We start from the raw sequence: 288,358 nt of genomic DNA, 5'->3' as shown, positions 1-288,358 counted from the left end.
GGTGTCAGGGTGTTTTTTTAACTCCATTTCGTTACATTCTTTATCAGAGGATCAAGAGGTCACAAATTTATACGCAACAATTCTGGGAAATTCTTTAGGACCTGTAATGTCCGTTCATTTGTTTTTGTATTTTTCTGTTTAGATGTGTATTCACACACTAGTTTGTTCAGAGCAGTTTGCTATTCAACCTGGATATGGAATACTTAATGCTCTGAACAAATTAGAACTCGGGTGGATCCTGTGCTCTGTATGTTATATTCCTGTTTGGTATTCTGGAGTCTATTCAGACTCATCCGGCTCTAGTCTAGTGTTTCATGTATTATATTTCCATGGTGCAGTGTGTCCGCTGGCCAGTAGCCTATTTGGCTTTATTATTAATGGCTACTCCTTTTGTGGATTGGGGTGTCCAGTTTGTGTGTTCTGTGTCCCAGTGTGAACAGTGTCTAATGTTTCCTTATCAATTTGCCTGTTTATATTCTGCCTGTTAGTATTTGTATCCTGTTTGGTATATCTGGTTGTCTAGTAGTTTTCCGTTTCTGGCCTGTGATCGACTATGTATATTATGTGTTTTTACGCCACTGCACTTTAGCACAGGAAGGGACGGGCGCCCAGTTGTCAATCCATTGTTTAGGATGGATGGGCAAGTAGGCAGGGAGAGTCTTTTTAGGGTCAGTTAGGGCTCACTCTCCCTGTCCCCTAGTCAGTCATGACAGAATAACCAGCCAACCCACTTGCTCTGGTGCCACTTTCCATGTTCCTGATTCCATTTTCAAGTGGACCAGATGCAAGGGCCTCTTCGGCCTGTCTGCTGCAGTATGGCATTCCTCCGTTCCTGAGCCAAGCTTCTGCGTCCAGGTGGCAATCGTGGAGCCACCTGGGCGCCCAGGTATTTTTTGTAAAAAAAAATTCTGGTAGGTTTTTATGCTTGCTTTGTGTATTTTATAGGGTCTGGTGGCCCCTCTTTAAAGGGGGGCGGGGGTACTGTATGTCTGTTCATTTTGTTTTTGTATTTTTCTGTTTAGGTGCGTATTCACACACTAGTTTGTTCAGAGCAATTTGCTATTCCACCTGAATAGGGAGTAGTTCATACTCTGAACGAATGAGGACTCGGGTGGGGTTCTCCTGCATTCTAGTGCTGGTTATTCAGTGCAATACTATGATGTCTGTTAGTTGAATGCCACTATGTCTCTTTGTGCAATATTCTGACTATGTCTGCTTGAGCATTTACCTTGTATTTATCTTGTCATTTTATCTAGGTTTTTAGCCATGGTTATATAGCATGCTCCTTGTATTTTAGTCTGTTACATTAATCGGTTTTAGGATTGTTTGTTTATTCTGCTCTGTCTGTGTTCACACTGTGTCGAGTCTTGCTTGTACTCCCTTATTTACCTGGATATGAAACTGGTAGCCAAAACCATGGCTACAAGGTTGGGGACCTGTTGTCTAGGCTAGTGGGTCTCTCTTAAAGGAAAACTGTCAGATATTTTCTCCCGCACTATCCACAGGTACTGAATGGATAGTGCGGGAGACATTGATTCCTATGAGGCCTACCTTGCCTGGATCTGCCCAGCCATTTGCCCGCAACTGTAGTTTAACTATATGACGTCAGCACCGCTTATGAATATTCATCCCCCCTCCCTCCGGTTCTCCCTTTCTTCGCCACTCCTAACTGAAGGGAGGGGGTATGAATATTCATAAGCGGCGCTGATGTCAGTGCCAGTTAAGCTGCAGAAGCCACGCCCTTGCCAGTTACCGACAGATTTCCACATATAATAAAACTAAAATTTCGGTCGAACGGCTGGGCGGATCCGGGCAAGCTAGGGCTCATTGGAATCACCGTCTCCCGCACTATCCATCAGTTCCCGTGGATAGTGTGGGAGAAAATATATGACAGTTTTCCTTTAAGTGATATTTGTTAAGTGGCGCACTTACATAAAGTCTTGACTGTCCTGCACTGAGTCTGGCATCATTTTCAGTCAGATAAATTAGAGCCCTAAAAATGTTTGATGGCAGCCCTGTCCACAAGGCTATGTTAAAAAAAACATAAGGGGCCTGCAACCACCCTCCTCCCACATATCATGGGTGCAGATGGGACTGGGGCATCTACTGGGGGCACAGAGAGAAATCTGTCTGTCACCTCTCTGAGTAGGATGACCTTCTCTGCACCAAACAACAGCAAGTAAATAAGTACCTTCTGGTCACATGATTTACAGGTCTTGTAAGAGGTGTGAGTGTGGTGTGTCTGAGTGTGCATCTCTATTTTGTTGTTACATTATGTCTTATCATACAATCCCCTCCAGAGCTGCGCTCACTATTCTGCTGTTACATCATCCCTTATCTTCTAGTCCCTCCAAAGCTACCCTCAGTATTCTGCTGTTAAATCACATCTTATACTCCAATCCCCTCCAGAGCTGCCCTCAATATTCTGCTGTTAAATCACATTTTATACTTTAATCCCCTCCAGAGCTGCACTCAATATTCTGCTGGTGGGGTCACTGTGTACATTACATTACTTATCCTGTACTGATATTTTCCATGCCTACTACTAATCTATAATAGTAGGTCTCTCAGGGGGGGCCCCCACTGTATAGCCACTGTTTCTATGGTGCAACTGGTGATGTTCGCTGACAAAGCCCTAGAATTTTTATCTGATTCTCAGTCGTATCTTTAAAATGTGATACAGGAACTAGGTAGGTATGGTTTCTTTTTTTAGGGTACAAAATTTACCAGCAGGAAATTTAAACACTTGAAACTGGGAAAGAAACAGCCACGCATGGTGAAATGTCATATCACTTACCTGTGCATCCAGATTGGTGGTACCCCCCAACTCTCTTTACTACTGAAATTATCCCCACTATTTTATAAGATCACAGCTTATCTCCAGAGATGGCATTATCTGCCCCTCTTTTTCCTAGGGAGGTGTCATTTTATTAAGATGCTCAGCTTTTCTTATCTCCTGTATCTAGTGCAAGCATGCATTTTATTTACATTTATATGACAGGCAAAGCGCCACTGCATCTCTCTCTAGATGGAACACATGCTTTTGCTAACATCAGGGCTATAACCTCTCCTGTTTGTTCTGACATGTCATAGACTGGATTCCTGAAACTTCCTATTGTTCTAAAGTAAACCTGAATAGATATCTGAGGGCTCCATGGAGATAGGTGTATCAAATTTGTGATACAGTGGTAGCCTGGAAGGACATGAGGAAAGCATTGAAACTGCCTATTTTTGTTGTCTAGGAGACGACCCCCCCCCCCCCTTTGGGACCACAGTGATTTTCCTCAAGGTCGAGAGAACAAGTTTTCCTTGAGTGGAAAGACAAGGGCATGCATGTCGCAGGCCAACTGATTCATTTTGATAACAAACTGTAGTTGACGCCATTGGATGTTTTGTTTAACTTCTCCCTGATTTCCTTAATTTTTTCTCCAGGCCTTGCAGGTGCTTAATTTTTGCAGATTGCGTGACCCGTCCAGCAAGCCATCTCCTAATGCCGTGATCTTCAGGTTCCTTAGAGATGTGTCTCCAGAAGGGCCTTCCACATTTAGCCATTCTTAGTTGCTGTATGCTGTTTTATGTAGGGCGAAGAGGGTGCTCATGAGGCATTCGGTAAATCCCTGCATGCTGACCATTTTAGATATCATAACTGATCTCAACTTTTTTATGAGGGTGGACAGACAGGATGCAATTCGAGCACAGTGCAGACAGATTTTTGACTAAGTGGAAACAAAGGGACTCACTACACATTACAGCAAATTGATATCAACACACACCTGGCATCTCACTTTAGATTTGAAGGGTACTCTGAGGCTCTTAAAACTTACTGGATGATCAGTTGGGCCATGCTCGCAGGCGCCTATTTTACAATTTAAGCTGCTGGGATGGTCTCATGCGATGCCCCTCTAGATAACCTTAAAGGGGTACTCCGCCCTTGACATCTTATCCCCTTTCCAAAGCATAGGGGATAAGATGTCTGATCTTGGGGGTCCCGCCCCTGGAACCCCCTGTGATCTCTGCTGCGGCACCCCAGTCATCCAGTGCACGGAGCGAACTTTGTTTCGAGCCTGATGACTAATGATGCAGCGGTGGAGGCTTGAGACGTCTTGGCCACACACCCCTCGTGTCGTCACGCCCTCTCCTATAGACTTGCATTGAGGGGGCATGGTGTGATGTCACGAGGGGGCATGACAGTGATGTCACAAGCCTCCGGTGCCACAGCCGGCATTCTAAACGAATGCCAGGTGCTGCAGGGAGATCGCAGGGGTTCCCAGCGGCAGGATCCCTGTGATCACCCATTTTATCCCCCTATGCTTTTGATAGGGGATAAGATGTCTAGGGGCGGAGTAACCTTTAAGCATCTGATTTCCTATTAGTACTTTTCTTAAGACTAGTTTCGTACCCTACCTTCCACCCAGCCTTCTCTTTGCATCCTTCCTTTTATCCCCCTCTTTCTTTCAGCACTATCTATGATAAAGGTCATTGACGACCGAAATATGTCAGATCTAACAGTGTTGTCTTGACTGTGATTTTGTATGGTCGGAAAAAAAGATTACGTTTTAAGGAACTCCGTTTCTAAATAAATAAAAATAGTTTTTAAACAATGTTGACGGAAGAATACAAATATTATGGCTCTTAATATGCAGGGATAAAAAAAATAAAAAAAATTGGCTGCAACCACAAGGGGCTTTCATATGTTTGATATTGGATACTGTTGTGTGTTGGAATCATTGCTTAGCATTAGAGGCTGCAGACAGCTGATGACATAATTGGATCTCCATGCTTCTCGTAAAATCTAGCATTGTCTCCTTCACTAGGAAGGAAGGCCTAATGCTACATACAGTATTTATCATACAGTTTATGTCAAAGAAGGGTTATGGACACTGATTGTCCATTCCTTGGAGAAATTTGATCAGAAGGAGACAACTTCTTGTAAATAAAAATATGTTTTCATAAACTATAGTTGTCACTCTTTGATAAAAAAAAAGATTTAGACAGAATAAAACTGATAGGCAGAATAAAATGCATGACAGTGGTTGTGATAAATGAATTAGACACACCTGACTAAACATGTCAGACACTTCCTTTCTTTGTCTAGGTCATATTTGCTGCTAGGCTCTGGATGTACAGTGCCTATTGCACACATTGCACGGGCAGCACCAGGGTACATGCAGACACACCTATGACGAGAAAAAGTGTCAGAGCTATGTGACCAATTCATCTTTGATCTTTTGCTTGTGGGGTATATAGCATTTTAGGGAATCAGTGTACACTTTAAATCTCTTGACTTGTTGCTCCAATAAACAAACAGGAAGAAAGGAGCAGTCAAAGAAGAGAGTGGGAAGGTTTACAGTATGTGTTAAACATATAGAAGTATGTCCCCTTTAGGCTCCTCTGTCCCTCTCAAGACCCCTTTGCCCCCTCCAGAACTCTGTCTGTCTGCTCCAGATACCTCTGTTCCCCCAGACTCTTTTGTCCCCTCAAGAACCCTCAGTCACCCTCCAGGCAGACTGACCCCCCCCCCCCCCACCCCCAGACCCCTCTGTCTCTCTGACTTTTCCAGGTCCTTTGTCTTACTTTTCTGTACCCCCCTCCACAATGTCAGAGGATTCACAACACCAGTAATTGGGGTTAATTTTGCATGGAATTTCATGGGGAAATTAAGCCAAAGTTCCATTGATATATGGGCTTTTCCAGGCAGAAATTACAGAATCCCCTTAAATCCAATCAGAATATCCATAGTGTACATTGGCCCTAAAAGTAGGACTGGTGTAGTATTTTGTGAAATTTCAAATGTATTTATTGTTAATGAATAAAATTAATTATATGCAGGCCAGTACACCACCACCCCACCCCCTCCACACACACACACACACAAACTGACCATATACAGGTAGGTACCAGCTATACAGAGACTCTGTATACCATATGGGTAATTACTAGGGATGCACCGATATATCGGCGGCTGATACATATCGGCCGAAAATAGCTATTTCGGCAAAATGCCGAAACAACAAAAAATGTGCCGATAATGACCACCTCCCCTGCCCGCCCACAGCACAAGTTACAAACACTGCCAGTGGCAGAGGCACTCGTGGGCGGTGCAGGGGGGGCCGGCCGCACCGGGTGCAACATCTGGGGGGGGTTGTGCTCTCCGGGATAGGATTAGGAATACTTCTTTTTATGTGCCCGGGCCGGCTCCCGTGTGTGGCTGCAGGCGGGGGCCGGCCAGAGCATATAAAAGCTAATACTGTATACTAAAAACCAGGGGGCCTCCAGCTGTTGTGAAACTACAACTCCCAGCATGCCCGGACCGGCAAAGTCTGTCTGGGCATGCTGGGAGTTGTAGTTTCACAACAGCTGGAGGCCCCCTGGTTTTTAGTACACAGTATTAGTTTTTATATGCTCTGGTCGGCCCCCGCCTGCAGCCACACACGGGAGCCGGCCCGGGCACATAAAAAGAAGTATTCCTAATCCTATCCCGGACATCCCTGTGTCCCGAAAAATCTTTTCGGGACATAAGGATGTCCGGCGGTCACTCACCATTCCCCGGCATCCTCCCGCGATCCTCCTTCGGTCCTTCGCTTCTCCGCCTCTATGGTCGTACGCACGGGACGTCACTGACGTCCCGTGCGTACAACCATAGAGACGCAGGAGGACCGCAGGATCGTCGCGGGAGAACGCACGCCGGCCGGGGCCTGGTAAGTGACCGCGTCATCTTCTTCAGTGTTCCGGTCACCACTCCCGGCACCTACTGCTATGGTCCATAGGCCATAGCAGTAGATGTGACCCCGGGCCGGAGGAGTGGTGACCGGATCACTGTGGGGGCAGCAGTACAGACACTGTATATGGCTGGAAGCTGTATGTCTGTGGGGTGGGGGGAAGCTGCCTACTATTGTGGGGGAGCTGCCTAATATTGTTGGGGGGCAGCTGCCTACAAATGTGGGGGGGGAGCTGCCTAATATTGTTGGGGGGAGCTGCCTGATATTGTGGGGGGGGGAGCTGCCTGATATTGTGGGGGGGGAGCTGCCTAATATTGTGGGGGGGGGGGAGCTGCCTAATATTGTGGGGGGGGGAGCTGCCTAATATTGTTGGGGGGAGCTGCCTGATATTGTGGGGGGGGGGAGCTGCCTAATATTGTGGGGGGAGCTGCCTAATATTGTTGGGGGGGAGCTGCCTAATATTGTTGGGGGGGAGCTGCCTAATATTGTTGGGGGGGAGCTGCCTAATATTGTGGGGGGGGGGGAGCTGCCTAATATTGTTGGGGGGGAGCTGCCTAATATTGTTGGGGGGGAGCTGCCTAATATTGTTGGGGGGAGCTGCCTAATATTGTTGGGGGAGCTGCCTAATATTGTTGGGGGGAGCTGCCTGATATTGTGGGGGGGAGCTGCCTAATATTGGGGGGGGGGCTGCCTACAAATGTGGGGGGAGCTGCCTAATATTGTGGGGGAACTGCCTACTATTGTGGGGGAACTGCTGACCTAATGTGGGGGGAGCTGCCTACAAATGTGGGGGGAGCTGCCTAATATTGTTGGGGGAGCTGCCTAATATTGTGTGGGAACTGCCTACTATTGTTGGGGGGAGCTGCCTACTATTGTGGGGGAAATGCTGACCTAATGTGGGGGAGCTGCCTACTATTGTGAGGAACCTGCCTACTATTGTGGGGGAACTTCTGACCTAATGTGGGGGGAGCTGCCTAAAAATGTGGGGGGAGCTGCCTAATATTGTTGGGGGGAGCTGCCTAATATTGTGTGGGAACTGCCTACTATTGTGGGGAACCTGCCTACTATTGTTGGGGGGAGCTGCCTACTATTGTGGGGAACCTGCCTACTATTGTGGGGGAAATGCTGACCTAATTTGGGAACCTGCCTATTGTTGTGGGGGAGCTGCCTACTATTGTGGGGGAGCTGCCTACTATTGTGGGGGAGCTGCCTACTATTGTGGGGGAGCTGCCTACTAATGTGGGGGAACTCCCAACCTAATGTGGGGGAGCTGGCAATCTAATGTGGGGGAATCTAATCTAATCTAATGAGCGGAGCGCTGCATTTTAGAAGTCATTTTCGGTATCGGTTTCGGCCGGACATTTTTTTTTATTTCGGTTTTGTTTCGGTTCTGAAATTTCCATTTCGGTGCACCTCTAGTAATTACGGTAACATCCAGTAATCTACAGGTGATATCTTTTCTGATCTGAGTTGTTCACTTTCCTTTCCATCTGGACAAGACCATCATGAAGACTACTCATCTTGGCAGAATCTGTCAGACGTACATTTTAGGCTATTTGATCCAGCATCATTCTTCCCTCTATACAAACTTATAGTAACGTAAAAAGTAAGGTTATACATAAACCAATGATTTATCACCTATCCGATCAAACTGTTGAAACAAAAAAGAAAGGTGCCATAAAACATACATACAAATTTCCCAAACTTCCCATGGACCTTTACACTGCCCCATATACAAGTAAGGCCCCTCATACAGTCCCTATATTAGTAGTAAGGCCCCTCATATAGCTCCAATATAGTAGTATGTGCCCTCTTACAGCCCCCATATAACCTAGAAAAAAATTAAACACAGGAAACAAATATGTGGCAAATATATATATATATATATATATATATATCTTTATTGTACATACATAAATATGGTAAAAACAAGTAAAACATCACACACAAATCCTGGACAAAAAAAACGCGTCGGAGGACTGGTTGATTTTGGAGCTTAACTTTTGACAGTTGCATGTTTTTGGGGGGTTATAGCCAATGATGTAAGTATCTGTTGCAATATCTGTCTTTTTTTTTTATAACGCTTGTATTTCTTACTTTCTGCCCTACCACCATTTGATGCATCTTATGCATACAGAGTTTGATATAAAGATATATGTTTGCACCAGCACCAATTTCTCAGTTTGTTTTGTTTATTTTTAATGTACTGATGTATGAACAATAAAGAGATATTTATTTTCCACATATTTATATCTGGTGGATTTTTGTAGGTTTATAATATTATAGTGTTTCTCCACTGGATCATATATTTTTCTTAAAGTGCAAATCCCAATTTTTTTTTACAATCTTGCAGTTTATAACATGATAGTTATGTGTGTCCTAGCGGGCGTCCCTGAGCCTTTACATTTGGGTCTTGTGCTAGGTAACAGTTACTCAGCAGGCCAGTGCAAGGCTCCAAAAGAGATTGTGCATATAACATTTGTCAAGACCGGGCAAAAAGGCCTCTCAGAACAAGTAATTAGAGAAAGTTTATTATTATTTTTTTTAATGAAACACATTGACACCATTGTGCTATAATGTGAAACAAAAATAAAGAAACAGAAACAGCCGCACCTCCATCATTTATATTTTGATCTACTTGCTTCTCAGCAAAATTTAAAAAACTAATAGGTTGCTAGTATACATTTTGATCAAAAAGTACAAGCCCACTCGCCACATGAAGGCCACCTAGTCAGAGTGGGTTCCTAACCTAATACTGGCATAGCGCCGGACTGCCTTGTGACACCAAGCTCACAGGGGGAATGACCCAGTGGCCAGGCAGCCGCACTGCTGCCTGACCAAGCCCCCGGCTCTGGGCCACACCACCCCACAGACAAAGCATCACAGCAACAATGGCCACCACTGAGCACGACACCAGTGTGAACACCTACCATGTGCTCCCTACCAGAGGGCTGGGAGAATGGTAGGAGGAAACCCATACGCAGTCTTCTGCTAATTAAAAATGCCTGGGCCAAATGGGTGGAGTGGCCCGGAGCCGGGGGCTTGGTTGGGCAGCACTGGGGCTGCCTGGCTTCTGGGTTGTTCCCCCTGTGGGCTTGGTTTTGTGGAGGCAGTGGTAGCCACCCGGCGCTTTGCCAGTGTCAGGTTAGGGACCCACTCTTACGAGGTGGCCTTGACGTGGCGAGTGGGCTTGTACTTTTTGATCAAAATGTATACAAACAACCTGTTAGTTTTTTAAATTATGATAAGAAGCAAGTAGATCAAAATACAAATGGTGGATGTGCGGCTATGTTTCTGTTTCTCTATTTTAGTTTCACTATTGTGCTATAGATGGTACAACTATAAAACAAAATATTGGGATTTGTGCTTTAGGCCTTGATATAGGAGTGACTTGTGTTGGTAGATATAGCCCCCTTATAGTAATAAGGGTCCTCATATGGCACCAATATAGTAGTAAAGACCCTCACACTGCCTCATATGGTAGTAAAGGCCTTTCCTGTCCCCATATAGTAGTAAGGGTCCTCCCTATATAATAGTAAGGGCCCTCATACAGCCCTCTGCCCCCAAATGTGGCAACATGAAAAAAAAAAGGAAAAAAAAAACAAACAAACTATACTCACCTATCCTGAGAGAGGCCTAGTTGTGACGTGGAGCTAAACAGGAAACAACTGCTGAGCTCCGCCCACTCCTGTCACATAATCATCATCAGCACAGGTCTTTCAGCCACAATCTTTTCTCCTGCGGAGCTCTGTCCCCACCCCCACATGTACTTATCAGATGATTGTGACATCATCATTTATCCTACACCTCCAGAATCTACAGAGCAGGACCTAGACAGCATTAACTGCTGTTGTGTATGAAGATCTCTGCTCGTCAGTGTAGGAGGTCAGGCACAGCATGGGAGGGATTTCGCTACTGGCAGCAAAGAGTGTAGTCACAAGGGGGCCCTGGTTAAGGCTATGTTATGCTACTGCCACTAATTACTTACTTTGGTCGAGCAGCCAGCTTTTCCATCTAAAAATTATGGAGGCCACTGTATATGGACAGGGCTGTGTCTTTCCAAATCATGTACAATCTACTAAATTTACCAACGGTCCAGTCAAGTCACAAAAACATTTGAAAGATAATCAAGAGAAATCAGAGATGAATGTCAAGGACCATAGCAAAGGGTGTGAATACCTTTTTGTTCTTTCTTTACAAACATTTTTGAAATTCTGTTTTCCTATTGTCAGTACAAAATAATCTGGGAAGCCTTGTTTTTTTTTTCTTTTTTTCTTTTTTAGCACAAGGCTGCCAAATAACAAAATTATAACTGCAGTCATTTGTTAGATGCATGTCATCGTGAAATGTTTCAGATCATCATACTACTTGAAATATTAAACACAGATACCTTAAGTACCCAAAAAATACAGTTTTTACATGATGGTTTCCTTTATTGAACAAAAATGCTGTTCAGCCCTGCCTGATCCTATATGGAAAAAATAACTGCCCTTTTAGCTACCAAATCCAGTTAACCAACAGAGCATTTGTGGCAATGTGAAGCAGCACTTGATATTATGCTTTAAAGAAATTCATATACAGATGAGACACAGCTATAGAAATCTACCTGTCTGCCATGCCAATTTTGTACTTTACTTTACAAATATTGATTATATTGCACTTGTGCTTCATGACCAACTATGAAGGAGAGTTATCATTCTTTTCAAACGTGTGGCTTTAAGATGACAAATTTTTTGGAACTTACTTTTGCTTACATGCGACCTATTTATCAAATAGTCAGACGACCTTGATAAATAAATCACACGTAAGCAAAACCCGGGAAACCCGCATACAAAAGCATTTTTTAAAGCAGAAAAGTTTTCCCTTATGTTAATAGCCAAAGTTCTTTATCTACCCTTTATTACCAGTAGCGTTGTTAGAGAGTGACAGGGAGGAGGGGTGTTCCACTTCAGGTGACACCCTGCCTGGCACTAAATAGCTGCACTCCAACTATCCGGCAACAACTGTGCTGGGGGAGAGAATCCTGGAAGGGGTGGGTGAGTATTTAAACTAGGTGAGTGGGGGGAGGATAATAAAGCAAAGAAAGCAGACAGTGGGATGGATAGGTTAGAGAAGGGTCAGGACATAATGGTGGGTGGAGAGGAGTCCTGTGGGGGGGAGGTTAAGAGCAGTGGATAAGGAGATCCATGGGTTACAAACCAGCCGTAAAAATAAATGTAGCCCGAAAAATTGTAATCCCAATAATTAAAAAAATTCCATTAGCCCCAATAACTCAATAACTACAATAAGCCCCATTAACTCAAAAAATACTGTTAGCCCCAAAAACTTAAATAACAACGTTAGACCCAATAACGCAAAAAATCCCATTAGCCCCAATAACTTAAATAATAACGTTAGACCCAATAACTCAAAAAATCCCATTAGCCCCAATAACTTAAATAATGACGTTAGACCCAATAACTCAAAAAATCCCATTAGCCCCAATAACTTAAATAGTACAATTAGCCCTTATAACTCAATTAATAACATTAACCCCAATAACTCTGAAAATCCCATTAGTGAGACTATATGTGTAAAACTTAATGGAAATGTAAAGTGTATGTTCACAAATGCCAGAAGCCTAGCAAATAAAATTGGAGAGCTTGAGGCCTTGATACTGGAGGAACATATTGATATAGTTGGGGTCACTGAGACATGGCTGGACTCCTCGCATGACTGGGCTGTCAATCTGCAGGGGTTTACATTGTTTCGCAAGGATAGAATGAACAGAAAAGGTGGTGGAGTCTGTCTGTATGTAAGAAGTGGTATGAAAGTCAGTGTGAACGATGCCATAGTGTGTGATGATTCTGAGGATGTGGAATCACTGTGGGTAGAATTACAAAAGGAGGGAAATACTGAAAAAATAATATTTGGTGTAATCTACAGACCCCCTAATATCACTGAAGAGATAGAAGGTCAGCTGTATAAACAAATAGAGAGGGCCGCCCGGGCAGGTACAGTGGTAATAATGGGAGATTTTAACTATCCAGATATAGATTGGGGCCGGGGGCTGGCTAAAACTACAAAGGGGCGACAATTCCTAAATTTATTGCAGGATAATTTTATGGGCCAGTTTGTGGAGGACCAAACAAGAAGTGATGCCTTGTTGGATCTGATCATTTCCAACAACGCAGAGCTGGTTGGTAATGTAACTGTGCGGGAAAACCTTGGTAATAGCGACCACAATATAGTTACTTTTGACTTAAAATGTAGAAAACAAAGACAGGCGGGGAAGGCAAAAACATATAACTTTAAAAAGGCAAACTTCCCTGGGCTGAGAGCTGCACTACAGGACATAGACTGGGGGGAGGAGTTCTCAAATACTGATACAGAAGGTAAATGGGATATCTTTATACTCTAAATAACTATACAGCTAAATATATACCAAAGGGGAACAAATATAAACGATTAAAACTAAATCCTACATGGCTGACAAATGATGTTAAAAGAGCAATAAACAACAAAAAAATAGCCTTCAAAAAATTCAAATCTGATGGGTCAGATATAACATTTAAACAGTACAAAGAGCTTAATAAAATCTGTAAAAATGTAATAAAAACAGCAAAAATTCAAAATGAGAGACAGGTGGCCGAAGAAAGCAAAACTAATCCTAAATATTTTTTTTTTAGATATATAAATACAAAAAAAAAGGACAGAGCATGTAGGACCCCTAATAATGATAATGGGGAGGTTGTCACGAGCGATCAAGAGAAGGCGGAGCTACTGAATGGGTTCTTTAGTTCTGTATACACTATGGAAAAAGGAGCTGACATTGGCCAGGTCAGTGCTGGTAACACATCATGTAATGTACTGAACTGGCTTAATGTAGAGATGGTACAAGGTAAGTTAAGTAAAGTAAATCTCCAGGGCCGGATGGACTACACCCAAGAGTTCTTAGAGAGGTAAGTTCAGTAATATCTGTACCCTTGTTCATGATATTTAGAAATTCTCTGGTGTCTGGTATTGTGCCAAGGGACTGGCGCAAGGCAAATGTGGTGCCAATCTTCAAGAAGGGCTCTAGGTCTTCGCCAGGCAATTATAGACCGGTAAGTCTAACGTGCATTGTGGGTAAATTGTTTGAAGGACTTATAAGGGATTACATACAGGAATACATAGGGGATAATTGTATTATAAGTGATAGCCAGCATGGGTTTACTAAGGATAGAAGTTGTCAAACCAATCTAATTTGCTTTTATGAAGAGGTGAGTAGAAGCCTTGACAGAGGAATGGCTGTGGATATAGGGGGACATGTATCATTGCATTTAGACCATTTTTCACGTCTACAAATTTTGCGCAATTGCGCTTTTTTTTGCATAGAGCTGCGTTTTTTTTGGTGGACAGTTTTCTAAAGTTGTCACCAGTTTGATCTACCGTACACCACCTAATCCAGTGGACTGGTATTTATCAATTGCGCAAAAAAAAGTAGATGTTTTTTTTTGCGCAATTGCGCTTTTTTGCAAGAAAAGTAGTCTAAACCTAAGAGTGCTAGCAAGGACTCGTAGAAAATGGCAGACGGTGGAAGATGCAGGTGGGGGATGCAGGAGCTGTCTCTCAGCACTGCAGTACTACAACTACTCCCATCATGGGACAGAATCTGTCCCATAATGGGAGTAGTTGTAGTACCGGAGCGCTGAGAGACGCACATCCCCTGTCTGCGGGACTCTATTGTGACTGTTAGGGCTACTACTCCCATCATGGACAGACTCTGTCCATGATGGGAGTTGTAGTCCTGGGGCTGAAGGACAGATCGCAGCAGGTCATTCTCCAGAGACCCGCTGCGATCTGCATTTATTAACTTAAAAAGCCGGCGGTATATGCGGCTCCACTGCGCTGCCGCCGGCTCCCGTATGCAGATGTCACGATTCATAATCCCCGCCTCCGGGAGAGGGGAGCTCTGATTGGTGGAAAGCTATTCACCACTATTAGCCAATCAGAGCTCCTGTCTTCTGGCGGGGATTATGAATTGTGACAGGTCTATACAGGGGTGCGAGTGGAGCCGCTTCTACAGTACTGTATATAATTGTTATGTGTACTGTACCCCCCCCAGACTAATACTGACCCCTTCTATAGTGAGCGCTGGGACCGCTGTGTGATTGACAGGTCCCCAGCGCAAGTGTCCGGCCCCACTGACCTTTACATGTTATAAATCTTTATGATACACACTGCCCGTCCTCCTCTTCATTCTTCTGATGCCGGAGTCGCGCGGCTTCTGCTTTCACTATAGTCAGAGCGCCCCCTGCCGTTGTCCGACCCCAGCCCCGTGCAGTGTGGAGGCAGGGAGGGGGCGCTCTATCTATAGACTATGATACAGAAGCCGCGCGTCTCCGGCATCAGAAGAATGAAGAGGAGGACGGGCAGTGTGTATCATAAAGATTTATAACATATAAAGGTCAGTGGGGCCGGACACTAGCGCTGGGGACCTGTCAATCACACAGCGGTCCCAGCGCTCACTATAGAAGGGGTCAGTATTAGTCTGGGGGGGGGGGGGGGGGTACAGTACACATAACAATTATATACTGTAGAAGCAGCCCCACTCGCTCCCCTGTATAGACCTGTCACAATTCATAATCCCCACCAGAAGACAGGAGCTCTGATTGGTGTATAGTGGTGAATAGCTTTCCACCAATCAGAGCTCCGGTCTCCCGGCGGCGGGGATTATGAATCGTGACATCTGTATACAGGAGACGGTGGGGAGCGCAGTGTTGCCGATGGCTTTTTAAGTTAATAAATGCAGATCGCAGCGGGTCTCTGGAGAATGACCTGCTGCGATCTGTCCTTCAGCCCGAGGACTACAACTCCCATCATGAACAGAGTCTGTCCATGATGGGAGTAGTAGTCCTTACAGTCACAATACAGTTTCACAGCTGGGGGATGTGTAAGAGCCATCCCTCAGCACTGCGGTACTACAACTACTCCCATCATGGGACACAAAATTCCCCATGATGGGAGTAGTAGTCCAAGGGCAGACTGACGGATCTCAGGGGTCTCACTCTTGAGACCCCTTGCAACTTCTCCGCCCCTGCCCCCTAGTGATGACATCATTAGGGGCGGAGCTTCACAGTCCAGGCCTGAAGCCAGGGTGGTAAGTATGGCTCTGTTCTCATTATGCGTTTTGCATAATGGGAACAGAGCCTTTTTGGCAGTGTGTTCCCAAACAGGGAGACTCCAGCTGTTGTTTACCTACAGCCCCCATGATGGGAGTTGTAGTTTAGCAACAATTGGAGGCTCCCTCTTTAGGAACACACTGCATTATGTGCGCTCTACCCAGGGGAGAGCGCCAAAAATGTACTGACCCATTTTTCGTGTTTTTATTATCTTGTCATTTCAGATAAGTGAATGCAGAGGACTACCTGAGATTCGGTGGAGTGTGACGATGACTAGCATTTTTTTAATGTCAATAAAAGGGTTAACGAGGGCTGTGTGGGAGTGTTTTTTTAAATCCATTTTTTATTTCATGTGTTGTGTTTTTTATAATTGAAATTTCAGGCTTAGTAGTGGAAGCCGTCTTGTAGACGGAATCTATTACTAAGCTGGGCTTAGCGTTAGCCCCGAAAACAGCTAGCGCTAACCCCCAATTATTACCCCGGTACTCACCGCCACAGGGGTGCCGGGAAGAGCCGTTACCAACAGGCCCGGAGCATCAAAAATAGCGCTCCTTGGCCTAGGCGGTAACATGCTGGGGTTATTTAGGCTGGGGAGAGCCAGTAACAATGGTCCTCGCCCACCCTGGTAACGTCAGGCTGTTGCTGATTGGTTGGTGTCTGATTGACACTGAAAATATGGGGAAGCCTATGTGTTGTTTTTTTTTGTAATAAAAAAAAGTGTGTGGTTCCCCATATTTTCAGTGTCAGTCAGATACCAACCAATCAGCAACAGCCTGACGTTACCAGGGTGGGCGAGGACCATTGTTACTGGCTCTCCCCAATCTAAATAACCCCAGCCAGGAGCGCTATTTTTGACACTCCAGGCCTGTTGGTACTGGCTCTTCCCGGCAACCCTGTGGCGGTGGGTAACGGGGTAATAATTGGGGGTTAGCTCTAGCTGTTTTTGTGGCTAACGCTAAGCCCGGCATTGAAAAAAAAATGTATTTAAAAAAAAAAAAACACTCCCCACACAGCCCTCATTAAACCTTTTATTGACATTAAAAAAAAGCTGGTCATCATCGCAATACACTGAATCTGATGTACTCCTCCCCATTCACGTATCTGAAATGAGAAAAAAAAAGGTTAGGACATCATTTGCGATCTCATCTGGGGAGTGCGCCCATACTGCAGTGTGTAACAGGGAGCCTCCAATTGTTCTTGTCTGCCTACTGTATCCTGTATATACAGTCATCTATAGATGGCTGTATATACAGGAGAGCGCACAAAGATTTAACTCAGAGCTGCAGTGTGGGTTAACTCTTTCCTTGCTGGGCTCCTGTATAGTATACATGGATACACTATGCCCCCTGTATACTATACAGCGGGCAGAGGTAAGTAGTGATGCTCTGCACCCTGTATATGTATATGCTATACATCACTCCTTACCTCCTTACACTCCGTGGGGCGGGCGCTCTGCATCCGACCCATGGAGTAGTACCTGCAGTGAAAAAAATGCACACAGGGTACAAAAATGTTTGTTTCCGCACACCAGCAAAAATGCAAGAAAAAACACAAGGGGGGAGATTAATCAAAACCTATGTAGAGGAAGAGCGGTGCAGTTGCCCATAGCAAACTATCAGATTGCTCCTTTCATTTTTGTAAAGAAGCAATCTGATTGGTTGGACAAAAAAAAAACCTCAGTGGAATCCTGAAAAACAATAGAACAAAAGCCCAGCGTCCAGGATACACCACTATTCCTGTGAGGTGTAGAACAGGTCTACAAATAGAACTTTGTGGAGATTTAGACCATTGCACAAAATTTATCATGGGGCTTGCACAAGTTTGATAAATTTGGAGAAATTGCTCCAAATTTAGACCAACCAAAATGATCTACAAAAAACGTCTACCAATAACAACATTGATACATCTCCCCCATAGTGTTTCTGGATTTTGCCAAAGCGTTTCATACTGTCCCTCACATACGTCTGACAGGTAAGTTAAGGTCTTTGGGCTTGGAAACTTTAGTTTGTAACTGGATTGAACACTGGCTCATGGATCGTACCCAGAGAGTGGTGGTCAATGATTCGTACTCTGATTGGTCCCCGGTTATTAGTGGTGTACCCCAAGGTTCAGTACTGGGCCCGCTGTTGTTTAATTTATTTATCAATGATATAGAGGATGGTATTAACAGCTCTGTTTCTATCTTTGCAGATGACACCAAGCTTTGTAGCACGGCACAGTCTATAGAGGATGTGCATAAGTTACAAGATGACTTGGATAGACTAAGGGGGAGATGTATCAATGTTGTTATTGGTAGACGTTTTTTGTAGATCATTTTGGTTGGTCTAAATTTGGAGCAATTTCTCCAAATTTATCAAACTTGTGCAAGCCCCAAATTTTGTGCAATGGTCTAAATCTCCACAAAGTTCTATTTGTAGACCTGTTCTACACCTCACAGGAATAGTGGTGTATCCTGGACGCTGGGCTTTTGTTCTATTGTTTTTCAGGATTTCACTGAGGTTTTTTTTTTGTCCACCAGCAAAAACGCCTGAAAAACAGTCCCAGCTTTTCCTGCATTTTGGTAATTTTTCTTGGGGGAGATTTATCAAAAACTGTACAGAGGAAGAGTAGTGCAGTTGCCCATGGCAACCAATCAGATTGCTTCTTTACAAAAATGAGAGGAGCAATCTGATAGGTTGCTATGGGCAACTGTACCGCTCTTCCTCTACATAGGTTTTGATTAATCTCCCCCCTTGTGTTTTTTCTTGCATTTTTGCTGGTGTGCGGAAACAAACATTTTTGTACCCTGTGTGCATTTTTTTCACTGCATGTACTACTCCATGGATCGGATGCAGAGTGCCCGCCCTACGGAGTGTAAGGAGGTGAGGAGTGATGTATAGCATATACATATACAGGGTGCAGAGCATCACTACTTACCTCCGCCCGCTGTATAGTATACAGGGGGCATAGTGTATCCATGTATACTATACAGGAGCCCAGCAAGGAAAGAGTTAACCCACACTGCAGCTCTGAGTTAAATCTTTGTGCGCTCTCCTGTATATACAGCCATCTATAGATGACTGTATATACAGGATACAGTAGGCAGACAAGAACAATTGGAGGCTCCCTGTTACACACTGCAGTATGGGCGCACTCACCAGGTGAGATCGCAAATGATGTCCTAACCTTTTTTTTTTCTCATTTCAGATACGTGAATGGGGAGGACTACGTCAGATTCAGTGTATTGCGATAATGACCAGCTTTTTTTTAATGTCAATAAAAGGTTTAATGAGGGCTGTGTGGGGAGTGTTTTTTTTTTTTAAATACATTTTTTCTTCAATGCCTGGCTTAGCATTAGCCACAAAAACAGCTAGCGCTAACCCCCAATTATTACCCCGTTACCCACCGCCACAGGGTTGCCGGGAAGAGCCAGTACCAACAGGCCTGGAGTGTCAAAAATAGCACTCCTGGCTGGGGTTATTTAGGTTGGGGAGAGCCAGTAACAATGGTCCTCGCCCACCCTGGTAACGTCAGGCTGTTGCTGATTGGTTGGTATCTGACTGACACTGAAAATATGGGGAACCACACACTTTTTTTTATTACAAAAAAAAAAACAACACATAGGCTTCCCCATATTTTCAGTGTCAATCAGACACCAACCAATCGGCAACAGCCTGACATTACCAGGATGGGCGAGGACCATTGTTACTGGCCCTCCCCAGCCTAAATAACCCCAGCCTGTTACCGCCTAGGCCAAGGAGCGCTATTTTTGATGCTCCGGGCCTGTTGGTACCGGCTCTTCCTGGCACCCCTGTGGCGGTGAGTACCGGGGTAATAATTGGGGGTTAGCGCTAGCTGTTTTCGGGGCTAACGCTAAGGCCAGCTTAGTAATAGATTCCGTCTACAAGACGGCTTCCACTACTAAGCCTGAAATTTCAATTATAAAAAACACAACACATGAAATAAAAAATGTATTTAAAAAAACACCCCCCCACAGCCCTCGTTAACCCTTTTATTGACATTAACAAAATGCTAGTCATCGTCACACTCCACAGAATCTCAGGTAGTCCTCTGCATTCACTTATCTGAAATGACAAGAAAATGAAAACACGAAAAATGGGTCAGTACATTTTTGGCGCTCTCCCCTGGGGAGAGCGCACATAATGCAGTATGTTCCTAAAGAGGGAGCCTCCAATTGTTGCTAAACTACAACTCCCATCATGGGGGCTGTAGGTAAACAACAGCTGGAGTCTTCCTGTTTGGAACACACTGCCAAAAAGGCTCTGTTCCCATTATGCAAAATGCATAATGAGAACAGAGCCATACTTACCACCCTGGCTTCAGGCCTGGACTGTGAAGCTCCGCCCCTAATGATGTCATCACTAGGGGGCAGGGGCGGAGAAGTTGCAAGGGGTCTCAAGAGTGAGACCCCTGAGATCCGTCAGTCTGCCCTTGGACTACTACTCCCATCATGGGGAATTTTGTGTCCCATGATGGGAGTAGTTGTAGTACCGCAGTGCTGAGGGATGGCTCTTACACATCCCCCAGCTGTGAAACTGTATTGTGACTGTAAGGACTACTACTCCCATCATGGACAGACTCTGCCCATGATGGGAGTTGTAGTCCTCGGGCTGAAGGACAGATCGCAGCAGGTCATTCTCCAGAGACCCGCTGCGATCTGCATTTATTAACTTAAAAAGCCATCGGCAACACTGCACTCCCCACTGTCTCCTGTATACAGATGTCACGATTCATAATCCCCGCTGCCGGGAGAGGGGAGCTCTGATTGGTGGAAAGCTATTCACCACTATACACCAATCAGAGCTCCTGTCTTCTGGTGGGGATTATGAATTGTGACAGGTCTATACAGGGGAGCGAGTGGAGCCGCTTCTACAGTATATAATTGTTATGTGTACTGTACCCCCCCCCCCCAGACTAATACTGACCCCTTCTATAGTGAGCGCTGGGACCGCTGTGTGATTGACAGGTCCCCAGCGCAAGTGTCCGGCCCCACTGACCTTTACATGTTATAAATCTTTATGATACACACTGCCCGTCCTCCTCTTCATTCTTCTGATGCCGGAGATGCGCGGCTTCTGTATCATAGTCTATAGACAGAAGAATGAAGAGGAGGACGGGCAGTGTGTATCATAAAGATTTATAACATATAAAGGTCAGTGGGGCCGGACACTTGCGCTGGGGACCTGTCAATCACACAGCGGTCCCAGCGCTCACTATAGAAGGGGTCAGTATTAGTCTGGGGGGGGGGGGGGGGTACAGTACACATAACAATTATATACTGTAGAAGCGGCTCCACTCGCTCCCCTGTATAGACCTGTCACAATTCATAATCCCCGCCAGAAGACAGGAGCTCTGATTGGCTAATAGTGGTGAATAGCTTTCCCCCAATCAGAGCTCCTGTCTCCCGGAGGCGGGGATTATGAATCGTGACATCTGCATACGGGAGCCGGCGGCAGCGCAATGGAGCCGCATGTACCGCCGGCTTTTTAAGTTAATAAATGCAGATCGCAGCGGGTCTCTGGAGAATGACCTGCTGCGATCTGTCCTTCAGCCCCAGGACTACAACTCCCATCATGGACAGAGTCTGTCCATGATTGGAGTAGTAGTCCTAACAGTCACAATAGAGTCCCGCAGACGGGGGATGTGCGTCTCTCAGCGCTGCGATACTACAACTACTCCCATTAAGGGACAGATTCTGTCCCATGATGGGAGTAGTTGTAGTACTGCAGTGCTGAGAGACGGCTCCTGCATCCCCCACCTGCATCTTCCACCGTCTGCCATTTTCTACGAGTCCTTGCTAGCACTCTTAGGTTTAGACTACTTTTCTTGCAAAAAAAGCGCAATTGCGCAAAAAAAAACATCTACTTTTTTTTGCGCAATTGATAAATACCAGTCTACTGATTAGGTGGTGTACTGTAGACCAAACTGGTGACAACTTTAGAAAACTGTCCACAAAAAAAAACGCAGCTCTATGCAAAAAAAGCGCAATTGCGCAAAATTTGTAGACGTGAAAAATGGTCTAAATACAATGATACGTGTCCCCCTAAGTGTCTGGGCATCCACTTGGCAAATGAGGTTCAATGTGGATAAATGTAAAGTTATGCATCTGGGTACTAATAACCTGCATGCATCGTATGTCTTAGGGGGGATTAAACTGGCAGAGTCACTGGTAGAGAAGGATCTGGGTGTACTTGTAGATCACAGACTACAGAATAGCATGCAATGTCAGGCTGCTGCTTCCAAAGCCGACAGGATATTGTCATGTATAAAAAGAGGCATGGACTCAAGGGACAGGGACATAATACTCCCCCTTTATAAAGCATTGGTACGGCCTCACCTGGAATATGCTGTTCAGTTTTGGTCGCCTGTTCATAAAAGGGACACTGCGGAGTTGGAAAGGGTGCAGAGACGCGCGACTAAAATAATATGGGGCATGGAACATCTTAGCTATGAGGAGCGATTAAAGGAGTTACAATTGTTTAGTCTTGAGAAAAGACATTTAAGGGGGGATATGATAAACGTATATAAGTATATAAATAGCCCATACAAAAAATATGGAGAAAAACTGTTCCAGGTTAAACCCCCCCAAAGGACGAGGGGGCACTCCCTCCGTCTGGAGAAGAAAAGGTTTAGTCTAAAGGGGCGACACGCCTTCTTTACCGTGAGGACTGTGAATTTATGGAATGGTCTACCTCAGGAACTGGTCACAGCAGGAACAATTAACAGCTTTAAAACAGGGTTAGATACATTCCTGGAACAAAATAACATTAATGCTTATGCAGAATTATAAAACTACATCCCTTTCCCTTATCCCCTTACACCCTTCACTTCAATTCCCTGGTTTGACTTGATGGACGTATGTCTTTTTTCAACCATACTAACTATGTAACTATGTAACCCATCCATCCTCCTCAGAAATTAAAAAATATTAAAAACATACTATTCTGCACCATAAATATCCGTACTCTGGAGGCTTTTTTGTTCAATTTTGAGCCCGCATTTTGTGACGTAGGTGGGCGTCTTGAGGGAAGACAGCGCAGCACCAACAGGCACATAAACATTAGTGAAGCCACAAAAAAAACAAATACGGCTTGATACGTTACCCACCCCAAAATGTGCGTGAAGCTGTATTTCTATGGATGTTTCTTTTTTTTTTTTAAGGAAAAATTTTAGTGCCACATAGGGGTTATTTATGTAGTCAGTAAAAATTCTTACACAATTATTTTTTGCCTTATTCTATTTTAACACAACATTCATTTTAAAATGTAGCATGTATGTGTCCTAAAATTAACAAGGTGTGACGTGTATTTTCAACCTTAAAATTAATAGTTATTAGTTATATAATAAATTATTTCTATAATTAACATTCATGTAGTAGCTTTGTTTCATGATGCAAAACAAGAACAGTTTTTAAAGTGGGTGTGAATTTCCTTTTCTGCAGATGTATGCACTTTCTGTAAGCCAGGTTGGACCTGGAATACATATGCGACTTTTAAATGGACATGTGACTTTTTTTCTTTATAAATAGCGACTATCGCATTTGATAAATACATGACCACTGCAAAGTAAAAAAAAAAAAATTACTACGTAAGCAGATTTCATAAATGTGCTTTGTAATAAGCAAAAATCTAAAAGCCGCAGCATGTATAGAAAAGTTGCATGCTTTTTTACGCAATAAAAATCTACTACGGAGCTTGATAAATCTCCTTCTATAATCTTTTAGCTATATATGCTACTATGTTAACATTTGGGGGGGAATTTATCAAGATGTTTTACATGCCATTCTTAATGTGCAAATATGTTGTTTTCCATTTACCTGATTTATTAAGCGATGTACACCTCTTAATAAATCAGGCAGTGAAGTGGCCATGCATCATACTTCTGAAATCTACATTAGCTCTGAGTTAGATTTTTAGCTCCAACTTTTGCTACCTATGTAGTGAAAATTGTGATCAATCCGGCGTTGCAGGAGGCCATGCCTCATTTCATGCCAAGCTCGACCCACTTGGTGAGCGAGGTGTAAAGTTCAAAAAGTCGCAAAACAGGGGTTCCACAAAAATGGTGCTACTTTTCCAAGTCTAGGCCTAGCGCAATCAATGATACATTCCTCTCTTTAGGTATATCCTGTTTTCTTTTGTTTAAGAATCTAATCTAATTTTTGTGCACTGAATGTTTAGATATAAACACAGATAAGGAGCATTGGGCAAGTTAATTTATGTAGAGGTACACACCTCTATGTAAATTCCAGTGTATCTCAGGCTGCCTGTGTTCAGTCACTGAAACTTATTCCAGTACTGAGCCGACACAGAATTCTGTTATTATTTACTATTGTACATCATTTAGCACATTCAATTTAGTGGTGTCCTGCCTACTTTGTACAGTGGTCATGGATGCGCAAAGTGTCAAAATGTTGGTGTGGTTGTTTGCGCCGTCATTTTGTGACTTTTTTCTAAACCTAAAAATTTTGCATAGACATAAGTATTCAGACCCTTATCTATGGCACTTAAAATTTTGCTCTGGATCCTTGATCATCTCTTTTTTTAAATGTTTCTACACCTTGATTGGAATCACAGGTGATTGGACAGAATTTGGAAAGACACTGCCCTGTCTATATAAGGTCTCACAGTTGAAAAAGGCATATCAGAGAATAAAACAAGCTATGAGAAGCAAAGAACTGCCTGTGTAGTTCGGAGAAACAATTGTGCTGGGGCACAGACCTGGAGTAGGATGCAAAAATATTCAGCAACACTGAAAATTCCTAAGAGCACAGCGGCCTCCATAATTCTTAAATGGAAGATGTTTGAAACAACCAGGACTCACCAAACTCCACCAAAATAAGTAATCGGGGGAGAAGGGTCTTGGAAATAAAAAGCTGACCAAGAACCCATGGTCACTTTGGCTGAGCTCCAAAGATCCTGTGATTAGATGGGAAAAATGCGAAAGCGTAAAAAAACAGAGGCTGCACTCACCAGTCAGGTCTTTTATTGTTATCCAGCCAGCATAGCGATGTACAGGCGGGGGAGCGGGGAGGAGGCGGAGAACTCCGGGAAAAGTTGTTTTGTGCGGCTTAGCGCACTTCCTCTAGCCGGAATGGGAAAAATGTTCAGAAGGTTAACCATCACTGCAGTACTCCATCAATCTGGGCCAGAAAGAAGCCTCTCCTCAGTAAAAGACACATGAAAGCAAGCCTGGAGTTTTAAGCTGTCTGAAGGAAGCCAGGTACTAACCAATACCAGCACTACTGTGAAGCATGGTGGTGACAGCATCATGATAAGGGGGTGTTTTTCAGCGGCTGGTCAGGGTTGAGGGAAAGCTGGATGGAGCACAGTAAAGAACTATTCTTAATAAAAACTTGGACCTCTGACTGGGCCAAAGATTCACATTTTAACAAGACAAAGACCTTAAGCACCAGCTAACACAACACAGGAGCGGCTAAGTGACATTTCTGTGAATGTCCTTGAGTGACCCAGGGCGAGCCCTGACTTGAACACACCGAACATCTTAAAATAGCTGTCTACCAACAGTCCCCATCCAACTTGAGAGGATCTGCAGAGAAGAATGGCAGAAAATCTGCAAATTCAGGTGTTCAAACCTTGAGGCATCATACCCAAGAAGACAGAATGAGGTGGAAAAGTTGGTGAGTGGGGAAATAATTTTTTATTTTAGTAGTAAGTCGCAACATAATTAAATGGAAAAAAATTGAAAGGGTCAAAAACATTCTGAATACACTGTATGTCACAATGTTAAGCTGCATGCAGATTGTGTTTTTGTCCCCAAAGTGCTATACATTGCCATCCTGTTAAAAAGGAATGTCAATGTGAAGCTCGATGTGTTACTGGCAGGGGCGTTGCTAGGTCTCTAAAAGACCCGGGGCTAGAGCCCATAGCACAGCCATGCCCCTAACCACATTCTAAGGCATGCCAATAACCCACCCACAAAGATGCCTTTAACCACACCCTCAGACACGCCCCTAAGAGATTGCATGGAACAATTACAGGGACATTACTCCTCCATTCTGGTGAGCGGTGAGTGTCTCAGTGGTCAGACCCCACCAATCACCCAGTTAGGCACTGAGGGAGACTATTACAAGCTCTGGACAGGATAATGAGACCCAGGTGAATCATAGACTGCGGTGCTGAGTTCATATGAAATATAGAATCCAATACAAGAAGACTGAACTATATAGCACTCACCAGTTGTAGCTCTGCATACATAACTGTACTTTATTCAAGCTTCCTGTTGCATTTTGTTCTTTAAACTACACGTCCCACAGTTCCATGCTTAAAAGTTTGAAGTCACTTTCCTTCCTCCCACACATCAGCCGCCACAACCATGGTGCCTACAGCTGTTGCAAAGTTGAGGCAGGATAGGCTCCCTCTGTTAACCTGACCAGTGATGTCAGGTCTCAATGCACTGCAACCTGGTAAAATCCAGATACATGAGTAATTTTGTATGCTGTTAAAAATTAATATTGGGGCAATAATAACAGAATAATTGAGAGACTACCGTCACACACAGGTACAGACACTATGTTATGAACTACACTAACTTTACAGCCCCTGTAGCATAGTCAAATAAAAGAAAGATCCTGGAATACCCCTTTAATGACCAGGACCCATTTTTCAAATCTGACCTGTGTCTTTTTAAGTGGTTATAACTCTGAATTGCTTTTACTGAGGGAAGTGATTCTGAGATATATTTTTTGTGACATTTTTTACTTTTTTGTGAAAAACTCTAAAATGTTGAGTAAAATTGTGTAAAAGTAATTATTTTTAATGGCGTTCACTGTGCAGTAAAAATGATGTTATCTTTATTCTGTGGTGCGGTATGATTATGGCAATACCCAATTTATGTAGCTTTTATGTTTTTCCTTTTCACAATAAAATACTTTTTTTTTTGTGTAGCGATGTTCCAACAGCCATAACTTTACTTTTTGTCTGATTGCATTGTGTGATGGCTTATTGCGTGAGCACAAGTTGTACTTTTTATTATTTATTATCTTATTATATGATGCATTACGAAACCAGAAAACAATGTATAGCAAAATGTATTACAATCCAGTAAAACTTTATTCTATGGGTCAGTACGATTCCAATGATGCCAAATTTGGATAATTTTTGTTTCGTTTTATGGTTATAAAAAAATTGAAAACGAAAAAAATAATAATAATGTTCAGTTGTTCAATGCCATGTTCTGACCCATATTCCTTTATATTTTCCGATCTACAGAGCTGTGTTAAAGGGATATTCAAGGAAAAAATATTTATATATATATATATATATATATATATATATATAGCAAAATCATCGGTAGTTATAGTATCTTGTAATACCTTTTTTATTGGACTAACAAGATTAGGTAGAGACAAGCTTTTGGGATTCCTCCCTTTATCAAGTCATAAGCATTTCTGAGCTCACAAGGAGAAAACACAGGTTCTAATACGGCTACTCCTAACTAATCTATATATATATATATATATATATATATATATATATATATATATATATATACATATATATATATATAGATCAACTGGCTCCAGAAAGTTAAACTCTCTGCTGACACCTCTGTCTCGGGAACTTCACAGAGTAGAAAAGGTTTGCTATGGGGATTTGCTTCTACTCTGGACAGTTCCCGAGACAGATGTCATCAGAGAGCACTTAGACAAAAAAGAACAACTCAACTTCAGCAGCTCGTAAGTACTGAAAGTATTAAGATTTTTTTATTAGAAGTAATTTACAAATTCTTTCTGAAGCCAGTTGATGTATATATATATATATATATATATATATATATATATATATATATATATATATTTTTTTTTATCCTGGATAACCCCTTTAAGACCATAAAATGAGTTTGGACAATATGCATTAATAGCCGTTACTCAAAGGAGGGCATATACTCTTTTATATCACTGTAATTTAGTAAAACAAATAAGGAAAGGTTGCACTGTGGTAGTACCCCACGTTCTATGACTTTTTGAGAGGAGCATCATCTTTCCTGGACTTGACGCTTGACTAGTCAGGGTCAACTATTTTGAGAACAGAAGCAATTTGTATTTTACGCCTCTCAAAATAGCACTTTATAGAAGATGTGTGTCGCTTTAAACATGACCCATCTCCAAATACATTAAAGAAATAGAAAATGTCAGAGAATAAGCAAGTGTCTATAGGCTCTAGCCATCTATCTTCCTGTGGGGCACAACACTGATATAAAAATAGCCCAAAAGTCTGCCAAACCCTTGCAAGATACTTTCTTATCTCCTATTTGCATTAAATATTGTGAAGAAAAGACAGGCTGTTCCATTGATGACAGTTACCAGGGCAACATATTCAATGTATCCTTATGTTAATTTATCCTTATGTATTAATTGGATGGTTTAAACATATTCATATATTTTTCCCTTTAACATGTAAATGAATACTTAAGAATTACACATACTAATCTATGCAATTCTTCTCACAGGAAACATAAAAAATGTATGGCCACCAGGAACCAAGGCAATAAAAGAACAACCCAGCTACGTAGATGTATATATAATACAACAACAAACTCAATTCAGTCATTACCTGACGGTAAAACAGTTTGGATAGATATGGACACATTTGCACTGTATATATGTTAATATTTCCACACACTGTTGAGCTGTTGAAGCTGGTTTTACATTAATGTGTAATTTTCGGTTCTTCCTCTCTTGCTGGGGTTACTTTCGGTCAGAGAACTAGGGTATCATTATGCATTCAGGCAGAAGGAAAAAAATGGGCAGTCTGACAATATGCAGAGGCAAGCCTGTACCAAACTGTTTTCATTCTCTTGCTGTCTTACTTCTATGCTTAACCCTTACTCAACAGAATATGCTTGTCCTGTTAGCAGATGTCAATAAAGAACAAAAGACACATACGGCAGGTTAACCCTGAAAATCCCTGGGCTGTCACGTGTATTTTATTTGATGTACCGTATTTTTCGCCATATAGGACGCTCCGGCATATAAGACGCACCCAATTTTAAAGGAGGAAAATCTAGAATACAATGTAAAGTATAGGACAGTGATCTTCAAAAAGCGGACCTCCAGATGTTGCAAAACTACAACTCCCAGCATGCCCGGACAGCCGTTGGCTGTCCGGGCATGCCAGGAGTTGTAGTTTTGCAACATCTGGAGGTCCGCAGGTTGAAGACCACTGGTATAGGAGGTAATACTCACGTGTCCCCGCCGCTCCGGACCCGTCACCGCTCGTCACCACTGCCCTGGATGTCGCCCTCCATCGCTGTCACCGCGTCCCCGGGGTGTCCCCGTCGCTCCGGAACGTCTCTGCTGCCCGGTATCCTCGCTGTTCGTCGCCACCATCACGTCGCTACGCACGCCGCTGCGCACACCGCTACGCACGCCGCTCCTATTGGATGACGGGACGGCGTGCGCAACGAGGTGATGACGACGAAGGAGAGCGCCGGCCATGCAGGGGATTCCGGCAAAGAACAGACACCGAGGAGGCAGGTAAGGTCCCTCCCGGTGCAGCCGGGTTAGTGTCACTTTCCCTTCAGACGCGGTGGTCAGCTTTGATCGCCACGTCTGAAGGGTTAATACAGGGCATCACCGCGATCAGTGATGTCCTGTATTAGCCGCGGGTCCCGGCCGTTGATGGCCGCAGAGACCGCCACGATAGGACAGGGTTTTAATGTGTATTCGTCGTATAAGACGCACCAACTTCCCCCCCCAGTTTTGGGGAAGAAAAAGTGCGTCTTATACGGCAAAAAATACGGTAAGTGGCATCATTTTATCTAATACCTTTAATCTATAGTGTGACACACATTTACAGAATTGTGCAAATTATGACACTTTTTCTAAACCGCGGTCTGTGTGCAGTAGACCTTGTTTTTTTTTGTTGTTTTTTTTTATTTTTTTTTTTTTTTATACATGGTGAAAAGTCATGGGCACTTTTGCAGAAGCTGAGTCTGAGTCATCGGTAGAAGTCAAGTATATGGCCACACGTCCCAACTGGACCAAAGGTTTAAACAGCCAAACTGTGAGAATCATAGAAATCTGTAATTTTTGTAAAGTTTGGGTCTGTGAATCTGTATTAAATTAGCATGAAACCAGCCTAAGGTCGGTTTCTCCCAAAGCGTAATTCAATCTTGGCTGACCATAGGACGATAGACCTGAAATGACAGTATCATACTAATGCTGATACTTTGGGTCTGAAGACCCAACACATCCTCTCATATTTTACTACTGAAAGATGAGCGTTAAAATAATGCATAGGGGTTATATCACTTCTAGACACCGCTTTTTAATGTGTAATTTGCTTAACCGAACTTGTTCCAGATGTGGGGAAAGAGATGCAGATTATTATCATTGTTTGTGGGAATTCCCCCAAATCTGACCCTTCAGGTCCAGAATCTACTTCTAACTCTACCCCCCCCCCCCTTAAAATATATCACTTATACCAATATGGGCCATCTTTAGACAAAGACCCCTCTTTAAGACAGATAGAACAAAACATAAAAAAAACATAAAAGACTCCTCTATTGCATTTCAGCTGTAGTAGACCTGGTTAGCATTTAAAAAATCTATATATACCCTCTGTAGTTTCCTGAAAAGTTGACTTCTCTGCTACAGGTGGACAGATCTTTAAAACACTTATTTCTAAGGTTGTTACCAACCTATATTAAACAAAGAATATGTGACTGCTCTCGAAATACCATTCGTCTCCTAGAGCAGAACCTTCTGTGTAACAACCTGCTTGACTGACTGACACACTGTTACGTTATGCGCTCCGGCCACACACGCTGGGCCGTGAGCGCATGGTCCCCTTACTTCTGCTGCCGGCGGGGCTGGGACTCGCATCGCCGGACGCACCCGCATGCGAGCCCCAGTCTGTCACTCTCCAGGTGTTTCTCCTGCCTCTGCCTCTCTGCTCCTAGGGCACGCTGGAGCTTTAAGATTTAAAGGGCCAGTACGCTCATTAGTGTAATCCACCTGTTTATAAATTCCTCCACCCTCCACGGTTCCCTGTCGGATCTTTGTTGCCTTGTGCCTTTGAGAAAGCGTTCCTCTGTATTGCCTTACAGTGTATCAGATCTCTTGCTCTTGTGACTTGACCTCCTCTGCCGCCTGCCTACTAAACTCTTGCTTCGCTTTGACTATGCTACTGTGCCACCTGCCCTGACCTTCTGCTATCCAGACTACTAGCTGCCTTATCCCTCCTGTGCGTTGCATCTCCTCAGCCGCCTGTGTGGTCGAGCCGTGCCAGGAGTAGAGAACCTGGGTGCCGCCTGCCGCAGCAAGTCCATCCCGCTTTGCGGCAGGCTCTGGTGAAAACCAGTGGCACCTTAGACTCCGCTCCTTGGTATGGTTCGAGTCATCTGCCACACAGGTCCAGCAGATCCACCGGGGTTCCTGTCTTCAGAAACGTGCGTGTTACACACTCCATTTGCTTGATGGACTTGCAAAGTCCTGTGAGCTTACTACAGCTTGGTCTCTATCCATGCTCCTCATCCCTAATCCCTAAGGACTAACTCAACACACAGCCATTAAAGTCTAAACCTTAGCAACAAAAGGGAGTACAGCCTGAAGTGGAAATGTCCAAATTGGACCCAAAGTATCAATATTTTGTGTGGTCTACATTATTTTCCTGCACTGCCTTATGCCTTTTGGGCATGAAGTTCACAAAAACTTCACAGGTTGCTACTGAAGTCCTTATCCACTCCTCTATGATGACATCACAGAGTTGGTGTTTGTTAGAGACCTTGCGCTTCCTCAACTTCTGCTTGAGGATGCTCCACAGATGCCCAATAGCCTTTAAATCTGGAGACAAGCTTGGCCAGTCTAGTAACCTTTACCCTCAGCTTTTTTAGCCAGGCAGTGGTCATCTTGGAGGTCTGTTTGGGGTTGTTATCATGCTGAAATATCGCCCTGTGGCCTGTCACAGTACATGGCATTCATGGTTCCCTCAATAAACTGTAGCTCCCCAGTGCTAGCAGGACTTATACAGCCCTGGACCATGACACTCCCACCACCATGCTCAACTGTAGGCAAAACATATTTGTCTTTGCACTCCTCACCTGGTTGCCACCAGATACGCTTAGACACAATCTGAACCAAATACGTTTTTCTTGGTCTCATAGTCCACAGGATATGTTTCAGTAAACCATGTCTAAAAAGAGTACCTGTCATCAAACCATATTTTGTAAACTAAGTCAGAGTATATATCCCTAACTACTCCTAACACACCTCCTGCCCAGAGCTTTAAAAAGCTGTGTGTCATACCTTTCCCCTTGCTCACATTGTGTGAGCTCCTGGCAGGAGAAGTGGGCGTTCCCCAGCAGGTGCAATGTCACTGAAGCCTGTGAGAGCTGTGCCATGCCATGCCCCGCATGCACTTCTTGAGATTGGTCTCCTGTCAGGCTGGGAGGAGACCAAACTAAAGGTTTGACTTGCGCAGGGAACAAAACAGAGCCACCTAGTGGCTGTTTTTTCAATCACATTAAGAACATTTAAAGGTTGATATTTTAACAGCAAGTAAATAGCAAAGTGTTTTATAAATACATAAGGAACAGTATATTAAAAGTTTAGTTTGGTGACAGGCCAGATGTTGCCGAACTACAACTCCCAGAATGCCTGGACAGTCTTGGCATGCTTTGAATTGACATTGGAGCGCTACAGTTTGGACACCACTGCATAGTGGTCTCCAAACAGTGCCCTTCCAGATCTTGCAAAACTACAACTCCCAACATGCTGAGACTGTCCAGGCATGCTGGGAATTGTAGTTCTGTAACATCTGAAGGTCCAGATGTTACAGAACTGCAACTCCCAGCATGCATGGACAGTCTGGGCATGCTGAGAATTGTAGTTCTGAACCTCATAGAAGCAGCAGTGAAGATCACTTTACGGCAATCTTCACTGCTGCATCTGGGACACCGCTGCCTCCACTTGCCTGCCATCTCCTGTCAGACGCCGGTCCTGGTCCCCGCGCCGCGATCAAGGTAACGGCTGCTGGTCCCCGCCATTTTCCCTGCACATCGCTGCCATCTTCCCCCGCTCTGCCTCGACATCTAGGGGCTGGCAGAGTGGGGGATCTCAACTGACACTGATCGGCCAATCGCAGGGGATAGGAGGAGGTGGCACCCCTGCCACCTCGCTCCTATTCTTTAGGATGATCGGGGCTGTCTCTGACAGCTCCGATCATCCCTATATTCCGGGCTATCGGATCATTAATGTTAGTAGTCTCCATAGAGAATAAATGGAACTCTGGCTGTGCATGCGCGGTATGCTCCATTACTTCAAGGGGACAATTTCTCTGCATTCTTGTTATCAGTTTGGGGTCCCAGTGGTCAGACGCCACTCATCATCTTTTTATTTCCTAATCTTTTGTTGTGGAATAATTTGGGGAAATACTAATACTCCTTTAGGGTCTAGTCACACGTACAGTATCCTGCTGTATTCAGTCATTTAGTTTACATTGAAATCTGCGCAGAATACTGTACGTATGAATATATCATTAAAGGGGTTATCCACCTTAAGGTGATTTTAGTACGTACCTGCCATACAGTAATGGACATGCTTAGGAAGGATCTGCGCTTGTCTTGGGGCTAAATGGCTATGTTGTGATTACCATAACACTGTGGCTAGCTTTTTGTGAACTGGTATTTCCTGTTTGACTTTTCTTTTTTTGACTACAAATCCCACAATTCCATCTTTCTCCCTCCCACACATCAGCCACCCCACGAATTGAAACATAAATGAGCTAAATCCATTCAAAAGACCTGTGGTTTTCAATCAGGGTGCCTACAGCTGTTGCATTAGTTGCAGATTGATCCCTCTTCCACCAAGCGATCCCTCCACCCATTGAAGCAGACAGGCTCCCTGTCATCAGCTGACTAGTGAGTCAGGTCTCGGCCGCATTGCAAGCTGGGAAAAATATGAGACAACAGTCATTTTGTATGCTGGTAAAAATAAATATTGGGGTGAAAATCACAGAAGAATTGTGAGAAAACCGTCACACACAGGTACAGACACTATATTATGAACAACACTAACTTTACAGCCCCTGTAGTATAGTCAAATAAAAAAAATTCTGGAATACCCCTTTAATATGTGCTTGAGACAGAAATATACTGTGGGAAGAAAGCAATTGCTTCCTCTGCATGGGACTAATGGTCGTATGATCTGTTATTTAGCTAATCCAAATATGTGACATAGCTAGAAAACAAGTAATGCAAGGAGAATTACTGTAAATAAAGCATAGTTTTAAATTCAGCCAGCCAATATGTTTGTTCATGAAACAAAGAGGTACTAGCAGACAGAAGTTCATCAAGCCCCTTAAGTGTGAACAAAGGGATGCATTTGTCTCCAGAATGTATCATTCTGCTGCAGCCAGAGAATTGTGTAATAGCCTGTATGTTCTGGCTGAGCTCACAGCTGCTGCTGACATCAAGTTACCTTTCACCTACTTCTCCAGCTGATCCGGAGGTTACTAGCGTTCACTCTGCGGCTCTTCTACTGCCTGTGCACTTCCCCTTTTACCAATGTTTTCCCCACACCATTTCTGTTCTAAAGAGACTGAATGATGAAGGTGACATTACTATAGGTTCTCAAGAGATTATTGTGCTATGCGAACACATAAAAGCAATACATCAACTCCGAGCAGCTCAGTGCAAGGGTGCACCGTGTACTACTTTAGATGGCGTAAAGTCCCTACTGACTGGTTATTGAGCAGACTCTGGGCTTCATTCCCACACTGGTCATAGTGATAAATATGTGACGGAACTAAATAATTGCTTTTGATGTTTTCTGAATGACGTCCATTTGTGATGAATACTGTACGACCCATAGCTTGCGCAACTTTCTTTCTTTTCATATAATACCGGTATACTGATTCCAAGCGAAAAGGAAAATATGTATTATGCCTCCAAGAAAAGAATATTTCCCTTCCTTGGCTGTAGCTAGAAATAAGAAATTTAAAATAGCTGACATCTTTATATTCTGATTATCCAATGTGTCCACTGCTCCATTATAAGGTGTACATTCCCTTCCGCTTCTGGCTGCTATTATGCAGTGCTGTTTTTCATTGCACACTTTTATATTCGAAACCACTTTTATATTCTATTTCACAGACAGAAGTATGTTCCCAGTCATGATCTGAAAACACATTTTACCTGCTGCTTTGCAAGCTCAAGTGTAAGCCTAAATTAGAAGCCTCAAAGAACCTATTGCAGTGTGGTTTAGGATTTCAAGCTATGGACACCATGCAAGCTACACAAACTCAAATACATAAAACACAACCTCCTTCACATTTGACACGGGCCCCATAACTGGGGATTAATGTATTACAAAGGACAAGGGAGTGACATGCAGTATTAGTAAGTTGTTTTCTTTTATGTGGTCAAATGTTGTCATTGACACGATGGAAGTGAGGGTGAAGTATACCAGTATAATAGCATAGGCAAAGAAATCAGAAATCATCAAAGGCATAAAGAGATGCCCTATGGCCCTGACTTGTACTGAGCAGTGAAATGGCAGTGCACATGGCTTGGTAATGATTGGCGACTTAGGATAAAGGGTTAAATGTAGCCTGCTGTTATAGTTACCTAAAATAAACTCCCTTTATTAGCATTTGCCTTTTGTACTTACTAACTACATGTGCAAGTGAATCGCTGTAGTCAGATGTTTTTGCAAATCCTTTGTTACATATATAAAGGTAAAAGGCAAAACTCTACGGGGGAGATTTATCATTATTTGTCTATTGTAGACACAGATCTACCCCTTTACACTGCTTGTCTAATTTACACTCTTACTCAAGATTTACTAAAGTTGTGCACTCTTTTGACTTTTGTGCAAATATAGAAACGTCCCACCTTGCTCTACCGTGCACTCCATCTCTACCGCAAACTTCACAGAGCTGGGTCATTTTCCAGCGGTACACTGCTCACATAGCTAAAGGTGCCGGAGTAGCAGTGTGCGCCGAACAAAACTCTGCACAATAATAAAATCATAAATATTTATAAAGTACACAGAGGGGAGATTCTCAAAGAATTTTGCACCCCCCAAAAAAAATGTTGGCGTGAAAAGTATCGACCACATTTTCAAAGAAATTTACACTGTTCACATTAGTTTTGTAAAAGTGGGCGTGTCCACATATATTGTCTGCTTTACATGATATTTTCAAAGGGGTGAGAGCCCAGTTTACATCGGAAATTTCACACCAGCTTTTTGATAGTGTATAAATCACAGAAATGGTTGTAGTTTTATTGGGGTTTTTTTCCGTCTCATTTTGGATATGTGAATGCGGAGGACTACGTAAGATTCAGCGGATTGCAATGATGAAAAGCGTTATTTTAAATGTCAGTAAAAGGGTTATTGAGGGCTTTGGGGGAGTGCTTTTTATTAAATTAAACATTTTTTTTCAATGCGTTGTGTTTTTTATAATTGAATTTTCAGGCTTAGTAGTGGAAGCCGTCTTGTAGACAGAATCCATTACTTAGCCAGGGGGTTAGCGTTAGCCCCCAAATCAGCTAAAGCTAACCACCAATTATTGTTCCCCGGTACCCACCGCCACAGGGGTGACGGGAAGAGCCGGTACCAACAGGACCAGAGCGTCGAAAAATGGTGCTCCTGGGCCTAGTCGGTAACAGGCTGGTGTTATTTAGGCTGGGGAGGGACAGCAACAATGGTCCTCGCCCACCCTGGTAATGTTAGGCTGTTGCTGCCAGGCTTGGTATCTGGCTGATAATGAAAAAATGGGGGAACCACACACGTTTTTTTTTAAATAATAAAATGTAAAAAATGCATAGGGTTCCCCCTATTTTCAGTATCAAGCAGATACCAACCAAGCAGCAACAGCCTGACGTTACAAGGGTGGGCGAGGACCATTGTTACTGGCCCTCCCCAGCCTAAATAAAGTCAGCCTGTTACTGCCTAGACCCTGGAGCGCCATTTTTGACCCTCCGGGCCTGTTGGTACCGTCTCTTCCCGGCACCCCTGTGGCGGTGGGTACCGGAGTAATAATTGGAGGTTAGCGTTAGCTGATTTTGGGCTGATGCTAAGCCCTGGCATAGTAATGGATTTTGTCTGCTTCATGATGGGAGAAGTAGTCCAAGGGCAGAGGGACAGATCGAAAGGGGGTCTCACTTCTGAGACCCCAGCAACCTTTACTGCTCAGCCTCCTAGTGATGACGTCATCAGGGGGCGGAGCTACACAGTCCAGGCCTGACTCTGTTCTCATTATGCGTTTTGCATAATGGATCACAGCAGGTAATTCTCCGCTGTGATCCGCATTTATTAACTTTACAAGCCGGCAGCACATGCGGTTCCACTGCGCTGCCCGACGGCTCCAGGCTACTGTATACATTTTTTATTGGCATATGAGACACGCACCCTCATTTTCACAGGAAAATTTGAGGAAAAAAATGAATGTAAATTTAATTACTTGGAAGCTCTGAAATATATGCCTCATCATCCCGGGAGACAGGAGCTCTGATTGGTGAATAGCTATTCACCAATCAGAGCTCCCGTCTCCCGGGGCAGGGATTATGAAATGTGATACAGTATACAGGAGCCGGCGGGCAGGGCAGTGTAGCTGCATGTGCCACCGGCTTTTACAGTTAATAAATGCGGATCGCAGCGGGTCTCTGGAGAATGACCCAGTGCAATCTGCACCTCAGCCCCTGGACTACTACTCCCATCATGGGCAGAGTCTGTCCATGATGGGAGTAGTAGTCCTAACTGTCCAAAAATAGTTAATACAATTCTCAAATGCTTTGGAACACTTTGGTACGTGTCCTCCGAGGTGGTGTATATTAGCGCTAGAAAAGTGCATTTGCTAATTTTTTTTGTGTTTAAAAAAACACGCAGTTAATAAATTTCATTCTACAGTAGAAAATGCTCTATCGTAAACTTAACCGTAGACATGGCTATGAAAAATTATGACAGATTTTGCGAAAAAAAAAGAAGCAAAAAAACTCTTGCGCTCATTTTTGCGTAAAAAAATAGAAAAAAAGAGCTCTATATACAATGATAAATTCCCCATACATCTCTATTTAAACGTTTACCCTACATAACTTATTTCTAAATATTTACTGCTTGTTTCACCCTGGTGAGTAAGATCAGTTTGGTTATATAAAACCTTCAATGACAGTAAACACAATGAACGCAAAAGCAGAATCCAGGCAACGATCTTTAAATTCGTATTCCTATCTCATGATTAGGGATGAGCGAATCGAATTTGATGAATCCGAATAAGTTACGAATTTCAGGAAAAATTAGATTCACAGAATGCAAATATTGCCGCGATTCGATTGTGCAAATCGCTTCATTAAACTCCATTTAGTGAGGTCCAGGTCGGCATGATGACCCTGAATCACATGCAGCATGCAGCCTATCAGCAGCCAGCCACCCCTGTCACAGCCCTATATAATCAGCAGTTATTTTGTGGCCAGTCACATCAGCATTCTATTATATAGAGAGAGGGACAGACAGCAGTGTGTTACACAAAAAAGCATTTTTACAGCAGCGATTTACCTCCCAGTCACATCAGCGTTCTATTGCACAGAGGGACAGAGAGAAGTGTGTTGCACAGAAAAGCTTTTTTACAGCAGTGATTCACCTCAAGCCCAAATCCAGCCTAGAAACACTGATAGGGAAGAGAGTGAGACTGAGAGAGAAAGTGCAATTTTGGGTGTAGTACACAGTGACTGTGTGCTGCAGCACTAGTGTGTACAACAACTAAAAAGCTAATAGTAGCCAGCCAGTTAGGGTGAACAGAGCACTAAAAGCATATTGTCCTCTATTAAGTGTAACCTGTGCTTACAGCTAAGTGGTGTACCATTTTGTTCAAGTCTTAAGGGCCTAGATACTGTGAAAGGCCAGGCAAAAGTACACACCTGCTGGTGTTGTAGGCAAACACTGTTTTAAGCATACTGGAGAGCATTGTCCTCACCTCATAAGTGCATACCACATACGTACATCTAAGTGGTGTACCATTTTGTTCCTTTTAAAGTCTTAAGGGCCTAGATAATGTGAAAGGCCAGACAAAAGTATACACCTGCTGGTGTTGTTGACAAATACTGTTTTAAGCGTAGTGTAGCGTATTGTACTCCCCTCGTATACGAACTAGTATGTAAGGCAGAGAAGTGCCAGGACATGCACAGAGGAGTGGCAGAGGCCTAAATTCATCAGGCGCAGCCAGAGGCCACAGCAGACTAGGGGCGAGTGGCAGCAGGAGTCGCAGCAAGAGGCCTGAGCTCCCGGTATCAGCTAGCGGTCGTGTCTCGACCAGCAACCCATCTGCCTTCATTGATTGGTTAAGATGGTCATCCACTTCATCACAAGTGACATCTGACACCCAATCAACAGATGCTCCTGCTCCTCCTACTTCGAGTCAGTCATTCCGCCAGCAATCCATTGCGAAGCCATGTCCAAGAGACAACAGTATGCACCCACTCATCCAATGACGCAGAAGCTGAATGTGCTCCTAACCAAGTTGCTGGTGCTGCAGTCCCTCCATTTTCAAGTGGTGGACTCTGCACCAAGCGGTCATGTCTTTGCGAAGAAGGCAGTACCAGCCTTGCACAATTTTGTGGAACAGAAGTTGGGCCAGTCCTTGAGCCTGTCGGTGTGTACCAAAGTGCACAGCTGTGCCGACGTGTTGAGCTATAACCAAGGTCAGAGACAGTACATGTCCTTTATGGCCCACTGGATAAATGTGGTTCCTGCACAGCCACAACAGCAATTTGGACAGGTCACGCCGCTCCCGCCTCCACGCTCTCAGGCCGTTGGTCCTGTGACAGTGTGCAACTCTGCCTCCTCATCTTCCACCGTGTCCTCAGCCTCCACTGCACGGACAAGTCTCAGTGCCCCTCCAGCATACCATGTGTGCAGGGCACAGCGGTGTCACACTGTTCTTCCCATGGTTTGCCTTGGCAAACGGAGCACACAGGGGAGGAACTGCTAAAAGTCATTCATCAAGAAATCGGATCATGGCTTACTCCACGAAAACTGGGAATTGGAATCCATGGTGACCGACAACAGGAAGAACATCTTGTCCGCGCTGCGACAAGGAGGCCTGAGACATGTGCCCTGCATTGCACACGTGTTCAATCTGGTTGTCAAGCGGTTCCTGAAGTGTTCTCCCCATCTGCAAGACATCCTAACAATGGGAAGGAAACTTTGCATGCACTTCAGCCACTTATACACCGCAAAGCACACCCTCCTTGAGCTGCAACATCAGAACATTATCCCCCAACATAGTCTGATTTGCGATGTTTCCACCCTGCATATGTTGGACCAACTAAACGAAACGAGAACGAGAAAAGCCATCACCGATTTCTTGATGATCCAATCGGATATGGGGACTCCCCTGTGTGACTTCAATGCCAACCAGTAGCAGCTCATACGTGACACCTGCCATTTGCTCAGGCCCTTTGAGGAAGCCACATTATTAGTCATTCACCAGGATCACGGGATGAACGATGTAATTTCAATGCTTCATTTACTACAACACGTGTTGGAAATGATGGCTGGTCAGGGCGCTGGAGATGTGGTGCCTACATCTCATGGCCACATGAGCCCTGTGGGGCTGAACTGTGGGGGAGGAGAACGGGGAGGGGCACAGTGGAGCACAGTTTAGGTTTCGGAAGATGGGTGGTTTTTCTAGTCATCTGACAGGAGAGGAGGAGCAGGAGCAGCTAGAGGAGCTAGAGGGTTATGAGGAAGGCGAGACAGAGAACACAGACACATCGTGGCAGTATGCAATGGAGATGGAGGCAGGGAGTCCCTCAGAGTCACTTGCACAAATGGCATGATGCATGCTCACTTGCTTGCGTAGTGACCGCCGAATTGTCACCATTCAGCAACGGGATGACTTCTGGCTCTCCACCTTATTGGACCCTCGCTACCGGCACAAAATGGGGGCCTTTTTTACACCCACTGAGAGGGAGGACAAACTGACCTACTACAGAGACATCCTACGTAGTCAGTTGGCTGATGCCGATATGCACCATCGTCCATCCTCTCGAAGGTCTGACTCGGGGGGTCCTCTGTGCTCACCTTCCACTGCCATGGCTGCTGGGAAAGGGTGGGGTGGCAGGAGCAGTACCAGCTCCATCAGCAGTAGCCTGAGACTACAGTCGCTGATGAGTAGCTTTCTTCACTCGCATAGTGAAGCAACTCATCAGCAGCAGGTAGACCAGGAGCAGGATCTGAACCAGCAGGTGGTGGCATACCTTGACATGAACATGCCAAAACACCTTGAAGATCTGCTGGACTTCTGGGCAGCCAAACTTGATTTGTGGTCGCAACTAGCAGAATTTTCCCCAGAAAAGCTGTCCTGCCCGGCCAGTATTGTGCCATCAGAACGGGTGTTTAGTGCGGTGTGGGCCATATTCACCCCAAGGAGAACTGGTCTGTCCACAAAAAATGTGGAGAGACTGACCTTTGTGAAGACGGATCAGCCGTGGATCAGCCAGGATTTCCACCCACCAATGCCTGATGCATCAGAGTAGATTGACCATGGTGCCACACCAACACGTCACAAATATGGATAGCGCAAAACATATTTAACCCCTTAACGACGCAGGAGGTATATTTACGTCCTGCGCCGGCTCCCGCGATATGAAACGCTCATCAACGGCCGGGACCCGCGGCTAATACCACACATCGCCGATCGCGGCGATGTGTGGTATTAACCCTTTAGAAGCGGCGGTCAAAGCTGACCGCCGCTTCTAAAGCAAAACTGAAAGTGACCCGGCTGCTCAGTCGGGCTGTTCGGGACTGCCGCGGTGAAATCGCGACGTCCCGAACAGCTGACCGGACACCGAGAGGGCCCTTACCTGCTTCCTCGGTGTCCGATCGGCGAATGACTGCTCCGTGCCTGAGATCCAGGCAGGAGCAGTCAAGCGCCGATAACACTGATCACAGGCGTGTTAATACACGCCTGTGATCTGTGTAGAAGATCAGTGTGTGCAGTGTTATAGGTCCCTATGGGACCTATAACACTGCAAAAAAAATGTAAAAAAAAAGTGTTAATAAAGGTCATTTAACCCCTTCCCTAATAAAAGTTTGAATCACTCCCCTTTTTCCATGAAAAAATATAAAACAGTGTAAAAAAAAATAAAATAAACATATGTGGTATCGTCGCGTGCGTAAATGTCCGAACTATAAAAATATATCATTAATTAAACCGCACAGTCAATGGCGTGCGCGCAAAAAAATTCCAAAGTCCAAAAAAGCGTATTTTGGTCACTTTTTATACCATTAAAAAATGAATAAAAAGTGATCAAAAAGTCCGATCAAAACAAAAATCAGACCGATAAAAACTTCAGATCACGGCGCAAACAATGAGTCCTCATACCGCCCTGTACGTGGAAAAGTAAAAAAGTTATAGGGGTCAGAAGATGACATTTTTAAATGTATACATTTTCCTGCATGTAGTTATGATTTTTTCCAGAAGTGCGACAAAATCAAACCTATATAAGTAGGGTATCATTTTAACCGTATGGACCTACAGAATAATGATAAGGCATAATTTTTACCGAAATATGCACTGCGTAGAAACGGAAGCCCCCAAAAGTTACAAAATGGCGTTTTTTCTTCGATTTTGCCGCACAATGATTTTTTTTTCCGTTTCGCCGTGAATTCTTGGGTAAAATGACTAATGTCACTGCAAAGTAGAATTGGCGACGCAAAAAATAAGCCATAATATGGATTTTTAGGTGGAAAATTGAAAGGGTTATGATTTTTAAAAGGTAAGGAGGAAAAAACGGAAGTGCAAAAACTGAAAAACCCTGAGTCCTTAAGGGGTTAAAGGAGTACTCCAGAATAGGAAAATTTTACTCCATACTGCCAGTAGTAAAAAAAATAAAGAGGTACATACCTCCTTCGCTCCCCTGGTGCCTCCAGTAACCCACTCAGGTCTCTGCCGCGATCCTCTTCCTGGTTGCCGGTGGTCGGCGAGTCATACTGCGCTCAGCCAATCACCGGCAGCAGCGAAGTCCCGACTCGGCCGGCGATAGGCTGAGCGGCAGTGTGGCGTTTTCAGCCCCCGGCAGCAGGTGACGGAGAGGGAAAAAGTCACACTGCCGCTCAGCCTATCACCGGCTGAGTCAGGACTTCGCTGCGGCCGGTGATTGGCTGAGCACAGTATGACTCGCCGACTACCGGCAACCAGGAAGAGGATCGCGGCGGGGGAGCGAAGGAAGGTATGTACCACTTTAGGTGCAGTATAGTCCCCCACATTAGGTGCAGTATAGTTCCCCACATTAGGTGCAGTATAGTTCCCCCACATTAGGTGCAGTATAGTCCCCCACATTAAGTTGGCAATATAGTTCCCCCACATAAGGTGCAGTATAGTCCCCCACATTAGGTGCAGTATAGTCCCTCACATTAGGTGCAGTATAGTCCCCACATTAGGTGCAATATAGTCCTCCACCTTAGGTGCAGTATAGTCCCTCACATTAGGTGCAGTATAGCCCCCACATTAGGTGCAGTATAGTCCCCCACATTAGGTGCAGTATAGTTCCCCACATTAGGTGCAGTATAGTCCCCCACATTAGGTGCAGTATAGTTCCCCACATTAGGTGCAGTATAGTTCCCCCACATTAGGTGCAGTATAGTTCCCCCACATTAGGTGCAGTATAGTTTCCCCACATTAGGTGCAGTATAGTTCCCCACATTAGGTTCAGTATAGTCCCCCCACATTAGGTCTAGTATAGTTCCCCCACATTAGGTGCAGTATAGTTCTCCACATTAGGTGCAGTATAGTTCCCCCATATTAGGTACAGCACAGTTCCCCACATTAGGTGCATTATAGTTCCCCCACATTAGGTTCAGTACAGTTCTCCCACATTAGGTGCAGTACAGTTTCCCCACATTAGGTGCAGTATAGTTCCCCCACATTAGGTGCAGTATAGTTCCCCCACGTTAGGTGCAGTATAGTTCCCCCACATTAGGTGCAGTACAGTTCCCCACATTAGGTGCAGTATAGTTCCCCCACATTAGGTGCAGTACAGTTCCCCACATTAGGTGCAATACAGTTCCCCCACATTAGGTGCAGTATAGTTTCCCCACATTAGGTGCAGTATAGTTCCCCACATTAGGTTCAGTATAGTCCCCCCACATTAGGTCTAGTATAGTTCCCCCACATTAGGTGCAGTATAGTCCCCCACATTAGGTGCAGTATAGTTCCCCACATTAGGTGCAGTATAGTTCCCCCACATTAGGTGCAGTATAGTCCCCCACATTAGGTTGGCAATATAGTTCCCCCACATAAGGTGCAGTATAGTCCCCCACATTAGGTGCAGTATAGTCCCTCACATTAGGTGCAGTATAGTCCCCACATTAGGTGCAATATAGTCCTCCACCTTAGGTGCAGTATAGTCCCTCACATTAGGTGCAGTATAGCCCCCACATTAGGTGCAGTATAGTCCCCCACATTAGGTGCAGTATAGTTCCCCACATTAGGTGCAGTATAGTTCCCCCACATTAGGTGCAGTATAGTTCCCCCACATTAGGTTGGCAATATAGTTCCCCCACATAAGGTGCAGTATAGTCCCCCACATTAGATGCAGTATAGTCCCCCACATTAGGTGCAGTATAGTCCCTCACATTAGGTGCAGTATAGTCCCCACATTAGGTGCAATATAGTCCTCCACCTTAGGTGCAGTATAGTCCCTCACATTAGGTGCAGTATAGCCCCCACATTAGGTGCAGTATAGTCCCCCACATTAGGTGCAGTATAGTTCCCCACATTAGGTGCAGTATAGTTCCCCCACATTAGGTGCAGTATAGTTCCCCCACATTAGGTGCAGTATAGTTTCCCCACATTAGGTGCAGTATAGTTCCCCACATTAGGTTCAATATAGTCCCCCCACATTAGGTCTAGTATAGTTCCCCCACATTAGGTGCAGTATAGTTCTCCACATTAGGTGCAGTATAGTTCCCCCATATTAGGTACAGCACAGTTCCCCACATTAGGTGCATTATAGTTCCCCCACATTAGGTTCAGTACAGTTCTCCCACATTAGGTGCAGTACAGTTTCCCCACATTAGGTGCAGTATAGTTCCCCCACATTAGGTGCAGTATAGTTCCCCCACGTTAGGTGCAGTATAGTTCCCCCACATTAGGTGCAGTACAGTTCCCCACATTAGGTGCAGTATAGTTCCCCCACATTAGGTGCAGTACAGTTCCCCACATTAGGTGCAATACAGTTCCCTACATTAGGTGCAGTATAGTTCCCCACATTAGGTGCAGTCACTGAGGACAAGTAGGGCTCTGTACACTGAGGACAATCAGGGCTCTGTACCTGAGGACAAGCAGGGCTCTGTACCTGAGGACAAGCAGGGCTCTGTACACTGAGGACAAGCAGGGCTCTGTACACTGAGGACAAGCAGGGCTCTGTACACTGAGGACAAGCAGGGCTCTGTACACTGAAGACAAGCGGGGCTCTGTACACTGAGGACAATCAGGGCTCTGTACACTGAGGACAAGCAGGGCTCTGTACACTGAGGACAATCAGGGCTCTGTACACTGAGGACAAGCAGGGCTCTGTACACTGAGGACAATCAGGGCTCTGTACACTGAGGACAAGCAGGGCTCTCTGCAGTGAGGACGAGCAGGACTCTGTACACTGAGGACAAGCAGGGCTCTGTACACTGAGGACAAGCGGGGCTCTGTACACTGAGGACAAGCAGGGCTCTGTACACTGAGGACAAGCAGGGCTCTGTACACTGAGGACAAGCAGGGCTCTGTACCTGAGGACAAGCAGGGCACTGTACCTGAGGACAAGCAGGGCGGTGAGCACTGACAAGCAGGGTTCTGTACCTGAGAACAAGCAGGGCCTGTACGAGAAAGAGTAGGGCGGTGGGCGCACTGATCGGTGGCACAGTGAACTCCTAAGTGGCGCTGCTGCGCTTAGATGTGCGGTCACGTCACCCCCATGGTGATGTGACCTCACGTCTAAGCGCAGCAGCGCGCCATGCTGGAGTTCAAAGTGCCTCTCCCAGGCAGCCACACTAACCACCGAGGACCATAAGTAAGAAGCAGGGCCAGCCTGGGTCAGTGCAGGGCCGGCCCTCTTTTTCTGTTAACATATTTATCGTGGGCGCCAGGCGACCTATGCGGGCCGCCTGTGCAGGCCGCTGGGCCTGTTTTTATGAAGGGGCCTGGAGCCCCTTTGTTAATCCGGCCCTGCAAAGCGGCCCCAGGGCAATTTCCCGGTATCCCGGTAGGCCAGTCTGGGCCTGGCTTCAGGTTACTTTCACAAAGCAGTTGTTTGGTCAGTTCATTGTATCAGTATTTGTATCAGCACAAAATTAGGAGTAGAAAAAAAAAACAACATGGAAAAGATTTGTATGTCTGTGTTTTGGGTTCACTCTTGATTTGTAAGGCTAAGTTTCCACACAGATTTTTTTTCAGGCACTTTTTGGAGAACTGTTACTGCAGTTTTTGAGCCAAAGACAGAAGTGTATTCAAAAGGAATGTGAAATATAAAGGAAGAACTTATATGTCTCCTTCCTAGTGGATCCAATTGTGACTTTGGCTCAAACACTGCAGTAACAGTTCTCAAAAAAACTTGTGTGTCTGGAAACCTTGTCTTACAAATACCAAATACTGTCCTAAACACTAAAATGGGAAAATGGCCTTAGACAAAAACATGGTCTCATCCTACTAATGTTGCATTCTAAAAAAAAAAAAAAAAAATTAATAGTTTCTCTTTCAATGTACAATGTCAAGCTCACAAATGTACCAAATCAGTAATAGGCTATCTATCTATTCAGTTTGTATAGCTGTGTTGAGACTCCTTTTGGTCAGTATTTTTCCAAAAGCAGAGATGAAGCATACTTGAGTGGGAAAGTTTGCATCTTTTTCTGTGTTTTGGACTCTCTCCTGGTTTTGGCTAAACATACTGACCAGGATACTGGTCAATATATTGACCAAAATGAGGCTTTGTGACATGAAGTTCATGCGTTCGTACCATCATTTTTTTATTGAGTTTTTTTTCCGTACATTTTACGTGTTTTATTTCTGCTTTTCGTCTTATAGAGATGGGATGCCCTTGGGAAAACTCCAGACCCCGAAAATGCCCCAAAGCTGATGAAAAATGTCACAACAGAAAAAGTATTGTTTCTTATGAGTTTTACATTTCATTACTGACTTTCAGCTAACATCTGGCCATGGCATTTTTATACAAGCGGAATGCAGTAAAAACAAGACTGGATTGAGCAGGAAGGAAAAGTATACCGTAAATATTTCCCATTTCTTTTGAATTGGATATTCTGTTTGGTTAATAAAAAATAAAGACCCTTTAAATACTCAAGAAAAAAAACAAAAAAGAAAATAAAACAAAAACACTGTATGTGAAACCACCCTAAGGACAGTCTCGGTTGTAAAATGGGTGCATCTCTGTTTCCATATTTTGGCAACAAGATCCGAATCAACTGTTGGGCTGATGATCCAAGCTGACTGCAATATGGAGATCTATAATGCTTTCAATCTGGGTCATTAGACTTGCTTTCGGTCCAGGTCTTGTGGTAGTAATGCAGAAACAGGAACAACACTTGTATAAAATTGACTATACAGATATAATCAAAGATAATCTCTATTGCATACAGATCAATAAAGGCAAAAATGATGTCTTACAAAGCCATTATAATGCCTACTGGTCTGCAATTATATCATAATATTTAACTCAGTTCTAAATCAGATCCTATGCCAAAACATTGGGATCTTCAAGATGCAAATCAGGTCTATTTTCATTTCATGATCATTTTTCCCAATTTAGTAACATAGAGGGACATTTACTATTCTTTTACTATGTAGTCTGGTTTTTACCCTTTTTTTTTCTACTTCATTTTTGCTTACGTGCGACAAATTTACTAAATTGTCGCACTGCGTTAATAAATTGGTGGCACGTAGGCAAAAGCAGGAAATTTACTTCATGTAGTTGAAAAAAATAGTCATTTACTAGTTTCTGCTGTCTGACTTGGTCAGGCAGTCTGTTCTCTCTCTGGACTTTCTTTTTTTGGTGTAGATCTTTGGTTTTTTGAACCCATTTTACTCAATCTACTACAGGCTTAATTAAATGGCTCATATTAGTGGGAAGCATAAGTCCAAAACCCGTAATGTTGCTCAACCTACTGCTGCTGAGGTATTATTGGAAAACATGTCTGGCACAACTGTTAATTAGTATTTTGATGCTGGCTCTTCGCTTCACCCTTCCTCTGAAGTTTCGGATGGTGAAGGCTGACAGAAGCCACACCCCTCCCATAGACTTGTATTATGGGGGTGGGGCGTGATGTCACAGTGGGCGGAGCTATGACGTCATCGCCCGCCGACACTGTGATCGGACATCACTGCCACGGAGCTAATAGCAGCTCCGAGCAGCAGGTAAGAGGGGGTTCCTCGGCAGAGATTGCGGGGGTCCCCAGCAGCGGGACCCCCGCAATCATACATCTTAGCCCCTATCCTTAAGATAGGGGCTAAGTTGGATTAGTGCCGGAGAACCCCTTTAAGTGTGGGACAATATCCTTTCTTCTTTTCATCAAAATGGCTTTAATTAGAAAATGCATGCTACATTTTGAAAAGAGGATGACTGATGTAAGCGTTAGATGTCTTGGTTGAAAAACTTGTTATTATGATGCCTTGTATCAAACAAAACCAGTATTTGCCAAAATATGGTTTTAAGACTTTAAAACAACTAAGCGCACACCAGAACAACAACCTGGATTGCTGTGGTTTGTGCATACAGCTTTTACCTATAAAAAAAAAGGTGGTGATGTTAACCATCACCGGATCTTCTGAGTTTTGTTACTTTATAGCCCACCAATTTGCAGATATTCCAATTTTGCAATTTTGGAAGCACATAAGATTTCAATGCCCATTCCCTCTATGGGAAACTGCTGTAATTTTAAAAAAGCATACCCAAAGAGGATGTTGGATTCGAAAAGTATTGACCCTGCTGTTTTAAGATTTCCTTAAACCAAAAAAAGCAATGAACCAAAAAGGAGAGAAAAAGGTAAAATCACTTGTGTTTTATGTAAGAGTTTCTGATGGCAGATTATTTCAAATAAACAACTTTTTTGTTTAAAAACATGCATAACGACTAATGGCCTATTCTTTGCCTACATAGTTCCGTTTAGTAATCCAAAACTTTGGTGGGGTACATTTAGTCTAGTTTTTTAGCCTTTGCGACTGTTTTGCGACTGTGGCAGTTAATAAATTCGTGACCACTGCAAGTCAAAAATCCAAACTAGCTTAAATCAAGCGGGAAAAAAAATTTGCTCTTCTAGCTCTTACAAGAGAAAGTTGCACGAAAAATAGCGTAGTCGCAATAGCGACAATTTAGCGACAAATATAGTAAGAAAAAAATGACTAAACCCCTTAGTAAATGTCCCTCATAGTTAATAAGGTTGAAAAAAGACCAGAGTCCATCAAGTTCAACCCATAACCCTAATGAGTTTCTACTGAGTTGATCCAGAGGAAGAAAAAAAAAACAACACATACTAGAGGTAAAAATTCCTTCCCGACACCAAATATGGCAGTCAGAATAAATCCCTGGATCAATGTTCTGTCCCTATAAATCTAATATACATAACCAGCAATGTTATTACTCTCCAAAAATGCATCCAGACCCCTTTTAAATTCTTTTACAGAGTTCACCATGACCACCTCCTCCAGGAGAGACTTCCCAGTCTCACTGCTCTTACAGTAAAGAAAGTCTGTGCTGGTGTAGAAACCTTATTTCCTCTAAATGTAGAGGATGCCCCCTTGTTATAGATACAGTCCTGGGTATAAATAGATCATGGGAAAGATCTCTGTACTGTCCCCTAATATATTTATACATAGTTATTAGGTCTTCACTAAGCCTTCTTTTTTCTAAATTAAATAGCCCGAATTCTGATAATCCCATTCCCCGTCCTCCCATTCCCCGTATTACCCTGGTTGCCCGTCTTTGAACCCTCTCCAGTTCCACTATATCTTTCTTGTACACTGGTGCCCACTACTGTACACAGTATTCTATGTGTGGTCTGACTAGTGATTTGTACAGTGGTACAATTATTTCCTTGTCATGGGCATCTATGCCCCTATTGATGTACCCCATGATTTTATTTGCCTTGGCAGCAGATGTCCGACACTGGTCACTACAGATAAATTTACTATTAACTAAGACTCCTAAGTTCTTTTCCATGTCAGTCGTCCCAAGTGTGCTCCCATTTAATACATAATCCCAGCCCAGATTTTTCCTCCCCTTGTGCATTACCTTACATTTATCAGTGTTGAACCTCATCTTCCACTTCCCAGCCCAAGCCTCCAACCTATCCAGATCCATTTGTAACAGTGCCCTGTCCTCTATTGTGTTTACCGCTTTACAGAGTTTAGTATCATCTGCAAAGATTGCTACTTTACTATACAACCCCTCTACAAGGTCATTAATGAATATATTAGATAGGACAGGACCCAAGACTGACCCCTGTGGTACTCCACTAGTAACAGTCACCCAATCAGAATAAGTACCATTAATAACCGCCCTCTGTTTCCTATCACTGAGCCAGTTACCCACTTACACACATTCTCCCCCAGCCCAATCCCTCTCATTTTATGCACCAACCTTTCATGTGGCACCGTATCAAATGCTTTGGAAAAATCCAGATATACAACATGCAGTGATTCCCCCTGGTCCAGTCTGGAGCTCACCTCCTCATAAAAGCTGATCAGATTAGTCGGACAGGACCGATCCCTCATAAAGCCATGCTGATATGGAGTCATACATTTATTTTTATCAAGATATTCCAAAATAGCATCTCTTAGAAAACCCTCAAACAATTTACATACAACAGAGGTTAAACTAACAGGCCTATAATTCCCGGGGTCACTTTTTGTCCCCTTTTTTAAATATTGGCACCACATTTGCCATGCATCAGTCCTGGGGAGCAGTCCCTGTTACTATAGAGTTCATGAATATAAAAAATAGGGGTCTGTCTATTACATTACTTAATTCCTTTAGAACATGGGGGTGAATGCCATGTGGACCTGGCGATTTGTCTATTTTGATTTTTTGTAGGCGGCACTGTACTTCTTCCTGGGTTAGACAGGTGACGTACTGGGGAGTTTACCATATCTCGCTGTATTTCACTTGGCATTTCATTTTCTTCGGTGAACACAGAAGAATTTGTTTAATATACTTGCTTTTTCCTGATCCCCGTTTATAATTTCTTCTTTATTGTTTTTTGAAAGGTCCTACACTTTCATTTTTGACCTTTTTGCTATTTATATAGTTAAAGAACATTTTGGGGTTATTTTTACTCTCTTTGGCAATGAGTCTTTCTGTTTTTTATCTGTTTTTTACATATTTTACATTTTTCTCTATACTTTTTTAACCTCTTCAGGACGTATCCCGAGTCCTTAAGGACGCAGGGCGTATCCATATGCCCGTGGGAAATCCGGTCCCCACCGCTAGCCGGTTGGGGACCGGAGCCGGATGCCTGCTGAAATCATTCAGCAGGCATCGCGGCATATCGCCCAGGGGGGTCATGATGACCCCCCATGTCGGCAATGGCCGCAGATCGCTGGACAATTCAGCCCAGCGATCTGCAGCGGATTCCGGGTCAATCGGGTCTCCAGTGACCCGGTGACCCGGAATTACAGGCTGTTCGGGGCCGTCTCTGACGGCCCCGAACAGCCATAGCCAGCAGTGGTGAGGTGGCACTGGTGCCACCTCACGATCGCCCTGATTCAGGGCACCTGCTGCGGGCGTCACTACTGCAACCCGCTCCGCTACTCTTCCGGAGGACGTGAGCGGGTGCGGGAAGAGGACCCCGGCAGCTGGGGACCCCGATCCCCGGCGTCCCTGTTGGGATCAGGGCCCCAGGAGCGGCGGCGGCGACGAGGGACTGACCTGTGTCCCGGAGCAGCAGTAGGAGGTGAGTGACAGCCTCCTGCTGTTGCTTAGCAACAGCTCCCAGCATGCAAAAAGGGCATGCTGGGAGCTGTAGTTATGCAACAGCAGGAGGCAGACCACCACAACTCCCAGCATTCCCTTATGGGCATGATTGGACTTATAGTTTTGCAACAGCTGGAGGCACGTTTTTTCTATGGAAAAGTGTACATTCAGCTGTTGTATAACTACAACTCCCAGCTTGCACAAACAGCCAAAGTGCATGCTGGAAGTTGGAGTGGTGCATCTGCTGGTTGCATACCTACAACTCCCAGCATGCCCGTTGGCTGTCGGTGACTGCTGAGAGTTGTAGTTTTGCAACAGCTGAAGGCACACTGGTTGTGAAACTCAGAGTTTTTTTTACCTAACTCAGTGTTTCACGACCGGTGTGCCTCCAGCTGTTGCAAACTACAACTCCCAACATGCACCGTACATGCTGGGAGTTGTAGTTTTGCAACAGCTGGAGGCACACTGGTTGTGAAACACTGAGTTAGGTCCCAAACTCAGTGATACATAACCAGTGTGCCTACAGCTGTTGCAAAACTAAAACTCTCAGCATGTACAGCCTGTCAGCGCATGCTGGGAGTTGTAGTTTTGCAACCGCTGGATGTCCCCCCCCCCCCCCCCCAATGTGAACGTACAGGGTACACTCACATGGGCGGAGGTTTACAGTAAGTATCCGACTGCAAGTTTGAGCTGCAGCAAATTTTCTGCCGCAGATCAAACTGCCAGCGAGAAACTACTGTGAACCCCCGCCCGTGTGACTGTACCCTAAAAACACTACACTACACTAACACACAATAAAATAAAATGTAAAAAAACACTACATATACACATACCCCTACACAGCCCCCCTCCCCAATAAAAATGAAAAACGTCTGGTACGCCACTGTTTCCAAAACGGAGCCTCCAGCTGTTGCAAAACAACTACTCCCAGTATTAACAGATAGCCGTTGACTGTCTAAGCATGCTGGGAGTTTTACAACAGCTGGAGGCACCCTGTTTGGGAATCACTGGAGTAGAATACCCCTATGTCCACCCCTATGCAAGTCCCTAATTTAGGCCTCAAATGCGCATGGCACTCTCACTTTGGAGCCCTGTCGTATTTCAAGGCAACAGTTTAGGGTCACATATGGGGTATCGCCGTACTCGGGAGAAATTATTTTACAAATTTTGGGGGGTATTTTTTGCTTTTACCCTTTTTAAAAATGTAAAATTTTTGGGAAAACAAGCATTTTAGGTAAAAATTTTTTTTTATTTTTTTTACATATGCAAAAGTCGTAAAACCCCTCTGGGGTATAAAGGTTCACTTAACCCCTTGTTACGTTCCCCGAGGGGTCTAGTTTCCAAAATAGTATGCCATGTGTTTTTTTTTTTGCTGTTCTGGCACCATAGGGGCTTCCTAAATGCGGCATGCCCCCAGAGCAAAATTTGCTTTCAAAAAGCCAAATGTGACTCCTTCTCTTCTGAGACCTGTAGTGTTCCAGCAGAGCACTTTTCGCCCCCCATATGGGGTGTTTTCTGAATCGGGAGAAATTGGGCTTCAAATTTTGGGGGGTATTTTCTGCTATTACTCTTTTTAAAAATGTAAAATTTTTGGGAAAACAAGCATTTTAGGAAAAAAAATTATGTTTTTTTACATATGCAGAAGTCTTGAAACACCTGTGGGGTATTAAGGTTCACTTTACCCCTTGTTATGTTCCCCAAGGGGTCTAGTTTCCAAAATCGTATGCCATGTGTTTTTTTTTTGCTGTTCTGGCACCATAGGGGCTTCCTAAATGCGGCATGCCCCCAGAGCAAAATTTGCTTTCAAAAAGCCAAATGTGACTCCTTCTCTTCTGAGACCTGTAGTGCGCCAGAAGAGCACTTTTCACCCCCATATGGGGTGTTTTCTGAATCGGGAGAAATTGGCCTTCAAATTTTGGGGGGTATTTTCTGCTATTGCCCTTTTTAAAAATGTAAAACTTTTGGGAAACCAAGCATTTTAGGAAAATGGTATGCCATGTGTTTTTTTTTTTTTTTTGCTGTTCTGGCACCATAGGGGCTTCCTAAAGGTGACATGCCCCCCAAAAACCATTTGTCGCTCCTTCCCTTCTGAGCCCTCTACTGCGCCCGCCGAACACTTTACATAGACATATGAGGTATCTCCTTACTCGAGAGAAATTGGGTTTCAAATACAAGTAAAAATTTTCTCCTTTTTACCCCTTGCAAAAATATAAAAATTGGGTCTACAAGAACATGCGAGTGTAAAAAATGAAGATTGTGAATTTTCTCCTTCACTTTGCTGCTATTCCTGTGAAACACCTAAAGGGTTAAAACGCTGACTGAATGTCATTTTGAATACTTTGGGGGGTGTAGTTTTTATAATGGGGTCATTTGTGGGGTATTTCTAATATGAAGACCCTTCAAATCCACTTCAAAACTGAACTGGTCACTGAAAAATAGTGAGTTTGAAAATTTTGTGAAAAATTTGAAAATTGCTGCTGAACTTTGAAGCCCTTTGATGTCTTCCAAAAGTAAAAACTCATAAATTTTACGATGCAAACATAAAGTAGACATATTGTATATGTGAACCAAAAAAAAAATTATTTTGAATATCCATTTTCCTTACACGCAGAGAGCTTCAAAGTTAGAAAAATGCAAAATTTTCAATTTTGTTCATCAAATTTTGGGATTTTTCACCAAGAAAGGATGCAAGTTACCACAAAAATTTACCACTATGTTAAAGTGGAATATGTCACGAAAAAACTATCTCGTAATCAGAATGATAACTAAAAGCATCCCAGAGTTATTAATGTTTAAAGTGACAGTGGTCAGAATTGCAAAAAATGGCCGAGTCAGTAAGGTGAAAAAGGGCTAAGTCCTTAAGGGGTTAATGCTTCTTCACTGCCGTCCTCTTTTAGTAGTTTAAATGATTTATTTTTGTCATTTATTGCCCCCTTAACGTTTTTATTCATCCATATTGGTTTTGTTTTATTTCTGACCCTTTTATTACCGTAAGGTATATACATCTTACAGTGAGAGTTTAAGATATTTTTAAAAGTCTCCCATTTAGTGTCAGTAGGTCAAACTTTGCCTTCCTAATTTTCATTGTTTTTGTGGCCCCTGGAGAGCTTCTCCCTTATTTAGTCATTTGTGTATTTAAAGGGGTGCAGATTTAGCTGTTGCATTGGGGCCCTGGTGCCTAAGGGGGCCTCCAAGCATATCTGCCCCATAAGAGACCAGTATTATAATTGGCACATAGGGCCCTCTTGAAGATTTTGCATCGGGGCCCAAAAGCTACGCCTCTGTGTACGTTCAAAATAAACAAATGAAATCTGTAGCATCGACCTCCGGACAGATGTGAACAGACTGATATACTCTACAGAAGGAACAATACTAAAAAGCTGCTGAAATTATTATGTATTTCACAAAGAAAAATGCTTTTGCATAACACTGTAATTTTTTTTCTTGTTTTATTTAAGTAATTCTAAATCAAACCAGTTTTACAAATGCCTACATTAGTCAGACAGTGCAGACTTCCAAGTTACTCATCAAGTTCTGTAAGAGTAGAAACAAAATCATTGTTTTATGCAAAGCCTTGTCCCTCCTCTCTGAGGTTACTATAGTGCAAAGAACTAGGATATCACTGAGCGCTGCGCCGACAGAAAAAGTCTAGAATGGTTTATTCAGGTGCCTAGAAAACCCAAACCTCTATGTAGGCACTTTTTACCCTCATTCCCTACATTTGACTTATGTCCGATACAGCAATGAACATGTTAAACCAGAGAGGACAATGTGTGCCAGTGTTGTAAATTTTCAATGCCAAGGACATTCCTTCTAGCAGCTGGACATAAACTAGAGATTAAATATATTCATATATCAAGCTATATACATGTATTAGTTAGAAAGTCATTCATTGCATTTCCTTTCAATTAAGATATGTGTCATTTTAACAAATGTGGTTGAAGATTGTAATAATCCAATTATCCTAAAGTTATCTATCCGTAAGTGACTTTTTTCTTCTGCAAGAAGTCACATGTGTCCAGACAAATGATGATACAGAAATGCTTAGCTATTGTTATCTGGCCTCAAATGGTTGCCTGCCCTTCCTGTCTTTCAGTGTGCGAACATTAACTTGCCACAAATAGTTGTAAAAAAAAGCATATAAGTATGTGTGTATAGGCTTAGGGTGTACATAGGTTAAGGTTAGGTCACGTATTTGTATGGAACATTTTCCATATAATACACAATCTAATAAAAAAGTGTTCAGATAAATCTGATTTTTATGGAAGCTGTTACTGTAGATCCAAACTAAGGCCCCATTTACATTGCCAGCACAGACTAAACGCTTTTGTGTCCCATCAAATCATATACATTTGTGATACAGACAAAAATAGTCACTTGTAGAATATGATCTACGAAGTATATGGCCATGCCATGGGTACGCCAATGTTTCTGACTTATACTTATGACAGAGCTCCAAAACATGATGTGGATGAGGCCTAACAACATAAAAATACTAACTGCGTGCCTTGTACTTAGTTAAATCTATTTTATTGTAAATTGTACAAGTAATTGCTTTACATTAGACACAAAACTGCAGGATGTTGTTTAGATAAAGCAAAAGCAATGAAGCTGCCCACACCAGTTTATCAACATATAAAGGAAGGGACATTATTTTCTATTTTTCTATTAAAGACTAATATTCTAGAGATGTTTTGTATACAGGTATCATATCACACCTAAATTAAACTGCCTGAAAGAAAAAAAAAGTACTATTGCCCAAAGCAACCATATTTAGTTTTTTTCCCCCCAGACGAATAAAAAATTACACATGTAATCTGATTGCTGACAAAACATAATAGTTTTAAATACAAAAAAGATGCCTATAGACATGCTAAAGTCATGTGTCACTGTTGTAAAGCACCTGGGCACACGTTGACTCTCTGATGCACGTGGATATAAGACCTGCCTAGCTTGAAGGGGGCTAATTCCTGGCAGACAAAATGATAGCCATTTCAATAAAGTCTCTCTTTAAAGAGGCACTGTCATTGTTAAAAACTTTTCATATATTGCAGGACTCATTATAATATGACATTTCACAATATACACCTGTTAAAAATAAATACATTTTCACCTCGCACATCTTTTAGCCAGACAGACTAGTCTAGATTTTACAGCATACTGGATTCCGGCCGTAAAGCATACCGGTATCCAGTATAGGAGATTTCTATTGAGTGTATGCAAAACTACAGATAAAGGATGTGTGGACATGCTGGGAGCTGTAGTTTTACAACAGCTGGAGGCAACACTGCTCTAACAGTTATTTACAAACATTGCAGCTTCAGTTGTTACTAAACTACAACTCCCAGCATGCTGAAATAGTCAAAGCTTTCTCGGACTCCTGAATGACAAAGAAGTTGATCAGACATTCAGGAGTCTGTGAAAGATGAATGACACACATAGTGACAGCTATGCTGATTAGCATCCAGCTTATATCTTATATTTATACATTTTATCCTGTGATGAATTCACCATAATGTCTTCTTATTACTGCAGGCAATCTCCAAGCATCTTCCTCTGTTTAACATGTACAGCATGAAACCAGAGAGGAAAGGGTTACAGAGTAGAGAGTACTGATTGGCTGACTGCCCAGGCTTGCTCCTGTGAGGGAGACAGACTGACACGCCCCCTCCAGCCTGCACAATGAAAAAGTAACTCACCAGCAGATAAATGCTTATATCTCTGGATATATAGGTCAGAGACACGTAAAATGTATATGCACATGATCAGGATTGGGTCCTGAGTAACATATCACTTTTTTCTTTTTTTTGCACTATGACAGGTACGCTTTAAATGAGTCTCTCTTTAAATGGGCACTGTCAGAATCAAAAACTCTTTATATGTTGTACATCTTGGCAAAACCTTAACTTTTCTAATATATTTCATAAAAATGCTATCTCCTTTTTTATATAAATCATGGATCATCTAAAAAAAAACACCACTAGGAGTCCCCATACCATCAAGAACATGGTCCTGTCTGGCTGCATCATCATCTTTGTCCAAACTCAAGCACTGACAGGGACAAAGTCCAGTAAGTGAGAGTGGGACTATCACTTCTCTGTGCTCACTCCTGTCCTATAAGACTGCAGCATGAAAATAGAGAGGAGGGATTACAGAGTGCCTACAGTGATTGGATTAATAGACCCAGCATAGCAGACATGAGCAACAGAACTGAGGAATTTATGAGCCAAATACAGAAGCAATACATATAAAAAAGAAATGCAAAGCATCTGCATGACCTTATGAGTAAGGCTGGGTTCACATTAGATTTTGAGCTTATAGGAACCCGGCCCGTATCTCATTCATTTCAATGAGCCGACCTGAGTCACACAGTGACTCCTGTCGGCTCCTTTTTGCCCCATATCCGGTTTTCTGACCGGACCTAAAACCATGGTAGGCCTCGGTTTTAGGTCCGATCACAAAACCAGACCTAAAATGGGAGTCGCTATGTGACTCTGGTCAGCTCATTGATATGAATGAGATAAGGGTCAGGTCCGGCTGGGATACGGGAGCGCCTGGTTTTCACTACCCCCACCCCTACCCCAGCCGGATCCGGTTCTCATTAGCTCAAAACGTAATGTGAACCCAGCCTTACATGTACAGTGCATAGTGAAAGTATTCGGCCCCCTTGAACTTTTCGACCTTTTGCCACATTTCAGGCTTCAAACATAAAGATATAAAACTGCAATTTTTTGTGAAGAATCAACAAGTGGGACACAATCATGAAGTGGAAAGAAATTTATTGGATATTTCAAACTTTTTTAACAAATAAAAAACTGAAAAACTGGGTGAGCAAAATTATTCAGCCCCCTTAAGTTAATACTTTGTAGCGCCACCCTTTGCTGCGATTACAGCTGTAAGTCGCTTGGGGTATGTCTCTATCAGTTTTGCACATCGAGAGACTGAAATTTTTGCTCATTCCTCCTTGCAAAGCAGCTTGAGTTCAGTGAGGTTGGATGGAGAGCGTTTGTGAACAGCAGTTTTCAGTTCTTTCCACAGATTCTCGATTGGATTCAGGTCTGGACTTTGACTTGGCCATTCTAACACCTGGATATGTTTATTTGTGAACCCTTCCATTGTAGATTTTGCTTTATGTTTTGGATCATTGTCTTGTTGGAAGACAAATCTCTGTCCCAGTCTCAGGTCTTTTGCAGACTCCATCAGGTTTTCTTCCAGAATGGTCCTGTATTTGTCTTCATCCATCTTACCATCAATTTTAACCATCTTCCCTGTCCCTGCTGAAGAAAAGGCCCAAACCATGATGCTGCCACCACCATGTTTGACAGTGGGGATGGTGTGTTCAGGGTGATGAGCTGTGTTGCTTGTACGCCAAACATAATGTTTTACATTGTTGCCAAAAAGTTCGATTTTGGTTTCATCTGACCAGAGCACCTTCTTCCACATGTTTGATATGTCTCCCAGGTGGCTTGTAGCAAACTTTAAATGACACTTTTTATGGATATCTTTAAGAAATGGCTTTCTTCTTGCCACTCTTCCATAAAGGCCAGATTTGTGCAGTATACGACTGATTGTTGTCCTATGGACAGAGTCTCCCACCTCAGCTGTAGATCTCTGCAGTTAATCCAGGGTGATCATGGGCCTCTTGGCTGCATCTCAGATCAGTCTTCTTGTATAAGCTGAAAGTTTAAAGGCACGGCCAGGTCTTCGTAGATTTGCAGTGGTCTGATACTCCTTCCATTTCAATATTATCGCTTGCACAGTGCTCCTTGGGATGTTTAAAGCTTGGGAAATCTTTTTGTATCCAAATCCGGCTTTAAACTTCTCCACAACAGTATCTCGGACCTGCCTGGTGTGTTCCTTGTTCTTCATGATGCTCTCTGCGCTTTAAACGGACCTCTGAGACTATCACAGTGCAGGTGCATTTATACGGAGACTTAATTACACACAGGTGGATTCTATTTATCATCATTAGTCAATTAGGTCAACATTGGATCATTCAGAGATCCTCACTGAACTTCTGGAGAGAGTTTGCTGCACTGAAAGTAAAGGGGCTGAATAATTTTGCACACCCAATTTTTCAGTTTTTTATTTGTTAAAAAAGTTTGAAGTATCCAATAAATTTCGTTCCACTTCATGATCGTGTCCCACTTGTTGTTGATTCTTCACAAAAACTTACAGATTTATATCTTTATGTTTGAAGCCTGAAATGTGGCAAAAGGTCAAAAAGTTCAAGGGGGCTGAATACTTTCAGTATGCACTGTATAAGCATTCTTTTTTCTATGATATGACAGGTACGCTTAAAATTTTCTATTTCATTTTTCTGTGGCACCTTTTCCAGGCATTCACAGTTATTTTGACCTAGAAATAATAATTACAGTATTACACCTCTTTACTTATTCTGTTTGGGAGAAGTCAAAAGTCTGCTTGGTCCTGGCCATGGTCCTCTATAGAGATTCACAGCTGAGAAGTGAACATCTTTGTACATGGCCATGTTGTAGATCCTTCTGGCAATTATAAAACGATGTAGCCATCTTGTTCAACATCAGTGTCTGACCTAACAGATGCATTTCTGGATGAATGGGCAAAGATTCCCACAGACACAAAATCTTGTAGAAAGTAAAATATTGTAAGAGTTTAACAAAAGTTGCTGATACTCTTAAGTATTTTATGTAGCGGGCAATTCATACATTTGTCTGTCACTTGCTATATCTGTATTACTTATACTTTTAAAACTACTAACATTTCTAAAAGGCTTTTCCTAGGCTATAACATTGATGGCCTATCCTTAGGGCTATCCTTATGATAGGCCATCAAGATCAAACACATTGAGGGTCTGATCGGCTGGTTAAAGGGGCTGCCTTCAGTGTTTACCAAACATCGACCTGTACATGTTGGTGCTGCACCTCATTGTAATTCAGTCCCACAGCCCCTATATTTAGCTGATCAGTCGGTACCATTGGTCTTATATAGATGTCTTTTCTATGGATATTAATCAATGTATTGATTCCAGAAAACCCCTTTAGCATGTTATCAAGCTGTCCAAAAATAAACAGAGGTTTGCAACCCTGCAATTGTGTTACTATTTACACTGACCTTCTTTCCTGCTTAAGGATACGTTCACACATACAGGATCTGCTGCATATTTTCTGCTGATGATTTTGCTACCAATTGAATAAAATTTTCTGCTGCAGATTTTGCTACCCATAGACTTCAATTTGAAGCAAAATCAGCTGCAAAATATATGCAGCAGATACTGTTTGTGTGAATGTACTCTTATGCTGCATTCTATTAAAGAACATCTGTAGTGCAACATAACTTATCCCCTATCCAAGGGGATAGGGGATAAGTTATGTTGCACTACATATGTCCTTTAAGTGTATAAGCAAAAGCTCGCCATATATGAGAAAAAAGTCTACTTTGCGCACGCGCGCCGGTGCCGGACACGTGGTGTGGATTGGGATCGCGCCATTGGCCACACATGTTTCTATGCCAAAACACAGTGTTTGGCCTACACGAGGACGCCGCAATGGCGGCCCAGCACAGTAACAGCGGTGAACGTGACATTTTCTTTCCTTGTTTTAATAATGTTTTTAATCTTGCACCTGGCACATTGTTTATATAATTAAATATCCCATGCATCTTATACATTCACACTGGTCATTAGAGAAGATCGGCACATTGAATATGAAAGTTTACACTCTGCACAGTACAATGCACTTTATAATGTTTATATTGCAATATGTTTTATTATATTTTTTGTCATCTTTGTAACTTAATTATTATATTACTTGATTGTTCATTGAATTACTTGTTTTCACATAAATATGTGGCACTTCTGATTGTTTGACATGCTTGAGAAAGCCGGTAAGAGACCAGTGAAACGTTGTATCACTATTTGTTGCATGGGATAATAAACCATCCCTGGAGTGCTGCTGCTGTATAGATAGATAAGATAGATATGGCTTATATTGGTGAACCATGGCAACATGGATGTAATAAGAAACATGATTAGGATTAGGTGGCATCTATGGCTTTGGAACTAATGGAACTCTTAGATGCGGGTATGGTCCATAGCTGTGATACTGTAACACATGCAACAGTCTGAAAACAGATAGTGTGAGAGTATTCTGTCTAGGTGTACTCCATAATCAGAGTATCTGTAATTCTGTCTGTAATGAATTAATGATTCCTCACCCATTAGCACCCAGTAGCCTCAAGTTCAAAGATCTTGGCTCTTAAGTCTGTAGCACAATAACCGGCTCATATTTCCTTTGTGAAAACAGATAATAACCGAGCCTTGTTTGTAACCAGGGAAGAACTTAGCATTGTTTGAAAGCAGCCCCAGCAATGACTATATGGAGGGTGGGGGGCTATAGGGTTGGTTGTAGACACTGTCCTCCCTATTTGGAATGAATGATAGTAACTTCTGTGCTAAACATGTCTCTTGAGATTCCTTTAAACATATAGGACAAATAAACAGTATAGATGCACAGCAATAGGAGAGACTAATAATAAGATCAATTCTTTCAGGCTAAAGTTAAATGATGAGTTCGGTCCCCAACATTGCATTCCAGCCATTACAGTCAAGTTATTTACTAGCGTACACAATATTACTCTGCAAATGAAAAAGCTGAAAATGTCATCTAGCTTCAGTCTCAGCATTTTATAGACTTAATTTTGACCTTCTATTAATTATGTTTTTATAATGCCCTTGGTTTCAGGGTGCTGTACATATAATAAGGGGTTAAAATATATATGACATAACCTTTGTGAGCATTTTATAGCTATATCCTTGCTTAGTTTAGGCCTCATTTAGATATGCATATTTGAACTGTGTCTGCATTTCCAATGTAACATCTGGACCTCTACAAGTCTACTAAACTGAACTTACTGTTACGCCGAGCGCTCCGGGTCCCCGCTCCTCCCCGGAGCGCTCGCTACACTTCCCTCACTGCAGCGCCCCGGTCGGTTCCACGGACCCGGGGCGCTGCGTTACCACCTCCGGCCGGGATGCGATTCGCGATGCGGGTAGCGCCCGCTCGCGATGCGCACCCCGGCTCCCGTACCTTACTCGCTCCCCGTCAGTTCTGTCCCGGCGCGCGCGGCCCCGCTCCCTAGGGCGCGCGCGCGCCGGGTCTTTGCGATTTAAAGGGCCACTGCACCGCTGATTGGTGCAGTGGTTCCAATTAGTGTTTACACCTGTGCACTTCCCTATATCACCTCACTTCCCCTTCACTCCCTCGCCGGATCTTGTTGCCCTAGTGCCAGTGAAAGCGTTCCTTGTGTGTTCCTTGCCTGTGATTCCAGACCTTCTGCCGTTGCCCCTGACTACGATCCTTGCTGCCTGCCCCGACCTTCTGCTACGTCCGACCTTGCTTCTGTCTACTCCCTTGTACCGCGCCTATCTTCAGCAGCCAGAGAGGTTGAGCCGTTGCTAGGGGATACGACCTGGTCACTACCGCCGCAGCAAGACCATCCCGCTTTGCGGCGGGCTCTGGTGAAAACCAGTAGTGACTTAGAACCGATCCTCTAGCACGGTCCACGCCAATCCCTCTCTGGCACAGAGGATCCACTACCTGCCAGCCGGCATCGTGACAGTAGATCCGGCCATGGATTCCGCTGAAGTTCCTCTGCCAGTTGTCGCTGACCTCACCACGGTGGTCGCCCAGCAGTCACAACAGATTGCGCAACAAGGCCAACAGCTGTCTCAACTGACTGTTATGCTACAACAGTTACTACCACAGCTCCAGCAATCATCTCCTCCGCCAGCTCCTGTACCTCCTCCGCAGCGAGTGGCCGCTTCTGGAATACGACTATCCTTGCCGGATAAATTTGATGGGGACTCTAAGTTTTGCCGTGGCTTTCTTTCCCAATGTTCATTACACTTGGAGATGATGTCGGACCAGTTCCCCACTGAAAGGTCTAAGGTGGCTTTCGTAGTCAGCCTGCTGTCTGGAAAAGCCCTGGCTTGGGCCACACCGCTCTGGGACCGCAATGACCCCGTCACTGCCTCTGTACACTCCTTCTTCTCGGAAATTCGAAGTGTCTTTGAGGAACCTGCCCGAGCCTCTTCTGCTGAGACTGCCCTGTTGAACCTGGTCCAGGGTAATTCTTCCGTTGGCGAGTATGCCGTACAGTTCCGTACCCTTGCTTCAGAATTATCCTGGAATAATGAGGCACTCTGCGCGACCTTTAAAAAAGGCCTATCCAGCAACATTAAAGATGTTCTGGCCGCACGAGAAATCCCTGCTAACCTACATGAACTCATCCATCTTGCCACTCGCATTGACATGCGTTTTTCCGAACGGCGTCAGGAGCTCCGCCAGGATATGGACTCTGTTCGCACGAGGCGTTTCTTCTCCCCGGCTCCTCTCTCCTCTGGTCCCCTGCAATCTGTTCCTGTGCCTCCCGCCGTGGAGGCTATGCAGGTCGACCGGTCTCGCCTGACACCCCAAGAGAGGACACGACGCCGCATGGAGAATCTCTGCCTGTACTGTGCTAGTACCGAACACTTCCTGAAGGATTGTCCTATCCGTCCTCCCCGCCTGGAAAGACGTCCGCTGACTCCGCACAAAGGTGAGACAGTCCTTGATGTCTACTCTGCTTCTCCACGTCTTACTGTGCCTGTGCGGATGTCTGCCTCTGCCTTCTCCTTCTCTGCTGTGGCCTTCTTGGACTCTGGATCTGCAGGAAATTTCATCTTAGCCTCTCTCGTCAACAGGTTCAACATCCCGGTGACCAGTCTCGCCAGACCCCTCTACATCAATTGTGTAAACAATGAAAGATTGGACTGTACTATACGTTTCCGCACGGAGCCCCTTCTAATGTGCATCGGATCTCATCACGAGAGGATTGAACTGTTGGTCCTCCCCAATTGCACTTCTGAAATCCTTCTTGGACTTCCCTGGCTTCAACTCCATTCCCCAATCCTGGATTGGTCCACTGGGGAGATCAAGAGTTGGGGGCCCTCTTGTTCCAAGGACTGCTTAAAACCGGTTCCCAGTAAACCTTGCCGTGTCCCTGTGCTTCCTCATGTAACCGGTCTCCCTAAGGCCTATATGGACTTTGCGGACGTTTTTTGCAAAAAACAAGCTGAGACTCTACCTCCTCACAGGCCTTATGATTGTCCCATTGACCTCCTCCCGGGCACTACTCCACCCCGGGGCAGAATCTATCCTCTGTCCGTCCCAGAGACTCTTGCCATGTCTGAATACGTCCAAGAAAATTTAAAAAAGGGCTTTATCCGTAAATCCTCCTCTCCTGCCGGAGCCGGATTTTTCTTTGTGTCCAAAAAAGATGGCTCTCTACGTCCTTGCATTGACTACCGCGGTCTTAATAAAATCACGGTTAAGAACCGCTACCCCCTACCCCTCATCTCTGAACTCTTTGATCGTCTCCAAGGTGCCCATATTTTTACCAAACTGGACTTAAGAGGTGCTTATAATCTCATCCGCATCAGAGAGGGGGATGAATGGAAAACGGCATTTAACACCAGAGATGGACACTTTGAGTATCTGGTCATGCCCTTTGGTCTATGCAACGCCCCTGCCGTCTTCCAAGACTTTGTTAATGAAATTTTTCGTGATCTACTATACTCCTGTGTTGTTGTATATCTGGACGATATCCTGATTTTTTCTGCCAATCTTGAAGAACACCGCCAGCATGTCCGTATGGTTCTTCAGAGACTTCGTGATAATCAACTCTATGCCAAAATAGAGAAATGTCTGTTTGAATGCCAATCTCTTCCTTTTCTAGGATACTTGGTCTCTGGCCAGGGACTACAAATGGACCCAGATAAACTCTCTGCCGTCTTAGATTGGCCACGCCCCTCCGGACTCCGTGCCATCCAACGTTTTTTGGGGTTCGCCAATTATTACAGGCAATTTATTCCACATTTTTCTACCATTGTGGCTCCTATTGTGGCTTTAACAAAAAAAAATGCCGATCCCAAGTCTTGGCCTCCTCAAGCGGAAGACGCCTTTAAACGACTCAAGTCTGCCTTTTCTTCGGCTCCCGTGCTCTCCAGACCTGACCCATCTAAACCCTTCCTATTGGAGGTTGATGCCTCCTCAGTGGGAGCTGGAGCTGTCCTTCTACAAAAAAACTCTTCCGGGCATGCTGTTACTTGTGGTTTTTTTTCCAGGACCTTCTCTCCGGCGGAGAGGAACTACTCCATCGGGGATCGAGAGCTTCTAGCCATTAAATTAGCACTTGAGGAATGGAGGCATCTGCTGGAGGGATCAAGATTTCCAGTTATTATTTACACCGATCACAAGAACCTCTCCTACCTCCAATCTGCCCAACGGCTGAATCCTCGTCAGGCCAGGTGGTCTCTGTTCTTTGCCCGATTTAATTTTGAAATTCACTTTCGGCCTGCTGATAAAAACATTAGGGCCGATGCTCTCTCTCGTTCCTCAGATGCCTCTGAAATTGAACTCTCTCCTCAACACATCATTCCTCCTGACTGCCTGATTTCCACTTCTCCAGCCTCCATCAGGCAAACTCCTCCAGGAAAGACCTTTGTTTCTCCACGCCAACGCCTTGGGATCCTCAAATGGGGTCACTCCTCCCATCTCGCAGGTCATGCGGGCATCAAGAAATCTGTGCAACTCATCTCTCGCTTCTATTGGTGGCCGACTCTAGAGACTGATGTGGTGGACTTTGTGCGAGCCTGCACTATCTGTGCCCGGGATAAGACTCCTCGCCAGAAGCCCGCTGGTTTTCTTCATCCTCTACCTGTCCCCGAACAACCTTGGTCTCTGATTGGTATGGATTTTATTACTGACTTACCCCCATCCCATGGCAACACTGTTATTTGGGTGGTCGTTGATCGATTCTCCAAAATGGCACATTTCATCCCTCTTCCTGGTCTTCCTTCAGCGCCTCAGTTGGCTAAACAATTTTTTGTACACATTTTTCGTCTTCACGGGTTGCCTACACAGATCGTCTCGGATAGAGGCGTCCAATTTGTGTCTAAATTCTGGAGGGCTCTCTGTAAACAACTCAAGATTAAATTAAATTTTTCTTCTGCATACCATCCTCAATCCAATGGACAAGTAGAGAGAATTAACCAGATCTTGGGTGACTATTTACGACATTTTGTTTCCTCCCGCCAGGATGACTGGGCAGATCTTCTACCTTGGGCCGAATTCTCGTATAATTTCAGAATCTCTGAATCTTCCTCCAAATCTCCGTTTTTCGTGGTGTACGGCCGTCACCCTCTTCCCCCCCTCCCTACCCCCTTGCCCTCTGGTCTGCCCGCTGTGGATGAAATTTCTCGTGATCTTTCCACCATATGGAAAGAGACCCAAAATTCTCTCTTACAGGCTTCTTCTCGCATGAAGAGATTCGCAGATAAGAAAAGAAGAGCTCCTCCCATTTTTTCCCCTGGAGACAAGGTATGGCTCTCCGCTAAATATGTCCGTTTCCGTGTCCCGAGCTATAAGTTGGGACCACGCTATCTTGGTCCTTTTAAAGTTTTGTGTCAAATTAATCCTGTCTCTTACAAACTTCTTCTTCCTCCTTCTCTTCGTATCCCTAATGCCTTTCACGTCTCTCTTCTTAAACCTCTCATCCTCAACCGTTTTTCTCCTAAATCTGTTCCTCCCACTCCTGTTTCCGGCTCCTCGGACATCTTCTCTGTCAAAGAGATTTTGGCCTCTAAAAAGGTCAGGGGAAGAACTTTTTTTTTAGTGGATTGGGAGGGTTGTGGTCCAGAAGAGAGGTCCTGGGAACCTGAGGACAATATCCTGGACAAAAGTCTGATCCTCAGGTTCTCAGGCCCCAAGAAGAGGGGGAGACCCAAGGGGGGGGGTACTGTTACGCCGAGCGCTCCGGGTCCCCGCTCCTCCCCGGAGCGCTCGCTACACTTCCCTCACTGCAGCGCCCCGGTCGGTTCCACGGACCCGGGGCGCTGCGTTACCACCTCCGGCCGGGATGCGATTCGCGATGCGGGTAGCGCCCGCTCGCGATGCGCACCCCGGCTCCCGTACCTTACTCGCTCCCCGTCAGTTCTGTCCCGGCGCGCGCGGCCCCGCTCCCTAGGGCGCGCGCGCGCCGGGTCTTTGCGATTTAAAGGGCCACTGCACCGCTGATTGGTGCAGTGGTTCCAATTAGTGTTTACACCTGTGCACTTCCCTATATCACCTCACTTCCCCTTCACTCCCTCGCCGGATCTTGTTGCCCTAGTGCCAGTGAAAGCGTTCCTTGTGTGTTCCTTGCCTGTGATTCCAGACCTTCTGCCGTTGCCCCTGACTACGATCCTTGCTGCCTGCCCCGACCTTCTGCTACGTCCGACCTTGCTTCTGTCTACTCCCTTGTACCGCGCCTATCTTCAGCAGCCAGAGAGGTTGAGCCGTTGCTAGGGGATACGACCTGGTCACTACCGCCGCAGCAAGACCATCCCGCTTTGCGGCGGGCTCTGGTGAAAACCAGTAGTGACTTAGAACCGATCCTCTAGCACGGTCCACGCCAATCCCTCTCTGGCACAGAGGATCCACTACCTGCCAGCCGGCATCGTGACACTTACAGCACTTCCGCTATGCTGAATAAGTTCAGTTCAGAAGGAGTGAGGGAGGTCGGGGTCTCACAACAGGCATACAGACAATCAAACACACGTAGAATATGTCTGGCCTAATGAGGCATTAGCCTTTCCACTAAATTCCTCCTAATATTCTACCTGAGACAACTTAATAGTTAATAACATAATCATTATAGCTCCAAATAAGTTAAGGCTCCACATAAACATTAGTAAAAATTGACCAAACCTGCCAGTTTTATTGGGTCCGGCTGACTGTGTAATGTGTATGGGAACCATCCGACTTTCCTCTGCCAGATGATGTTGGGGGAGAGAAGGATCCGGCACGGACAATTTTAAATTCAGAACACATCAACACTGTATCCTATTTTGCCACTTACATGCAGGATATTATAAATAAGTGTGGATAATAAAAAAAAGAGAGATTTCAGTACAAAATTACACAAGTATGATATAGTGATGCTGAACTATATCCTATTTATCGTGCACCTTGATAATAGGAGAGAGGCTGCTGGCTAGTTATGGACTGTATGGAGCTGGTTCTATTGATCCTACTTGAGGCTTTGCAGTCACAATGTCTGCTTTTCAATTACACGTATAATCTTTACGCTGTCACAGATTGCTATTGAAAAGGCTGTAATAGGTATACACTGGTTAGAAAAAACAGATACAGTGATACTGGGAATTGTAGTTCTATTGTGTTATGGAAGAATGAAGAGCACTGCTCGAAGAACTTTATTTCCCAGAAGCATGCCTTAACTCCACCCTCATGCTGTGCTGAAGACGATTATTCTTAAAAGGGCAATTTAGTGCTATGGCTTGCCCGTAAAGCATCGCAGTGAACAAAGCAAACACTGCAGCATGGCTATTAGCTGTGGAAGAACAGAAGATGGTTGAGAATGAGACTGTACATAGAAAGTGCTCACACATATGATTCCTTTCTTTACAATTTTGTGCTATTTTTAGTTGTAAGGTAACAATATATCACTGTAAGTTATATAGAACATCAACATAACAGATTGTGGATAGAGATGAGCGAACTTACAGTAAATTTGATTCGTCACGAACTTCTCGGCTCGGCAGTTGATGACTTATCCTGCATAAATTAGTTCAGCTTTCCGGCGCTCCTGTGGGCTGGAAAAGGTGGATACAGTCCTAGGAGACTCTTTCCTAGGAATGTATCCACCTTTTCCAGCCCCCCGGAGCTCCTGAACTAATTTACGCAGGATAAGTCATCAACTGCCGAGCCGAGAAGTTCATGACGAATCGAATTTACTGTAAGTTCGCTCATCTCTAATTGTGGAGAATATTTAATATTTTTATCTGAACTTTAATATGTTTTGATCTTTTTAATACAAACAGTTTTGGGGTATTCATTTTTTGCATGATTTCACAAATAAATATACAACTATAAATTTAGGCTCCAATTTGAATAATAACAATACAGTACCTTAGTTATATTGACAATATATTAGGTGACTTTGGTCATCACAGAGACAACAGAGATGGAGGAGGATGCCTGACCGATCAGAGCAGAACCAGTAAAGTGACTATATAGCAAAGATTGATAGCTTTTAATTTTGACATTTAACATCTAAGAAAGCTCCTTTAAAACGGTTAAATATAAGGCAGAATATAAAAATATTAAACTTTTCTTATACAATTTGACATTTACGTTAGGATTTGCATACATGATATACTGCTAAAAATAGTATATAATGATAGTGCATGACCACATTGGTTATGTGTTCTTCAACTTTATGTGGTTTTTCCAAGGTGACCTTGATGGACTATAAACAACATTATCATTCTATGTAAAACAGAGTGCAAAACACTAGAACACAGCATGTGTGGTGTCTGGGGTGAGGCAATGATATTACAGGGTCTGGTGGTGTTAACCCTTACTTGTTGTGACGCCAGGCTTGCTTAGTATTGGAGGTCCTGCCCCCAACCAGCCCACAAACGGCAGGGATAATAAACGGAATGTCCACAGCAGATTTTATGAGATAACTGGAAACTTTTACTTGAACTTTTATCTTTTATGCAAACAGTCTTTACAATTGTACAGTTTCTCTTGAGGTAACCGGGATGCAGGTTTAAGCAGGCCACGGTGCTACTAATTATAAGATTTGAGTTGAATAGTAGTCACACAGGATTTGTAGGTTGAGCTTAATAACTCACAATTTTAGTGGCTGCTGGTCCTTTAGGCTTTGGCCTAGTTGCAATTGTGCTTGAGTTGGTATTTCTGAAGTGTACAGAATGATGAACAGGAAACATGAGAGAGAATTTTGTGACTACAGCCCCTTATATACAAAGGGGGCTGGACTAATCCCATTGGCTGCAAAGCCTGTAAGTCCTGAATGCAGAGAACTCTGGGTAATCACATGACATTACCAAATGACCCAGAAAGGTCCTAAATATCTGTACAACTATTAAAACATATCACATGACCTAGGAAGGTCCTTTACATTTAGATGTAAATGTAAAATGATGTTAATATACAGTAACAGATTTATGTGAGGCAAACAAGGGGTAAGCCCTGCAGGAGAGCCCTGTGGAAATGGAGGGACTCTAGCTGAGGGGACTTTAGACAGGGACAAGACAAGGTCCTGTACCGGGACACCACACATGCATCATATATTAAAACATTACAGTCCTTTAAAAAAAAAAATGATATGTCACATAATATGTGAAAAGTTTTGATCAGTTGGGGTCTCACTGGTGAGACCTCAAAGCTTACTAGAAATAGTCGAGAGATGCACACGGATGTTTATAGACTTATAGGCCCAGATTTATCAAACTGTGTGAGAGAAAAAGTGGAGTGATTTTCCCATAGCAACCAATCACAGTTGAACTTTCACTTTATCAGAGATCATTAGCTGAGCTGTGATTGGTCGCTGTGGGAAAATCTCTCCACTTTTTCTTACAACTTACTTTAAAACACAACACTTACCATGCGATGCACAACCTTCTTCTTTCATTGTAGTGCAGCATTACATCCATAAAACATAAGTGGGCACAGAAGCCGGTATAGTAAGAAGGGTTGCCACTCTTTCACACAAAAGCTGTGCTTCTTCAGACCAAACAAAATCAATTTTACACATCTTGTTTTCCATGAAACATTATGGTGAAATAAATGATGCTTATAAAAAGTACAATTAGTCTTGCAAAAATACGAGCCATCATTCAGGTCCTTCAATGTAAAGATAAGAGCTTTGGTTTTAAGAAGTCAAAACAATCAAGTGTGCTGCATTTTTAAAGGTGTACTCTGGCAAAATTGTTATTTGCTCATTGTGCCCGGGCTGCCCCCCCCCAAAAAAAAAAAAAAAAAAAAAAAAAAAAAAAACTGCAAAGACAATACTTGTGGTAAACACCATGTTTGTCTCTGCACCATACATGACTGGTATGCTTACTCTCTAGATCCCTTGTAGTGTTGTTTTTGCAGAGTTTTTTGTTTGTCATATCTATCTTGCTGCCTTTTTCCTACATATGCAGTACATTTTTCTGCTTTCACTTGTATATGTAGCTGATATTTATTGACCTATTATGCCTTCTTCCCTATATTATTCTCTTTGCCATTGTCCTTGTCTCTTGATCCCCACATCTGTCTTCTATGAGTACACCATGGAGTTCATACTATTATTCTCATGCATTGTTTTATTACTCTTTTATGTAACTATGTTTATTGAATAAAGATTGTCTCTTTGTATTTATATTGTGCCTTCTGTTTGGTGTTTAATTATTATTTTAATTGTGTCAGCCTGGGCTTAATGGCCAAATAAAAAAGTAGTTTGGCCCCAATTACTTTCTAGATATGTTATAATAGGTGCATAACTTGTTATTATAAATAATGTATAATCTATTATCTGGGGAACTTGTTTAGGTTGTTTATTGCATACACGTTACTTATGTGTGAACTGCAAATTGTATACTGAATCATCCACTTATAAGCATAGGTCATGACTGCATTAGTTCTCCATTTAGCTCCAGTGACCCTAATATCCGAGTGGACTCAGAAACAACAAGTAGTGGCAGAAAAGAGATTAGGGCAGTCATTTCTTGTTAGTGTCCCTGCTAACAGCTAGGAATCTCTTCAGGATACAGGGTTGCTATTCTCTTCCACACAAGTGTGTCAATACCTGTGACTAACAAAAAATAAGATAAACACTGGAGGAATATATGTAAGGGTGCTTTCACACTACGATTGTAGTGTATGGTTGTAGTGTACCACGGTTTCAGGTCCGGTCAGAAAACTGTATACGGGGCAAAAATGAGACAACCGTAGTCAGCATTTGACTCCGGTCGGCTCATTTAAATGAATGGGGTTCGGGCAGGATCCAGCTGGGATACGGGAGCGGCTGGTTTTCACCCCTCCCAACCCGGATCCAACAACCATACACTACAATCGTAGTGTGAAAGCACCCTAAGAATTTTATACATTGTGAAATCTTATAGAATATTCCCAGTAAGGGTGCATTCACACCATGTTTTGTACATACGGGTGCCGGATCCGGCGGGGGAGGGGCAAACCGGGCGCTCCTGTACCCCAGCCAGATCAGCCCGTGACTCCATTTACTTTAATGACCTGACCGGAGTCAAACAGTGACTGCGGTCAGCTCAGTTTTGACCCATATGCGGTTTTGGACTGGACCTAAAACCGTATTATACTACGGTTTTAGTCCGGTCCAAAACCGTATACGGGTGAAAACTGAGCCAACTGCAGTCACCGTTTGACTCCAGTCGGATCATTAAAGTAAATGGAGTCACGGGGTGATCCAGCCTGGGTACGGGAGCGCCCAGTTTGCCCCTCCCCCCGCCAGATCTGGCACCCGTATGTACAAAGCATGGTGTGAATGCATCCTAACAACAGATATCTGTTTCCAATTACTTACCCATCAAAAAGTATGACATATGAGACTGTATTGTGGAGCTATCCAAACCATAACTCCTATAAGTAGAGTAAAGCCATACACCTTTCTTGCCATCTGTGCCAGGTACTGTTGTTTTATAAAGCTTCTTTGAATTATGAATTAAAGAGAACCTGTCACATTTAACATACAGTCTGACCTGCCAGCATCAAGTTATAGAGCAGGAGGAGCCAAGCAGATTGATACATAGTTTTGTGGGAAAAGGTTCAATAGAAGTTGCATTTTTTTTTTATTCCTGCTAACTTTTGGTTTAGGAGTCCTAAATAATGATAGCTATGACTGTTAGCTCTCTTGTAGAATGAAAGCTGTAAATCACTGATAAAACTACCCACTGGACTCCTAAGCCAAATCTTAGGGGTTAAAATGATGGACTCCTAAGCCAAATCTTAGGGGTTAAAATGAAAAAATGACAAGTTATCAGTAACTGTAAGTCCCTGATTGGGACCACCCGTTGGACTCCTAAGCCTAGCATGACCAGGAATTATAATGGAAAAATGATCAATTATCCTGAATCTTTTCGCATAAAATGATTTATCAAGCTCCTCCTGCTCTATAATCTCCTTCCCAAAGATCCGTTTACATGTTTAATGTGACAGGTTTTCATAAGATCTGTTTGGCACCATTTGTAAGGTGCTGAGTTTTTTTTAGGCATATTTCGTGAAGACCAATTCACTCAGAATGTGCACAGCACCCAAACTCATCACGAACCATAAATATGTTCTGCATGTATGGATTTGCACATGCTGAGATGTGTAGCATGTCCTGAAAGACAAACATTTGCTAAATACACTTTACTGCTTGAACTCTGCTTGTCAAGTCCTTTTGTCATGTGAGCTATGTTTTGCTGCTGCTTTGTAAGCAGTCTCTGCCCAACAGTTACAAGTCATTTGAGATGGGGCTGTGTGCTCGATAACCTGGAGCTCAGCCATACTTAAAGTGCCACAATCCCATTCAACAAAATCAATGTGCCACCTAATACTGTACGAGTCAGCAACATTTTGGTAGTGTCATTATATTTGCTAAGGTCTGCTGTATATGACACAACATTTGAGCAATGGAAATGGGGAAAAATTGAGCAATAGGAATTAATTTAAAAAAAGTTAAGCCCCCTCTGTTTTTGTCACTCCTGTTAGGTTAGTAATGGGAAACCAGGGTGACACATCTCTGTGAAATGAACATTATGCAAACAATTTGTTTATTTTGTTTTTATACAGTAAGCAAGTTCAGTGTCCTATCCATTTGTCTCCACATACCAGAAATTCCCCTTAGCCTAAAGCTGGCCAGCCATCTAATGTACAGTATTTGGGGGTTTCCTGACTCTCCACTGATGACATGTGCCAGAAGCAGCAAGGCATATAGAAATCCAACATTTCCAATTCATTGGTGTCTGGCAGCAGCCTTACATCCTTTTAAATACCTGCACTCTTGGCCAAACTAAGTGTGCATGTGTGAGGCTGCCAACAGACAAATTAAGTTCGGTCTTTTTTTTGGCCCTCTTTTTCCTCCTTAATGATGCAATTTTTTCTCTTGCATTTTTTCTCCATACAAATCAGGGGATTCTTTCATCATGTAGAGAAAATCAGTAGCTCTCTACAATCCTCACAGTTAAGTTTTAATTTCATGAAAGTTATAATTTCACAATTTATACAGCGCTTATACAGCACACATTAATATAAAATGGTATGGGGGCAAATATGGTGTTTTTGGGTAATTTAATACAATTAATACAACCGGTATGTCTGTTTCCAGCCTAAGTGAGAGAGATAGATGTCAGCTGAACAAATGTTTGGCCAAAAGCTATCTAAAATGTATGGCTACCTTAAAAGGGTTCGCTGTGACTGTTTAATTAACCCCTTAATGACGCAGAACATAAATGTACATCCTGGTGAGGTGGTACTTAACTTCTTAAGGACGTAGGGCATACCTGTACGCCCTATGCCCGGTCCAGGCATTTAAAACGGGGTCACGCCGTTAACCCGGGTCATACTGAGTCGTTCCCGGTGGCTAATAATAGCTGGGACCCTGGGCTAATAGCGTGCGGCACCGATCGTTGTGCCGCGCACTATTAACCCTTTAGACACGGCGATCAAAGTTGATCGCCACGTCTAAAATGAAAGTGAAAGCTTCCCGGCAGCTCAGTCGGGCTGATCGGGACTATTGCGATAAAATCGCGATGTCCCGATCAGCTAGCACGAGAGCGGAGGTCCCCTTATCTTACTCTGTTGTGTCCGATCGGCGTTGGATTCCTCCAAGCCTGAGATACAGGCTTGAGCAATCGACCACCTATAACACTGATCCATGCAAAGATATGGCTTTGCAGGGATCAGTGTAAATGATCAGTGTGTGCAGTGTTATAGCCCCCTATGCGAGCTATAACACTGCAAAAAAAAAATATAGTGAAAAAAAAGTTAATAAAGGTCATTTAACCCCTTCCCTAATAAAAGTTTGAATCATCCCCCTTTTCCCATAAAAAAAAAAAAACTGTGCAAATAAAAATAAACACATGTGGTATCGCCGCCTGCGTAAATGGCCGAATTATAAAAATATATCGTTAATTAAACCACACGGTCAATGGCGTATGAGCAGAAAAATTCCAAAGCCCAAAATATCGTATTTTTGGTCACTTTTATATCATGAAAAAATGTATAAAAAGCGATCAAAAAGTCCGATCAATACAAAGATGGTACCCATAAAAACTGCAGATAACGGTGAAAAAAATTAGCCCTCATACCGGCCCGTACGCGGAAAAATAAAAAAGTTATAGGGGTCAGAAGATGAGAATTTTTAACGTATAAATTTTTCTGCATGTAGTCATGATTTTTTTTTCAGAAGTACAACAAAATCAAACCTATATAAGTAGGGTATCATTTTAACCATATGTGCTGTAATAATAGCGCAAAGTGACCAAAAATGCACTATTTTGGACTTTGGAATTTTTTTTCCCGCACGCCATTGACCGAACGGTTTAATTAATTATATATTTTTATAATTCGGACATTTCCACACGCGGTGATACCATATATGTTTATTTTTATTTACACTGTGTTTTTTTTATTGGAAAAGGTGGGTGATTCAAACTTTTAATAGGGGAGGAGTTAAATGATCTTTATTCATTTTTTTCACTTTTTTTTTGCAGTGTTATAGGTCCCATAGGGACCTATAACACTGCACACACTGATCTTCATCATTGATCACTGGTTTCTCATAAGAAACCAGTGATCAACGATTCTGCCGCATGACTGCTCATGCCTGGATCTCAGGCACTGAGCAGTCATTCGGCGATCGGACAGCGAGGAGGCAGGTAGGGGCCCTCCCGCTGTCCTGTAAGCTGTTCGGGATGCCGCGATTAGCCGCGGCTATCCCGAACAGCCCGACTGAGCTAGCCGTCAACTTTCACTTTCGCTTTTATCTCTGAGCGCGCGGCTAAATAGTTAATAGCGCGCGGCGCCGCGATCGGTGCTGCGCGCTATTAGAGGCGGGTCCCGGCTTCACTATGACGCCGGGCCCGCTGTGATATGACGCGGGGTTACTGTGTAACCCCGCGTCATATCAGGAGAGCAGGACCAAGGACGTACTGGTACGTCCTTGGTCCTTAAGGGGTTAAAGGGGTACTCCGCCCCTATCCAAAGGATAGGGGATAAGATGTCAGATCGCCGCGGTCCCGCTGCTGGGGAGCCCCGGGATCCCCTCTGCGGCACTGCGCTATTATTACAGCACAGAGCGAGTTCGCTCTGCACGTAATGACGGGCAATACAGGGGACGGAGCATCGTTACGTCACGGCTCCGCCCCTCATGACGTCACAGCCCGCCCCTTTCAATACAAGTCTATGGGAGGGGGCGTGGTGGTCATGACGTCACGCTGCTCCGGCTCCTGTATCGCCCATCATTACGCACAGAGCGAACTCGCTCTGTGCTGTAATGAGAGCGCGGTGCCGCAGCGGGGATCCCCGGGCTCCCCAGCAGCGGGACCGTGGCGATCTGACATCTTATCCCCTATCCTTTGGATAGGGGATAAGATGTCTAGGGGCGGAGTTACCCATTAAGGGGTTAAAGGGGTACTCCAGTGGAAAACATTTTTTTATTTTTTTATTAACTCATACCACAAAGTAGGGCTGGGCGGTATACCGGTTCATATCGAATACCAACATTTTTGTGCTGCACGATATGAATTTTAACCCATACCGCAATACCGGTTGGGCCCCTCCCCCTCGGAAATGAATGAATGAGCCCAGTGCTGTCCCCACATCGGGGAACTAATAACAAGTCACCCGCCAGCGCTGTGCTGCCCCCCCAATTAATTATCAGCCCAGCGCTGTCCCCATTGGGGTAAATACTGATATGTCACCCGCATGAGCTGCCCTCCTCATCCTCACGTTTGTTGCGGCCGGGGCGCTGACACACTATACCAGTGGTCTTCAACCTGCCGACCTCCAGATGTTGCAAAACTACAACTCTCAGCATGCCCGGACAGCCGTTGGCTGTCCGGGCATGCTGGGACTCGTAGTTTTGCAACACCTGGAGGTCTGCAGGTTGAAGACCACTGCTCTATATTGTGTGGTATCCCTATGCCCGGGCTGCAAAAAATAAACCGGCCTCATCTGCTTCTTAGTGAATGGAACGTTGGACAGCCGTCAGCCTGCCGCAGCGATGTTCCGCCTCGGCCGCTGATAGGCTGAGCCCACTGTCATGTAAGAAGCCGCCCAGAGCTTCTTACATGACAGTGGGCTCAGCCTATGAGCGGCCAAGGCGGAACATCGCTGCGGCCGGTGATAGGCTGACGGCTGTCCGACGTTCCCGTCCCTAGCGTAAGGCCAACGTCGGAACATGCGTGAGTTTATTTTGTTTACCTTGTGTCTGCGCCAGCGCCGGCAACAAACAGCACGAGGAGGGCAGCGGGTGACATGTGAGTATTTACCCAGATGGGGGCAGCGCTGGGCTGATAATTAATTTTTGTTGGGGGGGGGGGGGTAGAATAGCGCAGAGCTGGGCTGATAATTAATTTTTGTTGGGGGGGGGGGCAGAATAGCGCAGCGCTGGGCTGATAATTAATTTGGGGGGGGGGAGGAAATACCGTTATATACCGTGGAACCACCGAAAGTTACAAAAATACCGTGATACGCAGATTTGGTCATACCGCCCAGCCCTACCAGAACTGCCCAAAGCAGGATAGATTTGTTATGGGGATTTGCGGATTTGCTTGTTCTCTGGACAGTTCCTGACATGGACAGAGGTGTCAACAGAGAGCACTGTGGTCAGACAGGAAAGAAATTCAAAAAGAAAAGAACTTCCTGTGGAGCATACAGCAGCTAAAAAGTAATGGAGTAATTAGATTTTTTTAACCTACAAATCTATATAACTTTCTGGCACCAGTTGATTTAAAAAAAAATAAAAAAAAATTCCACCAGTGTACCCCTTTAAAAGCTTATCTTCTTGACAGGCCATTATTATTGATGGCTTGGACATCAGTAAAAACATTACAGAAAACTTCTTTAACTCCTGTATAGTAATACCTGGAGTGAGCAAAAAATAAATTCAGATGTAGCAGAGTTCAATTTGCCAGTTTTTTTTCTTTTGTATATTTATTAGCCAGAAAACCACATAAAAGTTAGTATAATATTACAGTACACCAAGGAAAATGACAAATTCACCTATTCTACATGGCCAGTCTAAGAATTTATATTATAATTAATATTTGTTGGTCCCTGATTTGTTACATACAAAAAGACTGTCTCTAGTTTAGCAGACGTATGTGATTTTTTTCCACATCATGTGACTCACATCCTGTTTCACAATGGAAACAATAAAGCAAAACAATGTAGTCGGGTTGTGTTGACCTGGCATTATATAGTGTGCTCTGAATTCTATGGGACATTAGTAACATTTAAATATTAATTGTAAACAACCTGTTCTCTTTATATAGATATGGAAAGTATATAGGAGCGTTCACAATACATTTAAATAGTCATTCTACTTGGATAACCTGCTTGGCAGCTAGGTACACTTCACTTTCATTTATAGATTATTTGTTTAACCCCTTAAGGACTCAGAGTTTTTCCGTTATTGCACTTTCATTTTTTCCTCCTTACCTTTTAAAAATCATAACCCTTTCAATTTTCCACCTAAAAATCCATATTATGGCTTATTTTTTGCGTCGCCAATTCTACTTTGCAGTGACATTAGTCATTTTACCCAAAAATGCACAGCGAAATGGAAAAAAAAAATCATTGTGCGACAAAATCGAAAAAAAAACGCCATTTTGTAACTTTTGGGGGCTTCCGTTTCTACGCAGTGCATATTTCGGTAAAAATTACACCTTATAATTATTCTGTAGGTCCATACGGTTAAAATGATACCCTACTTATATAGGTTTGATTTTGTCGCACTTCTGGAAAAAATCATAACTACATGCAGGAAAATTTTTACGTTTAAAAATGTCATTTTCTGACCCCTATAACTTTTTTATTTTTCCACGTACGGGGCGGTATGAGGACTCATTTTTTGCGCCGTGATCTGAAGTTTTTATTGGTATGATTTTTGTTTTGATATTACTTTTTGATCACCTTTTTATTCATTTTTTTATGTTATAAAAAGTTACCAAAATACGCTTTTTTGGACTTTGGAATTTTTTTGCGCGTACGCCATTGACCGTACGGCTTAATTAATGATATATTTTTATAGTTCGGACATTTACGCACGCGGCGATACCACATATGTTTATTTTTATTTTTTTTTACACTGTTTTATTTTTTTTATGGGAAAAGGGGGGTGATTCAAACTTTTATTAGGGAAAGGGTTAAATGACCTTTATTAACACTTTTTTTTTACATTTTTTTTGCAGTGTTATAGGTCCCATAGGGACCTATAACACTGCACACACTGATCTCTCATCCTGGATCTCAGGCACGGAGCAGTCATTCGTCGATCGGACACCGAGGAGGCAGGTAAGAGCCCTCCCGATGTCCGATCAGCTGTTCGGGACGCCGCGATTTCACCGCGGCGGTCCCGAACAGCCCGACTGAGGAGCCGGGATACTTTCAGTTTCACTTTAGAAGCGGCGGTCAGCTTTGACCCCCGCTTCTAAAGGGTTAATACCGCACATCGCCGCGATCGGTGATGTGTGGTATTAGCCGCGGGTCCCGGCCGTTGATTAGCGCCGGGACCCACGCGATATGATGCGGGATCGCGGCGCGATCCCGCTTCATATCGCGGGAGCCGGCGCAGGACGTAAATATACGTTAAAGAGGTACTCCACTGGAAAATATTTTTTTCTTTTTTTAAATCAACTAGTGCCAGAAAGTTAAACAGATGTGTGAATTACTTCTATTAAAAAATCGTAATCCTTCCAGCACTTATCAGCTGCTGTATGATCCACTGGAAGTTCTTTTCTTTCAGAATTTCCTTTCTGTCTTACCATAGTGCTCTCTGCTGACATCTCCGTCCATGTCAGGAACTGTCCAGAGCAGAATAGGTTTGCTATGGGGATTTGTTCCTACTCTGGACAGTTCCTATAATGGACAGAGGTGTCAGCAGAGAGCACTGTGGTCAGGCAGAAAGGAAGTTCAAAAAGAAAAGAACTTCCTCTGTAGTATACAGAAGCTGATAAGTACTGGAAGGATTAAGATTTTTTTTAATAGGAGTAATTTACAAATCTGTTTAACTTTCTGGTACCATTTGAGAAAAAAAATTCCAGCGGAGTACCCCTTTAACCCCTTAAGCACCTCTTAGCGCACAGCGCCATACATTTACAGCGCAGCTGTGATACGAAAGCAGGAGCATCGCTCGCTTCATTCCCGGCGGCTGTCAGCAGCCGCTGACCCACCGATAATGGCGGACATCAGCGATCGCGCTGATGTCTGCCATTAACCCCTCAAGTGTCTGTGTGCAATTTTAAACAGCAACATTTGGATCAGTACATTTATCAAATAATGCTGGAAGTGAATGGACAGTTCCATAAATATCAGATAGATACCCGGTTGGGAATAATTTCCAGCACTGATATGAATATAAGGGGAATGTTGAAAATAAACTTCAGACTGACCAAATGATTGTGGTTTTAAAATACCTTATTGTTTTGTTTTCTCACTAAGTTTGGACACAATTTTTAAAAATAACAAAATAAAAGTTATATTATAATAGATAGGGTTCCCGTGTTTGGGAAATTTGTCCCAGGAGGGCGTAAGTCTGAATGGGAATTTGAGAAACTTGTTTAACAACCCGGGGAATATCCTATGGGTAATTTGGATTTACAACTTAAAATATAGGCTGCACGCTTATGTAGAATAACAATAAGTGCCTTACGAAAGTTCAATAAAAAATGAAAAAAGAGTTGGCATTTCAATTTACTTTGTGAGCCTGAATGTGAATGTCAACAGCTTTGGGTGGGTTCACATAGGCACAAAACGCACCCATATGAAGCACTGTGGCACTTTTTGAGTCACAGGCTGCACAGCGGGGGTAGCCCTTAACCCCTTAACGACCACGGACGTAAATGTACGTCCTGGTTTGGCGGGACTTCCCGCACTAGGAAGTACATATACGTCCTGTGTATGACCGCGAGCATCAGAACGGTGCTCGCATCATACACAGCAGGTTCCGGCTGCTAGTAGCAGCCGGGGACCCGCCCGTAATGGCCGACATCCGCGATCGTGCGGATGTCCACCATTAACCCCTCAGATGCCGTGATCAATACAGATCACGGCATCTGCAGCAGTGCGGTACTTTGAATGGATGATCGGATCGCCCACAGCTCTGCCTATGCATAGCACTGAACAGTATTAGCAATCAAATGATTGCTATAGATAGTCCCCTATGGGGACATAAAAAGTGTAAAATAAAAGTTCAAAAATGTAAAAATAAAAAGTAAAAAAAAAGTGAAAAATCCCCTCGCCCAGTAAAAATGAAAATTGTCCGTTTTTCCCATTTTACCCCCAAAAAGCGGATTTTTTTTATAAACATATTTGGTATCGCCGCATGTGTAAATGTCCGTAACATCAAAATATAATGTTAATTATCCCATATGGTGAATGGCGTAAATGTAAAAAATAAAAAAAATTCCGCTTTTTTGTCACATTTTATTTAAAAAAATTAATAAAAAATTATCTAAAAGTTTTATATATGCAAATGGGGTATCGATAAAAAGTACAGATGACGGTGCAAAAAATGAGCCCTCATTCCGCCCCATATACGGAAAAATGAAAAAGTTATAGGTGGTCAAAATATGGCGATTTTAGATTTGTACAAAAAGTTTTAGATTTTTTTTAAGCGGTACAAAAATATAAAACTATCTAGCCATGGGTATCATTTTAATCGTATTGGCCCACAGAATAAAGAACACATGTCATTTTTACCGTAAAGTGTATAGTGTAAAAACAAAATCCTCCAAAATGCGCAAAATTGTGGTTTTCATTTAAATTTCCTCCCTAAAAAAAAATTTGGGGGGGTTTGCCGTACATTTTATGGTAAAATGAGAGGCTTCATTACAGAGAACAATTGGTCACACAAAAAACAAGCCCTTATATGGGTCTGTAGATGGAAATATAAAGGAGTTATGGATTTTAGAAGGCGAGGAGGAAAAATGAAAACGCAAAATTAAAATTTGCCTGGTCCGTAAGGTGAAAATGGGCTTGGTCCTTAAGGGGTTAAACAGCAGGGCTATCCCTGTAAATTTGGAGTTTCCCCTACTCCCATTGAAGTCATTGACAAGTCACTATTTTTTAACCCAAAATTGACAAGTATTCTGCAACTCAAACAGTGGCCCTCATTTACTAACAGCATTCCTTCTCTTTTTGTTGGGTTGTGCGCCTAAATTCTGGGTAAATTCTGAATGCACAACAGGAAAAAAAAACAGACAGAATCCGAAACACTCAGGTCAGCATTCATCATTGTAGGTGTAAGTGAAGCATTTATCATTGTAGGTGTAAGTGAAGCATTTATCATTGTAGGTGTAAGTGAAGCATTTTTCTACACCTTTTTTTGTGTGCTGGTAATGTGCAGGAGCACCAGATTCATTAAATGGTCACAGGGCATGTGATACATTTTGTGCAGGTAAATATTTTCTGAAATTTCTCTCTTCACATACACCAAAAAGCTAAGCTAAGTCTGGGCTGGTGTAGTTTTAGAGACTTTTCAGTGGCTTTGCACCTTTTTTGCATCTTTTCACAAAAAGGCACATCCATATCATGTGGATTGCAACTCAAAATCAGCAGAAATGTTTAATCCAAAAGGCGCAAATAAACCCTGCTTGTGCCTTTCTATACACAAAAAACAGTCTAAAGACAATGATAAATGTCGGTCTCACAGTGGAAAAAATACCCTACAAAATGGGTGTTGTTTTCGGGAAAAGGGGCGTGTTCCCTACATTTCATCCAAAATCACTCGTCTTTTCTGAAATCCATGTGAGCTTTCTGGGAAGAAAATCCTACACTTTAAAGCATGTATAAAGTTTCTGAAAGCGGAGTAAATTAGTAAATACCACAGAAAGAAAAGGTCTGAACAGCAAAAAACACAACAAAGCCTTCACTCCACTCTTAGTAAATCAGCGCCAGTGTGTTTTTAGTATGTGTGGAGGTACCCTTACTTATATTTGCAACAAAAACACCTCTGCATTTATTACATGTTACAGCAATGTTTTAGGCCAGAGACTTTTCATCAGGCTAAGAAACCATACTGTCCGGCATGGCACATGGTCACACCAGACAATGTGATTTATCAGCATGATGGCACCATAATGACCTTAATACATTATATGATAATACATAATTTCAGCAAACAAAAGTCTCACAAATGTTTATTGAACATGTCTGCAATGATATTGTCTGTTTAAAGTTACTAGAGATAAGCGAACTTACATTAAATTTGATTCGTCACGAACTTCTCGGCTCGGCAGTTGATGACTTTTCCTGCGTAAATGAGTTCAGCCTTCAGGTGCTCCGGTGGGCTGGAAAAGGTGGATACAGTCCTAGGAGAGAGTCTCCAGCCCACCGGAGCACCTGAAAGCTGAACTCATTTATGCAGGATAAAGTCAGCAACTGTATGGTGTAGGCAGGAACGAATAAAAAACTGACGACTCACCAATCTTACGTCTTCCAACTTCTTTATTGGATGAAAGATTCACATAACTTCATAGGGAGGGGACATACACAGGGGGGGGGGGGGTACAGAAAGGCAACAAGCTCTGTTTCGCACTGTTTAGTGCTTCATCCAGCCATGGAGCCTTTCTGTACCCCCCCCCTGTGTATGTCCCCTCCCTATGAAGTTATGTGAGTAATTCATCCTATAAAGAAGTTGAAAGACATAAGATTGGTGAGTCGCCAGTTTTTCTTTGTTCCTGCCTACACCATATACATGCATTACTGTTGCAACCAGAGCACCGCCACACGTCAGAACCGCAGTGTATACCCACATGCCCTATCCACCTCCTTTTCCAGCCCACAGGAGCACCTGAAAGCTGAACTCATTTATGCAGGATAAGTCATCAACTGCCGAGCCGAGAAATTCGTGACGAATCAAATTTACTGTAAGTTCGCTCATCTCTAAAAGTTACACATAAATAAGCAAAAGTGTTCCTTAACCTCTTAAGGACCAAGGACATTCCGGTACGTCCTGAGTCCTTTCCCTTTCTATAACGCGGGGCCAAGCCGTGGCCCCACGTCATAGTGGGTCAGGCCTGGCCTCTAACAATAGCCGGGACCCATGGCTAATAGCACGTGGCAATGATCGCGGTGCCGCACACTATTAACCCTTTAGCCGTGGCGTTCAAAGTTGAACGCCGTGTCTAAAGTGAAAGTAAATAACTGCCGGTTAGCTCAGGAGGCTGTTCGGGATGTCCGCAGCGAAATCGCGGCATCCTGAACCGCTCTGGGACACGAGGAGCATCTCCTACCTTGCCTCCTGGTGTTCGCGGAATGACTGCTCAGTGCCTGAGATCCAGGCATGAGCAGTCATGCGGCAGAATCATTGATCACTGGTTTCCTATGAGAAACCAGTGATCAATGTAAAAGATCAGTGTGTGCAGTGTTATAGGTCCCTATGGGAGCTATAACACTGCAAAAAAAAGTGAAAAAAAAAGTGAATAAAGATCATTAAACACCTCCCCTATTAAAAGTTTGAATCAACCCCCTTTTCCCATTAAAAAAAAAACTGTGTAAATAAAAAAATAAAAATAAACATATGTGGTATCGCTGCGTGTGGAAATGTCCGAATTATAAAAATATATCATTAATTAAACCAAGACAATTTTAAACGTATACATTTTCCTCTAAAGTACCTCTTGAGAAAGGGAAACCGAAACGATCGTAGGGGTCGGGGCTCTGCTGCTTATGATGGGTAAGGTAACTCTCTTTGTCTGATTGAACCTTTAGCGCACTTGCAGTCTGCATGCATCCATGGATAGTGTCTGAGTAGTATTATATTATTTGTGGTCGTTGCTACATGACTGATATGCGTACAACCCTAGTACTAACCTAACAACCAACTGTAACCAATAACCTATCAACCTCAACTAAGCAGTCTGAAGTGTGCCATAACTGCGGCGTAAAGAATATGCCTGGAAAAGAGGGCATACCCTGTGGTAAGTGTGATGAAATGAAAAGAAGGGGGGGAGGGTGGGAGCGAAGAACCCACAGCGTCAATGAAGGGGGGAGAGCCGTGGGTTTTATGGTCATCCCGCTCCTCCCACAATTACAGGCCAGCTGCGCAGGCCTTACCATTTGTGGTCGTTGCTACATGACTGATATGCGTACAACCCTAGTACTAACCTAACAACCAACTGTAACCAATAACCTATCAACCTCAACTAAGCAGTCTGAAGTGTGCCATAACTGCGGCGTAAAGAATATGCCTGGAAAAGAGGGCAAAACCCGGATTTAAACAAACATTTGTTTATTGCAGATTACAACACAAGAGACTGGAATGCGCTAGCCATTTCTTTGCGAGGGTTAGGGATATACTGCATGTAGCATCCGCATTTCCAACATCCTAATTTCATGATTACGTGGGTTGGGACCCCGTGCTTAGAAGTGGCTGTAGCTGCGCCAATACGGAAGGAGTGACCGGATAATGAAGTCGGGACTCCTCCCAGCGACCTGACCGAAATGCGTAAATGTTTGATGAATTGAGAAGTAGTTAGCGGGTTGGATCTGAAATGGAGTAAAGGGTCGTCAGCTGATAGGTTAACACAGGCATTCAACAATTCACGGAGGACTGTGACAGGACACCATTTGTGCACGGTGGGGAAAACCGGACAATCACAGTTTGACCCGGAGACGAGGTCTTGGTCTGACTGAGGGACAGCTCGAAATGATCAGAGACATGTGACAGCTGACTGACCTTAGGAAAGGGCGCGTTAATGGTCCAAGCAGTACACTCACCCGGTCTGAGAAACCCATAATAGGCAAGGTACATGGCCGCTTTTAATGTGAGGCTATCACGAGTACCCAATGGTGTGGAGTCTAACAAGTCGGCCAACTGCCTGAACATGTTGCCTGTGATTGGTTGTCTGACTGGGCTGCGAGGGACTTCCTTCTCAAGGATGCCCTTCAGAGCGGACTTCACCAAGCGAGAAGAGAGTATAGAGTAACTACGGGTATTGGTCAAGGATAAATGGTGTTGGATACCGGCTAGATAACTCTTAATAGTATTGTGGGATAAATGCAGTGTGGTATGGCAAAACCCGACATATGCTAATAGGAAGGGAACTGAAATCTTGTCGCCCTCGGCGTGCTTGGATCTGAATTTGGAAAATGAGTTCCACGCCGTACCATAAATTTTTCGCGTATTTGCGGACAAGGAATCACTGACCAAACGTTTGGCTATCCGAAGGTGCTGGTTCAGTTCATGACTAGTGAATGGAACGGGGGAACTTGCGCCCCTATGGAATCGGCTTCTGGCATCACCTGAAAGAAATGTGACAGGTTGTTCCTAGATAAGGCATCTGCTGCAATATTCTGGACTCCTTCAATGTGAGCACATGTGAAAGTAAATGTATGTAGTAGGGACAGCCAAACTAACCGTCTAGCCAAGCTCATTTATCTATAACATAGCTGACCGTCTAACACCAGGACAGAGAGAGAGTATCCGAAGACGTGCCGGATGAGAATTGTATACGTGACTGGACCTAGACAAGTATGTGCCCGGTGACAAGTGCGAAACGTTATACAAGTACCTTAACAACCTAGAACACCCTGAAGAGCATCTTTAGGAACGAGACTACACAGAGAAAGGAATGCACCGACAACGCAAACAATCACAACCTGAAAACGTGTCAGGTTCATGAGGTGATTACTTGGACAACAATAAACAACTCTTTAAACCAGAACTGAGGGAAAGTATCCGAAGACGTGTTGGACGAGAATCGTATGCGTAACCGGGTCTAGACTAGTATGCGCCCGGTGACAAGTGCGAAACGTTATACGAGTACCATATCAACCTAGAACACCATGAAGTACATTTTTGGGACATAATTACACAGAGAAAGGAGCGCATCGACAACGCAAGCAATCACAACCTGAAAGCGTGTCAGGTTCATGAGGTGATTACTTGGAGAACAATGTACGACACTTTAAACCAGAACAGAGGGAAAGTATCCGAAGACGTGTCGGACGAGAATCGTATGCGTAACCGGGTCTAGACGAGTATGCGCCCGGTGACAAGTGCAAAACGTTATACGAGTACCATATCAACCTAGAACACCATGGAGTACATTTTTGGGACATGACTACCCAGAGAAAGGAGCGCATCGACAACGCAAGCAATCACAACCTGAAAGCGTGTCAGGTTCATGAGGTGATTACTTGGACAACAATAAATAACTCTTTAAACCAGGAGAGAGGGAAAGTATCCGAAGACGTGTCGGTCGAGAATTGTATGCGTAACTGAGTCTAGATAAGTGTGTGCCCAGTGGTAAGTGCGAAAGTTTATACGAGTACCATGACAGCCCAAAACATCGTGAATTCCGTTTTTTGAGAACGTGACAATATCGTAAAAGAGGTGCACCGACAACACAAGTAAACACAACCTGAAGACGTGTCAGGTTCATGAGGTGATTACTTGGATAATAAAACAAATCTTATCACCTATGTATGGCGTTATTGCTGTTCTGAAGGCGTGTCAGTAACAACCGTGCAGCGTACCCCTGCAGGCGTGGCAGGCATGATGGGTATACATCACCTATGTGTGGTGTTATTGCTGTTCTGAAGGCGTGTCAGTCATAACAATTATGCGACGTACCCTTTCTGTAACATGACAGGCTTAACAGGTAAATACCACCGATGCGTAATGTCAGTGTCGTTCAGAAGGCATGTCAGTACCAACGATAATGAAACATACCCCGTCTGCAACGGTTTACTGGGTAAGCCCCGCCTGTGCGTCGTGTAATTGTCGTTCTGAATATGTGTCAGCAGCAAAAACTGCTATGTATCACCCTGCCTATATAAAGATGCGTGCAGAACGACTACGTGTGAAACTGTCGTGAACCGCTATGCATGGCTGTACCACCAACTTGATGAACCTATACTCGGGCCAACCATATACGCGTATAGACCACCAGTGAACGCCTGAAGCTAACCACGACCGATGGCAGAGAATATGCCGGCAAGTAGTAACTATTATGACCACATACCTGCGTACGGGGCCACACCCCATGTGCTGTATGAGCATGTGCGCTGCACAAAACTGCGGGCGTACGAACTTCACAAATAGCGCAAGTGCATGTACAGAACACATGCCACGAGTGCACACGCAGCCTGATTCCCGCGTGCACCCGAGTAATATAACCCGACAAACACGCGTGATACAAGTCCTGCGAGCGGGTGTGCAGCACAATCCTTATGAGTGCATATTCAGTAGTAATCCTACGAGCGTGGGCCATGTAATACTATAAACGTGCGTACAGTGTGACTCGTATGAGCGTGTACAAAGTATGATTCCTATGAGTGTGTACAACATGACTCCTACAAGAGCGTGTGTAGTATGAACCCTGCAAGCGAGTACAAGCGTGTATACCACGTAAACCTACGAGCAAGTGTACAGTATGGATGCTACATTGGTATGCACCGCATGAACTTTATGAACTATGCGAGCAAGTGAACCGTATAAATGCTACCGGCGAATGTACTACATAATCCTAACGCGTGTAAAGTAAGAATCCAACAAGCGTGTGTACAGGATATCCTACCAGTGTGTACTGTGTACGGCATGAATCTTATAAGTGTGTACGCAGCATAATGCTACAAGTATGTACAAGCGTGTGTATAGAGTAAATGCTACAAGCATGCACCCCACAAATATGCTCAAGCGTGAGTGCAGTATGAATGCTACAAGCAAGCGTACAGCGTGAATCCTAAGGGTGAATGTACGATACAATCCTACAAGCGAGTGTACAGTATGAAACCTGTAGGCAAGTAAACGGCATAAACTCTACAAGTGTGTACTGTATGAAACTTACAGGCGTGTGTGCAGTATAAACCTTACAAAGGGGGTGTACAGTATGACCCTAAAAGCGTGTGTACGGTATAAAACTACAAGCGCGTAGAGAACGAATGAACCCTATAAGCGTGTGTGGCGTATAAATGTTACCGGCATGAATCCTACCAACGTGCATGGGTACCAGGATGTGTACAGCATGAACCCTACGGCATGATTCCTATAAGTGAGAATCGTAGCTCCACAACAGCTGGAGGCACACCGCCCGGAAACACAGAAGTATAAATATAAAATAAATGAAAAGAAAACTGTGAGGAAGTTAGTTAAGAGACAAAGGTTGGAAGTGAGCGCAGCTGTTGGTGTAGCGTGCCTTAGACTGACCAGATTGGCAGCTGTGGGGGTGAAGCATAAGCCCACAGGGTGGGGCGGAGCGGTGAGTCCGATTGAGTGTAAAGGTGTGCGAGTCTCAGTATACCGGAGACACATATAGATCCTCCCAGCAGCACAGAACTACAAAATGTGATAATGATATATATGTGCAGGAGGCTGTTCACATAGAGCGGCAATGTTATACATGTGCAGGAGACTGTTTACATAGTGCGGAAATGATAAAATATGCAGGAGACTGTTCACACAGTGCAGCAATCATATACATGTGCAAGAGGCCTAACACATAGAGCGGTAATGATAAGCATGTGCAGGAGACTGTTCACACAGTGCGGTAATGATATGCATGTGCAAGAAGCCTATCACACAGTGCGGTAATGATATGCATGTGCAAGAGGCCTAACACATAGTGCGGTAATGATATGCATGTGCAGGAGACTGTTCACATAGTGCGGTAATGATATGCATGTGCAAGAAGCCTATCACACAGTGCGGTAATGATATGCATGTGCAAGAGGCCTAACACATAGTGCGGTAATGATATGCATGTGCAAGAGGCCTAACACATAGTGCGGTAATGATATGCATGTGCAAGAGGCCTAACACATAGTGCGGTAATGATAAGCATGTGCAGGAGACTGTTCACATAGTGCAGTAATGATATGCATGTGCAAGAAGCCTAACACATAGTGCGGTAATGATATGCATGTGCAAGAGGCCTAACACATAGTGCGGTAATGATAAGCATGTGCAGGAGACTGTTCACATAATGCCGTAATCATATACATGTGCAAGAAGCCTAACACATAGTGCGGTAATGATATGCATGTGCAGGAGACTGATCACACAATGCAGTAATCATATACATGCGCAGCAAGCCGTTCACATAGCACGGTAATGATATGCACGTGCAGGAGGCTGTTCACATAACAAAGTAATCGTATACATGCGCAGCAAGCCGTTCACATAGTGCGGTAATGATATGCACGTGCAGGAGGCTGTTCACATAATAAAGTAATCATATACATGCGCAGCAAGCCGTTCACATGGCGTGGTAATGATATGCACGTGCAGGAGGCTGTTCGCATAACAAAGTAATCGTATACATGCGCAGCAAGCCGTTCACATAGTGCGGTAATGATATGCACGTGCAGGAGGCTGTTCACATAATAATGTAATCGTATACATGCGCAGCAAGCCGTTCACATGGCGTGGTAATGATATGCACGTGCAGGAGGCTGTTCGCATAACAAAGTAATCATATACATGCGCAGCAAGCCGTTCACATAGTGCGGTAATGATATGCACGTGCAGGAGGCTGTTCGCATAACAAAGTAATCATATACATGCGCAGCAAGCCGTAAGTAATCATATACAGCCGAATGCCGATATGTAATACAATAACCTGGGGCCAGGCTGACCAAGGGTTTCCCTGAACTCCGGCTCACCTCCGGAGTCCGGGAACAGCCAGCGTTACCCCCGGTCAGCCACGGCCACTTACCACCACCATGCCGGCTGAAGTGACCTTCCAGTCAGCTGACTCGTGCAGTCAGCTGACCGGTGGGAACGTGACTCCACCTCCTGCCGACATCACGTGACAAACCCTCAAGCGAAGAACCCACAGCGTCAATGAAGGGGGGAGAGCCGTGGGTTTTATGGTCATCCCGCTCCTCCCACAATTACAGGCCAGCTGCGCAGGCCTTACCATATATATTCAACATTGTGTAGTAATATTGTGATAATTATCACTAGTTTATATACATATGCACTTTCAGCATTTTCTGTATACTCGGGCATTTTATTTAATGTATACCGCACTACTGGCATTTTGGTAAGAGTAATTTATGGCATGGAGTGCAGCCTTCAAAAGGAACTGAGAGTATACATCTAGACTTATTACTTGTCTCAACATATTTTAATATCCCATCATAGTTGTCAGTAACCCCATTTTCTGTACTATTACTTGACCTCAATTCCACTTCCAATTATTTTTATGCGTCTTTTCACATTGTTTTTTAATATGATACAATAAAATATGATTTTATTTGTTAAGGTGTTGTCTGAACTCTTCTTTTTCTCTGTATACATGATTTTGTGAGTTCCCCTGTATTCATGCAGGAATTAGTGTACCACCGAATGTATGCCAGCAAGGCAAGGGGTTATCATACGCATTATTTGCTAGAACCTGTATTAATTTTCCTGCATGTAGTTATGATTTTTTTCAGAAGTTCGACAAAATCAAACTTATAAAAGTAGGATATCATTTTAATTGTATGGAACTACAGAATAAAGATAAGGTGTCATTTTTATCGAGAAATGTACTACGTAGAAACAGAAGCCTGCAAAAGTTACAAAATGGCATTTTTTTTCAATTTTGTCTCACAATGATTTTTCTTTTTCTTTTTTACCGTAGATTTTTGGGTAAATTGACTGATGTCATTACAAAGTAGAATTGGTAGCGCAAAAAATAAGCCATCATATGGATTTTTAGGTGCAAAATTGAAAGAGTTATAATTTTTTAAAGTTAAGGAGGAAAAAATGAAAGTGCAAAAACTGAAAAAACCCTGGTCCTTAAGGGGTTAAAGGGGTACTCTGTTCCCTTGCTTTTAGAGCTCCGCTCCCCAGTGTCCGGAAGTTTATTGTTCCGAACGATGTGTGTGCGGGCTTCCGTGTTCAGGGCCTGCCCCCTCGTGATGTCACACCCCCTTCCCATAGACTTTCATTGAGAGGGTGGGCGTGACGTCACGAGGGGGCGGGCGTGACATCACGAGGGGCTGCCCTGAACACGGAAGCCCGCACACACATCGTTCGGAACAATAAACTTCCAGATGCTGGGAAGTGGAGCTCCAAAAGCAAGGGAACGTAGTACCCCTTTAACCCCTTAAGGACCAAGGGCGTACAGGTACGCCTTTGCTCCCTGTTACTTAAGGACCAAGGGCGTACCTGTACACCCGTGGGAATTTCGGTCCCCGCCGCGCGCCGGGCGGGGACCAGACCGGGGTGACTGCTGATATCTATCAGCAGGCACCCCGCGCAAATGCCCAGGGGGGTCATCAGACCCCCCCATGTCGGCGATCGCCGCAAATCGCAAGTGCATTCACACTTGTGATTTGCGGCTATTCCGGGTCATTCGGGTCTATAGTGACCCGGTGACCCGTAAAATAAAGGGGATCGCGGATGTCCTAGACACCCACAATCCCCTTGATGCAATAGGAGTGAGGTGGCAGGGGTGCCACCCCTCCTATCTCTGCTATTGGTGGTCTAGACGCGACCACCAATAGCAGATCGGGGGCGGGGGGCTTTACTTTCGGTTTCCCCGTTCTGCCCACCCACAATAGGCGGGGCAGGACGGGGAAACAGACAGGGACCGGCGCCGAAGATCCACTTACCCATCGGCGACGGCAGCAGGCGACGATCAGCGGCGGCAGCGGGCGACGATCGGCGGAAGAAGAGGACAGCGACGCAGCTCCGTGGATCCGACGGAAGCCGGTGAGTTACTTAGCAACATCTGGAGGGCTACAGTCTGAGACCACTATAGTGGTCTCTAAACTGTAACCCTCCAGATGTTGCAGAACTACAACTCCCAGCATGCCCAGAGAGCTGTTTAGGCATGCTGGGAGTTGCAGTTTTGCCACATCTGGAGGTCCACAGTTTGGAGACCACTGTGCAGTGGTCTCTAAACTATAGCTCTCCAGATGTTGCAAAACTGCAACTCCCAGCATGCCTAAACAGCAAACAGCTGTCTCTGCATGCTGGGAGTTGTAGTTGTGTACCTCCAGCTGTTGCATAACTACATCTCCCAGCATGCCTTTTGGCGATCAGTACATGCTGGGAGTTGAAGTTATGCAACAGCTGGAGGCACACTGGTTGGAAAATACTGAGTTAGGTAACAGAACCTAACTGAAGGTTTCCCAACCAGTGTGCCTCCAGCTGTTGCAAAAGTACAACTCCCAGCATGCACGGTCTGTCAGTACATGCTGGGAGTTGTAGTTTTGAAACAGCTGGAGGTTTGCCCCCCCATGTGAACGTACAGGATACATTCACACTGGCGGGTTTACAGTAAGTTTACTACTTCAAGTATGAGCTGTGGCAAATTTTTCACCGCAGCGCAAACTCCTAGCGGTAAATTCACTGTAAACCTCTGCCAGTGTGAACGTACCCTAAAAACACTACACTACACTAACACATAATAAAGGGTAAAACACTACATATACACCCCCTTACACTGTCCCCCCAATAAAAATAAAAAACATATTGTATGGCAGTGTTTCCAAAACAGAGCCTCCAGCTGTTGCAAAACAACAACTCACAGCATTTCCGGACAGCCACAGACTGTCCAGGCATGCTGGGAGTTTAGCAACAGCTGGAGGCACCCTGTTTGGGAATCACTTGTGTAGAATACCCCTATGTCCACCCCTACGCAATCCCTAATTTAGTCCTCAAATGCGCATGGCGCTCTCTCATTTCAGAGCCCTGTCGTATTTCAAGGAAACAGTTTAGGGCCACATATGGGGTATCTTCGTACTCGGGAGACATTGCACTGCAAATTTTGGGGGCTTTTTTTCCTTTTACCCTTTATGAAAAAGAAAAGTTGGGGTCTACACCAGCCTGTTAGTGTAAAAAATAAAAAACATTTACACTAACATGCTGGTGTTGTCCTTTGTTTTTTATTTTCACGAGAGGTAAAAGGAAAAAAAGACCCGCAAAATTTGTAATGCAATTTCCCCTGAGTACAGAAATACCCCATATGTGGGCGTTAAATGTTCTGCGGGCGCACAACAAGGCTCAGGACACTTGAGGCCTAAATTGGTGATTTGCACAGGGGTGGCTGATTTTACAGCAGTTCTGACATAAACCCAAAAAATAAATACCCACATGTGACCCCATTTTGGAAACGACACCCCTCACGGAACGTAACAAGGGGTATAGGGAGCCTTAATACCCCACAGGTGTTTGACGAATTTTCATTAAAGTTGGATGGGAAAATAAAAAATAAAAATTTCACTAAAATGCTGGTGTCACCCTAAATTTTTCATTTTCACAAAGGAAAATAGGAAAAAAGACCCCCAAAATTTGTGACCCCATTTCTTCGGAGTAAGAACATACCCCATATGTGGATGTAAAGTGCTCTATGGGTGCACTACAATGCTCAGAAGAGAAGGAGCGCCATTTTGAAGAGAAAATTTGTCCGGAATTGAAGGCCACCTGTGTTTACAAAGCCCCCATGGTACCAGAACAATGGACCCCCCCCCCACATGTGACCCCATTTTGGAAACTACACCCCTCATATAATGTAATAAGGGGTACAGTGAGCATTTATGCCCCACAGGTGTCTGACAGATTTTTGGAACAGTGATCCGTGAAAATGAAAAATTTTATTTTCCATTTGCACAGCCCACTGTTCCAAAGATCTGTCAAATGCCAGTGGGGTGTAAATGCTCACTGCACCACTTATTAAATTCTGTGAGGGGTGTAGTTTCCAAAATAGGGTCACATGTGGGGGGTCCATTGTTCTGGCACCACGGGGGGGCTTTGTAAATGCACATGGCCCCTGACTACCATTCCAAACAAATTCTCTTTCCAAATGCTCAATGGTGCTCCTCCTCTTCTGAGCATTGTAGTTCGCCCGTAGTGCCCTTCAGGTCAACTTATGGGGTACCTCCATACTCAGAAGAGATGGGGTTATAAATTTTGGGGGGTATTTTCTGCTATTAACCCTTGCAAAAATGTGAAATTTGGGGGGAAACACACATTTTAGTGAAAAAAATAATTTTTTTTTACATATGCAAAAGCCCTGAAACCCCTGTGGGGTATTAAGGCTCACTTTATTCCTTGTTACCTTCCTCAAGGGGTCTAGTTTCCAAAATGGTATGCCATGTGTTTTTTTTTTTTGCTGTTCTGGCTTCCTAAATGCAGCATGCCCCCCGAGCAAAATTTGCTCTCAAAAAGCCAAATATCACTCCTTCTCTTCTGAGCATTGTAGTTCGCCCGTAGTGCACTTCAGGCCAACTTATGGGGTACCTCCATACTTAGAAGAGATGGGGTTACAAATTTTGGGGGTTATTTTCTGCTATTAACCCTTGCACAAATGTGAAATTTGGGGGGAAATACACATTTTAGTGAATTTTTTTTATTTATTTTACATATGCGAAAGTCGTGAAACACCTGTGGGGTATTAAGGCTCACTTAATTCCTTGTTATGTTCCTCAAGGGATCTAGTTTCCAAAATGGTATGCCATGTGTTTTTTTTTTGCTGTTCTGGCACCATAGGGGCTTCCTAAATGCAACATGCCCCCCAAAAACCATTTCTGAAAAATGTACTCTCCAAAATCCCCTTGTCGCTCCTTCGCTTCTGAGCCCTCTACTGCGCCTGCTGAACAATTTACATAGACATATGAGGTATGTCCTTACTCGAGAGAAATTGAGCTACAAATATAAGTATACATTTTCTCCTATTACCCCTTGTAAAAATTCAAAAAATGGGTTTACAAGAACATGCGAGTGTAAAAAATGAAGATTGTGAATTTTCTCCTTCACTTTGCTGCTATTCCTGTGAAACACTTAAAGGGTTAAAACACTTACTAAATGTCATTTTGAATACTTTGGGGGTGCAGTTTTTATAATGGGGTCATTTGTGGGATATTTCTAATATGAAGACCCTTCAAATCCACTTTAAACCTGAACTGGTCCATGAAAAATAGTGAGTTTGAAAATTTTGTGAAAAATTTGAAAATTGCTGCTGAACTTTGAAGCCCTCTGATGTCTTCCAAAAGTAAAAACACGTAAATTTTATGATTCAAACATAAAATAGGCATATTGGAAATGTGAATAAATTTTTTTTTTTTTGGAATGTCCATTTTCCTTATAAGCAGAGAGATTCAAAGTTAGAAAAATGCAAAATTTCCAAATTTTTCATAAAATTTTGGGATTTTTCACCAAGAAAGGATGCAAGTTACTACAAAATTTTATCACTATTTTAAAGTAGAATATGTCACGAAAAAACGATCTCGGAATCAGAATGATAACTAAAAGCATTCCAGAGTTATTCATGTTTAAAGTGACAGTGGTCAGTTGTGCAAAAAAACGTTCTGGTCCTAAGGTGTAAAATGGCCTGGTCCTTAAGGGGTTAAAGAGTACCTGTCACCAAACTAAACTTTTAATAGATTGTTCCTTATGTAATTATAAGACACTTTGCTATTTACTTGCTGTTAAAATTCTCAAACTTTATATGTTTTTAATGTAATTGAAAAAATGGCCTCAAGGTGGCTCTGTTCTGTTCTCAAACAGTTAATTTGGTCTCCACCCAAACTTGCAGAAGTCCAAACTCAGGAACTGCGTGCCAGTCATGGCAAGGCACGGCCTACGGTGAGGTGGTGGGGTAGAGGTGTGAGCCTCACCATGACCCAATCTCCTCACCGCCATCTTATGTCCCTCAGTAGATGTTGCAAAACTAAAACTCTCAGCATGCGCAGACTGGGCATGCTGGGAGTTGTAGTTTTGCAACATCTGGATGCATCTTGGTTGTGGAACACTGCTTTGGAAGGCTTGTGGCAGATGTTGTAAAACTACAACCCCCAGCATGCCCAGACAGCCAAATGCCATCTGGGCATGCTGAGAGTTGTATTTTTGTAACAACTTGAGGTACATTGGTCAGGGAACACTGACTTACACTGGTAATTGTTCTTCTCTATAGTAAAGATGCCAGTGAGAAGGTACAGGTAATGCACCAGAGCGTACCTGTACCTCCTCGCAGCCATCTTTATTCCATCTTTAGCTTCCAAGGCAGTGTTCCACAACCAATGTGCATCCCGATGTTGCACAATTACAACTCCCAGCATGCCTAGACAGCCAGAGGCTTTCCAGGAATTCTGGGAGTTTTACTGAGCGGGACACCAAGGGGCACTTTTATACTGTGGGGACCTATAGATGGGGAGATTGTGTAGCGGAGGGCACTGGAAAAATGTGTCCAACATGTTTGTCCTGCAGATGTTGAAGAGATGACGTTTTGGCTGGAAGAAGCTGTCATGTTGGTCTAATCCAAACGGAGAAGAATAGGAAAGAGGATGCCACTGATCAGAAAAGACGCCATCTGTGAGTCCCTAGATGTAACCTTATGGCTACGTTCACACGTGTGTATTCTCTGCTGCAGATTTGCTTTAGTAGATTTTGCTGCCCACTGACTATAAGGTAGCAAAATCTGCTACAGCAAATCTACCTCTATATGGTGAATGTATTTGGGAATATGGGGGGAGATTTATCAAAACCTGTGCAGAGAAAATTTGCCCAGTTGCCCATAGCAACCAATCAGCTCGCTTCATAAATTTTTTAAGAGATCTCTGAAAAATGAAAGAAGCAATCTGATTGATCGCTATGGGCATGGGCAACTGGGCAAATTTTCCTCTCCCCATGGTCTTTTGTATAGTTTATTTTATTCAGTAACAAATATAGTGTTATTAGTCAGTGGTAATGGTGGTGGTGGTCATGGTATGGCGGTATTATTTGTATTATACTGGTAACACACAAAACTAGCAGTGTGCACCTCTGCACGTGTTTTATTTAGTTTGGTGATGGTGACCATTTTTGTTTTTTTGTACTGGTATTATTGGTAATATTGGTCTTAGTTTTGGTTAGATACAGTAACAGTATGGTGATAATAAGTATGGTGATAATTTTCCTTCTTGTATACTGGTATTATTGATAATATTGGTCTCAGTATATAGCATTTGGTCAGTAACAGTATGATGGTAATATGTATGGTGATAATATTCCTTCTTGTATACTGGTATTTTTGGTACTATTGGTCTCAGTATATAGGATTTGGTCAGTAACAGTATGGCAGTAATATGAATGATGATAATATTCTTCCTTGTATCAGGTAATATTGGTCAGTATACAGGATTTGGTGTATGTTTATGTATGGTGATAATATTTCTCCTCGTATACTGGGTATACTGTGCGCAATTGGAACTTGAATGAGGAAGTGGTTAAGGGGGGCATGACTGGGGTGTGGTTAGAAGCATGGCAGAGCTATGGGCTCTAGCCCCCTGGTCTTTTGTAGACCTAGCAATGCCCCTGGCCTAAGGGTACGTTCACAAGTAACTAATCCATTGTGGATTTGATGCTGCAGATTTAATGCTGTTAAATCAGTATAAAGAAATTGTTGAACACAGAATCAAATGTCCAGCAGCAAATCCGCCTCATGGAGTCTGCAATATATACCCTACGTGTGAATGTACCCTAAGGCTGGTTTCACTGGGTCAGTACTTTTTACACTAGTATTGTTAGCCACTGTATTCTCTGTAGTCTCTGTATTGGCTAACAAATACTAGTATTGGCTTACAAATGCTGATACTAAATATTGATCCAAATACTGCCATATGAATGTGGTCTAAGGCTGCAGACAATGATAACCATTGGCTGCTAGGGATGTAAGAAAAAATCGATTCGCGCGATTATCGCAATTTTTTCACTTGGCGGACTGAATCGATTCAAAATATTTTTGAATCGATTCTTTTAGGGATGTGAAATTTGTATCTCCTGACGCCTGGAACAGCATGTCCCGGGCATCAGGAGATACAAGTTCCACAATTGTGGAGCCGGGCAGGCCGGATCTGACGCGGCAGCGCTCTGGGTGTACGGAGCTCCGACTCGTGCCCGCTCCATACTCTGCAGCCCCCGGCTGTTCTCAGTAGCCGGGGGCCGCCACTAATAGCCAGCATGTGGCGATCGCCGCGGCTGGCTATTAAAGGAGTAGTCCGGCGCACTTTTCTCATGTTATCCCGTCCGGGCTGCAAAATAGAAGAAAACACACTTTCTCTTACTTGCCAACGAGCTCCCGTAGCTCCGGTACAGGTGTTCGGTCCCGGGGCTTTATTCTTCTTCCCGCCTCAACCGGTGATAGGCTGAAGCTCCGTGTGACGTGCCGGGCTAACAGGAAGTAAGAAGAATACAGCCCGGGTACCGAATACCTGTACCGGAGTGTACCAGAGCTACGGGGGCTCGTTGGCAGGTAAGAGAAAGTGTGTTTTCTTTTATTTTGCAGCCCGGACGGGATAACATGAGAAAAGTGCGCGTTGGACTACTAGATCGCCGCTGTCAAAGCTGACAGCGGTGTCTAAAGGGATCTGTGAATGCTCCCTGGTGGGCGATGTATCGGGATATATCGCGATGTATCGTCACCTAGATGGTATCGTGATATATCGGGATATATCGAATCGCCACACTGGTATCGCGATTCGAATCATATCGCCAAATTCTTCACACCCCTAGTGGCTGACAAGTCACTTCCTAATTATTTCTAGACAATCATGCATCCTGATGTATTCTATACCCTTACTGCCATCCAAGCTTATTTGTTCCTTTGTGCCCTCATATTTCTCCCCTGCTCTGCTTTCTCAGCACCATCAGATAACATTGTTCTCTTTTGCCCTCTGATGTAATCTCCCGTGCGTTGTAAAACCATTAACCCCCTTCGTGTTTTTACCGTTTTAATGAAGTACAACCTGATATGAAAATGGATCTTATAGTGTCACTATCATTTAAGAGAACTTTTGGCATAGACATGATCTTCTACAAGGGCCTATGGATAAGGCTTATCTTCAGCATGAAATACACTGCAGATGTACTCCGTGAGACCCTAAACTAAGGGTGTATTCACACATAGAGTATTTGCGCATTTTTAATGTGTATGATTTTAAGATGTTTAGTCAATTTGTTTATATTGAAACCTGCATCATAAAATCTGCAGCATCAAATAAGCATAGGACACTATACGTGAGAATAGACACGTAATGGGTAATGGAGACCCAATCTGAAAGCCAAAATGGACAGTTTCTTTGTAAGAGGGATCCTAGTTAAGTGTGCATATATTATATGGATGGCCAATTATCTGGCTGGAGAGTTGTGGCTTTCCCAAGGCAAAATCTGTTGCTAACATGGTTCCAAACTAAAGGGAGGTGGTTCTAATAAGGGCAACCTGATAAACATGCAGAATTTTGAGTTAACCAATCATTCAACCTCCACAATGCCTATTACCCCGTCCTATTATATAATTTGTTCTGCCATATACAGTGGATATAAAAAGTCTAAAGTCTTCTGGTAAAATGCCAGCTTCTTGTGATGCTAAAGAATGAGACAACGATAAACCATGTCAGAACTTTTCCCACCTAAATGTGACAACTCAATTGTAAAACTAACTGAAATCTTTGAGGAGGAAAGAAAAAAATAACACCCTATAACTTGGTTGCATAAGTTTGCACACCTTTAAACTAATACTTTTGATTTTATTACAGTAATCAGTCTTTGTGGGCAGGAGTCTATTAAAATGGCACATCTTGACGTGGCAATATTTGCCCACTATTTCTTGCAAAAGTGCTTCAAATCCGTTATGTTGTTAGATCACTCCACAGGAGTTCAATTGGATTAAGGTCTGGGCTCTGGCTGGGCCATTCCAAAACATTAATCTTCTTCTTGTGAAGCCATGCTTTTGTGGTTTTGGATGTGCGTTTTTAGTTGTTGTGCTGAAACGTGAACTTCCTCTTCATCTTTATAACGGATGCCCGAATGTTTTGTGCCAAAATTCACTGGTATTTGGAACCATTCATTATTCCCTTCACCCTGACTAAGACCCAGCTGAAGAAAAACAGCCCTAAAGCATAATGCTGCCCACACCATGCTTCTCTGTTGGTATGGTGTTTATTGGGTGAGGTGCAGTGTTGCTTTTGCACCAAACATCTTTTGTAATTATGGTCAAAAAAGTTTATCCTTGCTTTTATCAGACCATATCACATTTTTCCAGGTGCTTTTTGGGGAACTTGATGTTTGCTTTTTCAAACTTCAGCAGGGCTTAGCTGTTTTTCTTTGTTTAAAAAAAAAAAAAAAGGCACCCTACCCAATAGCCCATTCATATGAAGAATACAGGAGAGTGTTGTCACATGTAGAACACAGCTAATACTTAGTAGAAACTTCTCCAGTTCCTTTAATGTTGCAGTATGCCCCTTGAAAGACTCGCTGACCAGTTTTCTTCTCGTCTTTTCATGAATTTTGTAGGGACAATGAGTTCTTGGTAATGTCTTTGTTGTATAATACATACATTTAGGTGCACTACAGTGGTAGGTGTAGACGGTAACATATGACTAACCCTCAAACTGATGTTAAAATTGAGATATTAGCCAGTATATCCTTCTATGAAGGACATACCTGAGCCCGCACACCAAGGCCAAGGTTTCTCAAGTGGCACGGGACCTAACACTAAACCTACCTGTGCCGTATGGGCAATATCAGGGGACAGTGGGCAATAACAGCGGCATTAGGTCACTAATCACTATTATAGGCAGCATTTAGGTACACCTGTGAGGCAGGCAACCTATCAGCCTACTTGGGTGGGGCTCATAGCCTTCCTCCCTCCTTCCATTGTATGTGTGCTTAGCCACACTGGAGTGAACTGGGAGCAGGCTGGGAGTAGGGCCTCACGCAGCCATATTTGCCCTCTGTCCCCTGGTATTGTCCATACAGCACAGGTAGGTTTAGTGTTAGGTCCCATGCCACTTGAGAAACCTTGGTATTGGTGTGCAGGCTCAGGTATGTCCTTCATATAAGGATATACTGGCTAATGTCTCAATTTTAACATCAGTGTTGAGGGTTAGTCATATGTTACTGTCTACATCTACCACTGTAGTGCACCTGAATTTGTATATTATTCTATGTGTTACACATCCACACTTTTCATCAGGTGTAGGATGCCATTGTGGCACTTGTAGTCTGCTGCAGGCATCCCCCATTGTATGCATGTTATGCTGGGGATCGCCCTTAGCAACAAACCACAAGGGCAGGATCTGCTCCCCCAGCATAAATACACAACTGCATTTGGGGTTGAGCATTTCCTGCCATTTGAAACCATTTCAAATTTTGAATTTTTTTTTCTTGTTGTTTAACCCCTTAAGGACACAGCCCATTTTCACCTTAAGGACCAGAGCGTTTTTTTGCACATCTGACCACTGTCATTTTAAGCATTAATAACTGGGATGCTTTCACTTTTCATTCTGATTCCGAGATTGTTTTTTCATGACATATTCTACTTTATGTCAGTGGTAAATTTTTGTCGATACTTGCATCATTTCTTGGTGAAAAATTCAAAGATTTTATAAAAAATTTGAAATTTTTGAATTTTTGTTAACTTTGAAACTCTACTTTATAAGGAAAATATCAAATGGACGGAAGAAAAAGCCGGGATCCGTTGGCGCATGCCGCAGTAATGCTAAGATGTCCAGTTGGGTAAAAGGTTCTTTTATTTTGCCAGATTTTATAAAAAAAATTTAAAAATTTTCTAAAATGTGGCAAAATAAAAGAACCTTTTACCCAACTGGACATCTGAGCATTACTGCGGCATGCGCCAACGGATGCCGGCTTTTTCTTCCGTCCATTTGATGCTTTAGATCAGCAAGGGATACCCCCTACTGATTACCGGGAGGCAGCTCCGTAAAACACAAGTGACAAGTGCTTCATGGTGGTTGTGTCTGGCACACAACCCCACAAGGTGAGCGGACACCCCACACGGTGTGCACATCTACACTTGTTATACCCATCTGTATATACATACTACTCTTAGAGGAAGCTCTGCTCTCTTCTTTTTTCCTGTATCCAGTTTATAAGGAAAATAGACATACCAAATAAATGATATATTGATTCACATATACAATATGTCTACTTTTATATTTGCATCATAAAGTTTTTACTTTTGGAAGACATCAGAGAGCTTCAAAGTTCAGCAGTTCAGGGCTTTGTAAACACACATCGCCTTCAATTCCAGACACATTCTCTCTCCAAAATCCCAATGGCGCTTCTTCTCTTCTGAGCATTGTAGTGCGCCGCAGAGCACTTTATGTCCACACAAATTTTAGGGTCTTTTTTCCTTTTACCTCTTGTGAAAATGAAAAGTATAGGGCAACACCAGCATGTTAGTGTGAAGTTTTTTTTTTTTTTTTTTTACAATAACATGCTGGAGTAGACCCCAACTTTACCTTTTCATAAGAGGTGAAAGGAGAAAAAGCCCCCAAATTTTTTTTAGCCAATTTCTCCCATGTAAGGAAATACCCCATATGTGGCATTATTTTGTTGCCTTGAAATACGACAGGGCTCTGAAGTGAGAGAGCGCCATGTGTTGTTTGAGGCCTAAATTAGGGATTTGCAGAGGAACAGACCCGGAAGCAAGAATTACACTTGCCTCCGATACCAAAATTACCCTACGGCAGTGTTCCCCAAACAGGGTGCCTCCAGCTTTTGCAAAACTCCCAGCATGCCTGGACAGTCAATGGCAATACTGGGAGTTTTTGTTTTGCAACAGCTGGAGGCTCTGTTTTGGAAACACTGCCGTATGAGACGTTTCTCATTTTTATTGGGAGGGGGGTGGGGGTAACTGTGTAGGGGTATATGTAGTGTTTACCCTTTATTTTGGATAGATGTAGTGTAGTGTTTTTAGGGTACATTCACATGGGGGGGGGTTTACAGCAAGTAGTATCCCACTGGGAGTTTTTGAGCTCAAGCTTGCAGCGAGAAACTCACTGTAAACCCCTGCCCAGAAAATCATTGTAAACCTCTGCCCATGTGAATGTACCCTGTAATCCTGGAAGGGTTGATAAATTAGGTATTCACTTGTAACCTTACCCCTCTTACACTTTATTGGTGCTTATATTGTCATATGATTTTATATTTGGTATATCATTTTACTAATTACCAAGTAAAAGTTAAGTTTTATATCTGAGCCTCAGTGATTTTTTTCGTTGGACACCCATAGAATGGATATGCATGAGGATTTGTCAGTGAGAGAGAAGGGCATAACTAGCAGTCTGTGGGAGAAGGGGACAAAGGAACCAGTTTGTGCAGGGGCAATGGGGGAGCTGTCTGTATGATAGGGTGAAATCTGTTCATTCTAATGTCAGCCTTCCTACAGAGACAACACTGAAGCCCGAAGGGCCATGAAAACCCCTAGAGACCAGGTATACAACATGAATGTTACGCCGAGCGCTCCGGGTCCCCGGTCCTCCCCGGAGCGCTCGCTTCACTCCCTCCGCTGCAGCGCTCCGGTCACGTCCTCTGACCCGGGGCGCTGCGATCCTGCTGCCAGCCGGGATGCGATTCGCGATGCGGGTAGCGCCCGCTCGCGATGCGCACCCCGGCTCCCCTACCTGACTCGCTCCCCGTCTGTTCTGTCCCGGCGCGCGCGGCCCCGCTCCCTAGGGCGCGCGCGCGCCGGGTCTCTGCGATTTAAAGGGCCACTGCGCCGCTGATTGGCGCAGTGGTTCCAATTAGGGTTTTCACCTGTGCACTTCCCTATATTACCTCACTTCCCTTGCACTCCCTTGCCGGATCTTGTTGCCTTAGTGCCAGTGAAAGCGTTCCTTGTGTGTTCCTTGCCTGTGTTTCCAGACCTTCTGCCGTTGCCCCTGACTACGATCCTTGCTGCCTGCCCCGACCTTCTGCTACGTCCGACCTTGCTTCTGCCTACTCCCTTGTACCGCGCCTATCTTCAGCAGCCAGAGAGGTGAGCCGTTGCTAGAGGATACGACCTGGTCACTACCGCCGCAGTAAGACCATCCCGCTTTGCGGCGGGCTCTGGTGAAAACCAGTAGTGGCTTAGAACCGGTCCACTAGCACGGTCCACGCCAATCCCTCTCTGGCACAGAGGGTCCACTACCTGCCAGCCGGCATCGTGACAGTAGATCCGGCCATGGATCCCGCTGAAGTTCCTCTGCCAGTTGTCGCTGACCTCACCACGGTGGTCGCCCAGCAGTCACAACAGATAGCGCAACAAGGCCAACAGCTGTCTCAACTGACCGTTATGCTACAACAGTTGCTACCACAGCTTCAGCAGTCATCTCCTCCGCCAGCTCCTGCACCTCCTCCGCAGCGAGTGGCCGCTCCTGGGATACGCTTATCCTTGCCGGATAAATTTGATGGGGACTCTAAGTTTTGCCGTGGCTTTCTTTCCCAATGTTCCCTGCATCTGGAGATGATGTCGGACCTGTTTCCCACTGAAAGGTCTAAGGTGGCTTTCGTAGTCAGTCTTCTGTCCGGAAAAGCCCTGTCATGGGCCACACCGCTCTGGGACCGCAATGACCCCGTCACTGCCTCTGTACACTCCTTCTTCTCGGAAATCCGAAGTGTCTTTGAGGAACCTGCCCGAGCCTCTTCTGCTGAGACTGCCCTGTTGAACCTGGTCCAGGGTAATTCTTCCGTTGGCGAGTATGCCGTACAATTCCGTACACTTGCTTCAGAATTGTCCTGGAATAATGAGGCCCTCTGCGCGACCTTCAAAAAAGGCCTATCCAGCAACATTAAAGATGTTCTGGCCGCACGAGAAATTCCTGCTAATCTACATGAACTTATTCACCTAGCCACTCGCATTGACATGCGTTTTTCTGAAAGGCGTCAGGAACTCCGCCAAGATATGGACTCTGTTCGCACGAGGCGTTTCGTCTCCTCGGCTCCTCTCTCCTCTGGTCCCCTGCAATCTGTTCCTGTGCCTCCCGCCGTGGAGGCTATGCAGGTCGACCGGTCTCGCCTGACACCTCAAGAGAGGACACGACGCCGTATGGAGAACCTCTGCCTGTACTGTGCTAGTACCGAACACTTCCTGAGGGATTGTCCTATCCGTCCTCCCCGCCTGGAAAGACGTACGCTGACTCCGCACAAAGGTGAGACAGTCCTTGATGTCTACTCTGCTTCTCCACGTCTTACTGTGCCTGTGCGGATGTCTGCCTCTGCCTTCTCCTTCTCTACAGTGGCCTTCTTGGACTCTGGATCTGCAGGAAATTTTATTTTGGCCTCTCTCGTCAACAGGTTCAACATCCCAGTGACCAGTCTCGCCAGACCCCTCTACATCAATTGTGTAAATAATGAAAGATTGGACTGTACCATACGTTTCCGCACGGAGCCCCTTCTTATGAGCATCGGATCTCATCATGAGAGGATTCAACTTTTGGTCCTCCCCAATTGCACCTCGGAGATTCTCCTTGGACTTCCCTGGCTTCAACTTCATTCCCCAACCCTGGATTGGTCCACTGGGGAGATCAAGAGTTGGGGGTCCTCTTGTTCCAAGAACTGTCTAAAACCGGTTCCCAGTAACCCTTGCCGTAACTCTGTGGTTCCTCCAGTAACCGGTCTCCCTAAGGCCTATATGGACTTCGCGGATGTTTTCTGCAAAAAACAAGCTGAGACTCTACCTCCTCACAGGCCTTATGATTGCCCTATCGACCTCCTCCCGGGTACTACTCCACCCCGGGGCAGAATTTATCCTCTCTCTGCCCCAGAGACTCTTGCCATGTCCGAATACGTCCAGGAGAATCTAAAAAAGGGCTTTATCCGTAAATCCTCCTCTCCTGCCGGAGCCGGATTTTTCTTTGTGTCCAAAAAAGATGGCTCCCTACGTCCTTGCATTGACTACCGCGGTCTTAATAAAATCACGGTTAAGAACCGCTACCCCTTACCCCTCATCTCTGAACTCTTTGATCGCCTCCAAGGTGCCCACATCTTCACTAAATTGGACTTAAGAGGCGCCTATAACCTCATCCGCATCAGAGAGGGGGACGAGTGGAAAACGGCATTTAACACCAGAGATGGACACTTTGAGTATCTGGTCATGCCCTTTGGACTGTGCAATGCCCCTGCCGTCTTCCAAGACTTTGTCAATGAAATTTTTCGTGATCTGTTATACTCCTGTGTTGTGGTATATCTGGACGATATCCTAATTTTTTCTGCCAATCTAGAAGAACACCGCCAGCATGTCCGTATGGTTCTTCAGAGACTTCGTGACAACCAACTCTATGCCAAAATTGAGAAATGTCTGTTTGAATGCCAATCTCTTCCTTTTCTAGGATATTTGGTCTCTGGCCAGGGACTACAGATGGATCCAGACAAACTCTCTGCCGTCTTAAATTGGCCACGCCCCTCCGGACTCCGTGCTATCCAACGCTTTTTGGGGTTCGCCAATTATTACAGGCAATTTATTCCACATTTTTCTACCATTTTGGCTCCTATCGTGGCTTTAACCAAAAAAAATGCTGATCCCAAGTCCTGGCCTCCTCAAGCAGAAGACTCCTTTAAACGACTCAAGTCTGCCTTTTCTTCGGCTCCCGTGCTCTCCAGACCTGACCCTTCCAAACCCTTCCTATTGGAGGTTGATGCCTCCTCAGTAGGAGCTGGAGCTGTTCTTCTACAAAAAAATTCTTCCGGGCATGCTGTCACTTGTGGTTTTTTCTCTAGGACCTTCTCTCCAGCGGAGAGGAACTACTCCATCGGGGATCGAGAGCTTCTAGCCATTAAATTAGCACTTGAGGAATGGAGGCATCTGCTGGAGGGATCAAGATTTCCTGTTATTATCTACACCGACCACAAGAACCTCTCCTACCTCCAGTCGGCCCAACGGCTGAATCCTCGCCAGGCCCGGTGGTCTCTGTTCTTTGCCCGATTTAATTTTGAGATTCACTTTCGTCCTGCCGATAAGAACATTAGGGCCGATGCTCTCTCTCGTTCCTCGGATGCCTCAGAAGTTGATCTCCCTCCGCAACACATCATTCCACCTGACTGCCTGATCTCCACTTCTCCTGCCTCCATCAGGCAGACTCCTCCAGGAAAGACCTTTGTTTCTCCACGCCAACGCCTCGGAATCCTCAAATGGGGTCACTCCTCCCATCTCGCAGGTCATGCGGGCATCAAGAAATCTGTGCAACTCATCTCCCGCTTCTATTGGTGGCCGACTCTGGAGACGGATGTTGGGGACTTTGTGCGAGCCTGCACTATCTGTGCCCGGGATAAGACTCCTCGCCAGAAGCCCGCTGGTTTTCTTCATCCTCTGCCTGTCCCCGAACAGCCTTGGTCTCTGATTGGTATGGATTTTATTACTGATTTACCCCCTTCCCGTGGCAACACCGTTATTTGGGTGGTCGTTGATCGATTCTCCAAAATGGCACATTTCATCCCTCTTCCTGGTCTTCCTTCTGCGCCTCAGTTGGCTAAACAATTTTTTGTACACATTTTTCGTCTTCACGGGTTGCCTACGCAGATTGTCTCGGATAGAGGGGTCCAATTCGTGTCTAAATTCTGGAGAGCTCTCTGTAAACAACTCAAGATTAAATTAAATTTTTCCTCTGCATATCATCCCCAGTCCAATGGACAAGTAGAAAGAATTAACCAGATCCTGGGTGATTATTTGCGACATTTTGTTTCCTCCCGCCAGGATGACTGGGCAGATCTCCTTCCATGGGCCGAATTCTCGTATAACTTCAGGGTCTCTGAATCTTCCTCCAAATCCCCATTTTTCGTGGTGTACGGCCGTCACCCTCTTCCCCCCCTCCCTACCCCCTTGCCCTCTGGTCTGCCCGCTGTGGATGAAATTTCTCGTGACCTTTCCATTATATGGAGAGAGACCCAAAATTCTCTCTTACAGGCTTCTTCACGCATGAAGAGGTTCGCGGATAAGAAAAGAAGAGCTCCCCCCGTTTTTTCCCCTGGAGACAAGGTATGGCTCTCCGCTAAATATGTCCGCTTCCGTGTCCCTAGCTACAAGTTGGGACCACGCTATCTTGGTCCTTTCAAAATTTTGTGTCAAATTAATCCTGTCTCTTATAAACTTCTTCTTCCTCCTTCTCTTCGTATCCCTAATGCCTTTCACGTCTCTCTTCTCAAACCACTCATCCTCAACCGTTTTTCTCCCAAATCTGTTCCTCCCACTCCTGTTTCCGGCTCCTCGGACGTCTTCTCGGTCAAGGAAATTTTGGCTGCCAAAAAGGTCAGAGGGAAAAATTTTTTTTTAGTAGACTGGGAGGGTTGTGGTCCTGAAGAGAGATCCTGGGAACCTGAGGACAACATCCTTGACAAAAGTCTGCTCCTCAGGTTCTCAGGCTCCAAGAAGAGGGGGAGACCCAAGGGGGGGGGTACTGTTACGCCGAGCGCTCCGGGTCCCCGCTCCTCCCCGGAGCGCTCGCTTCACTCCCTCCGCTGCAGCGCTCCGGTCACGTCCTCTGACCCGGGGCGCTGCGATCCTGCTGCCAGCCGGGATGCGATTCGCGATGCGGGTAGCGCCCGCTCGCGATGCGCACCCCGGCTCCCCTACCTGACTCGCTCCCCGTCTGTTCTGTCCCGGCGCGCGCGGCCCCGCTCCCTAGGGCGCGCGCGCGCCGGGTCTCTGCGATTTAAAGGGCCACTGCGCCGCTGATTGGCGCAGTGGTTCCAATTAGGGTTTTCACCTGTGCACTTCCCTATATTACCTCACTTCCCTTGCACTCCCTTGCCGGATCTTGTTGCCTTAGTGCCAGTGAAAGCGTTCCTTGTGTGTTCCTTGCCTGTGTTTCCAGACCTTCTGCCGTTGCCCCTGACTACGATCCTTGCTGCCTGCCCCGACCTTCTGCTACGTCCGACCTTGCTTCTGCCTACTCCCTTGTACCGCGCCTATCTTCAGCAGCCAGAGAGGTGAGCCGTTGCTAGAGGATACGACCTGGTCACTACCGCCGCAGTAAGACCATCCCGCTTTGCGGCGGGCTCTGGTGAAAACCAGTAGTGGCTTAGAACCGGTCCACTAGCACGGTCCACGCCAATCCCTCTCTGGCACAGAGGGTCCACTACCTGCCAGCCGGCATCGTGACAATGAACCTCCCGGGACCGCCCGGGTCACTGACTGCCTAGCTCAATAACCACAAAAGGTTAAAGGGAACATTGGCTTGCTTTGACACACCTTTCTAGCCTGATAGAAGCCAGCATAGTTATATTTGTGTGCTCTCTAACCTGTTCTTCCATCTTCTACTGAAACATATGAAGTCACTGGGCAAGTCCTGTGCTATGTATTATTCAGATGCAGCAGCAGAGAAAATGTCATCTATTTACCAGAGCTCAGGGTTATCAATCCCCCGTAAATTCATGGACAGTCTGTATTGTGCCAAGGGACTGGTGCAAGGCGAATGTGGTGCCAATCTTCAAAAAGGGCTCTAGGTCTTCCCCAGGAAACTATAAGTTTAACGTGCATTGTGGGTAAATTGTTTGAAGGACTTATAAGGAATTACATACAGAAATACATAGGGGATAATTGTATTATAAGTGATAGCCAGCATGGGTTTACTAAGGATAGAAGTTGCCAAACCAATCTAATTTGCTTCTATGAAGATGTGAGTAGAAGCCTTGACAGAGGAATGGCTGTGGATATAGTGTTTCTGGATTTTGCTAAAGTGTTTGATACTGTCCCTCACAGACATCTGACAGGTAAGTTAAGGTCTTTGGGCTTGGAAACTTTAGTTTGTAACTGGATTGAACACTGGCTCATGGATCGTACCCAGAGAGTGGTGGTCAATGATTCGTACTCTGATTGGTCCCCAGTTATTAGTGGTGTACCCCAAGTTTCAGTACTGGGCCCGCTGTTGTTTAACCTGTTAAGGACCAAGGGCGTAAAGTTACGCCCCTAGTCCCGCTCCCGTGATATAACGCGGGGTTACACGGTAACCCCGCATCATATCACGGCGGGCCCGGCGTCATAGTGAAGCCGGGACCCGTCGCTAATAGCACGCGGCACTGATCGCGGTGCCGCGCCCTATTAACCCTTTAGCCGCGCCCTCAAAGCTGAGCCGCACGGCTAAAAGTGAAAGTAAAATGTGCCAGGTTAGCTCAGGGAGCTGTTTGGGATCGCCGCGGCATCCCAAACAGCTGTTCTTCAGGAGGAAGGTCTCTTACCTTCCTTCCTGCAGTCCGATCGCCGAATGAATGCTTCAAGCCTGAGATCCAGGCTTGAGCATTCAATCGCTGAAAACACTGATTGATGCATTCCTATGGAGATGCATCAATCAGTGGTAAAGATCAGTACATGCAATGTTATAGCCCCCCCTAGGGGCTATAATATGGCATAAAAAAAGTGTAAAAAAATCATTAAACCTTTCAATGATCCCTTCCCCTAATAAAAGTTTGAATCACCTGGCATTTCCAAGTGTAAATAAAAAATAAAAATAAACTTCAGATCACGGCGCAAAAAATGAGCCCTCATAGCCCCCTGAACATGTAAAAATAAAAAAGTTATAAGGCTCAGAAAATGACAATTTTAAATGTATAAATTTTCCTGCATGTATTTATGATTTTTTTTCAGTAGTAATACAAAATAAAACATATACAAGTAGGGTATAATTTTAACCGTATGGTCCTAGAGAATAAAGAAAAGGTGTCATTTTTTACGAAAAATGCACTACGTAGAAACGAAAGCCCCCAAAAGTTACAAAATGGAATTTTTTTTTCAATTTTGTCGCACATTGATTTTTTTTTCCGTTTCGCCGTAGATTTTTGGGTACAATGACTGATGTCATTACAAAGTAGAATTGGTGGCGCAATAAATACGCCATAATACAGATTTTTAGGTGCAAAATTGAAAGAGTTATGATTTTTTAAAGGTAAGGAGGAAAAAAACAAAAGTGCAAAAAACGAAAAACGCCTGATCCTTAAGGGGTTAATTTATTTATTAATGATATAGAGGATGGCATTAACAGCTCTGTTTCTATCTTTGCAGATGACACCAAGCTTTGTAGCACGGTACAGTCTGTAGAGGATGTGCATAAGTTACAAGATGACTTGGATAGACTAAGTGTCTGGGCATCCACTTGGCAAATGAGGTTCAATGTGGATAAATGTAAAGTTATGCATCTGGGTACTAATAACATGCATGCATCGTATGTCTTAGGGGGGAATAAACTGGCAGAGTCACTGGTAGAGAAGGATCTGGGTGTACTTGTAGATCACAGACTACAGAATAGCATGCAATGTCACGTTGCTGCTTCCAAAGCTGGCAGGATATTGTCATGTATAAAAAGAGGCATGGACTCAAGGGACAGGGACATAATACTCCCCCTTTATAAAGCATTGGTACGGCCTCACCTGGAATATGCTGTTCAGTTTTGGGCACCTGTCCATAAAAGGGACACTGTGGAGCTGGAAAGGGTGCAGAGACGCGTGACTAAACTAATATGGGGCATGGAACATCTTAGCTATGAGGAGCGATTAAAGGAGTTACAATTGTTTAGTCTTGAGAAGAGACGTTTAAGGGGGGATATGATAAACGTATATAAGTATATTAATGGCACATACAAAAAATATGGAGAAAAACTGTTCCAGGTTAAACCCCCCCAGAGGACGAGGGGGCACTCCCTCCGTCTGGAGAAGAAAAAGTTTAGTCTCAAGGGGCGACACGCCTTCTTTACCATGAGAACTGTGAACTTATGGAACAGTCTACCTCAGGAACTGGTCACAGCAGGAAAATTTAACAGCTTTAAAACAGGGTTAGATACATTCCTGGAACAAAATAACATTAATGCTTATGAAGAAATATAAAATCCCATCCTTTCCCCAATATCGCGCCACACCTCTACCCTTCAATTCCCTGGTTGAACTTGATGGACGTATGTCTTTTTTCAACCGTACTAACTATGTAACTATGTAACAACAGAGTGCTTTCTTCTGCCATCCAGAGTGCCTGACAGAAAATGCACCATCCATAAATTATATTTTCCCAGTAATTTTGAACTGCGTATGTGTCCAATAGCCACATGAGCAATCTTATGGATCTAGGCACCGTAAAGATAGCATGCTAAAAATACTTAGGAGGGCTAGGGAGCGGAACATTCCCCACTCACCAAAACTGCAGGCAGTCTCATCAGCCAATCATCTGGTTATCACATGGCCCTTTAAAGCGTGATTGACAGCCCACGCATGGCTGATGTCACCACTGTTTGCCAAGTCTTGTGCAAGCCCACAAGCAGCGATCTCCCTGGGCATTCGCACTGCTTCCTCTCGTACGTCACGTCTGCATCCTCACTCTGTGGCTGCACCTTACAGACATCAGGCATCTTCTGTAGTCTGAAGATTGCCGCTTCTGGCCTTTTGATAAGAACAGTGGTGACTTTGGCCGTGCTGGGGCTGTCAATCCCCATGCCGCACAAAAACAACTCCCAGCATGTCCTTACTGTAATGGCATGCTGGGAGTTGTAGTCATGCAGCGGGTGGGGTAGGTGACAAGCTTGTCACTCGCCCGCACATCTCCCACACCACATGACTATAACTCCCAGCATGTCCTTACTGTAAAGGCATGCTGGGAGTTGTAGTCGTGCGGCACGGGAGATGCGTGGGCGGTTGACAATAAATGTATTAACCTATTTTTCTTGTTTTTTAAATCTTTAATCTAAAGTAATACACAGGATACACGGATCTAAAAAGAGAAGCAAGAAAAAAATGGGTTAGTACATTTAGGGGAAAAAAGTGGTAAAAAAATGTGATAAATATATATACAGTATCCCCCCGACATGCGATGGCCCCGACATATGATCAAATCGACATACGATGCTTTTATATGTCGGGGCCATCGCATTAACTGCTATCCGACAGCGCAAAATGATTAAGCTGCTGTCGGATAGCAGTTTAGGCATCCCGGACAGGTTCACTTACCTATCCCCGCTGCTCCGGGTCCACTTAGCGATCCTCCGGCGTCTTCTGCATCTTCTCCTGGGTCCGGGCCTCGCTTTCCGGCATCGTTATTACGTCACTGCACACGCCGTCCCGGCGCCACAACGTAATAACGTCACCAGAAAGCGAGGCCCAGATCACGTAGAAGATGCGGAAGAAGCCGGAGGATCCCGAAGAAGATGCCGGAGCAGAGGGACAGCATCAGGAGCCCCTGAGACAGCATTGGGAGGACGCGGTCCGGAGCGGCGGGGACAGGTGAGTACAGCTTCCTATACTTTACATTGCACAAATCCCTCAACATACGATGGATTCGACAAACGATGGGTCATTTGGAACGAATTACCATCATATGTTGAGGGACCACTATATATATATATATATATATATATATATATATATATATATATATATCTCGCACATTTTTTCCAAAGGTGCAAAGTGCTGTTCTGAAGTCCTTTATTGTTTTTGCTTATGTGTGCTAAAAAAAAAAAAAATTGTATTCAAAAGTAATTTATTGGTTTTTGCTTACCTCCATCACCCCACCAAACTGCTCACAGATTCCCTCCCAAAAAAAAAAAACATACCGTATTTTTCGCCCTATAGGACGCACCGGCGTATAAGACGCACCCAATTTATAGGTGCAAATTCTAAAAAATTAAGATTTTGAACCCAATAGTGGTCTTCAACTTGCGGACCTCCAGATGTTGCAAAACTACAACTCCCAGCATGCATAGGAGGTAATACTCACGTGTCCCCGCCGCTCCGTCACCGCTGCCCTGGATGTCGCTCCATCCCTGTCGCCGTGTACCCGTCGCTCCGGAACGTCTCTGCTGCCGGCCGGGTATCCTCGCTCTCCGTCGCCGCCATCATGTCGTTACGCATGCCGACGCACGTACGCGACGACGTGATGACGAGGAAGGAGAGCGCCGGCCATACAGGGGATCCCTGAACGGAGAAGACACCGAGGAGGCAGGTAAGGTCCCTCCCGATGTCCTGTAAGCACTAACCCGGCTATTCAGTCGGGCAGTTCGGGACCAAACAGCCCGACTGAACAGCCGGGTTAGTGTCACTTTCCCTTCAGACGCGGCGGTCAGCTTTGAGCGATCGGTGATGTCCTGTATTAGCCGTGGGTCCCGGCCGTTGATGGCTGCAGGGACCGCCACGATAGGAGTGTATTCGCCGTATAAGATGCACCAACTTTTCCCCCCCAGTTTTGGGGAAGAAAAAGTGTGTCTTATATGGCGAAAAATACGGTAATACCAGAAGTCTCAATGACACTGACCCAAGTTTAAGGAAAATTGTTGGAAAGGGTAAAGATGATCAGAAGCAAATAAGGCCTAGAGGGGCAAAGGTTTCTGCAGTAATATCAGGAAGTATTACTTTACTGAGAGAGTAGTGGATGCATGGAATAGCCTTCCTGCAGGAGTGGTAGCTGCAAATACAGTGAAGGAGTTTAAGCATGCATGGGATAAGCGTAAGGCTATCCTTCATATAAGATAGGGCCAAGGACTATTTATAGTATTCAGATTATTGGGCAGACTAGATGGGCCAAATGGTTCTTATCTGCCGGCACTTTCTATGTTTTTATGTAAGCCAAATTTATCAACCCTCCTGTGATAGTATGATAAATATGTCCCACATAAGCAAAACCAAAAGCAAGAAAAAAATGAAAAAAACTCGCTTACCAAAGCAACGATGATAAATGTCCCCAATTGTGCACCGTCGGGGCTGTTACCCTATAGTGCACTGTTTCGCAGCAAGTATGCCTCCACCAGTAACATGTATAATATAATATGTACAGCAGATTCATGAGGGAAGAAATCATAAGGATATTGTGCACTGTCCGGGCTGTTACCCTATAGTGCAGTGTTTCGCAGCAAGTATGCCTCTACCAGTAACATGTATAATATAATACGTACAGCAGATTCATGAGGGAAGAAGAAATCATAAGGATATTGTGCACCGTCCGGGCTGTTACCCTATAGTGCACTGTTTCCCAGCAAGAATGCCTCCACCGGTAACATGTATAATATAATACTATTGTCACGATTCGGCAGGCTGGAGGTGGATCCTCTGTGCCAGAGAGGGATTGGCGTGGACCGTGTCGGTGGACCGGTTCTAAGTTGCTACTGGTTTTCACCAGAGCCCGCCGCAAAGCGGGATGGTCTTGCAGCGGCGGTAGCAACCAGGTCGTATCCACCGGCAATGGCTCAACCTCTCTGACTGCTGAGATAGGCGCGGTACAAGGGAGTAGACAAGAGCAGGGTCGGACGTAGCAGAAGGTCATGGCAGGCAGCAAGGATCGTAGTCAGGGGCAACGGCAGGAGGTCTGGAACGCAGGCTAGGAACACACAAGGAAACGCTTTCACTGGCACAATGGCAACAAGATCCGGCATGGAAGTGCAGGGGAAGTGAGGTATAAATAGGGAAGTGCACAGGTGAAGGTACTGATTAAAACCCATGCGCCAATCAGCTCGGCGTAACAGTACCCCCCCCCCCTTGGGTCTCCCCCTCTTTTTAGAACCTGAGAATTTAAGGATAAGGTTCTTGTCCAGGATGTTGTCCTCAGGTTCCCATGACCTCTCCTCTGGGCCGCAATTCTCCCAATCTACAAGAAATTTTTTTTTACCTCTGACCGTCTTGGATGCCAGAATTTCTTTCACCGAGAAGATGTCAGAGGACCCGGAAACAGGAGTAGGAGCAACAACCTTGGGAGAGAAGCGGTTAAGGATGAGTGGTTTAAGGAGAGAGACATGAAAAGCATTGGGAATACGGAGAGAAGGAGGAAGAAGGAGTTTGTAGGAGACAGGATTGATTTGGCATTTGATTTTAAAAGGACCAAGATAACGTGGTCCCAGTTTATAACTGGGGACACGAAAGTGGACATACTTGGCGGAGAGCCATACTTTGTCTCCGGGAGAAAAAACAGGGGGAGTTCTTCTTTTTTTATCGGCATGTCTCTTCATCCGGGATGAGGCCTGTAGGAGAGATTTTTGAGTCTCTTTCCAGATGGTGGAGAAGTCCCGAGTCACCTCATCAACAGCGGTCAGACCAGAAGGCATGGGAGTGGGAAGGGGGGGAAGAGGGTGACGGCCGTACACCACAAAAAATGGGGATTTAGCGGAAGACTCAAAGACTCTGAAATTGTACGAGAATTCGGCACATGGTAGAAGATCGGCCCAGTCATCCTGTCGGGAGGAAACAAAATGTCGCAAATAGTCACCAAGAACCTGATTCATTCTTTCCACTTGCCCATTGGATTGAGGATGATAAGAAGACGAAAAGTTTAACTTGATTTTAAGTTGATTACAGAGGGCCCTCCAGAATTTCGACACAAATTGAACGCCTCTATCCGAGACGATATGCGTGGGAAGCCCGTGAAGGCGAAAAATGTGCATAAAAAATTGTTTCGACAACTGAGGCGCAGAAGGAAGACCTGGAAGAGGGATAAAATGTGCCATCTTGGAGAACCGATCAACGACCACCCAAATAACTGTGTTGCCTGTCACGATTCGGCTAGCTGGTTGTGGATCCTCTGTGTCAGCGAGGGATTGGCGTGGACCGTGCCGGTGGACCGGTTCTAAGATGCTACTGGTATTCACCAGAGCCCGCCGCAAAGCGGGATGGTCTTGCTGCGGCGGTAGCAACCAGGTCGTATCCACTAGCAACGGCTCAACCTCGCTGACTGCTGAGAAGGCGTGGGACAGAAGGACTAGGCAGAGACAAGGTCAGACGTAGCAGAAGGTCGGGGCAGGCGGCAAGGTTCGTAGTCAATATGGCAATAGCAGGAGGTCAGGAACACAGTATGGACAAACACAGTAATAGCTTTCTCAAGGCACTAAGGCAACAAGATCCGGCAAGGGAGTGCAGGGGAAGTGAGGTATAAGTAGGGCAAGGAACAGGTGCAGCTAATCAGGGTGATTGGGCCAGGCACCATCATTGGTGCACTGGCCCTTTAAATCTCAGAGCGCTGGCGCGCGCGCGCCCTAGTGAGCGGAGCCGCGCGCGCCAGAGCATGACAGCCGGGGACCGGGACAGGTAAGTGACCTGGGATGCGATTCGCGGGCGGGCGCGTCCCGCTATGCGAATCGCATCCCCGCCGGCCATGTCAGTGCAGCGCTCCCGGTCAGCGGGTCTGACCGGGGTGCTGCAGGGAGAGAAACGCCGCGAGCGCTTCGGGGAGGAGCAGGGACCCGGAGCGCTCGGCGTAACAGTACCCCCCCCTTAGGTCTCCCCCTCTTTTTGTCGGGATGTCGCTCCACAAAGGACGAGGACATCGGGAGCGACTGTAGAGTCTCCCTCCGGGGGACAGCGAAGTCCTGGGTATGCCCATGCATGGCAGACAGTCCAGAAGGAGTGGGAATGGGGAGGGGGGGCAGAGGGTGAGGCTTGACACGGGGCAGAGTGTCACCAGGACGGGGACTATGAGGGGGCACGGCACAGTCCTGACAGGCCTTGGGGAGACCAGGCACAGGAGGGGACACTGAGGCCCGACAGACGGGGCTGGGAGTAGACGTGAGGCACTCCTTGCGGCAAGCAGGACCCCAATTCTTGATCTCCCCGGTGGTCCAGTCAAGGGTGGGAGAATGGTGCTGGAGCCATGGCAGACCGAGGAGGATTTCAGAGGTACAGCCGGGCAAAACCAAAAATTCAATTTCCTCGAGATGCGGTCCAATGTTCATAAGCAGGGGCACTGTGCGATAACGCACAGTGCAATGCAGCTTGACCCCGTTGACCGAAGAAATATAGAGCGGCTTGATGAGACGGGTCACCGGGATGCAGTACGTATCAAGCAAAGAGGCCAGAATAAAATTTCCAGAAGAACCAGAGTCCAAGACGGCCACAGCAGAGAAGGAGGAGTTGGCAGAAGGAGAAATCCGTACGGGCACAGAGAGAGATGGAGAAGCAGACTCCGTACCCAGAGACGCCAGGCCCACATGAGCAGGTTGCGTGCATGCATTTTCCAGACGTGGGGGACGAATAGGGCAATTCACCAAGAAATGTTCGGTACTAGCGCAGTACAGACATAGATTTTTATCCCTACGGCGAGACCTCTCTTCAATAGTCAGGCGAGACCGATCTACTTGCATAGGCTCCTCGGTGGGAGGCACAGGGGTAGATTGCAAGGGATACCGAGAGAGAGGTGCCCAGGGATTAAGGTCTTTTTCCTGGCGGAGTTCCTGGTGTCTTTCCGAAAAATGCATGTCAATGCGGGTGGCCAAATGGATAAGTTCATGCAGGTTGGCAGGAATCTCTCGTGCGGCCAACACATCTTTGATGTTACTGGATAGGCCTTTTTTAAAGGTCGCGCAGAGAGCCTCGTTGTTCCAAGATAATTCGGAAGCGAGAGTACGAAATCGGATGGCGTATTCGCCTACTGAAGAATTACCCTGGACCAGGTTCAGCAGGGCAGTCTCGGCAGAAGAAGCTCGGGCTGGTTCCTCGAAGACACTGCGAACCTCAGAGAAGAAGGAGTGTACAGAGGCGGTGACAGGGTCATCACAGTCCCAGAGCGGTGTGGCCCAAGACAAAGCCTTCCCAGACAGGAGACTGACCACGAAAGCCACCTTTGACCGTTCTGTAGGAAATTGGTCCGACAACATCTCCAAATGTAGGGAACATTGTGACAGAAAACCACGGCAGAGTCTAGAGTCCCCATCAAATTTGTCCGGCAGGGACAAGCGGAGGTTAGGAGCGGCCGCTCGCTGCGGAGGAGGTGCAGGAGCCGGCAGAGGAGAAGGTTGTTGCTGTTGCAGCTGCTGTAGCTGTGACTGAAGTTGCTGTAGCTGTGGCTGAAGTTGCTGAAGCTGTGACTGAAGTTGCTGTGTCATGGTGGTCAAGTACGACAACTGGTTTTCTTGTTGGGCGATCAGTCGGGATTGCTGGGCGACCAACGTGGATATATCAGCGATACTTGGCAGCGGCAAGTCAGCGGGATCCATGGCCGGATCTACTGTCACGATTCGGCTAGCTGGTTGTGGATCCTCTGTGTCAGCGAGGGATTGGCGTGGACCGTGCCGGTGGACCGGTTCTAAGATGCTACTGGTATTCACCAGAGCCCGCCGCAAAGCGGGATGGTCTTGCTGCGGCGGTAGCAACCAGGTCGTATCCGCTAGCAACGGCTCAACCTCGCTGACTGCTGAGAAGGCGTGGGACAGAAGGACTAGGCAGAGACAAGGTCAGACGTAGCAGAAGGTCGGGGCAGGCGGCAAGGTTCGTAGTCAATATGGCAATAGCAGGAGGTCAGGAACACAGTATGGACAAACACAGTAATAGCTTTCTCAAGGCACTAAGGCAACAAGATCCGGCAAGGGAGTGCAGGGGAAGTGAGGTATAAGTAGGGCAAGGAACAGGTGCAGCTAATCAGGGTGATTGGGCCAGGCACCATCATTGGTGCACTGGCCCTTTAAATCTCAGAGCGCTGGCGCACGCGCGCCCTAGTGAGCGGAGCCGTGCGCGCCAGAGCATGACAGCCGGGGACCGGGACAGGTAAGTGACCTGGGATGCGATTCGCGGGCGGGCGCGTCCCGCTATGCGAATCGCATCCCCGCCGGCCATGTCAGTGCAGCGCTCCCGGTCAGCGGGTCTGACCGGGGTGCTGCAGGGAGAGAAACGCCGCGAGCGCTTCGGGGAGGAGCAGGGACCCGGAGCGCTCGGCGTAACATTGCCATGGGATAAAGGTAAGTCAGTAATAAAGTCCATACCAATCTGAGACCATGGTCGCTCAGGAACAGACAGAGGATGGAGGAGACCAGCAGGCTTCTGGCGAGGGGTCTTGACCCGGGCACAGACTGTACAAGCCCGCACAAAATCAGCAACATCAGCTTCCAGGGTAGGCCACCAATAAAAACGAGAGATGAGCTGGATGGATTTTTTGATGCCAGCATGGCCTGCGAGGTGTGAGGAGTGTCCCCACCTGAGAATCCTGAGGCGCTGGCGTGGAGAGACGAAGGTCTTCCCTGGAGGAGTTTGTCTGATGGAAGCTGGAGAAGTTGAGATCAGACAGTCCGGAGGAATAATGTGTTGCGGGGAAGCTTCCATTTCAGAGGCATCCGATGAACGAGAGAGAGCGTCAGCCCTAATGTTCTTGTCAGCGGGGCGAAAATGAATTTCAAAGTTAAAACGGGCAAAGAACAACGACCACCTAGCCTGGCGAGGGTTCAGCCATTGGGCAGACTGAAGATAAGAGAGATTCTTGTGATCAGTGTATATAATAACTGGGTATTTGGATCCCTCCAGCAGGTGCCTCCATTCCTCAAGCGCCAATTTTATGGCCAGTAGTTCTCGATCACCAATGGAGTAGTTTTTCTCTGCCGGAGAGAAGGTCCTAGAAAAGAAACCACAAGTAACAGCATGTCCGGAAGAATTTTTCTGTAGGAGTACCGCTCCAGCTCCCACCGAGGAGGCGTCTACCTCCAGTGAGAAGGGCTTAGATGGATCAGGTCTGGAGAGTACGGGAGCAAAAGAAAAGGCAGTTTTGAGATGATTGAACGCCTCTTCCGCTTGAGGAGGCCAGGGATTAGGGTTGGCGTTTTTCTTGGTTAGGGCCACGATTGGGGCCACAATAGTGGAAAAATGTGGAATAAATTGTCTGTAATAATTGGCAAACCCCAAGAAACGTTGGATAGCACGGAGTCCGGAGGGGCGTGGCCAATGCAATAAGGCTGATAGTTTGTCCGGGTCCATTTGGAGTCCCTGGCCAGAGACTAAGTATCCTAGGAAGGGAAGAGATTGACATTCAAAGAGACATTTTTCCATTTTGGCATATAATTGATTGTCCCGAAGTCTTTGAAGAACCATGCGGACATGCCGGCGGTATTCATCTAGGTTAGAAGAAAAAATCAAAATATCGTCCAGGTAGACCACAACACATGTATATAGAAGATCACGAAAAATGTCATTTACAAAGTCTTGGAAGACGGCAGGGGCGTTGCAAAGCCCAAAAGGCATAACCAGATATTCAAAGTGTCCATCTCTGGTGTTAAACGCGGTCTTCCACTCGTCCCCTTCCCTGATGCAGATTAGATTATAAGCACCTCTTAAGTCCAATTTGGTAAAGATGTTGGCGCCACGTAGGCGGTCAAAGAGTTCTGAGATAAGAGGTAGGGGATATCGTTTTTACAGTGATTTTATTAAGTCCGCGGTAATCAATGCAAGGTCGTAAGGAGCCGTCTTTTTTAGAAACGAAGAAAAATCCAGCTCCGGCAGGGGAGGAAGACTTGCGGATAAACCCCCTTTTTAAATTCTCTTGAATGTACTCCGACATGGCTTGTGTTTCCAGAGCGGACAGAGGATAAATTCTGCCCCGGGGTGGAGTAGTGCCAGGGAGGAGGTCAATAGGGCAGTCATAAGGCCTGTGAGGAGGCAAAGTTTCTGCTTGTTTTTTGCAAAAAACATCAGCATAGTCCAGATAGGCCTTGGGGAGACCTGGTATCGGAGGAGCCATAGGGTTTTGACTGACAGTACTGGGAGCAGGCATAAGACAGTTCTTGTGGCAAGTAGTACCCCAGTTCTTGATCTCCCCGGTGGTCCAATCGAGGGTTGGGGAATGGCGTTGAAGCCAAGGTAGTCCAAGAAGAATTTCCGAAGTGCAGTTAGAGAGGACCAGAAATTCAATCTTTTCGTGATGGGGTCCAATGCACATTAAGAGGGGTTCCGTGTGGTAACGCACAGTACAGTCCAATCTTTCATTATTAACAGAGGCGATGTAGAGGGGTCTGGCGAGACTGGTCACTGGGATGTTGAACCTGTTGACGAAAGAGGCCAAAATAAAATTTCCTGCAGATCCGCAATCCAAGAAGGCCACAGCTGAGAAGGAGAAGGTAGAAGAAGAAATCCGCACAGGCACAGTAAGACGTGGGGAAGCAGAGTTCACACCTAGAGCTGTCTCACCTTTGTGCGGAGTCGGAGAGCGTCTTTCCTGACGTGAAGGTCGGATAGGACAAGCCTTCAAGAAGTGTTCGGTACTGGCACAGTACAGGCAAAGGTTCTCCATGTGGCGGCGTGTCCCCTCTTGAGGTGTCAAGCGAGACCGGTCAACTTGCATAGCCTCCACGGCGGAAGGCACAGGAACGGATTGCAGTGGACCAGAGGAGAGAGGAGCCGTGGAGAGAAACCGCCTCGTGCGAACAAAGTCCATATCCTGGCGGAGCTCCTGACGCCTTTCGGAAAAACGCATGTCAATGCGGGTGGCAAGATGAATAAGTTCATGCAGGTTAGCAGGGATTTCTCGTGCGGCCAGCACGTCTTTGATGTTACTGGATAGGCCTTTTTTGAAGGTCGCGCAGAGGGCCTCGTTATTCCAGGACAATTCGGAGGCGAGAGTACGGAATTGGATGGCGTACTCGCCGACAGAAGAATTACCCTGGACCAGGTTCAGCAGGGCAGTCTCGGCAGAAGAGGCTCGGGCTGGTTCCTCGAAGACACTTTGAATCTCTGTGAAGAAAGAGTGTACAGAGGCAGTGACAGGATCATTGCGGTCCCAGAGCGGTGTGGCCCATGACAGGGCTTTCCCAGACAGAAGGCTGACCACGAAAGCCACCTTTGACCTTTCAGTTGGAAATTGGTCCGACATCATCTCCAAATGCAGGGAACATTGTGAAAGAAAACCACGGCAAAATTTAGAGTCCCCATCAAATTTGTCCGGCAATGATAAACGGAGGAGGTGCAGAAGCTGGCGGAGGAGATGGTTGCTGAAGCTGTGGTAGAAGCTGCTGTAGCATCACGGTCAGTTGAGACAGCTGGTGGCCTTGTTGCGCTATCTGTTGCGACTGCTGGGCGACCACCGTGGTGAGGTCAGCGACAACTGGCAGCGGGACCTTAGCGGGATCCATGGCCGGATCTACTGTCACGATTCGGCAGGCTGGAGGTAGATCCTCTGTGCCAGAGAGGGATTGGCGTGGACCATGTCGGTGGACTGGTTCTAAGTTGCTACTGGTTTTCACCAGAGCCCGCCGCAAAGCGGGATGGTCTTGCAGCGGCGGTAGCAACCAGGTCGTATCCACCGGCAACGGCTCAACCTCTCTGACTGCTGAGATAGGCGCGGTACAAGGGAGTAGACAAGAGCAGGGTCGGACGTAGCAGAAGGTCAGGGCAGGCAGCAAGGATCGTAGTCAGGGGCAACGGCAGGAGGTCTGGAACGCAGGCTAGGAACACACAAGGAAACGCTTTCACTGGCACAATGGTAACAAGATCTGGCAAGGAAGTGCAGGGGAAGTGAGGTATAAATAGGGAAGTGCACAGGTGAAGGTACTGATTAAAACCCATGCGCCAATCAGTGGCGCACCGGCCCTTTAAATCGCAAAGACCCGGCACGCGCGCACCCTAGGGAGCGGGGCCGCGCGCCGGGACAGCACAGACGGGGAACGAGTCTGGTAAGCGGGTCGGGATGCGAATCGCGAGCGGGCGCGTCCCGCATCGCGAATCGCATCCCGGCTGGGGACATTATCGCAGCGCACCCGGTCAGCAGGTCTGACCGGGGCGCTGCGAACAGGAGAACGCTGTGAGCGCTCCGGGGAGGAGCGGGGACCCGGAGGGCTCGGCGTAACAACTATAGCATATTTATGAGGGAAGAAGAAATCATAAGCATGTTGTGCACCATCGGGGCTGTTACTCTATAGTGCACTGTTTCGCAGCAAGTATGCCTCTACCAGTAACATGTATAATATAATACGTATAGCAGATTCATGAGGGAAGAAGAAATCATAAGGATATTGTGCACCGTCCGGGCTGTTACCCTATAGTGCACTGTTTCGCAGCAAGTATGCCTCTACCAGTAACATGTATAATATAATACGTATAGCAGATTCATGAGGGAAGAAGAAATCATAAGGATATTGTGCACCGTCCGGGCTGTTACCCTATAGTGCACTGTTTCCCAGCAAGAATGCCTCCACCGGTAACATGTATAATATAATACGTACAGCAGATTCATGAGGGAAGAAGTCATAAGGATATTGTGCACCGTCCGGGCTGTTACCCTATAGTGCCCTGTTTCCCAGCAAGTATGCCTCCACCGGTAACATGTATAATATAATACGTATAGCAGATTCATGAGGGAAGAAGAAGTCATAAGGATATTGTGCACCGTCCGGGCTGTTACCCTATAGTGCAGTGTTTAGAATGCCTCCACCGGTAACATGTATAATATAATACGTACAGCAGATTCATGAGGGAAGAAGAAGTCATAAGGATATTGTGCACCGTCCGGGCTGTTACCCTATAGTGCCCTGTTTCCCAGCAAGAATGCCTCCACCGGTAACATGTATAATATAATACGTACAGCAGATTCATGAGGGAAGAAGTCATAAGGATATTGTGCACCGTCCGGGCTGTTACCCTATAGTGCCCTGTTTCCCAGCAAGTATGCCTCCACCGGTAACATGTATAATATAATACGTATAGCAGATTCATGAGGGAAGAAGAAGTCATAAGGATATTGTGCACCGTCCGGGCTGTTACCCTATAGTGCAGTGTTTAGAATGCCTCCACCGGTAACATGTATAATATAATACGTACAGCAGATTCATGAGGGAAGAAGAAGTCATAAGGATATTGTGCACCGTCCGGGCTGTTACCCTATAGTGCCCTGTTTCCCAGCAAGAATGCCTCCACCGGTAACATGTATAATATAATACGTACAGCAGATTCATGAGGGAAGAAGTCATAAGGATATTGTGCACCGTCCGGGCTGTTACCCTATAGTGCCCTGTTTCCCAGCAAGTATGCCTCCACCGGTAACATGTATAATATAATACGTATAGCAGATTCATGAGGGAAGAAGAAGTCATAAGGATATTGTGCACCGTCCGGGCTGTTACCCTATAGTGCAGTGTTTAGAATGCCTCCACCGGTAACATGTATAATATAATACGTACAGCAGATTCATGAGGGAAGAAGAAGTCATAAGGATATTGTGCACCGTCCGGGCTGTTACCCTATAGTGCCCTGTTTCCCAGCAAGAATGCCTCCACCGGTAACATGTATAATATAATACGTACAGCAGATTCATGAGGGAAGAAGTCATAAGGATACTGTGCACCGTCCGGGCTGTTACCCTATAGTGCCCTGTTTCCCAGCAAGTATGCCTCCACCGGTAACATGTATAATATAATACGTATAGCAGATTCATGAGGGAAGAAGAAGTCATAAGGATACTGTGCACCGTCTGTGTTGCCCTCTTAAGGGGCGGGGCCTGCGTCCACGTGCTGCTGGCAGGACGGAGCAGCCACATAAACAGAGCGCAGCGCTCCTGACCGCTAGTAACCCCGCTGTACTGCGCCGCTCCGTCTATAAAAGGAACTCCTCCATATAAACCTTACATCGCCGCTGCTTTTTTTTTTTTCTTTTCTCTGTAAGACAGAGAGGGGGAGATAGTGTGCCGGCAGGGGATGCTGACAGGACACATCGAGTCAGTGCACGCCAGGGAGAGCATCACATCTGTTCTGTCCGGACTGGAGGCTTCTCTGAGGGGCTGCAGCTCAGGGGCTTTCTTCTGAGGGGCCATCAGGACTGGGGACAAGGTAAAGGACGATTCCTTCTCTAGTCTATGGAGGCGATTGGGGCTGTTTAACCAGTTTGTGGCTGGGCTAGATGACAGCGAGTGTCACCTTGCCTGTGATTTGTTATTGTGATGGATCGGGGGCTATGTCTGTGGTGACCACCAGGGTAAGATCGCATGTGGGCATAGATCCTATGGATGGGCATAGTCTGCCTACATGTTTTTCTATACTTCTCTTTGTTTACTCGCAGCCTTCTGCTGTTTGCCTCATTCCTGTCTTGTGGATCGGGATCGTCACCAGAAAATTGATCACGATTTCTTAGGCTGTGTTTATACCTTCAGTTTTTTGTTTTTTTTTTATTTATTTTTTTAATTTAATGCACAGAGAAAAAAAAAATAAAAAAAAATATATATATATATATATATATATATATATATATATATATATATATTATACCTTCCCTCCTTTTAGGATCTGGCTATAATAATAATAATAATCTGAAATGGAGAAAGTACCCTTAGTATATTCTCCATCCCATAACTTGACTTTACATTGTTTTTGGCGCAAGGATTGAAGCCAGAGGAAACCCACATCATGGAGGACATACAGACTCCATGCAGATGTTTCTCATTGTGGGACCCCAGGGCTACACAGCACCAGGACTCCATCTATTGCAGTGGTCTCCAACCTGCGGACCTCCAGATGTCGCAAAACTACAACTCCCAGCATGCCCGGACAGCCAACGGCTGTCCGGGCATGCTGGGAGTTGTAGTTTTGCGACATCTGGAGGTCCACAGGTTGGAGACCACTGATCTGTTGTATTCATTATAATGTTTTTTTACTAAGTCTAGAGCTATTGTTATATCATGTGCTGCGTTTGCCTAAAAGGGTATATACAGGATAAACAACTTCTTGTACTGTATATTGTAGGACTGAATGCAGTTACACAACACCCCCCTCATCTCATAACATGTTTATACAGTGAACACAGTATACAAATCAATGCTGCTCATCTCATTCCTCATGGATATTTATTTTACGGTTTTGTTTGTTTATTGTTGTTTTATGGTTTTGTTTATTGTTGTTTTGTTTTTGAGTTTCCTATTCCTATTGTGGACGGTGATTTGTGCAGATTCTTCTGATCTCCTTCATTTAGGTGTGATCACAGATCTGCCATCTGGGCTGCTTACCATTACAGCCAGGCGTTGGTGCTGTAGAGAGCTGAGCGGAATGACCGGCAGTAACCTCTGTGTAGTCATTCCGAAGATAAAGTGCCCAGGAAAGAAGTGGAACATGCTTAAAACCTTAGTCAGGCGGAATATACTAGATAACCCTAGATAGACGTGCCTGTCTTCCCAATGGATCCTTGGCCTCCTTGTTTATCACCTTGCTTGTACTCCTCGCAGCAGAGTTTCTATGAGGTTCCCAGCTTGATGGCACTCTATTGTTCTAGCAATACGGTGCCACATGCACCGCGACTGCCAAATCTTATTTTGGAGACCCCCACCCAAGTGGAATTTGCTACTGTATGATATAAAGAATAACTATGCTGTCGCCCTCCTTTATAGATGGTGTAATCTCACTTTGTGATCTGTCACAGTTTTAGGCTGGACCAGATAGGTGTGTATTGTACCTGTATCAGGTAGAAGATCTTGGGCACACACAAAATTGCAATCATAGTGTTTTGGCGTGATGTTTACCACATATACAAAGTAATATTACCGGAACATAAGATTTGGCTGATGGAATCATGTAATCCCTTCTAGTTTGTTGTGTTCAGGTGTAGTGGTGTCAAATAAGACATTTCCATAGTTTAGTTGTGTATGACAGTTTACAGTCTTTTCTACATTGTTTACATACAAACTAGGGATCAACCGATTATCGGTTTGCCCGATATTTTCGGCCAATATTCACAATTTTGGACGTTATCGGTATCGGCAATTACCTTGCCGATAATCCAATAATGCACAGCACCTCCACGGCACACCACACCGCACCCCTACCACACCGCCCCGGCAAGAGACCGCCGCTGCCCCATTGCCTCCCCCTTCCCCGGTTTTATAATTACCTGTCTCCGGGGTCCGCGCTACTTCTGGCTCCTGCGGCGTCCTGCATTACACTGTGCGCTGCACATTGACGAGTGACGTCCTCAACGCGACGTCACCATCAGTGCGCACAGTGACAGCTCAGGATGCCGCCGGAGCCAGAAGTAGTGCGGACCCTGGGCCCCGGGAACAGGTAATTATATATGGGGGAGGCAAAGAGGCAGCGGCGGTGGTTGGACTAAGGACCGGCAGGGGGAGAGAAGCGGCGGTTTCTGGCCAGAGGATAGGGGGGGTTGGACTCAGGAGGACCCCAGGAGAGGCAGCGGTAGAGAAGCAGGTGGTGGCGGCGGTCTCTGGCCCCGCAAAAGCCGCTGCAGTTCATTGATTTAAAGCGCCGCTTTAATTCAACGATCTGCAGCCACTTTTTCGGGGGGGGGGGGGGGGGGTTTGGTGGAAAAATAGCCGATAATTTATACCGGAATATCGGTATAAGTTATTGGCTATCAGCCTGAAAGGCCACAGATTATCGGTATCGGCTCTAAAAAAATCGATATCGGTCGATCCCTAATGCAAACATGCAATGTGATTAATTTATGATAAAAAAAAATAACCTTCTGAGGGCTCATATACAAGACCTGTAGGACGTTTAAATGGGCTCATGCGCCTATGTATGTATGTATGCCTCTGATTTCATACAAGGTATGCTCTGCTGTACCCCATATTACAGAGAGATTCTTCCCTAAGGATGGTTTCATGCATGGCATTTTTATTTTATTTTATTTGAAAGGCATTTTAATAAAAGTTGTTTTAGTATGCAAAGTAAACTCAGTACACTGGACACAATTTTAAAGGATACACCCGTCTATATGAGATCTCAAAGCTGACAATGTATATCAGAGCAAAAATCAAGCCATAAGGAGGGAAAGAATGCCAGTAGAGCTCAGAGACAGGATTGTGTAGATCCTTTAGATTGTACCGGGACTCAATCTTAAGACTTGCTGTGATCATGGGTTATATCCAGGGGAAACATACAGTATGGTGCTTCACTAGATCTGACTGATGCACTTTATAGAATATAATAGATGATTATATAATATTTTAGTTATCCCTTTTCAATAAATTTGAGTAAGTTAGGACTTTATTATACTTAAATGACGTCTTAGTTTCTTAAATGGGCACTGTCAGATACAAAAAAACATTTAATATGTTGTACATCTTGGCAAAAAATATACCTTTCTAATATACTTCATAAGAACATTTTATTTCCTTTTTTATACATATCATGGCTTTGTCCAACTTGAACAGGCATGGACAAAGTCCAGTAAGGGAGGGTGGGCTAGCACTCCTCTGTGCTCTCTCCTGTCTGATAGGACTCCTCTGTGCTCTCTCCTGTCTGATAGCACTCCTCTGTGCTCTCTCCTGTCTGATAGCACTCCTATGTGCTCTCTACTGTCTGATAGCACTCCTCTGTGCTCTCTCCTGTCTGATAGGACTCCTCTGTGCTTTCTCCTGTGTGATTCATTCCTCTGCGCTCTCTCCTGTCTGATAGCACTCCTCTGTGCTCTCTCCTGTCTGATAGCACTCCTCTGTGCTCTCTCCTGTCTGATAGCACTCCTCTGTGCTCTCTCCTGTCTGATAGCACTCCTCTGTGCTCTCTCCTGTCTGATGGCACTCCTCTGTGCTCTCTCCTGTCTGATGGCACTCCTCTGTGCTCTCTCCTGTCTGACAGTACTCCTCTGTGCTCTCTCCTGTCCTGTCAGACAGAAAAGAGCACAGAGGAGCACTAGCCCACCCTCACTTACTAGACTTGGTACATGCCTGCCTAACATTTTCTAATGAAGTATATTAGAAAGGTTAATGTTTTGCCAAGATGTACAACATATAAAAAGTTTTTGTATCTGACAGTGCCCATTTAAATCTAATTATTGGTGTTATTGGCTTTTAAGTTTTTTTTTTTCCATCTCTGGCCCGTGTATATATTGTGTGTTTGTATAGATATCATTATTGTGACAAACAGACAAGGGGCAGTCACGAGCACTAAGTAAAGGCCAGTAGAAAATGCAGCATCAGCATTGAACTATAGTGCATGCAAACATGAAGCTCTTTGTCTGCTTAACAACCAGAAAAAAGGATGTTTTTCAGAACAAGAGGAAACCTGTGAGGTTGCTGGAATGCTGGATATTCCTATGATTTATTATACATTTACAGCCATTATCTCAAGTCACGTTCCTTAATGGGCTCAGAAGTTTCTATACAATAGTAGGAATAAACATTCTAGTGCTCGATTTGCACGACAACTGGATGCCTACAGCAAGGGTTGACTAGTGCGTCACCTCTGTGCAAACAAAATTGTGTGTATGTTTCTTACATATACAAATAAATACACGTGATTCATCATGACCGTTTATGTGCATGTTACTGAAGGTTACACTTGGTAATTCTATGGTCCTAATGAAAACCTATTACATTGTAGCTTCATATATATAGTGTTTGCTAGAGTTTACTATGGTAAGAACTGACTGCTAGAATATCCTTGCCTCTAAAGCCGATCTGGACTACAGCTCACCCTTCCCGAAATACTTTAGAGCAGGTTAAAATGTATGTCATTTGGGGCAAAACCCCAAACATTGTTTTGGAAAACAAATTCAGATTTACCCTGGTATGTACGGTAATTCATTACCAGGACATGTGTACCTTGTTGGGGATTATGGTGTATGCTGCTTTGGGGAAGATTGGCACACACCACCTGATATGCTGATATTAAGAAACCTCCTCCCCCCATTGTGGTAAAATGGTTTTTCTAATCTTCATTTCTAAGCATATCTTCTCTAGCCCCTAAATGTGCCGTCATTTGCTTTATTTGTGTATATTTGATGCTAGAATGGAGCGGAGATCTTTATCTATTTATGTCATTTTCACTGTCAAGTTAGAGATGTCAAAGACATCAAGTTCAAATGGCTGCAGTATTACTTGTTGGTAACAGGTGGCAGTATAGAGCCAAATTCTTGCTTTTCCTCTTTATGACATGGCCCTTGTAGCTTGTAAGGTGGTTGTTGAAATCTACTTCAGGGCAAGGTGATATAGGCTTCTCAGGTTTTGTCAGTAAGCACATAAAGAATGATAAGTATTCACTTGAGAAATTGCATATCATCACATGGTATGCCTTAGGCCATCTGTTTCAAAGAAAACCTAATATATAGTTTGCCATTGACTAACACATTGACTCACCAATGGTCAGTGGGACATCTGGATGTCTTTAGGTTCTATGAGCAGTGACCGTATACCACCTTGCATTGATCGTATGTCCGATACCATTTCTACACAGCCAGCCTGCAGGGTATAGAAGTGAATACAGCAATGTTCAAATAAAGTACCAGGCATGCTCAATACATACAGTAACTACTACATCTATAGGCTCATAGGTGATGTCATATTTGACCGGAGATGTTCACTTTAAATTTTCTTTTCATCTGACCAAGAACGTCAGAACATCTCGTAGCCACGACTCCTTTCTGCAGAGTTTGCTCCACTGATGTTTTTAGCTCTCTACTTTAACAGCATATTCCCTACCCTCTACATAAACTTAGCATCCTGTTGGGTCCTAGTGCTGCAAAAATGTGCCACACGGATAATAAACAATAGTGGCTAACAGATGCTGCCCCTTACAGTAGCAGTGCACCTTCTTTATGGGCCCCTGTAATATCCCACCTTTTGTGTACCACTCAGTGATGGTCCCTCTGTAGTGACTCTTTTTTGGGCCTTGGGCAATATTTGTGCCCCCCCCCCCCCTACACACACACACTGTTAGTGTCCTTTTTGTGCAGCACACAGCAATAATTCTCCAATTGGCTCCACACAGTAATTGTACCCTCTTAGTATCCTATCAAAGTAATGGTGCCTAATTAGTGCTTAGTGCTCCCCTCTTATAAATGATGTCCACTTAGTGTCTCAACACACAGAAATAGCTTATTCTGTACTTTTTTTTCTTACCTACTATGGTTTCCTGTACACAAATCTTGCAGGCTCCAGGCCAGCTTAGACTTGCAACTTCCAAGATGGGATTCCAATGTCAAAGGTGAAAGACTCCTCTATCAACCATTTTATTCAACTGTATCTGTGTCCTGAGGATGCAGATACAGTTGAAATATCTGCTTGCCCAGGAATCTGTGGGACAAAGTGAAGAACCCAGGGCCCCATATGCTCAGTAGACGTTACACAACTGTCCTCTGGGCTGATTTGATTGGACGGTCCATTCTTTTCCTTATATTGTTGGAGGCCCTGTGGCAGCCAACCTAGGTGGCCCCTTATAAACTGTCCCGGCCTTGTTATATCTAAATTAAAGACCCATTATGGTAAAGCACAAAACAAAAAAGCCAAACACACACTATGTTCATCCTGTTTTCTTTTCTTAGACACTGTGACATCACACAGACAAGGCCTGCCAGGAGTAATGGAATCAATGCCAAAACTCAATCCTTCATGTTTACAAACTGACAATTACAAGTGATTGAAATACTTGTACTTTTAAGATATGTTCCTGTGCTAGACTCCTTCACAGTATTCTGGCTGTGAAGAATAGATTTATACTTACATTTCTATCTTTTTGACTGCTCTGTGTTCTCTCACTTCTGCTACCACTAAGCCATCCTGTGTCCATACACAGAAGTACACCCCAGCTAGCATGCACCCTATGTACACATAGGTCAGTGTTTCCCAACCAGCGTGCCTCCAGCTGTTGCAAAACTACAACTCCCAGCATTCCCGGACCGCCTTCGACTGTCCTGCCATGCTGGGAATTGTAGTTTTGAAACAGCTGGAGGCACCCTGGTTGGGAAACACTGGCATAGGTAAACGAGCACAGGATGCCACCAGCATAACAGGCATCCTATGTTATGGGAAATCTAGACAAAGCCATGGACAACATAGCAAGTAAATAACATTGCCTGTAATTTCAGTAGGTTAAAAGCCTCATATTAATTGTTTTCTTAGAATGACATAATGCTTGAAAGATATTTTATGTCATGTTATAGCCCATTAAGCCTACGTCTCAAAGGGACTGCTGTTTCCTCCCCAGTGACGTCCATGAGGGCTCAGTCATTACTTCTAGTATACTCTCCTGGATACAAATGAATAAAACTGTCTGCTTGCCAGTATTCTCACACTATGAAAACATTGTTCTTTCTCTACCATTTGCTTATATTGTATTAGTGCATTATTATCGTTATTATGCATATTTGTTGTACAGGTATCACAAGTATTGCATATATGTTAGATGTTCTATTTGGTGCCTAGTGCTGGAACTGATGATGTGTCATGATGGAAGTTACAGCTTAGTATGAATGACAGTGATTTACTTACATATAAACCAGTATGTAGCATCCACTGTGGAAAAAGTGAATGTTAAAAAATACCATAGATAAAATATGTCAAATATTCCCCTCCAGCACGTGTGGTTATCTCCAGTAAAGGGAATTATATTCCCTGTTCTTTATGTGCATATGCAGTCGTGGCCAAAAGTTTTGAGACTGACACAATTTTTAGTTTTCAAAAAGTTTGCTGCTTCATTGTTTTTAAATCTTTTAGTTAGAGGAAGTACAATTATAAGCATTTGATACATTTTTAACCTTTTATTGACAAATAATTTTGTTGTTAAGACTCAATTTACGCTAATTGTTTTTCAGGATTTCTGCAATTCACCCCCCAATGCTGCATGTCAGCATAAGCTCTTTTTGTCTGTCCCCTTGCTTTTTAAGGATTGACCACAGGTTCTCAATGGGATTTAGATCTGGGTAGTTTCCTGGTCATGGACCCAAAATTTCTGTGTTTTGTTGATGGAGCCACTTTGTTTTCCCTTTTGTGACATGAGGGGAGATTTATTAAAACATGTGTACAGGAAGAGTGGTGCAGTTGCCCATAGCAATCAATCAGATCGCTTTATACATTTTTCAGAGGCCTTTTTTAAAAATGAAAGAGGCAATCTGGTTGCTTTGGGCAACTGCACCACTCTCTCCCCCGCGGTGGTCATGCTGGAAAAAGAATTGTTCATTACCAAATTTCTCCTGGATAGTTGAGAGGAGTTGGCTCTTGGAGAATGTTTTGATATCATTCTTTATTCATGGACGTGTTCCTTGGCAAAATTGGTAAGTTCACTCCCTTGAATGAAAAGCAACGCGACACTTAAATGGTCTTAGGATGCTTTACTGTGGGCACAGGACTTATGGTAACACTCACCTTTTCTCCTCTGAACAATCATTCTTCCAGGTGTCCCAAACAGTCTGAAGGTGACTTTATCAAGGAAAATACCTTTACCCCTGTCTTCCGCAGTCCAATCCCTGTACTTCCTGCAGAATGTCTGCCTGGCTGTCTGTGTTCCTTGAAGAAAAGTGGCTTCTTTGCTGCTTTCTTCTGACACCAGGCTGCCAACCTCCAAAACCCTTCACCTCACTTTGTAAAGATGCTCTAACACCTGCTCTGGTCCTATAGCTGAACCCTCTTTAGGAGATAGTCCTGCCGCTTTTTGGATTTTCCTGGGCAGTGGAACCTCTCTCCTCAAAGTTCTTTATGAGCCAGTAAATGGTTGGTTTAGAGGCAGTGTTACTGACAGTAATGTCCTTATTTGTAAAGCCGTTTTGATGCAAAGCAAGGACTACAGAAGTAACCATGATTAACAGAAAAAGACATGGATTTCAAGCACCATCTCAGAAACCAGTCTGCACTTAGTGTTCTTACACAGTGCAGTTTTGTTGCAGTGGGTAGGGTCACACGTGCCGTATGTTGATGTGTACTTGCTGCTGCATATTTTTCTAGGGTAGCAAAAGATGCAGCTGATTTTGCTACCCAGTAAAGGGGTTATACAGGAATAGAAAAACAGCTAATCTCTTTAAAAAAAAGAATGAAAAAAAAAGATCCACGTCTGTTTCCACTTTGGGTGTGGTTTTACAACTTGGCTCCATTCACTTCAATGGAACTGAGCTGCAGAACCACACCCAACCTGGAGACAGATGAGGAGCAGTTTTTTGATAGAATGTAGCTCTTTTTTTCTATTCCTGGATAACCCCTTTAACTTCAATGGGTAGGAAAATACGCAGCAGAAAATACATAGCAAAGCATGGCACGTGTGACCCTACCCTTAAAACCAAAGCCATGTGTGGATCATAATTCATTACATAATATGAAGAACAGATGCTACTTCTACTCCCTCTACTCCACACCTGTTTTGGGCTTCAAAACTGATCTGTGTGGGGCTGTTCCAAGAGTTGCCGGTTTAAAGGAGATCTGTAGTGGTCTGAACATATCCCCTATCCAAAGGATAGGGGATAAGATATAGATCATGGTGGTTCCGAGCGTTGGGACCCCCCGCGATCTCCTTATTGGGCCGCGGCAATGTACAGGAAAGGGGGTGTTCCGTCCCCACATGTCACGGCAGCCGGCACGCCCCTGCATGAATCCCATAGAGATACATGGAGGGGACATGCCAGCTGCCGCGTCATAAGGGGACAGAACACCCCCTTTCCTGTACACTGCTGTGGCCCCGGCCTCAGCGCTCGGACCCCCCGCGATCTATAACTTATCCCCTATCCTTTGGATAGGGGATAAGTTCAGAGCACTACAGATCTCCGATAATTATGGGCTGCACCTGTACAAGCCGCCACTTAAAGAGGCAACTCCAGGACCAGCCTGCAATGACTATTAATACAGTGCTAGCCGTAAGAGTGGCCAAAAGCCATGACAAGCTGCCTTGTGCACAGTAACCCTTTCTCCTGAACTAACAAAAATATCACTTAAATGAGGTTAGCAGGTCATTTTTGAGGCAGGGCTGAAATTCAGGGGAAATAGGGCTTTTGTGATTTAAGTTATGTTATTATGGCAAGGAATGACTTTGCAGTTTATCTGATCACTCTTTTTATAACCATTATGGGGGAGATTTATCAAAACCTGTCCAGAAGAAAAGTTGCCCATAGCAACCAATCAGCTTGCTTCTTTCATTTTTACAAAGGCTTCTGAAAAATGAACAAAGCCATCTTATTGGGTACTATGGGCAACTGGTCAGCTCTCCCTCTACACAAATTTTGATAATTCTTCCCCTTAGAGTTTATGAAAATTGCCACTATAAAAACTGATACAGAAAACTTTATGAAAGCCAAAATTTTTGTCACTCTCAACATTTGCGCCCAATACTGCACATTATAAACCGGCTTCTCAATAGTACTATACCATGCTGTATACAGTTATCTTTGCTGCTGACTTGCAGGTGCTTATAAATAGTTTGCTTGGTTAACCAAACAATGCCCCTCTTAGTTTAGCTGCTATTTCTGCTATTTTTACAGTGAGATGCAATTGGCATTTACTCCTTGCTGAGTCAGACATTTATTAGACATTTATTAGCCAGTGATTGACAGTCAGACATTTTTGTGTGAGACCACCAAGGAAACATTGCATTGTCTTACACACCAAGTTACAGCGTTGTTGGTGTTATGTAATACTAGTACTTTAAATATCTTCTAGTCTTTACAGTATTAAATGTTCTAAGTCAATGGCCGTAGTGGACTAAAAAATGATGATGTTATGCAATACACCTTAAGTTCTGAGCTTGTTGTCCCAACAGTTTGTTAAAATTCAGTTACTAAACACTGATCATATGAACAGCAACTAAAAAGACTTCTCAGAAGAACACACCTTCTGCCGTAGTAGTAGTAGTAGTAGTAGTAGTAGTAGTAGTGGTGCCTGGTAACTGTTGGACTCTCCAATGAATTTAGAATTTATATTTTTGAAGGTGCTCTTCTACTGGCTAGCTTATATCTTCTTTTTCAGTAGGTTCTATCAACATTATGACAGTAGTAAATCGAGAAAATGAATATAATCCATGTTGTTAGTTGTCCCCATGGATAGATATTGGAGATGTTTGACAAACTCTTAGGCTATGTTCGTACACCATATTTGAGCTGTAATTTTTCAGATAAATGGCCCAAAATTCTGTGTGGGAACGTGGCCTTACTTTTCCTCCGGAGAAATTACACATGCATGTTAGGCCAATGTTAGTAGAGGGATAGGGATTGTAACTGCCAGTCAAAAGATATTAAAGAAGTAAAAGGATAAGCGATCCATAGAATTGTAACGTTTAAAACCCATTGGTGGGAAAAATATATTAATTTGCTGCTCACCCTGGATAGTTGTGTAGCCTCATACACAACAATGGTAATAGCATATAATCGTGGGTCGTCTGCTGCCCTCCGGTAAGTATATGGCAATGGATGGATTGGCTTCAAAGGAACCCGGCTCAATGGCGCTGATTGACCACACAGGTGTATAGGTAAAAGAGGATTTATTTACCAGAATGCAACGCGTTCCGCTGAGGAAGCTGCGCATGGCTCAAAAATGCCTGAAAAAAGGTCATAGGTCATGTACGTACCTCATCCTTTGTATATGTTTGGCATATATTGTTTTGCATATATGCCAGGAAGGATCCCTGTGCATGCACCAAATGGAGTCATAGTCCATCCATTGTCCCAAAAGTGTATCCTTCTGGCTCACCTCGGGTGGTATGCACCTGCATACCATTGGATGTATAGATCAGGGAACACTTTTAATGTAAACTGAAACTCAGTGTGTACATAGCCTAAAGTGTCTAGGTGGCTTGTAGCTGTTCATAGACTGACCATAGTTATTTATGCTCATAATATATGGGTTTGTGTAATGTTCACATGGCCGTTCTCTTCTGTCCCACTATTCTTCCATCATTGCTTCTAAATGGACCATACTAACAAACAGATGCAAAAGGATGCCATTAAGTGGCATCCTGTTGCATCAGTTTTGAATCAGTTTGTATCCTTATTGGTTGCTTACCCCTCTTCTGAGCATGCAGCGGATCAAAAACAGATTGGAAAAAATGGATGCAAACTGATAACCTTACAGGCTCATCCGTTTGAAAATATAAAAGAGTTATGGATTTTAGAATGAGAGGAGGAAAAAGCAAAAACGCAAAAATAAAATTGGCTTGGTCCTTAAAGGGGTACTCCGCCCCTAGACATCTTATCAAAGGATAGGGGATAAGATGTCAGATGGCCGCGGTCCCGCTGCTGGGGAGCCCTGGGATCCCCACTGCGGCACCGCGCTCTCATTACAGCACAGAGCGAGTTCGCTCTGCACGTAATGACGGGCAATACAGGGGCCGGAGCATCATTATGTCACAGCTCCGCCCCTCGTGATGTCACGGCCCGCCCCTTTCAATACAAGTCTATGGGAGGGGGCGCGGCGGTCGTCACGCCCCCTGACATAGACTTGCATTAAGGGGACGGGCCGTGATGTCACGAGGGGCGAAGCCATGATGTCACACTGCTCCGTCCCCCGTATCGTCCGTCATGAGAGCGCGGTGCCGCAGCGGGGATCCCGGGGCTCCCCAGCAGCGGGACAGCGGCGATCTGACATCTTATCCCCTATCCTTTGATAAGATGTCTAGGGGCGGAGTACCCCTTTAAGGTTAAAATGGGCTTGGTCCTTAAGGGGTTAAGTAAGGTAGAGTTGCTTAGGATGGTGGTCAGATATGGCCTTTCATGACAGGTGTTCAGCAGAATTGCTTAGATATTCAGCAAAGCAAAGGTCATGTGCTCATGTCAATACAGATGCAGGGCCCAGGCACACAATACAGACAGGTGCAGGACTGAGTTTTATAGTTTTATCTGACTGCTCCTCAGGTTTAAATGGTCCTGGGGGATTGACTTTAGATTATAAGGTGCAGGTGACACTTCTCTCAAACAGTTTATTAACATAGAGATATCTGTTATTTTATGTGTGAGTGAATGTCTGACAATTTTTGCAGTGTGGCAAGGCACAGTATTGCAGGGCCACTGATATTAGAGAATACAGTATTTAGTGGTTTTCTTGCAACAATGTTTAGATAGGTGGTGCATGTTAAAGTAACAATCACATGACTAGAACCAAGGTTGCCAAACAGAACATTGCCCAGAGCATCACACTGTCTGATTCATCAGGCCATCTTTATTTGTTGCTAAACAGTCCAGAACTGATTCTCACATGATCAATGTAGGCGCTTTCAGGGGTATGGACACTCTGACCCTCAGTCCCATACTCCACAATCTTCAACACCCCTTTGTGGTTGACACCTTTCTATCACAGCCAGCCATAGTCTTCTCTCTTTACACTCATCAAGGAGGTATGGAACCCATAGCTATGCCTGTGTCACCAGTTGTTCTTCTTTGGACCAGTTTTCATAGATCATGATTGCATAATGGGAACACTCTAAAGGAACTGCCATTTTAGAGATCATCTGACCTAGGCATCTTAATTTATACTCTCTCTTAATTTGCCCATTTTTCTTGTTTCCAATATATCAACTTCAAGAACTGACTGTTCATCTGCAGTCAAATATGTCCCAACACCTGACAGATGGCATTGTAACAAAACATTTAATATTATTCATTTAGACCCCTTACACACTGCCATTGCTCCCCATCGAGAACAGCCGTCTTGTGTGTGTGTGTGTTTTTTTTTTGTGACTTTCCGGTGACGGGGAGCAACGGGTAACAACTGGTCCCGGCACATCCCATTTACTATGATGAGGGCTGCCAGGCACCATTGTTTTTTGACGGGAATAGCGGGAGAAAAAAAAAATGGCACAAGCATTAATTTTTCTCCTGCTGATTCCCCAGGCTCCCCCGACGGCCGTCACACTGCCATGTGCTGACGGCAGTGTAAAAACACTGGCAAATTAAGGCTTCTTTCAATATCATGGCTGAACAGTGTGTGTATGTATGTGTGTGTGTATAGATATATATATAGGCTACAGTACTATTGATCGGCAGGATGTTTGCTGCCCGGAAAGGACTCCAAAATAGATCAGTGAGTGTATAATGTGTGAGAGTGTTCTGTCATTGATTGTATTGTGTGACATAGAAATGGTTTCTGGTAACATGGATGAGAAATCTACCAGACAAAAAATATAAAAAATTATCTTGTAGCATCTCCTGATATCAGTATTATTAGCACCTTATAGAAGGATGAAATATACGGCAAGAGCATTGTAAAAAGTACAGCTATCTATATCAATACCTATAGTTTTATGCAATTTAAAGCACTCAGGGCAAAGGGGATTGAGATGTTGGGGGTATATTACTCAATATTAGTATGTGAACATATGTATGTGAACGTTTAACGGAGTTGAAGTTGCCAACAAACTGCCCTATGCCATTATGCCACCACATTTATAACACGTCTGAAAATGTTTGTTAAGTTATGTGTCTGGCAGGGAATGTGTATATTGGACATTCACAGAATGTATCTATTTATGACACCTGATTCATGTTACCAACTTTACATTCTTGAGATGGAGCCTTCTTCGTGTATACAGTTCACCGCAGATAACCTTTCACACCCATGCTCTTTGCCAGACAAGCTGTACCACTAAGATACACACTTGCTAGCGTAATAGGAATTTTGTTTGTGGCAATGATGCTTATTCCCAGAAACATTTCGATCATTTTAGTAAAAAGGGTTCTTTGGGTTTCATTTTTGGTAATCTCTGATAATGTAGTATATATTGCTGCGTATTGTGTTTTTTTTTTTTTTGTTTGTTTTTAATGGATATTGTTTTATGCTCTTCTGTAGTTTGATAGTATCCTCCAAAACATGAAACCTTAAAGTATTTTTGGCGGATGAAGCTTTTCCCTTTGACACATTAGAAATTAAAGCTTTGCTATATATCTAGCCAGTGGCTGGAAGGAGTATTTAAAAGGACTGTGGTAAATTCCGGTCACTTATGGTAGGTTGGGTAACGATAGCGTTCTGCCTACTTAATGTAACCTATTTTTCTAGTGGTCATGAGAGTTTATTACTGTCAGGCCAAAATAAATTGAAAGCAACTCATTAATATTCTGCCTGATCAGGTGAAAGCCAGGGAGTGTCAGGTGACATCCATAATGAGCTGCTTTGCATATTCTTCTTCCCAGAATTCCTACTAGAGTGCTAATTGGCTTAAGAAATTGTCTGTGTACATTTTCCTCACTGAAATGAACCTGCAGTGGGATTTTTAAAATCCTGGCTAATGCCAATTTCTTTAGTGGATCTGCGCTGCAGACTTCACCTATCTCCGTGTAGCAGAGGTGAAATCTATGTTGAATCCATAGAGAATTTAGCATGACAGCAAATGTTGATTTTACTTTGGATTTATCACAGATTTCGAGAAACACCCAACGCATGTTTGCAGCGGGTCTTCCCCTAACACTTCCTGTATGTTTTACTAAAAATTCTTTGGCCTTTCTGCATGGAGGTTCCCAACATTAGTATAGTGTAAATGTTAATGTAATGGATGGCTAAAACATTCCACGGCCAGATGTTTCATGCCGCAGTCATAACTTAAATATACATTGTGATCCAATCCTGATTAATGTTGCCCTTACCTGAAATACCTGGTGAGCAAGTTGGCTTATAAAAAAAAATGGCTGCACAATACTGGATTTTGTCATGTGGATGATGGTCAAGGCAGAATGACTAAACCTAAGAGGTGAGACATAGGACATCGATGTGAGGAATGTGACATTGTTGTTTACTGCTTAGGATTACAGTAAATGGGAACCATTGAGCGATGATGACTGGGGATCAGACGATGAATAACATCTACTCCGACGTTTCAGCTCTACTGGTTTATGGATATTCACTGGAGAAAAAGAGAAAGGCATTGCATTTAGGGAGATAATGTAAGGAGTTATAACATGGAATATTAAATGGCTTGCCCAACCTGCCTTTCTTGCTGCACAGATGAATTTTTACATTCATGCCAAGAAGCCACTCGATGAAGAGACTGAGCACCTACAATGGAGCCCTTAGGAATGGGTGGAAATGTGGACATAGACAGAATTACCTTGCTTAATAGGCACTCCAGGGTTAGGAAGGGGAATCATGCCACCCTTTATTCCATCTAAGGATGGTGAAACCTGTGCTCACTTGTGCCAGGATGCCAATCTGAGGAAGGAGGGCGCTCCCGCTCGAAACGCATCATTGGTACTATTTAATAAATATACAGTACCTCTTGGTACTATTAATACTACCTACCTCCATTTGTTTCTTTGGGACACAAGCATGGAACAGCGCCTGGCATCAAGGTCTCCTTTTCCTGATTTTCCATTCTCAGGATGCGGATATGGCAGCCTAAATCATACAGTGCTGATTTGTCCATATAGTCAGTCAGTCTGTTATAATGACTTAACACATGAAAAGGTTTAATTTTCTAGTTCCCATTCATTGTTACATAAGAAACACCTTGTCCTATTACTTCCACAGAAAGTGTTGGCTTGTATGCAATTAATAATTTATTTCTCCAAGAACATTGGTCAGGGCTTCTTTTTAGCTTCCTGTGCAGTAACATTATGCACTTTACAGAAGGCTACACAGTAGGGCATGTCATGTGTCCCATTGCAATAAGTACAGCTACGGTATATACAAAAGTAGCAGAAGATAAAAAAATGTATAAATCACTTCATATGGCCTTACAGTTACTATGGTAACACACGGAACTATGTCCGGCTACATTGTAATTTTCAGATTTTTCCAGTACTCAAAATAAGTAATTTAATAGGTAATACTAAAATCATCTAGTGTGACCACGGAAAAAAAAAATAGTGTGTTTTGTAAGGCAAGATGGTAGAAGTATTAATTGTGGTGTGGTGCGGTACGTGTTCTTTCTGAGACTGTTTATGTGTGGTGTGTATATTAGGGTAATATTGCTGGTAGATAGTTTGTAGTTACTACAGGAAGAGGGCTCCCATAAAACAGAATTTTGTCTGTCTTGATCACCACTAATTCACCAATGAGTTATCCAGTCAATATCACCTTACTTCATATATACCCGTATTTTTCGCCCTATAGGATGCACCGGCATATAAGACGCACCCAATTTTAAAGGTGCAAAATCTAGAAAAAAAAAAGATTCTGAACCCAACAGTGATCTTCAACCTGCGGACCTCCAGATGTTGCAAAACTACAACTCCCAGCATGCCCGGACAGCCAACAGCTGTCCGGGCATGCTGGGAGTTGTAGTTTTGCAACATCTAGAGGTCCACAGGTTGAAGACCACTGGTATAGAAGGTAATACTCACATATCCCCGCCGCTCCAGACCCGTCACTGCTCGTCACCGCTGCCCTGGATGTCACTCCATCGCTGTCGCTGCGTCAGCGGTCAGCTTTGATCGCCGTGTCTGAAGGGTTAATACAGGGCATCACCGCGATCGGTGATGTCCCTTATTAGCCGCGGGTCCTGGCCGTTGATGGCCACAGGGACCTCCGCGATAGGTGTCTATTCGCCGTGTAAGACGCACCAACTTGCGTCTTATACGGCAAAAAATACAGTATTTATATATATATTTATATATATATATATATATATATATATATATATATTATACATCTTTTTTTTTTTTTGTACATTAAGCATGTCAGTACAGTACATCACCTAAGGGAACTACAAAAGAATGCAGTATGTGTAATGAAAGGCTTCTGCACAGTATTCTAGGTAGACCTCCTATCTGTATCTTACTGACTGAGAATTTGCAACACAGTTTACAAGGCGATTAACTATTCTGTTACCTTGTGTCACTCTTGTATCTCCAACTAGGAGGTCTTTGTGTCACACTATATTTCGGGGCTGAGGACCCTGCGTGTAGCACTGAAGATTTCCCCCTACTTCATTACTATACTACTGGTAGATGGACAATGAATTGGTAATATTATGAATATTGAGATTATTGCTTCATTTCCGGAAATGTTGCTAAAGTTCTCTGGGTTTTGTACATAATACTTATGATGACATTTTCATCATTCACAATTTGGTTTATTGGGTATAGAATGAGAAAATATAATCATTTTACCATGTAATCCACTTTTTTGTTTTCTTCATTTGTTGTCAAACCACAATGCCATTGTTTGCAGTCAAAAGATTAGGAAAAACTATACCATGCATTTGATTTTCTTGGGCCAAACATAAATTGCAGTGTCTCACCTTATTACTTCTTGCAATATTTGTGATGAAAAATTGAGAGCTGGTTAGAAAAATGGTGCATGGCACGTTCTTCTATTTGGCATCTGGGCCAATTATGACTAGACACACCTATGCCTGAAACCTCATTGACAATAGTGGGTTCAGTCCTGACGTCAGTTTCACTTTAATGTTTTTCTGCCATGCTGGATGGGAAACTTTGCCGAATTGTCAGATGTATGGGGACGAGCCCTAAAAAATTGCACCACATTTGAACTAAGTGTATTGACAGTGACCCACAAAAACGATCTCATCTGAAGTATACCTTTTTATCCATGCTGTAAAATAACACCTACATACCAGGGGTATAGTAATGGTTGGGCAAGCAGGGCATGTATCGGGGGAAGGCATTAAGCCACTCTGACTTGGCCAGCATATCTTAAAATATTGTTGGGGCAATGAAGTTAATATTTCGTTCTATTGCAATATGCCTGTAATACATTACATGATGACATAGAATGTGATAGTCGAGGTGATCAAACATGTATGTCGTCTTTCTCTCTACTCAACACATTACCTAGTCTTGTGTAAGGCACTACTACACCTCACACATCCAACTTCCATACACTGGACCCCTGTGTTCATGTGTCATTTCACAGTGCTAAATGCTCTGTACATTTCTGTGCTTTCTATCTGATCTGTGTGTTCAATAATAAGGTCAATGGAAAATTAAGAATACATGTAAGTACAAAAGCTTCTCCAGTGTCAGATGACTCCTTTCAGAGTATTGATTTAAAACGGCAAACATCTTTTTTTAGGCTTGTTCAATTTGCCGATAGCATTACCGAGCCAAAAATAGTGCGTTATCTTATTTCATTGTCTTGGTGTGTTATATTACTGGATGAACTTGGCCAATGGGCAGCAATGAAAATCTGATGCGATGGGGACGCACATCACGGCTCACTCTCTTCTTTGGTTTGATGATGAGATTTGACCACTTATTATTGCATACTTATATTTTCTTTGACTTGCTATTCTCTTCCTGAACTGGGTGGATAGGCTGCCTGCACCGCCTGACTTAGAAAGCAGTAGTAAATCAGGAATTATTGTTTGGTTATTGTCTTAAATGAAATATGGGTCTTTCACGTAGAACAATCATAACAATAGAAAATAGAGGTAGATGAGGTCTATGTAGATGGTTGGAAACACTCTGTTTGCTCAGCTTTTTTTCTTCTTCTTTGTGCTACTTGTCTAAAGCTCAGGGTTAGTTTGATCTGAGAGGTCTGAACAAAGGTCCTTTTAATCGTTCTCATGAGCAGATGGTAGACATGAAATCTACTTATTTCTTACAGGCTGCATAATGAACTTTACTAAAACTCACCAGCTCATTGTAATACACTTGAATACACCAACATTAAACTACAGTTGTGATTTACAATTATCTCCATTTGGTCTTTATTGGATATCGATTAGCAGGCTAGGGGTCAAAAGCCTAAGACCTCCTTACTGCATATATTGCATTATAGTAAGCCTATTATATATTATATATGGGGGGGGGGAACCTCTGTATCTTGTATCTAGCAACCTGTGTCTGCTATGAAGCATGGGCACTGTTTTTATTACATATGCATTTTAATAAGACTATTCAGGAGGTTACCTGTTAGGGTTAAATAGTTGTGACCTTTTCAAGTTTCACCACGCTGATACCCTGCTGGGCCATATATGACATTTTTAGAAATGTGAAAAATGTGCAGTATACTTGCTTGAAGACAGTTTAGAGTAGTGGGATGGAAGGCATAAAACCTCACGCAGATTATCTACAACAGCAATTTAGGATTTGCACTTTTCATGGAACAACTTTACAGGCCAAGCCTGATCCACATTTAAGGGAAATGCCACTAAATGGGGTTCTTACATTTAAATAAAAAGCGTTCTCATCTTGCACCTCCGCTCTGGTCTTCTTTGGTTTTATTCCCTTGATAATGTGCTCTCCTGCTTCTCCTGATGACACACTGAAGACCCTGCCGTTTCATAGATTTTCAGACCATTATCAGCAGAGCAGAGAGAACACTTCATCAGGGTAAGAAAACAGGCACTGGATTGGACCAGAGCACTGTACTAGATCTGGACTTAGTAAGCCGATTATGCTCTGTTTTATTGTTTTACACCCCTAGCAGGCTCTCGTAGTTTTTTGGTTAGTTTTTTTTAAATAAAATTGAAGAACCCTTTAGATATATATCAGAAATTAAAAACATTATTAAAAGTAAAGACAAAAAAGAAGAAAGAGTTTGCTCACCTACTCCCATGAACAAAATCACGATCCCCTGCTGGTCCAGGTGCTGTCCGGGCGTTGCTGCCACAAACACGGTTGACAGAGAAACAGGCTTCACTCACTCAGGAGCATGGGATCCTCAGCACAAAGTGCTGAGGATCCCATACTCCTGAGTGAGTGAAGCCTGTTTCTCATCAAAAGTAAAGCTCAAATTTTGAACATTTTGGATGATATCAGGTAAGCCTTACATCAAATCAAATGGTTTAAAGGGGCCCCTTCAGCATATTCTGTATACAAAGGGAAAAAAGGTCTCCCAATGTATTCTACAAAAAATATACAGTTTGTGCTAAAATAAGCTATAAACCCACTATATTGTTTTTATTTTTATTTTATTTTTTTCTTAAAGGGGTTGTCTGGAAAAAAAAAACATTCTGTCTATCGTGTAAAAAATAAAAAATCATAATAAATCAACTTACTTATATAATGTTGTTAGTCATAGAGGACAGATCTCTCCATATTAGCTGAACTTAGTCAACTCACGTCACACTATCTAAAAAGCAGAGCTCACCACCCCCAGGACCAAACCATTAATGTGAAAAGGGGGGGCTCATATTACTGCTCATTAGCTTTTAAGAAAGCGGGAAGCCTTTCTCAGTCACAGTAGTTTCCACCAGAACAGGCTCATTGCTGTCTTATCTGAGAAAGACTTCCTGTGTGCCTTAAAATCTAATAAGCAGTAATATGAACTCTCCTGTTAGTGGTTTGGTTGTCAGCACACAGGAGGGGAGGGGGAGCAGGGATGGAGCAAACTGCTTTCACAGCATGTCAGAGCTACAAGAGAGCAGAGCTAATAATGGAAGATCTATGCACCAGGATTAATAACAATATATATTAGTAAGTTGCTTTAATATACATGTTAACACCATACACAGGTTATGTATTTTGCTGGACAACCTCTTTAAGGGAATCTGTTTGATGGTTTTATGTAGAGTCCAGGTAGGGGTCAAAAGCACTCTCACTTTAGACTTCACATGTCAAGGTGATTTTCACCATAACCTGAACTTATATGAAATTGTCTGACAGATTCCCTTTAAAGGGTTTTCTGGGACTTATTTATTGTTGGCCTGTCCTCAAGACATATCTGATCGGTGATGGTACAACAGTCAACTTAGTACCTTGTGTAGTGGTTATGGGGGGTTATTGCAGCTTCACTTCTGAACTGGGCTGAGCTGCAGAACCCCAGCATGGCCTCTACACAATGTATACTGAGCTGTCAGTAAATGGAGCCAGATGCAGTGTGTACAGGTGCCTGGCTCTGCAAACAGCTGATCAGCAGGGGTGCTAAGTGTTGGACCCCCCACTGATCAGATACGCATGGCCTTTCCTGAGTATAAGCCTTCTATGAAAAATCCTAAAAAAATCCCTTTTTTACATTCATATCGAATTAAAGACAGTGGACATGCTATCTGTAGTGGCTCACCATTGTATTTATTGTGAGGGCATGATAATGTGTGTCCCAGATAGCTCATGTGCCACTTACCTGTTTTTTATTATTTCTAAGTGACTGGACACCAGTGAAGGGCCTGTATCCCGAAAACGACCAACAATATGTTGGTTGTTTACCTGAGAAGAGCTCTGAGTGAAGTGCGCGATACCATCATTTCCCGCTCAATAGCTTAGCAGTTTCTGGTGGTTATCAAGCAGAGGACATTGTCTACATTGGCTGCTGTCATTGTCACGTATCTGTCCCTGCACACAGATTACGCTGGAGCTTTGCTAACCTCAGGAAGCTTATGATCATTTCCTTTTCTGACTCTTTTCCAGTTAATGAGCAACCTAAAGTCTCTGGTACTGCGACAACTTCTGCCCAAGCTGCAGAGGTGAGGCAGTGTGGACTCTCATGGAGAAGATGTCGTACTGTACTCAACTAGGACTTCTACTCTGGAAGAATTTCACCTACCGGCGGAGGCAAACTGTAAGTTTATGCCATGTCTTTTTTTACTTGAGGCTAACAAGAACTTTTTTCCAGGATCTCTGACATTCTGATAATCTCTCATTCCTGTCTATATACACTGATAAAAATTCTTGGTAGAAATGGAATTAATGCATTTTCCTCCATCTGCTTGTTGTTCTCTCAACTCCATTGTCTGTCATACTTCCATATGTCTGTCAGTGGATTTGCACATCTGCAAATGGTTGAATTCCCAGTTATACCATGAACTGCTGACTCTCTGTATTGTTTAGTGCTTTACAAATTTGTCTAGAACGGTAATGCTGCTCCTGGCAGAGACATACTGTTCTTAAAGATGTAGTTTCCCTCTATGTTGTAGAATAGCAATTCCCATCAGCTATATAAATACAACTAAACCCAGTATACGTTTACCATGCAAAGAGAATTTTCCCAAAGTCTTAGTTAGAGATGAGCGAACTTACAGTAAATTCGATTCGTCACGAACTTCTCAGCTCGGCGGTTGCTGACTTTTCCTGCATAAATTAGTTCAGCTTTCCGGTGCTCCGGTGGGCTGGAAAAGGTGGATACAGTCCTAGGAAAGAGTCTCCTAGGACTGTATCCTAGGACTGTTTCCAGGCCACGGGAGCACCGGAAAGCTGAACTAATTTATGCAGGAAAATGCATCAACTGCCGAGCTGAGAAGTTCGTGACGAATCGAATTTACTGTAAGTTCGTTCATCTCTAGTCCCAGTGCAACTGTCAGTTTATCCTTTGTGTAATTCTACAGCTGAATGATTTCAGACGTGGCCTTCTTGGATATAACAATTATTCTGAGGCTTGTAATACAAGAACACCTATTTACTGGTATTATAGCCTCAGTGTTATGCACTACACATTCTTAGGCCAATGTTACACATGCATAATTATGGGTCCATTTATTATGTAGACCAGTGGTATTCAACCTGTGGACCTCCAGATGTTTCAAAACTACAACTCCCAGCATGCCCGGACAGCCGATGGCTGTCCGGGCATGCTGGGAGTTGTAGTTTTGCAACATCTGGAGGTCTGCAGGTTGAAGACCACTGATGTAGACCGTAATATGGGGCAAACGCAGCATGTACTACTGTCATCTGTTTTGCAGATGGAAAACGACCATTGAAGTCTATGGAGAGGGATTTAAATATTAATGCATCCATATTTGAGTATTGCATTAGTACTTTATTATCTGTTTTTCAATATGTAACTCAAAGTCATGCCTAGAATACAGGATTTCTGTACGGAATTACAGGTGCGATACTGATGACATTTCATCCATAATACATTTGTATGTTAGATCCAGATAATGGACGTATACTCATACACTTATGTGAAGCATTCCCTAGAACATATCCTCAGTCATATTGGCATAGAAAGTGTGGTCAAACGGGTACCCTGGGAAATTGAACTTATCAAACACTTATCCCCTATCCACAGAATCGGGTATAAATGTCCCATTGTGGGGGCTCCCCGACCCCCACTATTTCCCTCGCCTTACCCATTCACGGCATGCTCCAGCCCCCACCTTCAGAGACTTAGCCAATCACCAGCTGAGACCTATCTTATCTGATTAATATGCCGTCAGCTTCAAAGATTAGATAGAATTAAGACTATATGCGACTTTATGAAGTATGACTTGGCACTCTTAGTGGCACTAGATTACAGATCTCCTTATATTTGGTATCAGTAGAATATGTAGTGATAGGACACATCAACAGGCAAAATCTCTTTGGCCTTCTATAACAAGGATAGTGGGTCAGAGGTCACCACATGATTGTCTTCAAAGGGGTACTCCACTGGAAAACATTTTTTTTTTTTTTTATCAACTGGTGCCAGAAAGTTAAACAGATTTGTAAATTACTTCTGTTAAAAAATCTTAATCTTTCAAGTATTTATTGGCTGCTGTATGATCCACAGGAATTTCTTTTCTTTTTGAATTTCCTTTCTGTCTGACCACAGTGCTCTCTGCTGACACCTCTGTCCATTTTAGGAACTGTCCAGAGCAAAATAGGTTTTCTATGGGGATTTGCTCCTGCTCTGGACAGTTCCTAAAATGGACAGACATGTCAGCAGAGAGCACCGTGGTCAGACAGGAAGGAAATTAAATAAGAAAAGAACTTCCTGTGGATCATACAGCAGCTAATAAATACTTGAAGGATTAAGATTTTTTAATAGAAGTAATTTACAAATCTGTTTAACTTTCTGGCACCAGTTGATTAAAAAAATATTTTCCAGTGGAGTACCCCTTTAATAAGCAATATTATTTTTTTATTGCAGTTTTTTTTAGGCTGTATTCATACACCGCCATTAGGTCAGGTATATGGGGTTTACATGCGTATTAAAAACAGACGAGAAGGTGCTTGCTGGAGTCAGCAAGAGAGTATGAAGTCCTTTAGAAACTATAGAGGGCAATGTGATCATGAATTGACATAGATAAACCCTGCCATTTCTTGCTACCGATAGGGTTGTCGTGTTCATCTACAAGCATGGCGTCAGCCATTTAAAGAAAAAAAAAAAGGCAAATGCAGTAAGAAATTGAGACCAATCTTTTACTTGTACACAATTCTTAGATATATTCTGATTTCTGGATCAGTCAATAAATTGATACCGTAGTTTTTTTTAATAGTGCTCAAAGTTCACAATAGATAACACAGATAGTTCAAACTATACAATTGAGTAATATTGTGTTCTATAGTTTCCATATTGTGCCAAAATAACCTTTGAACCATTGATGTTAGGTAACATTCGACAACAGCTCCCATATACAGTAGTATTTGTACTATAGATTGTATTGCTTTTTTTATTGGATTTACTATGGCAATGCTCTAACATTACATTTGTGGATATAAAACATTTGGGCAAATTTTTACTAGATTTGAAAGACTCTTGGGAACAGCAGTTGGTGAATCTTAGTGTAGAATGCCTACCGCTTGTGTGTTATCCTCACTGCAGCCCAGCAAAATATCTTCATTCTAAGAAAATAAATGACTATATTTATTATATTTAAAGGGGTTATCCAGGAATAGAAAAAAACAGCGAATTTCTTTAAAAAAAACAGCTCCACGTTTGTCCTCAGATTGTGTGTGGTATTACAACTTGGCACCATTCATTTCATTGGAACTGATTTGCAGAACCACACCCAACCTGGAGACAGACAGGGAGCGTTTTTTGACAAAGACAAAGTAAAAGGCCATATTGCCACATGTATGGGTCGTTATGAGTCCAAACTGAAAACCCCATTATGGTAAAGGAGGTTATTCTGGAATAGAAAAACAGATTTCTTGCAAAATTAGACACCACTCATGTTTGTGTGTTATTCCAACTTGGCTCCATTCTGAATTAAGCTGCAGTACTACCCACAACCTTAGGACGAGTATGGTGCTGTTTTATTTATTTGGCCCGATGCTGCTGATAGAAATACTTTTCATACATAGCGCTGCGGCGGCATAGGTATATAGATGCGCTGGGGGGGCAGATAACGCTATATGTCTGCCCCCCATCGCTTCTATATACATATACCCCTGCAGCGCTACGAATGAAAAGTATTTCTATTAGCAGCGCATAGTGCCAGCAGACGTCTGCTGGCACTATGCGCTGCTAATAGAAATAATTTTCATTCATAGCGCTGCAGGGGTATATGTATATAGATGCGCTGGGGGGCAGACATATAGCGGCGCTGGGGGGGGCAGGCATATAGCGGCCGATGCTGCTACTAGAATGCTTTTCACATATAGCGCTGCAGTGGCATATGTATATAGATGCGCTGCAAGGGTACATTATACATGTGCTGCGGGGGGTATATATTTATTAATGTGCAGCAGGGGGCATATTATAAATGCGCTGGGGGGCTAGATATATAGGCTATATGTCTGCCCCCCCCCCCCGCAGTGCTATATATCTTGCCCCCCACAAAGCTTTTAATATAGATATGCCCCCCTGCTACTCACAATGTTCATTTTTAAATATCCCGCTGAGAGCCCTGAATAGCTCCTCAGTACCGGCCATTCAGGGCTCCCCGCGCGGGGATTCAAAGATGAAAGTTAAAACACACTATACATCGCAGGGTTGCTTACCATGCCGCCTGCTCCTCTGCTTAATAACTTTGGATTGCATCGGGTCTCAGAAGTGAAACTCAGTGCGATCAATCCCTCAGCCCCTGTACTACAACCCCAATCATGGAACAGACTCTGTTCCATGATGGGGGTAGTAGTAAAAACACTAATGTAGCCTCCCCAGCTGTCCGCAGACTCCTGCAGCCAGGGAATTACTACTCCCATCATGGAAAGATGTCTGTTCCATGATGGGAGTAGTAGTAGTAGCACTGCAGGAGTCTGCTGATGTCACCTCTTCTGAGCATGCTCAGAAGTAATAACTGATATTATAAACCAGGTGCAAATGGATGACATAAAGGCTCATCTGTTTGCCATAGACTTCAATGTTAAAAATAACGGAAGTTAATTTATCAGTTTCTTGTGACGGAAGAAAAATTTGTGCATGTTCCGTTAATTCTTCCGTCACAACTAACGTCCGTTAGTCATGACGGACTATAATGGGTCATAACGGTTAATCAAAAAATCCCATAGACTTTAATGGGATTTTGTAACGGACGTTTAACATCCTTTTTTTTAAAGTTTTTCTAACGGACGTTTATAACGGATCTTTTAACGGATGAATTTTATAGTGTGAAAGCAGCCTAAGCAAGAAAAAGTATAAATGTCATTATACATTCATGGGCGGTATACATTAATCTCACTCCAGATGGCAGCAGAATGTCCTGCAATGGTAAATCTATAGGTCAGGTGGACCTAACAGTGTATAGCCAAATAAAGTCAGTCAGTCTTTTTAAGGGTCACATGTACAGTATCCTGCACATATTTTATTCTGCGGATATCAATGTGAAACAGATAACTCAACACAGCTTCAAATCATATATGCTCAGGATACTGTGTGAATACACCAGAAAAGGTGGTTTTCTGGTTCTTTTTTAATTGTATTGATCTATCCTCAGGAACATGATCAATATATGAACTAGGGTCTGACACCCATACTGATCAGCTGTTTACCATAGCCATGGTGCCACTGTGAACAGAAGCAAATAGTTCTATACATTGTGTAATGGCTGTCATAACCCAACCGATCAGATATTGAGGGTCTATCCCAGTGGTCTCCAAACTGTGTACCTCCAGCTGTTGCAAAACTACAGCTTCCTGTATGCCCGGACAGCCAACGGGTGTAGTTTTGCAACAGTGTGGGCTCCACAGTTTGGAGACCATTATTCTATCCAAAGGTTGGGCCATCAATAAAAAAATAAAGACCCTTAAAGGGGTACTTTGGTGGAAAACCATTTTCTTTTTTTAAATCAGCTGGTGCCCGAAAGTTAAACATATATGTAAATTACTTCTATTAATAAATATTTACCCTTCCAGTATTTATTAGCGGCTTTATGCTACAGAGGAAATTCTTTTATTTATGAATTTATTTTTTGTCTTGTCCACAGTGCTCTCTGCTGACACCTGATGCCCGCATCAGGAACTGTCCAGAGCAGGAGAAAATCCTCATAGCAAACCTATGCTGCTCTGGACAGTTCGTGACACAGACAGAGGTGTCAGCAGAGAGCACTGTGGACAACACAAAAAAATTATTCAAAAATCAAAGAATTTCCTCTGTAGCATACAGCTGTTAATTAGTACTGGAAGGATAATGATATTTTAATAGAAGTAATTTACAAATCTGTTTAACTTTCTGGCACCAGTTCATTGAAGAAAAGGAAAATAAATAAATAAATAAAAAAAAAAGTCTTCCACTGGAGTACCCCTTTAAGGCACCAGCCTTGAGTTCAACATATTTCATGAACAAGACTCAAGTAATTTCTGGGCCTTTTTGTATTTTATGTGTTATGTCTAACATTATGTTATACGTAACGTTAAGTTATTTGTAAACTATAAAGTTTACAAAAAAATTAAAAAGACTGACTTGTATTCTTTACAAATTTCCCTGACCTAACATACCCACAACTCCTTTTACCCTCACTTGCTATGGCACCAACCTATGCCAGGCTGTCCGTGTGACATTGTCCGGAATGGGAGAAAAGGCCAGGGTGAACTTTTCTAAATGTTTGTCTTGTGTAAATAGGAATGGGGGAAAAAAAGATAATTCTTTCATTCTTGGCAAGGTTACAGTACTCTGTAGAGTTGTAAAATATAGTTTAAGAGGAAAGCAACTCTTTATTTGGATTCTGGGGATTGGGGGATCAGGTAAAGAAACTGTAAAGGTGAAAAAGCTTTCTCTGTAGGTGAAACTGTGGTTATACAAGCAGGTTTCTTAACATGTATTTAGGCGCCCACCTACCCCGGGTATGTACTTCCTGGACAATTCGCCTTTCCTCCATGACTTCTAAGCTATCCTGTGTAAGACATACTTTATGGGCCCTACTGTGTTTCTAGGAGACTTTAGTAGAGTTAATGCAAAGCACAAGAAAAGGGTCTGAAATGAAATTGGCAAGAGATGTGCATATGCAGAGTGCCTATTATTTTTCCTGAAAAGGTTCCCCAGAGAGATCAGACCAGCTCCGTTAACCTTCACACAGTTGACGGGATGCAGTTCTTGGAATTGAATTAAAGTGGGGCCCCTCTGTGCTGAATGCTTTATGTAACTCTTTCACAATGTTGATTAACATGTTCCTATCCAGTGCATATTATAGTCAGGATTGCCTCTAGTCGTACATTTAAATGCAAAGTAAATGTGTGTCATTTTTTTTTTCTATAGTTGCAGCTGCTGGTTGAAATCGCTTGGCCTCTCTTCATCTTCTTTATTCTGATATCTGTACGACTTTCATATCCACCTTATGAACAACATGAATGTAAGTATGAGAGCAAAGCAGATACCTTACAGTTCATCATATAAAAGCCATGAACATACAAAAGTTTTTGACCATTGAAAGTTTAAAGGGAACTTTTCACACTTAAAGGGGTATTCCAGGCAAAAACTTTCTTTTATATATCAACTGGCTCCGGAAAGTTAAACAGATTTGTAAATTACTTCTATTAAAAAATCTTAATCCTTCCAATAGTTATTAGCTTCTGAAGTTGAGTTGTTGTTTTTCTATCTAACTGCTCTCTGATTACTCACGTCCCGGGAGCTGTGCAGTTCCTATGGGGATATTCTCCCATCATGCACAGCTCCCGGGACGTGACATCATCATTGAGCAGTTAGACAGAAAACTTCAGAAGCTAAAAACTATTGCAAGGATTAAGATTTTTTTATAGAAGTAATTTACAAATCTGTTTAACTTTCCAGAGCCAATTGATATATTAAAAAAAAGTTTTTGCCTGGATAACCCCTTTAAAACGTAGTCCAATTTGAGGCTAGCACACTGGAAGATAGTTTTGTAGACAAAGATTTAGTATAACTTTTAATTTTCTAATTTAGGCTAGATTTCCACGCAGGTTTTTTTTTTTTTTTTTTTTTTTCCCGCCACTGCAGTTTTGGAGCCAAAGTCAGCAGTGGATCCAACAGGAATGATTTGGTTGAAAAACTGTTGTAGCAGTTTAAAAAAAATAAAAAAATAAAAAGCCTGAAAAAACGGTGTGGAAACCTAGCCTTAAACTCCAGTTCATGCGTGGGAATCCAGTGGGCGGTCCTATTATTTATAATTGGTAGCAGTCCTTCTATGAGAGTGCATAGAGAAGGACAGGACCATCTACTATACTTATAAGCCCAGAATGAGCAGGAAGGAAAATAAAAAAATGACAAGTTCTCCTGAATGTTTTCCCATAAAAATATATATTAGTTTGTTCAGTTTTGTTCTGATCTACAACACAACGACACTCATGTGACAGGTTCCCTTTTAAGACTTTTTTTTCATCTGTCTTTGATTACGTATCTATCTACCCATAGGCAACAAACATTAAATGATCCTCTTTTTAAATTGCACCTAAATGTTCAAAGAACTCTCGACATGTCATAGAGACACATAAAAAGTAAAGACCAGTGGGGGTCTGGTTGCTGCGTAATCCTTCGTTTCTGGTTCGCTTTCCTTGGAAAGCCGTGTACACAGAGTACAGACAGTGAAAGACTCTGAAGAAAACCAAGCAGAAGCTAAGGGACACCGTGCTAAGGGGAGGGCTTCTCCCTTTTATTCCAACAAAAGGTGGGGGTCTTAGTAGCTGGACCCCCACCGATCACAACTTCCCACAAGTCACTATGACATATCAGAAGTTATCAAAGTGTACCGAAACTTTCACGACTTACCAAAACTTTCATATCGTTAACTAAAGCAGAGCTATAATGGACTTTAAAGCGCAGCTGTCATGAACTTTTACTGCAATAACCTGCACACAGCATGTGTACTGTGTGCAGGTGGTTTGTATAACAACCTTTCTACCTAATATTTCCTGGCTTTTATTACCCTAAAAAAGGCTTTTTATGAAAGCCACGGACAGTCGGGTAGGCGGGGTGCGAGGTCCACAATGCCCTGCCGCCAGCCAAGCCCACCGACTGTAATTCAGCGCTGGGACTCTGTGTGATTGACAAACAGGTCCCAGCACATGCGCCGTTCATTTCTTCTAACGTGTGCGCCGCTGTGTATAATGCTTGCGAGCGCTTGCTCCCCCAGCGAGCGCTCGCTCCCGCTGCCATCTTTCTACTCAGGGCACCTGTGCAGTTCGCCCTGAGTGGAAAGACGGTGGAGGGAGCGAGCGCTCGCAAGCATTATACGCAGCGCCGGGCACGTTAGAAGAAATGAACGGCGCATGTGCTGGGGTGCTGGGACCTGTTTGTCAATCACACAGAGTCCCAGCGCTGAATTACAGTTGGTTGGCGTAGCTGGCGGCGGGGCATCGCGGACCTCGTGCCACGCCTACCCGACTTTCCGTGGCTTTCATTAAAAGCCTTTTTAGGGTAATAAATGCCGGGAACTATTAGGTAGAAAGGTTGTTATACAAACCACCTGCAGACACTTCACATGCTGTGTGCAGGTTATTGCAGTAAAAGTGCGCTTTAAGCATGTTGACAGTAAACTACTACAAGCCTCAGGGTTCTGTTTCTTTAGCACTAATTTTAATTCACTTACATATTTTGGTGCCCTTTATCTATGTTGGACTGATTTGTATATATGCTGTGTTCTACCTCTTTATTTCTTGAAATCTATTTACTTACAGTCTAGTCAGTTCTGGTGATTCTTAGAGGTTCTAGTTTTTCTGCTTCTGCACATACGGTCTGTTCACAGTTTACTTTGAAGAACTTTTAAATGCTAATGCTAAAGAACACCCCATCTAACCAAACAAGCTTTTAGAGATAATATTAAAGTTAAAATTGCTACATGACTTTTTGCGGTCTACAATGCTGACTTCCAAAAATAGGTATACTTTAAAATCCATGAGACATTTTAATAGAATGTCGGTTGTGTAAGGCTAGGTTTCCACTTGGTTTTTTCTCTGGCAGTTTTTGGAATACTGCCACTGCAGTTTTTGAGCCAAAGTCAGAAGTGGATCCATAAGGGAGGAGAAGTATAAGTCCTTCCTTTATATGTCCTATTCCTTTTGAATACACTTCTGGCTTTGGCTCAAAAACTGCAGTGGCAGATCTCCAAAAACTGCCAGAAAAATACCAAGTGGAAACTTAGCCTTATGGAGTAAGAATCTTGAAAGTTTCTTTATGGTTTTTAGAGATCCTGTGCTGTTCTTTGGACTGAAACATTCTTTTTTTTATTTTTTTGCCAATTTTACATTGCAGACTACAGATTGCTGTTTCTTGTTGACTTTGGCTCCAGAATAAGCTTTTAGGACACTACACTTTAAAAGAGACCCAAAATGCACTGCCCTTTCTCTCTTGTAACACAATGACCCAGTGTAAAAGCCCTTATCTTATACTACCACCTGCAGCATGCCACGTTCAAGGCTCATTCATAAGGTCATCTTTGGACCATTTAGACATAAACTTTTTTTTTTTTTTTAAAGTGCAACCTGTAGCCCTGGACTGTGCTATATATGGTAGAGGAATGGCAAAATATATAGCAATGCTAGATAATGAAGCGGCACTCCAAGGCAGGATTCAATTCAAATGGTGTTTTATTCCCCCACTCAAACAGAAGTGCATTTCTGTTTGGGTGAATAACATGCCATTTGGATTGAATCCTGCCTTGGAGTGCCGCTTCTTTATCTATCATTGCTGGATTATATCCCTGGAGCCGAGCACCCACTGGGACTAAAAGTCCTTAGCAGCATATATCCATTTTTCTGTTTTCTGGCAAAATATATAGTGACAGAGGAGAAATACAAATTCATTGGAAAATATAGTGGTCAAAATATACCCCAGATTTATCAGCTTATTGCACTGGTTCCTGAAAATAAAGATAGGTCCAACATATGCCAAAAGACTTTTTATGTATTAATGTCATCAGATTTGTACTTCTGACATTGATTATTGCTTCTTATGTTGGTCAGTGAATAAATACCCAAGCAGGGCAAAGGGTACTCCTTTACTGGATGACAAAATTGCTTAATTTCATTTGAGGCTACTTTGTTTGTTCACATGTGGGCTTTATCAGTTCCTAGTCACTCTGACCTGTGTAATCAGTACGTATCTGCTGTTTGTAGAGGAAAAAAAATCTTGCTCAAGGTCTACTATGCTAACAGCCGATGCAATAAAGTGCACCTCTTGCATCTTTACTAGAAGTTGAACTGAATTTTACATAACTTTTTATTAAAGTTGCAGATATTTCTGTGAACTGCTACTGTTGTTGTCAAAACTGTGCCTCTTGTTCATGTGTTTCCTAAAGCAAAATGAAGCAGCTTTCTAAATAATCTTCATAAAAAATGCCTACCATTTTGCTGCTGCTCACAGAAAGATAAGAAAGATAGGATTTCTGCTCTCTCGGTGTAGAGATGGGAGCAGGGAGGGAGAGTGAGTTACACACCAGCTCAGATTGTGGATAGGGGAGCAAAAATACATGGGCTATGTACAAGTATAGAGCGAAAGCAGAGCACCCACAGCAAACTCTAGACACCCACACCTAGCATGTACTGGGAGGACAGACATGGGAATATCTGAATCTAGAAGCAGACTGCTAACTATAGAAGAGAAGCTAAACATAAATTAAAGGAGTTATCCACCATAAGGTGATTTTAGTATGTACCTGGCAGACAGTAATGCACATGCTTAGGAAGGATCTGCGCTTGTCTTGGGGCTAAATGGCTATGTTGTGAGATTACCATAACACTGTGGCTAGCTTTTTGTGAACTTGTATTTCCTGTTTGCCTTATGTTTTTTTTACTACAAATCCCACAATGCCATTTTCCTCCCTCTCACACATCAGCCACCCCACCCATTGAAACAAAAGACCTGTGGTTTTCAATCAGGGTGCCTCCAGCTGTTGCATTAGTTGCAGATTGATCCCTCCACCCATTGAAGCAGACAGGCTCCCTGTCATCAACTGACTAGTGAGTCAGGTCTCGGCCACATTGCAAGCTGGGAAAAATCCGAGACAACAGTCATTTTGTATGCTAGTAAAACTAAATAGTGTGATGAAAATCACAGAAGAATTGTGAGAAAAAAAGTCACACACAGGTACAGACACTATATTATGAACTACACTAACTTTGCAGCCCCTGTAGCATAGTCAAATAAAAAAAAAATCCTGGAATACCCCTTTAAGGACTAAATTTAGTGCAATATTGATTGGAAAGAGCCTGCAGGAAACAGGCTACAAAGAGACTACAGAATAAGAAAAACTCACTGTATGAGTAAGGGCTTACCCTAGGGTTTCACTTACAGCTTGCACTGCTTAGTACTGTTCCATAATGTCCACCATGCTGTAAGAACCCAAAGGGTTAATCTGCACGGAGGTGTTTTGTTACTGGTTACTGTGGAATCGCCCTGTTCTCTGGATGGTCAGCTGACCTCGTTGTCTTTTCACCTGCTTCGCTACCTATTCAAACCCTCAGTATTCTTCCAGGCCTCTCCTAGCTAGCTTGTATTTCTGGCATATTTGACCCATTGGCTCCAGTTTCTGACTCTACTGTTTCTGCAATTTAGCTTTTCTGTTATCTCTTGGTACTGACTCGGCTTGTGGACTGTGACATATTGTGTGTTTTTTTTTTTTCTGTTAGTGTGTGTGGTTCCATACAGTGTCCCGACCTCTGTCTGTATTGTAAGTTTATTTTGTTGACTATTTACTCCCTGCACTTATTCAGGCAGTGACTGTCACTGTGGTTGTGGACCCATCACCTAGGGCGGGTACGCAAGTAGGCAGGGCAAGTGGAGGCGGTTGGGGAGTTCAGGGCTTCACTCCTCCCTGCCCATACGTGACACATGCTGCTGATGCTGTTTCTACTTAGAGCATGTAAGGAGACATACAGTAAAAGAGCATAATGCCCTGTTCTTTGTTCAGAGTATAGAGTTAAGCTTAACACACTAGCACAGGAACAACTGAAAATTACAGTTAAAGCCTGCAGAGCAGAAATCTGATGGAAAATACAATATACAATTAGTTGTACAATGGCCAGAAGTTTTGCTATGCATCATATTCACACACATTTTAGCTTATAATGAAAAATTACCTGAAATAGCAGAGATGCTTTTGGGTGAAAAACACAGTCAGGTTGCAGTTGCCTTGACGTTTGTAACTGCATGACATCAGTTTCCAATAGTAAGTATTTATTGAATTTCATTGCAGTATTAGAAACTGCAATGCAACTTCAGTGCAACCTGAAGTTGTTTCCCCCCCTAATCTTATGTGAACAGCTACCTTTGAAACACTAGTCAGTGGAATATCATTAACTTATTTTATCTTTATAGATTTTTTATTTTTATTTTCGGCAGCAACACTTTTCATTGTTTATATACCTGTTGTGCAGACTATTTCTTGTAGCATGACTATTCTTTTCTTAGTTTGGAAAGGTGCTGTGTTAAGACAACCCAATTAAATTCAGTGCACTACAATTAATATATTTTTGTTGTTGTGCCTTATACACACAAAAATGCAATGGAAAATCTGTTACTACCCAAAGGGAACAGTTGCAGTATAGTAAAAGAAATGCTATTGCAGATTTGACCACATATCTTTCTTTAAGATATATTGTATGAGAATACGTTCATTGTGCCATAGTTACAGCTTTTATAAAATGTATCAATTCTACCTGCACTCGGCAATATAAATATCACTTTACTGTCTGCTACTTAGTAGTTTTAATGCATAATATCTAGATAGAATTAAGGAGGGTCATTCTGCTTTGGAACTTTTATTTGCCCTCTCATTAAATAAGCTAATGTGTGTAACATTTTTAGAACTATCTTTGTTCATATGCAGACATTTTCTTCCTTCAACGGCCTAGAGCGGACTACATGGTAATGAGACGCGGGCCCTTCCAGCTGTGTTACCATTAAGTGCTGTGACTTGTCGTTTCCCCTGTACAGCTGCTGTCCCGAGGGGTTATTTATTTTCCTAACAAGGCTCTTTAATCGCAATATTATTTTTTATATTTAACTCCTTTTTTATTATTTTGTTCTTCAACAGGCCATTTCCCGAACAAAGCGATGCCATCTGCCGGAGCTTTACCATGGGTACAGGGAATTATTTGCAATGCTAATAATCCATGTTTTCGATACCCAACTCCAGGAGAGTCACCAGGAGTTGTTGGAAATTTCAATAGGTCCATGTAAGTGAATGTTCATCCTCCATTGCTTTATTGTATTATTGCCTGGTAGGTGCTACAAGTCTGTGACCTAAATCTTTAGTGTGTTATATTTATTAAGAAAAAAAAAAAAAATTGTGTCCCTGGCTGGTTTTGAAAAAAAAAAAAATGTATTCTCCTCTGCTCCGATGTTCCACTTCTACCATCTGAGCAGTCCCCGCCTTTTGCGGCTTCTTTCTTTACTCTTTGACACTCAGAACATGGCGACTCTGGCTTAGGTGTGTCACTCCTATGACTAAACGTTGCATGTTGAAGCATGAGGGAAGCAGTATGGTGAGTAGTGGGGATTGGAGACTTTTTGAGGCGGGGATTAGAGACAGTGAACATAAGTCCTGCACCAGACAAACCCTTTAATGCTATGCATGCCTTGGCTTTTCCATCATACTAATTTCAAAGCCAAAGTTTAAAAGTGGTATAGTGTGGCATGCATTCTGCTGAACATTTAGGCATTGTTAGAAGATCCCTGATTGTCAGTTCCTGCTAAATAATTGGAGTTCAAAGTGAACAATTCTTCATAGTGAAATGAAAAATTTAGCAGTTTGTATTTCTAATTATTGCTTTTGATATCATTTTAGAGTTTCTCGGTTGTTTTCTGATGCAAGGCAGTTACTGCTATACAGTCAAAAAGACACAAGTGGGAAGGACTTGCACAAGTTCTTGGCGAGTTTGCATAGATTCCGGGGTACAGGTGAGTTATCATTTGAACGTAAAACTGTTATGAGATGTCTACAAGATTCCTTGTGCACCTCTGAGCCATATCTGGGTTCTGTGACCTGCAGTGTAGGTAAAACAAATGGTGCAGTAGTTATATGTGGAATTGTGGAATTGCAAACGTCCTATGGATCTAATCGTATAAAATACTTTCGTCTTATTATCAATGGAAATCAAATTTATCAACCCATGGAGGTCTGGATATGGAGTCACACTCAAAATCAAAGTGGAAAACCACACTACAGGCTGATCCAACTTTGATGTAATGTCCTTAAAACAAGTTAAAATGAGACTCAGTGGTGTGTGTGTGGCCTCCATGTGCCCGTATGACCTCCCTACAATGCCTGCTTTCATCTGTGAAGAGCACAGGGCGCCAATGGCGAACTTACCAATCTTGGTGTTCTCTGGCAAATGCCAAACTTCCTGCACGGTGTTGGGCTGTAAGCACAGTCCTCACCTGTGGACGTCGGGCCCTCCTACCACCCTCATGGAGTCTGTTTCTGACCGATTGAGTGGACACATGCACATTTGTGGCCTGCTGGAGGTCATTTTGCAGGGCTCTGGCAGTACTCCTCCTACTCCTTCTTGCACAAAGGCGGAGGTAGCGGTCCTGCTGCTTGGTTGTTGCCCTCCTACGGCCTCCTCCACATCTCCTGATGTACTGGCCTGTCTCGTGGTAGCGCCTTCATGCTCTGGACACTACGCTGACAAACACAGCAAACCTTCTTGCCACAGCTTGCATTGATGTGTCATCCTGGATGAGCTGCACTACCTGAGCCTCTTGTGCGGGTTGTAGACTCCGTCTCATAGTACCACTAGAGTGAAACCACTGTCAGCATTCAAAAGTGACCAAAACATCAGCCAGGAAGCATAGGAACTGAGAAGTGGTCTGTTGTTACTACTTGCAGAACAACTCCTTTATTGGGGTGTCTTGCTAATTGTCTATAATTTCCACCTGTTGTCTGTTCCATTTGCAGAACAGCATGTGAAATTGATTGTCAATCAGTGTTGCTTCCTGAGTAGACAGTGTTATTTCACAGAAGTGTCATTGACTTGGAGTTACATTGTTTTGTTTAAGTGTTCCCTTTATTTTTTGAGCAGTGTATTTTAAAGGAAATCTGTCTACTGCAATTTACCTTCCAAACAGCTGACACTTTTACATAGCTGTTAGGACAAGGAGACGCACGGTACCTTTCATACATTTGTCTGTGATTCCATAACAGAAAAATGTTCTCTGGTGCCAGTACGTTCCCAAGACCCTTAAAGGGGTATTCCAGGCAAAAACTTTTTTTTGTATATCAACTGGCTCCGGAAAGTTAAACAGATTTGTAAATTACTTCTATTAAAAAATCTTAATCCTTCCAATAGTTATTAGCTTCTGAAGTTTTTTGTCTAACTGCTCAATAATGATGTCACATCCCGGGAGCTGTGCATGATGGGAGAATATCCCCATAGGAGCTGGACAGCTCCCGGGATGTGAGTCATCAGAAAGCAGTTAAACAGAAAACAGCAACTCAACTTCAGAAGCTAATAACTATTAGAAGGATTAAGATTTTTTAATAGAAGTAATTTACAAATCTGTTTAACTTTCCGGAGCCAGTTGAGATATATATATATATATATATATATATATATATATATATATATAAAAAAAAAAGTTTTGGCCTGGAATACCCCTCTAAGTGCTCCGGGCTGGAACACCTCCCCACTCCTCCATCCCAGCATGATTGACAGTCAGGGCTCAGCTTCCACTGCTGAACCCTGTTTTCAAATCTTACTCCTGCTCCATGCATACAAATTTTGCACAGGTGTGAAGTTTGGAAACAGGACTAAGGGTCTATTCATACGGGCGGAATTCCCGCTATTCCACAAATGGGATTTCTGAAGTGTCAACGGGAGTGCAGAATCCCATAGAAGTGTATTGGGCTTTGATTTCATTCGGAATTCTGCCCGTGTGAATAGACCCTTAGCGCTGGAAGTTGAGTGTCAGTCAAGCAGGAAGGTGGGGTTGGAGGGAGAATGGGGAGGGGCTCCAGCCCTGAGCATTTCAGGGGCTTGAGGATGCCTATTTGACTCTTTGCAGCAGAGAGTACAATCATTTTACTATGTTATGAAAGCACAGACAGATCTATGAAAGGTACCATATGTCTCCTGGCTCTGTCAGCAGTTTGGAATGTGAATTACAGCTGACAGATTCCCTTTTAAGTATATCTATTTTCACATATCAGGTATACTTGCCTGTGTTTTAAGGCATCCAGGCTCCTCTTGAACTCAGTGAGTGAATTAACCATCTCATCATCATGCCGCAGAGCTCCATAGTCTCATGAATCTTACAGTAAAAATACTTCTTCTTATGATGATGGGGAATAGGGAATGCCCCCTTGTCTTGGTTACAGGCCTGGGCATAAGATCTCTTACTCTATAGAAAAGAATGTTTCACGATCATCATTGAAGGAGCATATTTATGTAGTCACTGGGTAGCCTCTAAAGCTTGCTATATGCCTTGGATAACAGTCCGCCAAATGCTTTATCTTTCAGGTATTCTTTGCCTACCCATACATATTCACACTCTGCTTGACCCAGAATGCATGGGCTCTCATTGTTCAAATTGGAGTAAGCTGCTGTCAGGCACTTCTAATGGTGGCTTTGGTGGCAAAAGGAACAGGCATGGTGAAATCCAAAAGCTTCATTTTGCCATTGGGTAAAAGTCAAGACCCCACCATATACATTAAATCATAAGCCAGTCCCATTGGGTTCAACTGAGATTAATCTAAAGTGTGTGGCGACTTGAAGCCTTATTTTTTCCCATTATATTTATTTTCATGATGCTGAAGTCCACTCATTGCCTAGGTATACAAAAAGCACTGCCACCTTGTGTTGCCTAAAAGTCTGACAGTTAAATAGTTCATTCTGATTTACTGCGTATTGCCATATATTTTATCAGAGCACTGAATGGAAAGGAAGCAACTGTATTAGTGGACTGACACAAATAGACAGATGGAAATAGATCAAAGATTATCTATCTGTCTATCCATCTACTAGAATGACTTAAATGTCAGTCCACTAATACAGTTGTTCCGTTTACCAGTGCTCTAAAACATATGGTTCAGGTGATGTAGATAACACTTTAGGGAAAATAGCTGCATTAAAAAACTTAATAGCATAGGGGTTTGTTTCTTGTAAGTGCTTAGACTGGAGAAAATAATGACATACTTTACCTCGCTGTGCCTTCTGCATTTATCTGTTAATTTAGTACAGCCTTCCTCCCATTGGTTTCTAGCTACGTAGCTCAGCAGTAGTTTTTGCTTAGGTTCAGCCTAGCGGAATGTTTTCCTTTATCAGCCACTGATAAATAGTTTACTGCAATGTGCATATAGTGCAATGTACAATCAGTACAGGGCAAAGAGCTATTGCTTCACAATTACAGACTTAAGCCATAATGTAGCTATAGATTTCTATGTTTAGTTGAAGATTTTAGCTAAGCAGTAGTTTTTCATGTTCAATACACGCTTGCATTTTGTATTGCAAAAAGACAAAGAACCATTGGATTTAAATTGGGTGTATTACATTTGTAATAAATGTAATTGTAACAGTAAATACCGTATATACTCGAGTATAAGCCGAGTTTTTTAGCACGATTTTTCGTGCTGAAAACGTCCCCATTGGCTTATACTCGAGTGAACAAAAAAACATTTTTGGCTTAGCTGTGAGGGGATTGTCCCGGCCGTACATCTCCGCCTGTCAATGCCTTCTCAGTGGTCTTCAACCTGCGGACCTCCAGATGTTGCAAAACTACAACTCCCAGCATGCGCGGACAGCCATCGGCTGTCCGGGCATGCTGGGAGTTGTAGTTTTGAAACATCTGGAGGTCTGCAGGTTGAAGACCACTGCGGCATTCGTCATCATCCAGACCCCCTTTTGTTTTCTACTCCCCTCGGTGTGAAGGAAGGGTGAGCTGGTCAGGGCCGTCCATCTTCGGCCATCTATGACTAGGTGATAATGACAGGGTGTTAATGACGGGGGTCTGGATGATGACAGGGGGGGGATGGTGAAATGGGGGGATGATGTATTTCCTACCCTAGGCTTATAGTTGAGTCAATAACTTTTCCTGGGTTTTTGGGGTGAAATTAGGGGCCTCGGCTTATATTCGGGACGGCTTATACTCGAGTATAAACGGTAGTTATAATAGTAAACATACTATAGGGATCTGCACCAAATACTAATATCTATGTAGTAACCAGTGAGAATGAAATAGTAGATATAAATTTATAGTAACTGAAACAACAAAATAGCAATAATTCTCACATATATGAGGAAAGCTTGCATAGTCTAAATCCATCTCACATGATAGTTTTGCATGATGAGGTCAGTTTCTGTTCTGTTTTGGGTAGCGTATTAGGAAGTACATTTTCTTTTGACTAGAGGTAACTAGTTTATAATTACTAAATATTATTAAAAGGGAACCGGTCATTAGATTTTACCATATATAACGTGTGTCATTGTATTATTTATGGTAAAATCATCTTCCTCATCATCTCTGGGAGACATTTCTGCTCACGTAATAATATATAGTTTTAAAAGTGTACCCTGCCGGCCCTGTAAGTAGTCCCCTGGTCTGGGAGCTATACTCCCCTAGTCCCGCTTCTCCGGCTGTAATCACGCCGCCTCAGCATGATTGACAGCTCTCGTCACCACTCTGGTCTCTAAGCAGACAGAGCAGAGCAATGTCATGGGCTGTGCTCGGACTGTCAGTCACGCTAAGGGGGCATGATTACAGCCGGAGCGGCAGGACTAGGGGAGCATAGCTCCCAGCCCAGGGGACTACTTACAGGGTCGGCAAGGAAAACAAACTATATCACCATCCCTGCCGGAAGAAATGTCTCCCCGGGATGGTGAGGAAGATAAGTTTACTATATATAACAGGTAGCAATGTGTTGTAAAATCTGATGACAGGTTCCCTTTTTAAGAAGATTTCTGGTTTAGAAAACCTAGTTTAAATACTTAAAATAGGGTATTGTAGGTTAATTGAGGGGGAACTCACTTATATAATCACCATCAATCTTAGGACCTTGTCCAACACATTCATATATAAAATAAATGCACAATTTTGAACTATTTCATTTAAAGGAGTACTCCGCTGGAAACTGTTTTCGCCCACACCCCTCAAAGCAAGTCTATGGGAGTGAGCGTGACGCCCCCTCCTATAGACTTGCATTAAGGGGGCATGGCTGTGATGTCACAGGGGGCATGGCCGACCTCCGTAGCACGAAAACAGCATTCGGATCATTTAGTTCCAAACGCTGGCCCATGGAGTACCCCTTTAAGTGCTTTCTATTGATCTGGGTTTTAAGGTTGTGCTCTAAATGTATGAAATAGGACATTTGAGTTCCTTTATATACACATTTAGGAAACCTACAGTATTCCTGTGCCTACACATGGCTACAAAGTGTGTATTTTATACATACCACAGATCCAACACTTTTAAAGAGATCTAGTTCTCTGTGCTCTTATGTTCTGAACACTGACTGCTATGACCATTGGATGCCAATAGCTATTTTCCATGGATATCAAGAGAAGGTTTTATTAACCCCATAAATAAATGGCTCCGATTGCCAACCTTTTAACAAATGAAGCAATTTTTACAGGGTTCAAGAATCCTCGATGTCTCGATAATTCCGATCAGATAAATTGTATATAGCAGCAGATCTGGAACTGATGACATTGACAAGATAAGGAGAATTACACACACAGCAGTAATGAGCCATGTGACTTATTTCCTTAGGACAATGTATTCTTATTTTCTCTATTCTGCATTTCTGCTCTACATATTATTTGGTGGTTACCTAATATGTTTTCTCATATGCTGCCTCGGAGCTGAAAAGTGTTGCTCAACATTTTGCCTTTAACACATTTTAGTTCATGGGTTTTTCTGGAACCAGTAGAGTTTTCTGAGGTCATTTATTTTCACAATACACTGATATGATGTTTTATTGTATTAAAAAGCAAGCTAGGGTAAGGAAAAGAAGGTGAAAGTATTGTGAAGATTCCATGAAAGAGCGCAGTGGTTTATATATAACACAATGAGACCACACAGTTTGACTTTGGGTGGATATGTGGTTTATCTCTACTTTTTCTTTAACATTTGACAGCTCACAAGAATGCCTGGGTGGCACAGAGGTTGGTTTGCCTCTTAACTTAAAGGGGTATTCCAGGAAAAAACATTATTTTATATATCAACTGGCTCCAGAAAGTTAAACAGATTTGTAAATTACTTCTATTAAAAAAATCTTAATCCTTTCAGTACTTATGAGCTTCCGAAGTTAAGGTTGTTCTTTTCTGTCTAAGTTCTCTGATGACACGAGTCTCGGGAAACGCCCAGTTGAGAAGAGGTTTGCTATGGGGATTTGCTTCTAAACTGGGCGTTTTTAATAGAAGATTTTTTAATAGAAGTAATTTACAAATCTGTTTCACTTTCTGGAGCCAGTTGATGTATTAAAAAAGTTTTTTCCTGGATAACCCCTTTAATCTCCAAAGCCTAGATTTCTTCCATCCTGACCTACATGTTGCAGTGTTAAATCTTAGGAAATGTGTAACATTTAGTGTCAATTATTTAGGTGTTATTTGTCTTGAGTGGACATAGGACCTTAATGTATATTCACAACTTTAGATCTATAATTCTACTGTTACTTTGTTAGATTATCCTTGGTCAACTTTTATTTGTATTGTTGTTGTTTTAATTTTGAAAAAATAATTTTCATGTAAACTAATAGGGAGTTGACCCAGAACACACTAAATGTAATGAAGATTCTATTTATGATATGAACGCTACAGATTTTACACCTTTTTAAGGTTGCCCATAGACATTATAGAAGTCTTATGTAGGGCTGGGCGGTATACCAGTTATTACCGAATTCCGAAATTTTTGGGCTGCACGATATGAATTTTTCCCATACGGCAATACCGGTTTGGCCCCTCCCCCTTGGGAATGAATTATCAGCCCAGCGCAGCGCTGTCCCCACATCAGGGAACTAATCATACGTGACCCGCCAGCGCTGTTATGCACCCCCCAATAAATCATGTTACCCACAAGCACTGTTCTGCTCCCCCCCAATTAATGATCAGCCCAGCGGGGTACTACTCACATATGTCACCCGCAAACACTGCCCTCCTCCTCTTTGTTGTGGGCCACCGGCGCTGGAACTCACTGTACGCCAGTGGTCTCCAACCTGTGGACCTCCAGATGTTGCAAAACTACAACTCCCAGCATGCTCGGACAGCCAACGGCTGCCTGGGAATGCTGGGAGTTGTAGTTTTGCAACAGCTGGAGGTCCGCAGGTTTGAAACCACTGCTGTACGCTGTATCCCTATGCCCGGGCTGCAAAAGATAAAGAAAATAAACTTTAACTTACCTACGTCGGCCACATGCTGGGGACTGGAACGTCGGACAGCCGCCAGTCTATCACCGGCCGGAGCGATGTCCCGCCCTGGCCAGTGATAGGCTGAGCCCACTGTCATGTAAGAAGCTGGCTCTTTGTCATTGTATTTCACATGTATTTCCCCCTGTCTCATCATCCCCCCCCCCCCCCAACCTGTCTCATCATCCCCCTATCCTTTTCCTCCTATGCCAGTGGTCTTCAACCTGCGGACCTCCAGATGTTGCAAAACTACAACTCCCAGCCGATGGCTTTTGCAACAGCTGGAGGTCCGCAGGTTGGAGACCACTGGCGTACAGTGAGTTCCAGCGCCGGTGGCCCCCAATAAAGAGGAGGAGGGCAGTGTTTGCGGGTGACATATGTGAGTAGTACCCCGCCGGGCTAATAATTAATTGGGGGTGGGGGGGAGCAGAAAAGCGCTGGTCGGTAACATGATTTGGGGGGGGGGGAGCAGAAGAGCGCTCGCGGGTCTCATGATTTGGTAGTGGGGTGCGGGTGAAAGAAATACCGTTATATACTGTGGAACCGCCATAAGTTACAAAAATACCTTGATACACATATTTGGTTGGTCATAACACCCAGCTCTAGTCTTATGTATGATCACAATTCAGCCAACACCAAAATATATGGGCATGTGTAGATTTTCAGATGTGTCTGATACATACCGTACCATTCCCTATTGTCATTAAATAGTGCAACCTAGGTTGAGAAAATCTCATCCTAATATGAGCACACTACTTTGGCTGAATCTTTGTAAACAGTTATCACTATTACTAGTGTGTGTTATATATCAGTCTAGATGATGGCGCTTTATGAAAAACATTTAAAGATAACTAAAAGTTAGCTATCATCTTGGTTCAAATTGTATCTCTTCTATATTGAGAGAATTAACACAGATCATTCTTGTTTTGCACAGTCTTTCAGATGATGGTGGAAATAGTAATACGCTTGTGGTAAAAGGCCATAGATTGATCTTGCGGTGTAGCCAAGAGTACGCTTGTACTTATCGGATGTATTTTAGTCTTTCTCTGTCAAACCTCTCAAATGCTGAGTACAATGTGTAGCCTCACTTAGAAATATTTTAGTCTCGTATGTCAAAAAGTAGCATTTAGGTTATTACTATGTTTCCAGTAAGGTGTGTGTATTAGGTTGACAGGTCAGTCATTTGGTCTGCCCCCCTGGTCTTCCAGTGATGACCTTTCTGATCAGTTAAAGAAGAATCTGACTAGCAAAGCAAATACAGGCTGGTTTTCGGTTACTTAAAAAGAGTGCAAGGTCTGTAGTTCGGTTCCCTGCTACATTGGATGACAGGTGGCATGGTTAAATATGTTCATGTTTACAGTATATGTATTATCTTTTGTATATCATATTCATCTAGTGTTGTTAGTCATTAAGGATATAAGCATAGCTGATTGTTTTGGGTCTCTGGCATTCACATGAAATATGACAGGGTGCCTGGATAAAAGAAATGGCTTGGATGTCTTTGGCTGCTAAGTCTAAAAGTTTGGGAGACCAATTATAAATTTAAAATCAACATTGTTAAAGTTTTAAAATAATAATTTCTTTGGCCGATATGGTTACACTAGCATTTACATTTTCTAGTAGATTTGGGGTTGTTTATATCCAACATACTCAACACTTCTCTACCCCTGACATTTTCTATTGGGGAAAAGTCAGAAGCCCCCATACAGAGGCATAGCTTGAAGATGCAGTGCCTCAGTGCAAAATTTGAGCACAGGGACGTTCATGCGCAGCAGACGTCCCTGCGCATGAACGTAACTGTGCGTCGTTGTCAAGGCAACGTCACTAGTCCTGGGCCAGCCCGGAGCGGAGAAGAGGGCCTCCCGGTGAAAATGTACAGCCCGGAACGACTAACCCTCCCCACCGGCAGGTCCCTGCAGCATAGATGGCCCGGACCAGCTCACCCTTCCTTCCCACCGTGGGAAGGTGAGTAGAAAACTAAATGGGGGGTCTGGATGATGATGAAGGCCGCAGTGGTTCAACCTGCGGACCTCCAGATGTTGCAAAACTACAACTCCCAGCATGCTGGGAGTTGTAGTTTTGTAACATCTTGAGGTCCGTAGGTTGAAGACCACTGAGGGGATTGACAGGCGGTGATGATGAAGGGGGGGGGGGATGATGACAGGGTGATTAAGACAGGGTGATGATGACGGGGGGTGTTAATGACGGGGTCTGGATGATGACAGGGGGGATGATGTATTTCCCACCCAAGGCTTATAGTCGAGTCAATAACTTTTCCTGGGTTGTTGGGGTGAAATTAGGGGCCTCGGCTTATATTCGGGTCGGCTTATACTCGGGTATATACGGCAAATACATAATATGAATAAATAATATTATAAGGAAAATAGGACAGATATGCTGAGTGAGCAGTGACTGGTAGTAACCCTGTGATATCGCCCAGCAAGAAATGAATATTCCTGTGGTATTTTATAAATGCGTGTGGCAGCTCTGATATGTTTCCAATCTGGCTATAAGCCAGCGGCTGTGTATTCATTTACTTCTCCTTCCACTCATGTTATAAATGTACATCCTGATGGGCTCATATGTTCTCTTTCACTGGGAGACACCGCCTGTCTGCTAATACAACAAGGGGATTATGTAAGACATGTCTCCAGTGCCAAAAGGAGGGCTAAATCTATCAAGTACTGTGTAGAAATAGCTGTTTTCTTATGATATAGAGAAACAGGAGCTGGTATATTGTAGGCATTATCGGCAAGCTTATTGCTCCTCGGGCTAGTTCAAGTATATTGTCAGTGGACTTGGAATCAGAAGCCGGCAAATAAAAGATAAAAGCCGTGACCATAGGAGAAAAATGCCATAAAGGCTTCATATAACCTATTCTCACTGACAATGGAGTGTAAATAGGAAGTTTGCTTTGGGACTTGAAGAGTATATGAATGACCGGGCGAGAAAACATCACAGTATACACATTACAAGCCCCATTACATCAGCCAGGACCTTAAAGGGGTACTCCAGTGAAAACCTTTTTTCTTTTAAATCAACTGATGGCAGAAAGTTTAACATATTTGTAAATTACTTCCATTAAAAAATCTTAATCCTTCCTGTACTTACTAGCTGTTGAATACTACAGAGGAAATTATTTTCTTTTTGGAATGCTCTCTGATGGCATCATGAGCACAGTTCATTCTGCTGACGTTATTATAATAATAATAATGCTTTATTTATTGTTGTCCTTAGTGGGATTTGAACCAAAGTCCCCAGCAATGCAAGGCAGCAGTGCTAACCACTGAGCCACCATGCTGCCCTTGGCATACATCTGCTATGCATGGTTGCTAAAATGGACAGAGATATCAGCAGAGAGCACTGTGCTCGTGATGTCATCAGTGTTCCAAAAAGAAAGGAATTTCCTCTGTAGCATTCAGCAGCTAATAAGTACTGGAAGGATTAAGATTTTTTAATAGAAGTAATTTACAAATATGTTTAACTTTCTGCCACCAGTTGATTTAAAAGAAAAAAGGTTTTCACCGGAGTACCCCTTTAATCAATGTTATTAAAGGGAACCGTTTACATTGGAAATGCAGTCCAGTCTGTAGGCAGCTTGTAATATAGCAGAAATAGCTGAGCAATTATACTTGGGTGTTACAAAAATATGTACGCTAAGCAAGTCAAATTGATAATCTTCTTAGCAAACTCTTGCAAAGACCTTGTTTTCAGCATATAATCTCTGTGGTAAATTGCTTATCTGACTACAGGGTAAAACCAGGTCATTCCTGTCATCTGCTATTTATGAAAATGACATACAGGCTTGTTGACACTGAAGCGTGACCGATCTAGTCGCAGACATAGTATTAAAAATGCCTTGGCTTCATGTGTGACAGACCTGTCATATAGCTTTACAATTTTGCCTGATCAATGACATGTACATTGCTTCTAAGAAACTGTATTATAATGTCCTAGCATTGAATGAGCTTGGCCATGAAAAACTGCACTTTTCTCTACAACATTGACTAGACTGAAATCTATGCTGCATGTTATTGTTGTCCGTAGTGGGATTTGAACCCAAGTCCCCAGCACTGCAAGGCAGCAGTGCTAACCACTGAGCCACCATGCTGCCCTTAGCATACATCTCCTATGCACGGTTGCTAAAATGGACAGAGATGTCAGCAGAGAGCACTGTGCTCGTGATGTCATCAGTGTTCCAAAAAGAAAGGAATTTCCTCTGTAGCATTCAGCAGCTAATAAGTACTGGAAGGATTAAGATTTTTTTAATAGAAGTAATTTACGAATATGTTCAGCTTTCTGCCACCAGTTTATTTAAAAGAAAAAAGGTTTTCACCGGAGTACCCCTTTAAAGGGGTACTCCAGTGGAAAACAAATGTTTGTTACTTTCATTTAAGAATCTTAACCCTTCTAGTACTTATCAGCTGCTGTGTATTACAGAGGAAGTTGTGTAGTTCTTTTCAGTCTGACCGCAGTGCTCTCTGCTGACACCTCTGTCCATGTCAGGAACTGTCCTGAGTAGAAGCTCTCCTCCTGACACAAACAGAGGTGTCGGCAGAGAGTGCTGTGGTCAGACTGGAAAGAACTACACAACTTTCTCTGTAGTACACAGCAGCTGATAAGTATTGGATGGATTAGGATTTTTAAATAAAAGTAATTTAAAAATCTGTTTAACTTTCTGGCACCAGTTGGTTTGAAAACTCCCCCAACTGGAGTACCCCTTTAACATTTTTGCTATAGAGATGGTAGTCACACTGACCCTGGAGTCTGAGGGGTTCCCAAAAGTCTGCCTGCCAAATATAAGACACCACTGTAATAAATAGCTATATTCATACTTGGTAACTACAAAAAACTATTTTAGGAACTTTTCTTTATTAGCTATCATTGTAGAGTATGTTATTCCTATGCAGAAATTTGACGGAGCTGCATTGTAGAAGAATTCCTCTGACAACATGGCCTCTGATTTTCGGAACCTTTATCATTGAGATCACTGTATAAACCATGGATATGACACTTTTAGGCTAATGTACATAGGATGCTGAGATTTTTGTTTTGGTGGTTTAGATTCAGAATGTTTTAGTTATACCAAGTTTGGTTATAGTTCCTTTTTAATAGGGATTTCCGGCAGGATAAGTTTTTTTTTATTTAGAAAAAAAAATAAATACAGTAATTCTGGTTTTAATAAAAGTACCGTATTTTTCGTCATATAAGACGCTCCGGCATATAAGACGCACCCAATTTTAAAGCATAAACATCTAGAAAATAAAGATTCTGAACCAAATACAATGTAAAGTATAGGACAGTGATCTTCAACCTGCGGACCTTCAGATGTTGCAAAACTACAACTCTGGAGGTCCACAGGTTGAAGACCACTGGTATAGGAGGTAGTACTCACATGTCCACGCCGCTCCGGACCCATCACCGCTGCCCTGGATGTCGCCCTCCATGGCTGTCGCCCCATCCACGGGGTGTCCCCGTCGCTCCGGAACATCTCTGCTACCCTGTATCCTCGCTCTCTGTCGCCGCCATGATGTCGCTACGCACGCCACTCCTATTGGATGACGGGATGGCGTGCGCGACGACATGATGACGACGAAGGAGAGTGCCGGCCATGCAGGGGATCCCGGCACGGAGCAGACACCGAGGAGGCAGGTAAGGTCCCTCCCGATGTCCTGTAAGCTGTTCGGGACGTTGCGATTTCACCCCGGCGGTCCCAAACAGCCTGACTGTATAGCTTCAGACGCGGCGGTCAGCTTTGATCGCCGCGTCTGAAGGGTTAATACAGGGCATCACCATGATCGGTGATGTCCTGTATTAGCCGCGGGTCCCGGCCGTTGATGGCCGCAGGGACCGCCGGTTTTAATGTGTATTTGCCGTATAAGACGCACCAACTTTTCCCCCCAGTTTTATACAGCGAAAAATACGGTAAGCGTTACTAACTGATCACTAGCTCTTTCCATTGTCTGATGCCAGCTGGGTCCTAATCTCCACTTTCTGAAATTGGGCACAATGTGCAGAAAACAGTCAGTGATTTACGATTCTTAGTCATTTCCTGTGCCAAGGCCAGGTACCAGAAAGTGGAGATCAGTGGGGACTCGGGCAATGTCAGAATGGCAGCAGGAGATCGATCATAATGCTTATTTTAGTTTTTAACCCAATCTAATCTTTTTTATTCATTTATTTTTATTTTTTTTTAAGCTCATTTATACTACCAGAAAACCCTTTTATAGAATATACAGGATAGAAAATTTATGTTGTGCAGTGACCCTGCTCTGTGGAGATGTTTCCATAGTGGCAAAAAAAATAAAAAAAATAATATATATATATATATATATATATATATATAATTTTTTTTTTTTTTTTTTTTTTTATCCCTTTCAGTATCTGTTTTGTCTTTATGAACTACATTTTGCTTCCAGGCTTGTGTGTTTGCAGTACTGACTTTTTAGATCCTAAATGACGAAGCTTTTTAATAATGTATTAGAATATATAATGCATAACTCTAGATGCCTATACTGTTAGTGTCTTTGTATTTGTGGATCATAGTACACAAAAGGCACAGTCACACACAGGCCTGGATACATGCGGTGGTCCGAAGTCTTTTCCTACTGTACAAGATGACATCAATCTTATAAATAGTCAATTAGTGCTGTAAAAGGGAGTCCGGCATATTTCTTTCATTGTTATAAACTAATTTAACTATGTACCTTGTCCTAAGTATAATCTTTTTTTTTTTCACCTGTTTTTTTTTTTTTTTTTTACATATTTTATTATAAAAAAGCCTCTTTTTTTGCTCTAGTAAAGTACTATGTTATATAACATATTTTAGTAGTTTTTCATGATTTGCCTGTAATATTAAGGCCACCTGGTTCTTCCTTGTAAGAATATTAATATTTATACACGTTACATAAGGCATCAGCATGTCACATGCTTCTTCAGCTCATACCAATGATCCATCTAGCGGCAATTGTGTTGCCTCTACCCATCTATGTATTGGCGTTACAATAAAAGTTGCACTTGCATTATTACTTTGTTTTGTAAGCTAACACAACTTATTATATTAACTCCTAACAGGTATGAAACTTAGGGATTGCTTGATGGATAATGAGAAATTCACAACGTTCCTACAACAGAACATAAGTATGCCTTCCATTGTGGTCGAGGAAATACTGAATGCTGACCTCAAAGTGGAGCAGGTAATACTATATATATATCATTTGTATTTTTATTTTATATTTTTATAGTAAGTAGTGCACATTTATCAGTATATCATACATCATCTAGTATTTAGTGCTTAGAATTCATGGAGACCATGGCAGAGACACAATACATTTTCCAAGGTCTCATTGAGCAGACACTAGGCTCCTTGTCTAGTCTAAGTCTGTCAACAACTTTAACCACTTTGTAGCTATGAAATGAGAAAAAGCATGCCAGTACTGCTCTCCTACTCCAGGTGTCCAGCCCTCTGTAGGGTTAAAGGGGTTATTCAGGGAAAAACTTTTTTTTTTTTTTAATATATCAACTGGCTCCAGAAAGTTAAACAGATTTGTAAATTACGTCTATTAAAAAAATCTTAATCCTTTCAGTACTTATAAGCTGCTGAAGTTGAGTTGTTGTTTTCTGTCTAAGTGCTCTCTGATAACACGTGTCTCGGGAACCGCCCAGTTTAGAAGCAAATCCCCATAGCAAACCTCTTCTACTCTGTGCAGTTCCCGAGACAAGCAGAGATGTCAGCAGAGAGCACTGTTGCCAGACAGAAAAGAACAACTCAACTTCAGCAGCTGATAATTATTGAAAGGATTAAGATTTTTTAATAGAAGTAATTTACAAATCTGTTTAACTTTCTGGAGCCAGTTTTTTCCTGGAATACCCCTTTAAGTACTCACGGGAGCGCAGTAAGCCTCTGGACCAATGAAGCAATATGGTATTTACATAGAAAAAGTGAATCCATGTAGCTTCCATGCATCGTGTCATGACATACTGGCTTTTTAAAATGGATCAATAAAGCCTTGAAGATTTAAATTTTATACGGGAGCTGGATTCTCTTTTTCTATGTGCAGCTATGCCTGTGAGATGGAGATGTGATATTTTATATTTATTTGCATTATTTGACTGGCAAGGGCACCCTTGTTGAGTATTATGGCACATGACAAAACTGATGGTCAGAGTTTAGAACCAGTCTACAGACGATCATTTTCTCCCTATGGATTGTGAATGGCTGCTCATAGTCAGCATCTGCACTACAGCTGCCATTGCAATTAGAGATGAGCGAACTTACAGTAAATTCGATTCGTCACGAACTTCTCGGCTCGGCAGTTGATGACTTCCTGCATAAATTAGTTCAGCTTTCAGGTGCTCCTGTGGGCTGGAAAAGGTGGATACAGTCCTAGGAGACTCTTTCCTAGGAATGTATCCACCTTTTCCAGCCCACCGGAGCACATGAAGGCTGAACTAATTTATGCAGGATAAGTCATCAACAGCCGAGCCGAGAAGTTCGTGATTTACTGTATCGAATTTACTGTAAGTTCGCTCATCTCTAATTGCAATGTAGCTATACTCACGAGAGGTGGAGAATTTCTACATGATAATGGAGCATATGAGTCAGGTGCTCATACAATTTCTGTTTACTGTACAGTGGTCCCTCAAGTTACAATATTAATTGGTTCCAGGACGACCATTGTATGTTGAAACCATTGTATGTTGAGACCATAACTCTATGGAAACCTGGTAATTGGTTCTGAAGCCACCAAAATGACATCCAAAAATAGGAAAAAGTGAGGAATAAAGAAAAATAAGTAGATAACTAATATAGATAAAGCAAATCCTTACATATAAAAGTAAGAAAGATCTGCTGGGAGCTGTAATCACTGTCTATGTCAGTGTTTCCCAACCAGGGTGCCTCCAGCAATTGCAAAACTACAACTCCCAGCATGCCCGGACAGCCGTTGGCTGTCCGGGCATCCTGGGAGTTGTAGTTTTTCAACAGCTGGAGGCACCCTGGTTGGGAAACACTGGTTTAAGTAGAGGATAGGAGCTTCTTTAGGGTCCTATACAGTGCAGGCAATGTCCCAAATGGAGCCACCCTTACCTGGTGTCCAAAGGAACAGCTAACCCTGGCACAGGTAAGGAGTAGTACAGAACTTGTAGTTCCTCCCTGTAGTGTAGGGGGCACTACCAGTCAGTGCTTGCACCTCAGTAATACAAGTGATTTACCAGTAAAATGCCCTTTCTGATTGGTCAGTTCCTTCAGTTGTGACATGTCTCACAGATCTAGACCGTCTGTAGCATTGTATGTTGAGTCTGGTTTCAAGTTACAATGGTCCAGAAAAAACATTGTATGTTGAATCTATTGTATGTTGAGGCCATTGTAAGTTGAGGGATCACTGTATTCCATTGGAATATTTGATTATAGGTAATTACTGTGAAGAATGTATTTAATAAAATGTAAAATAAAACTTCTGAATACATGTTTGTCACTTCAGGTCCTGATATCCGGGTTTCAGATACGCTTAAAAGACTTGTGCAATACCTCTAGATTGGAGGAGTATGTGACCATTCACAATGAAGAAGTGGCAAAATTCAGCCAGTCAGTCATATGTGCACTTCCAGAAGACAAGCTCAACCTTTTGGAGCACCAGTTCCGTTCCAACATTGACCTTCTAAAGCCCATCACTGTAAGCAAACTAAACTTACTGTGTATAAGAATGTATGACTTGCTGTATATTCATGTATTAAAAATATGGAATCATATCAAGTAAATCTAAGCACTCAAAAAAATCTTTACTACTACGTCCCCTTATACCAGAGCAGCCAGTGGTGCTGGATGGTGCTAAACCTCCAGCAGTTATCTGTTCCAGGGGGGGTCACATTTATAATATTGTACCGATAGGTACATTATTGGACTTACCGATAAAGTCAAGAAGTGAACGTGTAATAGGTGTCAACCTGAGTCCATCAAAGCCATCCTTCACATGCTTAGGACTCTCATGACCCATTTGCTTTAATAGGACTAACCTCCCCTTGAATACAAACTTAAAGGGGTTATCCAGGAAAAAACTTTTTCTATACATATCAACTGGCTCCAGAAAGTTAAACAAATTTGTAAATTACTTCTATTAAAAAATCTTAATCTTTTCAGTACTTATGAGCTTCTGAAGTTAAGGTTGTTCTTTTCTGTCTAAGTGCTCTCTGATGACACTTGTCTCGGGAACCGCCCAGTTTAGAAGCAAATCCCCATAGCAAACCTCTTCTAAACTGGGCGTTTCCCGAGACACGTGTCATCAGAGAGCACTTAGAAAGAAAAGAACAACCTTAACTTCAGAAGCTCATAAGTACTGAAAGGATTAAAAAATTTTAATAGAAGTCATTTACAAATCTGTTTAACTTTCTGGAGCCAGTATATATATATATATATATATATATATATATATATATATATATATATATATATATAAAATTCCTGGATAACCACTTTAATTTCAACATTGAACACAACTTTATAACTTAATTGTTTTTGAAGTATATATATATATATATATATATATATATATATATATATATAACTACTCTGGGGAACCTAATTTGAATAATACCATAAATAACGCTTCACCACATCAATATGTTTTGGACCATAGGGGGTTACTGTGTGGAGTGGCGATGCTGAAAACATGGGAATATGTTCCTAAGGTCATGTAGTTTAGCAATGCTTAGCAGCCTGATAAGAAAAATGCAAAGCTCATGTCCTTCACTGGACATGTGGGATATGAGTGTAAGATAAGCTGAGTGACAGGCCCAGATAGGCAAGCACCAGGTGCATGGAATGATCCCAACAGCTCATCTTGTAATGGCAGATCGCACAGTATTATGTTTATTATGTTACTACTGCCCTCTGTCAGTGTGCCAGGTTAAAAGTGAACATAGAGCAGCATTGCGGGGACATAACTGATGAGCAGGCATTCACATGTGTATTTTGTCTGTCCATACAAATCTGGCGTCCAGATTTTCTCCCCGGTGACAGCTGCATAGCGTAGCTCTGCTTGGTGATGTGGCCTCTTTCTATTGGATTGTCGGACAGCAGCACATTGACCTACTAACTATATTACTTTCCTCATATCTCAATGGCTGGAAAAGCCAGCTTTGTTTCCACATGCCTGCTCTGGAAATTGTCCCAGTGAGATAGACCGAGGAAATATTAGGAAATATTAGTGAAGTGTTTCTGGGAATTTACATGGTAGAATGTACAGGGGCTAACATTTCCAGACTGGACGTGCATGAATAATCCTTATTTTTCAGTGTGTATTTGTAATGTCATTGTTGTCCTAGTCATAGCTAGTGATGCATAGGTAATACATGTACAGCATTACACCTCTGTCAGGCAGCCTACATTTTACATGACATTTCTGTAATGCCAGATTATAGCATGACACAAAGTAAAATAGCAATTAAGTATTTCCTAATGGCTTGCAGTTAGCTGGAAATATATCATTAAAAAAGTAAACACACCGGGTAAAAGACAAGCAGTGTAAAAACATTGCATCCATATGACATAATCCATTGAAACCTGTTAGTGGAAGAGAGCACTGCCTTTTTTTCTGAGGGCCTTATTATAGTGGGGGATTATCTGCCATACAGTAGTAGGCCCAGAGATCAGCTGAGTCTTTTTTCTTCCTACACTTCAGGTAGAATTACAAAGACAAATTTTTGTCCATTGCGAATGCCGATCAATTAGGTTAAAAAATCCCTATTCAAGCGCTTTACCTCCCCCAATGCAACAGACCATTAATTATGGTAATTAAAGTGTAACTGTTGTTAACAAAAACTTTTGATATAATTTAGATAATACTATTATATGTATGCTTGTCCTACATTAATAAAAAAAAAAATTGAATATTTTTGGGTGAAAAAATGCTGTCCCTGCAGCTATTGCCTGTGTGTCTCAATAAAGAGTCCAAATACAGGAAGTGAGGGCAGGAGAAGCAGGGCTCTGTGCAGGCTCCTGGCTTGTCAATCATCCTGATGTGTGAGCCAGGGGAATGTCAGAGAGCCTCAGTGCACAGTGCCCTGCTTGTCCTCAGTGTACAGAGCCCTGCTTGTCCTCAGTGTACAGAGCCCTGCTTGTCCTCAGTGTACAGAGCCCTGCTTGTCCTCAGTGTACAGAGCCCTGCTTGTCCTCAGTGTACAGAGCCCTGCTTGTCCTCAGTGTACAGAGCCCTGCTTGTCCTCAGTGTACAGAGCCCTGCTTGTCCTCAGTGCACAGAGCCCTGCTTGTCCTCAGTGCACAGAGCCCTGCTTGTCCTCAGTGCACAGAGACCTGCTTGTCCTCAGTGCACAGAGCCCTGCTTGTCCTCAGTGTACAGAGCCCTGCTTGTCCTCAGTGTACAGAGCCCTGCTTGTCCTCAGTGTACAGAGCCCTGCTTGTCCTCAGTGTACAGAGCCCTGCTTGTCCTCAGTGTACAGAGCCCTGCTTGTCCTCATTAAACAGAGCCCTGCTTGTCCTCATTAAACAGAGCCCTGCTTGTCCTCAGTGTACAAAGCCCTGCTTGTCCTCATTACACAGACCCCTGCTTGTCCTCGGTGTACAGAGCCCTGCTGGTCCTCGGTGAAAAGGGCCCTGCTTGTCCTCGGTGCACAGGGCCCTACTTGTCCTCGGTGCGCAGGGCCCTGCTTGTCCTCTGTGCGCAGGGCCCTGCTTGTCCTCGGTGCTCAGGGCCCTGCTTGTCCTCGGTGCACAGGGCCCTGCTTGTCCTCGGTGCACAGGGCCCTGCTTGTCCTCGGTGCACAGGGCCCTGCTTGTCCTCGGTGCACAGGGCCCTGCTTGTCCTCGGTGCACAGGGCCCTGCTTGTCCACCCACAATTCCTGTATTTGGACTCCAGGTACACTCAGCGATCATTCATTCACCCTTTCTGTGCCATATTCAAGCTCTGTAATAGGCTGCTTAAATGAGCGCCGATCTTATTGATCAATGCTCATATTGGGCAACAGTCTGCCTGTGTAATTCTACCCTAAGTGTTAGAAGGAAACAGTGGTAGTGAATAAAGGTTTCAGATGATACAGTGATAATTGGGGGCTCAATGTGTTAAACTAATAAATAAGAAGCATTGACTCTCTCCTAAACCCAGCTGTGTGAGGTCAGCAAGTAGCAGATGTCTGTAACACCTGCTATACGCTGTGTGTTCTGGACAGAAGAACATTTAGCTATCGCAACTGTGACTATAATTGACTTTATCATCTATAATTTAAAAGGTTTTAAAGTAATTTTATAATCTAGAAATTCTAAATATCTCCAAATACGAAAACCTCTTTTAAACATGAACTAGGGCAAATATGAGGGCGGAATTCACAGCCTATTGGCTTTTCATCATTTGATTAATTTCCAATTTTTTTTATGGCTGAATTGAATACTTCATATATAGTTTCCAAAATGGTGTTGGAATGTTGGAAATACCAGAAGATTTCTAGAAGTATATATGCTAAAAAACACTTGCCAGGACCCACAAAACTATCCATTTGCTTTGCAAACATTGTAAACTTGTGGTTGTGACCTTCGTCTAGTCACAGTGTGTGCTCTGGCTATGTGTGAACTGGGATCTGAAGCATTCTTTGACACATTACCCAGAGTTCAATGTGGGGAGTTCCAAGAATCTATGTAGTCACTGTACTCTCTTTCCGTCAGTAATATGAGTGAATGCCATTGTTCTCATTCAGTAACATGGACTGACGTAATGGCAATAGAATAATCATATGCTTCTTCTAATAAAACTGTCCAGACAGTCCAATTCCCGTAATAGGTGATTTTTTTTCAGTAAGCTTGAGATCCATTGTGACCTTTTCTGCATTTAAGGGGATTAATACAACTCATAGGATTTCTATAGCCACAGGATAGGTTATAACAAGCTGATGGTGGGGTTCAAACTGCTGAGACGCCATTGATCAGCAGAGAGCGGCAGAAAACTTTCCTCTGTATTATTGGAGCGCCATGACTATTCCCGGTTAAGATTTGTCAAGCTGTATATACCGTATGTTCTGGAAATGTCTATGGTTTCTGATCATATAGTGGACATATATCAAAGAACCCCTCTGATTTCAGTATCAGCTAGTCTAATTTGTATTGTGGGGACCCATAAGGGAAAACAATGATTGATTCTTAAGTTTAACTAGCCAATCCTTTGTTCTCCTAGAAATGCAACCAGAGGTCTCCAGCAATGTCACCCTATTAAAATAAACATGCACACTTGTCCAGTCTGAAAGTGCATGTTCAAGGGAGATATGAGAGATAGCTGTCAAAAGAGCAGACTCGTATGTATGACTAGACAGAAGTAAATGATGTACATATTAAGTCTCTTACATAGAAAGATAGAATGTGTCGGCAGATAAGAACCATTTGTCCCATCTAGTCTGCCCAATATTCTAAATATTATTAATATTCCCTGGCACTATCTTATATGAAGGATAGCCTTATGCCTATGTCATGCATGCTTAAACTATTTTACTGTATTTGTAGCTACCAATTCTACAGGAACGCTATTCCATGCATCCACTACTCTCTCTAAGTATAGTAAACATGTATGTGTGATGTCTAACCTAACCTGTAGACAATAGCTCTTTAGGTAAGCATGAAAATAGATAACATTTTTCTACACATTATGAATTAGTATAAAGTATTCTACTGGGTGAATGAATAAAAGAACTCTAAACCCTAAAAGAACAGGGAGATTGGAGCATCCTGCATAGATCATCAGTCTAGTGGAACATTGTGGGCACAAATGTAAAATCCTTTTTTTTCAAGCTTTTCTAAATAAGAACAACTTGTGCCTGTAGCCATTTATTTTGGTGAAGAAGATTATGGGCTGTTTTTAAGTAACCAGTGTTTTCTCCTTCTGATAATTACAGAAAGAAATGTCATCAAAGACTTTCCCGGCGCTAAGAGAGGTTACAGAAAACCTACTACACAGCATGGGACAACTTGCAAAGGAAGTAAGTATAGAGCAATGATTTGTAAGAGCTTGAATGGGACGTTACATGTAGAAAGTATGGTAGTATTCATTATCTAAACCACAAAACAGCTCCGACCTGCGCTAGACCAAGTTTTTCAAATTACTTTAAACAGTTTTTCTCTCTATTTTTTATTTTTATTTTTTATGTGTCTCTAATTTAGTATATAATGTGAATAAAAGGGTATTCCCATCTGGGTATGAATGTCTAATAGACGGTGGGGGGGGGGGGGGGCCTTAAGATCAAGGGCTTCCAAACCACCTCTGGTCTGCTTGTAGCCATTGGAGGTGATAAGAGAGCCAAAAACAGCTGACCTGACTAGTTTTAGGCTGTTTATGCAAATCCCATTAACTTTCATAGGCGTTGTAACATGGTAGCATCATGAACCATACAGTTTATGTAACTAGGGAGTTACAGAAATGAAATAGCTCATGGTACAATTCTGTTTGCATAACTTCCATTCACCTCAATATTGGCACTTTACAGTGAATAATGCGCTTCATTAGTCCATACATTTAGGTTTTCTCACCCCCAGAAGAGAGGAAATTGTGAGCTTGTTTATTTTAATCACATCACTTAACACAACAAATGTATCCACTTTAACAAAGAAAAAAAGTAAATGATCAAATATTTACAACGTGGATAGAAGTAAAAAAAGCAAGTGGAAGTGTGAAAGGAAAATGTATTGAAATAATGCATATAATGACACACACTAAGCTTCCTTCTTGGAATGCATTTACACCAAGCAGATGTTTAGGGACAGCTGGCTTCTACGTTGGGCCTTTTGGCATATAAACACCAGGCTTTATAAATGTGATTAAAGATAGTTATTCTGGCCATTATTCTTCTCACTTTCAACAGTGAATCATGTGTATGTGTGGCGTAAAGCATCTTGGGTAACAGCCCTAAACCACAGACCAGCATAGACTTGTCTTGTGTGATTTTACTTCAGCTTCTCCCTTTACTAGGCGGCCCCCAGGTCTGGGGCAAGAAGTATAAAAATGATGGACAGAGCATGCGGTTCCCATCTTGCTGATGTGGCTCAATGAGACTTTAGTAAAATAAAGTTGGCAGCAGTCCCGGTGTGGGCGGCACTGACATTCTCATGCTCTAGAGGGAACTTCAGACTTTTCTTTCCATTGTACAGAACAATCTGTGCTGTTTGCGTCTGGAGTCACACTCCTCTTCTTCTTAATGTTTGCTGACCTCACCCCTAAACAAGTTGTGTTTTGTTGTCTTACTGGAAGACATTGGATTGCTAATGTCTGATTCAGTAATACCGCTTTTTACATACATTTTCATGATATTATCCTTTTTCACTTCCCTGTTATGTGCACATGCTTTGTGTATGACATTCAGAGATAGTAATGTACAAGCTCTGGCCATGTATAATAGTTGAAGAACAAAAAAATTGCCATATATTCCAGATAGTATTGCTTTACACTCTACAGACTATGAACCGACAATCATGCCTTGGTGACAAAACTTAATGGTGAGCTCTTTTTGACCTTTGCAGGTTATTACTATGAAGAGTTGGTCAGACATGAGGCAGGAGGTTATGTTCCTGACCAGCCAGAACTCTACAGCTTCACCAACCTCCTTATATCAAGCTGTGTCCCGAATTGTTTGTGGTCATCCTGAGGGAGGGGGTCTAAAGATCAAGTCCCTCAACTGGTATGAGGATAACAACTATAAGGCACTATTTGGAGGAAATGAAGGAGGGGAGAACGGCACGGAGGAAGAGTCATCAGCTGTCTATGACAATTCTACAAGTATGTGTACATTCCTCTTATATTATGTTGTCCGTATGAGGATATCATTCAAGCATGGTTATTAAGTAAAGGAAAAAAACTTTTTATAAAAATACATGCTATATAAAGTGCACATCAATAAAACACCTGTTTTTATTGAAAAATACACCAGAAAGTAAACTTAGTACCAGCTCACATACATAAAACTGGTCAATTTCTGCATCACAAACATAAAAAATAATAATAATAATGATCACAGAAAGGAGTAGTAATAACGGAGCGACTCACCCGGTATGGTGGAGGTGATTCAAACGAGGAACATCGCGGTCAGGCGAGGAAGCAGCGGGATGCTGAAGATGTTACGGGGGGAAGTCAGACGTCGGGCCACAGCCGTATCGCACCGTTTGGTGCTTCGTCAGGCCCCAGGGATTAAAAAAAAAAATCTCTCGTGCAGTTTTCAAAAAAAATCATTGCTAATTTTTCCTGAAGAAAGGGAAGTGCCATGTCACTACTTTAGAACGCTTCAGCTTTGATAAAACTTACGCTGGAAACCAATCAATAAACAATATCCTCATAGAAATGTGACAGTTGATTTCAGCGCAGTTATAGTCTGTGTGAATATGTCCTTATGTTAGTTTTAGGAACAGTTGTGAGCATTTCTTTAGACAGGGCAGAATAACGTTAACTTATATTTTTTAAGAAAACCATTTTACTGAATGTTTTTGTGTATGTAAAGTTAATATTTGTTGTATTTTGTTACATTTAATACAATACTAATACCCGCTTATGCAAATAGCTCCATATTGCAATGACCTGATGATGACCCTAGAGTCCAGCCCCCTCTACAGAATGATCTGGAGGGCACTGAAACCTTTACTTGTTGGCAAAATCCTCTATACCCCAAGCACCCCGGCCACACGCATGTTAATGTCTGAGGTAAGAATCACATTGAAAGAGCAAAGTAATTTTATTTTATCTTAAAGGTCACACAGTATCTTATTTGTGATGGATGTGTATCATGGGCCTACGGCAATGTCAGTCAACAAATGTCATGCGGGCATATTCACATATTTTGCTTACCAGTTGTTTACATCCTGACAGTTGCCTTCTTAGTGATATAAATATTCATGTACAATAGATTCAGATTTGTGTTAGCTATTGTTCACATTTGTGTTGGAAACTCTGTTCAAGGCCTCCGTCAGAGTCCCTTCGCGGTAGGAAATTGGAACCTCACAGTCCCTTACTTAATGGACACCTAGGGTTCTGACAGATACTTTTGACTTTTATGTGGTCTCACAGGTTTTCATTTGGTATCTTACACAAGACACACTACCCTAGGGCAATAAGGGGCCAAATGAACCAAAAAATTACTAAACCCCTGGGCCTGGGCCCGGGGTATAAAACCCCTCTAATGCTACCCCTAAAACGTGACCTTCACTAATTATTATTAAAATATAGTCCCAACAAAAATAGTTAAAACTGATAACCAGATGATCTCATATAGGTGTAACTAGTAGAGAGAGAGCAATCTCAACTTAGAAGTCATGTTGCCCTGCAGTGGCTACTAGGCATTTGATCAACTGGTATCGCTTAAAATTCACACTATTGCCGCCTCTACATGTTTCGCCGCTCCCGCGGCTTTCTCAAGAGGCAATGGTGGCAATGGTATCTTGATTTTTGGTATTTGGTATCTTGATTTTTTTGGCCAGATCTAAACAGACAAAAAAAAAATCCCACTATTTTAAAAGGAATCTGCGAGCTCCCCAAACAGAGTTCCAACCCACTAGTACATATAAAATGTTTGTATGTGTGTATAAGGTCATTTCTCTTAAATCATTTAACACATGTATCAATATTATCTACATTTTATTATTATTTTATTTTTTTTAAGGTTAATAAAACTTTCCAAGAATTGGGAGTATTTCGAGATCTTGGAGCAATGTGGGAAGAGATTCGGCCACAGATTAAAACTTTCCTGGAAAGCAGCAAAGAGATGGATCTTGTTAGGGTTAGTTTATTCAACAATATGTATTCTCAGCTTGCTAACTGCTTGGTATAGTATGAGCAGGTATTCTTGCATTAAATTCCTTCATATAAGAAGAAACATGCCACAGCAAACAACTAAGTAGTGGAAACAGCTCTCCATATGGGCTCATAGAGAATAGATTCAAGCGGGGGACAGCCTTGTCTGATGTCTATATTCATGTATTCATTTACCCTGGCATTCAACAACTTATCCCTGAGCACAGGAAAGGGGATAAATGTCTGGTATGACCTCTGGGACCCCTTACTGGGCCCCTTTTTAAAGATCGCAGGGGGTCCCAGAGGTTGGACCCACTGCAATCAGACACTTTTGGACAGGAATAAGTTGTTAAACGCGGGAATACCCCTTTAACAGGGGGAAAACCTCTTAGGGGGAAAACCTCTTTTTAACCTTCCTTATGGATTACGAGACCGATTTTAGCTTTCACAGCTGTTGCACATTATCTATGAACAGCATTCTTTAGGAAGCAGCACGCATGTAGTTTTATTTGCTTTTTTACTATGCTAGTAGAACAAGTGATAAACACATGTGATCAAGATGATATTGAAGTGATGTAGCACATTCCAAACACAGGCAATGTCTGCATAGTAATCACATTGTATGACACACAACTCCAGCCTGAGCAGAACATCTCTACTTATTAATCACTGGATTGTTTGGCATTTGTAAAAAACGAAACAAAAAAAACACAATAAAGAGTTTGTTCACATTCCTGAAGGTAACAAATTAGATCAAAACAATGTGTAATCTATTTTTACATATTTGGATAGTATACACATATTAAACTTTGTTTGCTTTATAATATCTGGGCAGTTAGTAGTCTCAATAAAATAATACACTTTTGTTATGTGTTCGTAAAGTTTCTACATTGATAGGATTCTTTTAGTATGCAGTGAACTGGATGCCCTGTTACATTGCTAGGATCAACGATTATGTAATAACTAGAAGGTCTATGATGTATCTGCCTGAAATTAAAAAGTACCTGTCACCAAATAAACTGTACTCAACTACCTCAGGCTATGTTCCCTAACTACTTCTAACACCCCTCCTGTTCATACCTTTCTTCTTGCTCACAAGTGCAATTTCCCAGCAGGAGAAAGTGGGTGTTTCCCAGCAGGCATGACATCACTGAAGCCTGCTGGGGGACAATGTCTGCCCTCACATTGTTGCAGCATTGTGATGAATAGAAGACCTCAGGCTCTGTGTATGTTTAAGTCTGTGTTGATATCAGTGAGGCTCTCCTTCAGCTGTCAGTCTGTGTGGCTTTCTGTGAGAATCTGTGGAGCTTTCACTTTCTGTGCAGCTATCAATCGAGCTCAGGGCAGAGAACACTTCCTGAGTTTGGACTCCTGCCAGGCCGGGAGGAGACTGAACTCATTGTATTAATTGTGGCAGGGAACAGAACAGAGCCACCTAGTGGCCGCTTTTTATATTACATTTTAAACATATTGATGTTGATAATTTTAAAAGCAAGTGAATGGAAAAGTGTCTGCTAATTACATAAGGAACACTATATTAAATATTTTCTTTGGTGACAGGTACTCTTTATTAAAAAAATTCTAGGTTCTAATATTTTTCAAGTACAATAAAAGAAGTAATTTGTTTTATCAAACCTCTTTCAGACTCTACTGACCAACAAGGGCAGCAAACATTTCCTGGATCGCCAACTAAATTCTACAGGGTGGACATCAGAAGACATTGCAAGGTTTCTGGCCAAAGAATCAGAAATACAGGCTGAGAGTGAAACATTGTATACCTGGAGAGAGGCACTCAATGAGACTGACCGTGTGGTGCTGACCATGTCACGGTTCATGGAGGTGAATTTTTCAGAAGCTTTCTTAAAATACAGAGAAGCAAGCAATGTTGTTCTACTGGTCTTTCTGCCTTCACCATATTTATTATGCAGTAATAGTAGATAGGTCCTTTATCACCCACAAGAAGCCCCTTTTTTATGTTTCCTGATTATAAATCTAGCTACAAAACACATGTACAGGTCTTCTAGTTTTAAAGTCTATAAAACTACACCAAGGAATCGGGAAGGGCAATTTATACTTTGGTGTGCCTGTAGCAGACTCATTGACTTTCTTGGACCATACATAGTCTGCATGTGTGTTGTTAGAGACTCTATGTATAATATTGTTTTTCAGGACTCAAAAGCATAAAAGCTGTGCATGAGTACTCTGCAGTATCTAAAGCACAAAACAAATTAGTGATATATAGACTCTGCAGTATATGTTGTAACATAGTATTGCCAGTATCCCAACATACACCTGTGACGTAGTGCACGTAAAGGAAGTCTGTCAGCATGCCCACCCTCACTATACCCAATACACTGTCTGTGACTCCACTTCACAAGGATGTGAAGTCAGACAATAAATATGTAAATTGAGCTGGCGAAGCCCTGCCCCCTGCACACTATTCGCAGAATTTAGCAGATCTATTTCTGGGGGAAATATCTCAGGTCCTACTGGACATGTTTAAGTCCTCATTGGACTCCTGTTCACTCACACTATTATCCAGTTTATTGGGTTTAGTGTGGGTGAACAGGCTGACAGTTATAGCTTTACTGTCAGAACTATTACGATTAAAAACCATAACAAATGTCTTTACATTTTTTCCAGTGTGTCAATCTAGACAAGTTAGAACCAGTGGACAATGAAGAAAGTCTTATTGACAAGTCCTTGGAGCTTCTAAATGAGAGAAAGTTCTGGGCAGGAGTAGTTTTTGTGGACTTGCCGGAAGATGATACTGTACTACCTCAGCACATAAAGTATAAAATCCGAATGGACATTGATAATGTAGAGAGAACCAACAAGATTAAGGATGGGTGAGTTTCAAAAAGATTTGTATTATTTATCTCTATCTTTGTATATGGTCCAGAGCTCATAAGATCAGTCTTCTCCTAGTCACAACTTACAAGGACTTTAATAGCAAATAGATAAAAATAACAACTTTGACCTTGAAAGGAATTTTTGTTGCAGTTTCTATCACGTTCAAAACCAAGGTAGCATTGGAAGTTCAAGGACTCAAGTCGACCACTAGTTGTCTGAGGCCCTATAACCCAGAAGATGTTCTCTGACAGCAGCTTTAAAACTTGCTAATAGTCCAGACTTCATAGAGAATATTGTTTAATGATTTAGAAATCTAGAAAAACTGCAGGGCAAAAACACCAGACATCATGATCTCATCTCTTTATTTTTTGCAAGCCCCTCAAATTCACTATCTATAGGTACCATTAGTTTCGCACTCCATATCCTAATGAAGACCTAGACCATCTTTCAGCTCATGAGAGACAGCTCAAGTCTAAATACTGTCCATGGGAACAGTTTATGGACATTATTACAGTCTGGACTGGTCAAGGGGCCATCAGCCCTGCTGTCAATGGGGCATAAACCTAAACCTTCTTCCTCTTGAGAACTGAGTGGTTGTGCACACCAAGTTGGCAGTATTAGCATATTGGGTGCTAAAGCTATCAACACTAGTAGCTAGTAAATGGGATGGTGGGGAGGGCTAGAAAAAAGTGCCCACATCTGAAGTGTGGAAGCTTTACATAGATGATGATGGCTGGTGTTTTTCTAGAGGTCACAGGTTGAATTGAAACAAATTGTGGCTTTGGAGAGACGAGTGTTAAATGGAATCCCTCAATTTTATTTGTTGGAAGATTTCATTTCTATGTGAAGAAGATACTGTTTTATTTTAATATTCGCATGACATAGTTGCAAGTCAATTGATAGATTTTCTTACTTCTGTGTAGTTACTGGGATCCTGGTCCTCGTGCTGATCCATTTGAAGACATGCGCTACATCTGGGGTGGATTTGCTTATCTACAAGACGTTGTTGAACAGGCAATTATTAGAGTACAGACTGGTACTGAGAAGAGGACTGGAGTATATGTTCAGCAGATGCCATATCCTTGTTATGTAGATGACATGTAAGTAAGATCTTTATTTCTATGGCACAATGAATGTAATGTAATGTGCTGTAAACCATTTTTAGATGGCCTTTATGAAAATGTAAAAAAAAATACATGGTAGCAGGCTCCCTAAAATGCTACATAGAAGTTTCACATAGCAACAGTTGTTTTCCTGACACTTCATGTTAGCTATTGGACTGTATTCTGTTGTTTGTTAGTAAGCACCAGTATGTGTAGTCCCCCCCACTGGGGTTGCTGGTTATTAAGTAAAACAGAATGTGTCTGAATTATGCATGACATTTGGAAGCAATTACTTGTACTTATTAAAGGGGTATTCTGGCTTTATACATCTTATCCCCTATCCTTTGATAGATGTATGATCGCAGGGGTCCCACCGTCGGGCGCTGCCTCCAAAATGGGGATGTGACATCACGGTCACTCCACGTCCCCTCCATTCATGTCTATGGTAGGGGGCCTGACTGCTGGGATGTGACTATGACGTCACGTCCCCGTCTCGGAGGCAGCGCCTGGCACAGAATGACGGGGGCTGCACCGAGATCGTGGGGGGTCCCCAGCGGCAGGACCCCTGTGATCATACATCTTATTCCCTATCCTTTGGATAGGGGAATACAATGTATAAAGCCGGAATACCCCTTTAATGTTCTGTGCAGTTATTTACATACACATTTTAGGTAATTTTTTATTTTATTAATCAATATTAAGCTTTTCTTGGCACATCCCTTAGCCTTATCATTTATACTGTTTTTCTTTTTGGGTTCAGATTTTTACGTGTCATGAGTCGGTCCCTTCCTTTGTTCATGACATTAGCTTGGATCTATTCTGTTGCTGTAATAATTAAGGGAATTGTATATGAAAAAGAGGCTCGTCTAAAAGAGACCATGAGAATCATGGGGCTGGACAATGGCATCCTGTGGCTCAGTTGGTTTATTAGCAGCCTCATCCCACTTCTTATGAGTGCTGGCCTGCTGGTGCTGATCCTTAAGGTAATGCATAAATCAAATCATTGTTGTTTTTATTTTTTACTAATAATATCAGCCATCAACATGAAATGGTACAATATGACCTTGATCTTCCATGCTAAGAAGTAACTTTGTTTCTCTTTTTCAGACTGGAAACTTACTGCCTTACAGTGATCCAAGTGTGGTATTTGTCTTCTTATCTGTCTTTGGAGTGGTGACCATCTCACAGTGTTTTCTGATAAGCACCATATTCTCCAGAGCCAACTTGGCAGCAGCCTGTGGTGGCATCATTTATTTTACACTTTACCTACCCTATGTACTTTGTGTTGCGTGGCAGGACTATGTGGGCTTCAGTCTCAAGATTTTTGCTGTAAGAAACATTTTATTTTATTTTTACAATCCTTGATAAACATACGGTGGGGAAATTGTCAACCATGTACTGGAGTGTTCGGGCACCAAAGAGTTAAAGAAATTTGCACAAACCAAAAAAAACTTTATGCTTTACTTGCCCAGGGAGTGTGGCCTCATGTGCCCACCAGTTTTACTTAAAGGGGTATTCAAGTGCTAAAAAACGTATCCCCTATCCTAAGGATAGGGGCTAAGTTTCAGATCGCGGGGGGTCCGACCGCTGGGGCTGCCTGCGATCTCCTGTACGGGGCCCCGCCTCGCTGGCTAGATATTTGGTGTCGACCACCGCACGAAGCTGCGGCCCACACGCCCCCTCAATACATCGCTATGGCAGTGCCGGCGCTCCGGCTCTGCCATAGAGTTGTATTGAGGGGCGTGTCAGCCGCCGCTTCGTGCGGTGGTCAACACACCCCCTTCCCGCGGTCGGACCCCCCGTGATCTTAAACTTATCCCCTATCCTTAGGATAGGGGATAAGTTTTTCAGCACTGGACTACTCCTTTAAACTTATGCCTGCAAGCTGGTTTATTAGCTGAAATCTACAGTCAGGTGGCTGTTTTATTTATTTATTTATTTATTTTTTGCTGTCCCAAAATGTGATACTCACTAAATAAATGTCTACTTCAATTACATTTGGAATACTTTCAAAACTAATGTTTGAAAACTCAGGGTGATACATGTTGTCATGTTTGCCCATATGCCACATGAACCAACTATTTGTATTATCATAATGGGAGCAATTCATTAAAACTTGTCCAGAGGAAATGTTGCTGAGTTGCCCATAGCAACTAATAAGATCGCTTCTTTCATTTTTTCAGAAATGAAAGAAGCGATCTGATTGGTTGCTATGGGCAACTCAGCAACTATTCCTTTGGACAGTTTTTGATAAATCTCCCCAATATGATTACCGATTGCCATCTGACAAGGATCATGAATTTTGATCCATTTTAAAGATTGTCTTATTTTTCTCCATCCCATTTTAAAGATATTCTTGTCTATCTCCTTGTAGAGCTTTTTGTCACCTGTTGCATTTGGATTTGGTTGTGAAGTTTTTGCACTTTTTGAGGAGCAAGGAGTTGGTGTACAGTGGAGCAATCTCTTAGATAGCCCTCTTCAAGAAGATGGGTACAGTCTTACTACCTCGGCCTTGATGATGCTATTTGATACGCTTTTGTATGGGGTGATGACTTGGTATATCGAAGCCGTTTTTCCAGGTAATCTATTTTGCATAACCTAATAATTACAACCAGATAGACCAGAAGAGCAGAGATTTCCTATGATTAAGTTAAGCAAATTACTTTAGAGCTATAATAAATAGATGATTAAAAGCTGTAAACATGTATTGCTCCGGTTCCCCCATCTGTGTTTACTGCGATGGTGTTACGTAGATTGTTTAGAAGAAGGAACTTTGTGAACAGCAGTGGTATATACCTTCTCATGGGTTTTTGTACTACTCCCCATCCAAACTGAGGTGTAGATGTGGAGAACACATCACAAACCATAATGCAATTTCTTCCAGTGCTGCAACATTGTGGCCATATATTAAAGGAGTACTCTAGTGCAGAGTATTCCTGCTCCGTCCTTCCCAGGCTGCAAAATAAATGAAAATGAACCATCACTCACCTCCCTGGGTTCCCGCAGAGCGCCACTACAGCTGATCGGTCCTCCGGTGCATCTCCTTCATACTTCCGGGTGTAACGAAGCGTCACATGGCGCTCAGCCTATCGCCAGCTGCCGCGATTTTCAGCCTCGGCCGGCGATAGGCTGAGCGCCATGTGACGCTTCGTTAAACCCGGAAGTATGAAGAGGATGGACCAGAGGACCGATCAGCTGTAGTGGCGCTCCGCGGGAACCCAGGGAGGTGAGTGATGGTTCATTTTCATTTATTTTGCACCCCGGGCAGGACGGAGCAGGAATACTCTGCACTAGATGACCTATTAGACTATTTTTGAGAGAAGTGCTGTTCTCAACATCTACACCTCGGTTTGTGCATTGTTGCTTTACCCAGTCACTAGCCTCAGTAGTTATGTACTGTACATGCAGGAAGAGACTGCTAAGGCCAGTCATTGCATGGTGTGCGTAACACCATTGCATCAGGCTCAGTGTGGAACACAGGACTGGGGCATCCCTGGAGAGCTTAAGACTTTGCGGTCAGCAAAGGGTTTTTTCTTCTTTTTTTTATGGTTTCATCCTATACAACAATTCTGGAAATCCTCTTTACCAGAAAAGCAAGACACTGAATTTTCCTTAATGTTTTATACACATTTTTTATAACTAGCTGTGGGTCATGACACATATGGTACCTAAGGACAGCATCTATTTCCTATAATCATGTAATGTGATATATAGATTACAATAGCTATAGTGATCTACCATCTGAGCTAATCTAAGGAATCACTATATGATTGATCGTTTTTTGGCTACCAAATTTAGGAATGTGTTCCAGAACTATATACACAATGTATTCACTATGTACCAAAAAATAAATAAAAGAAACAAATCACAGTTTTTTAATACATCCTTGAACAAGTGATCATTTATCTACAATTTAGGCCAGTATGGAATTCCAAGATGTTGGTATTTCCCATTCACAAAGTCTTATTGGTGTGGAGAAGAACCACAACTGATACATCACCCCAGTTCTTTACAGAAGGAATCATCTGAAGGTAAATAGTTGACTTTGTAATTTTATCTATTAACAGTTTACAGAGTAATGTATTTAACTCCATACATTTTCTTTTAGTTTGCATGGAGGAAGAACCCAGCCATCTTACACTAGGAGTCTCCATTCAGAATCTAATAAAAATTTACAGAAATGGTAAAAAAGTGGCAGTGGATGGCTTGTCACTAAGCTTCTATGAAGGACAGATCACTTCATTTCTGGGACATAATGGAGCTGGGAAAACTACAACTATGTAAGAAACGTACATTTACCCAAAATATCATATTATATAAGAAATGTTAATCAAATAATGAGTAGTAGATGAAGGTGCAAGTCACCCACTCACATCTCTGTGGTTAGCCATCTTCTATATATACTAAAATGAACAACTGTTTGATGTGTAGGTACTAGCTATGGTTTGTGACTATAATAGTACTTTATATTTTGTCATTCAGATATAAACAATAATAGTCTGATAAAATATAATTTGCTTTGTACTTTTTTAAAGGTCCATATTGACAGGCTTGTTCCCACCAACCTCTGGAACTGCCTACATCATGGGGAAAGACATCCGCACTGAACTCAGCTCTATCAGACAGAATTTGGGAGTTTGTCCTCAACATAATGTCCTGTTTGACATGTAAGTAGGATCCATTAGATGGACAATTCTATGATTAACAATTTTATGATTCTGTTCCGTATTAATGGCCTTTGTTTTCAGTGTTACCCTTTTATTAGTCTTCCTCATGTATCCTGTATGTACATTTGTGCTTTCCTAATCACTGGTATTGCTCATCTTTTAATTCTAACAGACATGTACCAGTATTGGTGATATCGGTGTCCGTATGTCATTTTTGAGACTCCTCTTATGCAATAATCCTTTGCCATGTTAATAATGTCATTTACTGTATTAGAGAAGTATGTAATATAGTTTTAAAGTGATGTGTTTCTATTGGTGAATATGATTTTTTTTAGTAATTAAATAGTACTTTAAAACCTATAATTTTATACTAAACTGTCATTTACTGTTACAGTGATAAAGCATTTTAGTTACCATTATAGATATCTTAGGAATGCAACCTACACTTATTCATCCTGTTAAATCTTGTCCATTGGAGACTAAAAAGCTTGAAAAAAATGTACATATAACACATAGTTTTTCCATGTCTTCATAGCTGATCACTTGCTTGGCCTTTTTTAAGGTTAATTTGTACCAAACGTGACAAATCAGCAGTAATAGCTCTAGGTTTATCTATATCAGTTTATAACTGTTAGCAATATGCAGTTTCTGATAATACTATCATCTAGTTATTATGTCTCATAATAAACTCCTATGAAGTAATGATCGTAGTATATTGGATACACCCTTATAGAACTGTTGTGATGAAACCTCATATATGGAGTTCTCACAGTATACAGATGTAACCCACATACACATAATCTTGTACACTGCTTGTGTATTCATACTATGTACAGTGCATTTGCACCCCTTCATATTTTTTTTTTATTCTGTTATGTTGCATCCGTGTGAAATAAAAAAAAATAATCTACCCCTGAATCATTTTCCTCTCAATACTCTATGATGGGAATGTGAAAATAGAATTTTAGAAAGGTGAAAAACTATTTTTTTTAAATCAACTGGTCCCAGAACGTTAAACAGATTTGTAAATTTGTTCTATTTAAAAATCTTACTCCTTCCATTTCTTTATAGTTCTTTTCTTTTTAAATACATTTTTTGTCTGACCACAGTGCTCTCTGCTGACACCTCTGTCTGTCTCAGGAACTGTCAAGAGCAGGAGCAAATCCCCACAGCATAGCTATCCTGCTCTGGACAGTTCCTGAGACACACAGAGGTGTCAGCAGAGAGCACTGTGGTCAGACAAAAAAATGTATTTAAAAAGAAAAGAACTTCCTGTGGAGCATACAGAAGCTGATAAGTACTGGTAGAATTAAGATTTTTAAATAGAAGTACATTTACAAATCTGGTTAACGTTCTGGCACCAGTTGATTAAAAAAAAAAGTTTTTCACCGGAGTACCCCTTTAAAGTATATGTAGAAAAATATAGCCTCTTCATTTGTGAATCTGTGAAGTTATAGATCATTTTGTTACCATGTTAATGTGGCTGTGGAGCTTTTCTGAGGCACGTAGATATGCTTCCTCATCTGTGCCTCTCTATAATTTATCTTCAGGCTCACTGTTGAAGAACACATCTGGTTTTATGCACGACTGAAAGGGCTTTCAGAGGAAAAGGTGAAAACAGAGATGGAACAGATGATAAATGATGTTGGCCTCCCCAATAAGAAAAAATCAAAGACAAGTCAACTGTCAGGTAATGCACAGTTTATAACTAGACTTGCTATGAAAAATTGTGTGATTGACTAAGTGAATTCATTTTAGGGTCTATTAGAAATACATTAGGGCAATTTCTGACAAACAACATTCATAAAAAAAAGCAACAAAAAAAACTCATACTTGGCACCAGAGGCATAACTTGTAGCTTCTGGGCCCCAATGCAAAATGTGTAACCGGGCCTAATGTTTACTATGTGCCATTTATAATACAGGTGTCTTCTTAGGGGGCAAAAGTGCACTGGGGCCCTCCTTTAGGCATTTTGGTGAGACTGCTTCCTCTGCACTCCCTATAGTTACGCCCCTATTGCACAGTACAGTATATACTTACTCTTTATATGTGACTGCAGCGGTGTGCTTAATTTATACCGGAAATATTTTTGTCCCCGTTCTTGGGATCATGGAGGTCCGCCACAGATCAGTTTTGTTATCCTTTTTCCTATGAGTTTATTTCTATTACTTATATCTTTATTAATTTCTTTGAAATGTTGAATTGCCTGATAAATGCGAATGCCATTTTCATCATTCTTTATTGCCTGAAACATCTAGACTTAAAGACTTTGTAGCATAGTGATATTGGATATGGCCTTTGTATTTTAGGTGGTATGCAGAGAAAACTCTCCGTAGCCCTGGCTTTTGTTGGTGGATCAAAGGTTGTCATTCTCGATGAGCCCACAGCTGGGGTTGACCCCTATTCAAGGAGAGGCATTTGGGAGCTGCTACTAAAATACAGACAAGGTAAGTACTAAATGTTCCATGGGTCTGGGTTGTGGGCATAAAGAAAAAATAAGACGAACAATAATTTATTCCTTCCAAACAAACTGTGCTAGGGTGCAAAATGTCAAACTTCTAATCTGAGTGGGTTGGAATGTGAAGGAATTGTCCAAATGTATTTTTCTTTTGAATCTAGGAAGGACAATTATCCTTTCCACACATCACATGGATGAGGCTGACATCCTTGGAGACCGCATTGCTATAATCTCACAAGGCAAATTGTGCTGTGTAGGATCTTCTCTGTTCCTAAAGAACCAACTAGGAACTGGCTACTACCTTACATTAGTGAAGAGGGACACCGACTCCTCTCTTAGCTCCTGCAGAAACAGCAGCAGTACAATGTCATACCTGAAAAAGGTACATTCAGTTCTTTTGATGTTTATATTTACCTATAGGACGCAACATATGAATCACCAGTTTCCAGAAATGAGTAACCAATAGCCAATACCTTTTATTGGATATCAGAAAAAGTTGATGACAAACTGCAACTTTAAATGGGTATTTTGGCTTTATACATCTTATCCCCTATCCACGCCTCTCCATTCATGTCTATGGGAGGGGGCGTGACTGCCATCATGCCCCCTCCCATAGACATGAATGGAGGGGCGTGGTGTGATGTCACTAGGGGGCGTGACTGTCATGTCCCATCCCCGTTTTGGAGGCAGTGCCAAGAACAGAATGCTGGGGGCTGCACCGAGATCGCAGGGGTGCCTATCGGCGGGACTCCTTTAGATATCCTTTGGATAGGGGATAAGATGTATAAAGTCTGAATACCCCTTTAAAAGCTGCCTTTAACCAATTTCCAAATCACTCTATGCACTGTAGCATAATGAATGTAAAACCAATGATGAGAAAATGGTCTGAATTCAATCAAGGGGTTTCCCATATCTTAAACTTATGGATTATCACTAGGATATGGTACAACTTCATTGTCAGTGTGGGTACAACGTCTAAGACTCTGATTCTAACATAGTGGTTGTACAATTATTAAAGAGAATCTGTAAGGAGGAAAAAATGATAAAACCACCAGAAACACGTAAAACATCTAATCATACTGCGCTCTACTGGGTGCCAGAGAGCGCAGGGCAATGCAGATATGTTTGAGTCAGTCTTTGGCACGTTTTCCCTCCCGACAACTTCCCTTTAATGAAATATGTGGGCTGCTGTTTATAATGTGAGCATATTAATGTATATGTATGTTTATCTGGGAAACTCAGATTGATATGCATGTAATATTTAAATCAATATCCATGCCAAATAGGTTGTTCACTAATGCTAGTTAACTCACTAATTTACCAAAAATGGCTAGATATATTTAAAACATATAACAACATTTTTATAACTTTTTTCTTTTTTTTTTTTACCAAAATATCCATACAAGTATTTTTTTTACAGCAGTAATAGATTACATATTTGGCCAGTTTATATGTTTTGAATGCATAATTCTTCAAGAAGAATTAATGCTTAAAATGCCAGGAATTTTGGCTCTTTTCACACTACCTTATTGTAGAGTCCAGCAGGGGTATGCTTTGTGGGACTTTGCAGCGGTTACTAATGCCAGATGCCACTTAGTATTCCATGTTTCCATGTTAAAAATATATATATATATGTATACCGCACAGTATACGTTTTTTTTTCTTAACTGGACTCTGTTGAATGAAAACAGCCATACTTCATTGAGCAGAAAAATAAATGGAGGCCAAAATAATACCTTTTTGGCTTTCATGTGATTGGGGTATACGGATATGTTTGCTGTATGCGTCGACAGATTTTGCAACACATACAGCCAACATAGTGTAGTGTGAATGGAGCCTTATCATTACTTAGTTTAAAGCCTCATAAAGGACCTACATAATTTAACTTCTGGGATGACGGTACCCCGTCATTTATGGGCAGGAAAGTGGCAGATCAGCTCTTGTTTGCAAACAGAATAGGAGCTTGATGCTGGCAACGCCAACAGGAGCGGGGACCACAGCAGCGGTGATTATTAAAAATAGCAAACATACCCCGGATCGGAAGAAAGAGACCAAGAATAGGGTAATTATTACTAAATAAATAGCTCCTTTTCTAATCCTACACCTAACCCTCCATTCTATCCAATCAGAACTATAACAATGTTGTAATCACCGCCACTGTTGCCCCTGAACTTGATAATGATAGGTCAGAATCAAAAGACAACCACTTGTTCACACAGTGGCTATTGATTTATGTGCTGCTGGATTTTAACATTTTTGACTTGCTTCCTGCACAGTACACATCTCCAAAAACTAACAATCTCCCATTGCTTCTACTGTACAGCATCCTATGTCACTGGGGGGAGAAAAGCAAAAAAAGTGAATAATTCTTAGACAGTGTAAACTTAGACTAGACAGTCTCAGAATGCGCCATTTTTTTTAACAGCAACTCGAGCTGTGTGAAAATCTGGTACATTTTTAGACTGTCTAGTATGCATCATTAATTGACTTAGTTTTACTTCCAAAAATTGCATCAACATTTTTTGTGCATCTAGTTTTTTTGTGTAGGCCTATTTGTTTATCTCCCCCAGAGTGTTTGCTTCTATACGGAAACTGTGTTTGTCTATGCTACTTTGTCTACATGATTCACAATATCCAGTAGACTCATGTCGTGTCTGTTCACCAATTCCTATGGTATTCATGTTGCAGGAGGACAGTGTGTCTCAGAGCAGTTCTGATGCTGGACTGGGCAGTGACCATGAAAGTGACACTTTGACAATAGGTAAAAAGAATTTTCATTTTTTTTTTCTGATTTGCGTAGTTAAATAAACCTTAGTGGTATCCACTATCTTTCCTCAACCACTGTTTTCTTGATGTTTTATAAATTTTTACACCGTAAGATATAACAAAAATGATGCAGTCATATTAAAAAGTGACATTTGGCACAACGTCACATATTGTCAATAAAAAAATATCTCAACTCCTTAGATGAAAGGAATGAAATCCACAGAAGGAAGGGAGGAAGAGGTAAACAAGATCCCCTTTTTAAAGAGGAACTCCACTGGAAAAAAAATTTTTAAATCAACTGGTGCCAGAAAGTTAAACAGATTTGAAAATGACTTCTATTAAAAAATGTTAATCCTTCCAGTACTTATCAGCTGCTGTATGAACCACAGGAAGTTCTTTTCTTATTGAATTTCCTTTCTGCCTGACCACAGCGCTCTCTGCTGAAACCTCTGTCCATTTTAGGAACTGTCCAGAGTAGGAGCAAATCCCCATAGAAAACCTATCTTGTTCTGGACAGCTCCTAAAATGGACAGTAGACAGTACTGTGGTCAGGCAGAAAGAAAATTCAAAAAGAAAAGAACTTCCTGTGGATCATAAATGCAGCTGTTAAGTACTGGAAGGATTACGATTTTTTAATAGAAATAATTTACAAATCTGTATAACCTTCTGGCACCAGTTGATTAAAAAAAAAAAAAGTTTTCCAGTGGAGTACCCCTTCAAGGCTTATATCGCCTAAAAGAACATGAATAGATACATGTAAGGGGTTGAAATGTTACCAAATCCCTCTTGTTTATCCAAAAATACTCGAGTGTGTTTCAGTTATTAAAATCTATATAGGTTTCTCTTAAAGAAAGCACAATGGTAATGGCGTGGAAAAACTACTTTCCCAGAGTGGCCCTTTATGAGCTGCTCGATGGGATTCTCATAGAGTTGCAAAGAGAAAGTGACTTCTGTAAGAAAGCAGCAGGACTAGAACTAGCGCCTGGGGAGAGAGGACGGAGGCCAGCGCCTGGTGTAATTCTGGGGATGAATGAATCCCAGGTTACCCAGGTCAGACTGTCACCTTAAACAAGCCTTGAGGTATACTGAAATACTAAAACACATGAATTAGATAGAAGTTTGCATTTTAAAGAAACACCTGGCACACTCTATATTGGCACTCTTAATCTAAGGGTACTAGAAGAATTATTTATCACATTTATCAAGAGTTGGATCATGGCCTTTTAAGAGTCACAGTTATAGGTGTGATGGAGAACTACAAAGCTCTGGTAACATGTACATTACAGTGATCCCTCAACTTACAATGGCCTCAACATACAATAGTTTCAACATATAATGGTCTTTTCTAGACCATTGTAACTTGAAACCAGACTCAACATACAATGCTATGGAATCTGCAAAATGTGTCAATGGCTGGAAGAACCGACCAATCAGAATGGGCATTGGCTGTTAAAACCCCTGTATTCATAAAGTGCATACACTGACTGGCTGTCTGGTAGTGCCCCCTACAGTACAGGGAGGTATTACATGTTCTGTGCTACTCTTAACCTGTACCAGGGTTACCTGCTCCTTTGGGCTCCAGGTGGGGGCGGCTCCATTTGACTTTTTTAGGACATTGCGTGTACTGTACAGGACCCTGAAGACACTCCTGTCCTTTACATAGACTAGTGTTTCCCAACGAGGGTGCCTCCAGCTGTTGCAAAACTACAACTCCCAGCATGCCCGGAGTCGTAGTTTTGCAACAGCTGGAGGCACTCTGGTTGGGAAACACTGAAATAGACAGTGATTACAGCTCCCAGCAGATCTTTCTTACTTTTATATGTAAGGATTTGCTTTATATATATATTAGTTATTACTTATTCATCTTTAATCTTCACTTTTTCCTATTTTTGGATGACATTTTGGGGCTTCAGAACCAATTACCAGGTTTCCATAGAGTTATGGTCTCAACGTACAATGGTTTCAACATATAATGGTCGTCCTGGAACCAATTAATATTGTAACTTGAGGGACCACTGTATTAAATATTAATCCTTCGGTACATACATGTACAGGAATTGAACATAAAATTCTGACCACAAGGTTTTGTTTTCCTTTTTTTGTTGTCTTGTATGGGTCTCACAGATGTCTCTGCCATCTCAAACCTCATTCATAAACATGTGCCTGAAGCACGATTTGTTGAAGATATTGGACATGAACTTACCTATGTCTTGCCTTATGAGGCCGCTAAAGAGGGAGCATTTGTTGAGCTTTTCCATGAAATAGATGATCGCTTAATTGACCTTGGCATCTCAAGTTATGGCGTCTCAGATACCACTCTTGAGGAGGTGAGAGCTACATTTTCAGTATTTTATTTTTTTAGTTGATACAGAATCTCAAAGATAGAATTAGGATTTCGGAATATTTGGCATTTGTACCCGTTTATACCTGCTGGCAATTAGAGGAGTTACCAGTAGAACATACAACATAATGGCCTGTTAGCTGTCTGTACTGGCATATCTTACCTGTGATAAAGACAGAAGTCTTCTTATCGTTTTCTGATTGTCTTTTTCTATAGATATTCCTAAAAGTGGCCAATGACACAGGTGTGGATGCAGAGACATCAGGTAAAAAGGAATATGCAGTGCAAGTTTATGACGGATTTGCAGACCATATTTGGTTACTTCATAGATTGCTTTCTTTCATTTCATAGATGGAACACTACCTGCTAGGAGGAAAAGATATGCTTTTGGAGACCACCAGAGCTGCCTACGGCCTTTCACAGAAGATGACAATTTGGAAACCAATGACTCTGATTTGGATCCAGGTATACATTCATTCATACTACACTATATAAACCAAGACATTCAACTCGATTTTAGGCTATTGCAATCCAGTTCACAATATATATATATATATATATATATATAAACACGAAAACCATTGTAACATTGTTTTGTGACTTTTTGTGTGCTTTTCTCCTGGCAGAATCACGGGAGACAGATTTTCTGAGTGGCGTAAATGGAAAAGGGTCCTACCAAATGAAAAGCTGGAGTCTGATGAGGCAGCAGTTTACAGCCTTACTTTGGAAGAGGCTACTCTACGCCAAGCGCAGTAGAAAGGGCTTCTTCGCACAAGTGAGTAAACATTAGTAATTAAATATGATGAAAGCAAGCACAACACAACAGTCCAGCCATGATACATTTGTTAATGTTATGTACATTTGTATGCTCAAGGTATTGGTATAAATATAGAACACTTTAAACAGTAAAGATGCTGTCACCTCTGCTATATTTTGGAATCTGTGTGAGTGACCATCCCAAATGAGACAACTTTGTATCATAATTTAGAGGGTGGGTCTTAGTATGATTCTATTTGAACAGTGTCGATTTGGTGCACAGCGAAAAGTCTCTACTTTTATTTAGCTCCTCCTCCTACGTCTCCATTGCAGTTAACCTCCAATTTGTCTTGACTAAGGTAAATTACTATAACTTCTAGTAAAATTCTGAAAACCAACACACTGGTTGCCTACACACAAACTATTTACATATAGGCTTTAAAACATGTGTTTTGTATTTTCTAAGTGTAGTATGAGACATTACAACCATTTTGAGTAATGCCGTATCCCTCTACTTCCAGATTGTGTTGCCAGCAGTTTTTGTACTTATTGCACTGTTGTTTAGCCTTATTGTGCCACCATTTGGAAAATACCCCAGCCTTGAGATTGAGCCCTGGATGTATGATGAACAATATACCTTTTTTAGGTAGGTCTATTTAAATATCAATATTTGTTTAATCTTTATTTAGATCTACATAACAATAACCCTTATTTAATATCAAAGGGATAGGGACAGAGAGCTGAAAACACCGTTGGACAGCCGATGAGGTATAAAAGCATATTGTACCTTTCCTGGAGAAGATGGCGGTTACCTTCTTCTCCTTTTTATTACTCAGCCAAGTTTCAAGGGGGTGGAGCCAGGCTGCTCAAGGGTCACAACTTGGCATTCTTCCTCGCTTTCCCTAACCTCCCAGCCTTGCCTTTAATGGTGTACAAGGCTGAGCTAACAATCATAGAGGGGCTGGGCGGGTGAGCAAGAAGATGTCCCAGCCTGTGATACTTGAGCAGTTCGGCCCAGCCTTATTGACACTTTGTTGAGAAATAAAAACACCACCAGTTCCAGGAAAGGAATCCTCTTAAGGCTAGGGTCACATGTGCTGTATTTTGCTGCGTATTTGCTGCAGCTGATTTTCCTACCTATTGACTTTAATGGGTAGGTAAAAACAAAGCAGCAAAATACGAATGCCTTTAAAAAAAATACTTGCCTGCCAGGTCTTTTACCACTGTTGTTCCAACACTCGGGGGGTCCACAATGATCATCTCCATACACAGCAAGTAGCTGAAATGCCTGCTTAAAGGGGAACTCCGGAGGAAACAAGTGGAAAACAAATGTTTTCAAATCAACTGGTGCCAGAAAGTTAAACAGATTTGTAAATTACTTCTATTTCAAACTCTGAAGCCTTCCAGTACTTATCAGCTGCTGAATACTACAGATAAATAAGTTCTTTCCAGTCTGACAACAGTGCTCTCTGCTGACTCCTCTGTTCGTGTCAGGAACTGTCCAGATTAGAAGCAAATCCCCATAGAAAACCTCTCCTTCTGTGGACAGTTCCTGACACGGACAGAGGTGTCAGCATAGAGCACTGTGGTCAGGCTGGAACGAACTTCACAAATTTCTCTGAAGTATATCTGTAGTATACAGCAGCTGAAAAGTACTAGAAGGGTTAAGACTTTTTATAGAAGTCATTTACAAATCTGTTTAATTTTATGGCACCAGCTGATATGAAAACTTTTTTTTTCATCGGAGTTCTCCTTTAAGCAATCGCTGGTTGAAGCAGTCATCACTATGACCATTGACTGGCATTGTGTGTGACGAGACAGGACTTGGAAGTGGAGATCAGTGGGCACCCAAAGAGACTTAGAACAGCAGTTGTGGAGAATTGAGCAGGTGAAGAATACTTTTTTTTATTAACCCCGCCTGACTCCTTAAAAAAAAAAAAAAAAAAAAAAATATATATATATATATATATATATATATATATATATATATATTTATATACCGGACTTCCCTTTTAAGCCTCTTAGACTTTTTTCTGTTTAATGAAACGTTGCAAGTTCAAACTAGGATATAAAAGCTTCACTAAAAATAACCACCTTCCATACTCCTATTTCTAGTTGATTTCACTCCTTCATGAGTAATGTTTATTATATACTATTAAGCTTATTAGAGCATAGGATTTATTTAAGGCTCTGATTTCTGGTATGTATTATATCATTAGTCAACAATGTGCCTGTGTGACAGATATGTAGTAGTATATTTATTTGCTAATCCTATTGATAAATGACTTTTAGTCCCAGATAACTGATTTCATGGTGTTATAGTAGCTGCCTCTGACTGTCTATGTGTTGCTCATAGCAATGATGCCCCAGAAGACTCGGACACTCAAGCTCTTTTAAGAGCTTTAATCGTAAAGCCAGGCTTTGGAACAGCATGCATGGATGGATATTCTATTCCGTGAGTATTAGCTTTTGTATTTCACTTGACATTTTGTTGTTTTCAGCTTTACTGGAAAGAAGCTGGAGCTTTGAAACTTAAAGCTAAGAAATATGTATTTTATTTTACAGGGGTGTTCCCTGCTCAGGAGAGGACGAAGTTTGGAGAACTCAGTTTATCTCACAGGCTGTGGAAGACCTTTTTCTAAATGGTAATTGGTCAATGGAAAACCCTTCTCCTGCCTGTGAATGCAGCAGTGAAAATGTAAAGAAGATGCTGCCAGTGTGTCCGCCAGGGGCCGGTGGCCTACCACCTTTTCAGGTACTTCATTTGGTATCCATATAATGTCAACAATGCATAGGAATAAAGAGAACACATTATTTATGGTCATTAGTTGAAACAAAAATAATAAAAAATAAAATAGCATTACATTTCCTTGATAATTTTATCAAATTATAAATATAACAGTATGTTAAATTGATCCCAAAATCTTTACATTGATTCTGAAAGGGAGAGGCAGTGGTTTTGATAACCACTGCACACCAACCTGTATGCAATCTCTAGAGAATTACAAGTTGTAGTACATAGTTAAAGGGGTACTCCACCCCTAGACATCTTATCCCCTATCCAAAGGATAGGGGATAAGATGTCTGATCAGGGGGTCCCGCTGCACCTGTAAGCACTGCAGGAAGCGCTGGAAGCGCTCAGTGTTATGCCTCCTGACCACGGGGATGGTGTATCGTGATGTCACGACTCCGCCCCCGTGTGATGTCACGCCCCGCCCCCTCAATGCAAGTCTATGGGAGGGGGCATCATGCCCCCTCCCATAGACTTGCATTGAGTGGGCGGGGCGTGACGTCACATGGGGCGGAGTTGTGACGTCACGATCTTCCGTCCCCGTGGTCGGGAGCCAGACCCTCCCGCGCTTCCAGAGCAGTAACAGGTGGGTGCTGCATGCTATATTACAGGGGTCCCCAGCGGCGGGGCCCCCACGATCAGACATCTTATCCCCTATGCTTTGGATAGGGAATAAGATGTCTAGGGGTGGAGTACCCCTTTAAAGGGGTATTCCACTGCTGTTAACAGGATAGGGGATAAGTGTCTGATCGCTGTGGATCCATGTATAAAGAACACTTCTTATAATTAATAAAGTAAAATAAATGTCAATAAGATGTCCGTTTAGAGCTGTTATATATAATGTTTAAGATATAAATGTGCAAGTCCTCCTTTTGTACTATATATCGTGAGTTAAAAATCACGTGCAATGTTATTCTGCCTTTTGACCTACTTGAGGTAAAATTGCCTAAGTTTCTATTTAAACAGGATTTAGCACAACCAAGCAAATATTGCTGTGTCTGTTCACTGAAAGTTCCAGGCAGACAGATAACATGCAGGAAATGCATTACATCATATCCTGTTGTGGAGTACATTGTGTAGTGCACGGACTATTCCCTGAACATTTTGGCACAGCAAGCAGGCATCTATTATTAAAGTTCTTCTGTGGAGGCAACTATTGGGGCAATAAATAAATAAAACGTTTTTTCGAATGAAAACTAATATTCTGATATACTGATACTGAGTTCTTGAAGAATTATGGTTTAATTTCATTTTCCACCATAAAATTGTAAAGTTTTTTTATCCTTTCCAGAACAAACCCAACTTGTTTACAAAAAGAGGCATGCCTCGATGCATGTGAACCTTTTCTGGGGCATAAACATGCACGGTTTACTGTTTTTTGGGCGCATTGATTCTAACATCATGAAAACCTTGCCTTGTCTCTTGCCCAGCTTATTAGTTTTAGCACAGGTTTTAAGTGGTGCATCTTCGCAACTTAAAACCTGCAAATCTATTCTATGCATTTTGTAAAAAGTAAACGAAAAAAAGTTTTAAATATCAGTGAATTGTGAAAAGATGAAATGCATTTATTCACGTGTTACAATACACTTTTTCTCATTTATTTTTCATCCCCCCCTTCCCAATATGTTTCATCTTTGCTAACACAAGTTGTAGTAGTGTTGGTTATTTGTTGGATATAACTATGCATGTTGCTAGTGGATGTAAAAATGACATACTATACAGGTGTATATATTCCAAAATGGGAAAAAAAAAAATGTGTATCATACTAGTAAATAAAATACAGTCAGGTATTATTATTATTTATTATTAATTATTGTATTTTTCCATTTAGAAAAAACAAAACACTTCAGACATCCTACAAGATCTTACAGGAAGAAACATATCAGATTATCTAGTAAAGACGTATGCCCAGATTATTGGAAAAAGGTAAATCATATCTTAACTGTAATTTCGATGTACTAAAAATTTTTATCATTAAAATATTTTCAATTTCTACTATACAGAATGTGAAGCCATTTGTAATGCTTCTTTTTTTATTTTTTTATTCTATAGCTTAAAGAATAAGATCTTTGTGAATGAGTTTAGGTAAGTAATTGTACTTACTCATTATTGTGTAGAAGAATGAAAATAAGAATATTCTGTTTATTTCTATTTATCTCTGTTCTATCCTACTAATTAATAAATATATTCACTGCTTGGTTCCTCAGGTATGGTGGTTTCTCCTTGGGTGCAAGCAGCTCCCCGGGATTACCAAAAAGTGAAGATATTTTGGCTTCCATTAAACACATCAAGAAACAATTGGACATAGCAAAGGTATAGCACTCTGAAAAGTTTTTGTGGTCTTCTCAAAGAGGTTTCACTGTGTATTAATGAATACTGAGAGGCTTGGGGGCAGACCAACAGCAGTGTTGATATATTTGTACCAACTCTGGACACCTTTGCATATTTTTTAATACTTAATTTGTTTTAATTATGGCACAAAAACATTTTGTAGCTTCTAGATGGATATCAATACGTGTAGTGTAAAGTCTTCTAAACTGATTAATGACCATGTCAAAAGTCAACTTTGCTGTGGCCATAAATCAGCTTAGAAGAAAACTCCACATAGGAGAGATGAGGGCTGGAAACTGAGCCAGAGTGGCAGCTTGTCCATTGGCCATAGCTTTTAAAGGGTTAGGTTGTTATTGAACTCTTTTGTGTCCATGCCCAGAATGTGTCTTTAAAAAAACAAAAAAAACAAGCCGTACTTACCTTCAGCCGATCCCCTGGTGCCTTCAGTATCCTGTTACCGTCTTCATCTGGGATCCTATTCCTGTTTCTTGTGGCCAACTTGTCACACTGCGGCTCAGCTATTTGCCAGCCACAGCTATGTCCTGATTCAGCCAGTGATGGGTTAAGTGGCAGTATGATGTATTGAGCCCCACCACCAAGATCAGATCGGGCTCTATGCTGATCTGCAATGTGACTTGTCGACCACAAAAAGCAGGAGGACCATAGTGAAGGATGGCAGCAGAATACATATTCAAATGGCGGGATTCTGGGCATGTTTAAAAAATAATAATAATAATTCAGTCCTTGATAACCCCTTTAAATGTAATGTCTAAACACATGTATCATTTTAACAGATCAGAACAGTCTATTAATAGGCATGCCTTGTCTTGTTTTTCCTTCCCAGAATGGGGCTGCTAACCGCTTTCTTGACAGCTTTGGGGCATTTATGAAAGGGCTTGATACAAACGATAATGTAAAGGTAAGTACATATCTCTTTTCATACTTAGGGTACATTCACATGTAAAGGATCTGCTGCATATTTTTGCTGCATTTTTTCTGCAGCTGGGTAGCACAATCAGCTGTACAGAATATACAGCAGATCCTATACATGTGAACATACCCCAAAGCTATTTACTTAATCATTTCACAATTAGGTCCCTGGTTTAGTTCTCACAAATCTGTCTTAATGTTAGCAGATAAAAATGTCTTCATTGATGCACAGCTGGCCCTAGTGGTGGGCAACCCATGCAGTTGCTTAAGGTGTCACTGCTAAAATGTTGTCGTGGGAACCCAGAGCTTTCAGTGTTGAACCCAAACTTAGTGCTTGATCTGGTAACATTCCCTAGTTTATTTATTTGGCATCATATTTATATTATGTGGGCACCCTACAGCAGTATAATATGGATTCTGTAAATGTGAGGTGCTGCACGAGGTGCTACCAACCTGTGGGTGTTCCTGATTCTGTGGCATAATCTGGATAACCCTAAGTAATAGAAGAACTTTTGTCTTCTCCTTCATGTAAACCATGTATTGTTCTGAGTGTGCTACAACAATCTTGGATGAGGACTGTATGTCTGTATATTTTTAGGTGTGGTTTAACAATAAAGGCTGGCATGCTGTTGGGGCTTTCCTAAATGTGATGAACAATGCCATCCTCCGCGCTAGACTTCCTGAGGGAAAGGATCCTGCCAAATTTGGGATTACAGCCTTCAACCATCCTTTAAACCTCACCAAAGAACAACTATCTGAGGTTGCACTGTAAGTACTGCCTGTGATATTACTGACAAATATACACGTAATGTCAATAAGAAAGGGTTTACTCCACGACTTGGCCTTCCATTTCAAAATAGTTTGGCAGCATATACCAGCATGGAGAGCCTCAGACCCCATTTACTTTAATGACCTGAACATAGCGCGTATACAAGTTTTTACTTGGACTCAGAAGCATGGTTTGCTGTGTTTTTGTGTCCAAGTAAAAACTTGTGTACGTGCGGGACATGAGCTAAACATGGTAACTAGATGACAACATTCAGGCCATTGAAGTAAATGGGGTTTGAGTCACTCCACGCAGATATATATTTTGCCAGCCACTTTTGACAGGTTGTTGACGTATACATGCATTGGCGGGCCAAATCGTGTGAACGAGCCCTAGGCTGTAGATTTGGAATGATTTTTGATAAATGACTCATTCTTATTTTCTCTTCTGTGTATTCCACAGGATGACCACATCGGTGGATGTCTTGGTATCCATCTGCGTTATTTTTGCCATGTCATTCGTGCCAGCCAGCTTTGTAGTTTTCCTGATCCAGGAGAGAGTGAGCAAAGCCAAACATTTGCAGTGTATTAGTGGAGTGAAGCCTGTGATCTACTGGCTGGCCAACTTTGTGTGGGATATGGTAAGAAAAGTAAAGTTGTCACTTACGCTCTGCATTTTTCTATGCAGGATATGAAATATGTACCACATAACAGATCCAAACTAATGTGTTATGTCTTATTTCTCCTTCCAGTGTAACTATATTGTGCCAGCAACATTGGTCATAATAATATTCATCTGCTTCCAGCAGGACTCCTATGTATCTTCTTCTAACTTACCAGTGCTTGCACTTTTACTTTTGTTGTATGGGTAAGACATTTTATTTGTTGTATATTTAATACACAAAGTATTTGTACTTGTATGGCTTATTATTCTAAGTACATCTTTTATGGGGCAGATTTACTAAAAACCAATGTTTTACACACCGGTCTTTAGCTAATCTGCAGTGGAGTACTCTGCTCCTCATTTAATAACAGATGCAGACATCTTATCTTGGAAGGTCATGCTCCTTGGCACTAAACCCCAACCACTTACTTAAAATAGGTAAGGGCTGTGTAGGAAAAAAAAGCATTTTTGATAAATTCTCCATGTGTATCAGAAGTGCTCGATCAGAGCATATCTTTAGAGCCCCTACTATGATCGGTTTTCATCCCTGTTACTGTGCTGTTGGTGATGTTAAAGGGGTGTCCAGGAATAAAAAAAAAGGCCTTTTTCCTTCAAAGACCTCTCCCTGGCTGTCTCCAGGTTGGGTGTGGTTCTGCAGCTCATTTCCATTGAAGTGAATGGAGCCAAATTGTAAAACCACACCCTAAGTGGAGACAGACAGGGAGAGGTCTTTGAAAAAAAAAAAAGGCCTGTTTTTTTTTTATTCCTGGACAACCCCTTTATCAAGCAAGTTGTGTGTAGGCACCCACGTATCTGTACTCAGGGAGCATTTTGTTTTTAGCATGAATTCATTATAATTATTATTATGTATCATATTACACAGGCTGATAGTCCAAATAGATTACTAATAATCGGTTTATCTCATAGGTGGTCCATAACTCCTCTGATGTACCCAGCTTCCTTCCTTTTTAAGATACCCAGCACAGCCTATGTGGTGTTAACAAGTGTTAATCTTTTCATTGGGATCAATGGCAGCGTGGCCACATTTGTACTTGAACTTTTTACAAATAATGTAAGTATATAATTCTTTCATCATGTACTTTTTTCAATACATTTTTTTCAATACAATCAGTATGGTGACAGAATATTACATGACTACTTACATGATCTTTATATAAAAAGCTGTTATTTCTTTCCAGAAACTGAACAACATCAATGATATTTTGAAATCGGTGCTGCTTATATTTCCTCATTTCTGTCTGGGAAGAGGTCTGATTGATATGGTCAAGAATCAGGCCATGGCCGACGCTTTAGAAAGATTTGGTAAGTAGTCCTGTTTACTGTCTTTAAAGGGTTTCCTGGGACTTTTATATTGATAGCCTATCAATATTAAATAACTGGGGATCTAACTCCTGGCATCCCTGCTGATCGGTTGATTGAAGAGGCCATGTAGCTTGTGGCCTCTTCATTTCCTAAGGATTGGCCATCAATATAACAATTTTGGAAAACCCCTCTCATATAGTAGGTTATAACTGAACATAATCAAGGCCTTATTTGTAAGACTTATTTGTAAGTCCATATTATGGATGAAAGTCCCAGCTCAACCACAGATCTAATGATTTCAACTAACAGTGTCATAGATCAAGCTATCTATTCATGTTTCTAGACTGGCAGTTGGGCATGGACTTGCATCCATACTAAGACCCAAACGTGTATGTATTATAGACATGTAAATGGGGCCTAACTGTGGACCTTCTCTGTCTTTTCAGGAGAAAATCGCTTTGTCTCTCCTATGTCCTGGGATCTGGTTGGGAGAAATCTTTTTGCCATGGCTGTAGAAGGAGTGGTGTTCTTTGTTATAACTCTGTTGATTCAGTATCGCTTTTTCATCAATCCAAGGTAGGTGACTATTTCAAGTCATTGACTTCTAACTTTGCCTCCTGTGGACTCTGTAGATATTCCTGCATCATTTATTTATATAAAAAGAAAGTGCGTTTGAATAAAGCTAAGCTTTCTATCTGTTATAGACTGTGAAATATGATTTTAAGCACATACACTATTTCAGGAAATGCTAGAGGGAATAGGAGGCATTAGAAATTTGATAGGTTCCCTGCATTATAATACAGACTCATGAATGTGGCTCAAAAGGTAAAAGTAACTGATCATCTAACAAGAGCCTGTTTCTCTTCAGGCCAGTGACTGCAAAGCTTCCTCCAGTAATTGATGAGGATGAAGACGTGGCAAGGGAGCGGCAGCGAATAATGAATGAAGGGGGTCGAAGTGACATCTTAGAAGTCAAAGGACTGACAAAGGTATGGACATGCTCCCACCTGTTTAGTATGGTGATGCTCCCTTTCGGCTGACTCGTGATCAGTATTTTCCCTCGGGCACATAACCGGCAAGCGTCACACCTGCTCCACATCATACTATGAATTTAAGTCTTGGAGACAGCAAGACCATACCTAATACATTTTTGGAATATTTCTATTATGGCTCAAGTTGGCATTCACAGCTAAAAGTTATGAATGCATATTTATAATCTGTTTCCCTGCAAGTTAACAGGTTACTACACTTTTCAATGTGTACTTTATTGTATTGCATTGCAGTGCTGTCCAAGGAAATAATTTTGGGCTAGAAGTGCTATTATTTGTAGTCAAAATGTTTGTTTTTGCAGCAGCAGTGATGTGTAATATACAGGATAGAAAAGAGAATGCAGAAAACTGCTGGATGACCCCTGTCCATATGTCTTTTCTTGAGCGCTTCACTGGGGGACACAGGGCCATGGGTATATGCTGCTTGCTGCTAGGAGGCTGACACTATGCAAAAAAAACAAAAGAAAGTCTGTTCCTCCCGGTGTTTCTCTCCCCCCCCCCCACCCTCCCCCTTCTTCATTCTATGGAACTACAGCGTGCGCTCTGGGTGTCAGCACTCTGCCCATTCCTGGAGTTGCGCATGTTGCAGGGGTCAACTGGTCTCTCCTTCCCTGCTCCTGGCCCAGCATGGACCTGGCTGTATCCACAGTCCAGACCTGCTGTTCATCTCAGCATCTCTGCCGGTCATCCTGCTGCTGCTGTCTGCTCCAGCTGTACCACCAGTAACCTGCTTCTCTCCAGACACAGGAGCCTGGGTGAGATCACTCCTTGTCTGTCTGGCTGTCTGACATACTAGTGCCTTTATTTTATGTCCGACCCCAGACCCGACGCCCAACCCCCCCTCCCCTCCCTCCGGCGGCAGGCGGTTCCTGCGCTGGTCACTTATTATTCTTGGTCAGGCTGTAGAACCAAAATGCCATGCGGTTCCTCTGAGCCTACCTGTCCACCCTGTGTGTCCCTGCAGCCCAGTCCTCCCCTGACCAACGTGCAGGATGGTCCACCGGACTTCGGGAGGTCTGATCCCGCTCCTGAGTGGGTCTCCTCTCTTTCTCTCAGACAATCTTCAATTTGGCCAGTGTCTCCCAGGAGGTGGTCTCTGCCTTGGGGCGGTCCTCCTTACGTTCGTCTCCTAGGTAGACGACAGTGGAACGTCCCCGCCGCCATCCCCGTGCGGGTTGCCTTTCCTCCGTTTCCTCCCCTGAGTCAGGCCGCGTGGGGTCCTCTCACTGCCACTCCCGCTTTCTCTCCACCTCCTCCAGGCGCCACCGCAACCGGTCACACATTGTCTGCTCCCGGGCTCCTCGCCCCCGCTCCCAGTCCACCTTCACCCGTTCCAGAACGCCTACGGTGGGCTCCTGGTCCCCAGGGGAGATTGTGGACTCTGATCCGGATCCTCCCTCTGACTCGGAAGAGACTTCCCATATGTCAGATATGGTGGACAGTCTGGTGTCGGCGGTCAGGGACACCTTCCACCTACAGGACCCAGGAACTTCAGGCACAGTCCCCTAGGCTAAGTTTCAACTTGTTTTTTTTTCTGGCAGTTTTTGGAAAACTGCCACTGCAGTTTTTGAGCCAAAGTCAGGCATGGATCCATAAGGGAGGAGAAGTGTCAGTCCTTCCTTTATATGTCCTCTTCCTTTTTGAAAACACTTCTGGCTTTGGCTCAAAAACTGCAGTGGCAGTATTACAAAAACTGCCAGGAAAAAAAACAAGTGGAAACTTAGCCTTACTGAGCTTCCTTTTCTGGGGTCTCGTCTCTTTGGTAAATGCCTAGATGAGATCATCTCTGAGGCCACAAGGGTCAAGAGTTCCCTCTTAGCCCAAAATCGTCCACGCCGTTCGGACTCGCGGCAGAAGACTTCCTCCTTTCACCCCTTTCGTTTCTCGGGCCATCCAGACAAACTGGCAGCCACACAGGATAGGAGGGCACCATCTTTCAAGAATCGTCCCTCCTGGAAGTGGGGGCCCCGTTCCAACCGCCCCTCTTCCAAATCCAGGACTCGCAAGCCTTCCACTGCCTGAGGGTGCACCCCATCTTAGCCTTCTCCTCGGGTGGGTGGTCGCCTGTCCCTCTTTCAGGGCGTTTGCCTGGCGCAAGTTCAGGATGCTTGAGTTCAAGAGGTCGTGTCCCAGGGCTATCGAATAGAATTCTCTGTTATTCCGGTTCCGCCCCCCTCGATCTCCCACTCTTGCTGCAGCTTTTCAGGTGGCCCTTCGCACCCTCCTGTCCCAGGGAGTGATCGTGCCGGTCCCTCCTCGGGAATGGTTTTCAGGGTTCTACTCCAATCTCTTCGTAGTTCCCAAGAAGGATGGCACTGTCCGAGCCATTCTCGATTTTAAAGCTTCTGAATCTTCATGTGCGGCTTTGGCATGTCCGGATGGAATCCCTGCGGTCAGTAGCCGCCTCCATAAATCTGGGGGAGTTCCTCTCTTCCGTGGACATACGGGAGGCCTACTTGCACCTCCCTATCTTTTCGGCCCACCTGCGGTTTCTCAGGTTTGCTGTTCCTGCGTGTCATTTTCAGTTTGTCACCCTGCCCTTCGGGCTGGCGACTGCGCCCCGAGTCTTCACCAAAACACTGGCGGCAGTGGTTGCTCTCCTCCACTCTCAGGGTGTATCGGTTCTCCCCTATCTGGACAACCTACTCATCAAGGTGCCCTCCCTGGAGCAGAATCGGATCAGTCTCAACATCACTCTGCAGGCCCTCTTCAGTTTCGGTTGGATCATCAACCGCGCAAAATCCAACCTATCTCCGTCCCAATCCCTGACCTTTATCAGGATCGGCTTCAACACGGCAGTGACTCTCCTTACTGTTTGGGAGGACAAGCTCCGGGAGCTGTTGGGGATTCGCTTGCTTCGGTGACCAGGTCTGATTCCTGTCCGTGTCTGCATGTCTGTTCTTGACAAGATGGTAGCTTCAATGGTCCTCTTTGCCCAATTTTGGTACCGTTTTCTCCAGTGGGCCATCCTCTCTCAGTGGGACAAATCCCCCTTGTCTGTCCACCACGGGATCCGGCTTCCGGTCCCAGTTCGCCGATCCCTCCTTTGGTGGCTTCGGTCTCCTTTCCTCTGAGAAGGTCGCTCCTTCCTGCATCTCCATTCTGACCATGAACATGAGTCTCCTCGGCTGGGGAGGTGTCTTCCGGGACAAAACGGTCCAGGGTCATAGGACCCCGTCGGAGTCTGGCCGCCCCATCAATGTCCTGGAGCTCCGTGCAATCTTCCTGTGCTTTCTTCACTGGAGTCGCCTGCTTCGGGGACCTTCCGGTATGGGTGTAGACAGACAATGCCACCGCCGTGGCATACATCAATCGCCAGGGTGGCACCCGCAGCTCGGCGGCCATGACGGAGGTGTCGAGGATCCTCTCCTGGGCGGAACTTCACTTTCCAGCCATATCGGCGGTGCACATTGCTGGGATCGACAATTGGGAAGCGGACTTTCTTAGTCGCTCCACAGCCGACCTGGGCGAGTGGTCCCTTCACCCGGAGGTCTTCGCTCTAATCTGTCACTGCTGGGGAACTCCAGACATGGATCTCTCCGTGTCATGCCAGAACAGGAAAGTCACACTCTTCGATTCCAGGTCATGGGATCAACAGGCATTGGCAGTAGACGCGCTCATGGTCCCTTGGACCCCCTTCGCTCTCCCCTACCTCTTTCCTCTGCTTCCACTTCTTCCCAGGGTTGTCCGGAAGCTAAAGGCGGAGGGCGTCTCAGCGATTCCGGTGGCCCCGGATTGGACTCGTCGCGTGTGGTACGCGGACGTGGTCAGTCTCGTGGCAGACGTTCCCTTCCGTCTTCCGGATCTTCCAAACCTCCTCCCAAGAACCCCTCTGCCACCCTAACTTACCTCCGCTGTGTTTGATGGCGTGTTGGTTGAAACCGCGGTTTTGTGGGCTCAGGGATTCTCTACCAGTGTGATCGGGACTATGCTCTGTGCCCAGAAGCTCTCGTCCGCCATGATATACCACTGTACCTGACAGGCCTATTTCCGCTGGTGTAAGGTTTGTTCTCTCTCTCTCTCTCCCACCTCTTTTTCTTTGCCGAATCTCTTGTCCTTTTTGCAATCGGGACTGGAAACGCGCCTTGCCCTCAGTTCCATCTAGGGGGCAGGTTTCGGCACTTTCTGTCCTCTTCCACTGCCCCCTTGTGTCTGACCTCCATGTGCTCACTTTTTTTCAGGGTGTGGCTCACGAGGTCCCTCCGTTCCGGTCCCCCACTGCAGTTCGGGACCTCAAACTCGTTTTGGATGCTCTGCAGGGCACTCCATTTGAGCGTTTTTGAGCCTTCCTTTCCTGGAAGGTGGCCTTCCTTGTCGCAGTCACGTCCATTCACCGTGTGTCTGAATTGGTTGCCCTCTCTTGCCGTTCCCCCAGCTACATATATTACTGTATGTTAGAGAATTTGTTTGACACATTTTAGACTTTGTGGTAATCAATAACTTTTTTTTTTTCAGATCTACAGAATGAAAAGAAAGCCAGCTGTTGATAGACTGTGTGTGGGAATACCCCCAGGAGAGGTACCGGTCCACTCCATGAATGATTAATATGTCAATCCATCTACAATACATTTCTGATACTCATATTTAGAACACTTCTTTATTATTTACTATTATAATATTTTTAATTCATGCAACATATATATCTCATTAACAAGGTCTGTACATACAGTAGATTAAAACATTACATGAAAAAATGAATTTCCTTATTCAAGATAATTGTATAATATGAACATCCTAGGATACAACATATTATCTGTACAGTTTCAATAAACAAAAGGCACAATATTATTTACAATAATATTATTGTTATTATTATCATTACCATGACTGTTTGCAAGAATCATAACTTTTATTTACTTTATTGTAGTGTTTTGGCCTGCTGGGCGTTAATGGTGCCGGTAAGACTACCACATTCAAAATGCTCACTGGAGATACAGATGTGACTGCTGGGGAAGCCTTTCTGAAGGGAAACAGGTGAGCTTCTTGTTACACAGGTAGCATAGCATATGTTTTAATCTGCATGTAGTAATCTTTTATAGTGAAAATGTCAAGGTTTTTATACAAATAGCATTTTATAAGATATTAACCTTAAGAGTCAGCTTTGGTCAATTAAGGCCAACCCTTCCCCCCATTAATGTCCTCAACAAAGAGGGGCTGACCACCAATGTTATTTTCTGTCTTATGTGATTGACATGTCCAGAAAAATGACATCATTATAGCTTAAAATGTCTGCGCTTAATGTGCCAGAAGCTTAAAGATATAATTGTAGTAATGATCATATATTTATATTTTGCAGTATCTTGTCTAATATTCACGAAGTCCATCAGAATATGGGGTACTGTCCTCAGTTTGATGCCATCAATGAACTATTGACAGGCCGGGAGCATCTGGAGTTATATGCCCTTTTGCGTGGAGTGCCTGAAAAGGAAGTTTGCAAGGTAAGGTTTCATGTGCCCTTTGGCATGCATTTACTAGGGTATTTCTGGGATTTCTCTGTCTGAACTTGGCCAAAAACCAAAACACATTTATTATGCCATTACCCCTAAAAGCATTTTCTGATACTACATCCACGTTAAAATTCACTGGGCACCCGAAAGAGGGGCATGCAGCAGAGTATGCGATTAGCTAGATATATTTAAAGGAGTTATTCAGAGAAAGGTGCCCAGGCTGCCTGCTATAAAAATAGCAGTCAATGCTGCACTGGGTTTCCAGCGCTCTCCTCTTTGGGCTGCTGGGGACCAATATATCAATTGATGCTCAGCCAGTCACTGGCTGTAGTGGTGTATTGCCTGAAACAGTGACTGATTGAGCTGCAATAGACATATTTGGCCCAGCCCCGGTGCTGCACTCCTCTTCCTGGTACTGGAGCCCAATACATCCAATTACTGGCAAGACACCGCTGCGGCCAGTGATTGGCTGAGCGACAATTGAAATATCTGATCCCAACACCCAAAAGAGGAGAGCAAAAGGTATGTTTAGTATTTACAGTATATTTTGACAGACATTATTAAATTTTTTTTTTTTTTTCTTAGTGGAAATTTTATTTATTTTTATTTTAGTTTAAGGTTGATCAGTGATAATTTATTTTTTAATAATTTTTTGTATTATAACTATTTAATTAAGAATCCATCCATCAGTGTGCCAGCAGTGGAACGTTAAGTGTCTTGATCTTTGTGTTAGGTTGCTGAATGGGCTGTGCGAAAACTAGGCTTAGTGAAATACTCAGACAGATGCGCAGGAGGCTATAGTGGAGGAAACAGGCGTAAATTATCTACAGCTATTGCCCTAATAGGAGGACCGCCAGTAGTCTTTCTGGTAAGTTTCCAATGCATCAGTATTTTGTTTATTTGTCTACCTGGTATTTGTCTGCCTCTTGTATCAGTTTTATCAACAATATTTATGGATATGAAACATAATCCTGAACTTGATGCTATATTTACATAGCTTTTATGCTGGACTTTTAAAGTCATTTCCTCCTTAAAATTACAGGATGAACCAACCACAGGAATGGATCCTAAAGCAAGACGCTTCTTATGGAACTGTGCCCTGAGTGTTGTTAAAGAAGGAAGATCCGTCGTGCTAACTTCACACAGGTTAGTGTTGCTTCCAAAAATACATTTCAGGAAAGTGTGGTCAGGAACTTGAGGTCCTGTGCATTTTCTAAAACAATCCTTTGCCTTCATTTGAAGGAAAGGCAGCAATATGCTTTACATGCATATACCGTAACTTAAAGGAATAGTCCAGGGAACTGAACTTATTATACACTTCTCCCCTATCCACAGAATAGAGAATAAGGGTCTAATTGCGGGGGTCTGACCAGTGGCACCTCAGGATCTCCTGTACGGGGCCCTGGCTACTTACCCGACTTGCTTTTGTCCAGAAAGGATAGGGGCCGGAGCGTGCAGAGGATGGGTAAGTAGCCGGGGGCCTCGTACAGGGGTTTGCAGTGTGTCCCATCGATCAGACCCTTATTTGATATCCTGTGGATAGGGCATAAGAGTCTGATAAGTTAAATTCCCTGCAGTACCCCTTATAAGTAGAGATAACGGTATCCATGTATAGTAGTACTCCAAGCTTGACATGAGTAACCCTGTCTGCATTGTCAAATTGTAAAATCCTGTTTATTAAATTAAATGTTTCATCAGAAATTGACCTAATTCTTAAATCACATTTTTATGATAAACATATCTTTTTATGAAATTCAGTTTTTTTTTCCATGTCAAAATATATATATATATTTTTTTTACCTGAACTCTTGCAGTTGTCACTTTAGCCACTGAGCCTTATAATTGGCTGACTTTCTGTTCAGTAGATATCACTTTTTAGTGGTCATTACATTATCATCACAGGCAGGACAATGTAACACAAATATGGATAATACAGGATCCACCATTCACAATAGGTGATGGTCACATCCTCTTCACCCTGAACACTGTCCTCTACAAAGGTCACAGAACATGCCTAGAGCACTCTCCCATAAAAGTCATGGGCCTTGATTCATCACAACTGATTTTTACATGGCAAACAACTCAGCTTTCATTTATTAAAGCAGTCTGGTCAAATGAAGTGAAAGGTGAGCTGTGATTGGTTGCCATAGGCAAATCATTTCAGTTTTTGTCTCTGACAGATTGATAAATCTGGACCAATGAGTCCAGATTACAGGTTTCTATGATCCATGTGTCTACTATAAAGCATCTTTCTGAATGCCCCCCCATAATCATGTACATGAATCAAAATATGTAGGTGGTACATTCCCTTTAAAGTATTGTATTGTTTTTTTCTTTGTACAGTATGGAAGAATGTGAAGCTCTCTGCACAAGAATGGCTATTATGGTGAATGGCAGATTCAGATGTCTGGGGAGTGTTCAGCATCTAAAGAATAAGTAATTAATATTTTTTTCATATTGTTTAAATAAAATCATTATATTAATCCAATTTTATAAGATTTTATGCCAAAATTGTGTGTGTTTTTTCCCACAAGACTCTAGTCAGGCATAAGCTAGATGTTGTTTTTTTTTTTTTTTACAAATTGTTGTGACTATAAGAACTATAAATGACATCATTGAATAAAGATAAGGAAATGATTTAGCATTATTATCAATATCCGTTTGAGTTTAGTAGAAAGAAGGAATAGTAATTGTTTTGTTCTCCTTAACAGGTTTGGCGATGGGTATACCATTATAGTAAGAATATCAGGGTCGAACCCAGATTTGAAGCCCGTGGAGGAGTTTTTCAGCCATGCTTTCCCAGGGAGCGTATTAAAAGAGAAACATAGAGGAATGTTGCAGTACCAGCTGCGCTCTTCACAATCCTCCTTGGCCAGGATCTTCAGCATCCTTTCCAAGAACAAGAAAAAACTTCACATTGAAGATTATTCAGTGTCTCAGACCACTCTTGACCAAGTATGTAAATGTTTGTAGGATACTTTGGCTTTTCTATAGCATCATTCAACAACTTCAGTTATCTGCCTCCTACATTTAGAAGGTTTTGTTCCCGTTTCTCTAGGCCTGGAGTATATGATGGCCTTTGTCCTTTAGAGGTTGTTTACTCATGTTCTTGGTTCATAGAATATGGTTTAAATCGCCATCCGGTGGTGGAAAAAAATATTTCAGTGTAATCGCTGGAAAGATATTATTAGCTCAACTTAGATACTGTAAGATCATATAAGATTGTTTTGTAAATGTAAAAAAATAACTATAATTATACTAGGATGGGACTTCAAATTTTAATCAAAGAACGAGCCTATTCCCTTTTTTAACATTACTGTATGAGTTTTGATGGTGCAAATGTAAAATTTACAACATTACAAATAAACACTGCTATTTCTTTTGCTGGTGTGCGTACTGGCCACCCAAAAATATATGAATATCTTTATGGGGGTTTCCATACAAATTACATTTATCACTGCATAGGTGATAAATGTCTTATTGTTAGTGGCCCATAACTGGGACCCTCATGGATCACTAGAAACAGAGGAAACAATAAATAGTGGTATGGAAAGTAAAAAAAAAAATATTTTCTAATATGTTTAACATGTAACCTTAATTTACACTAAAGGTCTTTATTTTGGTATAGACAATTTTCCTTTACGTAATTTCTCAAAGCACGGTGATAAGATTACCTCTGTTCATTACAGTCCCCTAAATTTTTTTTCTTGCTGCTGAACCAAAAAGTTCTGTGGGTAAAGGACCTGTACAAACAAAGTTTCATTAAAAGGGTACTCTGGCCCCTCCCATAGACTTGCATGGCAGGGGCTGACGTCACACGGGGGTGGAGTCGTGACGTCACCATACTCCGGCCCCGTGGTCACCACCCGGCTGTTGGTGAGCTGGCACCGCGGTGTGCAGCTCAAACAGGTGGGTGGCGAACACAAGATTGCAGGGGTCCACAGCGGCAGGACCCCTGCGGTGAGACATCTTATCTTATCCCCTATCCTTTGGATAGGGGATGTCTCAGGGCCAGAGTACCCCTTTAAACTCTTAATCACTGATACCAAATCCATAAATGTTGTCTTTTATGGCCTGGGAGTCCACCTAGGAAATACTCCTAGATAGTGCAAAGGCGGAATATTTTTCATACAGACTTTAGGGAGACATTTTGAAAGGGAGCTTAGAGACATGTCAGATTCTCCTTTTTTTAACACTTTTACAAGGAAACGCCAAGCATTTCATAGAGTAAAATTTATGAACCCTCAAAAAGACACTATTCACTGACTTAGCAGATGTAGAATGAACCTATATGAATATTTTATTATGTTATGCCCCATTTTTTCCCAAATAACAGTTGTTTTACAATTATATTCTTAACATAAGTGATGCTTACAAGTCACAAGACTTAACCCCTTAAGGACCAGGCCATTTTACACCTTAGGACCGGAGCGTTTTTTGAACATCTGACCACTGTCACTTTAAGCATTAATAACTCTGGGATGCTTTTACCTATCATTCTGATTCCAAGATTGTTTTTTCGTGACATATTCTACTTTATGTTATTGGTAAAATTTTGTCGATACTTGCATCGTTTCTTAGTGAAAAATTCCAAAATTTGCTGAAAAAATTGAAAATTTTGCATTTTTCTAACTTTGAAGCTCTCTGCTTGTAAGGAAAATGGATATTCCAAATAAAAAAAAAACTATTCACAAATACAATATGTCTACTTTATGTTTGCATCATAAAATTGATGTGTTTTTACTTTTGGAAGACACCAGAGGGCTTCAAAGTTCCGCAGCAATTTTCCAATTTTTCACAAAATTTTCAAACTCACTATTTTTCAGGGACCAGTTCAGGTTTGAAGTGGATTTGAAGGGTCTTCATATTAGAAATACCCCACAAATTACCCCATTATAAAAACTGTACCCCCCAAAGTATTCAAAATGACATTCAGTCAGCGTTTTAACCCTTTAGGTGTTTCACAGGAATAGCAGCAAAGTGAAGGAGAAAATTCACCATCTTCATTTTTTACACTCGCATGTTCTTGTAGACCCAATTTTTGAATTTTTACAAGGGGTAAAAGGAGAAAATTTATACTTATATTTGTAGCCCAATTTCTCTCGAATAAGGACATACCTCATATGTCTATGTAAAGTGTTCGGCGGACGCAGTAGAGGGCTCAGAAGCGAAGGAGCGACAAGGGGATTTTGGAGAGTATGTTTTTCTGAAATAGCTTTTGGGGGGCATGTTGCATTTAGGAAGCCCCTATGGTGCCAGAACAGCAAAAAAACCCCACATGGCATACCATTTTGGAAACTAGACCCCTTGGGGAACGTCACAAAACTGCAACTCCCAGCATGCCCAGACGCCAAGGGCTGTCTGGGCATGCTGGGAGTTGTAGTATACAGGGTCCCATTACAGCAATGCATGTCGCTTTACGGCGACGTGCATTGCTGTAAAGGGCCCGACCGCGGCTGAAGATCAACTCACCTGTCGCCGCCGCCGCCATCTTCCTCGTCGGGATCCGGGTCTTCAGGGACGAGGTAAGTACCGGGGCCGGTCCCCAGCACTCCCCCGTCCCCCGCCGCGTCCTCCGGTCTTCCTCCCGTCCTCTCCGGACTTCCAGGGGCCGGGCAGGGCGGGAGGAAGTAACCGCCCCCCCCCTCCTGCGATTGGTCGGTTAGTTAACCGACGGATCGCAGGGGATCGGAGGAGGTGGCGGGCTTGCCACCTCGCTCCGATACTTCAGCATGGTCCTGGCTGTCTGTGACAGCCGGGATCATGCGAAATTACCTGGCGGTCGGGTCCCAGAGACCCGATCAGCCCGGTATCGCCGCAGATCGCAAGGGCGATTTCCCTTGCGATTTGCGGCGATCGCCGACATGGGGGGCCTACATGGCCCCCCTCGGCGTTTGCCCTGGATGCCTGCTGAAGGATTTCAGCAGGCATCCAGTTCCGATCTCCGCCGGGTGAGCGGCAGAGATCGGAAATACAACAGGACGTTCTCTAACGTCCTTGGGCATTAAAGCCCAGGTAGCGGGGACGTTAGAGAACGTCCTATGTCCTTAACAGGTTAAAGGGGTTATCCAGGAAAAAAACTTTTTTTTTATATATCAACTGGCTCCAGAAAGTTAAACTGATTTGTAAATGACTTCTATTAAAAAATCTTAATCCTTTCAGTACTTATGAGCTTCTGAAGTTAAAGGGGTTATCCAGGAAAAAACTTTTTTTTATTTATCAACTGGTTCCAGAAAGTTAAACAGATTTTTAAATTACTTCTATTAAAAAATCTTAATCCTTTCAGTACTTATGAGCTTCTGAAGTTAAGGTTGTTCTTTGCTGTCTAAGTGCTCTCTGATGACAGGTGTCTCGGGAACCGCCCAGTTTAGAAGCAAATCCCCATAGCAAACCTCTTCTAAACTGGGCGGTTCCTGAGACATGTGTCATCAGAGAGCACTTAGACAGAAAAGAACAAGCTTAACTTCAGAAGCTCTTAAGTACTGAAAGGATTAAGATTTTTAAATAGAAGTAATTTACAAATCTGTTTAACTTTCTGGAGCCAGTTGATATATATATATATATATATATATATATATATATATAAAAAAAAAATTTTTTTTTCTGGATAACCCCTTTAAAGTGCAGCTGTCATATTTACTGGAGTGGGAACTAATGTGTCATTGAGATAACAGCAAATGGCTGCTAAAATGGAAAAACCGTACTGTAACATGGTATACAGTGAGCACAAAACCTTTACATACAAATATGTTAAGTATGTCACTACTATGAGTTAGTTAAAAATCATAATACAGCTATGACTGTAAAATATCAAACTACACCATACTTATGCTGTCTAGCGCTGGTGCCCGCTGGTGCCCTGGTACCCCTGTTTATTTTGCCCGATGAAGCGCTCTTCCTGCTTTGCTCATGGCAAGCCAAACCCACTGCAGACTCAGTGATTGGCTGCAGTGTGTTCAGAACGTCATCGAAGGAGCAGGGAGAGTATGTCAGTGGGAGGTAACCAGTGGTGTTTTGTGGACTGGAGCACAGACACCAGAAAGGGTGAGGTGCATATATATCGTGTATAGTGTAGTTTGTTATTTTACATTCAATTTGTAGTGTGGCTTTTAACTACCTGAAATCTTTCTTTAAATGACTCCGTTTTTTTTTTATATATAATAGAATGTGATATTTATTTACAAGATGACAAGTCAGGAACTTTATAGACGTTCTGAAAGTAACAGAGCCTTGTCTATTTTCTCTAGGTGTTTGTTAACTTTGCCAAGGACCAAAGTGACGATGATCTTTTGAAGGACTTGTCATTACACAAAAACCAGACTGTAGTAGATATGAACGCCCTTACATCTTTTCTTGAGGACGAGAAGGTGAAAGAAAGCTACGTGTGACAAGCCAAACTGGAGAAATCTGGAGGATATGTATGAAAAGCCTTCCTTGGCAGCAACTGGGACATAAATGCCAGAGAATCGGGTCTCTAGGACCAGAGCAGGGAGGCATCATAAACTGGACAGCTACCACTCAATGCAATGCAAATCAATGCAATGACAGACACAATTCCATAACAGAGGCCGTGCCTCTAGTGTTGCCTTGTTGTACTGTACGCAAGTAGAAGACTTGAACATAGAGGCCAACAGTATGACAATGTGAATCTCTAGTGTTGGCCCCACTGGATCTTGCTCGAAAGTGGGGTTTGAAACAAAAGCTGTTATGTACAATGTAAATTTTGTATTGTTTATTGTATTCTTTTCCAGGATCGCAACAATATTACCACTGACAAATCATGACTAGTAACTATTTATTAATTGTTAGGGCATCAACGTGTTTCAGCAGATGCAGACATGGTTTGCCCAGAAGGACTAGCTTTAATACCTTGTGATGTTCTAAGAGGTTCAGGTTTTCTTGATGTTACCATTTAAGCTACCATGGGTGCATTTTGTATGTGCTTTGAAGCACAGCCTACCATTTCTAGAGACTCCTGGTAGTGTGAAGATATCAGTAATAAAGAAAAAAACAAGCGGCAGTTCAAGTCAGGCCAGTGTAAAATCCTGAAAAGCTATTGCATCCAGCATTTATACATGTGCCAGAAATCACGTTGGAATTTTATATCAGTAAAAAAAAGGATCAAAGGTCACAAAGTATCATGCGTGGATGCAATACAGAGTCCAAGATATTATTACTTTATTTTTCTACTGCAGACTGTCCAGCTTTTCTAAATTTGTTTTTGGTAGCATTGTTACATGTGTCCTGTGGTGTTATTTTTGCATTTTTACTATTGTCTTTAGGGCGATTTGTATTTTTTGAACCTTAAAATTTTAGTTTCCTTTTTGTCTTACTTTCCTTTCAGACTGCAAAACCAATGCTTTTGTTTAAGAATAGTTCTATAGTCTTGTCTCATATGCTTTCATGTACTAAACCAATGCACTCCAAGATAATGGGACTCCAGTGCATTCTGAATATATGGCAAGTTAGATGAGCCGATATATAGTTATATTTCCTTTGAGGAAGGCTTAGCTATGAGGAAGATGGTTCGTAGACGGAAATAATACTAGAATACAAGAATACATCTCAAAAGTCAACATTCTGTACAAGCATACGTTGGCCAGAGTATTGGGTTGTCCAGTTGCTTTATTTGATAGTCAAGCAAAAAACAAAACCTTGCCAAACTAAGCCAGCAACGTACATTTTCAAAATGTTTTACTGCCACTTTGTATCTTCTTTTCAGATAAAATGATAAATAGAGATAAATCACAACTAATAAATACAAATGGGACAGGGCCGAGTTTGAACCAAATGTGATATCATGAAATGCTATTAGTGATTGTACATAGGACTGCAGGTAATCCTATGCAGAAAGGTATCACAATGCACAAACAATGCAGCCTGAAAGGTCAACCCCATAGTCGGCTCTGCTACATCTGTGCAGTAATGTGTTTTCCAGTACATCAGCGACACCAGAGCACAAGGGAAGGTGCCGCTTGTTGCACTTAGGAGCGTCTACTCTGCTAAAGAAGTCTAAAGAGCCTTACTGCTGCGGGAACTGTACACCTTGTACAAAAATACATCTGGATAAATAGGTAATGGAAAAATGATTACTACACTGAAACCACAGCTTGCTCTCGCATTACACCCCAGGTTGAAGCCTAGTCTGCTCCTCAGGATTACATAAGTGACCCTCATGGATTAGGAACATACATAAACTAAGAGTGCTGGATGTGTGGTGCATAGATACCCATTCCACAGGGCATTAGTATGATTCAAATCTTGAAACTATTGTTAAATGTAAGTTTTACACCGCCAGACCTCTTTAGAAATGTTACAGTGCTTTCCTGAGTATTGTTCCATGGTATTATAGATAAAAACACAATAGTCACTGGAAAAATTCATGTTGAATTAACTATCCCTGCTCTCCCCCATACTGCTAGCATTTAAGGAGACATGCCACTAAATCCCTAGAACAGAGAAAGCTGCTTTGAATTGGTATATTGGAATAGTACTACAACTTCCTAAGAATGTGACAATGAGAAGCAATTGTTGCATGAACAGTTCTGTTGTAGTGCTTGTTCTGTTGATAAGCCTTCCCAAATTTACATAGAGTGCTAGAACAAGCTTATCGTACGTACGTATCAATGCAATTTTTGTGGTTTTTACCTCAGTCTATGCAAGAAGCATTATTCCTGCACCTTCTGTGTTACACAAAGTGTGATATATTTTTTGTATTTTTTTTTTTCAACACTGCCTTACCAGATGGCACTGATGTTCAAGAAAATGTCAGGATACAATAAGTGACAAATGCTAAGAAGTTGAAGCTTGTGTTTACTAGCGTATATTATGTCATGGGTATAGTGCCAAGTTAGTATTATCACCACCATACTGATTGACTGTACCGAATTATTGCAACATTCTGCACATATACATTTGTTCATGTCTGTGGAGGATATGTATATACGTCATCGGTGCCTGTGGTTTGCATTATCTGGAATATCCAGCCAATTCCTGGTGAGAATAGGACTCAGGTCTAACAGATTGGGCAAGTTTCTTCATCTTTTTCTTAAAAAATAAAAAATATAACCATTTATAGTGGGTAACAGTTCAAAGATTCACATTTATTTTGCTCATTTTGTGAATTAACTTGTTCTGCAGAAATAATGTGCCACCAAGTTATCTTCCTTCTGGTTGGCTCATAAATGCCATGATCTTTACACGTGTATGCATATTTGTGTATCTCCTGATCAGAAACATTTCTCCCATGTGATGTGATATATTACTTACATTGGGGAGAATAAATAAACACTGTGGAAACAAACTGTCTGGTTCTGCCCATAACAACCAATCACAGCTCAGCTTTCATATCTTAACAATCGTTGTTAAAATAAATCCCTGAGCTGTGATTGGTTGCTGTGGGCAGAACCAGACAGTTTTCAGTTTTTATTTATTCACCCCCTCATTGTGTTTCATTTTTTTGGTCCTTCATTCCAAGCACTTTAAGCTGTTTTTAATGGGATCTATTTTTTGCACTGGAATACCCATTAACATTGCAAAAAAATAAAAAATAAAAAAAAATTGTTTTACAATATTAGTTTAAGTTAAATCCTTACATTGGAATTTCCTTGACTGAAAAATATTTGTATTGTTATTAACTGTTTAAGTATTAAAGTATAGACTTTAGATCTTTGTTAATTGCCTTGTATTATGTCACGTAAAGTAAAATAAAAAAGTGACATCTAAGTTGTATGTTTTGTCTTACGTTCATGTTCTACAGCTGTCGCTGTAATCTTATCTGGCTTCCTGTTTTGAGGGAGGCTGTAATAAAAGCTTTCCCATTGTGGTTATTTACTAGAGCATTACTTCAACTATGTTTAGATATTGCAGAAGTTTTGTAGGTTTTACCAAAACAAATACACTATAAAATGGGCGTTCTGCAGAATTGAAAATATACTCCATGCCCTAAAATATGCCCTGCTTTTTTTTTACCATATCTGAATGTGGTTTTGGAATATACCAGATACTAGAAATGTGTATTTTCATTTTTTATTTTTTTTATTTAGAATTCATACTGAAGATCCACAACACCACCACATCTGAACATGACTGTAGATTCCTTTAGGAAATGTCTCTATAGGAAATGTGCAGTAATTACTGCTGGGTGCTGGGAATCCAAATATCAGGTTTTTTTCCCCATCTCGCACTACATTTGCTAGTAAACTGACATAGTACGGTGGTACAATCCAGTTTGGGTATGGTAATATTGTCCAGTCACAGTATGGTAATACTATTCAGTTAAGGTATGGGAGGTTATTAAGTCACAGTATTGTGTTACTATCCAGCCAAGATATGTGGTCTTATCCAGCCACATGTGGGTTTTTTCCAGTCACAGTATGGTGGTACTATCCAGTCAGGGTTTTGGAGTTCTTTCCAGTCATGATATGGGGGTGTTAACTAGTCAGGGTATGTTGGTTCTATCCAGCCAGGATAGGGGGTGTTATCCAATCACAGTATGGTGATACTATGCAGTCAAGGTATGGGAATGTTATCCAGTCATGGTATGGTGTCACGAATAACATGTATATAGAGTTCAGATTCTGGCACAGCATAGTGTTACCTGTGTTTCCTTATAGGACACCACTAAACACATGGCTCTGCACTATGCAGCAATGTCTAATTTATATTTATAAGTCCTGCTACCGATAAATATTATGACATCACACAATTTTATTGATGATCTTTCTTAACATTGACCAATTACCATTAGTTTCTCAGAAAAGAGCAAATCATGTAAGTGTAAAAGGGTTTCTCTTCTTGGTTCTGTGTACCCATGGTAAGTACTATACACAAACACATCTAGAAGCACCAAATTAATCTTTGACTTTATGCTTAAACCAATTCTAACAAAAACTAGGCATGCTTTATTTTACTCTTTACTTTGTACTTGCAAAATCTCATTGGCATTCTATACAATTATATAACACGCAGGACAGTGGATGAAGAGTGCCTTCAAACAAACCAGACGAAAATATCCCTTTTCCTTGGCCCTTGCTGAATTCTAAAACTGTGCACTATACAACTCTCATAAAACTTGTTTTTCATATAGAAATGCCACTGCACTCTTACTGCTTGTAAAGATTTCAGCAGCATACAGAAAATGCATTTTAAATATACATGAAGCAATTTTATTCTGTTGTGGCTTTCTAAAGGTCGTAACAGACTTAAACGTGAATGTATCCAACAAGTGAAGATTCCATTATTGTGAGTTAAGGCCATCTGTTTCAATGTGTCCATGAGAAATTGCAGGCATTACTTCAATGGGGAGAATGGAGCTGGAATCAGAAGAACGTTTCTTTGGTTGTCAAGAAATCGCACGCTTTCTCTTACTGAAAAGGAAGGCAGAATAGTGTTTTTTAAGCATGTGTGGAATAACAACTGCAGCATATGGATCACAACTGCCAATTCTCATACAAGGCTACATTCTTCACTCCCATTTCATTCTCTGTCTTTTTAGGTCACCGTTATGCTCTGTACTTTGTAGATTTGAACAGAGGCCAAAAGGGATACTCCGCTCCGATTCAACCAATCAGATCGCTTCTTTCATTTTTGACAAGGCCTTTGCAAAATGAAAGAGGAGATCTGATTGTTGCTATGGGGAACTAGGCAACTTTTTATGTGCACAGGTTTTGATAAATCTCCCCCAATGTGTACATAGATGTGTGCCCAATGAATGATGTTGGAAGTAAAGGGACAGCACAAATAATCCCTCTGTCGTTCACGTGGTCCTGACTGCATAATGGTTGAGCTGTCTAAGACTGTGTTCACATGAAGAATTTTGCAGTAGGAAATCACATAAAAAAAAATAAAAATGATGCACGGTGTAAACATGAAGGCTCATTAAACAAGCAAATTCAAGTAGAAAAAAGTTCTGGGATGGCGCTGCCTTTGTAGATTCACATTAGGAGTCGAGTCCGAGTAAAAAGTAACAGTGTATTTTTATTAAACACATGAAACTTTTAAGATGCATTTCAAGGATATGCTCCCTCTTTTTTCAATTGCTAAAAGTTATCTAGTTTACACATATCACAGTAAGGATTTAAAATAACACATATTTTGAGCGCCAAAATTGGAGGGGGTCGGATGTCAAAGTGGGCGGCACTGAGTGTCATTGTCGTACAGGTTAAAAGACGCTTAACTATATAATAGATAAAAACAAGAAATCTAAACATTTCATTACTCCTAGATATGACCGGTATAAAAGTGTGTTATCATTAATAGATTGTTATGGATGTTTGCCTCTGGAGGCATGGGTTTTGTTCCAAAGTAACATTTGTAGATGGACTTTCCCGCTGAATCATTCATAAAAAGAGCATCCAATCGGCTCATTGTACCAGTGTGACGTCAGTTGCTGTGATGTTCTTGATGCTGGTCACGTGGTATGTAAGCGACCAATCCCTATTTCCCGGGTTGGGTTTCAAATTCACTTACAGGAAAAAAATCTCGCTGCTTTGGCGGTGTGTAGCAGCAACCAATCAAAGGGGATCTCCAATGTGACGTGTAAGTCACGTGGTTTAATAGTGACCAATGGAAATTGGGATTCGGTTCAAAAAGGCTTCTAGTACTAAGCCTTTTCGCTTGTCATTTGTTCATAAGGATGACCAATTAGCTCCTTTGGAATTAAAGTCTTCAGCTTAAAGATTAAGTAATTTTCTCTTCTGCATAGTTTCGTGTATCTTCTATTGTTGGTTAAGGGAATATGTTCTATTGGTACTATGGAAAAATCTGAGAAATTGCAGTCATGTTTAATGGATGCGTGCCTAGACATGCTATGGAGCTGAGACCCATTCTTCACGTTTGCACGGTGTTTGCTTAGTCTAGTACTTAGCATTTGTGTGGTTCTTCCAATGTACTGGATGCCACATGGGCATTCCAGTAAATAGATTACATATTAGGACTTGCAGGACATCCGACTCTTCATTTTTTAAGATTCGCCTGTGGTCTTAGAAGTGAAATTCTTGCAGTGATTTTTTAATGTTGCTGTAGCACTTGCAGTTTGTTGTGCAGCATTTGAATGATCCTACTATTCCGTCGCTTAAGGGGTTGGTTTTCTTGATGGTTTTCAGCTTACTTATGCTTTTCAATGATTTGTTTCTCCTAAAAGTGACTTGCGGTCGTGCAGGAAGTATGTCTTTCCAAAAATGATCCATGAGGAGAATGTTCCAATATGATTGTAAAATTTGTTTTATATTTTTGTGATCAGTGGAAAAGGTGGTAGGAAAATTGATGGGTACAGTTTATCATTGGCTGTGTTTTCTATAGTGTCCATTGATTTTGCTTGTAGGCAGGTCCTTTGATCCAGACTGCTTGCTTTCTTTTTTGCTGTTTTGGATAAGGGATTTGGGGGTACCCTTTGGCTCTGAATCTCCCGGCAAGGATCTTGCTCTGAATCTGAAAATCCTTGGTTGATGTGCAGTTTTGGTGTATATGTTTATACTGCCCATAAGGGATGTTCTGGGTCCATTTCTCTGAATGACAGCTAATATAGTCAAGATAGCTATTTCCGTCAACATTCTTGTAGAAAGTTTTGGTTCTAACCTTTCCTTGGCTATCATATGAAACCACCATATGATATCATTTATGTAGTGTGTGTGAGTGTGTGTGTGAGTGAAGTGGACATTCCAGGTGTTCTTATTCAGAGAAGTGATTAATTCATTTAGGTTTTCTGTGCTGCTGTCCCAGACGATAAAGATGTCATCAATATAATGCCGGTATGTTATGCAGTGGTGGAATAGGGGATCGCGGTATAGGAGTTGCTCCTCAAATGCACCCATAATTAAATCTGCAAAGCTGGGTGCGAACCGCGTCCCCGTCGCAGTCCCGCAGTGCTGGCGATAAATACAGCCATTAAATTGTAAAAATGGCATCTGTTCTTCTGCTTGAAGGTAATGAGATATAGCGGATAATCCTAGGTCATGCTGAATGATTGTATATAAGGAGGAGATGTCTATGGTTAGAAAGGAGTAGTGTTCTTCCCATTGTAGGTCAATTACTGATTTTATGAAATCACTGGTGTCCTTGGTGTATGAAGGTAATCAGCATACATATTTTTGCAGGTGTGAGTCTATACCGTATTTATCGGTGTATAATACGCATTTTTTAGGCAAAATTTTTTAGCCTAAAGTCTATCTGCGTGTTATGCACCGATAAGCCGCTGCAGTTCAATTATTTAAAGCGGGCGCTTTAAATCAATGAACTGCAGCAGCTTTTGCAGGTCCAGAGACCTGCCGTCTCTGCCCGATTCTCTGCCCCTGCCTTTGTCCGCTGATTTGATTATAAATTGAATCGTCTAAAGTCTTTACGGCTTTTCTCTGCTGGATGCTTAAATTCTGGTTAGAGTCTCTTTTATGATTTTTGTTCAGATCTCCGAAGTCTTTGGAGACTCCCACCATGAAAGTATCTATAAAATTCCCCCCGATGTTGGGTTGGGTAGTAAGTCAATTTTGGTTTTAGCCCCGTAATGACCGGAGGTGGTTCCAGGGAGGTCAAATGTCAAATATTCCATCTTCTTGGAATCTTTGGATTGGTCATTTTGTAGGGTCCATGGTAAGTTGAAATTTCTCTTAAGTGTCAACTTCCAAATGAAGGCGTTTAGATCTAGAAAAAGATCAAAGTCATTTGATCCGTTTGAAAGGCAAAAGAACTGTCCATGGGATTTAGAGCTCTTTTGGACAGATTTAATATTTTTACTGTATCCAATGTAATTTTAGAGTTATCGCATACTGTAGGAATCTGATTTTCTTTTAATGATGGGTAAATTTTTTCCTTCTTGCGTCCTCCTCTTCTTCCTCTCTTTCTTTTCTTTTTGTTTTCTGTGGGTGGATTGGTGCAGCTATCGGATGGAAGGGTATTTCTGGGGTCTGGCCCAAAGTGGGGGGAGCCCTAAAAAAGACCACAGAAAACAAAAAGACTGTCATAATGGTTAAGTTGCTGGAAAGAAGAAAATCCTTTCTGGTGGTTAGATCCAGTTATTGCATGGTGTGTGGAAATGGTTGAAGGAGTCTTGTACAGGGTCTTCCTGTGTTGGTGTAATACTTTCATGTATTGTGATTAGAGAATCTTCAAAGATTTGGTCATTTTGTTCTTTGGGAGTTATGAAGCGTCCCGAGGGAAGACATGATTTTGTCTTTGGTACTAGCTCCAGTAGTCCTGGAATGAGTTGACCATTGATATTGTCGCTCTTGGGTGTTTTTGTAGGTATTAGGTTGTGGAAACACTATTCTCAGAGCAGGGATTGGTCTTTTAATCCGAAGGATGGTATTTGTACGGTGTTGTATGTAGTTTTTATTGTGGTCACCTCTTTTTCAAATTTACATAGCTTGGTTGTGATGTTTTTGTCTCACCCCGAATATTAATTTAAGTGTTTCAAATCAGGTAGAAAAACCATCAAGAAAACCAACCCCTTAAGCGACAGAATAGTAGGATCCTTCAAATGCTGCACAACAAACTGCAAGTGCTACAGCAACATAAAAAAAAAATCACTGCAAGAATTTCTTCTAAGACCACAGGCGAAGCCTACAAAATCAAGAGTCTGATGTCCTGCAAGTCCTCATGTGTAATTTATTTACTGGAATGCCCATGTGGCATCCAGTACATTGGAAGAACCACACAAATGCTAATTACCAGAATAAACAAACACCGTTCAAACGTAAAGAATGGGTATTAGCTCCATAGCGTGTCTAGGCACGCATCAATTTTTCCGTAGAACCAACAGAACATATTCCCGTAACCAACAACAGAAGATACACGCAACTATGCAGAAGAGAAAATTACTGGATCTTTAAGCTGAAGACTTTAATTCCGATGGGACTTAATGAATATATTGAACACACCATATAATAAAAAGATCCGTGGAACCAATATACTCATGTGTCTTTCCATACCTTCAGTCCATAAATCACTCCAATTCATCACTATTATTCCAAGCGAGCCATCTTCTGTTTGTATTCTCCGCTATACATAGCGCTTCAGTAGGCAATGCTTTGATTGGTCCATACGACTTCCCAGGAAAGAGCTGATTGGTCATCCTTATGAACCAATGACAAGCGAAAAGGCTTAAAAGGAAAACTGTCATATTTTCGACCGCACTGTCTACAGGTACTGATGGATAGTGCGGGAAACGCTGATTGCAATGAGCCCTACCTTGCCCGGATCCACCTGGCCGTTCTCCTGTAATTGTAGTTCTATTATATGTGGAAATCTGTCTGTAACTGGCACGGGTGGGGCTTCTACAGCTTAATTGGCATTGACTTCAGCACCGCTTAGGGAGAACTTGAGGGGGGGGGGGGAAACTTAAGCGGCACTGACGTCAGTGACAGTTAAGCTGCAGAAGCCCCACCCGTGCCAGTTACAGACAGATTTCCACATATAATAAAACTACAATTGTGGGCAAACGGCCAGGTGGATCTGGGAAAGGTAGGGCTCATTGAAATCAGCGTCTCCTGCATTATCCATCAATACCTGTGGATAATGCGGGAGAAAATACTAGAAGCCTTTTTTGAACCGAATCTCTGGAAATTTCCATTGATCGCTATTACACCATGTGATTTACACGTCATATTGGAGATCCCCTTTGATTAGTTGCTGCTACACACCGCCAAAGCAGCAAGATTTTTTTCCTGTAAGTGAATTTGAAACCCACCCCGGGAAATAGGGATTGGTAGCTCACACACCATGTGACCGGCATCAAGAACATCACAGCAACTGACGTCACACTAGGACAATGAGCCGATTGAACGCTCTTTTCATGAATGATTCAGCGGGAAAGTCCTTCTAGAAATGTTTCTTTGGAACGAAACCTGTGCCTCCAGAGGCAAACATCCATAACAAGCCACACAAATAATAACAAAACAGCAAAGTATTAATGATAACACACTTTTATACCGGTCATATCTAGGAGTAATGAAATGTTTTGATTTATTGTTTTTATCCATTATAGTGTTAAGAGTCTTTTAACCTGTACAATAATGACACTCAGTGCCACCCACTTTGACCTCCAACCCCCTCCAATTTTAGCACTCAAAGTATGTGTTATTTAAATCCTTACTGTGATTTGTGTATACTAGATAACTTAGCAATTGAAAAAGAGGGAGCATATCTTCGAAAAGCGTCTTGCAATATCTTGTAAAAGTTTCATGTATTAAATAAAAATACACTGTTACTTTTTACTCGAAGTCGACTCCTAATGTTAATCTACAAAGGCAGCGTCACCCCAGAACTTTTTTTCTACTTGAATTTTCTTGGCTCATTACCGACCCCCAAGAGGAAACCGGTCTATACCTGCAGACTGCAACCCGTGATTCCACAATTATACCCCATAAAGAGGGATGATACAAATGAAACCAAGGTTCACACAAGGTGAGCATATTTTCAATTCAAGGGCATTTCGGGATTCTTAGCCCACGAAATTACACAAGGCGCCACTGTCCTTCCTTTTTTTCTTTACACTTATCCTTCTGCTCATTAAACAAGCCCACAATCTATAAGATCAGCATTCATCAATTGGATCTGAAGACCACTTTTATATGTGCACACCCAGTTCCAGTCTATTTTAACACAGTCTAGCGTTAAAATAGCATAGGAGAGGTTAATTTTTAAATATTAGCTAAATTAATACTGATCTTACTGAATGTAGATTTTAAATTCAGTATTTTCCCTTATTATCTTAACCCATATTGTATAATTTACACGATCCTGTATAGCATTCAGACAGTTGAATGAACTTACAATGCTTTGAGATTTTAGACCCTTTTAGACCCTGCAAGATTTTAGACCCTTTCACTTTTTTTCACATTTTGTTATGTTGTGGCATTGTGCTAAAATAAAAGCATAAATCTATTTTCTCTCCATCATTCTGAGTTCAATACCTTATAATGAGAATGTGAACATTAAATGTGAGAGATTGTGGCCAATTCATAAAAAAAATATTTTGTTATGCACCTTGTATTTGCCAAGTTAGCATGAGTATATGTGTGTGGTTACTTATGGCAGCAATTGTTTGAACTTTTTTTTTACTAAAACTAATACTATTATACATTTGCTATATTATTGGTGTTGCACATATCCTACAGCCTTATTATTGCAGGGTGCTATATTTCTTTTTAATTTATCGTGATGAAAGTTTGCTCATTCAGCTATTCGGCTGATAATCGCTCCATGTAAAAGGGCCCTAATACACAGATCTTTCCAAATGTAGGCTAGCCAATAAACCCAAAACATATCACAAAGGTCTTTACTTACCTGCGGCCACTACCCTGGCATCTTCATGAGCCAAATGCCTTCCTGCAGCCCGCTTGTCAGGATTCTCATTCCACCACAGGACATGAACTAGGTATGCACAAAGCACACTTGTTGAGTTACATGGTAAAGAACATATTTTGCAGGGTTTTGTAACAATTGTATGGCTGCAATAAAATTACTCTTATGAACAAATACAAAATACAACCACAATATAGTTCAAAGAAGAACTAATAGACAATAGTGACCAGGGCTCAAGTCCTGCAGGAACGCATGGGAACTGAGTTCCTGCACTTTTTCCATAGCAGGAACACTATTCCCATTGGCAGAGTCTATTTCATGTTGGGGGTAGTAGTACAGGGGCAGAGGGATTGATCGCATTGGGTCTCCCTTCTGAGACCCGCTGCAACCATAACTTAAAAACCAGGGGATCAGACGGCATGCTGCACTGCTCCACTCCCCAGCAATGTATATTTCAAACTCAGAACTTCATATTTAAAGGAGAACTCCAGCCAAATGAAATTACCTTTATATAGCTGCAGATGATAAGGTTATATATGTAATCTTTGCTGACCGCATACCGTTTCTCTCCAAGCAGGAAGTCCAGGAGATCTTATCACATTGATGTCTAGCGTCTACAATAGAAGACACTTCACTCTCCCTTCTCCTCAGCTCAGAGAGCTGACAGCTTCAATGTGCCGTATTTGAGGGTCTCTGATTGGCAGGAGGGCACCACACCCCCCTTACTGTTCATTCTCACAGCAGCCCCTCCCTGCAGCTCACACAGGAAACAAGCCCAGTGGGGGAGATTTATCAAAACCTGTACAGAGCTAAAGTTGACAAGTTGCCCATAGCGACCAATCAGATGTCTTCTTTAAAAGTGAAAGAGGCGATCTGATTGGTTGCTATGGGCAACTGGTCAACTTTTCCTCTGCACAGGTTTAGAAAAATCTTCCTCAGTGTGTGGAGTTTTTTCTGACTCAACAGGATTTTTAAAGTAGGTTTATGGGGGCTATGGGGGGTCTGAATTTGAACCAAATCCGCTGGGATGCCTTGTGGAATCATGGTGAGCATATATTTACAGGCACCCCTGAAATCTTTCAAGAAAATTAAGTATTTCTAACTGAAAAGGATTGCACTAACACATATTTTGCTATAAACATGTTTATTCCCTTTGTGTGTATTGGAACTAAACCAAAAAAGGGAGGGAAAAAAAGCAAATTGGACATAATGTCACACCAAACTCCAAAAACTCCATGGGCTGGACCAAATCATTGGCACTCTTTCAAAATTGTGGATAAATAAGATTGTTTCAAGCATGTGATGCTCCTTTAAACACACCTGGGGCAAGTAACAGGTGTGGGCAATATAAAAATCACACCTGAAAGCAGATAAAAAGGAGAGAAGTTCACTTAGTCTTTGCATTGTGTGACTGTGTGTGCCACACTAAGCATGGACAACAGAAAGAGGAGAAGAGAACTATGTGAGGACTTGAGAACCAAAATTGTGGGGAAAAAATCAACAATTTCAAGGTTACAAGTCCATTTCCAGAGATCGAGATTTGCCTTTGTCCAGAGTGTGCAACATTATCAAGAAGTTTGCAACCCATGGAACTGTAGCTAATCTCCCTGAGCGTAGACGGAAGAGAAAAATTGATGAAAAGGTGTCAACGCAGGATCGTCCGGATAGTGGATAAGCAGCCCCAAACAAGTTCCAAAGATATTCAAGCTGTCCTGCAGGCTCAGGGAGCATCAGTGTCAGTGCAAACTATCCGTCGACATTTAAATGAAATGAAACGCTATGGCAAGAGACCCAGGAGGACCCCACTGCTGATACAGAGACATAAAAAAGCAAGACTACATTTTGCCAAAATGAACTTAAGTAAGCCAGAATCCTTCTGGGAAAATGTCTTGTGGACAGATGAGACCAAGATAGAGCTTTTTGGTTAAGCAAATCATTTTACTGTTTACCAAAAACAGAAAGAGGCTTACAAAGAAAAGAACACAGTACCTACAGTTAAATATGATGGAGGTTCAATGATGTTTTGGGTTTGTTTAGCTGCCTCTGGCACTGGGTGCCTTGAATGTGTGCAAGGTATCATGAAATCTGAGGATTACCAACAGATTTTGGGTCGCACTGTACAGTCCAGTGTCAGAAAGCTGGGTTTGCATCCAAGATATTGGGTCTTCCAGCAGGACAATTACCCCCAAACATACATCAAAAATCACCCAGAAATGGATGGCAACAAAGCGCTGGAGAATTCTGAAGTGGCCAGCAATGAGTCCAGATCTAAATCCCATTGAACACCTGTGGAGAGATCTTAAAATTGCTGTTGGGAAAAGGCGCCCTTCCAATAAGAGAGACCTGGAGCAGTTTGCTAAGGAAGAGTGGTCCAACATTCCGTCTGAGAGCTTTAAGAAGCTTATTGATGGTTATAGGAAGCAACTGATGTGCAATCAAATATTAAGCTAAGGGTGCCAAACATTTTTGGAGTTTGGTGTGACATTATGTCCAATTTTATTTTTTTCCTCCCTTTTTTGGTTTAGTTCTAATACACACAAAGCGAAATAAACATGTGTAGCAAAAAATGTGTTACTGCAATCCTTTTCTGTGAGAAATACTTCATTTTCTTGAAAATTGTCAGGGGCGCCAACATTTACGGCTGTATATCTATTTTAATTACCCTGCCGGGAGCCCTGGATGGCCTGCACTGAGTGGCCATTCAGGCTCTCCAGGGGTAGGTGTTTATATTCATGGATTACTTATGTTTGTACAAAAATTTTTTTATACATACTACAAGAGTAGTAAAATAAAACAAAAACTAAATAAAGTACAGTCTAACCCTCAACAAGGAAGAGAATGGACTGTGGTGAACTATAAGAACACAAAAAAGAAGAACAACAATGAGGGGGGGGGGGAAGCAACATATAGCTTGATACATTTTCGGTTGGGATATCTATTATAATTTTGTGCCAGTTAAAATTATAGAGGGTGTTAATATATAATGTGTGGACCTAAGAGCACTATAGGTTGGGGTTAAAGGGGTTAAGGGGAATGTTTTGTTAAGACAATTTTCTCTCATGGTCGGTATAGCCATTCTTGAGTATGTCTGCAGATATAAGACATACATACCACCTTGCATTTTTAATTAAACGCCATTGTTTGAGTTATGTTAGTTTGGGTTATGTAAGAGGAACTGTAAGCAATAAAACAGTGTTGTTAAAGATGGATGTTTGTGTGTGGATGATTGACCTGACCTCTTCACCCTTTTTTCCTAATAGAAAGAAAAGAACTACCAGTAAAGTCAGTATAGCAACCCATGGAGTTAAGGTTAGTATCATTGAATTGTAAGGGGTTAAACTCTGCTTTTAAAAGAAATAACGTTTGGGCATAGGCGAGACATCTCAGAGCAGACATATTATGCCTCCAGGAGACCCACCTTAGAGAAACAGACTCCTTCAGGTTAAATAATAAACTGTTCCCTACAATTTATTATGCACCAGCACCAAATAAGAAGGGGGGGGGGGGGGGTAGCACTAGCAATTAATAAGTCACTAGCAATTTCAGATTCCTCAATAGAAATTGATAAGGAAGGAAGATTTATTATTTTGAGACGTTCTATTAATTAGGCAAAATATGTTATTATAGGGATATACGCCCCCAATACCAAACAGGATAAATTCCTGCGTTCAGTAATACGTAAAGCAGCTTTCTTAAGTATAGAAAGAGTTATAATAATGGGAGATTTTAATCAAACTATCTGGCCATCGGTAGACTCTACCTCAATGAACCCTTTAAAAGAACCGTCAACAATATCACAAATAATGTCACAACATGACCTGTATGATATTTGGAGAGTGCTCCATCCTACAGAAGCTGATTTTACTTTTTTTTCACATGCACACAAATCACACAGTAGAATAGATTATTTTCTTATAAATAGGGTACTTCTTGAGCAAACACTCACAGCAGAAATTAAAACAATAACATGGTCAGATCATGCACCTATTGTATTGACCTTGGGGAAACCGGGTTTAGATAGGACACAAAGGATGTGGAGAGCAAATCCCAATGTAATACAAGATAAGAAGTATCTTACACATACGGCATCCTTTATAAATTATTTTTTTGAAACAAATGAGGGGACGGTATCTACAAGGTCTGTGCTGTGGTGTGCCTGTAAAGCTTCATTGAGGGGGCATATAATAAGCCAAATGGCTCACCAGCAAAAAGAATATAGCAAGAGAAAAATGTTACTTTTAACAGAACTTACAGAGCTACATAGAAGAAATAAGACAGACCACGGCACAGACTATTCTACACAATTAGAAGTTTTACACAGGAGTTACACAATATAGATCTTTTTAAATTTGAACATGCATTAAAGAAGAAGAAATTAGATAAATATTGGTTAGCGAATAAACCTGGAGCTTACTTGGCGAGACAAATAAAAAGAAGAACCAGACAGGAGAAAAATGTATATATGGTTCTCCCATCTGGGACAAGAGTTTATGATCCAAAAGGGATGGTAGAGGTTGTTGTTAAGTATTATGAACATTTATATAATTTAAAAAAAGATGAAAGTACAATACAGCCCACTGGGGAGGGTATACAGGAATTCTTGTCTAAGGTTCCTCTCCCAATTCTTACTCCTGCTGAGAAGGAGGAACTTTTGGCCCCCTTTTCAGTGGAGGAAGTAAAGAAACAAATTGGTCTCCTTGGATCATTTAAGGCGCTGGGACCAGATGGTCTAATAAACGAACTCTATAAGGTTCATAAAGTAAGCCTAAGTCAACACCTTACGAGTTTGTTCAATGAGAACAGAGAAATGGGCACAATGAGGGAGGAAATGTTGGAGGCATCAATAATAACGCTCCCAAAAGAAGGAAAAGACCATGCCTACCCAGAAAGCTACAGACCAATTTCCCTCCTAAACAGAGACATTAAAATGTATGCAAAAGCTTTGGCAGCAAGAATATCGGGAATTCTTCCCAACCTGGTGCATATGGACCAGGTCGGGTTTGTAAAAGGTCGCCAAACATCTGACGGAACTAGGAGAGTATTGAACATTATTGAAGAGGCAGCGCGCGGTCAGATGCCTTCCCTCCTACTAGGGTTGGATGCGGAGAAGGCATTCGACCATGTGCACTGGGGATATTTGAGAGCAGTCTTGGAGAAATTTCAGTTCCCCTCGGTATTGATTTCAGCAATAATGAGCTTATATTCGGCTCCGACCGCCAGGGTCTGTATAGAGGGAGTAATATCTAAGAAATTTAAAATTACTAATGGTACAAGGCAGGGCTGCCCTCTGTCCCCTCTGCTGTTTGTTTTAATAATAGAACCACTGGCTCAACAAATCAGAAACTCGGGGGAAATAAGGGGCATCCAAGTAGGTGGGGGGACCACCAGATAAGTCTTTTTGCAGATGATATTCTTATTTCTTGCACTCATCCAGTGGAATCCCTGAAAGCTGTAGTAGAGGCGCTGTCAGAATACGGAGCAGTAAGTTATTATAAAATGAATATTGCTAAATCTATTACACTCCCACTAAAAATGAGTGAGGAATTGAAACAAGAAATACAGGTGAAGTATTATTTTACATGGGCTACAGAATTTCTAGTATATTTGGGTATTAGATTGACTCCCTCACCAATAAATTTGGTGAAAGTCAATTTGGAAATTCTTAGAGATCAGCTTAATATATCTAATAAGAGATATTTAAAACTGCCACTATCTTGGATAGGAAGGATAGCAACGATAAAGATGGTCCTATTGCCCCAAATCTTATATGTATTTCGTAATTTGCCCATTGGATTTTCTAAGGGCCAAATTAAAAAGCTACAGAAGATCATCTCTAGATTTATATGGCAGGGTAAGAGACCAAGAATAGCATCTCAAATTTTGTGTCGCCCTATAGAGGAAGGAGGATTAGGCTGTCCGGATCTTTACCTTTACCACCAAGCGGTACTACTCTCCCAGGTACAGAAATTATGGCAAGGTAAATTAGATAGACATTGGGTCCCAATGGAAACAGGAATAAGTAAAATTAAATTTTCAAAATATTTACTATGGGAATCTGCACTTTCAGGTAAGGTAATATATCAAGGAAGTTTAGCGCTAAAGGCAGGACTGGAAGCGTGGTTATACGCGTTGAAACATCAGGTTCTTAACCCCCTGGAATGTAAAGATGTACCCATAGACCTGTTACAATATTTTCTGCCAACAACAGATTTTTCTAAATGGATCAATAGGGGCATAGTGACTTTGGGTGAGATTAGTGAGAAGGGCTGCTTGCTACCATTTGAAAAAATGTCCCCAAAATTTGGGATAGAACCTAGAGATTTTTTTAAATATCTCCAGATTCGACATTGGATTAACTCATGTAAATGGGGAGAAGGTAAAGAAGAAAATAAATATGATAAATATTTTAAGTTTAAAGAGGGAGATAAAGGAATATCTAGAGCATATAAAGCCCTACAATTAAAAGAAATACCACTTCCCTGGATGTTTGTGTCTAGTGGGTACACCCCTGGAGGGTAGTGGAGAGGAAGAGATGCAATTAAGTGTGACTTAAATCAGCAGGAGAGGACTGTGCTGTGTGCCATGTGGTTCAGTTTAATTGAAAATAAACTAAGTAACAGATTGGTGTGCAGCTGTTTTCTGTGTATTATCCCTGTACTGTGACATCACTGTGTACATTATCCCTGTACTCTGACATCACTGTGTGTATTATCCCTGTACTCTGACATCACTGTGTGTATTATCCCTGTACTCTGACATCACTGTGTGTATTATCCCTGTACTGTGACATCACTGTGTGTATTATCCCTGTACTGTGACATCACTGTGTGTATTATCCCTGTACTGTGACATCACTGTGTGTATTATCCCTGTACTGTGACATCACTGTGTGTATTATCCCTGTACTGTGACATCACTGTGTGTATTATCCCTGTACTGTGACATCACTGTGTGTATTATCCCTGTACTGTGACATCACTGTGTGTATTATCCCTGTACTGTGACATCACTGTGTGTATTATCCCTGTACTGTGACATCACTGTGTGTATTATCCCTGTACTGTGACATCACTGTGTATTATCCCTGTACTGTGACATCACTGTATGTATTATCCCTGTACTGTGACATCACTGTATGTATTATCCCTGTACTGTGACATCACTGTATGTATTATCCCTGTACTGTGACATCACTGTATGTATTATCCCTGTACTGTGACATCACTGTATGTATTATCCCTGTACTGTGACATCACTGTATGTATTATCCCTGTACTGTGACATCACTGTATGTATTATCCCTGTACTGTGACATCACTGTATGTATTATCCCTGTACTGTGACATCACTGTGTGTGTATTATCCCTGTACTGTGACATCACTGTGTGTGTATTATCCCTGTACTGTGACATCACTGTGTGTGTATTATCCCTGTACTGTGACATCACTGTGTGTGTATTATCCCTGTACTGTGACATCACTGTGTGTGTATTATCCCTGTACTGTGACATCACTGTGTGTGTATTATCCCTGTACTGTGACATCACTGTGTGTGTATTATCCCTGTACTGTGACATCACTGTGTGTATTATCCCTGTACTGAGACATCACTGTGTTTATTACCCTTGTTCTGTGAACTCAGTATATTTATTACTCCCGTACTGTTACTACACTATGTATTATCTCTGTACTGTATATATATATATATATATATATATATATATATATATAGCAAAATCATCGGTAGTTGCAGTATCTTGTAATACCTTTTTTATTGGACTAAAAAAGGTATTACAAGATACTGCAACTACCGATGATTTTGCTTTTTGCATCACTGGACTAATACAGCTGCTCCTAACTAATCTACTATATTATATATATATATATATATATATATATATATATTACTCTTGTAATGTGATAACTGTATTTATTACCCCTGTACTGTAATTTTACTGCATTGATTACCTCTGTAGTGTGACATCCCTTTGTTCATTATCCATGTGGTAAAATAATACTGTGCAACATGCAGCTTATGTAAAAGAAATGTAAAGCTGGTGAAACACATTAGGCAGTGATCCCAGTGGGGTACTTCACTGACTACTCAGTGGATAGCAATGTTGCCTTGCTTGAATCCTAGTTTGAATTCTAACCAGGGCCACATCTTAAGTTTTCATGTGGTCCACATGTTTGGGGAAGGTATCTTTAGTATATTACCTTGGTTAAGTAATCCATATTCAGTGTTAAAAACACCAACAAGTTTTGTGTAGCCAGTATTAACATGAGTAGAGATAGCAGCTTGAAACGATGCACCCCAAACAGCTGGCCCTCCAGGCTTGAACTGAAATGATACCATCTCATAGACCCCTAGCATAAAGAAAGCAAAGAAGCAATTAATTTATTTTATATAACTTTACCTAAATTGTACCAGAGAGGAACATACCTTATGCAAACCAAATGTATGTTTTGCACTTTTCAGAATCTGTAGTTTACGCAAATCTGTCACCCACAATAGGGATGAGAGAATCGAATCTGACGAATGCAAATTCTTTATGAATTTCATGAAAAATTCAATCCGTAACAAATCCGAATATCGCCATGATTCTATCGCGCGAATCGCTTCATTAAACTCCATTTAGTGAGAGAGAGATGAGAGAGAGAGATGAGAGAAGAAGAGAGAGAAGAGAGAGAGAACATTTTTGGGTGTACTATACAGCGACTCTGTACTGCTGCACTGGGGTACACTGCTGTATGTCATACTAAATAACATTATTATATCACTAACACAGCACACTCCCTATGCGTGGTACGACGTGTTACTATTGAGGCTCTATGTAGCCTGAAAATAGCTGTTTTTAATAGCGATTCACAGCAAATAAATTTGTATCAAACCAAATATTTTCAGAAAATTCAGCAAATTGGCCGAATCGAATTTTTCAAAAAATTCACTCATCTCTAGCCCAAAACTTTGCTTTTGAACTGCCGACACTGTACCATAGTTGTAAATAAAATAATTCATATCATAGCTTTCATATAAGTAGTCTCTGTGCCTATATTTCTGCAAAAATATGTGTGGTAGGCCTCAGGGGTAGGGGTAGTGTAGTCAGGGTGTTGCTTCAGTATATCAGGGGTTAAGGTTAACCCTATTGTTCGTGACGCCAGGCTGAGGGCTAGTATGCTGAGGTAATTCTCCGGCCTATCGCCACCCTTCCCAGTAATGATAGGTGCATGCATAAAATGACTGAAAGTCCACAAGGTAGTTGAACTTGAACTTGGATAAACTTTACTTAAAGACTTGCGGTAGATCCAATGAATATTAACAGTCTCAGTAATACAGTCTCCATACACTTCAGTGACTTACAGTTGTTGCGGACCTTGACTTTTGATATAAGTCTCTGAATTTAGGGTAATTTGCGAAGATCCGACCGGATTTAGGGGTTAGATAAGGTCCGGTGATCTTGCAGAGTGCTTAGGGATTGATTACACTCACAGTTTAGTATAGATCAGCTGTCGCCACAAGGCTCGGGCCTGACTCACTGATGACAGCAGTGCAGATCCTTCCCTGTCAACAGCCCACAAGGAAAGAGAGAAAGTAATGGCCGCCGCTCCCTTATATGGGCAGGGGCAGGGCCATTTTGGTTTGGTCCAAGTCAGCTGTCACTCACCGTTACATAGCCTGATGGGTAAACACCTGACTGCCTCCAAAGGTCCTTGAACTACAAACCATAGAGTCTTTGGAACGCATCACGTGACCCGCAGGTCCTGCGCCGCTAACTAGACAAGTACACTTACTATATAAATATATACATTAAATTTAAATAGTTTTAATTACAAAAGGGGTGACAAGGGGCTAACTAAGGATGAGGACCCCACCTACACCTAGGGACTCTGACTTTGGGGACCTCACCACAAGGCAGTGGTTGCAATCCGGTGCCGGGACACCAAATATGCATTTTAATGGCTGTGCAAGTGTCCAAGAGGTGTGGTCAAGGAGATGTTTGCCCACAGCCGCAGTACATCTGTGCTCTGAATGCCCGCCCTCTTCCTATTTGATAGACTTGCAGGGCACAGTTTATAGTGCAGAGCCCTGCTCAAATTCTGTGCAGTTATAAATTGTGGCCAGTGAGACAGAAACAGATCCATCTCGGCGTGGTCATTCTGGTGGTGCAGGCACGGTGAATGTGAGGCCACAGCTTAGATGACTTACCACACCCATGCCACAACTGGAAGCAACAGCGCATGCACAGAATTTAAGCAATGTTCAGTGCCCTGCATGCCATAAAACAGGAGCACTAAGAGCACTGCAGCCCTAGGGCACAGCTTTTCCTAGGCCACACCTCTTTAACACCTGCACGACCGATAGAACAATGTTTTTTTAAAATAAAGACAAAATCGACTTTCACAGGTATGAAATAATTATTTTTTTTGAAACTATGGTACACTGCTGGTAGTTTAGAAGCACTGCATCAATTGATTTGTTAAATTCGGAACTTTATTATATTGTTTATTTATACTGTAATGTCATATTATGATATAAAAGCCAGAGTAAGGGGGGGCGGGTCTCCAGTTTTAACACAATCATACAACGGGTGCATTTCTGGGTCAGCCTGAACACAGGTCTAGTTACATATATAACACATTATAACTCAACATAGTATGCATAGTGCTGGTGTATTTGTTGTATGGTGCATAGTGCTGGTGTATTTGTTGTATGGTGCATAGTGCTGGTGGTATTTGTTGTATGGTGCATAATGCTGGTGGTATTTGTTTGTTGAATTTACAAGCATGGAAAGAGGAAGGCTGGAAGGTAAAGATAATACTTACACTACAATGTCATGTAATAATAATACACAGTATACTGATTTATGCAAAACAGTTATGACATCCACACTTCAAAGCAAAGCTTAAAACAGAGTCACCACTGTATAAATATATATAGCTTAATACTTTTTACATACAGAAGAGAAAAATGGATTTAATAATTCAGCAGTGCAAAAAGAGGTTCCAAAAAATCCTATTTTATTAACTGGGCTGAGAAAGAAAAACGGAGATCGCAGAGTCATTATATAGCTAATTCTACAGCATCATAATAGAGAGTGAGAAATGCATTGCACTAACCTTCTTTTTCTGGTTTCTGAAGCTTACACCATGGTACCAAGTAAGTGATCTCATTGTCCTGTTTTTCTATCATGGGCAGTGCTTTAGCTAGATAGTTTTCCTGCCATGATTTGTCTTGAGCTAGCTTGGCACGTACAGCTGATCTATGTGTAAAGCTGTCTGTAGATGAAGTAAAGGGATGTTACTATGGTAGATTAGGCATTAACACACCATTAACCTAATTTGTACATGCCAGATTACACTGTAAAACAGGAACACTAATTAACCAGCTCTTGGATTCATTGTAAGACCCATTCAAGAATTGGTCACTCCCACCTCAAGACTACAAAGTAAATCATAATAATAATAATAATAGTAAGTGTCCCTTTAACATTATACCGTAAAAAAACAAACAAAAACAAATGAAACAGAATGGACCAGAGTAATATACTATGCAATTCCATTAAGTGTGCATATTATTATTCTCATTATTATTATTATTATTTTATTAACGTGTATTAAAGGGGCATTCCAGGCAAAAACTTTTTTTTATATATCAACTGGCTCTGGAAAGTTAAACAGATTTGTAAATTACTTCTATTAAAAAATCTTAATCCTTCCAATAGTTATTAGCTTCTGAAGTTGACTTTCTGTTTTCTGTCTAACTGCTTTCTGATGACTCACGTCCCGGGAGCTGTCAAGCTCCTATGGGGATATTCTCCCATCATGCACAGCTCCCGTGACGTGACATCATCATTGAGCAGTTAGACGGAAAACTTCAGAAGCTAATTACTATTGGAAGGATTAAGATTTTTTAATAGAAGTAATTTACAAATCTGTGTAACTTTCCGGAGCCAGTTGATATATATTAAGCAAGCCAAAATGTGAGGCGAGATGTCTTGGAGGATGTTTTTCAATCAGCAGGTAAAAGATGTGAGGCTAAAAGTGTACCTGTCATGTGCAAAAACTTTTTATAAAATGTGGATAGTAACATTATGTAAATTTGTAATATACATTGGTTAAAAATGTGTTTATTTTTGGGTGAAAGACTCCTGTCTTGTCCCTGCAGCTGATACTCTATGCAGAGACCAAATACAGGAAGTGAGGGAAGACAAGCAGGGCTCTGTGCACTGTGGCTCTGTGACACGCCCCCGGCTCACACAGCATGCTGATTGACAAACCAGGAGCCTGCACAGAGCTATGTTTGTCCCGCCCTCACATCCTGTACTTGGTCTCCACATAGAGACGAACAGGCAATAGCTGCAGGGACAGCAATTTTTCACTTAAAATATACAATTGTTTTTAACCAATGTATATTACAAATACACTTATAATGATATTATCTACATTCTATCAAAAGTTTTTGCAAACAACAGGTACACTTTAACTGAGTACACCATCTCAAGGACTCTATATTGGACATGATTAATTCCTTAATAACCACGGACGTAAATGTACTTCCTGGTGCGGTGGTACTTAGCACACCAGGACGTAAATTTACGTCCTGTGTATGACCGTGAGCATCGGAGTGCAGCCGGGGACCCACCGATAACCCCTCAGATGCTGTGATCAATGCAGATCACGGCATCTGCGGCAATGCGCATGTTTAGATAGATGATTGGGTCGCCCGCAGCGCTGATGCGGGGATCCGATAATCTGTAATGGTGGCCGGAGGTCTCCTCACCTGCCTCCAGCCATCTCCCGGCATCTTCTGCTTTGGTCTGAGATCGAGCAGAAGATCACTGAGATTGATCAGTGCTATACTCTATGCATAGCACTGAACAGTATTAGCAATCAACTGATTGTCCCTTATGGGGACATAAAAAGTGTAAAAAAAAAAAAAGTGAAAAATCCCCTTCCCCCAATAAAAAAAAAAATTGTCCCTTTTTCCCATTTTACCCCCAAAAAGCGTAAATATTTTTTTTTAAACATATTTGGTATCGCCGTGTGAGTAAATGTCTGAACTATCAAAATATAATGTTAATGATCCCGTTCGGTGAACGGCGTAAACGTAAAAAATAAAATTTAAAAAAGGCCAAAAATGCTGCTTTTTTTGTCACATTTTATAAAAAAATTATAAAAAGTGATCTAAAAGTTTTATAAATGCCAATGTGATATCAATAAAAAGTACAGATGATGGCACAAAAAAGGATCCCTCATACCACCCCATATACGGAAAAATGAAAAAGTTATAGGTGGTCAAAATTGGGCAATTTTATACAAAAAGTTTGAGATTTTTTTTTAAGCAGTACAAAAATAGAAAAAGTATCTAGCCATGGGTATCATTTTAGTCGTATTGACCCACAGAATAAAGAACACGTCATTTTTACCGTAAAGTGTACAGTGTGAAAACGAAACCATCCAAAGTGTGCAAAATTGTTGTTTTCATTTCTATTTCCTCCCTAAAAAAATTATTCTTTGGGTTCACCATACATTTTTTGGTAAAATGAGAGGTTTCGTTACAAAGCACACTTCATGCAAAAAACAAGCCCTTATATGGGTCTGTAGATTCCAATATAAAAGTTATGGATTTTAGAAGACGACGAGGAGGAAAAAGGAAAGCGCAAAAATAAAATTGGCCTGGTCCTTAAGGTTAAAATAGGCTTGGTCGTTAAGCAGTTAATCTCTTTGCATAGTGAAGGAAATAATCTTCCAAAGGAAATCTGCAATGTATACTGTATAGAAATTGGTGTCTACTCTGTAAAAGAAGCCCCAGGGAAGCTCAGATGGTGTAATTGTCCATATATGGGAACTGTCCAGGTACAGACATACCAGAGCTTCCCCAGAAAAGCCATTTCACTCCTACTCATGCGCTTTCTGCATGGCAGTGGTACTGCTGACAGCAGATTATTTTTTTCCCCAAGTAGTTCACATCATACCATATTTCCATATGTGAAACACCTTATTCAGTCCACCTAATTCATATGTCCAAAAGCCAACCATCTCTGAATGTGCCATACGAAGATGAAAATTCTCCTTTGTAAGCTCCATGTATGCATTCATCACTGAGGGCTTGATAGAATAGGTGCGGAATTCATACAAAGTAGTGTCATGTTGGCGGGAACCAGTTGCAAATGTGGCTTTTGCCTAAAGAAGAATAGGATGCATTATTTGGAAATCAGAGCTTAAGATAATATACATTTTCACCTTAAATAATGGCCAAAATGGTGTTTTTGGTTCAAATCTACAATATGCAGTAGATGCCAGCATTTTTAATTTTTTAACACATTTTCATAAGTTCTGTAAAGGATGATAGTTGAAAATATTGTTAAATAGAACAAACCTGTCATTGGTGTTATGTTGCCTGAACCATGAGTAATACGAAACAGGGACAGGCTCCCTTATTACAGTGATGTTTGATCAACTCTGAAACACTGCGGTACTTCAGCTTAACAAAAATCAGAGCCCTTGCTTTTTCCTGGCCGGTCTTAAAAGATTTCTTAAGGGTACATTCACACATACAGAATCTGCTGCATATTTTGCTGCATATTTCTGCAGCTGATTTTGCTATCCATTGAAGTTGAAGGAGTACTCCACTGGAAAACATTTTTTTTAAATAAACTGGTGCCAGAACATTAAAACAGATTTGTAAATTACTTCTATAAAAAAAAAATCTTAATCCTTCCAGTACTTATCAGTTACTGTATGATCCACAGGAAGTCATTTTCTTTTTGAATTTCCTTTCTGCATGACCACAATGCTCTTTGCTGACACCTCTGTCCATTTTAGGAACTGTCCAGAGTAGGAGAAAATCCCCATAGTGAACCTCTCCTGCTAGAAGGAGAGGAGGCATGCCTGAAGGTCCTGCTGCCGGAAGACGACGAGCAGTGGCCAGCGATTCCAGAGGAGCATCGCCGGTAAGGTTGTCTCCGCATTATTGGTCCTGGGAAGAGCTGCATTACGGAAGAGTCTAATGTGAGTACACCGGCGGAAGCCGCATTCTCTATCCCCTCCAGTCAGTTTATCCCAGAGTCCACCCCCCATGCCTAGAAGTCCACCGTACGTCCTAGTTCACCCCACTTCCAGAGCGGGTATTTGGCAATGAGTCAAAACTCATCCGGTACACGCACCAGTACCTACTCCCTCTTCCCGGAAAAGAGCATCCCCCTATCCCAGCAGCAGTGTCCGAGAGGGCCCTGCAGCAGTGTCCGAGAGGCACAAGCACATGGTCCAGTTAGCTGCGATCGTGGAGGAGATGAGGGCGCAGAGGACGAGCACCAAAGAATTGCCCTACAAGGTGCGATAAGCCCAGCAGTCAGACACCAAGCATTTGGAGCGCCTGTACATCCGAATGTTGGACCACCTTAGGGTAGGAGAGCCACCCCTTGAGAGGCGAATAGCCATGGTAGTCGAGTTTGACCAAGTCCGGGGGTTTGGCACCTTGATGGACTGCTATCATGGGGGCACCATCCTAGTCAACAGGCAAGGAGTCAAGAGAGACTATCTCCCCACACAACTACGCTCCCTGGAGAGCGGGGAAATAGTAGAGTACACACCAGTCCACAGTGCATGAGGAGAATGGGCGGCAGCTGTGACTCTGCCTAAGAACCCCACACAGATCCCCTTTGTCTGCTTTCCCTCGGAGGATTGGGAGTCGGATCCCTTTGGTCTACTGCCTCCACAAGTCAAAAGGTCAAGTGCTGGAGGAGGAGTTCCTGCCTGAGGTGCCCATCATGGCACCCAAGTACCACCCAGGAACAAGAAAGAAGTCTACAGATGTGCCCAGGCCTACTCCTAGAATTGAGGAGGTTTGGCCTACCCAAGGGGCACCGACTAAATAGCCTCGGCCTACTCTTGCTGAGTAGGAGGTGTGGCCAGAACAACAGGCACAAACACTTTGTCCCCCAGTGGCGCAATCTGCTGTGGTTCAGATGGTGGTAACAGTGAGCCCCACCATCACTGATTCTAAGTTGTCCCAGGTGTCATGGAACACCAGAGTCAGTCCCCTGGAGGGGGCACAGTCCCGTGGTCCCTGCTACATGTCTCAGCCCAGGAAGCACCATGATAGGCGAGGCTGGGATGGAAAGTTTCCGGGATAAAGTCATATGTTCATTTATTGTTTTTCCCAACTGTCAAGTCGTGAAACTAAAAGTTGTTTTGTGAAGTACCACTACTGTTTTTCAGGTTCCCACATAACGTTTAAGTGATGGTGGACTTGCCAAGAACGACACCGTAACCAAAATACGTAAGCATTTACTACAAACTAAGTACTTGGAACTGTAGAGCGGTACCAACATTTCTACAAGAGAGTAATACATTGCTCTGTTCTTTTTGCACAAATGTATGCACTACCTAATATTGATGTGAAGTTGATTCACTGGGGTCACATTGTAATAAAGTGTACATAAAGGCCCTTATTTATTAAGAGTGTTGTTTAGGTTTCTTTGTGGGTTTTAATTCCCTACAATTTATTTTCCACAATATTTACTGTCTCCCTACATTTTCCACTTTCTGTACACTTTGCTTTTTTTTTTTTTTTTTTTTTTTTTTTTAACACATACTCTGACCTGTAGGGTTTTCCTCAGCTCAAATCCACCACATTTTATGTGGAAACTTTAGTAAATATGTTGTGATTTAGTGGAAATGTCGGGAACACGCCCCTTTTCTGTGACCACGCCCCCTTTCTCTGACGGCCATGCCCCTTTTTCGGGTTTTCTTAGCAAAATGGAGAGTTAGTTGGGTTTTTTAATTTCAGGCGCAGACAGAATTTAAGGCGCATATTGTGACGCAGACAGAATTTCAGGCGCAATGCGCCCGAAACTGGCGCACAACCCGACAAAACATGTCGGGTTTGCAATAGTAAATGAGGGCCAAAATGTTTATGCAAATGTCTATAGTGTCCAATGTTTTCTTTCAGCTATGGCAGTAAAGCAGGAAGTATCCTGTACAGAAAAAAAAAAATTAAAAAATTATATATTTATATACCTCATTGCCATAAAATGCACTAAGTTGGTGTATAAAGCACTTGTATATAATAGTCAATAGTAAAACGTACTATTAGGGCAGGATTGTCTAGTCTTCACAAATGTGTATATAGTGCATTTAATGTACAGAAAGTAGTCATGTACAGCATTGAGATAGGCCTATAAGCTTATAGCCAGTATACTTATACCAAGTCCATATTAGTCTATAAGATGTGTCATGTCTAATGCTTATTGTCTTATTGTCCACTGTGCACAGGGTTCTCTTGTGGCCAGAGAGAGCACCTGGTGAGCGTAAGTAGCACAAAATAAGGTGGCAAAGCTTTTGTGTATATACTGTTGTCATGTATTGTAAAGTATATAAAGTCAATATTGTTACGGGAGAAGTAGCAAAACATGCCAATGGGCCCCGTTAGCACAGGCATCAGGATTGAAAGCCTCAGGCAGCCCGATCCACTCTAAGGGTACGTTCACACACATACAGGATTCTGCGCAGATTTCGTGCGCAGGATTTGTAACTGCAGATTAGAAGCTGTGCTCAGTCATTTAGTTTACATTGAAATCTGCAGCAGAAAATCCTGTGCATCAAATCCTGTGCATTCAAATCTGCGTATGTGTGAATGTACTCTAAAGCAGTTACAAGGGCAATGACCCTACACAAACAAACTATTGTTGTTTACATCCTGGTGTCAATATCCGTTTTGCATCTGAGTATGTATGGACATTTCTCAAATTCCACATGAACTCTTTCCCAGTTACCAGCCCTGTGAAGGACATTTACAAAATGCCCCAGGGAATGTTTATCCTCGTCTTGGGCCAGTGGCCTTGTCCTTCGTCCACCCTCAAGGACTGTACGCCGAGGTCGGCTTTCTTCTAGAGGGGGAGTTTGTGGTGGCCCAGTACAGAAGTGGCCCTTCTTTACCCTGTAGGTCCTATCAGGTGGACTCAGTCCCAGTCCCCTGGCTCCCACACTCCTCTGAACTCTATTCACCCACTCAGTTATGTATATGTTAATGTATTGCATTTATGAGTTAATGTGCCTTTAAACATTGTTACCAAGACCTCTGTTACCAGGGAAGGTGCAAGGTGACTTGTTGGTGACCAATGGGACATCTCCAAATTGCTCCCTTATATAGCTGGGAGGAGCTAGCCAAGTCAGTTCAGTTCTGAGTTCTGTTCTGAGTGCAGTTGTGGTGAAGTGAAGACCTGAGAGTGTCTGGTGTTCCTGAGGGAAACCAAGGCCTAATCATGCAGCCACGCATCCACCACCAGTAACCCCTGCAGGTGAAAGTCAAAGCCTGGTAAGCATATAATTACAGGGGAGAAGTCTAGTCAAGATAGTCAAGTGTCAATTATTCAAGTCAGCGTGGGTTGCCTCATTCAGTCCGAGTCCACTACAAATCCCAGAGAGCCAACAAGTTTCCCAAAGTCCACTGAGCATCTCCTTGGGCCTGAACTGAGCTGTAAAGACTTTAACATCTGTCTGTCTCAGTAAAGTGCCATTGTTCCGTAACTTTGCATCGGAGTGATTATTTGCCCCGTGCCTGGCCCAGAAACCAGCAGCCATACCTCGGGTGGTGTAGAGGATAACTCGCCCTAGCATCACGAACACAAAGGGTTAATACCATCTGCCCTAAGGGTTAACAACATCTGCCCTTGCAAAACCCTCATCACAGTGTGTTCAAACATACAGTATCCTGCGCAGATTTTCTGCTGCAGATTTCAATGTAAACTGAACGACTGAACACAGGATCAAATCCTGCGCATCAAATCTGCACAGAATACTGTACATGAGAATAGACCCTAAAATTGCTGAAGAGTTTTAGGGTAAATCATACACCATTGAAATAAGGAAGTCTGTCCCTGTTTCATGCTGCCTGTGGTTCACATGACGGTGATGACAAATATTTACACACACCGGATGCACATTGAAGTTGCAGTTGCAGATTTTGAAGAAGAGTCAAAAATACAAAATGAATTGCCTTGTAAAATCTGCAGTGGATCCATTGTGTGTGATATAAGTTTTAAAAACATATCCCTCATCAACAGGATAAAGGATAAGTGTCTCCAGCACGGGGCCCTGACACCTTGAAAGACAAACTGGTCTCGGCAGTGAACGGCTGCTCAGCCAATCACTGGCCGTACTGGTGTCCCACCTTGGTTGGTGACTGAATCAGCAGTCCGTCACTGCCAAGATGAATATGTCATGCAAGGTAGGAGCCACAGAACTCAATGGGTTCTTTGGAGTCTGGTCCCTTTGTAATGATCTGAGCAGTTCTGTGGATAGAGGATACATTTTTAAAAGCTGGATATTCTCTTTAAAAGGATACTCTTGCAATTTTTATTTATCCTATATGCCCAGGCTGCCACCATTAAAATAATACACTTTACCTTACCTGGCGCTGCTCACCCGGTGCAGTCTCCTGTCCTCCGTTCCCAGTCTTGTTCCTTGTCTTGGGGCTTGACACGTCGCACTGCGCTCATCCAATCACTGGCTGCCGCAATGTCCCGCCTTGGCAAGTCAAAGGCTGAGTGGCAGTGTGATGTAACGGGCCCGGGCAACTGGAAGAAAGCCGGGCCTATGACCAGCCGAGGCGGGACATTGCTGCGGCTGGCGATTAGATGAGCGCAGTGTGACGTGCCAAGCCCCAAAACCAGGAACAAGATTGGCAACGGAGGATGGGAGACCAATATCTGCGGTACTGGGTGGAGTGACAGAAGGTAAGTTAAAGTTTATTATTAGAGATGAGCGAACTTACAGTAAATTCGATTCGTCACGAACTTCTCGGCTCGGCAGTTGATGACTTATCCTGCATAAACTAGTTCAGCTTTCAGGTACTCCCGTGGGCTGGAAAAGGTGGATACATTCTTAGGAGACTCTTTCCTATGACTGTATCCACCTTTTCCAGCCCACCGGAGCACCTGAAAGCTGAACTAATTTATGCAGGATAAGTCATCAACTGCCGAGCCGAGAAGTTCGTGACGAATCGAATTTACTGTAAGTTCGCTCATCTCTATTTATTATGTTCAAGGGCTATTCTGGCTTTATACATCTTATCTCCTATCCAAAGCATAGGAGATAAGATGTATGATCACAGGGGTCCCGCTGCTGGGGACCCCCACGATCTCCGTGCAAGCCCCCGGCAATCTGTGCCGGGCGCTGCCTCCAAGACAGGGGGACCCTTGCGATCATAAAGCTTATCCCCTATCCAGCCGGAATACACCTTTGATGGCAGTAGCCCGGGCATATAGGATAAATTAAAAAAATTGTATGAAGTGCCCCTACTTTTACTGAATTGCATTTTACAGATCTTCAGTCTACAAACCTTATTCTGTTGATCTATACGTTTCCTTGGGACACAAAGTACATAGAGTGTTAGTAGAGAAGTGTACAGCCCAATGACACCAAAACTGTGAAGAGTCAGTATCTATAGATCAGAAGGAAAAGGTCATGCTCTCTGATAAGCTTCAACCACAATTCCAATGACAACTAACTGTTTTGTTGCTGACCTTAAGTGAAGAACACTAAGGTCACAGGCCCAAATCTATGAAGGTAACCTAGAGCTGAAACCCTCAGCAGATAAATAGAGGACACAGATCATATACGTTACAAAATAACTGTTACCCATGAACAAGCAGCAAGAACCAGACAGCACTTGTATTCTGGACACTGTATAAGTGTTGGGAATCCAGTAACAAACATAATCAATAGGATTCACCCCAAGGAGCAGACTATGCTATATGGCACCATATACACTGCAATGGACATTATGAGACCCGAAACATAATGCAAAGTTACTGTTAAAAAACAAGACTAATCCTTATTGACTTCTATATTAGCATGGCTCCAATCTTGTCACAACACTATTCACACCATTCAATTTTGATGCCTGCCATGTGTGTGTGTGGGGGGGGGGGGGGGGGGGTAGGGGTTACTACTACTACTACAACACAAAGCATAAGAGGAAAGTAAGCATCCTTGTAATGTATCGGCATTAGCTGAACCACTGCCTGTCAGTTAGAAGGCTGAACGCCCAAGAGTAAGTCATTGGGCTGAACACTCTATAGTCTCTAAGGCAAAGTTGAGACTAACAACATTGGGGGAGATTTATCAAACCCTGTCGAGAGGAAAAGTTGCTGAGTTGATCATAGCAACCAGATTGCGTCTTTCATTTTTGAAAAGGCCTCTGAAAAATGAAAGAAGCAATCTGATTGGTTGCTATGGGCAACGCAGCAACTTTTCCTCTCGACAGGTTATGATAAATCTCCCCATTGAGTTTAAGAGCAGGGAATCCATAGTATTTCCATAGTACCTCCTAAAGCATGCACAGTCAATGGCATTATTTTCGTGTGTCTAAGAAAACACACTAATAATGTCCACCCTCTGCAAGAAATATGCTGTTGTCTTTTGATGTAATGCTGACTATGTATGAAAGAATACAATAGGCTTAAAAGTAAAGCCATCAATAGGAAAACAGACGTGTAAGTAAGCATATGGGAGACATCATCATTCCAAGCATACTTTTTTTTCTTCCAGTAGCCAGATGTACGTCTTTTGTTTCTATGTAAATAAGACTGAAGTGTCCAGGAGGCATTCCCAAGTGCATCAAGAGCCCAGGATTAGCCTTCCTATTTTGGCTTCTTTTTTTACCACCCTTGTGCCTGCTTGCATACACCTACCCTCCCTTTGATTAACAGAGGGCACAAAGGCAATAAGAGGGGATGGGCTCACAAATACTAAGGAACACCGCTGGGCACTTCAGTCTTATTAACATATTAACAAAAAAGCTAATACTTTTCTACAGCACTGGAAATGACTATTAAAATAAAAAAGTATGCCCAGAATTATCATGACTATCCCTATCTAGGGTTGGGATTTTTTTTATTTTTATTTTCACCCACCCGTTTTTCTGCTGACAGGTTCGCTTTAATGATAGGAGTTAGAACAAAGGAACCTGTCAGTTGTTTCCTGCTCTCTGAATCACTGGTTGCACGATAGGCACAGACACCCTCACTACAATGTGATAAGTTTCACTCTAAAATGCTGCAGCTTCATAAAAATTGTAAAGACAGTCCATGTTTAGCGTATGTTCACACACTGTGTATCTGATTCAGATCTGTAGGGCTCGGTTCACATCACAATTTAAACCTCCGATGCACGGATTCCATTTCGGAAGCTCGACTGAAATCCTATCCGGACAGATACGGGACCCTTTAACTTCCATAGGGCTGCAGACCCGATTGTAGTCAGCTAGTGAGTATGATCGGGTCATTTTCTCAGGGCATCCATTTTTTGACACGGACTGAAAATTGTGGTCTGCCGATTTGAACTTCCAATATCGTATCTGCGCATCGGAGGTTTAAATCGTGTTGTGAACCCAGCCTAACTGATTTCAAATAGATTAGATTTATTTTGGTGCAGAAACACTGTAAAGCTTCTGCAACTGATCTGCAGCATGTGAACATACCCAGGGTCATTTCACACGTGTGTATTTTTGCTTCAGATCTGCTGCGGATTTGCTGCCCATTGATTTCAATGGCCAGCAAAATCTGCTGATGCAAATCTGCAGCAGAAAATACGCACGTGTGAACTGACCTTAGAACTATGATCTTTCTGAAACACACCAGCATTTCAGAGTAATTCACAAGTAATCACAGAGTAAAGAGAGTTTGCCCTGTTTCATGCTGCCTGCAGTTTTAAAGTACAAAACAACTTGCAAGTTTCCTTTAAAGGGGTACTCCACTGGAAAACATTTTTTTTTAAATCAACTGGTGCCAGAGAGTTAAACATATTTGTAAATTACTTAATTTAAAAATCTTAATCCTTCCAGTACTTATCAGCTGCTATATGCTCCACAGGAAGTTCTAATCTTTTTGAATTTCCTTTCTGTTTGACCACAGTGCTCTCTGCTGACACCTCTGTCCATTTTAGGAACTGTCCAGAGTAGGAGAAAATCCCCATAGGAAACCTTTCCTGCTCCGGACAGTTCCTAAAATGGACAGAGGCGTCATCAGAGAGCACTGTGGTCAGACAGAAAGGAGATTCAAAAAGAAAAGAACTTCCTGTGGAGCATATAGCAGCTGATAAGTACTGGAAGGATTAAGATTTTTTTTATAGAAGTCATTTTCAAATATGGTTAACTTTCTGGCAGCAGTTTATTTAAAAAAAAAAATGTTTTCCAGTGGAGTACCCCTTTAAGTGTTGTCTACAGCACCCAACCAGACTACATTAGACATTTGTGTAGCATATATTCAAGAATTAAAACCTTAAAGAAGATGTACAGCGGTAAGAAACGTATCCCCTATCTGCAGGATAGGGGAATAATGTCTGATTGCGGGGTCTAACCGCTCGGACCCCCTGCAATCTCCCGTACAGGGTCCCCGGCTCTGCTCAAGGAAATGATGTTTCGCACGCAGCACGTCAGCTGGTGTAAACACGCCCCCTTCATTCATCTCTATGGGAGAGGTGGAGACATGCAAATGGTGTGAATAGGGGATAAGTGTCCGATAAGTTCCATTCTCCAGACTACCCACTTTATGTAAATGACTAATGATGCTGGCCCAAAGTCATTCAGAGAATTTCTACTAAGAGCTGAATGACCACATATAAGTAAAACACACATGGGGAGATTGATCAAGACTTATGCAGGGGAAAAGCTAACCGGTTGCCCATAGCGACCAATTTGATTCCTTCTTTTATTTTATAGAGGCCTTTTAAAAAAAAATGATAGAAGCGACCTTGTCAGGATTTTCTTTGCACAGACTTTGATATATCTTCCCAAAGCGGTCCTGGGGACATTGCTCAAAACTAGTACAAAGAAATGTAGTGCAGTTTCCAATAGTAAAAAAAAGTTTCAGATGTATCGGCCAGGGAAAACGACAGCTGGAACCTGATTGGCTGCTACAACCAACTCCTCCACTTTAGGGTTGCCTTAGTTTTGATAAGTCATATCAATGCAATGGAGAGTATGCATAGGACCTCACCTGTACACTTCTCGTGACATCACTCCGTGCAGGTGCAACAGGTAGTTTCCCCTTTAAGAGCAAGGATCGCAGTGCGCACATCATCTTGTTTACCACCTTTAATGATCAACTTCTTATTTCCCTGAGAATACAGAAAACCATAAGACACTTCTGTTATTGACGGCACACTGACTGTGAATAATAGTGAATAGTGACACCGTGCTGGTTTATACTATGTGACAAGGCCAGCGGTCATAGACACCACCAAGCTCAGCAATAACAGACATGCAGCAGCTGCATGATCTTCCTGAAACTGTAGTCTGGGTAGGTTACACCCCCCTGGCCTGTGCCACAGTCGCAAAGACATAGGGAGTGTGGACTGTACCAAAGAGTGCTGGAGCAGGGAATAGTGAGAAATTGCAATACTTTAAAGGATATCATTCAGGGGCATCATAAATAGATCAATAAATATTTACAAATCTTCACAAATATCAACTATTGTTAACAAAGAATTAATACAAGAAAACTTGAATTCATTTTACATATCATACATTTCATTAATATTTTCATTCCTTCCTATTTGCTTTTTCCTTTTAATTGGTATATTCGGATGTATATAAAAATTCTGCAGATATATATATTTTTTTTAATTTCCATACATGCAGCCTTTTTAGCTACAGAAGCTGAACAGGTTCATTGTAAGTGAATGGTTTACAGTAGTAATGACAATAGGTTTCCACTAGATGCCCTCAGTGGTCTTTTTCACGTTAAGAATTTGATTGAAATATATTAATTGTCAACAATTGGTGGACATTTCAGCCATTATTACAATCCATTAACTAAATCTGGGAGGATATTTCAGCTATAAAATAGAGCGCACAAAAGATAACCAGATGCAAATATGAAATAAAATAAAAAGTTTCTTATATAGTAAGTCATCTTTAAATAGACCACCCATCAGACTAAATACTGGGGTGTTTACCTTCCTGCTGAACCAGGGTCGCTTTAGGAATGTAACTTTCTGAAACTGCTCACCTTTATCCAGGATGACTGTTTGAAATTGGCTAGAGACGTCTTAAATCTTTAAAATTTAAAGATTCTCTAACAAATGTTCAATTGTCTTTAGTGCATGCCTTATGAATCCATACCCTCTTTTCCTGTTCTCTTATCTCCACTTAGAATTTTAGATGGATTGACGTTCCTGACTTCATGGCGTTCCATCTGGCAGCACATATGTCCCACATGCTTGGTTGGTGCTGTTACACTGGGCCAGACTCATGTGGAGCAGTCCTTCTCAAAAATCCCACTCTCATCAGAGTCTAGGGGTTAATTGTCTCTACCTTAAAGTCTGTTCCACTGTAAGATCATTGGCAATCTGTCACATATCCACCCCTTAGCCAATTGGTGCTAGGGTCTGTCCAGTCTCCATCCTGGTCCCACTGAAAAGGGGAGGATCCTAAAGGTAAGTTCACACATACACAGATTTGATGCGCAGGATTTGATGAACAGGATTTTCTGCTGCTGATTTCAATGTAAACTAAATGAATGAGCACAGCTTCTAATCTGCAGTTACAAATCCTGCGCATCAAATCTGCGCAGGATCCTGTATGTGTGAACGTACCCTGAAAGCATATGTTAGTAATAGAGTCTGGCCTTGGCAAGGAGAGCAAAAGCACCTGTCCTGCAGCTCTTCATCTTCAGAGGGAATCTGCCTACACCTTCAATAGTCTATCACTGTTCCAGCACTGCCTAGCATGTCCTGCTACAAAGGTTCTACAAAAGGGAGCAACAGGGGCATTGCTAGGTCTCCAAAAGATGGGGGGCTAGAGCCCATACCACAAGCCCCACCCTAACCACACCCACAGTCATGCCCCTAACCACATTCTTATTCACGCCTAATCCCACAAGCCTTCTCCTGCCATATACTCTAATACCAGGGGGAAACTGTACAGTGTGATTTCAGCAATCACACTCCTATTACCATCATACTGTTACTGACCAAATCCTGTATACTGAGACCAATATTAACAATAATACCAGTAAACAAGGTGGAATATTATCACCATACATATTACCATCATACTGTTACTGACCAAATCCTGTAAACTGAAATCAATATTAATAATAATATCAGTATATAAGGAGGAATATTATTCCCATACTTATTACCATCATACTGTTACTGACCAAATCTGACAAAAACTGAGACCAATTATAGTAATATTACCAGTACATAAAAACAAAATGGTCAGCCTCTCCAAACAAAATGAAATATGTGCACAGGTGCACACTGCTAGTTTTGTGTTTGTATTACCAGTAAGGGACACCGCCACATCATGACCACCACCACCACCATAACCACTTATTTAATATGGCTAAATTGGTAGTAAATAGAAGTGACTATACAAAAGACCAATATTCCCACATACATTCACCATATAGAGGAAGATACCAGCTGTACACAGGATCTGTACACCATACAAGTGATTAAAGTTACATCTAGAGACTACTGATTACATATTCTGATTAGCTATGTCCTCTTTAGTTTTCTCCTTCATCCGGATCAGACCGTCCTTATAAATTCTTCTAGCCAAAACTTCATCTCTTTCTCTGTCGGTATCTGCAGGACAAACATGTTAGACTCCAGTGCCCTCCCCTCCTCTACATCTCCCTTTGTATAGGCCCCTTGGTATCCTGCTCAGTTAAAGGGCAGCAAGGTAGGAAGGTATTTAGGTAGGTCACTGTTTCCCAACCAGGACGCCTCCAGCTGTTGAAAAACTTAATCTCCCAGCATGCCCACACAGTCTTGGGCATGCGGGGAGTTGTAGTTTTGTACTTTGGTTAAGAAACACAGAGGTAGGTAGTTAGGTAGCCAGGTATGTAGGTAGGTTAGTGTTTCCCAACCAGGGTGCCTTCAGCTGTTGCAAAACTATAACTCTCAGCATGCCCAGACAGTCTCATGCATGCTGGGAGTTGTAGAATTGCACTTTGGTTTGGAAACACTGAGGTAGGTAGTTAGGTAGCCAGGTATGTAGGTAGGTCAGTGTATCCCAACCAGGGTGCCTCCAGCTGTTGCAAAATTATAACTTCCAGCATGCCCGTACAGCCTGTCTGGGCATGCTGGGAGTTGTAGTAGTTTTGGAACTTCTAGGTATCCTGGTTGGGAAATACTACAATAGGTAGATAAGTAGCCAGGTATTTAGCTAGGTAGCCAAATATGTAGTTAGGTCACTTTTTCCCGACCAGGGTGCATGCACCTGTGGCAAAGCTACAACTCCTAGCATGCCCAGACAGACAAGCATGGTGAAAGTTGAGGTACTGCAAAATTCCGGAGGCTCCCTGGTTTGCAAAAACACTGAGGTAGGTAGTTTGGTAGTGAAGTAGTTGGGCGGCCAGGTATGCAGGTAGCCAGTAAGGTAGCTAGCCAGGTATGTCGGTAGCCAATTCTGTATGTAGCCAGTTAAGTAATTTGCCAAGTATGTAAGTAGCCAATTAGGTAGGTAGTCAGCTATGCAGGTAGCCAGTTAATTAGTTAGCCAGGTATGTAGGTAGCCAGTTAGGTAGTTAGCCAATGTATGTAGGTAGCCAGTTGGGTAGTTAGCCAGGTATGTAGGTAGCCAGGTATGTAGGTAGCCAGGTATGTAGGTGGACAGTGATTTAGTTAGCCAGGTATAAAGGTCACCAGTTATCTATGTAGCTAATAATAGAGTTAGCAATGTATGTAGGTAGCCAGTTATGTAGTCACCCAGGTATGTAGGTAGCAAATAATTGATTTAGCCAGGTATTTAGGTAGCCAGTAATGTAGGTAGCCAGTTGTGTACATAGCCAGTTTAGTTTGCCAGGTATGTAGATTGCCAGTTAAGTAGTTAGCCACGTACAGTGGGGCAGAAAAGTATTTAGTCAGCCACCAATTGTGCAAGTTCTCCCACTTATAAAGTTGAGTGAGGCCTGTAATGTTCATCATAGGTATATCTCAACTATGAGATACATAATGAGAAAAAAATCCATAAAATCACATTGTCTGATTTTTAAAGAATTTATTTGAAAATTATGGTGGAAAAATAAGTATTTGTTCAATAACAAAAGTTCATCTCTATACTTTGTTATATACCCTTTGTTGGCAATGACAGGGGTCAAACGTTTTCTGTAAGTCTTCACAAGTTTTTCACACACTGTTGCTGGTATTTTGGCCCATTCTTCCATGCAGATCTCCTCTAGAGCAGTGATGTTTTGGGACTGTCACTGGGCAACACAGACTTTTAACTCAAAACCTTCAAAGGTTTTCTATGGGGTTGAGATCTGGAGACTGGCTAGGCCACTCCAGGACCTTAGAATGCTTCTTATGAAGCCACTCCTTCATTGCCCGGGCGGTGTGTTTGGGATAATTGTCATGCTGAAAGACCCAGCCACGTATAATCTTCAATGCCCTTGCTGATGGATCAAATTGTCATGATACATGGCCCCATTCATTCTTTCTATTACACTGATCAGTTGTCCTGGCCCCTTAGCAGAAAAGCAGCCCCAAAGCATGATGTTTCTGCCCCCATGCTTCACAGTTGGTATGGTGTTCTTTGGATGCAACTCAGCATTCTTTCTCCTCCAAACACGACAAATTGAATTTTTACAAAAAAGTTCTACTTTGGTTTCATCTGACCATATGACATTCTCCCAATACTCTCCTGGATCATCCAAATGCTCTCTAGCAAACTTCAGACGGGCCCGGACATGTACTGGCTTAAGCAGGGGGACACATCTGGCACTGCATGATTTGAGTCCCTGGTTGCGTAGTGTGTTACTGATGGTAGCCTTTGTTACTTTGGTCCCAACTCTCTGCAGGTTATTCACTAGGTCCCCTCGTGTGGTTCTGGAATTTTTGCACACCGCTCCTGTGATCATTTTGACACCACGGGGTGAGATCTTGCGTGGAGCCCCAGATCAAGGGAGATTATCAGTATCTTGTATGTCTTATATTTTCTAATAATTGCTCCCACAGATGATTTCTTCACACCAAGCTGCTTGCCTATTGCATATCCTGTCATCCCAGCCTAGTGCAGGTCTACAGCTTTGTTTCTGGTTTCCTTCAACAGCTCTTTGGTCTTTGCCATAGCGGAGTTTGGAGTATGACTGTTTGAGGTTGTGGACAGGTGTCTTTTATACTGATAACAAGTTCAAACAGGTGCCATTAATACACGTAATGAGTGGAGGACAGAGGAGACTCTTAAAGAAGAAGTTACAGGTCTGTGAGAGCCAGAAATCCTACTTGTTTGTCGGTGACCAACTACTTATTTTCTACCATAATTAGCAAATAAATTCTTTAAAAATCAGACAATTTTATGTGTGATTTTATTCATTTTCTCTCTCATTATGTCTCTCATAGTTGAGGTATACCTATGATGAAAATTTCAGGCCTCTATCATCTTTTTAAGTGGGAGAACTTGCACATTTGGTGGCTAACTAAATACTTTTTTGCCCCACTATATGTAGGTAGCCAGTTAGGTGGTTTGCCAGGTATGTGGGTAGCCAGTAATTTTGTTAGCCAGGAATGTAGGTAGCCAGTTATGTAGGTAGCAAGTTATGTAGTTAGCCAGGTATGTAATTAGCCAGGTACGCAGCTAGCCATGTAGTTAACCAGTGTTACGCCGAGCGCTCCGGGTCCCCGTTCCTCCCCGGAGCGCTCGCCTCATCCTCGTTGCTGCAGCGCCCCGGTCAGATCCACTGACCGGGTGCGCTGCGGTCCCGCCTCCAGCCGGGATGCGATTCGCGATGCGGGTGGCGCCCGCTCGCGATGCGCACCCCGGTCCCCGTACCTGACTCGCTCTCCGTCGGTCCTGTCCCGGCGCGCGCGGCCCCGCTCCCTAGGGCGCGCGCGCGCCGGGTCTCTGCGATTTAAAGGGCCACTGCGCCACTGATTGGCGCAGTGGTTCCAATTAGTGTGTTCACCTGTGCACTCCCTATATTACCTCACTTCCCCTGCACTCCCTTGCCGGATCTTGTTGCCCTTGTGCCTAGTGAAAGCGTTCCCTTGTCTGTTCCTAGCCCGTGTTCCTGACCTCCTGCCGTTGCCCCTGACTACGATCCTTGCTGCCTGCCTCGACCTTCTGCTACGTCCGACCTTGCTTCTGCCTACTCCCTTGTACCTCGCCTATCTTCTGCATCTTCAGCAGTCAGAGAGGTGAGCCGTTGCTAGTGAATACGACCTGGTCACTACCGCCGCAGCAAGACCATCCCGCTTTGCGGCGGGCTCTGGTGAAAACCTGTAGTGGCTTAGAACCGGTCCACTAGCGCGGTCCTCGCCAACCCCTCTCTGGCACAGAGGATCCACCTCCTGCCAGCCGGCATCGTGACAGTAGATCCGGCCATGGATCCCGCTGAAGATCCTACACTGGTCGCCCAGCTAGCCCTAAAGATCGCCCAACGAGATCAACAGCTGGCATACTTGACCTCCGAGGCACTGCGTATTCAGTCACAGATACAGCAGCTGCAGCCGCAGATACAGCAACAGCTACAGCTGCAACTACCATCTCCTCCGCCGGCTCCTGCAACTCCTCCGCAGCAACCGGCCGTTCCTAACCCCTGCTTGTCCCTGCCGGACAAATTTGGCGTAAAGATCGCCCAACGAGTTCAACAGCTGGCATACTTGATCTCCGAGACACAGCGTCTTCAGTCACAGTTACAGCAGCTGCTGCCGCAGATACAGCAACTTCAGTCACAGCAGCTGCTGCCGCAGATACAGCAACTTCAGTCACAGCTACAGCTGCAACAACCATCTCCTCCGCCGGCTCCTGCAACTCCTCCGCAGCAACCGGCCGTTCTTAACCCCTGCTTGTCCCTGCCGGACAAGTTTGATGGGGACCGCAATGATTCTGCCACAGCCACAGTCCAGTCCTTCTTCGCTGAGGTCCGTGGTGTCTTCGAGGAGCCTGCCCGAGCTTCTTCTGCCGAGATTGCCCTGCTGAACCTGGAACAGGGTGTTTCTTCCGTTGGCGAGTACGCCATTCAGTTCCGTGCTCTTGCTTACGAGTTGTCCTGGAATAGTGAGGTTCTCTGCGCGACCTTTAAAAAAGGCCTATCCAGCAACATTAAAGATGTTCTGGCCGCACGAGAGACTCCTACTGACCTACATGAACTCATTCATCTTGCCACTCGCATTGACATGCGTTCTTCCGGATGGCGTCTGGAGCTCCGCCTGGATATGGACTTTGTTCGCACGAAGCGTTTTTTCTCCCTGGCTCCTCTCTCCTCTGGTCCTCTGCAATCCGTTCCTGTGCTTCCCGCCACGGAGGCTATGCAAGTTGACCGCTCTCGCTTGACACCTCAAGAGAGGACACGACGCCGCATGGAGAATCTTTGCCTGTACTATGCCGGTACCGAACACTTCCTGAAGGATTGTCCTATCCGTCCTCCCCGCCTGGAAAGACGTACGCTGACTCCGCACAAAGGTGACACAGTTCTTGATGTCAACTCTGCTTCTCCACGCCTTACTGTGCCTGTGCGGATATCTGCCTCTACCTTCTCCTTCTCTACTATGGTCTTCTTGGATTCCGGATCTGCAGGAAAATTTTTTTTGGCCTCTCTCATCAACAGGTTCTACGTCCCCGTGACCAGTCTCGCCAGACCCCTCTACATCTATTGTATTAACAATGAAAGATTGGACTGTCTCATGTGTTTCCGCACAGAACCCCTCCTAATGTGCATCGGACCTCATCACGGAAAAATTGACTTTTTTTTCCTCAGGTTCTTTGGCCCCAAGAAGAGGGGGAGACCCAAGGGGGGGGGTACTGTTACGCCGAGCGCTCCGGGTCCCCGTTCCTCCCCGGAGCGCTCGCCTCATCCTCGTTGCTGCAGCGCCCCGGTCAGATCCACTGACCGGGTGCGCTGCGGTCCCGCCTCCAGCCGGGATGCGATTCGCGATGCGGGTGGCGCCCGCTCGCGATGCGCACCCCGGTCCCCGTACCTGACTCGCTCTCCGTCGGTCCTGTCCCGGCGCGCGCGGCCCCGCTCCCTAGGGCGCGCGCGCGCCGGGTCTCTGCGATTTAAAGGGCCACTGCGCCACTGATTGGCGCAGTGGTTCCAATTAGTGTGTTCACCTGTGCACTCCCTATATTACCTCACTTCCCCTGCACTCCCTTGCCGGATCTTGTTGCCCTTGTGCCTAGTGAAAGCGTTCCCTTGTCTGTTCCTAGCCCGTGTTCCTGACCTCCTGCCGTTGCCCCTGACTACGATCCTTGCTGTCTGCCTCGACCTTCTGCTACGTCCGACCTTGCTTCTGCCTACTCCCTTGTACCTCGCCTATCTTCTGCATCTTCAGCAGTCAGAGAGGTGAGCCGTTGCTAGTGGATACGACCTGGTCACTACCGCCGCAGCAAGACCATCCCGCTTTGCGGCGGGCTCTGGTGAAAACCTGTAGTGGCTTAGAACCGGTCCACTAGCGCGGTCCTCGCCAACCCCTCTCTGGCACAGAGGATCCACCTCCTGCCAGCCGGCATCGTGACAACCAGGTATGTAGTTAGCCAGGTATTTAGGTAGCCAGTAACCCCTTAAGGATACAGCCCAATTTGGTCTTGAGGTGAGGTCAATTTTATTTTTGCGTTTTCATTTTTTCCTCCTCGCCTTCTAAAAAATCATAACTCTTATATTTCCATCCACAGACTCATGTGAGAGCTTGTTTTTTGCGTGACCAATTGTACTTCATAATGACATCCCTCAGTTTACCATAAAATGTATGGCAAACACAAAAATGTATTATTTGTGTGAGAAAAATTTGCTGTACATTTTGCGGTAAAAATGGCATGTTTTCTTTATTCTGTGGTTCAATGCAATTAAAATGATACCAATAATTACATGCTTTTCTATTATTGTAATGCTTTAAAAAAAAAAAAAAAAAAACTTTTTACACACAATAAATATGTTTAAAATTACCTTATTTTGACCCCTATAACCTTCTCATTTTTCCGTATATGGGGCTGTGTGATGGCTAATTTTTTGTGCCATGATCTGTAGTTTTCTTTTTGCACCACATTTGCGTATATGGGACTATATGATCGCATTTTACAATTTTTGGGCGAATGTGATGTGACCAAAACACAGCAATTTTTCAGTTTTTTTTTTTTTTTACGTTTATGCTGTTCACTGTACCTCCGACACCACAATAGCTCTGATCAGTATTATCGGCAATCTTCCCTGGTCTGCTCAATGTCAAAGCAAGCAACAGAGGCAGGAGAAGGGACCTCTGTCTGTCATTTTGGATGAATGTATCCCCGCGGCAATGCCGCGAGCCATCCGATCGTATGTCAGAACATTGCTGTGCTGATGTCTGCCATTAACTCCTCAGATGCCGTGATCAATACAGATCACGCATCTAAGGGGTTAATGGCAGACATCAGCGCGATCGCTGATGTCCGGCATCACCGGTGGGTGCTTAGCTGCTGATAGCAGCCAGGACCTGCCATGCATGATATGAACACCGATCTGGTGCTCGCATCATGTACAGGCATAAATGTACATCCTGGTGCGTTAAATCCCATTGCATTAAGATGCACTTTTACGTCCATTGTCCTTAAGGAGGTAATTTAGTTAGCCAGGTATAAAGGTAGCCAGTTATGTAGTTAGCCAGGTATGTAGGTAGCCAGGTATGTAGGCAGCCAGATATGCAGGTAGCCAATAATGTCGTTAGCCAGGTAGTTTGCCAGCCAGGTAGTAGCCCCCCCCCCCCTCCCCTTTGTGCCAAGTTGAAAAAAAGTTAAAGAAACGAACGCAGACACACCACCTAAAGTCCAATGCAGCAGTCAGGTTTGCACAGTCCAACCGCGCCCTTCTTCCTCCACAGTGCAGGCGCCGATGAGTGACAAGGGCAGAGGACACGCTCTCCTGTCAGCGTAAGCCGCAAGCCTTCGGCTTATGCTTTGCAGCTTTCAGCATACAGGGGAAAGCATTGCTCGCTTGCCTGGGGATCATAAACGAAAGAGGCAGAGCAAGTGCCAGGGCTATGGGGCCCACACCCAGGGCTATAGCCCTGATTTAAATAAGGAGAAAAGGCCTTATTGCTAAAGAAGAATAAGTGCACTATTCTTACAGACCTGGCATAGTCAGCGACAGACTAACGTCTGGGAATTTCCTTTTTGCTTGCACAAATAACCCAAGGAAATGAAAGTGAGGGAAGGGATCTTTGCCCAGTTCACCATGGACCAACCCCGTGAAGTCTCCTGATAGCTTGCTCAGTTACTTTGCACTTAAAAGCTAGTGCAGTGTTTCAGTCACAAGTCTAAATCCTGCAACTAAATTGCATCCCAATACAGTGAAGAACACGCTGGGCTATTCCAGAGATTCAGTTAAAGGCGTGCCTCCAGGTCCAACAAGGCCATTGATTAAATAAGTGTCTGCCCTCCACATAGCAATATCAATTATATATATATATATATATATATATATATATATATATGTGTGTGTGTGTGTGTGTGTGTGTGTGTTTGTTTGTTTCTTTTGAGCCCAGGTTTTTAGAATTTTCTGTTTTGCTAATATGGCAGACGTGGAGGCCAGCAATTCCTAGAATGCATCGCAGGGAGTGGAGGGTTGATCTGGTGACCAAGATAAGCTGTCATTACTGACTGTAGCATTTCCGTGGTCAATGACTGGGAGCACAATTATTATTATTTTCCTACTATCCACAAGCAGATGCTTCGTGTGTAATTACACTGTTGTGCAGTAGATGGCAGCACTTTGATGTAAAACTACTATTAATTTGCCTTTAGTTGCTTTGGCTTTTCAGTAAAGCAGTATGTTTGTTTATACTATTTGTGTTTTATATTTATCAGTGAAATTAATGCATTTAATCACAGACATGAACACACACACAAAAGCCCTTTCTATAGTTAGATCTTACTCATGATACTAATGTATTTCAGTAGGGTTATGTACACTGACATATAAAGTTCACCTAAAAAACAAAAAAGGCACTGTACTCCTTTCTTTTGTATTGTAATACTATTGTATTATTATGTTACTGGATGACATAAATAAACTATCCAACTGTAACAAATGAAAAGAGGCCTTTGGTTGGACGGAAAGCATCTTCAAAGGGATGAAACTTTGCAAATGTCCCAGAAATAGTTTTTAAGGTGGTATCTTACTCTATCACACAACACTAAATGTTAAATGATATCTACAGCGGTATATAACTTTTCCCCCTATACGCAGGATAGGGGATAAGTGTTTGATCGCAGGGGGTCTGACCACTGGGACCTCTGCAATCTCCTGTACGGGGCCCCAGCTCTGCCGTGGCTCTCCCTGTAAGGAGGCATGTGGGCCACAGCATGCCGCCATGGCTGATATGCCCTCTACATGTATGTCTATGGGAGAGGCAGAAGTGCAGCGTTCATGCATCCCCACCTCTCCCATAGAGCTGAATGGAGGGAGCGTATGTGTTGACCTCTTAGTGAGGTCGACGACACAAGCACTAGCCACGCAGAGCCGTGGCAGTGCCGGTCCTTGTACAGGAGGTCACAGAGGGTCCCAGAGGTCTGACCCTCCCCATGATCAAACACTTATCCCCTATCCTGCAGTTAGAGAATAAGTTATCTACCGTGCAGATCTCCTTTACATTTATTTACACCAATCATTGTTGGAGAGGTTGGTATCTACTTTCATATGTGGTGGTATTGTTCCATTGTACACCCAAAACAAATCTATGGCCTGACCCAGCTCTAGCTTTGTGTTTCCTAATATCCCAATTATTTCCCCTAACACCAGAGTAGTGTTTGGTTAGTAATATACTGATGGCAGCTAGACTAACTATAGCTAAATCGTGGAAACTTCACTCCCCTTTCATTAGAAGATATACATTGGTTAATTTCTCCACCACCAATAATCCCCCTCATACCCCCCTAAGAAAGAGACAGCAGGCCAAGATTAGATTTGATTAGGTGGGGTTACGACCACAGCATTTATTTATAAATAACACAAAAATAAGGCATTATATTACCAAACAGTGCAACGCCAATGGTCTGAGCATTGTGCTACCACTGGACTCCCTGTGAGCAAGTCCACCTTAAAACTTTATTCCAACATTATTTTAATATTAATGAACCTCCAGCTGTGACTTTGGATGTAGAAGAACTTCAGATACAGAACTACAAAAACACATAAAATAGCATTGATAACAAACAACTTAAAGCATCTTTTCTGAATCGTGCTGCAATGTTCATGATTTTTCTAGATTACATTTTAAAATAAGCAATGTGAATTCAACTTGAGAAAAAACAGACATAGTCGCACATCCACAGCATGCACCTTGATCTAATGCTTCTCAGCAACACATTAAACAAACAGGTCGTTAGTGTACTTTATGATCATGAAGTGCAAGCCCACTAGCGACGTCACGGCCACCTGTAAGTAGTGGGTCCCTAGCATACCTACATAAAATGGCGCTGCACTGAGTGGCGACCACCACCGCCCCAACACCAGTGCCCACAGGGGGAACGACCCAACTAGCAGAGCAGCCCCAATACCACTCAAACCAGTCCCTGGGCCACGCCACCCCACAGACACGGCGCTGGTGCAGCAACAGATGCCAAACAGCACCGCACCAGGGGGAACAGATGTAAAAAGCTCACTCACCATGTGCTCTCAGTATGAGACTGGGAGGCTGCCAAGAGGAATAGGGCCCTAATGCAGCTTCCTGACAATACTGGGAGCACATAGTCAGTGAGCTTTTTACATCCGTTTCCCCTGGTGCGGTGCTGTTTGGCGTCCGTTGCTGCTCCGGTGCGGTGTCTGTGGGGTGGCGCGGCCCAGGGACTGGTTTGAGTGGCATTGGGGCTGCTCTGCCAGTTGGGTCATTCCCCCTGTGGGCACTAGTGTTGGGGCGGTCATGGTCGCCACTCAGTGCTGAACTATTTTATGCGAGGGATGCTAGGGATCCACTACTTACAGGTGGCCGTGACTTGGCTAGTGGGCTTGCACTTCATGATCATAAAGTACACTAACGACCTGTTAGTTTAATAAATGTTGCTGAGAAGCATTAGATCATTGTGTATGTTGTGGATGTGCGACTATGTCTGTTTTTTCTCAAGTTGAATTCACATTTTAAAATCAGCGCCTACATGCCTGAATGTGGAGCTGTTCTCCCTGCTCCCCACCGTATATCATTATGCAGTAGGAGATGAAGCTTCCCGCTCAGTCTCCACACCACCTAACTTCAGCTCATGACCCAGTGCCATAGAATCACATTGGGGTAATTCTTTAAGAGGGGTGCAAGTGCATGTCGTTTTACCCCATTATTTTGTGTGGTGGAGACTGTGTCAAATGTATTACATGGCGCAGGGCATGTGATTAATGTGGTGCTGATTACATTTCTTACTTCAGCACTTTGTATGGTACTCCCTCTGCGACTTTTTAACTAATGTGACAAAATGTGCGACTTTTAAATAAAATTGTCCACAGTCGGTTTTGTAAGCCAAGACAGGGCTGGTGTAGATTTACGCCTTAGTTAGCACAGTTTCTTCAGATCAGTAAGAAAATGTGATATTTGGTGAAATCAAAGGGCATGGAGTTTGTTTATGGGTTTAATACCGAGACTATAATAAAAGTACCATGTGTGAAGGAAGGAGGCATTATGAAGAGTGAAGACAGGTGTCATTGGGCTTAGAAACAACCCTCCTCCCCCTTACACCAAGCTCCACATTTGCATATACCAAAGACCAGGAACTACTGAAAGAGGTTGTGCACTGCCCTAACTTTCGGAGCTCCGCTCACAGTGTCCAGAAGTTCATTACTCCGAACGCTGTGTGCGGGCTTCCGTGTTTGCGGCCGACGGGCGTGACATCATGCTCGGCCCCTCGCCCGGCCCCCTCGTGATGTCGCGCCCGCCCCCTCTACCAAAGTCTGTGGGAAGGGGGTGTGACAGCGGTTGCGCCCCCTTCCCATAGACTTTCGTTGAGGGGGCGGGCGAGACGTCAAGAGTGTGCAGGCGAGACATTGCGAGGGGCCGGGCGAGGGGCCGAGCGTGACGTCACGCCCGGCGGCCGCGAACACGGAAGAGACTTGGCTTAGCCACTTCTACTACAGTGGGGCAAAAAAGTATTTAGTCACTCAATTGTGCAAGTTCTCCCACTTAAAGAGATGAGAGAAGCCTGTAATGTTCATCATAGGTATACCTCAACTATGAGAGACATAATCAGAAAAAAATCCATAAAATAAGATCATAATCTGATTTTTTAAATAATTTATTAGCAAATTATGGTGGAAAATAAGTATTTGGTCACCTACAAACAAGCAAGATTTCTGGCTCTCAAAGACCTGTAACTTCTTCTTCAAGAGTCTCCTCTGTCCTCCACTCATCACCTGTATTAATGGCACCTGTTTGAACTTGTTATCAGTATAACAGAAGCCTGTCCACAACCTCAAACAGTCACACTCCAAACTCCACTATGGTCAAAGAGCTGTTGAAGGACACCAGAAGCAAAATTGTAGACCTGCACTAGGCTGGGAAGACTAAATCTGCAAAAGGCAAGCAGCTTGGTGTGAAGACTGTAGGAGCAATTGTTAGAAAATATAAGACATACCAGACCAATGATAATCTCCATCAATCTGGGGCTCCACGCAAGATTTCTCCTGTGGTGTCAAAATGATCACAAGAACGGTGAGCAAAAATCCCAGAACCACATGGGGGGGGGGGGGGGGCGCTAGTGAATGACGTGCAGAAAGGTGGGACTAAAGTAACAAAGGCTACCAGCGGTAACACACTACGGCATCAGGGATTTCAAATCATGCAGTGCCAGACGTGTCCTCCTGCTTAAGCCAGTACATGTCCGGGCCCATCTGAAGTTTTCTAGAGAGCATTTGGATGATCCAGAAGAGTAGTGTGAGAATGTCATGTGGTCAGATGAAACCAGAGTACCAGAGATGCATCCAAAGAACACCATACCTACTGTGAAATATGGGGGTGGAAACATCATGCTTTGGGGCTGTTTTTCTGCTAAGGTACCAGGACAACTGATACATGTAAAGGAAAGAATGAATGGGGCCATGTATCGTGTGATTTTTGGGTGAAAACCTCCTTTCATCAGCAAGGGCATTGGAGATGAAACATGGCTGGGTCTTTCAGCATGACAATGATCCCAAACACACTGCCCAGCCAATGAAGGAGTGGCTTCGTAAGAAGCATTTCAAGGTCCTGGAGTGGCCTAGCCAGTTTCCACGTCTCAACCTCATAGAAAACCTTTGGAGAGAGTTGAAAGTCTGTGTTGCCCAGCGACAGCCCCAAAACATCACTGCTCTAGAGGAGATCTGCATGGAGGAATGGGCCAAAATACCAGCGACAGTGTGTGAAAACCTTGTGAAGACTTACAGAAAACGTTTGACCTCTGTCATTGCCAACAAAGGGCATATGACAAATTATTGCGATGAACTTTTGTTATTGATCACATGCTTATTCTCCACCATAGTTTGCAAATAAATTCTTTAAAAATCAGACAGTTTTTATGGATTTTATGGATTTTTTTTTTCTCATTATGCCTCTCATAGTTGAGGTATACCTATGATGAAAAATGACAGGCCTCTCATCTTTTTAAGTGGGAGAACTTGCCCAATTGGTGGCTGACTAAATACTTTTTTGCCCCACTGTACATAGTTGACCATATTAGAATGCCCAGGAGTTTAATCTTTATCTGCGCTTTTTTCACCCAAGTTTATAATGCTATTTCCTGTTTATATTTGTACATTTTCACACTGTGATGGTAACAGTCAGTAACAACTAGAAGGCCGTTCTTTGTTACTGTGATCCCACAGGGACCCTCCAGGTCTTGTGTCACTACTAGAGCAACCAAAGATGAGTCCGGATTAAACATGATGATATTGTTCTTTCCTTTATCTGCTACCAGAAAATTACTATCTATATCCACACAAACTCCAGATGGGTTGATAAAATTGAAATGGTTGCCATACTTGGGTCCAATAGTTTTTTTGATTGTATGTTCATTGTCTATAATCTTGAGGCAGCACCCTGTGTGTTGTCCAAAAAGTTGTCCTTCTGTCACCAGCAATTCTTTATCCTAAAGAGAGACATTTTAAAAATACATGAATATCTGGACTACTACTGTGTCCTACAAACTTCAAAGAACCGTATTTTTTGCCATATAAGACGCTCCAGCATATAAGACGCACCCAATTTTAAAGCATGAAAATCTAGAAAAAAAAGATTCTGAACCTTCAACCTGCAGACCTCCAGATATTGCAAAACTACAACTCCCAGCATGCCCGGACAGCTGTTGGCTGTCCGTGCATGCCAGGAGTTGTAGTTTTGCAGCATGTGGAGGTCCGCAGGTTGAAGACCACTGGTATAGGAGGTAATGTGTCACGTGTCCCTGCCTCTCCGGACCCGTCACCGCTGCCCTGGGTGTCACCCTCCATCGCTGTCGCCGCATCCCCGGGGTGTCCCCGTCGCTCCGGAACATCTCTGCTGCCCGGTATCCTCGCTCTCCATCGCCGCCATCATGTCGCTACGCACGTCGCTCCTATTGGATGACGACGTGATGGCGACAAAGGAGAGCGCCGGCAGACATCGAAGAGGCAGGTAAGGTCCCTCCCGGTGTCCTGTAAGCTGTTCGGGATGCCGCGTTTTCACTGCGGCAGTCCCGAACAGCCCGACTGAGCAGCCGGGTTAGTGTCACTTTCGCTTCAGATGCGGCGGTCAGCTTTGATCGCTGTGTCTGAAAGGTTAATACAAGGCAATCGTGATGTCCTGTATAAGCCGCGGGTCCCGGCCGTCGATGGCCGCAGGGACCACCGCGATAGGACAGGTTTCCCCCCCACAGTTTTGGGAAAGAAAAAGTGCGTCTTATACAGTGGAAAATACGGTAGGTGTTAAAGAGCATTCCCACATAAAATAGAAAAAAAGTAATTAGGTTTTTAAAGAATGCTATTTTCCTATTCTGATTGGTTATTGGTTGTTCACTAGTCATTTATATATTTTTTATATAGGGTAGTTTACGCTGACCTCATTGCTTCTGTGTTTAGAAGGTGATTTATATTTTTTGCAGTACAGCCTAACTAACCACAATAGAAAACTAACACAAATACCCACAAGCATTATGCTGCCCATCCCAAGAATGATCTGTGCCTCATGAGCATGTTTTGTTGGCAAGATAAAAATGCTACACAGTTCAGATGGTATACAAGACACGTTGTATCAAGCCTTTGCTTTATCAAGTAGGGACTGGTATAAACAACAGAACTGCAGACTCTTTGCACATATCAGTTTGACAACACCCTAGACTAATCATACAGGAGATATGCAGGGTAGATAAGAGTCATTTGAATGGTTCATTTTCATGACTAGAAAATGTGCCACATGACAAAGATCAAATGTTATGCAACAATGGCATAAAATGTATTGTTCAGCTTAAAGGAGTACTGTAGTGGGGTATGTCTTATCCCCTATCCGAAGGATAGATCGCATGGGGTACGACTGTATGGTGGTAACTGTATGGTGGTATTCATATATACCTCCAATAAATATTGTTTGTATGGCAAATATGATGAATATTAAAGGTACAGTGAACCAAAACATATTATTTATCACTGATCTTATCAATTATTATTATCAACCAAAAATTTACATATCATGACAATATTCCGCTAGAGCAAATTGGCCTTTAATGGGGTGTATTCTGTCAAATGGCCTAGGCCAGCATGGACTGCAAATATGGGCCTTAAAAAAAGTGCTCTCCAAAAGTCATACCTGACTATAGCATTACAGAAAATAGAGATAAGCAGAGCACACAATGTGCAAAATGACCTTGCTCCCACACTAGACTGGTAAGACATTATAGTGCTATGGCCAGTAGCAAGGAGCTGGCAGGACTCTACCTAGTTTTCTCCTTTTAAAATGTCTGCAAAAGTCAGTGCAAATCCTCAAAATTGAACTAAGGTAATAAAAGATATTAGAGACAGGATTTTCACAAACATAACACTTTTATCACACATCATTTATCATGCAAATAAACCTGGTGAGCATTATATCTACCATTATGTTATTACTTTTCATTTATTTGTCTTTTTGCTTTTCCTTATATCTTTGATATTATTCTGTATATTTAGACCATTTTTGGAATCAAAAATATCATTTTATGCACCATCAATAAGGAGGCCATACCTTAGTAACTGCAATATGCTCTGGTCTATGAAGACCCTCCACAACATTGGTTTTCACAACAGCATTCATTCTCCAATCCACTCCAACAATGTGGACTTTACCCCCATCAGTCCAATCTGTCACCGCAATACTGTGGGAGTTCAGTATAGCCATCCCATAAGAATGTTTCCAATCTGCTTTGGAGGACTTTAGGAGATGGATCATTTCTCCTTCTTTAGAAAAGACTTTAATACCCTTATATCCATTGGACACCAGTAGAAGACCTTGTTCTGTACACACCACATCGCCAAGGCAGTTGCTAGTGTCGGAACCATATGTGAATGCTTGCTTGTGTTGACCGTCAGGCGAGAGGATCTGAATTTTTTGATTTCCACTGTCTTTTATGGCAAGATCCCCATCTGAAGTAACCGTCACACTGGTTGGCCAAATAAATTTTCCATCCTCAGAGCCGTAACTTCCCAGCTCTTCAACAAGACTATTGTAGTAAATTCTTTGTATGCCTGAAAGCTTCCAATCCTTATCAAAGTCATGCATGGCTTTCTAGAAGGAAATTAGTTTTATTGAAATATCACTGGGATGTACAAATGCAATTGCTTTCAGATTCCTTGTTCTCCTGCATGCCTATGCCTTAGGGTATGTTCACATAACGGAATTTCTATGCGGAATCCTGCGGATATATTCAGCTCAGAACAGTTGTAGTGAATGGAATTTCCACTGTCCCATTCACACATCAGATTTTCCCCTGTAGGAATTTTCATGGCGGAAATTCTGCATCCTGGATTCCGCATAAAAATATGAACATGTCAGTTATTTTTGCGGAATTCCACAGCAGTCATTGGGACTCTGTGTGGAATCTGTGTGTTGAGCGCAAGAAATTCTGAATAAGTTCAGCACTAATTCCGCGCACATTCTGCACAGAAGACGCAAAAATCCCACTGCCAGCATGGCAGAACGGAATTTGAGAAGAGGCAAAGTAATTCTGTTGTGTGAACAAAGCCTAATAATGATGGTGGTAATATTAAAAGTGCAATGGATTGTATTAAAAACGAATACAGACTATTTCTAGAAAGTATACGAAAATTGATACGTGCATGGAGGAAAACATTCAATACCTCTTCTTCATCCAGCTCCTGCAAATAGTAAGAATCTAACATGGTTTAAGCTCAGTTTCCTTATGGGGAGCATGAAGAAACACAAGAGAATGCAAATATTAGTATGAAAAACATTTTATGTAAAGATGATGTATGTGTAAATGAAGAACTTGTACATTTAGTTACATTCTTGAAGGGATTTATTGGTTTATGGTATAAATAATGAAGCATAGATATGGTCCATATCCATGTTTCTATGTAATATACTTTATATTTCTATGCTACAAACAATTATTTGCTTACCTATTTTGCTGCAAACATCCCCAAAGACAGCGACCAGAAGCAGTTGTGAATGAGCAGGCTTGTGCTTTATCTCTTATCCCTATGTAGTTACCATGGAGCAATACCTGAGAGAATGGCCCTGCACTCTGCTGATACACATCAGAATATCCAATTTGTTCACCTCAGATATATTTCACACTCTCCACTGACACAGTTAACCTGTTTGTGTCGTGTTCTGGTCACGGCTCCCAGGAAACTCACAATGTTGTATTTACTGTCAGTAAAGTCAATATGGATTTATTTGCATAAAATGCAGCTCCATCTGGGTGACGTTTCAATAAACAATAATAAGGCACAGACAGATGGGGTGTTGGCTTGTTACCATGTATCTGCTATATAGATGCTGTAAAGATCTATTTGTCTTTCAATGTTATTGCATTACATATTACTGCTAGTGGGATTACAGTTCGCAGCAGACTAAGACCTTATTCACTCATGGTGAATACACTTTTGTAAAGTAATATATGTGAATATATATATATATATATATATATATATATATATATATATATATGCTTTAGCCAGCTGATTTCAGTGAGATTTTCATGGATAACACAGCATTCACTTCTTGTTTGCTGAATCTGAAAGAAAAATATAGAAATAACTTTCCATAAGTCAATTAGGGCATTTGTACATCAAAGAGGACCCCAGCCTCATTCAGAACCCTCTTTATGAGCCACAGGGGAGAAGTACTACCAAAAGGTGACTCATGAAGATCCAGGACATTTTTATTTTATGTGGTCTACTTTTTGTTTGAATAGCCATCGTGTTAATTACAATTTTTGTACTAACCTCTTAATGACCACAAGATGTCTTCACAATTACATGGCACTGGTCTCCTGTGCAGAATATCACTGGATGAATACATGACAGCAGGAGTCTTGCTGTAACTGCCAGTAGAAGAAACCTCTGATCTTTGTCACTTAAAGTGTACCTGTCATTAACAAAATATCAGAGCCTCACTGCACAGAGTCCTGCTTGTCCTAAGTGCACACAGCCCTGCTTGTCCTCAGTGTACAGAGCCCTACTTGTCCTCAGTGTACGGAGCCCTGCTTGTCCTCAGTGTACAGAGCCCTGCTTGTCCTCAGTGTACAGAGCCCTGCTTGTCCTCAGTGCACAGAGTACTGCTCGTCCTCACTGCAGAGAGCCCTGCTCGTCCTCAGTGTACAGAGCCTTGCTTGTCCTCAGTGTACAGAGCCCTGCTTGTCCTCAGTATACAGAGCACTGCTTGTCCTCAATGCACAGAGCCCTGCTTGTCCTCAATGCACAGAGCCCTGCTTGTTCTCAGTTCACAGAGCCCTGATTGTCCTCAGTGTACAGAGCCCTGCTTGTCCTCAGTGCACAGAACCCTGCTTGTCCTCACTGTACAGAGCCCTGCTTGTCCTCAGTGTACAGAGCCCCGCTTGTCCTCAGTGCACAGAGCCCTGCTTGTCCCAAGTGCACATAGTCCTGCTTGTCCTCACTGCACATAGCCCTGCTTGTCCCCAGTGCACAGAGTCCTGCTTGTCCTCAGTGTATGGAGCCCTGCTTGTCCTCAGTGCCCAGAGCCCTGCTTGTCCCCAGTACACAGAGCCCTGCTTGTCCCCAGTACACAGAGCCCTGCTTGTCCACCCACACTTCCTGAATTTGGTCTCCTCACAGAGACACACAGACATTAGCTGTAGGGACAAAAATATATATTTTTTTCTAATCAATACATATTATAAATATACATATAATGTTATTTCCTACATTATATAAAAAGTTTTTACTTTGCGTTTGGGTTTCTATGGCAGCAGGGAACCGAATGTATATAATTTTATTATATTTATAAAAAAAAATCCTCCTTAAAAAAAAAAAAAGCAAGGAAAAAAAAAAACCATTTCACCTTACAATTTTTTCTGTAAAACATAAAATATAATAAAATACACATATTGGATATTGCAACATCCAGAACAACTATAAAATGATCTTAGAATTATCCAACATGAGGGCACTGTAAAAAAAAAAAAAACCTACACCAGAATTGCTGTATTATGTTAATATGCCTCCCAAAAACAAAACAAAAAAGAAAGTGATGAAAAAGTCATATGTATAATTAAAGAGTACAACTTGTTGAAGAAAAATTATAAAAGATATGGCTCTTCGAAGGCAGCAGGGGAAAAAATAGCTTGGTCATCAAAGAGTTTATTGCATAGTTTCTTTTGATGGATCCTATGTGAATTGCCCAAAAATGGTGGCGATATACAAACTTGCATTATATTCTCTTTCATTTAGGCAACACAGTCTATAGGAACATAGAGGGAGATTTATCAAAACCTGTCCAGAGGAAAAGTTTCCGAGTTGCCCATAGCAACCAATCAGATCGCTTCCTTCATTTTTCAGAGGCCTTTTCAAAAACTCTGAAACTTTTCCTCTGGACAGGTTTTGAGAAATCTCCCCCATAATCATTTAGTTTCAGAATATAAGAAATGCACAATGTGCAGGAGGTAAGGTTGTAAATGATCTGCTATCTATGTACCATGGTGACATTTTATAGCAAGCAAGCATAGGCTTTAAATCATTCTCGCTTGACAATAACTGGCATATGGCCAGTGCTGTACCAGCTTGATTTGGTCCATTAAACAAAGTAAAAGAGCAGGTTATACATGTCTGAATAGATAAGAGCTAGATAAGTAGACACTACTTAAATGGATCCTATTTGAAAAGCTATTCTAGGTATCTGGTGGCACTTCCCTATGGTAATTGAGTTTCTTCCGGTGAGATCATCTGACACTTCATACTTACTTGAATGACGACAGGTGATGGTTCCTAGAAATCATAAAGTTTTAATGTGTGACTCTTTAAATACCTAGCCCTAAAGAAGGCTCATTGAAATTACATTTTATTTTTGCATAATTCCTATTAAATTAAAGGGGTTATCCAGGAAAAAACTTTTTTATAAATCAACTGGCTCCAGAAAGTGAAATAGATTTGTAAATTACTTCTATTAGAAAATCTTAATCCTTTCAGTACTTATGAGCTGATGAAGTTGAGTTGTTCTTTTCTGTCTAAGTGCTCTCTGATGACACCTGTCTCGGGAACTGTCCAGAGTAGAAGCAAATCCCCATAGCAAACATCTTCTACTCTGTGCAGTTCCCGAGACAAGCAGAGATGTCAGCAGAGTGCACTGTTGCCAGACAGAAAAGAACAACTCAACTTCAGCAGCTGATAATTATTGGAAGGATGAAGATTTTTTAATAGAAGTAACTTACAAATCTGTTTAACTTTCTGGAGCCAGTTGATATAAAAAATTTTTTTTTTTTCCTGGAATACCCCTTTAACTACATTCTATCTAGCTAGCTATCTAGCTATGCATCTATCTATCT

At 42.7% G+C, this 288,358-nt stretch overlaps 3 protein-coding genes and 1 long non-coding RNA gene across 6 annotated transcripts in view; 1 reads left to right on the top strand and 3 right to left on the bottom strand.

Moving 5' to 3' along the window:
* LOC130307105 (uncharacterized) overlaps window positions 1–10,454 on the bottom strand; it is a 17,900-nt gene extending 7,446 nt beyond the window's left edge. Inside the window, exon 1 of the long non-coding RNA XR_008856324.1 lies at window positions 10,340–10,454. This is a non-coding gene — a long non-coding RNA (uncharacterized LOC130307105). The remainder of the gene's footprint in view (window positions 1–10,339) is intronic.
* Window positions 10,455–126,822: 116,368 nt separating this feature from the next.
* Window positions 126,823–232,882, top strand: ABCA1 (ATP binding cassette subfamily A member 1). 2 transcript variants are annotated; one of them, XM_056520190.1, is made up of 51 exons: window positions 126,823–127,062; window positions 149,165–149,315; window positions 156,093–156,186; window positions 162,841–162,982; window positions 163,594–163,706; window positions 178,219–178,340; window positions 180,627–180,818; window positions 186,035–186,118; window positions 187,653–187,908; window positions 188,684–188,823; window positions 189,779–189,895; window positions 191,554–191,748; window positions 192,553–192,758; window positions 193,686–193,862; window positions 194,626–194,848; window positions 194,973–195,194; window positions 196,240–196,444; window positions 197,783–197,896; window positions 197,974–198,145; window positions 198,401–198,532; window positions 200,083–200,222; window positions 200,842–200,979; window positions 201,152–201,372; window positions 202,912–203,052; window positions 203,679–203,751; window positions 205,881–206,083; window positions 206,314–206,362; window positions 206,449–206,562; window positions 206,724–206,872; window positions 207,375–207,499; window positions 209,210–209,308; window positions 209,419–209,608; window positions 211,476–211,570; window positions 211,697–211,729; window positions 211,852–211,957; window positions 212,820–212,894; window positions 213,504–213,673; window positions 214,134–214,311; window positions 214,423–214,538; window positions 215,262–215,406; window positions 215,534–215,657; window positions 216,104–216,233; window positions 216,526–216,646; window positions 221,162–221,224; window positions 221,574–221,680; window positions 222,003–222,144; window positions 222,887–223,021; window positions 223,196–223,299; window positions 224,497–224,589; window positions 224,865–225,108; window positions 229,401–232,882. In XM_056520190.1, the coding sequence occupies exons 2-51, from the start codon at window positions 149,241–149,243 to the stop codon at window positions 229,539–229,541; spliced, it is 6,945 nt and encodes a 2,314-aa protein (XP_056376165.1). In that variant the 5' UTR covers window positions 126,823–127,062; window positions 149,165–149,240; the 3' UTR covers window positions 229,542–232,882. The 2 variants fall into 2 exon arrangements, with proteins under 2 accessions (XP_056376165.1, XP_056376173.1); XM_056520198.1 differs by lacking the exon at window positions 202,912–203,052 and having other exon boundaries at window positions 126,825–127,062.
* A 958-nt stretch (window positions 232,883–233,840) lies between these two features.
* On the bottom strand, window positions 233,841–265,753 carry NIPSNAP3A (nipsnap homolog 3A). 2 transcript variants are annotated; one of them, XM_056520212.1, is made up of 6 exons: window positions 265,452–265,753; window positions 255,426–255,633; window positions 252,568–252,726; window positions 249,667–249,816; window positions 241,432–241,518; window positions 233,841–234,521 (listed from the first exon to the last, which is right to left on the bottom strand). In XM_056520212.1, the coding sequence occupies exons 1-6, from the start codon at window positions 265,533–265,535 to the stop codon at window positions 234,445–234,447; spliced, it is 765 nt and encodes a 254-aa protein (XP_056376187.1). In that variant the 5' UTR covers window positions 265,536–265,753; the 3' UTR covers window positions 233,841–234,444. The 2 variants fall into 2 exon arrangements, with proteins under 2 accessions (XP_056376187.1, XP_056376192.1); XM_056520217.1 differs by lacking the exon at window positions 241,432–241,518.
* Window positions 265,754–279,575: 13,822 nt separating this feature from the next.
* On the bottom strand, window positions 279,576–284,751 carry LOC130307089 (E3 ubiquitin-protein ligase TRIM32-like). Its single transcript, XM_056552154.1, has 3 exons — window positions 284,691–284,751; window positions 283,579–284,118; window positions 279,576–281,476 (listed from the first exon to the last, which is right to left on the bottom strand). Exons 1-3 carry the CDS (start codon window positions 284,730–284,732, stop codon window positions 281,114–281,116), a joined length of 945 nt encoding a protein of 314 aa, XP_056408129.1. The 5' UTR covers window positions 284,733–284,751; the 3' UTR covers window positions 279,576–281,113.
* Between the last annotated feature and the right edge of the window lie 3,607 nt (window positions 284,752–288,358).

This window comes from Hyla sarda, chromosome 1, assembly GCF_029499605.1.
Source record: "Hyla sarda isolate aHylSar1 chromosome 1, aHylSar1.hap1, whole genome shotgun sequence".
Classification (NCBI taxonomy): domain Eukaryota; kingdom Metazoa; phylum Chordata; class Amphibia; order Anura; family Hylidae; genus Hyla; species Hyla sarda.
Note: the sequence above shows the minus strand (reverse complement) of the source record. Positions and strands in the feature narration are given on the sequence as shown.

Coding starts and splice junctions, on each gene's coding strand:
- ABCA1 (XM_056520190.1), top strand. CDS start 149,241: ATGGAGAAGATGTCGTACTGTACTCAACTAGGACTTCTACTCTGGAAG. Junction 206,084..206,313: donor CAGATACCACTCTTGAGGAG/GTGAGAGCTACA, acceptor CTTTTTCTATAG/ATATTCCTAAAAGTGGCCAA. Junction 216,234..216,525: donor CGCTTTTTCATCAATCCAAG/GTAGGTGACTAT, acceptor GTTTCTCTTCAG/GCCAGTGACTGCAAAGCTTC.
- NIPSNAP3A (XM_056520212.1), bottom strand. CDS start 265,535: ATGATGTGCGCACTGCGATCCTTGCTCTTAAAGGGGAAACTACCTGTT. Junction 252,727..255,425: donor GTTTCACATATGGAAATATG/GTATGATGTGAA, acceptor CTTCATCTACAG/ACAGCTTTACACATAGATCA. Junction 249,817..252,567: donor TCAGAAACCAGAAAAAGAAG/GTTAGTGCAATG, acceptor TCTTTATGCTAG/GGGTCTATGAGATGGTATCA.
- LOC130307089 (XM_056552154.1), bottom strand. CDS start 284,732: ATGTTAGATTCTTACTATTTGCAGGAGCTGGATGAAGAAGAG. Junction 284,119..284,690: donor AGGAGCTGGATGAAGAAGAG/GTATTGAATGTT, acceptor ATTTCCTTCTAG/AAAGCCATGCATGACTTTGA. Junction 281,477..283,578: donor AGCATATTGCAGTTACTAAG/GTATGGCCTCCT, acceptor GTCTCTCTTTAG/GATAAAGAATTGCTGGTGAC.